Source organism: Molossus molossus, unplaced genomic scaffold, assembly GCF_014108415.1.
Source record: "Molossus molossus isolate mMolMol1 unplaced genomic scaffold, mMolMol1.p scaffold_m16_p_17, whole genome shotgun sequence".
Classification (NCBI taxonomy): domain Eukaryota; kingdom Metazoa; phylum Chordata; class Mammalia; order Chiroptera; family Molossidae; genus Molossus; species Molossus molossus.
The window spans coordinates 69,320,195-69,607,131 of record NW_023425352.1 but is presented as its reverse complement, the minus strand read 5'-3'; the positions used below and the strand labels follow the sequence as shown (position 1 = coordinate 69,607,131).

The following is a 286,937-nucleotide window of genomic DNA, read 5'->3' as shown; positions in this document are numbered from 1 at the left end:
TAATATTTCTGTATTAAAAGCATAAATAGCACAATAAGTAGGCTAAGTAAAGATCATAAAGAGTTATATGGACTTTTTTCTCAGGTTTTGATACCAAATAGGTTTGTACCAAACTTAATTTTTTTTCAGAGGTTTTTGGAGTTCAGATTGCTAGCGAGGGATTGTGTATTTTACATCATCTATAATTTATGTCCTCTGCCCCCTGCCTTTTATATTTAAATTGTTGTCTACCGTGCACATTCCCATTTACCTTTGTTTTTAAGTTGACAATATAGCTTAGAGACGATTTCACATTAGTCATATCTATACATAAATAGCATGTTTGTTTTTTTGGTGTTGAGTTGTGTGTGTTTTTATATATATATATATATAAAGAAAAATTTTGGGTATCAACCCTTTATCAGATGTATCATTGGTGAATATGTTCTTCCATTCAGTAGATTATCTTTTCAATTTCTTGATGGTTTCCTTTGCTGTGCAAAAACTTTTCCGTTTGATATAGTCCCGTTTGTTTATTTTTCTTTTGTGTCCCTTGCCCCATATTACTTTAGTTTTTACCTCCTTCTCCCAACCTTTACACCCCTGGTTTTTTCTCTTATGTGTTGGCAGCAGTGATTTTTAAAACATTGTCGTTTTTCTGCACAACATGTAAAACAAGAACAAAAATATCTGTCTGCCTGCAGAGTATTTAAAGAATCTAAATAATAAGTGAAATTGATGAGGGATTATGGGAATAATTCGAGTAGTATTAAGTTTTCTCTCTACTATTAATGTAAATAAACTTGAATTGTGGTTTTCAAGATGTCAGAGACAATTTAGTGATCTTTTGACAACAAATGCAAAATTAGTAATTAACTTACTTATCTCTTTTTGGTAATACGATACGTATAGATTGCTTTTTATGTGCATAGCACCAGAGGCAATTCCCAGAAATATACTTAGTCTGTTTCCTAGAAGTATATAATTAAGGTAGAGGATCAAACTGTATAGAAGTGAAAAGTGAGTGAATGCAAAAACTTATGCTTAGAAAAATTATATCGACAAAAATCTGCAAGCCAAGAAAACAGTGGGGTGGATGAGGGAGTGGGGAGAAGGGGTTTGGTTTGAGTTTTGGGTTTGAGGTAGCTCATCTTTGTGAATTATGTGGTAGCTGACTGGAGATACTTTGTTGAAATTTAGTAGGGATCTCATTGTTTAATGGAGATCTCATAGTTTATGTATTTTCTGTCTCTTTCCACTATCCCTGTGCCCCCAAAACCTGAGGCAGTTTACTGTTGAAGGACTCACACATTGTCAAATAAGTTGCAAATCACCATAAAAAACCAAAACAAGCCCTGGCTGGTTTGGCTCAGCGGTTAGAGCGTCGGCCTGCGGTCCGGAGAGACCCGGGTTCGGTTCCCGCTAAGGGCATGTACTTCGGTTGCAGCTTGTCCCTGACCCTGGCTGGTCGTGCGGTGGCAGCCACTTGATGTGTCCCTTTCACATCGATGTTTCTCTCTCTCTCTCTGTTCCTCTCTCTTCCTCCCACTCTATCTGTACAAAAAATGGAAAAACGTCCTCGGGTGAGGATAAAAAAAAAAACAAAACAAACCAAAACAAAAACAGAATGAAGAGAAAACAAGAATCAAGAATAGCCTAACCATATAATAGCTAATACTTACTCAGTGCTTATCATATACTAGGCACTGTTCTGATGCTTTACATAGATTGACGTTGTTTAAACATCACACAACAACGTTATGAAGTAGGCACTGTTAAACCGTTCTTCTCATTTTTGTAGATAGAGAAGCAGGTACAGAGAGATTATGTGGGAAATTGGTAATCTTAATGAGTTTTGTTTAAGTGAAGTAAAAGAAACCATATTGAAGTCAAATAAGAAACAATGAATGAAAATGTTTTTAAAAAGTGAGTGAGACATGAGCAAATCCAGAGATAGTATGTAGACAGCTCTTTAAAGACTGGCTGTGAGTAGACTAGAGAAGTGGGCTGGTAGATGAAGGACACTGGGGTGCACCGGTGAAAAGGAGACCGCGGAGGAAGGGGTGAAGAGCACGAGTTGAGAGATGGCCTTTGCTGGGGGCCTCTTCCCTCCGCAGGAGGGCAGGGGGAGTGCGCCCTCCCTCGGGAGTTCAGGGGTTCTGAGATGAAGGCTCGCCCTCCTCTCTCTCTGCGTTCTGCTTTCTCAGTGAAGCTGATGCGGGTGTGGGCAGACGTGTGGGCGTGTGGAAAGCTTGAAGCAGTGTGCCAAGAATTATTGATTGTGAATTTAAGGTTTGAAATCTTGAATTGAAAGTGATATCAGTCAGCCTGCTTCTGTGATTTTCGTTTCCCCGGCTTCAGTGACCTGCTCAATGCAGGCACAGGTCCGGCCAGGGGCATCAGTCTGCGTTCTCTCGAGAAACAGCAGCGGTAGAAATACCTGTGTATGCATGTACGTGTCTACATAGGAATTTCAGGGAATCTGTACGTAATTATGGGGCTGGGTAGTCGGAACTCTGTAGGCCAGCCCTGCAGGCAGCGTTTCCTCCTCCCCAGGGAGACCTCGATTTGCCCTCCAGGCCTCTCAGCGGACTGCCCGAGCCCACCCCATTTTTGAGGGTGATTTCCTTGCTAGAGTCCCCCGACTGTGGGTGCTACCCTCCCCTCCACAACGCACTCACAGGGCACCTGGACGAGTGTGTGCTTGACTGCCAGAACTACAGCCCAACCAAGTGGACGCGTACTCTAAGTCAGCAGGGAAGAAGGAAAGGGACGAGGGAGGTCAGCGCTTTTCAAGGGAATGGTCACAGGAGTGGTGACGACTCGCGGGGTTGGACACGGGCTAGACAGCAGGTGCAGCAGGATGAATAGTAAGGAAGGGGGAGCATCAGTGCATTGGAAATTTTAATTAAAATTGTTGTAGGGGTGGGATAGGATGAACTGAAATAGGGATTGAACATGGTGGTCAGAGTGGAATGCTTAAAATAGAGATTTGACAGGTATAATAGTTTCTGGTGCTGTAATACCCAGATGGCCTTGGGAGTGGGCTGCTGAGGTGGAATTGAGGGAAAGGTCTATGGAAATGAGGCTGAGGTCTTAAAGGGGCCAGTCAGCATGCATGGATGGTGAGGTGGAATTGAGGGAAAGGTCTATGGAAATGAAGCTGAGGTCTTAAAGGGGCCAGTCAGCATGCATGGATGGTGAGGTGGAATTGAGGGAAAGGTCTATGGAAATGAGGCTGAGATCTTAAAGGGGCCAGTCAGCATGCATGGATGGTGAGGTGGAATTGAGGGAAAGGTCTATGGAAATGAAGCTGAGGTCTTAAAGGGGCCAGTCAGCATGCATGGATGGTGACGTCAGCAAATGGCAGGGAATTCAGGGTGCGGACAATGGAACAGTGTCAGCCTTCTCCATCAGTGAAGGGGATTGGAGGGTAGATGATAATATGGAACAGTAAAAGTAGTGTCAGCAGCTACCTGCTGGTCACTAATCAGGAATTTCAGAAGACTCAGTAACAGACTTAGGAGGGATGAGGACGTGGGTAAAATGGAAGCCATGCAGAGGAGTGTAGCAACGAGAACTTGAGGAGTGAGAGATGACCAGGGAGAGTTGGACTTTTCTGGGATGTGAGGTGTGATGGGATTAGTCCTGATAATAGGAAAAGGTGGGCATCAGTTTTACTAGAGGACTCAATGGCAGTGTTTTTCAAATTGCCAGTCATGACCCATTAGTGGTTGTAGAATTAACTTAGGAGCTCCCAGCTAGTTGTATTTTTTAAATGAAACAAAACAGAAAATATCGGGGTGTATCACAAGTAATAGGAGGCTAAGAATTCTTTAACAGCTTTGATGAAATTTAATTTACATGCCATTACAATTTACCTATTTGAAATATACAATTCAGAGTTTTTTATTATATTCATGATGTCAAGATGCAGCCATCAATTACCACATCCTAATTTTAGAATATCTTATCACTCCAGGAAGGAGGTCCATACTTCTCTGGACCACAGGCTGACGCTCTAACTGCTGAACCAAACTGGCCAGGGCGAGGTCCATACTTCTTAACAGTCACTCTCATTCCTGTGCGCACATATGCACACACACACACACACACACACACACACACGCATGTATGCCCGCCCACCCCACTCCACTACTTTCTGTCTCTATAGATTTGCCAATTCTGAGCATTTCATATATAAACAATTATATAGTGTTTTGTAGCTGATTTAATTCACTTAGCATAACGTTTTCAAGGTTCGTTCATCTTGTAACATGTATCAGTACTTCATTCCTTTATCTACTCTTCAGTTGATGGGCATTTGGCTATAATAAGTAATGCTATCATGAATATCCATGCACAAGTTTATGTGATAAATGTTTTCAGTTGTCTTGGATATATAACCAGGATTGGAATTTCTGGTCGTAAGGATATTTCCATGTTTAACATTTTGAGAAACTGTCAAACTGTGTTTCAGAGTTGGCTGCACCATTTTACATTCCTACCAGCAAGATACAAAGGTTGTAATTTCTCCATGTCTCCATATTTGTTTTGTCTGTCTTTTGATATAGCCATTTTAATGACTGTGAAGTGGTATCTCCATGTAATTTTGATTTGCATTTTTCTGATGGTTAATGATATTGATCACCCTTTTCATGTGCTTTGCGTATCTTGGGAGAAATGTTTATTCAGATTCTATGCCTGTTTTAAAAATTGAGTTATTTATATTTTAATTAGGTTGTAAGTGTTCTTTATATAGTCATGATACAAGTCCCTATTGCAAATATTTTCTTCTATTTTGGGTTTTTTTTTTTAGTTTCTTTGAAAAGATACTATTGTTTCTTGATGGTATCATTGGAACAAAAATTTTTAACTTTAATGAAACCCAATTTATTTTTTATTTGTTGCTTTTGATGTTTTATCTAAGAAAGCATTGTCTAATTCAAGGATATGAAAGTGACTCCTCTGTTTTCTTCTAAGAGTTTTATAGTTCTAGAGCTCTTACATTTAGGTCTTTAATTCATTTTGAATTCATTTTTTTCTATTTGGTGTGAGGAAGGGATCTGACTTCATTCTTTTGCATCTGCATTAGTAAATATTTGCTTTATTGTCTAACTGTCTTGTCATTCTTATTGTTATTGTGCTTTATAAATAGATGTGTGCTTTTTTTTGGACTCTCAATTCTATTTCATTCATTTATATATTTGTTCTCATAACAGTCATCCTGTCTTGATTGCTGTAGCTAGGAATTGTGTTTTGAAATTTGTGTTAAACAAAGATAAACAAAGGTGTGTATGTAATGGATTGTGATGTAAAATGCTTGAAAATCTCTGATTTGAGTTACAGTGGCTCCCTACAATATAGTTCACTCTTGTGGTGACTTAATGGGGAGGGGGGTGTTCCCTCTTGGGGAATGTATGGATAGGCAGGTTAGAGAGCCTGTCTGTCGATGTACTGAATCCCGTTTTGCTTGGATTTTTTTTTTAGTTTAGTAGGTGAAGTGTTCCTTTGTACCTAAGGAGGGTTTAGAACAGCTAGCTGTGGAAGTTCCTGAAAAAGTCAATCAGAGCATAATTTAAAGATTAGGAAATTAAGTACATTTTGAAATTAGCAGGGTTTTGTAGTGGGACAGTCTTTAATGACTCTCGATTAAAAGTTTTTTAGAGTATATTAAGTCTGTCTGTATTGAATGATCTTATCTTGATTCTCTGTTTTCCTCTAGGTTTTTGTGTCACTTGGTTTTTTATTATGTTGTCTTGGTCTCATACACCTGGAGATATATATATCTATTTTATCCTTACTGGAGGATATTTTCTTTTTTTTTAATCCTCGCCCAAGGACATTTTTGCATTTATCTTCAGGTAGAGCGGGAGGGAGAGAGGGAGGAAGAGAGAGAGAAACATCGATATGTCTCACATCGAGTGGTTGCCACCCACACGACCCCAACCGGGGCCGGGGCCAAACTGCAACCGGAGGAACATGCCCTTAATGGGGACCGAACCCGGGACTCCCTGGTCCACGGGCCGATGCTCTAACTGCTGAGCCAAATTGGCCAGGGCATGGAGGATATTTTTCTATTTATTTTCAGATAGAGTGAAGGAGGGGAGAGGGGGAAAGAGAGAAAAACATCAACATGAGAGAGACACATTGACTGGTTGCCTCCTGCATGGCCCCAACCAGGGCCGGGGACAAACCGCAACCGAGTTATGTGCCCTTGACTGGGATCGAACCCACAACTCTTTGGTGCACAGGCCATCGCTCTAACTGCTGAGCCAAACTGGCCAGGGCCACTTGAATATCTTTAATGAAGACATTCTATATGAAAAATTATAGAGATAATTTAAGGTTTAAGAATATTATCTCCTTCCAAAAGGAATTTTGTTTACTTTTGGTTGGAGGTTAGCTGGGGACACTTGCAATCTTGGATCATCTTAATCTAGTCAGACAAAGATGTTTCAAAGCTGGGTCCAGAGTCTGCAAAGACTGATCTATTTTATGTTTTCTTTGCTCCTAGGGATATGGCCCTGTGGGGTCTCAACATAAAATCAGGGTTGTTATCAGCACTCCCCCCCCCCCCATTTTCCTGCCCCCATACTTTGTTGGGCCTTTACTTCCAATATTTAAAACCCACCCACCCCAGCCTTGTGAAAAGTTCAACTTAACTTCTTAGCCACCTTTATGGAACTGGCAAATGCCCCCTGGGAAAAGGGCCCAGATACCTGCCTCACCTCTAAGGATTTCTTTCCTTTCCCTTCATTCTTTTTCATTGCCTTGTTAGTACTCAGATGCCTTCAGAGAGGTGTGTTTTTTATTTGTTTTCCTGATTTTGCCTGGGTGAAGGAAGTGTCTGTCTTTCTCATTGCTCAGTAAGAGTTGCTCCTAATTACCTAGTTCATCATTATAAGGGAGAGTAATTTGTTAGCTTAATGAAGTCTTATCTCATTAGATTCCCTATTCAGAATTCTCATGTATGTGGTTTTAGTTTTTTTCTCAGGGTGAGATTTTGGGTACCAGTTTATGTGGCACTTTGTATTCATATTATGTACATTATAGCATTTATTAGAGACGGGAAGATAGGCTTTTGAATAGAAATGTAGGAAACAGGCGGCAGAGTGAGTGATATTTGTGCAGTTGTGGGAGATAAAGATATGAGAACATTTTTTGTGTTTGTTTGTTTTTTTAATCCTCACCCAAGGATATTTTTTCCATTGATTTTTAGAAGAGTGGAAGGGAGGGGGAGAGAGAGAGGAAGGGAGAGAGAAACATTGATGTGAGAGGGACACATCAATTGGTTGTGTCCTACATACACCCTAACCAGGGCCAGGAATCGAACCTGTGACCCTCCGGTCCATGGACTGATGCTCTAACCACTGAGAACACTGGCCAGGGTGATAAGGTAACATTTTTATGTCTATCAGGAGTGAGAAAGGGCAGTCACACATAAAGGGAGCAGACATATTTTAAGGCTGTAGAATCCTAGATATTGTGGAGGAGGTACCGAGAAGTATCCACTCCGTTATGTTGAATTATATTTTACAATTTATTCCGCAGAGCCCTGGCAGAGTGGTTCAGTTGGTTGGAGCATCATCCCGTACACCAGAAAGTTGTGAGTTTGATCCCCAGTCCAGTGCATACAGGAGACAACCAATTGATATTTCTCTCTTTCTCCTTTTCTCTAAAACCTATAAAAAGCATATCCTTGGGTGAAGATTAATATATATATTTTTAATTTTATTTTAGGATAGCCTTCTAAATAATTACATGGAGGGGTTGACTTTGGGGCTGGACCTATGGTTGTGTTTCATAAATAGTATATATCTACAACACAACCACTAATGTAGTAAGGAATTTCAGAGAGAAGTTACTTCTGTGAAATCCATTATTATGTAAGATATATGCAGTGTTACTGATTTTAATTTAGTGTGCTATCTTCATGTGTATTTATGTATGTAAATTAATTTAGAGTCTTCATGAATTTATGTGAACTTGATACTCCAGCTCATTCTTATATTTCTGAAATTTCAAAATTACAAAACCTGCCATTCTTTAAACACTGTAATTGAAGAATAAAAATGACATCTCTATTATAATCCCTCTTCTGAAAAATGACAGGTGTTTGAGGTGTCTGTCTCACATGATTTTATCAGCAGAGTTTGGGTTGGAAGCTAGGAATTCTTTCTTAAACTGATCCCCTCTCTTTCAGAATGCCCCCACCTTCCTAATGGTCACGCTGTGTATGTGGCACAGGAGACTGGTTTAAAAGCCATGTTTCTGTGTTATACCTGCTCATGGAATCTGCTGTTGCTGTTTTCTGGCGGTGTATAACTGATCATTTGGCCACTTTTATTTTTTTTAATGACTTCTTTCTTTCACACCACCCCCAGTTTTTATTAAGAATGTTCAAACGTACAGACAAATGGAAAGCATAGTACAATGGACATCTGAATAGTACCACTTGGATGCAATAGTTAACATTTTACTATATTTGTGTATATCTCACTTGATACTTTTTTCCTGTACTCAACCCCTATGTGCTACAATAAGCACCTCCTAAAATTAAACACATTCTTGTACAAATGTCATACTTGGGGGAGGGGCAATATTTAGTCCATATTCAGGTTTCTCCAGTTGTCCACTTGTAGCCGGTTTTCTCCAGCCAAAGTTCAGTCAGAGCTGACGCATTGCATTTGATTGTTGTTTCAGTCACTACTACATTTGTCCCCACTTTCACTTTTCCCCCAGGACTTCTTGAAGAGATCAGGCCATTTGTCTTGTAGAATGTTCACACATTCAATATTTGACTGATTGTTTTCTTGTGGTGTTTATCTTGTACCTTTAGCCACTGTGTTACCTATAAAGGTTGGGTCTAAATGCTGGATTTTATTTAGTTTTCTGTTTGTTTGGACTTAGATGCCCCTGTGTACCTTACGTTGATTTGTAACACAAGGCATATAACATCAAGTTGTTTACCTGAAGTGTGGTCATTTGGTTGCGGTGGTATTCACCAGATCTATCCATTTTATCTAAGACGAGTATTTTTCCTACCTTTGCAATTAGTAATTGAACAGTGAGGTAATATTTTGATACCCTACAAATATTCTGTTTCCTAGCAGACATTTGCCTGATGCTTTTAGTAGCCTTGTCTAAATCAGTTACTTCATTTGGGCTCATAAAATGATGCCCTTTTAACCGTCATCCTTATGAACCCATTAGCCAACTGTCCTCTGTTACAAAGACTTTTCCCATGTCAACTGCGATTAAACTACAGTTGTTTCTAAAAAGATAAGGTAGGCCTGGCCCGTGTGGCTCAGTTGGTTGGGTGTTGTCCTGTGCACCAAAAGGTTGCTGCTTTGGTTACCACTCAGAGCTCTGGGCTCGGTCTCTTGCAGGGAGTGTGCAGGAGGCAGCTGACAGATGTTCTGCTCTCACATCGATGTTTCTTTTCTCTCTCCCTTCCTCTCTCTCTAAAAAGCAATTAAAACATCTTTAAAAAAAATAAAAGATAAATTAAATGCTTATTTTCCTTTGAGACAGCAACTTTTTAACTCTGAAAACTCTTTCAACTCTGAAATCTGAATGTGATTTCAGCTCTGAAAATTGGTTACCAGTCATCTCCAATGCTGGCAAATAACTTTATTTTCCTCTCTCTTTCAGTATTACAGAGTTTTTATGATCATATTAGTCACTATTCCTTTTTTAGTAGAGTTTATATTTTTAGAAATTTTAGGTTTACAGCAAAAATAAGAATATATTACAGACAGTTCCCATGCCCTGTACCCAGTTTCTCCTATTATAAACATTTTACATTGGTATGATAGATTTATTACAGTTAGTAAGCTCATACTGATGATACATTACTGTTAACCGAAGTTGTAGTTCATCCAGCTTTCCTTGGCTTTTACCTGATGTCCTTTTCTGCTCCAGGTAGCACCGTCCAGGGTACCACATTACAGGTGGTCATCATGTTTCCTTAGGGTCTTGGCTTTGAGGTTCCCAGACACTCTTTGAATGTTTTTGATGACCTTGACAGTTTTGAGGAATACTGATCAGGTATTGTGTAGGATTTTCTTTATTGGAATTTGGTGTTTCTCTCATTTTTTGACTATGGTTAAAGGTGTTGGAGAGGAAGATCACCAGGTAAAGTGCCATTTTTATCACATTATATCAAGGGTACCTACTGTTGACATAATTTATGGCTGTTGGTGTTGGCCTTGATCCCTGGCTGAGGTATTCTTTATTATAGTTACCCCCTTCCTCCCCACCCTCAGCCTTTCCTTAGGTATGCTTTGGTAGACGTTATTGTGCAGCCTACACTCAAAGAGAGGACTCTGCTCTCCCTCTTCGAGAGGGAGATCATAAATTATTTGGAATCCTTCTACATGAGAGATTTGTGTCTTTTCCCATTTATTAATTTATTCAGTTACTTTCAGTGTAGATTCATGTATATTTATTTTATACTTTGGGTTATAATCCAATACTACTTTATTTTGTTGCTCAGATTGTTCTAGCTGTGGCTTTGAGAGTTTCATTCAGCTCCTGTGCCCCTTTGACATGCCTGTGTCAGAGTGTGTGTGTGTGTGTGTCTTTTCTGCCCCTGTCCTAGAATTGGCCATTTCTCCAAGGAGTCCTACTTTATTATTTTTGGAGAATGGTGTTAGAAACCAAGATCTGAGCGCAGTTGTGCTTGTTGCTATTGGGATATAATGGGTTTTTAGGCACTCTCCGGAAAGCAAAGAAATGAGTGTGTATATGTTAACATACATGTGTAAATATGTGTCTATATATGTCTATAAATATTTTTTGGTGCAACTCTGTCTATATTAAGCTAAATGTGAGTTCTTAACTATCTGCAACTTTAATCCATTACCACGTGGATCATTCTGGCACCCTTCCCTTCCTGGTCAGTAAAGTTTCCTCCAACAGTGAGATACCTGTCTCGCACCACAGCCATCTCTTTACTTAACTCTTCAGATCTAGGGGGTGCATATGTAGGGCGTATCGGAATTATTAACACATGCCCAAGTGGAAATAGCCATCAACTAGGAGTTTTTGTCGATTCTTTGGGAATTCTTACATAAAATGATGACATTTGCAAACAAAACAGTTTTATTTCTTCTTTCATAATCTGTGTACCTTTTATTTTCTCTTGTCTTACTTGCAATAGTTAGAACTTCCAGTATGATACTGAATAGGGGTGGTGAGAGGGTTGGACTTGTTCAAATTCTTGTCTTGTTCTTGAACTTAAAGGGAAAGGATCAACTTTCTCGCCATTAGGTGTAATAATATTAACTAGGGTTTGAGGTGTTTTGTGTTGTTTCGGTAGATGTTCTTCATCAAATTAAGGAAATTGCCTTCTATTCCTGGCTTTATGAGAAATTTTTTTAAAAATATGTTTTTTTGATTTTTTAGAGAGAGAGAAAGGGAGAGAGAGATAGAAACATCGATGAGAGAGAAACATTGATTGGCTGCCTCCTGCATGCCCCGCATTGGGGATCAAGCCCACAACCTGGGCGTGTGCCCTGACTGGGAATCGAACTAGAATCTCTCCGTCCATGGGAAGACGCTCAATCCACTGAGGCACACTGGTCGGGCTTATGAGAGGTTTTGTAATGAAGGGGTGTTAATTTGTAAAATGCTTTTTCTTTTTCAATTGATATAATCATGATGTTTCTTCTTTAGCCTGTATATATGGGTTACAGTAACAGACTTTAGAACCAGCCTTGCATACCTAAAATATGTCCCCCTTGGTTGTGGTGTAGAATTGTTTTTATTGTTGGACTTGATTGCTAATATTTTGTTGAAGATTTTTGCCTCTATGTTTACAAGAGATACTGTTCTGTAGTTTTCTTGTAATGTCCTTATCTGATTTTGGTATTAGGATAATGCTGACCTCATAGAATGAGGTGTAGAGAGGTCTCTTCTGCTTCCATTTTCTTGAAGAGATTATAGAGACATGATATATCCTCCTCCTTAAATATTTGGTAAAATTCACTAGTGAAACCATTTGGGCTTGGTGTTAATAACAGAAGATTCAATTTTTCAAAATACATAGGCCTGCTCTGACCAGTTTGTCTCAGTGGTTAGAGTGTTGTTGGCCCATGGACCAATGAGTCGATTCTATTCTGGTCGAGGGCATGTACCTCGGTTGCCGTTGGTCCCCAGCCCTGGTCAGGGTCGTGCAGGAGGCAGCCAGTCAATGTGTCTCTCACACTGATGTTCCTCTCACTCTCCCTCTCCCCCCCATCCACACTCTGTCTGAAGATAAATGGAAATATATCCTCAGGTGAGGATAAAAAAAATTAAAAAAAAGAAAATACATAGGCCTATTCAGATTATCTATTTCTATTTATGTGAATTTTGGTAGATTGTGTCTTTCACAGAACTTGTGATATTTCATCTCAGTAATATCAAATTTGTGGGCATACAGTTTTTCATAATATTTCTTTATTCTTTTAATGTACTTGCTATCAATATGATGACCCATCTTTTATTTTTTTATATTGACAATGTGTCTTCTCTGTCTCTCTCTCTCTTTTTTTTTTTTTTCTTAGTTTAGCTAGAGGTTTATCAATGTATTTATATTTTCAAAAACCAGCTTTTGTTTTCATTATTTCTCGCTATTTTTCTGTTTTCACTTTCATTGGTTTCTGCTCTAATTCTTTTTTTTTTATCCTCACCCGAGGACATTTTTCTATTCTTTATTCAGGTAGAGTGGAAGGGAGAGAGAGGAACAGAGAGAGAGAAACATCGATGTGAAGGGACACATCGAGTGGTCGCCACCCGCACAACCAACCAGGGCCGGGGACAAACTGCAACCGAGGTACGCGCCCTTAGCGGGAACCGAACCCGGGTCTCTCTGGACCGCAGGCCGACGCTCTAACCGCTGAGCCAAACCGGCCAGGGCTCTGCTCTAATTCTTATTTTTTTTCTTCTGCTTGCTCTGGGTGTCATTATTCTGTTCTTTGTGATGCTCATATTGTCCCAGGTTTGGCCAGTGGGATTTCCTGAGATAACTGCTCTGTCATTTGGTCTGACCTGGTCATTGAGTGCTTGCTTGCATCCTGGCAGAATGGGTTGGCAGCGTTTCAGCTTGTACTTACCCACCCTCAGCCTGCAACACTTCCTTTCTTTAGGAAGTTGGTTTCAATCTTACTGTTACATAATTGTCCATTTCTTTCATTCAAACTTTTAACAGATTTGACACACACGATCAACCTTTTTGTTTCTTATGGTAGTCTACAGAGCAACTGAGGCTTCCTGTCAATGCTAGTACTGAATGTGTAGTATATACCTCGTTGTTTCAAAAATGGAACATTTTCCTGTTCAACTTACATGGACATGAAAAGACACTTTAAATTACAGATAGCCAAACTCTTCCACGAAGTCCCTGAAAGTGATCTGTGCTTTGGTGGCTTGGACTCCTTCTGTGCTATGAAGTAATTGACCACCACACTCAGACCTTTTTAAGAAGCTAGAAAATTAAGTGTGCAGTGTTCTCAGTTACCTGATTTGGCTTTTCTGCATCTCTACAATTATTTATCATTTGTTTTTAAAGTGTTTGAACTTTAACTTCAGGTTTGTTTTCTTTTCCTTTAACAGATACTATGTGCCTGTACTTTACAAATATTAACATAATACACCCATCTAACAACCTTGTATGTGTATATTTATTATTCTGTGCTCTCTTCCATTTTATAGATGGGAAAACTGAGATAACTTAAGTACATTTTCTAGTGTGGTTGTGCCAGAATCCACAGAATCTGCTCCGTGTCTGACTTTTTTACATTTTTGCAATTTCTTTTTTTTTTTTTAATTGGGAGAGGGAGAGGGAGAGAAACATGGATGTGAGGCGAGTGGAACATCCATCGGCAGCCTCCTGCACGCCCCCCACTGGGGATCAAGCCCACAACCTGGGCATGTGCCCTGACCGGGAGTCGAACCAGCAGCCTTTTGGGGCATGGGTCGACGCTCAACCAGCACAGCCCGTGAAACCACCCAGGACAGCATCTGACTTTGCACCACTGCTTCGTGCTGCTCCGTTACTGGCTGAGGGAAAGAGTGTTTGTGACTCTGTTTCTGCTCTCCCTTCTCTTCATGTAACTCAACGCCGTCATGTTGCCCCTTGCACTGGTCATGATGCCTTGATGTGGCATTGCAGACGCCAGCTGTTTAAGTGGTAGAGTTTCTGAGATCCCTCATTAGAAGAATTCAGAGCTTATATGTCATTGCCCTGAGTTACTGGCCCTTTAGTGCAATTCATTTTGGCCAAGAAATGTTTTCATGAATTGTGATCATCTCCAAAAACATTGAGGTCTCCTTTAAAAAAAAAAGTTTATTAAGCCCATTTAGAGTATGAATTTTAAAATACGATAGTCTGTGATAATATCAAAGGAGAGTGAGTAAAAACACTTTGTAAGTTACAGAGAACTAAATATTTTTGACAAGTATATTTGTGTACATAGTTCCTGTTGGCACTGTGTAAGAAGGATCATTATTTTATGAGAAGAACATATATTACTGGATATCCTAGATTCTTGGATCAGAAGTCTAAATTTTAGTTCTTTGATATGTCCACATGGAGTTCACTCCGTCCTATTTCCTGATGTAATTTTCTCCGTATTCTGTGCCTCCTGTAGTTACCGAGGCCTGCTGGCTCCCTAAAGTCAGGACCCCCTTCTTTTGAAAATAGTGTTATCCAGTGCTAATGAAAGGAAGAGAGTAGTAGATAGCATTTTTCCATTTAGTTTTAAGAAATTAAATGCGTATACATATACATAGAATATTTGGGGGATGGGTAGTAAAATAATGAGAAAATGATGAAAACTACCTATAATCTTGCTAATAATATTTTGGTGTATTTTTTTTTTTTATCCTCACCTGAGGACATTTTTCCATTTTTTGTTCAGGTAGAGTGGGAGGGAGAGAGAGGAACAGAGAGAGAGAGAAACATCGATGTGAAAGGAACACATCGAGTGGCTGCCACCCGCACAACCGACCAGGGCCGGGGACAAACTGCAACCGAGGTACACACCCTTAGCGGGAACCGAACCCGGGTCTCTCAGGACCACAGGCCGACGCTCTAACCGCTGAACCAAACCGGCCAGGGCATTTTGGTGTATTTTAATATGTTTTGTGCATGTGTGAGAGATTATATATAGTTATACACATGGGCGCACACATACATGTATGTATTTATAGGGGATCGAAACCATAATATTAGCATACATGAATTGGGACTGGAATAACAGCTTCGATTTGATTAGGGATGAAGCCTAAAAAATATATTATGCTTAAAAGAAATCTGTAACTTAAAGAAAGAATCTTTATTCAATAAGAGATTTACAGCATTGGTCTCTGTACTTTAGTCTGCTAAGGGTTATACCATCTCTTCACTTTCCTCTGACAGCAGAACCTGTAGGAAGGGGTTTCAAGGGCTCCATGAAGTCAGAACTGCTTTTAGAGTAGTACTGCGTTTTTTGCCTTTGTCATGCTGCTGCTTAAGAGTTCCTAGAGGCCACCCGACCTGAGCGGTGAGGGTGCAGCACAGCGAGTGCAGAAATGCGAGAGCCCAGCTGTCTGCAGCCAGACCAGGCAGGGAGGTTTGTGCGAGTGTGACATGGGACTCTCTCACGGGGTAAAGATTACTTTTCATTAAAATCTAGTTATATTAACATATAAAAGGTTTGTTAGTGTTCTTTTTAAGTAAGTTTAAAAATTTTTCAAGTACTCAGTTTTAATGTCTGATATAGTACATAATAATAACATCCACGTAAATAAAAGATTTTTGGGATCTCCACTGACTTGGAAGAGCATAAGGGGTCCTGAGACCAAAACGTTAAAGAGTTGCATTATATAATATCAAAACATTTGTTAGTATCACTACCTGTCTTATCAGGAAAATCTTGGGAAGCTGCAATACTCACAGGGACAGGTACACATTTTCCAAAACTTTAATTTTCACTTGATAATTTGAGTTTTGTTACTGGAAGTAGATACTGACATTTGTTTTCCTTGAAGTAATATGCTCACTTTGTTCATTTTCAAGGAAATGTCTTCCAATCACCCTATTCCAAATAATAATTTGTCAGACGTCCTATCAAGTAAAAGGGGTGTTCCATAAAGACGTGGCTCCACCCAGATGGGGGCCCAGGGGCTTTCTTCAGGCCCACCCGTCATTGCACAGCAGAGGTTCCTGTGTGCACTTCATGTCAGCGTCCAGGCAGTGTGCAGGTTTCTCTCTTATATACATCCGAGTTCAACATCGACCTGCAGTGTGAACTGTGAAAGCATACAAATAGTTTTCTTACTTTATTGTATTGAAATCCATTGGTCTGTTTTGCATTTAAATTATCTTTTGCCCATGCATTGATCATTTGAACATACCGGTTCCATGAGGTCTGCAGATCTTCTAAATGTTGTTATGTGTCTTTAACCCACTATTACTGTGGTGTGTTATGAGGACTCACAGGGCCATCCAAAACCCCATCTGTGTCAGGTATTCAAGAGTCAAAATTTATACAACTAATAATTTGGGGGAGGGAGGGTCATGATCTTTAGCCAGACTGAGCAGAATAAAGGGAGAGAAGGCACAAATCATCTCTTGCTTAAGTAAAGAGGAAAATCACAACATACACTGCGGCCTGAGGGGTTACCATAGACAAGTGTATACTGATTGGTAAAAAACTGGGATGAAATCGACAGATTCTTTTTTAAAGATACAGACTGGCCCTGGCCAGGTTGGCTTAGCGGTTAGAGCATCGGCCTGCGGACTGGAGAGTCCCGGGTTCGTGTACCTCAGTTGCAGTTTGTCTTCGGTTCTGGTTGGATTCGTGTAGGTGGCAGCCAGTCGGTGTGTCTCTCACATCGATGTTTCTCTCTCTTCCTCCTTCTCTCCCTCTCGCTCTATCTGAAGATGAATGCAAAAATGTCCTTAGATTAGGAATAAAAAAAAAATTAAAGATGCCCTGGCCGGTTTGGCTCAGCAGTTAGAGCGTCCGCCTGCGGTCCGGAGAGACCCGGGTTCGGTTCCCGCTAAGGGCATGTACCTCGGTTGCAGTTTGTCCCCGGCCCTGGTTGGTCGTGCGGGTGGCAGCCACTCGATGTGTCCCTTTCACATCGATGTTTCCCTCTCTCTCTCTTCCTCTCTCTCCCTCCTACTCTATCTGTACAAAAAATGGAAAAATGTCTTCAGATGAGGATTAAAAAAAAAAAAAAAATTAAAGATACAGACTGACACAAGGAGAAAGCTGCACATTCATTAGAGAAATTGAGTTGGTAAGGGAAAACGTCCCGCGTGCTGACTGCATGGGGCCACGCTCCTGAGTACAGCTGCTCCAGTGTTGGTCCTGGTGTCTTCGCGGGCGGGAGCCCGGGCGGTGAGCACATTGGATGGCGAGCAGAGTGTGCCTTGTGGGCTGGTGCCGCTCTCGAAGTTTACCTGCTTAGGAGTTCAGATGAAGCACTTTGAAAGATACTAGCTTAGTTACAAAATAATAAGCCAACTACAAGTTAACAAATCACTTTTTAATGAAAAATAACTGTTTTCCAAAAGAAAAAATAACATAAGCTGTTGTGATACCACAAGTGTCTTAGCCTGGAAAACTACATTTGTGAGAGAAAGAAAAAGGCGAACAATGTGCATTTCCGAATTGACATTTTGTCTTTCAGTGTTTTAAAGTTGTAATTTCCTTATCTCTGACATGCAGAGTTTCAGAAAAGTCTGGTAGCTTTTAACCTGTTTCTGAATGAGTTCTGGGAATTATTCCTCTCCTAACTCCCTTGCAGGTGTCCTTTGCTTCCAGCTCCGGAGCTCTGCCTCGTGCGTTTGTAAGTTAGTCTTCAGCAAAGCTGAGCGCGCCGTGCTGGTCCCTGGGCCCTTTCTCGGGGGCTCTCTTCTCTTGTCTCCACCCTCAGGACTCCCGCCACCTGCTCTTCCCGCTGGCTCCCTGTGTGTGGGGTGCGGCCCTTTCTGCACAGGTCGGAAAGGGCCCCAGTCGGATGGCAGCACAGTGATAGGGCTCCCCGAATTTGTTTTCTGTTTTAGTGGTGGAGACCTGTCTCTCTTGTCCAGTGTCTAATAACAGTATCATATTTTCTGCACTTTCTTATTACTGAGAGAGCATAAATCTGATCCCAGTACTCCACCATACCAGAAGCAGAAGACAGCTTTATCAATTCCTATTTTTAGAGTTGCTTCAAAAACTATTGTTTTAAAAGCACTGAATTCTATTTAAAATATAGTGGATAATGTGGACATTGAAATTTAGGAAACGTTTGCTAAATTGATGTGGGTCTGGGTTATAACATCATAATAGCGTCGGTGACTAAATGTAAAAAGTAAAGGAAGAAAGATTATGTGACTTCCAGGACACTCATACTTAAAGTAATAGGTTTCATTTTTCATTTGTTCAACTGGCAAGTATTATTTGGTGCTTCCTATATGACAGGCACTATGTTTGGGCTTTCAGGATACAGAGAATAAAACAAGCATTCCCTGCCCTCTTGGAGTTTATAATCTAGTGGAGAAGAGAATTAGTCACAAAAATAAGTGAACAATTAGAACTCTGATAAATACAGTGGAGAAGAACATAGCGTCATAAAAGTGTATAAGGGCGCCCTGGCTGGTTTGGCTCAGCAGTTCAAGCATCGGCCTGTGGACCAGAGAGTCTCTGGTTTGGTTCCCGCTAGGGGCACGTACAAAAAAAAAAAAGTGTATAACGTCACCCAATTCAGACTAAAGAGTCAGGCCGAGCTCCCCTTAGAAGTTGGCGGCTAAGCTGAAGCTTGAGGTTTGGAGGCTGAGGAGGACATGTGCAGGCCATCCATTTGAGAAGCACGTGCAGACACTGTCAGGAGGTGGCCTTGCGCGTCCCCAGGACCTGAGAAAGCTGTTTGCCGAGACAGGGAACACTGGAAGACGGACAGGCTTGGTTTCTGCAGATGCTGAGTTGAGGTGCCTTTGGAACACCCAGATGGAAATGTAGTGTAGGAGAGATCAGAGTTGAAAATACACATTTGGATCTATTTTATGAGGTAGTAATTGCTGCGGATGAAATTAGCCAAAGCAAAGGAATAGAGAAAAAGATGTTCCCCTTTTCAATGTCCAGGTAAGGAGGACGAGGAATTGTTAAAGAAGCCAAAGGAGAACTGATTTCAGCAAACCAGGGCAGTGATTATTAAAGAAGCTACAGAGTATTAGTTACCTAGGGCTGCTTTAACAAATTACCACAAATGTCATGGCTTGAACCAACAGAAACGTGTACATTTTCTCCCGGCTCTGGAAGTGGGCATGTGAAAGCCGTGGCACAGTGGGGTTGAAGCCAGGTGTGGCAGTGCCCTTCCAGCCCTGGGTGGCTGCCCGCAGTGCTTGATTCATGGCCGCCACTCCAGTCACTGTGTGTGGTCACATTGCCTTCTCTTTCTGTGTCTAATCTCCCTCTGCCTTATCAGGACATTAGTGATGGCATTTAGGGTCCACCTGGATACTTCAGGATAATCTCATTTCAAGAGCCTTTATTTAATCACATCTGCCAAAGCTGTGCTCTGAGCTGGTTTTACCTGCACAACACTTCTAACACCAAATGTGTGGTTTTTTTCCCCTCATACCAACCAGTTCTCCAGCTCTGGATACTAACGGGGTATCCTACTGTTTAATTCTGTGTACACTCCACAGGTTAAGGGCTCAGTACCCCCACTTCAGATGCCAGTTACCAGTCTGGGCCACTGGTACTTCTGACTAAATGGCCCTGAAGCAGAGGTGAGGGATTCCCCACAGCTCCTCCCTGCACGTTTGTAATTTGTTGGAAACCACTCTCCGCACTCTGAAAGCATCTCACATAGCATCGCTGGTAAAGGATGCCAGGAGCAGGCGGGCAGAAGAGATGCGCAGGGCAGGCGTGGAGAGGAGGGGTGCACGAGCTGCCACACCCGCTCCAGGCACCCCACCTTCCAGCACCTCCATGTGTTCGCCAGCCTGGAAGCTCTCTGAGTCCGTTGTTGAGGGCTTTCTGGAGGTGCCATTATGTAAGCGTATTTGATTAAATCTCTGTACATTGGTGACTAGCTCAGTCTCTAGGCCAGGGGTAGGGCTGAAAGTCCCAACCCTCTCATGTTGCCTTGGTCTTCGTAGCAACCAGCACCCGTCCTGACGCTACCTATAGGCCACCAACCATCTCATTAGTGCACAAAAGACACTTTTTTACCACTCCAGAGATTCTAAGGATTTTAGGAGCTATATTTAGAAACCAGGCACTAAACCAAATACATTTTTCTTACTGTGTCACATTCAACATATAATGTTCATAAGTTCTAAGGATTAGGGCCTTTGGAGGAACATTTTTCAGCTTACCACAGAGAGGAGAATGTTTCAAGGATTTAATTGATCAACTATGTCAGGTACATCCGAAAGGTCTAGTGAAATGGATTGAAAAATGTCCCATTGGGCACTGGCCGTTGTGGCTCAGTTGGTTGGGCGCCCTGCCATGCACTGAAAGGTCACCAGTTCAGTCCCCATTCAGGGCACATACCCAGGTTGCAGGTTGGAGCCTTGGTTGGGGCACAGTCAATGTTTCTCACATCTATGTTTCTCTCTCTCTTCCTATCTTTTAAAATCAATGAAAACAATTTAGAAAAGTGTCCCATTGGAGCCTTAGAGGAGTCTGTTTGTTGGAGGCAGAAGTGAGGTGGGAGGATGTTAAGAGTGAGGAGGGTGTTGGTTAGAAAGCACAGGACTTCTTGTTTAATAGGTGCTCTTCTGTGAGGAGAAGGAAGTGATGGGGTTAGCAGTTGGAGGAGAGTGGAGAACATTTGAAATAAATGTTGTAGAGAGTGGAAAGTAAAAGGCATCATCGTGTTCTCATTGAAGTTGATCACGAAATGATAGTTGCATCTCTATCCTATTGTGTTATTTTTCCTATTAGCACTTGGACATAAGTATGGAAAAAGCAAATAGCTGGGTTGATCTGGGCTTGAGGTTTTTTGCAAGACAGGGATCTAAGGAGGTTAAGGTACTTGTAAAAGTATTTTCAACAGATGGAATATGGAATTTAAGTTGCCTAAGAAAATAAATGAATATAGTAAAGGGAAGGTAGACGAGAGAAGGCAGAGAGTTAAGGTGCAGAAGACCATCTGAGGTTGAAGAGTGTTTATAGTGAGGGGGTTTATAAGCCAAGCTACCCAGGAGAAGAGATTATGGTTAGAGTGGGATACCTGAAATATGTTTTCTATAAGTGGATCCGTTTTTCAAGTGATGACTAGATCCAGGTAGCGGCCATGAGGCTAGGTGGCTAGGGTTAGGTAGAGAGGTAGATTATTGTAGACGAGGATGTCAAAGAACTGAAAAACCATAGTTATGGAGAGTTTGGTCTCAGGGACGTTGATATAACCCAGGGTGATGTAGCAGGACATAAAGGGGAAGACTTGAACTAGGTGTGACAGACCTCAGCGAATGATGGGGGAGACTGCAAGGCTTTTGGGTCATAGCAACAAAGAGGGGTACTGGGTGTTGTAGCTGAATACCATGAGCTTTGAAAGAGCAAGTTTTTGTGTATATGTCTTACATGGGTTTTGGAAGGGTGGTAGCATTAGGGAGTAAGCAAAATACCTATACCACCATGGGAGAGAGTAGCATGCAAAGTGTTGTTTTGAGAAAAGATGAGGTTAATTCCAAACAAAGAAGCAAAGCAGGTACTTAGAAAAATGATTGAGAATGTAGGGGAATTTGGAGCTGCACTTCTAGTAGCTCCACAGAAAGATTTAGGAAGGTTGAGGAATGAAGGCTTTGGTCAAGGTCAAGAGGTGTAGGACGTCATAAGGTTGATGATGGGCATTTGGGTGGGCATTGATATTCATTCATTTATTTCTGTGTTTATTATGAAATGAGGAACCAGAGCCATGATTAGTTTTGTCTCATCTTTTTCTCTGAGATGACCAGTAGGCCCAGATCCCAAAACAATTGACCAACTCAACCCGAAGTGAAAGCTTCAGTGGGTGCAGTCTTAACTTGCCTCGCAGGTGGGCGCTGTAGCCTTCATAGGTTTTCATTCCTACTGTTTTCAGGAGAAGGCAATAGGGAGCCAGAGTGAAGGAGGCAGAGAAGAGAAGGTAACACCATCCATAAAAATATTTGAAATGTGCTGTAGATGTATCAATTACAAACCTGGATTATTTGATGGGTGGGTTTGTAGTATTTTGAGTCCTAGGTGGGTTACCCATTGAACATAACACATTTCCCCCAAGCTCTCCCACGTAGCCAGCATACATTTAAGGAATGCAAATTAAATGGTAAATAGAGCAACATCAGAGTAAACAAAGGTCACATGATATCTTGGCTGTAATTATGGGTTCCTTGGCGACAATAGATCATTTAGAGGCAACTACAGTTTGTCACCTTTGAAAATTATTATAAGTCAGATATGATCCAGATGAAGCTTAGAAGGTTTAGGGTGACAGATTTGCTTCTCTATATACATTTTTAAAACACAGATTTTGTGAGCTAGTTTTGAGCTGACAGATTCTGGTACTATGTATAACTCTGTTGTCTTTATTCCTAAAGAGGTACACCCTTTTTAAAATTGCTGCCAGATTGACCATCTGCTACTGTTTCCCACTAGTTATTAGTTTTTCATCATGTACTTAACCAAAGCAGTTCTTCTGTTCGTTCCTGCTTTGAGAGCTTTGCATCAGTTTAGATAAACTTGTCAGAAACAGAATATCTTGTTAGTGGCCACTGTCAGCAGCCATTTCTAACATGGCAGGTCTGGTGGCTAGGTTCTCATTGTTGGTATCATCTAGCCTCACAGTGCTGCGTGATTAATCTTTATGATTAATTTAAATTCAAGATATATTTATTAAATATCTGCTGTAGCCCTGGCCGATTTGGCTCAGCAGTTGGAGCGTTGGCTCGTGGATCAAAGAGTTGTGGGTTCGATTGTGGTCAAGGGCACGTACCTCGGTTCCAGTTTGGTCCACGACCCTGGTCGGGGCTGTGCGGGAGGCAGCCAGTCAATGTGTCCCTCACATTGATGTTTCTCTCTCTCTCTCCCCCTCACTTTTCCTCCCTCCCTTCCTCCTTCCCACTTTATTTGAAGATAAATGGGAAAATATAATTAAAATATCTGCTTTAAACATGGCTATGTGCTAAATACTTTGAGAAAGTTTTTAAAAAGTAATAAAAACTTTTCTGTCCTCCAAATGCCTAGAGTCCATGGAAAGATAGAGTGTATGTAAATATGCCAAATTCTGTGGTTACAGGTACTGAGACAGTGAAGTTACCCTGCTGTGGAAGTTCAGGAGTTCTCAGCAAGGTGTAATATAACCCTGTGTATGTCTTCCTCTCTCTTCTCTGCCCACTGACATAGAGTGAGAAAAATCTGGATAGATGTTTATAAAAGAGAATCATCTAGAACAGAGTGACTCAGAAAGGTTAAAAGTTAAAAACAAATTTATGAATGTTTTTTAAAAAGGTTATGAAATTGTAAAAGAAACTAAGAATAGTATCAGGTGTGGTAGAATTCAAGGCATAAAACAATAAACAGAACAGAAAGGATCTTTGTTTATTGATAGATCATAGTGGGAGACTAACATACTTATCTCTGAGATTAAAGTATGCGGAGAATCAATAGACGACAGGAAATAGCAGAGACTTAGATAAACTTGTCAGAAACTCCCAGCTCATGGCTTGAGCCAGTGCTTCTGTGACTCCCTCGCTTTGCTTCCTCGCGGCGACCCTCTCCCCTGCTGTGCGCCACCTCACTTGGCGTGTGAGTCGGCCAGGCTGCAGGCCTTGGGCTCTCTGTTGCTCTCAGTTAGAAGCCAGTCTTAAATAATTTGTAAAGCAGAATGACCGAGTATTTGGAGTTATTGGAAGGCGTGTGAGGGCAATGAATTAGGAACATTTCTTTAAGTTCAAGATAAATTTTTTTAATACACTCACAGCCCTACACACATACACTCTCTCCCTTCCTCCCTACTAAGCCTGACCTTGAAGAAAATATAAAAGTAAATTTAAAAGTGATGGCAATATAGACTTCTGCTTCCAGAAAAATGGAATAGATATACTTTTCTCTATTCTTCGTTCTAAGTACAGCAAAATGCCCCCAATACTATGTATAAAACAAATGTAAGACTCTGAAAAGTGGAGAGAAGAAGGTTCCTCAGGACACAAATAACATGATGGCAGAAACCTTGGGTTTTCTTATTGCCTCATATATACAACATGGGTGTGGAGAAGTTGGCAACCCAGAAATGTAGGGTATAGACTAGAGCCCCAAGAAGAGTCTGTCTTCTCTAGCCAAGGACCAGAAAAGAAATAACTTAATGAGACAGAAAACTTAAACAATAACCACTCCACTCTAGCCAGATACACAGAAACTCTCACCCTGATTAGGAAAAGCCAAGTGGGGATCTAGACTTCACCCCCCTCAGGTATAACAAAGGTGACCTCTCCCCCCATGGTGGTGGGGATGCAGGAACACTAACGATGCACTCCTTCTCCCATCCGGCAGTATTAGTGAGGATCCTGAACTCTGACCTTTACTGGGCATAATAAGTTCTACCTTTGCTTCCCCTTCACGTGTGGTCAGTGAAAACCTAACGAGGAACTGCACGCACACGCCTGACGGGCCGTGGTGCGGCCGTGTCCTCCTTCCCCACCAGAGCGGTCGGGAAGCCCGTGTGACAGAAACTGAGCTAAGACCCAGGGTCTCCTGGCACAGTCCCTCCGGTATCCTGGCTTCCACTGAAAATATTTTCTGTCACGAACCAGAAATGTCTCAACTCAGATTAGAGAAAAACAATACCAAGATAGCACAGATGTTAGAAAAAAATGACATGGAGTTTAAAATAACCATTAAGAAAATGTTTTAACAATCAATTACAGACACACTTGAAACAAATGAAAAAATTAAAATTCTCAATGAAGAGTCTCAGCAACTTGAATGAAATAAACCAATTGTTTAAAAAGCAGAAGCTACCACAACTCACACAGTATGGTATAGATAGCTTGAATAGCCCTGTAAGTGGTAAACAAACTAAATTTGTAATTTTAAAATGAAAACCAGACCTACATGGTTTCACTTATGTGCTCTACCAAATGTTTTAAGAATTTACACTGTTTCTGCACAGTCTCTGCCAGGAAATACAAGATGAAGGACCCTTCCTAATGCATTTTATGAAAACGCTGCTACCAAGATCAGACAAGGACAATATGAAAAAGAAAACTATAGCTCTGGCTGGTTTGGTTCAGAGATTCGAGCATCAGCCTGTGGACCAATGAGTTGTGGGTTCAATTACGGTCAAGGGCATGGACCTTGGTTATGGTTCATCCCCAGCCCTGGTCAGGGTCATGTGGGAGGCAGCCAGTCGTGTCCCTCTCATGTCGATGTTTCTCTCTCTCTCCCTCCCTCCTCCTCCTCCCTCCGACTCTCTCTGAAGATAAATAGAAAAATATCCTCAGGTGAGGATTAAAAGAAAGAAAACTACAGACCAATATCCTTCATAAGTATAGATAAGAACACTTTTAAAAAATATGTAAGTAAATATAACTCAGCAGTATATAAAAAATTGTACACTGTGACCAAGTGAACTGTATTCCAGGATTGGCGGGTTGGCTTCATATTTGAAAATAAGTCAGTATAATTGCCCATATTAACAAGATAATGAAGAAAAAACTCATGATTATGTCAGTTGCTACAGAAAAAAGCATTGACAAAGTTGAACACTGTTTATAATTAAAACTCTCAGATAGGAATAAAGGAGAACTTCCTCAATTTGATACAGAAAACATGCAGTTAACATCGTACTTGGTGAAAGAATAAATAACTTCCTCCTGTTATGATTGGGAACAAGATGGCAAGACATTCATTCTTCCTACTGTAACCCATCACACTGTTAGACGTTCCAGCCAGCACAGTGAGGTTGGGGGAAAGGGCACACAGTTTGGAATGGCAGACATCAAGCTGTTCCTATTTGCCTATGACATGATCACTCGTGTAGGAAATTCCAAGTAATCTACAAACAGACAAACAAAAAATGGTGGAGCTGATGAGTTCAGCAAGATGACAGGATACAAATCCAACATACAAAAATTAATTTATGCTCTAGCAATGAGCATACAGAAATGGAAAATAAAAATACAGCCCTGGCCAGATTGGCTCAGCGGTTAGAGTGTCAGCCTGTGGACCAAAGAGTCACGGGTTCGATTGCAGTCAAGGGCATGTACCTTGGTTGCGGTTCGACCCTGGCCCTGGTCGGGTCCTGTGGGAGGCAACCAGTCAATGTGTCTCTCTCACATCGATGTTTCTCTCTCTCCCTCTCTCTCTTTCCCTCCCACTTGATCTGACGATAAATAGAAAAATATCCTCGGGTGAGGATTAAAAAATAAAACATACAGTACCTTTTGCCAATTGTGAAAAAATGAAATATTTAACTATGAACCTAGCAAAGCCTCTATAGAACTTGTATACTGAAAACTGCAAAATGCTGATGCAGGAAATCTAAGACCTGAATAAATGGAGAGACCTACTTGGTTCATAAATTGGAAGACTCAACATAATATAGAAGTCTAATTTTCCTAAAAGGATATACAAGTTTAACAAAATATCAGCAAGATATTTTTGTAGATACAGAGTTACTTATCTTAAATTTTATATAGAAAGGAAAGGAATTAGAGTAACTAAAACAATTTTGAAAAATGAAGAACAAAGTAGGAAGAATCACTTTATTATATGGCTAGAATAATGAAGACAGTATGGTTTGTAGGTCAGTGAAACAGAGTAGAAACCCAGAAATATAAAGCCAGTTGATTTTTGATACAGATATGAAAGAGAAGGGAGGAAGGATGTTCTATAAAACCAGTGGCGCTAGAAAATTGGTTATCCACAGGAGACCAGATGAACTTCAACCTAAACCTCATACCGTACATAAAAATGAACTCCAAATGGATAATAGGTTTACATGTAAATCCTATGACCATAACATTTTTAAAAGCAAACATAGAGGAAAATCTCTGGGACCTACAGCTTGGTGAAGAATACTTGGACATGACCCTGAAAAGCACGATTCATATAAGAAAAGAAATCAATAAATTGCTCATCACCAAAGTTAAAAACATTTGCTCCCTTTAAAGACCTTGTTAAAAGTATGAAAAGACAAGCTACATGCTGGCAGAAAATATTAGCAAATCACATAGCTGACAAAGACCTCGTAGCTAAAATATATAAAGAACTCTTTAAACTCAGCAGTAAAAAAGCCATCTAGTTAGAAAATGGGCAAAAGAAGTGAAGAAACATAATATTGAAGAAGTTATAAAGATGGCAACTAAGCACATGAAAAGATGTTCAACATCACTAGCCATCAGGGAAGTGGAAATTAATATTATGAGGTATTTCCACACACCTATGAGAGCCATTAAAGTGGAAATGTGACAGTACCAATTGCAAGGACGCAGAGAAGCTGGATCTCAGTCACTGTGGGTAGAGTCGTTCTGTGTTCTCATTGTGATGGTCCTTACACACATCTGCACATGATCAAGTGATAGAGAATGAGACACGCACATACCAGTGTCAGTTTTCTAGTTGTGGTTTTGTATTATAGTTCAGTAAGATGTACCCTTTGGGGAAATAGAGTGCAGGGTACATGGGACTAACTTTGTAACTTTCTATGAATCTGTAATTATTTCTTTTTTTTAAATGTCTTTTTCTTTTTTTCTTTATTGATTTTAGAGAGAAAGGAAAGGAGAGAGAGAAGGAGAGAGAGAGAGAGAGAGAGAGAGAGGGAAACATCGATGAGAGAGAACATTGATTAGCTGCCTCCTGCATGCCCCCCACTGGGGATTTGGCCCACAACCTGGGCATGTGTCCTGACCTGGAATCGAACTGGCGACCTCTTGGTGCAGGGTTGATGCTCAACCACTGAGCCACACCAGCTAGGCTAAATCTATAATTATTCAAAATAAAATATTAAAGGGAAATCCTAGCTAAAGCATCGAGTTCAAAATTCTCAGGAAGAAAAACTAAGTGAAGCCACAGAATCTCTGGAAGTTAAGTGTGTGACAAACTGACTCTCATCCTGAGAGCATTTTCAGACCCTGGTACATCTGCATTTCCTTTCCTCAGCCTCAGGAAGCATTGAGGAACCTGAGAAAATAATAGCTGTTTCTGAGGTGAGGAGCCTAATAAGTCATTCTCCTCCTCTTAAGGCTGAGCCTCAGAAAGCTAAATCCCCACCAACCCCACCATTCTTCAGGATTGCAAGAGAAATTGATTTCCTTTATGCTTCTTAATTTTTAATAAGCATCAGAATAACCTGGAGGGCTTTTCCAAACACAGATTGCTAGACAGCATCTCCAGAGTTTATGATTCAGTAGGTATAGCACAGGACCTGAGAATGCACATTGCTAACAAGTTTCTAGGAGATGATAATTTTGCTGGTTGAAGACCACACTTCAAAAACCATTTATCTAAATATGTGGGGGCAAGGTCATTGCTAAGAATTTTGAGCAACCAGCTGATGCTCATGTGGTTTGTGATTTGAATTTAATACCACCTAGGTGGTCTAAACAATTTTTCCTAAGAAAATCTAATTTGGATTTATCCTTATAATGATAGTAATCCTGTACAGGCAGTGAGTGTCTCCAGGTTCTTATTAGAAGCAAATACAAAGTTGTATTCCAAGTAAATAGAGCATCTTACTGACAGTCAGCAATAACACATAAGGAAACAGAGAACTGTGAGCAGGGGTCAGTCAGCAGCAGACCTATTAGAAAATAGGAATAATCAGACATAAAATGTGAAATAAACAAAAGACATGTTGAAAATATATTCTGAAGTTAAGAAACCACAGTTGAGCCTTGAACAACATGAGGTTGAACTGCACGGGTCCACTTATATGCAGGCTATTTAATCTTGTAAACAGTGTAAACTTACAGTATCTATGAATACAGTACAGTACTGTAAATGTATCTTCTTGATGATTTTTGTAATAATATTTTCTTTTCTCTAGCTTATTTTATAATAAGAATACCATACAAAATGTGTTAATTGACTATGCTGTTGATATAAACAGTAGGATTCTGTTCAATAATAGTAGGTTATTAATAGTTAAGTTTTGGGGGAGTCAGAAGATATACACAGATTTTTTACTGTGCATGGGATCTGCAACCCTAACCCCCACATTGTTCAAGGGTAAACTGTATGAAGAGTATCCAAGGAGATTTTTTTAACCAGCTAGAATTTATAGAATTGAAAATTATACTAATTGTAACTTTAAAAAAAAAATCTTTAATAGATTGATTTAACGGCAGATTATGTAAACTTGAAGAGAAGACTAATGAACTAAAAGCCACATCTGAAGAAATTAGCATATATTCAAGAGAAACAGATGAAAAGTGTGAAAGAGAAGTTGAGAGCTATCTAACTATATCTAAACATTTACTTGAATGGCCTTTCAGAAAAGAGACTGGTGAATAAACAGTTGAGAGATAATGGTTAAGATTTTTTTTACAACTCAGGAACAACACTAACCTATGGATTTAAGAATTACAGGAACTCAACCTGGTTAAATAAAAGGAAATCTTCTCTTAGCTTTGTTACAGTAAAACAGCAGAGCACTAAAGAGAAAGACAAAATATCTTAAAATTATGTAGAGGGAAGAGAGGGAATTACCTTTCATGGTGTCACACCCAGAAGACATTGGAACTTAAGTAAAAAGAAAAACAAAACAATTTAGAATTCTACACCAAGGAAAGAGGGAAATTCAGACACTTCAAGCAGACAGAAAACTCAGTGTTTGCAATTAGGAAGTCTTCACACAAGGAAATTTTGACAAATGTACTCTAGGCAGAAGGAAAGGGATTCTCAGAGGAAAGGCCTGAAATGTAAGAAAGAATGAAAAGCACAAAAACTAGTAAATCTAAACAGTGATTTGTATAAAACAGTGATGATATCTCATGGGCATTTATTGCCTCCCGATCGACCCCAACCAGGGCCAGCACTGGACCACAACCAAGGAACATGCCCTTGACTAGAATCAAACCCGTGACTCTTTGATCTGGGCCCACACTGTAACCACTGGGCAAATCCGGCCAGGGCTCTCAAGGGCGTTTATTTTATTTATTATTATTATTATTATTATTATTATTATTTGTTTTTAAAGGATGATTTTATTTATTTTTTATTTAATCCTCACCCGAGGACATTTTTTTTCCATTTATCTTTAGATAGAGTGGAAGGGTGGGGGAGAGAGAGAGAAACATCGATGAGAGAGAGATACATCAGTTGGTTGCTCCCACATGACCGCTACCAGGACTTGGGATGGACCACAACCGAGGTATGTGTCCTTGGCCAGAATCGAACCTGGAACCCTTTGGTCCACAGGCTGATGCTCTAACCACTGAGCAAACCTGGCTAGAGCTCTCATGGGTGTTTAAAAATAGAATTAACCCCTTATCAGTTGTATCATTGACAAATATGTTCTCCCTTTTAGTGGGTTGTCTTTTTATTTTGTTGATGGTTTATTTTGCTGTGCAAAAACTCTTAGTTTGATGTAGTCCCATTTGTTTAGTTTTTTTGTTTGTTTCCTTTGTCCAAAGAGATATATCAGAAAAAATATTGCTATGAGAAATGTCCAAGATTTTACTGCCTATGTTTTTTTTCTAGGATTTTTTTATGGTTTCGAGTCTGTTTAAGTCTTTAATCCATTTTGAGTTTATTCTTGTATACTGTTTAAGAAGGTGGTCTAGTTACATTTTTTTTGCATGTATCTATCCACTTTTCCACCATTTATAGAATAGACTGTCTTTAGTCCATTGTATGTTTTTGCCTCCTTTGTTAAATATTAATTGACCATAAAGGTATGGATTTGTTTCTGGGCTCTCGATTCTGTTCTGTTAATCTATATGTCTCTTTTTATGCCAGTACCATGCTGTTTTGATTACTATGACCTTATAGTATAGTTTGATATCAGGTAGCATGATTGCTTCAACTTTGTTCTTCTTTCTCAAGATCACTGTTGCTATGTGGGGTCCTTTGTAGTTCAATAGATATTTTCAAAACATTTGTTCTAGTTCTGTGAAATACTCCATTGGTATCTTGATAGGAATTGCATTGAATCTGTAGATTGCTTTGGGCAGTATGAACATTTTAATAATGTTAATTCTTCCTATCCCTGAACATGGTATATGCTTCCCCTTCCTTGTGTCTTCCTCATTTTCTTTCATCAGGGTCTTATAATTTTCTGAGTACAGGTCTTTTACATCTTTGGTTAAATTTATTCCTAGGTATTTTATTCATTTTGAAGCAGTTGTGAATGGGATTATTATTATTATTTTTATTTCCCTTTCTGATGGTTCATTATTGGTGTATATAAATGCAACTGATTTCTGGATATTTATTCTGTTTACCGAATTCATTTATCAGTTTTAGTAGTTTTTTAGTGGAATCTTTAGGGTTCTCTATATACAATATCATGTCATCTGCAAATAATGACAGTTTTATTTCTTTCTTTCCAATTTTGATGCCTTTTATTTCTTCTTGTCTGATTACTGTGTCTAGGACTTCCTGTACTATGTTGAATAAGAGTGGTGAAAGCTGACATCCCTGTCTCGTTCCAAATCTTAAGGGGAATGCTTATAGTTTTTGCCCATTGTAGTTTTTGCCCGTTGAGTTGGCTATAGGTTTGTCAGACTTATAAAACTCAACACCAAAAACAAACCACAATCCCATTAAAAAATGGGTAAAAGCCACGAATAGACACTTCTTCAGAGAAGACATACAGATGGCCAATAGATATACAAAAAGATGTTCAACATCACTAATCATCAGAAAAATGCAAATTAAAACCACAGTGAGATATCACCTCATACCTGGCAGAATGGCTGTCATCAATAAATCAACAAACCAGTGTTGTCGAAGATGTGGAGAAAAGGGAACCCTTGTGCATTGTTGGTGGGGATGCGGATTTGTGTAGCCACTATAGAAAGCAGTAAGGAGTTACTTTAAACAGTTAAAAATGGAGCTGTCTTATGACCCAGCAATTCCACTTCTGGGAATTTATCCAAACTCAAAACATTAATTGGAAAGAATATATCTACCCTTAGGTTCATTGCAGCATTATTTATAACAGCCAAGATTTGGAAGTAGCCCGTGTCCATCAGTAGATGAGTAGACAAAAAGCTGTGGTATAGTTACATAATGGAATACTTTGCCGCAAAAAGGATGAAACATTTACCCTTTACAACAGCATGAATGGACCTGGAGAGCACTATGCTAAGTGAAATAGCCAGTCAGAGAACTATGAAAGACAGGTACCATATGATTTCCCTCATATGTGGAATTTAATGAACACGCAGAACTACCAAGCAAAATAGAGACAGATTCAGAGTGAGCAGGCAGACAGTTCTGATGGTGGGTGGGAGGGGGTGAGGGAGGGGAGGAGGGCGTGGACTGAGCTAAAAAGAAAAAGGAGAGAAGTCATGGACATGACAACAGTTTGGTGATTGCAGGCTGGGGAGGGGGGTGAGTGGAGGTCAGAAAGGGCATAGAGGGGATAAATGGTGATGGAAAATATAAACTTTAAAAATATATATTAGCAAATAGAATTAATATATGTGACAATAATAACATGTAAGTCAAAGAGGGATGAGTGGTATTCTTAGATACTTGGTGAGAAGAGTAAAGATATGTAACTTTTCAGAGTCTAAATTAATCAACATGTATATTCTAATAAAGACTAGCAACAAAAAGAAATAGAAGGAATAACAAGAAGTAAAGGACAAGCAAAAGCAGTTCACAGAATAAGTAGAAATCATAAAATGGTGGACATGATCCAGATGTATCATCAGTAATACAGTAAACATAAAGTGAACTAAGCCATAATCTTGAGTGTCAGACTTTTCCTTTTTATGTCAGACTACTATTTCATTGTATGTATGTACCACATTTTGTTTATTCATTCATTAACTGATGGCATTTGGGTTGTTTGCACCTTTTAGCTATTATGAATAGTGCTGCTGTGAACGTCTGTGTACAAGTTTTTGAGTACCTATGTTGAGTACCTATTTTGGATATAACCCAGGACTGGAACTGATAGGTTGTATGCTCATTCTATGTTTAACTTACTGAGATACCACCAAACTGTTTTCCATGGGATTTTCCCCCTTTTACATTCTTAGCAACAATATGCAAAGGTTCTAATTTTTCCATGTCCTCGCCAGTGCTTGTCTTTTTGATGGAGTCATCCATGTGGGTCTGAAGTAGTATCTCATCATTTTGATTCGCACTTGCCCATTGGCTAATATGTTGAGTATCTTTTCATATGCTTACTGACTGCTTGCATATCTTAGGAGGGATATTTTTGCCCATTTAAAAAAAATTTTTTTTCTTTATTGATTTTATTTTATTTTATTTATTTATTTTTTTGTGGTACGTGCCTCTAGCAGGAACTGAACCCGGGACTCTCTGGTTCGCAAGCTCAACTGCTGAGCCAAACTGGCCAGGGCATTCTTGATTGATTTTAGAGAGAAGGGAAGGGCAAGGGAGAGGGAGCTAGAAACATCAATGAGAGAGAACATCGATTGGCTGCCTCTAGCATGCACCCCCTGGGGATCGGGCCCACAACCTGGGCATGTGCTCTGATCGGAAATTGAACCAGTGACCTCTTGGTGCATGGGTCAACACTCAGCCATTGAGCCACACTGACTGAGCTGCCCATATTTTAATTAGATTGTTTATCTTTTTGTTGGTGAATTTTAAAAGTTCTTTATATACTGAATCCTAGACTTTTGTCAGATATATGAGTTGCACATATTTTCTCCCTATTCTATGGACTGTCTTTACTTTCTTGACAATGTCTTTTGATGTGGAAAGTTTTTAATTTTGGTGACATTCAAGTCATCCACTTTGTTGTTGTTGTTTGTGCTTTTGGTATCATCTGAAAAGACATCACCAAATTCAGGGTCAAGAAGATATATTACCCTATCTTTTATTCTAAGAGTTTTGGCTTTTATACTTAGATTTCTGGTCCATTTTGAGTTTGTTTTTTGTTTTTAAATTTTCACCCAAGGATATTTTTCTGTTTATCTTCGGATAGAGTGGGAGGGAGAAAGAGAAAGAAACGTCAATGTGAGAGAGACACATCGACTGGCTGTCTCCACACGACCCCGACCAGGGCCGGGACAAACTGCAACCATTGTACATGCCCTTGACCAGAACTGAACCCACAACTCATTGGTCCATAGGCTGACACTAACTACTGAGCAAAACTGGGCAAGCTTGAGTTAATTTTTTAATGTGGTGTAGATAAGGGTTCAATTTATTTATTTCATGTCAATATCTAGTTGTAAAGTAACAGTCATCGGAGGGACCATTTTTAGCCACTTAATTATCTGGTACTCTTGTTGAAAATCAATTGACCATTGATGTACGACATTTCAAAGAGTTTAAAACTCTCTTCTGCTGCATTCTCCCAGGGCCTCCTGCTCTGCTGGAAGAAGGTGGGAGTAGCAGGGGGAGGGGGCACATCCTAAGTGAGCTGGGGTTGTCACAACCCTAATTGGATGGGAATCCTCAGAGAGAAAGGTAGCATCATCATTTTCTTTCTATAGTCCTATAGAAATTCACTTTATTCTTAGTCCCCGCCCCCTACCTTTTTTTTGGCTTTCTCATCAGAGGCTGCCTCCTGTTTTTACTGCCCTTAGCCCTCCCTCAGACCTTTGTAGCTGGTATAAATCTTTCTTATTTCCTGTAATGGTTTTTACAAACTTACATCTAGTGTGATGGTTATATGGTTTTAAGAAAAATGTAAGGAGGGTTTGTCTTTACTATTTATCTTTAATTATCCATAAAATCTTAATTCCATCCATCCAAATTTTTCTCCACTTTGTTCATCTTTCCCCAATACCTCCTTCTTAGTTTTCTGCTGTTTTTTATAGATTGCAGTTTATTCTTTCCAAAACACACACCTTATTATTTTCATAGACAATTGAGATAATAGGACATTTTTCTTACAGAATTAAACTTTTTTCTCTTATCCACTAGATGGCTCAAGTGCCCCACTTTGGCAGCTCATGTTGAGATTTGCCTGCTTTGCCTGTGATTTCTGCTTTCTGAATACTGGGTGCTTCTCAGTTGTCTGGATGAGGTCTTACCTAGACCAGCTATTCCAGTTCTGTACATAAATGTGGTGGCAAGTGTCTCCCCATTCTCTGATTAGTTATAAATATGAAAATTAGCTAAAGTATTCTTTTTTTTTTTTTTTTTTTATCCTCACCCGAGGACATTTTTCCATTTTTTGTTCAGATAGAGCGGGAGGGAGAGAGAGGAAGAGAGAGAGAGAGAAACATCGACGTGAAGGGACACATCGAGTGGCTGCCACCCGCACGACCAACCAGGGCCGGGGACAAACTGCAACCGAGGTACGTGCCCTTAGCGGGAACCGAACCCGGGTCTCTCTGGACCGCAGGCCGACGCTCCAACCGCTGAGCCAAACCGGCCAGGGCTAAAGTATTCTTCATATAAAAGTGTAGACAATGCATAACAGTGCTTAGGATATTTTATTTTTTGCTTTCAAGAGCTGTTTTGGACTTGAGCAATCTGTGTGTAGATTCCCTCAAACTGGGCATATAGTTAGTAACTCATCTTTTTCTTCCTGACTGATAATCACTTAGTCATTTTGCAGTGTGGTGGCAACTAGAGGAGCTTTTGAGGCACATTAGGGCTGTTTGCTTCATCTCAGTGGTAATATTTATTGAGTGTTTGTTTGTTTGGCACTGTACTAGGTGCAGGGGGAGAAGTACCGGATGAATAAAAAGGACATTTACCAGTAGGGTGCCCACTGTGTCAGTCCTTTTTCTGGAGTTTGGGAGGCCAAGTACTAACAGGTAAACTGAAGTGGCGGGTGGAGGATATGTTGTAACCACCATGTGTACAGCAGGGGAGAATCTCATCTCTTTCACATTTTCCTTCTTGATACTGTGTGAAAATAAGAATTTTTAAAAACTGTTATTTAGAGATAGCTTATGCTCGTTGTTATGAGTTCTTGTGTAGAAGGGAAGAGGGGCAGACTGGTTGAAGGCGACAGTTTCTCACTTCATGTACATCAGTTGATTCGATTCTCCCAAGAACTTAGAAGGCAAATAGAAATATCTCCATTTTGCAGATGAAGAAACTGAAGGGTCAGTGAGCTCAGTAGGTTCTGCAGTGTCAAACAACTAGAGTGGAGAGGCAGTGAGGGCCCTGATCAGACCTGCTTTGGAGCTCTCATCGTCTCCAGGCATCCGTGTGGTCTTGGGGGAGATGGTGTCGGTCTTCCAGAAAGGGGGCCTGGGTCTCTGGGGGATATCAGAGTTGATTTATTCTTTGACCAAGGGAAAAAACAATTTTTTTAAAGTGTCAGAACCATTTTTAATAATTATTTTAACTTGTTGGATACTTTCATATCCCAAAGGCAGAAAACTCCAAACAGTGATTGTCTTTGACGATTGCTTTTTATTCATTATTTTTTATTAATTAATTTTTGTTACAGATATTTCTCCTTTTTCCCCCCATCGACACCCTCCTCCCTATCCCCCCCACCCCCATTGTTGTCTGTGTTCATTAGTTATATTCTTGGCAAACTAGAGCAGTCAGTCATATTAACAGATAACCTCAGAATGATAACCTTAAACTCTGTGTAAAAATTGATTTATCCAGAGAAACTGCACCCAACATGAATTCTTCAGGCATTGTATATGTATGTGTATTTTTATTTGAATATATTCAGTACACATGGTAATAACTCTGATTACTCCCCTCAGTTTGAAAATACAGTATGTGATTTAAAGAAAAATGGCATGTTATTGATAAAAAATATACACAAGATACTGACAGTATGGTGACTAGATAACAATTTCTTTTCATAAACTCCCTTGTATTTTCTTCTTTAAGGGTCCAATAGCTAAGCTGTGTAAAAGAGGAAATGTGGATAGTACCTATGTTTCTTAAGGAAACAAAACTAAAATTAAGTAAAAGAAACCATTTAAAATTTTGTTTAAAGGGACACTTAGTTTCTCCATGGCTGTGGTATCACTTTTCTTGGCTGTGTAGTCTTTTTCTTTCTCACTGTGTCATTGGATACAATCCTTCAAAGTTTTCAAACTTGATGTTATACTTTCACAACTATTGAAATAAAGAACCAAAACTCATTGATGTCATCTTGTGTTATCAGATTTTAGTAACAATGTCATCATGCCATGACTATGAGTAAATGTATTCCTCTCATGTCGCCTTATAGGAGAGGATAATTTTATCCTACACACTACCTAGATATACTGAGATTTTTATTCCTTATTGTCCAGCATTATTCAGTATTATTACTATGTTTACAAAATGTTGCCTTGTATTAGAAAGTCCAAAGCTTTGCCAAGATGTTGAGAAGCTAAGGAGATTCTTATCCCATCTTTTGAGGGAAATGTAAAAATCATTTGTCTATAAAAAATCTTTGGAAGAGGTATTTTAATATGTTGAATTCTTAGCCATTTTTTTTTTAAATTGAGTACTATGTCTCTGAGTGATGTTTGAGATGTGAGTATAAAGAAGGAGCTCTCTGCCCTGGCCGGTTTGGTTCAGCGGTCAGAGCGTCGGCCTGTGGTCCTGAGAGACCCGGGTTCGGTTCCCGCTAAGGGCACGTACCTCGGTTGCAGTTTGTCGCCGGCCCTGGTCGGTTGTGTGGGTGGCAGCCACTCGATGTGTTCCTTTCGCATTGATGTTTCTCTTTCTCTCTCTGTTCCTCTCTCTCCCTCCCACTCTACCTAAACAAAAAATGGAAAAATGTCCTCGGGTGAGGATAAAAAAAAAAAAAAAAAAAAGAAGGAGCTCTCTGTTTTCAAGAAATAGCATGTTTACCGAGTTACGTTCACGGTATGACAATTGGATAACAATTGTATCTGCTGAATCAACCTCATCTAAACCTTGATTGCTTATTGTATTGTTTAATCACTAGGAAGTGATTCAGTGAGCAGTCACAATATGTAGTCATTTAATAGCTAATATGGTCTACTTCATAGCTTGCAGAATGTTTTTGGTGAGTAAAGAAAAAAGTTCCCCCAAAAATGGAAAACAAATAAGAATTCTTTATCTAGTCTGTTTTCTGTAATTTGAAGTGACTGCATAAATGTCCTTATGTATTAAGAGAGCCATAGGTATATTTAAATATTTAATCTGCCATGCATTTTGTTAGTTGGAGATTAAGTAAATTTTTAAAAAATGAATACTTTTGCCCTGGCCGGTTTGGCTCAGCGGTTAGAGCGTCGGCCTGCGGTCCTGAGACCTGGGTTCGGTTCCCGCTAAGGGCACGTGCCTTGGTTGCATTTTGTCCCCGGCCCTGGTTGGGTTGTGTGGGTGACAACGACTCGATGTGTCCCTTTCACGTCGATGTTTCTCTCTCTCTCTCTCTCTCTCTCTCCCTCCCACACTCTATCTGAACAAAAAATAGAAAAAATGTCCTCGGCTGAGGATAAAAAAATAAATAAAATAAAATAAAAATAAAAAATGAATACTTTTAAGATATATTTTCTTTTCCTGTACCCTGTAAATATCATTGATATACTATTTTGACTTTTTTGACTGTAATCCATAGGAAAAAAATAGCTTTTATTGTGATACAGTATAAACTTATGGGTGTTAATAAACAAAAGTTTCACAAGTAATACACGAGTTGCACTCTGATATTTTCTATTTTCTTCTATTTCATTAAAAAAAAAAAAGTTTAATCCACCGAATTGATTTCATGACATCAGTGGGTTGTGTTGGGATTCACAGTTTGGAAAGCACTGCCATACAGGATTGGAAGCTAAGTTGTAAACCCGAAGTGTTAGCAACGGGCTGTTCTGAAGCAGCTTGGATATTTGTAAGCTTTACCATGACAGTTTAAAAATGACTGTCAGCAATCTTTCTTTCTTGAATTCTCTTTGCTGTGTAATCACCACAGGTTATTTCAGTTTTGTTTTCTAGATTTAAAAATTGAACTGAATGATTAGAAGGTGTGCCCAGAGATACCTTGGCTATGTGTGCATTTTTTTTTTTTTTATAATGAATTTTTATTTTTTTGTTACAGATATTTTACCTTTTTACCCCATTGGCAACCCCCACCCCACCCCCCCTCCACCCTGTTCCCAGCTTAGTTGTCCATGTCCATTGGTCATGCATACATGCATATAAGTTCTGTGGTTTATCTCTTCCCACCCTCCCCGCCCCCCATCCCCTCTTCTGAGGGATGTCAGTCTGTGCCCTACTTCCATGTGTCTGGGTCTACTGTATTCCTCAGACTGTTATGTTCATTATATTCCGTATATAAGTGAGATCATGTGGTATTTGTCTTTTTCTGCTTGGCTTCTTTCACTTAGGATAATACTTTCCAGGTCCCTCCAAGTCGTCTCAAAGGATAAGAGATCTTTCTTTCTTACCGCTGCATAGTACTCCATTGTGTATATGTACCACAGCTTTTTTATCCATTCGTCTACTGGTGGACTCTTGGGCTGTTTCCAGATCTTAGCTATTGTAAATAGTGCTGCTATGAACATGGGGGTACATATATTCTTCCTGATTGGTGTTTCAGGCTTCTTAGGGTATATTCCCAGCAGTGGGATCACTGGGTCAAATGGAAGTTCAGTTTTTAATTTTTTGAGGTAGCACCATATTGTTTTCCATAGCGGCTGCACCAGTCTGCATTCCCACCAGCAGTGTATTAGAGTCCCCTTTTCTCCACACCCTCGCCAACACTTGTTGTTTGATGATTTGTTGATGGCGGCCATTCTGACAGGTGTGAGGTGATACCTCATTTTTGTTTTAATTTGCATCTCTCTCATGATTAGTGATGTTGAGCATTTCTTCATATGTCTTTTGGCCATTTGTATGTCCTGTTTGGAGAGGTGTCTATTCAGCTCCTCTGCCCATTTTTTAATTGGGTTCTTTGTCTTCCTATTGTGGAGTTTTATGAGCACTCTATATATATTGGAAATTAACCCCTTATCTGATACATCATTGGCAATGATGTTCTCCCATACAGTGGGTTGCCTTTCCATTTTGATGATTGTTTCTTTTGCTGTGCAGAAGCTTTTTAGTTTGATGTAGTCCCATGTGTTCATTTTCTCCTTTATTTCTGTTGCCTTAGGTGATGTGTCTGTGAAAATTCTGCTCCGTATGATGTCCAAAATTTTGTTGCCTACATTTTCTTCTAGAATTTTTATGGATTCATGGGTCACATTTAAGTCTTTTATCCATTTTGAGTTTATTTTTGTGTATGGTGTAAGTTGATGGTCTAGTTTCATTTTTTTGCATGTAGCTGTCCAATGTTCCCAACCCCATTTATTAAAAAGGCTGTCTTTACTCCACTGTATGCTCTTGCCACCTTTGTCAAATATTAATTGAGCGTATTGCCTTGGGTCCATTTCTGGGTTTTCAGTTCTGTTCCACTGGTCTATATGCCTGTTCTTGTGCCAGTACCAGGCTGTTTTGGTTACAGTCGCTTTGTAGTATAACCTGATATCTGGTATTGTGATCCCACCTACTTTGTTCTTCTTTTTCAAGATTGCTGTGGCTATTCGGGGTCTTTTTTGGTTCCATATGAACTTTTGAAGTATTTGTTCTAGTTCTATGAAATATGTCGTTGGTATTTTGATGGGGATTGCATTGAATCTATAGATTGCTTTGGGTAGTATGGACATTTTAATGATGTTAATTCTTCCAATCCATGAACAGGGTATGCGCTTCCACTTTTTTATATCTTCCTCTTTCTTTTTTCAATGACCTGTAGTTTTCTGCAAATAGGTCCTTTACTTCTTTGGTTAAGTTTATTCCTAGGTATCGTAATTTTTTTGGAGCGATGGTAAATGGGATTGTTTTTTCAGTTTCTCTTTCTGTGAGTTCATCATTGATGTACAAGAATGACGTTGATTTCTTGACGTTAATTTTGTATCCTGCTACTTTGCCAAATTCATTTATTAAGTCTAATAGATTTTTGATGGAGTCTTTAGGGTTTTCTATGTGTAATATCATGTCATCTGCAAATAATGACAGTTTCACTTCCTCCTTTCCAATTTGGATCCCTTTTATTTTTTCTTCATGTCTGATTGCTGTGGCTAAGACTTCCAGTACAATGTTAAATAAGAGTGGCGAAAGTGGACATCCCTGTGTTGTTCCTGTTCTTAATGGAAATGTTTTTAGTTTCTGTCCATTGAGTATGATGTTGGCTGTAGGTCTTTCATACATGGCCTTTATTATGTCGAGATATGATCCCTCTATTCCTACATTGCTGAGCGTTTTTATCAGAAATGGGTGCTGGATTTTGTCGAATGCTTTTTCAGCATCTATTGATATGATCATGTGGTTTTTGTTCTTCATTTTGTTTATGTGGTGTATCACGTTTATTGATTTGCGAATATTGTACCAGCCTTGCATCCCTGGAATGGATCCCACTTGGTCATGGTGAATAATTTTTTTGATGTATTTCTGGATCCGATTTGCTAATATTTTGTTCAGGATTTTGGCGTCTATGTTCATCAGGGATATTGGCCTGTAGTTTTCTTTCTTCGTAGTGTCTTTTTCTGGTTTTGGAATTAGAATTATGGTGGCCTCATAGAACGTGTTTGGAAGTCTTCCTTCTTCTTGAATTTTTTAAAATAGTTTGAGGAGAATGGGTGTTAGTTCTTTTTTGAATGTTCGGTAAAACTCCCCCGTGAAACCATCTGGGCCTGGGCTTTTGTTTGCTGGGAGAGTCTTGATTACATCTTCAATTTCCTTAGTTGTTATTGGTCTGTTCAAGTTTTCTATCTCTTCCGGGAATAGTTTTGGGAGACTGTGTGTTTCTAGAAATTTGTCCATTTCGCTTAGATTGTCGAATTTGTTGCCATATAGTTGTTCATAGTAGTTGTTAACGATCTTTTGTATTTCCATGGTGTTGGTTGTTACTTCTCCTCTTTCATTTCTGATTTTGTGTATTTGGGTTCTCTCTCTTTGTTTCTTGGTGAGTCTAGCTAAGGGTCTATCAATCTTATTTATCTTTTCGAAAAACCAGCTCTTTGTTTCATTGATCCTTTGAATTGTTTTTTTACTCTCTATGTCATTTATTTCTGCTCTGATCTTTACTATTTCCTTCCTTCTACTTGCTCTGGGGTTTTCTTTTTGTTTGCTTTCTAATTCTTTAAGTTGTGAGGTTAGACAGTCAATTAGAAACTTTTCTTGTTTTTTGAGGTAGGCCTGTAGTGCTATGAACTTCCCTCTCAGAACTGCTTTCGCTGCATCCCATAGATTTTGTGTTGTTGTGTGTTCATTTTCATTGGTTTCCAGGAAGTTTTTCATTTCTTCCTTGATCTCCTCGGTGACCCATTCATTGTTTAATAACATGCTATTTAGCCTCCATGTGTTGAAATGTCTTTGCATGTTCTTGTTGCAATTGATTTCTAGTTTCATGCCATTGTGATCTGAGAAGATACTTGATATGATTTCAATCTTCTTGAACTTGTAGAGATTTAGTTTGTGTCCTATCATGTGGTCTATCTTTGAGAATGTCCCATGTGCACTTGAGAAGAATGTGTATTCTGTAGTTTTGGGGTGTAATTCTCTGTAGATATCTATTAAATCCATTTGGTCTAGTGCTTCATTTAGAGTCTCTGTTTCCTTGCTAATTTTTTGCCTAGAGGATCTATCCAGTGCTGTCAACGGGGTGTTGAAGTCCCCTGCTATGATTGTATTGTTGTCGATTTCTCCTTGGAAGTCCTCCAGAAGATTTTTAATATATTTTTAATATATTTTTTTTAATATATTTTAATATATTTTGGTGCTCCTATATTGGGTGCATATATGTTTATCAAGGTTATATCTTCCTGGATAGATAGATAGATCTGTTGGATAGATCCTTTCAATATTATGTAGTGGCCATCTTTGTCTCTAGTTATGGTCTTCATTTTGAAATCTATTTTATCAGATATGAGAATCGCTACCCCAGCTTCTTTTTGCTTTCCATTTGCTTGGAAAATTTTTTTCCATCCCTTCACTTTCAACCTATGTGAGTCTTTTGTTGAGAGGTGGGTCTCTTGTAAACAACATATAGATGAGTCATGCTTTCTTATCCAATCAGCTACTCTGTGTCTCTTTATGGGAGCATTCAATCCATTTATGTTTAAGGTGATTATTGATATGTACTTATTTATTGCCATTTTTGTTTAGTGTGATTCTATTTTTCTTCCCATTTCTACTGCTAATTACAGCAGTCCTTTTAACATTTCTTGCAGTGCTGGTTTGGTGCTAATGTATTCCCTTAGCCTTTTTTTGTCTGGGAAGCTCTTTATTTGATCTTCTATTTTGAATGATAGCCTTGCTGGGTAGAGTAGTCTTGGATTCAGATTCTTGTTTTTCATGACTTTGATTACTTCACGCCATTCTCTTCTGGCCTGTAGTGTTTCTTGTGAGAAGTCAGCTGAGAGCCTTATGGGGTTCCCTTTGTAGGTAACCTGTTGCTTATCTCTTGCTGCTTTTAGGATTCTCTCTTTGTCTTTAATTTGTGGCATTTTAATTACTATGTGTCTTGGTGTGGGCCTGTTTGGGTTCTTCTTACTTGGGACTCTCTGTGCTTCTTGAACTTGAATGCCTTCTTTCTTCACCAAATTAGGGAAGTTTTCTCTCACTATGTTTTTGAATATATTCTCTATCCCTTGCTCATTTTCTTCTTCTTCGGGGACTCCTATGATGCGAATATTATTACGTTTCCAGGTGTCCCATAGTTCTCTTAAGCTGTCTTCCTGTTTTTTAATAGTTTTTTCCTTTTGTTTTTCTGATTGGTTGATTTGTTCTACCCTGTCTTCTAATTCACTGATCCGGTCCTCAGCTTCCCCTACTCTGCTTTTTAAACCTTCCAATGTGTTTTTCATTTCGGATATGTCATTTTTTATCTCTTCTTGTTGGTTTTTAATTTCCAGTTGGCTTTTTTTCAGTGTCTCTATGTCCTTACTCATGCTGTTCAGCTTCCTCAAGATCATGGCTCTTAATTCTAGCTCTGTTAATATGCCTAATTGCTCCACATTGATCTCATCTTCGGTGGAGGTGGTTTGCTCTTTCATTTGGCTTCTGTTTCTGTGTTTCACCATTTTGGCTATCACTGTGGGCTTTGGAGCCTGTCAAGTTCTCCCTGTGAGTGTTGGTGTTGTGCTGTTTGTGGCTCCCTCTCCTGGGTTTAGATGAGCGAGGGAGGACCCACGTTGAACACCACTGTCAAGTCTTACTTTCCTGGTTAAAGTTGCCAGCCCAGGAAAGGTACTAGCTTTTTGCCTGGAGGCTAGCAGTCTAGGTTACTTGTTGAGTTTTGGGTTGTCAGTTGATTGAAAAACTCCCTCTGGTGCTCAGCCAAGGGGCTTTCACGAGGGTGGGGCAGATGCTGGTTGTTAGTGAGCCTCAATTAGCACTTCAATGGCCCACAGGGTGGGGTTGGATCTCCGAGGGAGGGGCTGCTGCCTCTCCTCAGAGCCCTGGGAAGGAGCAATGTGACCACCGTCCTGAGTGGCTGCACTCAGCCAAAGCTCTGAGCGCCCTCCAAACCCCGAGTGTCCCCACACAGTTCCAGTCCAACCCGCCCTCCCTCTGCCGGAGCCCAAGGTGAGTGGCTGTGGCTGTTTCAGCCTCTGTCCCGGCTGCGCTGTGGGGCCGCCTGGGAGTGTGACCCGAGGGCGCCGCTCCCAGCTGAGGCCGCTGCCGAGCTGCCGACCGTGGGCTCCCAGCCCCGTCTCGCGCCTTCGCAAGCCTACCGGGATGGAGTCAGTGTCCCTCGTTGTATGGTCCTCCAGGCTGCTTTTCTGTTGCTTCTTCCCGTCGATTTGTCTGTGTTATAGTTGTAATTCCAGGTTGGTCCTGGGAGACGGTCTGTGTAGCTCCGTTCACTCCGCCGCCATTTTTCGGTCCTCTATGTGTGCATTTTTACAGTTAAGACCATTATACTCAATAGAAAATAAATTTCAAGTTAGTTATTTAAGGGGATGTTATTAACCACGACAAAGCATCAACCCTTGGTAATGAAAACATTTTAAATATGAAAGGTCTATATTGTTGACAAATGCAGTTCATTAATTAAAAGTAATCATGATTTTTATATTTTGGAACATTAATAACTCAGTCATTTTATTTGTGTTGAATTATTTTACATGTTTTATCTTTGCAACTAAGAAGTTGATAGTTTTTGGTTGACATAAAAGTTTACAGTTAGATATATATGTAACTTTTAGTGCAGTATAAAAAAAATCAGTGTCATGAGAAGTATAGATAGAATTTAGTCTACAAATACCATTTTTTGTCTGTATAGGATGGCTTGTATTTGAACACTTGGAAATGGTGAAGAAGGGCATTTCACAGAACGGAACAGAAGCAAAAAGGCAGAAAACTTTGTTAAGTTCAAAAATAAAAGGTAGTCCATTCGGATGCAGTTTGATCCAGAGGCGTTTTTAAGCAGAGGAGAGAACTACCGTCTCTTGCAAAGCCTCCCTGCTACAGGAGATAGTGGATGGATTTGAATGGGTGCGACCAGGCAGGGAGATCAGTTAGGAATTCATTGAAATAGCTTAGAGAAGAAGAAATGAGAATGAGTAGGATAGTATCCATGAAAATAGAAAATTTTTATCAAGCTATCAGAGTAAAATCAACACAATCTGGCAACTGATTAGATTCCTTCGTGAATTTTTCTTTAGAGAGAGAGAGGGAAAGGTCTCAGGGGAGAGATGCCGATTTGTTGTTCCACTTATTTATGCCTTCATTGGTTGATTCTTGCATGTGCCTTGACTGAGGATCGAACCCACAAACGTGGGGAGGACGCTGTAATCCTCTGCGCTACCCAGCCAGGGCCATTTGTGAATATTTCTGTATCTGCTGTCAGTTCTGGCAACAGAATGGTGAACAAAAGACACACTCCTTGCCCTTGCAGCATTGTGGTCTAGTGGGAAACTCAGACACTTAGTTTCAGGGTAATAGATACTGCCATGAAGGAAAGCCGGAGGGCTCTGGCCGGGCTCTGGCCACTGATCTCGAAGCCTTGCCTCACTGATGAATAGGTTTTGACCAGAGAAAGTGAGTGGGGAGAATTATGTGGGAGGAAAAAAGAAACACTGCCTGCTTGGAGGTGAGAGAGACTGTGGTACGCTAGAATCGCTGTGTTCTGGGACTGGAGAGGAGGCCAGGGCCAAACCTTTCGGAGCCCCGAAAACCTCAATGCAAGGTTTGGGCTTTATCTTTTGAACAGAAGGTAAGCCATGATATGATTTTTAGCGATGGAGATTCAGAATCAAATTTACATGTGAGAAGGATTATTTTGGTTAGGATGTTTTAATTATAAGTCAGAAACTTAAAAGACAAAGAAAGTGATGCAGGTCAGCTCAGCATGCACAAGGTCGGAAGTACAGCTGAAGGTCACAAGGGCATGGAACCAGAATGGTTATCAGTCAGCATCAGGCAGCTTGCTCTCCCGCTCCCTCATCACAGGCATCTGTGTCTAGCTTGTGCTTCCTTGTTCTTTCTTTGCATATAGGCTTCTCCGCTTCTCTGACTACAAAGCTAACCCGTAGACTCAGCTTTCTTCCCAATTCCAAATCTGGAGAGAGTCTGATTGGCTCATTAAGTTGTCTCTCTTTGGTCTGATCAGCTGTGGACAGGAAGGCATCTTAGCATTAGCATAACTGCTTCAAAGCCCACCCTTCTAATGATTAAGGGGGGTGCCGTTCGGTATGGGCTGGGCAGATTTCTCAGAATGAACCAACTTCAAAAGATCACTCGCATCAGAGTGAAGAATTGAGGATAGGGGGACTAAAGACCCCCTTTAGGAGAAGACAGTAATCCAAGCAGTAGATACTGTTGACCTGATCTAGAGTAGTGAGTAAGAAGAGAATGAATTTGTGGTAGATAGATTGAATCTCCAGAATTGCATGTTAAATTGGATAAAGAGTCAAGGATAATACCTGTGGATCTGGCTTGGATAACTGATGAATGAGGATATCAATCCCGAGCTAGAAGAGCACAGGAGAAGCAGACTTGGGGGGACTTAGGGAGATGGAAAGTGTAACAAGAGAAGAGAACCAACATAGCCCTGAAGAGAATCGTGTTTGAGGGCTGGCGGGAGAAAAGGAGCCTGCGAGGGAAGACGGAGGAATAGAAGTGAGAGAAAGCAGGAGTATGCCCTGCTTTTAGGAACCAAGGGAAGCATTTCAGACAGGGGAGTATGGTGCTTGATGTTGCTGGGCAGCATACAAAAAAGTTCTGTTGGATTTCAGAGCACGGAGCAGGTTGATGACCTTGGCGAATGCATTTAATGGAAATGGTGAAAATTGAAGCAGAGGGTGGAGGACTATAGAGATGAGATCAAAATAGCAAATATAAACAGTGTTTGAGAAATCTGGCTGTGAGAGGAAGGAAAAGGGCTGATGGCTAGAGATTGTTATGGACAGTGCAGTAGGGTTTTTAAGTGTGGGTATGTATTTTTTAATAGCAGGAAATTAATCATTTTGCATGCTAGCAGAAAGAGTGTTACTTTCTGAGCAAGATCAGGAGACTTACTCAGAGCATTGTTACATTGTAATAGTAAAGAATGAAGGAGAAATAAGTACTGTGTGGACACTGGTTGAATAAAAGGAGGTGGAAGTATTTCCTGGCTTCGATTTTCACTAGTAAGGGGTTGGTATTATCTACATGTAAGGAAGGGTTAAAGGTTTAAGGAGCAGGCAGGGGGACTATTTTGTAATAGGTACTGTAAAAATTAGAGAAGAGAGCTGACTAGGGATATCTAGGGTTTTTTGTCTGCCTTAAATTGATGGCCTTGACTTTAAAAGCACTACCAGTATGCACCTTTGAGTTTTTCTGCTCAATGGCCGAGGTATAGGCTGAAAAGGAGGAGCTGCTAGCTTGGTCCTTACTGTGCTATTCCAGGGCGGTGCATCAGGAGAGAGCGGAGCCTGGGTCCTGGCCCAGTGGCCATCTGACTAGGACCGCGGCTAGTGCGCTGAGAAGGGAAGAGGTACAGGCATGAGAGGACTAGTGGGAAAGTGAGCTGTCAAAGGTCGGGGGGCCTCATGTGCAAAGAATACGCGAGAGGAACTCGGGGTGAGACTGACCTAAGATGAGTGATGCAAAAGGAAAATGAACCAGTAGTTTCTTTGGAGCTTTCAAGTCTGTGTTACTTCCTGGAAGAATAGTATCGCTGATAACAGAAACAGATTCGGAAGACAGAGCACGTTTTGTCACTATTTTAGAGTTTGAATATCTGTAGGCCATCTCATACTGAGATGGCCAAGGGGCAGTTGACAGTGTAGGAGTGAGGTCAGGGCTGGACACAGAATTCGGAGATCATAGTTGAAGTCATGAAGTCACCAAGAAAGGGAAATAAAGTAGAGTGATAGTAAGGTCTTCTTCGGTACTGTGTATATTTTAGGAGTGGAAAGTATAGACAGTGTGCTTGCTGGATTTGAACAGTTGTGGAGAAACTTGGGAGAAGGTAAAGAGAAGTTGACTGAGCTGGCCACTGGATTTGGGGCTTGTGAGTGGCTCTCCAGAGGGTACAGGGGACAGGGAGCATGGAAGAGGGTGAAGGATCTGAGGAGTAACTGGTTCTGCAGCATGTTTATTGCCAATGAATGATGTTTCTTATAAGTGAATATTTTGTTCTCCCAGCAAACTAACATTTAAAACATAGCTTTGATTAGCTTCTTTATAAAAGCATTAGCCAGTTTCTGACTTTCTAAAATGGAGCACACTGGTTACTTTAATTGCTTTAATGCCTCAGGGCATTGTCATCACTGTGATCCCTCAGGTTGTGACACTAGTCAGGGCCCTTTGCTCCTGTGCTGCTGTCCCAGCATGTATTTGAGGCCTTCTTTTTCTGTGTCATTTGCTGCATGGTCGCGTGATGTTATTCATGTATTTTTTCCCTTTAAACCACTCACTGTGTTACTGTTTAAAATTGGTAGAAGCCCCTATAGAAACAAATAAATACACTTAAGTGAGTTAGCACTGATGACATTGATGAATCAAAAAATCCAAACTGTCGGGGGAAAAACCATTTTATTTACTTCTGCCAGTTGGCATGTTGGATACCCATGCTACATTTAAATCATCTTCTAAGAGACTTCATGAGCTTTTCTGTCCGGAAGTTATTACCCTACTCTAGAAAGTCATACTCTTTTTCTCAGGGGGTGGGGGTTGGGGGTTGGGTTGGGGGTTAGGGAGAGGAGGGAGAGGATTAGAGAAGCACTTAATATCTGCTATAGACTTATGCAGAGGAAAAAGTGTTTAGTCTCTGGCCTTCATTGCTGTTCTTGAGTTGATAGTGAAAAAACATATTTTTAGCCTGGCCAGTGTGGCTTTAGTGGTTGAGCAGTGACCCTTGCACCAAGAGGTCACCGATCTGGTTCCGGGTCAGGGCACATGCCCAGGTTGTGGGCCAAATCCCCAGTGGGCGGGCATGCAGGAGGTGGCCAATCAATGGTCTTTCTCATTGATGTTTCCATCTCTCTCTCCCTCTCTCTAAAATCAATAAAGAAAAAAGAAAAATTTTAAAACAGATTTTTATGGCTAAGGCCCCGGTCCTCTCCAGTGAAGGGCAATGTGAGGTGAGATAGAGCTGAAAACTGAAGCTGCATTATGAGTAATTACAGTTTGTAGTTGGACAGTTAAATCTTTTTACTGCTCTTACATGTCTTCAACTTAGGTTTGTCATATCTAAGTATCACAATCAAATGGAAATGCTTTTTTTCTTCCATTTTGCTGAGCTTTCGGATGCTGAAACATGGTATAATTTACTCTGAAATGTAGTGATTTTTTTTTTTTTTGTCTGCTGGAAACAGGCACATTTAATTACAGAAAGTTATTTGTCATGGAAACATTTTCTTCTAATACCTGCCTAGTACTTTTTAAAAATTCTGATCATCACTACATTGCTGGCAAGGTAAACTGTGGTAATTATATATGGAATTAACTGATATGAATAAAACTCCTTGTGAGGTGCATCTGGAACACTTCTCATTTGCTATTCTTAATTTGTGGTTTTAGGAAATTCCTTTGGTCGTGATTGAATGTGATCAACATTTTCTTCCCTTGTGAGCCTGAGGATTGTATTACTAAAAGGCTTGACAAAAGTTATTATTAGAAAATGCCATTCTCAAGGAAGAAAGATTATATGATCAATTTTTTTGGGGGGGGGGGGGGATAGCGTGAGAGTTAACCAGAGGTACTTATCCTTAAAGCTAGGTATTCCTTCTTGCATAAAAACTCATTAAAAACTTATAGGAATTTACAAGTATGACTTTTTCTTAGCCTTAAATTGAAAATATCTTTTGAGTACCTTGGGACATATTAGGTTCCCTGGTTTTTGTTTTGTTTGCTTTGTTTTGTTTTTTTGCTAATCCTCACCTGAGGATATTTTTCATTTATTTATTTATCAGTTTGAGAGAGAGAGAGAGAGACAGAAACATCAATTTGAGAGAGACATCGATTGATTGCCTCCCACATGACCCTGACCAGGGCCAGGGATTGAACCTGTAACTCAGGTCCATGCCCTTTACTGGGAATTGAACCTGTGACCTTTGGTCCATGGGCTGATGCTCTAACCACTGAGAAAACTGGCCAGGGCTAGATTACCTGTTTTTATTGAATTGAATGTCATTGAGAAAATTGGCATTGCATTTTTGCTACTAACATGAATGAATAATCCAAATACAGTTGAGAAACCCAGAACCAATTTTCTAATATTTTGAGATTTTTGCCATTTTGAGTACAAAGTATTTTGTAATCTTGGATACAAACTAAGTGAAATGTTAATGATAATATCATACCCGTATTGGGTTCCATTACTTGAAGTTTGTTATCATTGCCGGCTTAAAAAGTATCCAGAAGCATGTTACGGTATCGTTGAAGACACTGCTATAAAGTGTACGTCTGAAGTCTTGGAAACTAGTTCTGGGGCTTAGTGATTTTATGTAGCTGCCACTCTTTTAGTTAAAGGCATATTGCTTACAACAGAAATTGTGAAGGGACACCTGTCTTAGCATTGTTTTGTGATTGGAATGTAATAAGTACGTAGGTTTATTTTACTCAAGTAAGCTCAATTAAAAATTAAATCTCTTTATTGATAGATCTTACAGAGCACAATTGCAGGGGTACAAACCAGGCCATCTTCTCCCCAGCCCTTGGGTGGCAGGGGTCAGAGTCTCCTCGAAGAGGACCGGTGAGGAGTGACTGGTGTGCGCAGCTGAAACGACGGGCGCTGGCCGGGCTTCAGGCTCTCTGTCGGCAGGAATGCTTTCTTCCCCTCACAGGAGCAACTCTGAGGAAGCAGGCTGGTTACACTGATGCCTGAAGGACCTCGTGCTGCACGTCTTTGTACAGGGTCTGTGGGAGCAGGCCTGACCTCTTTATGAGAGTGGTGCAGAACAGGAAGGAGGAGAGGAGTCTCCAATGTAGAGGGCCATCGGTCAGCCCTCATTTAATAGAGACTGAGTCAGATGAATTAATTTTTATAAGAGTCTAACCTCTTTCTTGAAGCTTTATTATTTGAATTTTTTTCCCTTCAATTTCCAGCTATGCACATCTTGCAGACAAATGACAATTTAAATGCTACTGACAAATCTGCCCATCACAGTGAGCTTAGGCCTAGGCCCTTGGAGACACGAATCAACTGTTCTCCCTCTCTAATTAGTTCCTGCATGTCTCCCATAGGGTGAACATTTCATATTTGGGGCAGCCTTAAATGTTGTTGCACCAAATGCTATCATATGCTGTGATTTAATAAATTTTCAGGGATGATTTTGACTTTGTAAGTTTCATGAATTGTTGAGAAGAATGGTGTCTTGTCTGCGCTGGAGTTCAAGTCAGTACATAAAGCAAAAGCCAGAATCACCTTGAGAGTTCCTTACTCATAAAAGACACTGAAATCTTTGATGTACACGCCCGCATGCGCGCGTACACACACGCTCAGGAACATGAGTCCTATGCAGATTTGAATTAGAGACTCACTAAACGAGAATGGAGGGCAAAAGGAAAAGTGTACGGGCGGCAATAAATTCAGTTCATTCGGCTTTAAGGTAGAGAATTTTGTTTCTTCTTGCATGTGGGCGTTATTTTATTTTAGTAATAGGCTTCTTAAATCTTAATAATTTTTAACAGTTTATTTGTTGTGAGGATTATAAGAGCTTGTTAAGTTTTACCTTTCTATAAGCTAGCTTCTGAGGTCAGTTGGTTAAATTCTAAGGTGAGCCATTGAATAGATTTGTGATGCAACTTTGTTATGTTGTAGTTTTCCTTATTTCCCTTTTCATTTGGTATTTTGTTTATTTATTTTTAATTAAATTTTTAAGTTTTTCTTTCTTTACTAATTTTAGAGAGAGAAACATTGATTGGCCGCCTCCTGCATGCCCCCACTGGGGATTGGGCCCACAACCTGGGTATGTGCCCTGACTGGGAATTGAACCAGCGACCTTTCGGTGCGTGGTTCGACGTTCAACCACCGAGCCACACTGGCTGGGCTTGTTTGGTATTTTAATAGCATCTCTTTTGAGAAATTCTGCTTTTGAGAAATTCTGCTTTACATCTGTGTTAAAGGGAGTAAAGGAAGAGATTTGGTGTCAGATCCTTTACTGAATTTGCATGGAAAGAAAGGGAAGTAGTATGGTCCTCTAGGTTTATGGTTGCAGTGGGAATCGCAAGAAAAATCCCATTAAGAGTGTAAAAATGAGGGGAAGTAGTTGGGACCTTCCCAGTTAGGCATTTTCTTTTGGGAGCTCCTTTTGTAATCTAACATGACACCCCCCCCCCCCCCAGTTTTAAGATGATAAGCAGTGCTCTTGCCCTTTTGCCCTTTATTTGTCTGTTAGGTTGTCATTTCAAATTACAAGGTTACAAAAGAATTTCTCTTTAACAATACACCCTGAGTGAGCCTAGAGTGACCCTCTGGTTTTCTCAGTTTGGTGCTAGTGATACAGTGACTGAAGCACTGTCAGCCTGTCTCAGCCTGGCCCCCAGTGTCGCTCAGCCTGGGCCGGCTCACTGCTCCTATGCTTCCTCTGCCCCTTACGAAGGAACCACCGAGCCCGGGGTTCTGTGCTGCCTGCACCCTCCCAGGAGGACTCCTCCGTCCTAGCGAAGGAAAAAGCGTGTGTTGTAAGAGACATAAATAGCTAGTCAGCTACAGTCTTCCTTTTTTTTTTTGGAAAAGAGGGGGAGGAGATTATCCTAGAATGCACCTTATGCTTCATATATTGTTTCTACTTCTGTCAGTTTAGTTGTGGACAGATCAGTTATTGGAATAGGCCTTCTTCGTATGTGACCTACTGGCATTTCTGAATTAATTATTTCAAATATAACTGAAGAGAGCGTAAGCTTTGAAAGATACATGGAACTTAAATACATGCATTTACACACAGTGGCAACTGAGATCTGTTCTAGAAGCCAATTAAGAGCTTACAAGGAGTGGCCCTGGCCGGTTTGGCTCAGGGGTTACAGCGTCAGCCCACGGGACCGGAGAGGCCCAGGTTCTGTTCCTGCTAAGGGCATGTACCTTGGTTGCAGCCCGGTTGGGGTTGTGTGGGTGGCAACCAGTCAATGTGTCTTTCTCACATCGATGTTTCTCTCTCTCTCTCTTCCTCCCTCTCTCCCTTCCACTCTGACGATAAATGCAAAAAATGTCCTTGGGTGAGGATAAAAAAATAATAATAATAAAAAAAAAAAGCTTACAAAGAGTGATGTTAAATTTTAAGAGGGTTAAATTTAATGTGAAGTTTGAAAAAGTGACTTGGTTTTAGTGTGAGGCCAAGAAACTCTTACCCTAGTCCGAAAGTAGTCTGACTTCTTTAGTTATCCCTAATCTTCCAGTACCATTTCTCTTGGCCTGCCAGGGGTTGGCGCAACGCAGTGAACTACAAGCACACGCTGGGAGGAGTGAGGGGGAGCACAACAAGGGAGCAAATGCTTCAGATCTCTGGATGCAGCCCAGTTTATTTGCAGAGTGGTTTCCCAAGTTACATGTGGATTGATGTAAATAATTTCCTTGAGATGGTGCCTCTGCAAACCATACAGCCAAGCCTTGTCTCTTGCTTTTTACCGGGGAAAGAGACTTCAAAGCTAAAAAATAACAAACCCAGACATGCCTGGGCAAGGCCCATTATCCTCACTGGGTGGTCTTTCAACCCTTTGACATGCAAACCTGATCTTATTCACATGCATACGAAGCATTGTGATACACTCAAGGCGGTTTTCCAGCCTTCCAGTCAAACCTGTCTGTCCACACACTTTGATGCCAGACTGCCCAGGTTGCAAGAATGCATATCACAAGGTTACAGATTGTTCATCCACCAAACCCCATCCCTGCATTCCAGTGCCCACTATACACAGAACTGTCCTTTTGAAACTTATGAAGTACTTGCTCAGAATGCGCCCCTAAGCAGTTCCTTAGTGTGGATGGAACCTGTAGCGTGTGGTTCTGCCACCTTGTTCATAACTAGTATGAAAGCTAAACACACAGCAATAATGAAGATTAAACTAGTCAATCACATATTTCTTTCTCTCCTGTAAGTTACTCCTTCAGAGGAGGAGAATGGTGGACAGTTCATAGTGAGAACTTAGTTTGTTATTTGTTCTTCTCTTGGACACCTACTCTTTGCCAAGTACTATGCTAGGTTCTAGTGATTTATTCATGAACAGACCAAAGTCCATGCTTTCATGGAATTTACAGTTAGGACCGAAAACTAGCATGTAGTAAAATGCAGAGTGGCAAGTGCTTGGAGGGTGAAGCAGGCTGAGGGAGAGAGTGTGACTAGAGGTGCCATTTCAGAAAGGCTGTCTGTGTCCATCAGGGGGTTCTTAGGGGCTGATGTTGAGCAGAGTCCTGGGTGGAAGATGAAGCGGGAAAGGGCAGCATCCAGCCACCATGAGGCAGTGAAGGCGAGTGATACAGAAGAAATACTTAAAGAGTGAGACGATGTATTGGTCAGGGTTCTCCACGGAAACAGCCAACACGGCGAATGGATAGACAGACTTATTTTAAGAAATTGACTCCCATGATTATGAAGGCTGACAAGTCCCAAGATCTGCAGTCAGCATGACGGAGATCCAGTTCCAGAGACTGGACACCCAGGAGTCTGGTGGTGCAAGTCTCATCTGAAGACCTGGGAAGAGCCAGCATTTCACTTAGAGTCTGGAGGCAGGAGAAAACCACTGCCCCAGCCTGAAGGCAGGCAGTAGGGGTTCCTTCTCCCTGCAGGAAGTCAGCGTCTGTATTCTTCAGGCCCTGGCTGGCTGAGTGAAGTGCACCACCATTAGGGAGGGCAGTCAGCTTTACTCGGTCTATCGTTTAAATGCTAAAAGTCATCCAAAACACCAGTGAGGTTGACACATCAAATTTACTGTCGCAGACGGGAGCTCCTGCTGGAGCTTCAGGAGAGGAAGAGTGAAGACGACGAGCTCCAGTTCACCGCAGTGACTTCCTGCCAAGATCGCCTGATGGAGGGGCTCTCTTGATTTCTGAGCTTCTTTGCATGGCCTGAGTTATTTTTTGTTGCCAGGCCAGGCTGTGTGGCTGTATTGAACCTCCTCTTTTCTCTGAGTACTTTCCATTAACTGTTTAGTTTGACTTGTTTGTCTCCACATTCAAGCCATACCAATCATTTTATGGATGGACCAGCCTGCTAGCAGGAGAGTCTTGTTCCTCATTATAGACAGTACAGAAATAAACCTGGAGTCATATAAAACTAATCCAGTCTTTCTTTTTCTGCTAATGAAGGAAAACACTGGTGAAGATAAACAGAATAGCTGATTATGTAATTTGTTACTTTAGAAATTCAGTTCTGGACCCTGACCAGGTAGCTCAGTTGGTGAGAGTGTCGTCCCAATACACCAAAGTTGTGGGTTCGATCCCCAGATTCTTGGCACATACAAGAATCAACCAATCAATGCATAAATAAGTAGAGCAACAAGTCAGTCTTTCTCTCTCTCACTCCCTCCCCCCCTCTTTCTTCCCTCCTCTCCTTTTCTCTCTCTCTCAAATCAATCGTTTAAAAAAAAAATTTCACATTCTTCTAAACATTTTTTTCACAGTTATTTATTAAATTTCAACTCTGCGAAGAGCTGACATGTTTTAGAAATCGAAGGTGTAGGAAACAGTTCTTACCTTCTGAAAGGGCACAGTCTGATAATAAAATCTGCATCTTTATTCAGCAAAGTAGTTTAGATGAGAGGTTAAGTTCAGGCTGTTTTAAATGTAAAAGGCTTCGTGAAGATCATATTTAAGCTAATCTTTGATATAATTTAGATAGCTACAATAAAAATGGTGAAAATATTTTATGAAAAGGGAAAGGAAATGAACAAATCAGGTTCATGAGAGTTTGGGGGGGGGGGGTGATGATCCTTTAGCTATGTTGACATGAGTGCAGTGTTCTTGCCAGAGGAATGGTGAGAGGTCAAAGTTGAAAGCTAAAGCTGAACCTCAGTATTTCCCTAGCATTGCTGCGTATTAACTTTTGAGCCTTAACTTTTGCTCATCTATTAAATGTGGTAATAACGCCTGTCTTTTTCTTATTCCTGTGAACCCCATAACCAATCACATCTGAATTCTGTAACTATAGTTTTTTTTATTTTATTTTTCTTTGCTTTGTTTTATTTTGTTGTTGTTGTTGTTAACTCTCACCTGAGGATATTTTCCATTGATTTTTAGATACAGTGGAAGGGAGGGAGGGTAGGAGAGAGAGAGAAACAGCCACATGAGAGAGACACATGGATTGATCACCTCCTGTATGACCCCAACTAGGGCCAGGATGGAACCTGCAACCTAAGTATGTGCCCTTGACTGGGAATCAAACCCTAGACCCTTCAGTCCAAGGGCTGAAGCACTAACTGCTGAGCCAAACTGGCGAGGGCTGTAACTACAGATTTTTTTTAAAAAACTTTATTTTTATTGTTGACACTATTACAGATATCCCACCCACCCATCTTTTGCGCACCTCTACCCAGCCCCTGCCCCTTCTTCCATCTGGCATTCACCACACTGTTGTCTGTGTCTATGGGTTATGCATATATTCTTTGGCTGACCCCTTCGCCTTCTTTCATCCAGTCCCCCCTACTTACCTCCCCAGTGACAGCTGTCAGTCTATTCCATTCCATGTATCCATGCCTCTGTTTCTGTTTTTTATCAGTTTATTTTGTTCAGTAGATTCTACATATAACTGAGATTATATGGTGTTTGTCTTTCTCTGACTGGCTTATTTCACTTAGCATAATAATCCCTGCTGTTGCAAAAGGTAAGATTTCCTTTTTTATGACCTCCTAATATTCCATTGTGGGTATGTACCACACCTGTTTTTTCCACTCATCTACTAATGGACACTTGGACTGTTTCCAGATCTTCACTATTGTAAATACTGCTGCTCTGAGCACAGGGATAAATATATTCTTACTGTTTGGTGTTTTGGGATTCTTATGATATATTCCCAGAAGTGGGATTTCTGGGTCAAAAGGAAATTCCATTTCTAATTTTTGAGGAAACATCATATTGTTTTCCATGGTGGCTGCACCAGTCTGCATTCCCACCAGCAGTGGCCTGGAGTTCCCTTTTCTCCACACCCTTGCAAGCACTTGTTGTTTGTTGATTTATTGATGGCGGCCATTCTGACAGGTGTGAGGTGATATATCTCATTGTGGTTTTATTTTGTATTTCTCTGATAATTAGTGATGTTGAACTTTTTTTTTTTTTTAATGTTTATTGGCCATCTATATGTCCTTTTTGGAGAAGTGTCTATTCAGGTCCTTTGCTCATTTTTTAAATTGGATTGTCTTCCTGGTGTTGAGTTATATAAGTTCTTTATTATAGTTGCTTTGTGGTTTTTTTTTATCCTCACCTGAGGACATTTTTCCATTTTTTGTTTAGGTAGAGTGGGAGGGAGAGAGAGGAACAGAGAGAGAGAGAGAGAGAGAGAAACATTGATGCGAAAGGAACACATTGAGTGGCTGCCACCCGCACAACCGACCAGGGCTGGGGACAAACTGCAACCGAGGTACGCGCCCTTAGCGGGAACCGAACCCCGGTCTCTCAGGACCGCAGGCCGACGCTCTAACTGCTGAACCAAACCGGCCAGGGCCAGTTGCTTTGTTTTTAATCTAAGAGAGGACTTCTGGAGCAGAGGAATAAGTGATCAGATTCCATACTGTTTCTTCCTCACACTCTTGCTGCTCTGGCTTCATCATTGAAAGAACAGTACACCAAATGTGTCCTCTACACACCTTACCAGTGTCCTTAATGACCTTATCTTGGAACTTGTTCCTCTGTCTCAATAAAATGTATAATAAAATATGATCATGTTGTCTTTCTGTTTTATATGTTATATGTGCCATGCTGTGCTATACGATATTATAAATCATAAGTAATCTAATCACCCTTCCTTGACACCATATACCTTTCTTCACCTATTTTCTCTGATCTTTGCTAAACTTCTCTACATAAGTAATGACACGCATTTATTCTTTTTCTAAAATCATATCCTTTTCACACATCAGCTTGTTCCAGTCTAGCTTCTACCCCCATCACTGTACTCAAATATGGCTTATTTGATATTTCTGTAGCATTCAGTACTATTGACCACTGTGCTCTTTACAACACTCTTCCTTTGGACTCTCCAGTGTGTCCCCTCATTTTCTATCCATGTCTCTGGCTACATCTTCTTTGACTTCTTTTTTGGTTTATTTTTCTGTAATTGCTCATTAAATGTGGTTATTCACATAGCTGACTATTAGGCCTCTCTTTTCTTACTACTACTCTCATTTTGAATATTATTGATTCAGTAACAACAACTCAAAATTTATATCTTTTGCCCAGATTTCTCTTTAAGTCCAATTTTGTATCAGGCTACTAACTTGTTATTGCCATTTGGAGGTCTCAGAGATATCTCAGTTTTAACATGCTTAAGACTCAACAGATTTATAACTTTTCCTCTTCCTCCATATCCTCTTCACCAAGATTTGTTTTGTTTTGGATACAATGTAGTATATAGGTAAAGGCTCAAATCTTCACTCTTCCCCCTTATTAACTTTGTAACCAGGGGCATTTAACCTTTCTAAGACTTAATTTCATCATCTGTAAGATGGATAAACAATAGTTTCTATCTTAAGGTAAGAAAAGATCAGACATAATGAGTATATTGGACTTACGATTCCAGCCAAGATGTAGTAACAGGAACTGAATTTACCCTCTAACCACAAACAACTAGAAATCTCTCATAGGACTGTTGTGAGGATGAAGAGTATTTATAAAGCGCTTGAAACAGGACCTGAAATAAAGGAAGCTCTATGTAAGTGTTTGCTTTTATTATTATTAAGTATGGATGTAATGATAAAATGTGTGGGATGAAGCTAAAATGGTAGTTAAGGGGTAAATTATAGTTTTAAGTGCTTATATTATTTTTGAAAAGCAGTTTTCAAATCAGTGCTCTTATGCTGCCATTTTAAGAACGTGAAAGAGAAGAGCCATTGCAAACAGGCAGAAGAAGGAAATGAAGACAGCTGCAGAAACTAGTGGAAAAGTAAAGTGCAAACAATAGAGAGCATCAGAGATTACAATCTGCTTTGTTAACAAGATGGATAAGAATAATAATAAAATTCTAGCCAGATAACCAGAAAGAAAAGAGAGAAGACAGATTACAGTAATAGAAATGAGAGAGGACACTTGACTGCAGATATTCTAGACATTAAATTGGACAACTTAAATGGAATGAGCAAATTTCTTGAAGAAAACAAACTACCAAAGCTTATTTAAAATAGATAACCTAAACAGCCCTGTACATTTGCAATTAAAACCGTCCCTCAGAAAAACTCTTGTCCTACAAGGCTTCAGTGAAGCATTCTATCAAATACTTATGATGAGATATTATCAGTTCTACATAGTCTTTCAGAAAATTAAACAGAAGGAAACACTTCCCAGCTTATCTTATGAGGTCAGCATTACCCTAACATGAAAGAAACTACGATCACCATCCCCCGTAAAGATAGATGGAAAAAAGCCTTCAACAAAATTTTAGCTTACTGAATCAATAGTATATAAAAAGGATAACACTTTTAATGAAGTGGAATTAATTACAGGAATGAAAACAAGTTTGAAAGTCAGTATAATTTATCATATGAACCAATTAAATAAGAAAAAATATGATTATCTGAGTAGATTCAGAAAACTTGTTTGACAAAATAAATAAAATCAGAAATGAAAGAGGAGAAGTAACAACTGACACCACAGAAATACAAGGATTATAAGAAAATTACATGCCAAAAAGAACAATTATATACCAAAAAATTGGACAACCTGGAAGAAATGGATACATTTCTAGAAACATACAATCTTCCAAGGCTGAATCAAGAAGAAACAGAAAATCTGAACAGACCCGTCACTACTAATGAAATTGAAGTAGTAATAAAAACTTCCAGCAAACAACAGTCCTGGACCTTATTGCCTCACATGTGAATTTTACAGAACAGTTAATGATCAATTAACTCCTGTTCTTCTCAAAATATTCCAGAACATTCACGAGGAGGAAAGGCTCCTAAGTTTATTTTACAAGGCCAGCATTACCCCGATTCTACAACCAAAGACATTACAAAAGAGAAAATTATAGGCCAGTATTCCTGATGACCATAGATGTAAAAATCCTCAAATATTAGCAAACCGAATTTAGCAATACATTAAAAAGATCATCCACCCTGATTAAGGGGGATTTATTCCTAGGATGCAAGTTTTGTTCAATATTTGCAATCAGTGTGATACATCACAGAAATGAAATGAAAGATAAAAATCACATGACCATGTCACTAGATGCAGGAAAAGCATTTGAGAAAATCCAGCATCCATCTAAGATAAAATTTCATAGTAAAGTGAGATTAACAGGAACATTAGTTAATAAAGGCCACATATGCCTTGGCCAGTGTGGCTCAGTTGGGCATTGTCCCATGCACCAAGAGTTTTCTGGTTTGATTCCTGGTCAGGACACATACCCAGGTTGCAGGTTCAACCCCAGTGGAGGGGCGAGCAGGAGGCAGCCAATCAATGTTCTGCCCTCACATCATTATTTCTCTATTTCCCTCTCCCTTCTCTCTAAAAATCAATAATATATATATATATATATATATATATTATTTTTTTTTTTTTAATGATGGCTCTATATGACAAACCCACAGCTAACAGTCTGCTCAACTGAGGAAAACTAAAAGTATCTTAAGATCATGAACAGGACAAGGATGTCCATTTTGAACACTTTTCCTGAACGTAGTATTGGAAGTTTTAGCCACAGCAATCAGATAAGAAAAAGAAATAAAATATATCCAAATTGGAAAAGAAGTACATCTGTCATTATTTGCAGATGACATGATACTGTATATAGAGAGAACTCTAGAGAATCTACCAAAAACTATTAGAAATTATACGTGAATTCGGTCAAGTTGCAGGATACAAATTTAATGTTCAGGAATTGGTTGCATTTTTATACACCAATGACAGATTATCAGAAAGGGAAACCAAGGAAACAACCCCACTCATAATTGGATTAAAAGCCCTGTGAATAGATTTAACCAAGGATGTAAAAGACCCATATTCGAAAAATGATTATATGTTGAAGAAGATACAAATAAATGGAAGCATATACTATACTCATGGATAAGAAGAATGAACATCATCAAAATGTCCACACTATCCAAAGCATTCTATAGATTGAGTGCAATCCCTATCACAGTAACAATTGCTTTTTTCACCAAACTAAAACAATCCTATAATTTATATGGAAACACAAATGACCTCAAATAGTCATAGCAATCTTGAGAAAGAAAAAGTTGGAAGGTATCATACTACCTGAGATTAAACTATACTACAAGGTTGTAGTAATCAAAAGAACATAGTACTGGCATAAAAACAGACACACAGATCAATTAAACAGAATAGAGAACCCAGAAATAAACTCTGATCTATATGGCCAATTAACCAATGACAAAGGAGGCAGGAATAACAACAAGGTAATGACAGTCTATTTAATAAGTGGCATTGGGAAAACTGGACAGATACATGCAAAAAAAAAAAAAAATCGAATCTAGATCACCTTCTTATACCATACACAAGAATAAGGAATAAAGACTTGAATGTAAAATCCGAAACCATAAAACTCCTGGAAGAAAACAGGCAATAAACTCTGACATTGCTCTTACAATGTTCTGTTTGTCTGTTTGATGTGATTCTTTAAGGTGTGCGTGTTACTGCACTGGCCTCAAGTCAGTGTCTAGGTGAGCCCCGCTTGACTGCTTCCACACCTCGACCCACTGCCAGGAGAGCACAAGCCTTCATACATCTCAGGTTGGGGACACAACGGGGCCATGATGGGTGATCATTTAAAATCAAACAAAACAAAAAGAATAAGTGTTAAGGCAACAATTTAAGAATTTGGATTATATAATTTACGCAAAAGCAATGCTGTTACCGTCCCCTATGTGGCCTCAGGTGAGGACTGGGTGTTAGAGAGAAGTGGACAGCTTTTAGGGAGGCAGGGGACTTCCTGAAGCAATGCATCTGATATTCGGAATGACTATTTTAAAAAAAGAACAATGTACAAAGTCCTCGGCCACATTGTAGAACTTTGGAGATGTTCACTCCAATAGACGGTTGTCCCCTTCACCATTCCAGGTTTTAAATCCGGAGTCAAGCACCAAAAAATAATAAAATAAAAAACAAAACCATGCCAATTTCATCTCATTTTCTGTGCAAGTTCAGTTTTGTCAAGAAAGGGTGTAGCCAACAAAGAAACAGTCCACCTAGAAGCATTTATGGTGGACAGTGGAGGGGTCAGACTCGTCATACTCCTGCTTGCTGATCCCCATCTGCTGGAAGGTGGACAGCGAGGCCAGGATGAAGGCACTGACCCACACAGAGTACTCGCACTCCTGGGGTACAGTGATCTTCATGTTCATCATGCTGAGAGCCAGGGCGGTGATCTGCATCCTGTTGGTGATGCCTGGGTGCATGGCAGTCCCCCCAGACAGCACCGTGTCAACGTGGAGGTTCTTACGGATGTCGACGACACACTTTATGATGGAGTTGAAGGTAGTTTTATGGATGCCACAGGATTCCATGCCCAGGAAGGAGGCTGGAAGAGGGCTTGGGGCAGAGGAACCACTCATTGCCAGTGGTGATGACCTGCCCGTTGGGCAGCTCACAGCTCTTTCGAGGAGGAGCTGGAGGCTTCAGTGGCCTTCTGCGCAAAGTCCAGGACGACAGAGCACAGCTTCTCCTTGATCACACAAAGCTTCTTGGTCATCTGTGGTGGTGAAGCGGTAGCCACACTCTGTGAAAATCTTCATGAGATAGTCTGTCGGATCCCAGCCAGCCAGGTCCAGATGGCAGGATGGCATGGGGAGGGTGTACCCCTCATAGATGGGCACAGTGTGGGGACCCTGTCATTGGAGTCCATCACAATGTCAGTGGTACGGCCAAAGGTGTACAAGGACAGCACAGCCTGGATGGCCACGTATATGGCTGGGTGTTGAAGGTCTCAGACATGATCTGGGTCATCTTGTAGCGCAGGGGGGCCTCAGTGAGCAGGATGCAGTATGGGGTGCTCCTCTGGGACCACACGCAGCTGATCGTAAAAGGTGTGATGCCAGGTCGTCTTCATGTCGTCCCAGTTGGTGATGCTGCTATGCTTGGTGGGGTACTTCAGGGTCAGGATGCCCTTCTTGCTCTGTGCCTCATTGCCCATGTAGGAGTTCTTCTGGCCCATGCCCACCATCACACCCTGCTGCTGCAGACACCCCACAGCAGAAAGGAAGACAGCCCTGGGGGCATTGTCACCTGTGAAGCCAGCTGTGCACATGCCAGAGTCATTGTCAGCCATGAGCACAGTATGTGGCCATCCATGGCAAGCTGGAGGCGGTGTAGACTGGCAAAGGTGTAGACATGGTTTCAGCCAGTAATAGATTTTCTGATATATCTCTTGGACAAAGGAAATAAAAGAATAAGTAAACAAATGGGACTATATCATACTAAAAAGATTTGAACAGCAAAGGAAACCATCAACAAAACAAAAAGACAGCCTACCCATTGCGAAAAGATTTTTGTCGATATATTCAATAGGGGTCAATAACCAAAATTTATAAAAAATTTATACAACTTAATATCAGAAAAACAAACCCATTAAAAGGGTAATAACCTGAATAGATAGTTCTCAAAAGAGGACATACAGATAGATGGTCAGTAAACATATGAAAATATGCTCAACATCACTAATCATCAGAAAAATGCAAATTAAATTTACAGTGAGATATCACCTCACACCTGTCAGGGTTGCTATCATTACTAAATCAACAAACGGTGTTGGTGAGGATGTGGAGAAAAGGGAGCTGTAGTCCACTGCTGATAGGAATGCAGATTCTTAGTGCAGCCACTATGGAAAACAGTATGGAATTTACTCAAAAATTAAAAATGGAACTACCTTGTGAGTCCTCAATTCCACTTCTGGGTATATTTCTGAAAAAAATCAAAACACTAATTCGAAAGATATATGTACCCTTGTGTTCATTGTAGCGTAGTATACAGTAGCCAGGTTATGGAAGCAACCCAGGTGTTCATCAGTAGGCGAGTGGATAAAAATGTGGTGCATATATACAATGGAATATTACTCAGCCATGAAACAGAATAAAGTCTTACTGTATATGACAACATGGGTGCACCTAGAGGGTGGTATGTTAAGTGAAATAGACAGAGAAAGACAATACCATATGATTTCACTTACATGTGGAATCTAGAGAACAAAATTAACAAAATAGAAACAGACTCATAAATACCCAGTACAAATTGCTGGTTCCAGATAGGAGAGGTGTTGGGGGACTGGGTGAAATGATGAAGGTATTAAGAAGTGCAAACCCTGCACCAATAGATCCAAAAGGCTAAGAAAGTGAACAAAAATGAGACTCATCTGTCCCGGCAGATGTTCATGACCTGTCAGCATCAGCAGTTCCAGAAGCCAGCAATGTCTCAGCCATTACTGTGAGAACTGTGAGTGGTTTAAAGAAAAATGTAATTACTTTCCTCACACCTTGTCAACTCTAAGAGCTGGGCTAATAATTTTTAAAAACATTATGAGATTAACAGGATAAATTCCACACTTAATGTGTGCACGAGGGAAACTCACATATAAATCAACACCAAAGACAAAAAGTCCTGTGGGGTACATAGGACCTTTGGGAAATTAGAGAACATGATCTTAGACTGTAGAGGAAAATGGGGTAAAATGCAGGCAATTTGGTAACAGTGCAGCATGTGGCCTTTTAATGTAGTTTAGGCAGCAACAGAAACTACAATGTAGAGGAATTAAGGGGAGGGGCCAACAAACTCCTGCTCCCAGTTCTCATGTCTAAACCTAAGGTAAAAACGCTCAAGTTCTCTTCCTGAGCCAGGACTTTCCAAGTAGATATCTTAGAGAAAAATAAAAACCAATCATAATTTCTATTTTTTCTTAACAAACAACCTAACCTAAACAAGTCTCAGACAAAACTTTGATCCTCTTAATCCCACTCTTGAAATTTAAGAATAAAAGTTTTACATCCACAAAAAAAAAAAAAAAAAGAAGTGCAAATTGGTAGTTAAAGTAGTTCCAGGAATGTAAATAAAGTGCAACATAGGGAATATAGTCAAAAATAATAAAATGTATTGCCAGGTGGGTACTAGACTATCGGGGCGTCGCTTTATAAATTATATAAATATCTAAACATCATGCTGTATACCTGCACCTGATATAAAATAATATCAAATGTCAACTGTAACTGAAAAAAAATTTTTTTAAAAAGAAAAGATAAACCATAAACAGGGAGAAAATACAGTTGACCCTTGAACAACGTGGGGGTTGAGAGCATATAACTTTTTTTTTTTAATCCTCAGCCAAGGATATGTTACATTGATTTTAGAGAGAGAGGAAAGGGGAGAGAGAGAGAGGTAGAGAGAGAGATCAAAAGGTTGCCTCTCCTACACTCCCCAACCAGGAATTGAACCCAAAACATTTTGGTATGTGCCTCCTGACCAGGGCTGGAGCATATAACTTTTGGCTCTGCAAAAACTTAGTTGTTTTTTGGTATTCAGGACCATCTAACTACAGATCCAAAACAGTATAGGTATTGATTGAAAAAAAAATCCATATGTACGTGAACCTGCACAGTTCAAATGCACGTTCAGGGGTCAACTGTTGTTTGCAAATTCTGTGTCTGACAAAGGATGTGTGTCCAGAACATATAAACTCTCTAAACTTAACAATAAGAGATCAAATAATGTATTTAGAAAATGGGCAAAACACTTGAACAAACACGTCACCAAATAATATACATGTACAGATGCCAAAAAGTACATTAAAAGATGTTTAATGTTATTATCCATTAGAGAAATACAAAATATTAAAGCCCTGATGAAATACTACACACCTACTAGAATGGCTAAAATAAGGATTGTCTTGAATAAGAGCTGATTGGATGTGGAGGAACGAGACTGTCCATGCATTTCCAGAGGAAATGCAAAATGAGTACAGCCACTCTTGGAAAGAGTGTGCCCGTTTTTATAACGTAAGCATGCAGTTGCCATACCCTTCTCCTGGATATTTACCCGAAAGAAATTAAAGCTTATTTTCAAACAAGAATCTGTAGACAGGTTCATGGTAAATAGCTTTATTTGTAATGGCCAAAATGACAGGTGAATGAATAGCATACTACATTCAGGCACCAGAATGATACTCAGTAAGAAAAAGAACAAACTACTGATACACCACCAATCTGGAGGATCTCAAGGGCATTATACTGGGTGAAAAACACAGTCTCAAAAGATTACACATTATATAATTTCATTTATATAAAAATTTCAATTGAAAAAATTATAGTGACAGAAACATAATTGCCAAGGTAAGGTTGGCAGGAGTATTTGATTATCCAGAGGTAGCATGAAGGTCTCTTTGGGGTGATCAAACAGCTCTTGTGTCCTGACTATGGTAGAAGTCCCATTAATGTGTGCATGTGATCCATTTACACAGAAACAGGCACACAAAATCAGCCTGTGTAACAACTCATACAATCTGAATGAAGTTGCTTATGGTATTGAACCAATGCAGACTTTCTCATTTTGATAATGGTACTGTCGTTATGTCAGAACTGTCATTGGGTGAAGAATACCCAGAAGTCTGGACTGCTGTTGTAACTTGTATGTGAGGCTAAAATTATTTCAAAGTAAAAAGCTTTTTAAAAATACACGGTTAAGAAAATGGAAAGTCCAGCCACACATACTGGGAATATTTGCAAAACATCTGATAAAGGATGTGTATCCAGGATATATGAATATTATAGTTGAGTAACAAGAAGATAATATGGGCAAGAGAATTAATTAGCTACTTCACTAAATATATAAATATAAACATATAAGCCCATATAAGATGCTCAGCATTATTAGTTATTAGCAAATGTAAGCCACAATGAAATACTAATACCCACTCACTACTGTAAATGAAATGACCACAATAATATGGCACAACTGGAAGCTCATGCATTACTTGTAGGATTGACAATGGCATGGTCACTTTGGAAAACAGTTTGACAGTTTCTTATAAAGGTAAACAGAGGACTTGCATATCCTACTGTTAAGTATTTACCCAAAATGAAAGGAAAAAGTGTGTGTTTACACTGGCATCATTTATGATAAGCACAGAACTGGAAACTGTCCACGTGTCCAGAGGGGATGTGCTCACGGTGGAATACCACTCAGTAACAAAAGGGAATGCAGCACAAGTGACTTAAAAGCATTAGGGCAAGTGAAAGAAGCCAAACAAAAAAAGTGTAAGCTGTGTGTGCGATTTTATTTGTATCAATATCAGGAAAAGGCACAACTAGGCTGTTCTTTGGTTGCCAGGGGCAGGTTAGGAGCAGAGGACAGGGACTGACCATACAGGGAACTTTTTGCAGTAGTAGAAATATTTTATATCATGATTTTAATGGTGGCTACACGCTTGTATACATTTATCAAAACTCATCTATTGTACTGTTAAAGTTGGTGAATATTGTCGAGCCTTTGTATGTGTTGTTCTACCTAGAAACTCTTTTCTGTCCCTGCCTGGCTAACTCATATTCATGTTCAGATCTTGCGCAAACGTTAACATCATTAGGGGAAAGAATCTATTCCTGAGCCCAGACTAGTATGGGCTTGCTTCCATTTCCCCTCACTGCTCTTATCAAGCCGTAGTTACAGTCGGGCAGTTACAAACAACTAATGTCTCTCTCTGTCTTAACTGCAAGCTCTGTGAGGGGCCAGATGCTGATCACTGCTGTGCTCACACGCCCAGCATCTAGTGTAGAGCTAGACTCACACAGCAGAAAACATTACACAGCGGGGCTTCAGTGAGTCCTCTGTCTCCTGTTCCTAGGAGTGGCGACTCACTGAGCAGGGCACCAGAGGCTGGGGCTGCTCACTTCATCTTGGGTCCTCCCTCTGCTGCCTCGACACTGTGCCTGAGCATTGTGGTGGCTGTCACTGCTCAGCTCTGTCACAGCTGCTCAGCTCTGTGCAGACTTCTGTGTGAGCACCATGGATCCCACTCCTGCTAGGACGGAGCCCCCTTTGAGGACGGAGAGAAGCCTGTTCTTGCTCTTGTTACTCTTAACAGATGGGGAAGCCTGTCCTGTGTGTGATCCTGGATCCACTAAGTTTCTTTTTCCGCCAGCAAGTTGGGAAACTGAAACAGCCTTTTTGTTCCCTGCTTTGGTAACAATAAGTAAACTCCTGTGAAGCACAAGTACCTTTCTGTCCTGGTTCTCGTTCTCCTGAGAGGAGAGCGCCTTCCCTGAAAGCTTAGAAAACCTTGTCTGCACACAGTTTGACTCCTCCGGGTTCACGCACGCCAGCTCTGTGCTCACCTCTGAGCACACGTGCAGGTCCCTGGAGACCGTTCTTGTTGTCTCCAGGCCCTGGGCAAACCCATTTCCGGGGTGAATATGTGGAATGTTTGCTGAAGGACCCGACACCCCACACTTGCCTCCACTCCTCCTCCCTGGCCCCCTCCTCCCTGCCCCCTGCTCTGGTCGGCAAGGAGGGAATTCAAGGTGAAGTAGGAGATGCCTCTGGATGACCAGCACCTGTATTGGATCAGCCTGTGAGCATAGCTGAGTGTTTGAATAATTACCAAACTCTTTCCTTGAAGCCTGTGGTCTGTCTGCTTAGGCAGAATGTGTGAGACGGGCCACTTCAGGCCGTCCTCTTGGGGAGTATTATGTGACCAGCTTAGTTACTGATCTTGGAAAAGTTTCGCTGGGTCTTGCTTTAATTTATCCAACCTCTCAGTTGCTTTCAATTTTCTTTTTTAAAGCTTCTATTGTTTGGACATTTGTGTTTAGTTTTTCTTTATTTTTACTTTCATCACACCTAGGAGTCCTCATCAGTCATGATGTTCTCTTTCATCTGGATTCTGCAGTCGCTCACTAGTTTTCTCCTCTTCTAGCTCCTTCCGCCGCTCCCCTTCTCTGAGAAGGCAGCTGTTAGAACCCAGCTCAGGAGCCGCTGCGTGGTAGCACTTCATGCTTGCTGAATTAATTCTTTGTCTTGTAAGTCTTATCAGGATATCATTTTGTTTTGTTAGCACCGTCACACACACACACACACACCCATCCCCAGCCATTCTGTAGACCTCACTGGTTTCTTGTGTGTGGGGAGTAGGACTGGAGTGATCTTGCTCATGCCTTTTGTAATAGGCCCCTGTGGTCAAGAGGGCTGGGTAATAGGTTTATTAATAATCAGTACTCGCATGGGTAGAATAAGGCTGCCTTGGCTTTTAATCAGGTGGTGAAGGGCTGTGGCCAGAACTCAGGTCATGCTTTTGATGCCCCAGACAGTTCAGAACAGTATTGTTTTGTCTTACAGCCTAACATACTAAATGCTCCACTCTCTCATATTTTCTCATTTTTAAAATAATATATCTTCTTATTTTTTTACCTCTCTCAATCTTTATGACTTTTTAAGGCTTTGTTGCCTGTGTTTACTAAACGTTAACTCATTATGTGTCTTCCTTCAGACGTTATTTCAGCACCTTTCACTCCATAACAAGTCCACTGAAGCAAGGGGCCCTTTTTATCTAATACTGCGTGCTGTTGTTGTGTATTCTACACAGATATGCCCACCAGTTCGTTCACTGACAAATGATCAGATAATTGATGTCTTAAATGCTTTCTATGATACAGATCCTTGGATTTTTGTGTGCTTGAGTAGTTGGTTGAAGTTCTTGGATGAGAGGAGACATTTTTTTTTTTTTTCCATTTAAAATAATAGAACATAGTGACCTGTGCCCCCAAATCTCTTCCCAGCCCTGTGTCAGGAACAGACTGGGCGTGGGTGACGAGATGCCTGTGCGTAACAGTTGCTGTGTGGCCAGGGCTGGGGCGGGGTGGGGGTGACAGCGCTGTGCATGCCTGTGTGAGGTGGTGGTGCTGCTAGCGTCTCCGCACGTGCACACGAGGGGTGGGCTCCTTCTGACCGGAGTTCATGGGCTTCTCACAGGAGCTTGGCTCTCGGTGCTGTGATGAACACACAGAAGGGCTGGTCTCAGCTCTACACGTGGAAGTGATCTTGGAAAAAATATGTTGAGTTTTAATTATTTGCCCAGCCGTGTTCCCCACCCCCCACCCCATTTTTTAGTAAGTTAAGACATATTTACATGATAATACCAGTGACTTCTAGATTGGAGAAACTGTTTATTCTAATGAAAGTTTGTTTGTTTGTTTTTTAAACTACCGGTTGTTTCCTTTAGTATAGCAGATGCTAACCAGGCTCTGTGATATTTTTTCTTTCTAATTGTGTTTTTTAATGAAGCAGCCCTTTTAACATGATCTAGCAATTAATGTTGCTATTAGTGAACAAAGTGAGAACTTGAATTTTAAGACTGCACAAATTCATTGTGTTAACAGTACATTTTGTTTCATTTTGCAGCTTCTCGGTGAATTTTTGGATGAAGCCATTAAATTAATTGCTTGCCATCATGAGCAGAAGTAAGCGTGACAGCAATTTTTATAGTGTAGAGATTGGAGATTCTACATTCACAGTCCTGAAACGATATCAGAATTTAAAACCGATAGGCTCCGGAGCTCAAGGAATAGTATGGTAAGTTTTTACTTCCAAAAATTAGCCAAACAACCATTAACTGCTGTTCCTTTCTCCTCTAGTAATACAGATACCTTGGTGTAAAAATTTAATTTGCCTCAAAAAAATTTAATTAAAACTATGAAATTTAAATTAAAGCTGTGGACACAGTAAACTGTTTTGTTCAGGGATTAATGGTCTTTATTATTCGTAAAACATAACCATAAGTCAGCACTGCCATCTTTAAGGATAAATGATGATTGAATGCTCGGTTATAAGCCATGTAGGGACAGATACCTGTATCAGGAGAGAGTGAGTGGGTGCCTCTTCATTCCTGTGCACATCCCTCCCCATAGTTCACTGCTCACCAAGAAGCTTCACTCAATCTCCGCTGCCCACGCAGTGAGACTGGAGCTTCAGACCCTTATCTTACACTGGGGCTGAGTCAGCTACATCGCTCACCTGTGTGTTTCAGAACCGTTATGTATTTTTAAAATTGATTTACAAGCACCCTGGCCAGTTTGGCTCAGCGGTTAGAGCGTCGGCCTATGGTCCAGAGAGACCCGGGTTCAGTTCCCGCTAAGGGCGCGTACCTCGGTTGCAGTTTGTCCCCGGCCCTGGTTGGGTCCTTTGGGTGGCAGCCACTCGATGTGTCCCTTTCACATCGATGTTTCTCTCTCTCTCTCCCTCCCACTCTATTTGAACAAAAAATGGAAAAATGTCCTCGGGTGAGGATTAAAAATAAATAAATAAATAAAATTGATTTGCAAGCTATTTTCTACAAAAGGCCTAGACTTTATATATCAACATCATTCCTTATAAACTGAAAGGCAGCCCTGCTTATGGTTTTAAATTACCAAGTTAGCACAATAACAAGTGTTTGGGGACATTTTCTAAGCCTCACTCAAGCACAATTATATCTGTATTACCTCTTTTTGAGAACCATACTAGTTTTAGAATCTATTTTAAAATTAGTGTTTATGACCCTGTAGTTCTCCCCGTTCTAGAAAAACTCTCGCACATGTACAAGAAGAGAAATTTGTAGGCTGCTCTTGGCAGTACTGTTCATAGAGCAACATCAAATCAGTCAAGAGGAGAATTAAAACATGATATATTCATGTAGTGAAATACTGTACAACATTTTTAATGGGCTAGAGCTGTATGTGTCAACAAGAGTAATCTCGGAATTGCAGCATTGAGTTTAAGCCAGAGGCAACCGAGCTGGCGGGGCTCAGTTGGTCGAGGGAAGTACCGTGCACCTGGAGGCACCGTGCACCTGGAGGCACCGTGCACCTGGAGGCACCGTGCACCTGGAGGTCCTGGTTGGATTCCTGGTCGAGGCACATGTTTCAGGCTTGATCCCCAGTAGGGGGCGTGCAGGAGGCGGCTGACTGATGTTTCTCACATAAATGTTCCTGTCTCTCTATCCCTTTCCCTTCCTCTCTCTGAAATCAGTAAAAACATATTTTAAGAAAATAGATACAAAATATACTTACATTATGTATAGATTTATACAGGTTAAAATAAGCTAACAATACCATATATTTATGGGTGCATACGTATGTAGAAATGTATAAAAACATTCAAAACAACAGACTCAGGATAGTATTAGCCTCAAAGAATACAGAGAAGGAAGGGGGCTTTACCTATAATATTTATTTTTTGAAATCAGAGCAATTATAGAAAAATATTAAAATCTGTTAGTTTGTGTAATGGGAACACTAACATTCTCTTTTCTGTGTTCTTGAAGTAATATATAATATCAAAAGTATAGAAGTTGAGTTATTTTGTAAAGCATTTATGGCTGGCTAGTTGTCATTTTAACCAACTACAAATAAATTAATATTGTTTGAAAATATATTAATGTTTCTGTACTTTCACTTATCCTTAGGTGGGAATATTTTAAAATTTGTTTACCAGAGTTTTAAAAAAATTGCCTTGGAAGGGACTCTAAGCCATCTTAACAGCCCCTATCATAAGGAAAAACTATCTTCAAATTTTTGCTTTTTCTTTAATAAAATATTGCTATGAAACAAACAAATATTAAATAAATTTAAACTCAGTGTTGTGTTACTATCAGAATCAACAGAACTTAATTTTTTTTTTTTTTTTTAAAGTCATTATTTTGGGCTCCAGTCCTAGACAGTGAGATCATGGGGCCTGGATGGGACCTCTGGGTCCCCAGCGTTTCTGATCTGTGCTTGTTTACTGACTGACAGTTATGAATCTAGTTTCCTTGGTTATAGAATAGTATAGCCTACTCGGATATTTTATAATTTTAGAGTTGGAAATATTATTTTGATTTAGCAGATAAAAATTAATAAGAGTGAATTTAATGGTTAAAAATAAAATGTATATTATCTGAAATAGTCAAAACTCTGGTTCATATTGCATGACCCCTAATGTTTGATTTTTTTCTTAATTTAGGAGGGACATATCTGTAAATATGGCATTTTCTAAGTAAAGATTATAATACTTATGTATATTTTGGTATATGTGTGTATATGCAGGGTGGGCAAAAGTAGGTTTACAATTGTGAATACACAAAACAAGGAGTTTATTCATGTATTATTTATTAATTATGTCATATTTTCCCTACAAACAACTGTGAGCCTACTTTTGCCCTGCCCTGTATATGGAATAGGCACTAGTTACAGAGAGAATGTACAGGTGTGTTCATTTATATACTACCAATTTCTTAATACAGATATTTCTACAATGTAGTCCATAAGAAAGCTATAAAACAAACTCAGGTTTCCAGTTAGGTGAGGGAATTATTTTAATCGGTAGTCTGCTGACTTCAAATGTCGAATGAACGGTAGTAGTCTTTTATGGTACGTTAGGTGGTCCATGGTGAAGGATATAACCTCATGTCTTGGTCTTCTAGTCTTAGCTTTGCTTTTAACTTTCTGGCTTACCTTGGGCAGATTCCCTAAACCTCTGGCCTTAAATCAGGCAGAGGTGAATGCAAAGGATTTTAAAGTTTCTTTCAGTTACAATATTCCATAATTTTAAAACACTTTCCCTTACTTGTGCTTGAGTTTCTCTCACCTGTCATGGGCGTCAGGTGCCATTTGGTCAGTGTCATTCGAGAGAGGAGGATGTGAAGAATGACGTTGTATTTCCCAGAATTTTAGGAGTTTCATTAACAATTATAAAGCAGCTTCTGATGTCCTGAAATCTAGCATTCATCTTTATAAACACTTTGCTTTTTAATTCTCCCTCTAAAACAAATGTTAAGGCTTACTTTATGTTTAATAAAATAATCTTTTATATAGGTATCTCTGTATGTCCCTTCCTCTTTCTGTATTTATCTTGTGTCCAAAAAGGATGGAAGTGGTGTATTTAGACAAATTCTTTAGCAAATATTTTGATCAGAATTTATGACCACATGTATTCTTTGGTCTCTTTCCTTGGTGTAGGTGCAAGGTGAATGGCTCACTGGACCTGAACACTCATTAAAAATCTGTGCATTGAGTGCCCATTTGTATTCTAGGTGGGTCTCAGAGGAGCCCAATGAATAAGCAGAATCTCTGTCTTCACAGTCATAATCCACTGTCTGTGAATCCACTAGCATTATAAGAAGCAGTTAATACTCTGCATTGTTTGGACTACGAGGCAGTAGGTATAGAAGAAACATGTTGATCATCAGAGACTGGAAACTGGAGAAAACGAGGAATCTGAATGAATCTTTTATAAATTCAGCTTTGCAGATTTTTCAGTAAGTTTTTGTTGTTTTTTAATTTTTATTACAGTGCAGCTTATGATGCCATTCTTGAAAGAAATGTTGCAATCAAGAAGCTAAGCCGGCCATTTCAGAATCAAACCCACGCTAAGCGGGCTTACAGAGAGCTGGTTCTTATGAAATGTGTTAATCACAAAAACGTAAGTGAACATTTTAGAAAGTTTCTTAAGTATAGATGAAATAAAGATTTTTCTGATGAATACATAAATATCAAAACTTTAAAAATATTAGATGCTTTAAATTGTTCTTTTGGTATGAAACATTGTTTAAAAGGTTTATATATCTCCCTGGCCAGTGTGGCTCGGTTGGTTGGGGCATTTTCTGGTGCACTGAAGGGTCTTGGGTTCGATTGCCAGTCAGGACACATAACCAGGTTTCAGATTCGATACCTGGTCAGGCCAATCGGTGTCTCTCTCTCTCTCTCTCTCTCTCTCCCTTCTCTAAAAAATCAATAAAAAATAAAAGGTTTGTGTATCAATAGTGTGAATTTTTTCTCAACTTTATTAAATTATATTAAAAGAAAATCAGCTTCTGAGATTCAGATTGTATAGTTTTCTGACATTTAATTGGCAAAAGGACTGTTTTGGAAGAACTTTATTCAGGTTCCACCTCATCTTCCGCTTTTTGGTTTCTGTCAGGAAATGAGCCTTAGTGGAGATGGTTCCCATTGTTCTTCGACACTGCAACTTTTTGACCAGCACTGTGTGTGAATTCAGATCCTGCCTCCCAACTCCCTGTCTTCTCTGCAGGTGATGCTAATACTCACTGGGCACCTCGTCTTGGGGCAGCCCGTGATTATAAAGCAGCTCAGCAGAAACTTTAAAAATATTCAAATAGAATTAGAAAAACATCCCGATTCTATTTCCTAATGGTTATAAGGACTTAACAAATAGCTTTCACTCATTTTGAGAATAAGTAGTTATATATATATTTTTTTTAAATCCTCACACGAGGACATTTTTCCATTTTTTTGTTCAGATTAGAGTAGGAGGGGGAGAGAGAGAAACATCGATGTGAAAGGGACACATCGAGTGCTGCCACCCGCATGACCCAACCAGGGCCGGGGACAAACCGCAACCAAGGTACATGGAAACCGAACCCGGGTCTCTCGGGACCGTGGGCCGAGACTCTAACCACTGAGCAAAATCAGCCAGGGCAGTAGTTATACTTTTTAAAGCTTACATTAAGCATACTGATACTTTTATAATTATTTTAATAGAATGCTGTCTCCATGTTGAGAGGAAATAAAGTGGGATTTAATTGTGCAAGGGACATTTTTATGAACTACTAAACCGAAAGGATCTCACCTGAGATGTTTTGTGGTGTTTGTCCAAAGGACTTCATAAAATATCATCAGCTCAGTGCTTTCTGATTGCAGATAACCACAATTTACCAAATTTTGAGAGTTAACTATGTGCAAGCCTCTTTGTATTGTAGTTATTAGATTAGTTACCAAGGAGACATTTTTATGGAAGTTAAGCGTTAGATTCCTTATTTGGGGAGTTTACAGTGTTAATTTGAAGACAAAACAAATATGTAAAGAGTTAAAGACCAAACATTAAATTTTAATTGTCAAGGTTTAATAGAAGTTTAATTGTCAAGTCATGATGGATGAAAAATAAATAAGTGCTTAAATTTCAGGAGAGAACATTTCTTTGAGCCTTAATGAAATAGAAACGCTTTGGGGGAGGGTGGACCTAGACTAATTCTTAGATAATGGGGTAAAAATTGGATTGTTGAACAAAGTGGACCTTCCAGAGAGGACAATTAGCATTTAATAAAAGACACAGTCAGTGATGGGGAAGTTGTGTCATCCACTCTTGTTCTAGGTGGGAGCCAGGCATGTTGCGTGTGGCCTGTTGCTGGTGGCCTCCCGCACTTGGATAGAGCTGTTTGTGCCACTTGTAGCCTGTCTCGTGACAGTGGTGGGGTGTCCTTGCCTTAGTTTCACATGAAGGAGATGGCCAATAACTCCTGCCTACCTCTTGAGCCTGGGCAACTGCACAGAAAGGTGGCTCCACCAGCTAAATGAAGGGCATGGAAAGTTTGTTTCACATGGTTAACCACTAGAGGGGGCAGTGCAGAGCCATCCAAACTATACCTTGCCACCTAGGACAGTGCTGGTGCAGAGTAGCGCTCAAACGTATTTGTCCAGTGAATGAAAGTAAGAGTAAATATAAGGAGCCTGGCAGCTGGTTCAGTTGGTTGGAGCATCGTCCCATACACTCTAAGGGTTCAGGTTCTATTCCCAGTCAGGGCACATACCTAGGTTTCAGGTTCCATCCTTGGTCTGGTCATGTATGGGAGGCAACCAGTCAGTGTTTCCCTCTCTCTCTCGCCCCCTTACTCTCTCTCTTAAAAAAAAAATCAATCAAAACATATTCCAGGTGAGGATTAAAAAAGTAAATATAAGGAAAACAGGAATGGTAATGGAATTTTTTTACTCCATGATGGATGGATGGATGTTTTTGTAATATCTCACCTTTTCAACATTTTCATGTTCTACACATACCAACTCTTTATTGGTCTAAATGTCTCTGACTTTTCCCACTCCTTTTTTTCTTTTATTGTGGTAAAATGCACATCACATAAAACTTAGTATCTTAATCGTTTTTAAATTTTATTAAGTACATTTGTATGACTGTGAATTTCCCACTCTTTTCATACATGGTTTTGAGTTTCTTTTTCAACTTAGTCACCTCTCTTTGAATGCACTACTCTGTCGCCTGGAGCACATCACTGCACCTGGAGCACATCACTGCACCTGGAACACATCACTGCATGTCTCACTGCACCTTCTGAGAGGGACTGAGGCGGTCATGTTCTCTAGCTGTGGCTGTTGTCATCGTCCTGTTTGGAAATTAGGTCAACATTTGACTGACGTGGTCTAAGCAACTTATTCTTTGTTACTGGCCTGCCAACACCTCACATCTTCCAGTCTTTACTTTCCTTTTCGGTTTTTTGTCTGTTTGTTTTGGAGAAAAAGTGTAATATTTTTATTTCTTCCTGTTAAATATCACTGGTAAATTCGGTCCCTCTTCCTGGACAGCTTCCTCCGCACTGCCTTCCCCTTGACTCCATCCCGCCCCGCGCAGGGCGCTTCACGACGGCTGGCTCCGTGCATCAGCAGCCTTTAGGGCTCCTGTACAATAATGTCTGAGTGAAATTCACTAGCATGCCCCGTTCATTGTAGTTATTATTTACATGGAGATTATTATCAGAGACATTTTTTAAAAATGCCCTTTTGAAATCTTCACATAAAATATCTGGTTGCATTTCTCTGATTGACTACCGTTGTCCTTTGTTGTTGTTGTTGTTTTTCTTTATTGATTTTAGAGAGGGAGAGAGAGATAGAAACATGGATGAGAGAGAACATCGACTGGCCGCCTCCTGCACGCCCCGCACTGGGGATCGGGCCCACAACCTGGGCATGTGCCCTGACTGGGAATCGAACTGTCGACCTCTTGCTTCACCGGTCCACACTCAACCCCTGAGCCACACTGGCTGGGCTGTTGTTTTTGTTCACAAAACAAGATAAAGTTTCTCAATGAATTTTACCTGCTCGTGCTCCTGGTAATTGTTACTTCTCTCACAGTAGTCATATGCCACCCACTTAATCAGTCCTTGACTTTTATCTGGCTGTCTCATTTATGATTGATATAATTTCTTTTTTGAAAAATCAGACAGCTGTTTCAGTCTTATTTTGTAACAACTTTACCGAACTAGTTTATACAGTACATTACTCATCCATTTCATCTGATCAAGTCAGTGCCTTTTAGTTTATTCACTGATGTGTATGACTTTTTTCATCACCTCAAAAAGAAACCCGGTGGTGTGGTCGAGACAAGGCTTTTGTGAAAGTGAGACCGTATGACAGTGTTAAATGCCATCATAACATACAAGATTCTGTGGGGACAAAGCAGAGAGACTGTTCAGCTCTCTCAACAAGGGTTGTCACACTCCCCAGAGGTTCATCTTGAAAGTGAGTTTGATAGGTACATGACAAGCATATGAAACAGTATGTGTAAAGGCATTGAGAGTTTTTAAAAATTTAAATTTAGCATGGCCAAAGTATCGAGTGTGACAAAGGGTTGATAACAGAAGGTGGAGTGGATTGAGGGCCTGTCACTGCGAGCATTGTGTGTTCTGCAAGGGAGTTTGGGATTCACTTGTTGGCATTAGTGTTTGAGTAGGTGCGTAATATGGTCAGATCTGTCTTTCACCGTCCTATAGGCATAGAGTGATGGCGAGACTTAGGGAAGCCACTGTCAGGGAGCCTGCTGTCAGAAGTTGTCGCATGAACGGTGGTACTAGATTCCTTGACCTGTGTATAGCACAATGAATGAAGAGAAGTGGTTGAAGTTCAGACTTTCAGTACAATGGACAACATTCTTTAAAGTACTCATCACAGTGTAGATATTGAAAAACGAGTGAAAATCACTCTGAGCCTTCTGTTGTAAAAGGGAAAGCACTCTGGGAAGTAAGGAATTCAAGAACACATGGTAATGAGTTCAATTTTATATTATATGTGAGGCTTCCCTGTGAAATTGCAATATATATATGAGACTCATAAGCTAAGCAAGGATTTTTAATTTTATGTTTGGAAATTACCCACGTAGAGAAGTTTGGAGAAAAATACATGGATAATATCACCTAGGGAAAGGGTACCGATAGAGAAAAGAGGAGGATTAGAGAATAATAGTGGGAAAGAAGGCATTGTGGGTAGACCAGTGGAATAGACAGGGAATGAGTGAAACTGGGAAGGTGCGGTATTAGGAAAAACTGGGGGGAAGGGCTGAGATTATATAGAGGTTCTGTGTTGGATATAAACGGGCATAAGGGATTTGAGATCTGCCTTCAGATTGTGGAGAGGGTTATATAATGCAGGTTCTTGATAGCCGAGTGTCATAAGTGGAATGGACTGTGGAGCTCTTCTGTTCCAGTTTTTACAGACTTGTTTTTTCAAGCAGTTTTCGGTTCACAGCAGAATTGAGTGGAAGGTACAAAATTTTCCACACGGCTCCTGCCCCACACACACAGCTTCCCCCGCTGTCGGCACCCCCCATCAGAGTGGTACATTCGTACAGTCGCAGACCTACACTGACATGCCCATCACCAAAGCTCGCAGCTGACAGTCGGTTCACACTTGGTGGTGTGCATGCTGTGGGTTTGTGGGTGTGGACAAGTGTGCACTGACGTGTGCCCCCCACTCCCGAATCACAGACAGTGTTTCCACTGCCCTGAGGTCCTGTGCTCTGGTTCCCTCCCCACCCCACCCCTGGCCTCGCAGCTCTGATGCACAGAAGAAAAGAGATTACTTGAATTTAGAAAATAAGATTTGAAAATGTTTTAACTATTTGTGGATTTTTTTAACCCATATATTTGCAGTTCCCAAATGAAAGTATTATGAAGCTGTTTCTAATGTCTTCATTTCTCTGCTTTTGCTGCAGATAATTGGCCTTTTGAATGTTTTCACACCACAGAAATCCCTAGAAGAATTTCAGGATGTGTAAGTGCCATCATTCAAGTTCTATGTCAGGGCCTTATTCTCAGGTCGTTGCTGTGTGCTTCAGCTGTTGTCTTTTCTCCCCTCAGCTACATCGTCATGGAACTCATGGATGCAAACCTGTGCCAGGTGATCCAGATGGAGCTGGATCACGAAAGAATGTCCTACCTTCTCTACCAGATGCTGTGTGGCATCAAGCACCTCCACTCTGCTGGGATTATTCACCGGGTTAGTAGAAACAGCTATCAGCAGAATCTCTCTTTAATCATTGAGGTGAAATTCATTTTAACCATTTTAAAGTGTACAATTTGATGACATTTAGTACATTCACAAAATGTATAACCACCACCAATATCAAATTTTAAAATATTTTCATTACTCCAAAAGAAAATCTCATACCAATTAAGCAGTCACTCATTCCCCTCTCTCCCCAGGCGTCATAACAGTCTGCTTTCTGTGTGTATGGATTTACTACCCCTTCTGGATTTTATATACTTGGAATCATATGATTATGTGACCTTTGTGTCTGGCTTCTTTAACTTAGCATAATGGTTTCAGGTTCATCCATGTTGTAGCATGTATCGATAGTTCATTCTTTTCTATGACTAATGTTCTTTTTTATGTATTTACATTTTATGTACATTTTGTTCATGAACAAGCATTTGTTTGAGTTCCTGTTTTTAATTCTCAAGGGCATCTACCAGGGAGTGGAATTGCTGGGCAGTATGATAAGTCTATCTTTAACTTTCTGAGGGACCACTGACTGCTTTCCACAGTGGCTATACCATTCTACATTCCTCGTAACAATTTATGACTGGGATCTAATTTCTCTACATTTTTGCCAATGCCTACTGACTTTTTCATTCTAACCATCCAAGTGTATATGAAGTGGTATCTCGTCGTGGTTTTGATTTGCATTTCCCTAATGACTACTGATGTTGAGCGTTTTTTCATGTGCTTGTGGCCATTTGAATATCATTTGGGGAGAAATTTCTATTCACCTCTTGACCTATTTTCTAGTTAGGTTGTTTTCCTTTTTATTATTGAGTTGTAGGAGTTCTTGTATATTTCAGATATTGGATCCTTATCAGATATGTGATTTGTAAACATTTTCTCCCATTTTATATGTTGTCTTTTCACTTTCTTGATATGCTTTGCACAAAAGTTTCTAATTTTCACGAAATTCAGCTGATCTATTTTGTCCTTGGTTGCTTTTCTTTTGGTGTCATACATAAAAAGTCATTGTCAAATGCAAAGTCATTAAGATTTACACTTGTGTTTTCTTCTCAGAGTTTTATGGTTTCTGCTCTTATGTTTATATCTTTGACCCGTTTTGAGTTAATTTTTATGTATGGTGTGAGGTAGGAGTGAACTTCATTCTTTTGCTTGTGGAAATCCAGTTGTTCCAGCACTTGATTAAAGAGACAATTGCTTCGCAGTTGAATGGTCTTGGCCTCCTAGTTGAAAATCGACCATGTATTGTTTTATTAGCACTCTTAGTTCTATTCCATGGGTTTGTGTATCTGTCCTTGTACCAGTACCACATGATTTTGGTCACTGTAACTTTGTAGTAAGTTTTAAAATGGGAAAGCATGAGTCCTTTAACTTGTTCTTTTTTGTTTCTAGCATTACTTAGACTATTCAGGGCCCCTTGTGATTTTGTATGAATTTGAGTATCAGCTTTTCCATTACTGCAGAAAGGCTGTTGGGATTTTTGTAAGGATTTCATTGAATCTATAGATTGGGTATTTTTGCCATCTTAACTCTACTTAGTATTCCAACTCATGAATCCCGGGTGTCTTTCCATTTACCTAGATTATATTAGTCTGCTTGGGCTCCACAACAAAATACTATAGACTGAGTGGCTTAAACAACAGGAATTTATTTTCTCACAATTTTGGAGGCTAGAAGTCCGTGACCAGCAAATTCAATTTCTGTTGAGACCTCTGTTCCAGGGAGGAGGTGGGTTTGGGGACACATGTGCAAGCGCTGGTATCTTTCTCTCTTAAAAAGACATCACTGATCTTGGATTAGGGTGCCATCCTTATGACCTCACTTAACCTTAATTACCTCCATAAGGGCTCTGTATCCAAGTACAGCCGCTGGAGGGGTGAGGGCTTCCACATGTGAATTCGGGTTGGGGAGACACATGGTGCAGTCTACAACACAGATCTTAAATGTCTCTCAGCAACATTTTATGGTTTGCAATGTGCAAGTCTTTCACCTCCTTAGTCAGATATTTCCTAGATATTTTAGTCTTTTGGAAGCTATTATAAATGAAATTGTTTTCTTAATTTTCCTTTTAGTTTGTCCATTGCTAGGGTACAGAAGCACAGCTTACCTTTGTTGATGTTGATGTTATATCGTGCAACTTTGCTTAATTGGTTCTAATAGGGTTGGTGGAATTTTTTTTACAATTTTGTCTTTGTAAGATCATCTCATTTTTACCATTGTTTGACTTCTTTCCTTCCAATTTGTGTTTTTGTTGGACGTTTGTGTTTTGCCTAGTTGCTCTGGCTAAAACTTGCAGTAAAGTGTTGACTAGAAGTGGGAATCTTTGTCCTGTTCTTGATCCCAAGTATGATATGCGCTGTGGGTCGTCATGAACGCTCTTCCCTGTTTGAGGGGGTTCCCTTTTGCATTGGGCTCATCTCATTAGACAGGCAGAGGGCACAGACCCGCAGGGCTGCCCCCACGTCAGATGCCAGCCCCAGGCCCCCAGGCCTGCCCCCACGTCAGATGCCAGCCCCAGGCCCCCAGGCCTGCCCCCACGTCAGATGCCAGCCCCAGGCTCCCAGGGCTGCCCCCACGTCAGATGCCAGCCCCAGGCTCCCAGGGCTGCCCCCACGTCAGATGCCAGCCCCAGGCTCCCAGGACTGCCCCCACGTCAGATGCCAGCCCCAGGCTCCCAGGCCTGCCCCCACGTCAGATGCCAGCCCCAGGCTCCCAGGGCTGCCCCCACGTCAGATGCCAGCCCCAGGCTCCCAGGACTGCCCCCACGTCAGATGCCAGCCCCAGGCTCCCAGGGCTGCCCCCACGTCAGATGCCAGCCCCAGGCTCCCAGGACTGCCCCCACATCAGATGCCAGCCCCAGGCTCCCAGGACTGCCCCCACGTCAGATGCCAGCCCCAGGCCCCCAGGCCTGCCCCCACGTCAGATACCAGCCCCAGGCTCCCAGGACTGCCCCCACGTCAGATGCCAGCCCCAGGCTCCCAGGACTGCCCTCACTGGCTGCAGATCTGGGGTCCCCACAACTTCTCTGAGCTTTGGTAAAGCATCAGAATGGCTCACAGAGCCCTGACAGCATTGCGCTCATGATGACTGTGGTCTGTGGTCTTCCGGCAGACGGGTACAGATCAGAACCAACCAAAGGAGGTGCCGCATTGGGCAGAATCTGAGAGAGGTCCAAACGTGGAGCTTCCAGTCATTATCTCCTCAGACTTTAAAAATAGAGTATTTTTAAATATTTTTCTCACTGTTCAGTCCCGTGCTGCCTGCCTGGTGGCTGGCCTTTGGTTTCCAGCCCTTCCTGAGGTCTACACTGCTACCTCTACTCTCTCACACTGTACACCGTCCTGTGCCATACCCCCGGGACAAAGACACTGCACTGCAGGGCCTGGAGGCCACCTGCATGGAGGCAGAAGCCAGACCTCTTCACAGTAAAATTAATTTTTTACCACTTACCTTCTACTCCCAGTTTAATTGTTTTTCTTATGAAAAGATGTTAGATTTTGTTAAGTGCATTTCTGCATCAATTGAGGTGAACATGTTTATTTTTCCTTGATTCAGTTAATGTGGTATGTTAGATTGATTCATTTCTGTATACTGAGCAACCCTCACCTTCCTGGGATGAAATCCCTTGGTCATAATGTATAACCCTCTTCATATGCTTATTGGGATTATTTTGCTGAGAATTTTTACAGATGTATTCATAAGTGATGCTGCTGTGTAGTTTTGTCTTGTTTTGTTTTGTTTTTTCTTATGATATCTTTGTCCGAATTTGGTTGGTACCAAGGTAATGCTGGTCTCCGAATGAGTTAGGAACTGTTCTTCCGTCTTCTGTTTTTTTGGAAGGGTTTAAGAATGATTGGGCCGTCGGTCCCAGGGGGTTTCCAGGCACTCAAAAAAACAAAAAAGAAGGATTGGTGTTAATTCTCAATTAAACAATTGGTAGAATTTGTCACTAAAACCATCTGATCCTGAGCTTTTTTGTTTATTTTTTGAGGTTTTGATTATTGAGTCACTCTCTTTACTGTTATGAGTATGTTCAGATTTTGTGTTTCTTGAGTCAGTTTTGGAAATACTGTGTGTTTCTAGGAATTCTTTATTTAATCTAAGAGATCTAATTTGTTGGTATACACTTGTTCATAGTTTTCTCTTTTATAATTCTTCCGTTTCTGTAAAGTTGGTAGTGATGTCCCCACTTTCATTTATGATTTTAGTTAATTAAATCTTCTCTTTTTTTTTCTTAGTCTCGGTAAAGGTTTGTGAATTTTGTTGTACCTTTTAAAGAACCAATTTCTAAGCCCTGGCCAGATGCTTGGTTGGTTAGAGTGTCGTCCCAGTACATCAAGGTTATGGGTTTGATCTTACAAGAAGCAGCCAATGAATACATAAATAAGTGGAACAACAAAAATAATGTCTCTGTCCCTCTCTCTCAAATCAATAAATTAAAAAATTTTTTAGAGCCAACTTCTGGTTTTGCTAATTTTCTCTATTGTTTTTCTGGTCTCTATTTTGTTAATCTTTATTCTTTATTATTTTTGGTATCTTCTTGCTTTGGGATTAGTTTGCTCTTTTCTTCTAGTTTCCTAAGGTAGAATATTAGGTTATTGATCTGAGGTTTGTAAATCTCAATCTGAGTGGTAACAGCTATGCAAGCGCCCCTGAGCTCTACTCTGAGGCACGTCCTCCTACTGGGTGGAGCTTTCGTTCCCATTCCTCTGGCAGCCTAACTAACTGTCCTTGCCGAGTGTTCTCTGACCCATTGGTTGTTTAAGAGTCTATTGTTTAATTTCCATAAATGTGTGAATTTTCCACTTTTCCTTTTTCTTTGTTTCTGGCTTCATTCCACTGTGATCAGAGAAGATATTTTATATGATTTCAGTTTTTTGTTTTTTTATTTATTAAGGATTGTCCTGTGACCTCACATATGGTATATCCTGAAGAATGTTCCATGTGCACTAGAGAAAAATATGTATTCTGCCGTTTTGGAGAGAATGTTTTATATATGTCTGTTATGTCTAGTTGGTTTATAGTGTTGTTCACGTTCTCTGTTTTCTTATTGATCTTCTGTCTGGTTGTTTGGTCCATTAATAAAAATAAGGTATAGAACTCTTCACCTATTTTTGTGTAACTATTTCTACCTTCAATTATGTCCATTTTTTTCTGCATGTATTTTGGGGCTTTGTTAAGTATGTGCACATATATTTTGGTGGATTGATCCTTTATCAATGTGTATTGTCCTCCTTTGCCCCATGTAGCAATGTTTGACTTTCAGTCTGTTTTGTTTGGTATTAGAATAGCTATCCCATCTCTTTTTTGACTTCTATTTGAATGAAATGTAGTATTTTTCCATTCTTTCACTTTCAATTTCTTATTTATTTATTTATTTATTTTATCCTCACCCGAGGATATTTTTCCATTTTTTTTGTACAGATAGAGTGGGAGGGAGAGAGAGAGAGAAACATCGATGTGAAGGGACACATCGAGTGGCTGCCACCCGCACGACCAACCAGGGCCGGGGACAAACTGCAACCGAAGTACGTGCCCTTAGCGGGAACCGAACCCAGGTCTCTCCGGACCGCAGGCCGACGCTCTAACCACTAAGCCAAACTGGCCAGGGCTCACTTTCAATTTCTTTGTGCCTTTGAAGCTGAAGAGTTTTTTATGGATAGCTGCAGTAGGATCCTCTTTCTTTTATCCCTCTGCCCTTCTCTGGCCTTTAATTTGGAGAGTTTACTGCACCTGCATGTAAAGTAGTTATTGATAACGAAGAAGTTACTTTGGCCATTTTATTTCTTGTTTTCTATGTGTCATATCTTTCTGTTTCTCAATTTTTATATTATTGCCTTTGTGTGTGTTTAATTTTTTGTTGTGTGTCATTTGCTTTGTTTCTCTTTTCCTTTTCGGTATATTTCACTCCTTAAGGTTACCTTGGGGATTACAATGTAACCTCTTCAATTTATAACAAACAATTTTGAGTTATTACCACCTTAACTTCAATAGTATACAAAAACTCTGCTCCTGTGCAGTCTCTCCTTTCCCCTTTATATTGTTATTGTCGTCACGAATTACATATTTATATACCGTGTGCCCATTAAGATAGATTTATAATTACTGTTTACCGCTTTTGTCTTTTAAATCATACTGGGGGAAAATACAGCTGGCCTTTTTATGTACCTTTACCAGTATTCTTTATCTCTTCCTTTGACTGCAAGTAGCTGTCTAGTGTTCCTTTGTTTCTACCCAAAGGACTCCTGAGCCCTTCTTACAGCACAGGTGTCCAGCAGCCGACGCCCTTAGCTTTCATCTGTCTCAAAATGTCTTCATTTCTCCTTCACTTTTGATTTTGCTGGATTTAGAATTTTTGTTTGTCATTTTTTTTCTTTCCGCCCTTTAAATTATTATTTCCACCTTTTGGCCTCCATGATTTTCTTTTTAAGAAATTAGTTGTTAATACCATTAAGGATCTCTTGTGACAAGTTGCTTCTCTCTAGCTCTCAAAATTCTCTGTCTTTGTCTTTCAACATTTTGATTTTGGTGAGTCTCAGTGCAGATTGTTTGCTTTTATCCTGTTAGTAGTTTGTTGCACAATTTGAATGTGTAGATTTTTGTATTTCGTTTCAAAGTTTTTAGTCATTATTTTTTGAAATATTTTTCTGCCCCCTTGTCTCTCTCCTTTTGGGACGCCCATTATAGAATATTATGTAATGGTCTTCCACTTATTGTTGCCCTCGGCTGTAACGTTTTATTCCAGACACAGTGGGTTATTCATTTGCATTTCAGTGTTCTCAGTAAATGCCTTCTCTGTAGCCTGGGACCTGGGTCCCGCACTGAGCATGTGGGCTGCTTTGCCTGAAGACCCCAGCCAGCCAGGGAGTTGGCTAGGGCAAGGGCCGGTGCAGACATCACCAGTCTTTCCTGTTGTTCGTGAGTTGCCTCTTTCTTCATTACATTCATGTGTTATAAACCATTGACCATTTTTCAGATTTCTGAAAAAGATTATCTTTCCTCTGCGTTTTAGTGGTTTTAGTCCATTATTTTTGCTGACATCACAGCCTTTCAACATATTCGTGGAGCATTGTATTTGCTGATTTATATGGAGTACTGTAAGGTTATTTCTGCTCTAAAATTAAGCAGTAAATAAAATACATGCTATCCTTTACAATTACATAAAATTGAGTATTCACCAGAGTTGTTTTTTTTGTTTGTTTGTTTGTTTTTTATCCTCACCCGAGGACATTTTTCCATTTTTTATTCAGATAGAGTGGGGAGGGAGAGAGAGGGAGAGAAACATCGATGTGAAAGGGACACATCGAGTGGTTGCCACCCACACGACCCAACCAGGGCCAGGGACAAGCTGCAACCAAGGTACATGCCTTTAGCAGGAACCGAACCCGGGCCTCCCTGGTCCGCAGGCTGACGCTCTACCGCTGAGCCAAACTGGCCAGGGCCAGAGTTGTTTCTTATATATATTCAGAAACAATGAATATTTTTGTAGCCTATGTTTTTAACTGCTTTACTGAGATATAATTCACATCATACAATTTACCAACTTAAGTGTACAAGTCAGCATTTTTTATTATATTCAGGAGTTGTGCAACCATCACCATCATCTAATATTAAAATGTTTTGCCCTCCTTAAAGAAACTCTGTACTCATTAGCCTTATAGTCTCATTCTTCCCTGTCACCTTTACCCCAGCCCTAAGCAACCACTAGTCTACTTCCTGTCTCCATATATTTGCCTATTCTGGACATTTCAGACAGAGTTGACCCTTGAACACCATGGGGCTAGGGACACTTACACCCCACCAATGCAGTAGAAAATGTACACATAACTTTTTTTTTCTCACATCTTTAATTAAATATATTGAGGTGACATTGGTTAATAAAATTATATAGGTTTCAAGTATACAATTCTATGATACATCATATGTATACTTCATTGTGTGCTCACCATCTGCATAGAACTTTCGACCCCCCTAAACTTAACTACAAGTAGCCTACTATTGACCAGAAAGAAGCCTTACCGATAACATAGCTGGTTAATAAATACTTTGTATGTTATATGTATTTATTATATGCTGTATTCATAAAATAGAGTAAGCTAGAGAAAAGAAAATATTATCAAGAAAATCCTAAAAAAGAGAAAATACATTTACATTATTTATTGAAAAAACTTTGCTTATAAGTGGACCTGTGCATATCCAGCCAGTGTGGTTCAAGGTTCAACTGTAAATGGAATTATATAGTATGTGGTCATTTGTGGCTGGCTTCATTTCTTTTTACTGCCAAGTAATATTTTACTATATGGATATAACACACTGTGTTTATCAGTTCATCATTTGATGGACATTTGAGCTGTTACCATATTTTTGCCTGTTATAAGTGATGCTGACATGAACATTGTATATAAATTTTTATGTGGACATGTTTTTGTATTTTAGTTTTAATTCTAGCTTATTTTCTACATCTAATTTGAGAAGAATTTCTTGAAAGTGTATTTAATTTTGTGGAATTATATCTTCCTTCTGAGCTACCTTATATCAATTAACCTAACAAAGAAGTATATTTTTTGCTCAAATTAACTATTTTAAGACAGTTATGTAGCTGAGATATTCATGCTTGTTCTTAGTTATCATTCTGCTTGATTGCTTTGTATATTACATATGCAGCTGCTATAACATTATGTCTGATGCCTTCTTTAATCAACATAAGATAAATTGCTTTAAATGGGAGAGTATGTCTTCCTCAACCCTTACTCATATGTCATGTGAGATAGAGCAAATGAGTTAAACTTCTGGGCATTGTATGTTTGTTTCCTTTGTCCTGTGGATCAGAACAGTAATCTGCCACCATGGAAGTTAGTTTGATTTTAATAAAGTAAAGTCTTCCAAGTAGAAAATTTCCAGATTAATGGGGGTAGGAGGTGATTAGAACAGAAATTACAGACCAAATGATAGAAGATTTATTTATTTATTTATTTATTTATTTATTTATTTATTTATTTGATACATACCCCTAGCAGGAATTGAACCTGGGATTCTCAGGTCCGCAGGCCGACACTCCAACTGCTGAGCCAAACCGGCCACAGCGATAGAAGATTAAAAAAAAAGAGAGAGAGACTGCAAGAAGCATAAAAGGAAACATTAAATTATAGAAGATCAATATATAACATTAACCTCTTAATGAAGAAAGGTCAAATAGTGACACATACACACAGAACCGACAGATGCACGTTTCTGTAACAAAAACATTTGTAGCTGACTTCCCTAGGCTGAAAGCAGAGTGTTAGCAAAGATGTCCTAGAAGAATGCAAACGTGAAAACAAGGACAGCATAGACTGACAGCTGTCGGAGGGGAGCGGGGCTGGGGGGCTGGGGGAAAAAGGTGAAGGGATTGAGAAGAAGAAAAAACACAGGACAACAGTATGGTGATTGCCAGAGGGAAAGGGGGTGGAGGGAGCCGGAAGAGGGCACTGGGGGGATAAATGGTGGCGGAAAGAGACTTACCCTGGGTGGTGAGCGCACGCTGCAGTGTGCGGGTGACGTGTTGTGGAACTGTGCGCTTGCAACCTGCATGCTTTTATTGACCAATGTCACCTCAGTAGATTCAATTAAAACTTTAAAAAAAAATTAAAAGCCCTGTCTGGCCGGTGTGGCTCAGTGGTTGAGCCCAAGAGGTTGCTGATTTGATTCCTGGTCAGGGCACATGCCCAGGTTGTGGACCCGATCCCCAGTTGGGGGCATGCAGGAGGCAGCCAGTCCATGTTCTCTCATCATTGATGTTTCTCTCTCTCTCTCTCTCTCACTTCCCCTCTCTCTCTAATCAGTAAAGGGAAAAAAAAATTTTTTTTTTTTAAAAAGAGCCCCGTCTGGGTAGCTCAGTTGATTAGAGCATCGTTCCAGTATGCCAAGGTTGTGGGTTCTATCCCAGGTCGGACACATATAAGATCAACCAGTGAATGAATAAATAAGTCAAACAACACATCAGTCTCTCTCTCTCTCTCTCTCTCTCTCTTTCACTAAAATAAATTTAAAAAAGAAAATAACTAGTCAGGTGAAGTTGAGTATGGTGGAGAAAAAGAGTCACTTGATAAGGATAAAGGGCATAATACACTTATTTGGATAAGTAACTGTCAAGAAACGGTGCATGGAGTAGAGTTGCAATGTGCAAAGCTTACACTGTAAGATAGAATAACTGCACAGATACAGTCGTACACATCAGGGTGTTATGACGCACTGCCTTAGTGTAGACAGGCAAAGTATTAAACACAGAGTACAACTACAGAAAATTTACATAACAAATTTGAACTAATAAAAGTCATACTGGGGTCTCTGAGGAGAGTAAAGGCAGTAAAAGTGCACAGAGAAAGAAACTGAATTGGATGCAGTCACTCCAGAGGCCTCAGCTGGTAACTCACTGGACCTTCGCCCTGGGGAGCAGCATGACCTTGGGAAAGGAGGCGCTCTGGCTGAGGGCAGTTCTGGGCAGAGACTTGCTGAACATGGTCAGCAGCCAGCCTGCCTGCAGCTGGAAGATCCAGTGCCTCAGTCATGACCTGGGAATCGGAGCAGACATCACAGCGCCCTCTGTAGGCTACCGTGGGTGCTACTTGTTCCCACTTTATACAGGAAATTCTGGAAACAGTTCCTCCATTATTTTATTTGATGTCTGTTCCTTTCCTTGAGTAACTTACAAGAAGGAGTTTGATGGGATAAACAACTGTACCCACTTCTGCGGCTGGTCTTGAGGCCACAGTTGATTCATCTCTCTGCTCTACTACTTGTTCGAATTCCCTTTGTGCTAGGCTAATATCTCTGCTGGTGAAATAACCTGAACTTTTATGCTGTAGAGGTTCATTGAAAGTCTGGGTGGGGGATGGGGTTCCTCAGCATCTCAGAGACCCAAGCTCCACTGTCTGGGTAGTTGCTGGTCACTGTGTCGAGGAGAGAGCCAGTGGTGGGCACTAGCTCTTCTGTGCTTCGGCCTGGAAATGACACATCACTTCTGCTCTAGACCCATTGTCAGAACTGGTCATAGGGACCTACCTAGTTGTAGGGGAGCTGGGAAATGGGGGGGTAGGCTTCAGAGTGGTGGTGAGTGCTAGTCTCTGCCACAGTCTATCCTTCTGATTATCAAAAATTCCTTGGCCCCTTTATGTCATAGTTACCCCTCCTTAGGTGAGATAACCCAAAGTTCTAGCCTGTCAGGGCATTTAGCTCCAAGTGGTACATGTCATCTCTACGTCAGATCCAGACTTTGCTCCGTTGGTCCAGAAACATTGGAATGAAAGGACTAAATTATCTGGCTTTCCTCATCCCTTCCGTCTTCTCCCATTCTCTAGGTGTGTGGGTCAGGCAGGGCCAGGGTAACCACCGTAAACAATCCCATTTGGGAAATGGAAAAAGGCAGTCACTGCTTATTGGTCATTTGAAATTATCTTGGTCAGACACTGTGAATGTCTCTGGCCCTGAAGGTGAGGAATATTCCTTGATTAGGCCCTGAATCTGATTTCTGCAAGGAGCACCTTGTCCAGAGTGCTCTCTGTTCACTCCCTTGAATGTATCTGAAGTGGTATTGGAAAATGTGTTCTCTTTGGGGGCTGCTCAGCTTTCGCAGCTTTCTATCTGTAAAAGCATGGGGGTCAAATGTCATTTTAAGGCAGTCCTTCTCAACCTGGGTGCTGTTGACATTTTAGATGAATAAATTTTTTTGAGGTACTGTTTTAATAGCATTCCTGCCCTCTGCTCACTAGATGCAGTGGTGCTCCCCAGTGCGACAACCAGAAATGTGTCCAGACAGTGCCAAATGTCCTGTGAGGGTGCAATTCGAGAACCACTGTTTTAAGGCCAGAAGAGCCACGGAATTATGGAGGTGTTTGTGATAGTATATCTCTCAGAGACTTAGGAGGCTTTTATCTTTTTAATTACAGTTCTTTTCTAAGCACATTTGTTAGCTTGCTGGACTTAATGTATTACTTTAAGCTTTCAGCCTTCTGTTAGCAAGTTTGAAGCAGTTTCAAAAGAGTTTGCAAGTCTTTTTTGTCAAGGGCTTTGAGAATTATGTGAAAATGATGCTTCAGAAAGAAATCCAAGGCATCGGTGGCTTAAACCAGCATATGCTGCGAACTCGGTCTACAGGTTGGCTGTGTGGCACTGCTCCAGGTCCTGGGGTCAGGCTCGGTGTGCACCACGGTCGGGTTTCATCGTCTGGGCCACTTTTCACCCGGTGAGCCACAAGAGTTTGCAACACGTGCGGTCCCTGACTGTTCAGTCACCCCGCTGACCTCTTCTCCCACAGACTGTCAAATGAAAGAATGACAACAGCTAACACAATAGCTGTCCACTGTGAATGAATCAAAATTATACCTTTTTTTTACCATATTTTTTTTATATGCTGCAGAATTTTAGTAATTAGTTATGTGTGTCATGAGATGAAAAAGGTTGAAAATCGCTGGTTGGGCTGAAGGGGTGCCTTCCTCAGGCTCATTCTTTTCTCATGGTGAAAGATAGAAGAGCAAGAGCCAAGCTGAAGCTAGCAGGCCCGTCTGAAACCTGTCTTCAGACTTGCTGGACATCACCTGTCCTCACATCCCGCCGCCTGCAAGCAGCCAGCTGCCAGGCCCTTGTAGGTGGAAGGGTACGCTGGGCCGCGGGGAAGACAGATCTGTTGAACACTCTGCCCTTTTTTCTTTTTAAGTGTCTGGTAGCTTTTAGCTTTTCCAGAATGGCAAGGCCCTGAAATTCTACTCTGTTCCCTTTCATTTCTACTTTTAAAGTAGCCAGTTCTTTCTAATGCATCCAGTAGCCACCAACACATGCACTCAGGTTTTACTCTCCAGTCGCTTCTGGAGTGGTTCAGCACACTCATCCGTAAAGGCAAGTCCAGACAATAAATATTTTAGGCTTTGCAGATGATACAGTCTCTGTTACAGCAACACAGCTTTGCTAGTGTAACACAAATATAGCCATAGACAGTAGGCAACTGAATGATTGTGGCTGTATTCCAATAAAACTTTCTTCCAGGCAGGCCTTCATTGGCCAGCCCGTTCTCGAGCTTCCGGCTCCTCATGCATTGCTGTGTACACTCTATCACTTTTCAAACTCTCCTGGAATTCCTCTGGTGCCTGCTGCTCACCTGCTAAGCTGTGATCCTGGGTGTGAGAGCAGAACCACACTCCGGGTCGCAGTTCTACTGTTGTCACAATAGATCAGGGAGGGGAAGAGCAGTGCCCTGTGTTCACTGCACCGCAGTCCCACTTCTGAGCCACGTGCTGGTTTCCCGCCACAGTTCTCAGGTGTCTGGACCTCAGCCGGAGTCCCACAGTTTAACTCCGTTCTCACACTGTCTACCTGGAGACAGCATCAGCTCCCACAGTTGAATAGCTCAGCCCCAGAGACTGCCCCACTTCAGATGCCAATCACAAACCCAGGTTTTTACTTTGATTCTGACCTACTCGCTATAATTCAGAAGTTCCCATGACTCCCTACTCTGGTTCTATCAATTGGCTAGAACTGCTCACAGATCTCAGGAAAACATTGCACTTAGTAGACTACTAGTTTTTTACAAAAGGCATAAGTCAGGAAAAGCCAAATGGAGAGATGCATAAGGCAAAGTATGTGGGAAGGGGTTCGGAGCGTCCAGGTCCTTTCTGGGTGCCTCTCCCCAAATCTTCACATGTTCACCAGTCCACATCATGGAATCCTGTCCTTTGGTGTTTTCATGGAAGCTTCATGGCCTCCATAGGCATGTTGACTAAATCATCGGCCATTGGTGATTGAACTTAATCTCTAGCTGTGGTGTGAGGATGGGCTGAAAGGTCCAGCCTCAGATCACATCGGTTCCATCGGCAACCAGCCCCACTCTTCTGGGCTTTCCAAGTCACTTCACTAACATAAACTCAGGGCCAGTGAAGGGCTATTTACAAATAACAAAAACATTGTTTTTGCCTTTATTACTATTATCACTTAAGAAATTCTTGGCACTGGCCGGTGTGGCTTAGTTGGTTGTGTGTCCTCCAAGTACACTGAACTATTCATTTTGATTTCTGGTCAGGGCACATGTCCAGTCTGTAGGAGAGAACCAATTGATGTTTCTCTCTCACATGATGTTTCTCTATCTAAAAATAATAAAAAAATATAATTTAAAAAAAAAATTTTTAAATTTTTTCTTATTCTTACTCGAGGACATTTTTGCATTTATCTTCAGATAGAGCGGGAGGGAAAGAGGGAGGAAGAGAGAGATAGAGAAACATCGATGTGAGAGAGACACATTGACTGGTTGCCACCCATACAACCCCAACTAGGGCCGGGTAGAAACCGCAACCAAGGTACGTGCCCTTAGCGGGAACTGAACCCAGGACTCCCTGGTCCATGGGCCGATGCTCTAACTGCTGAGTCAAACTGGCCAGGGCAATAAAATATATTTTTAAAAAAGAAATCCTAAAATTTTTAGGAGCTCAGTCTCGGTAATTGAGACAAAGTCCAAATATATATTCATTGTAAATCACAATATCACAACCAGGCTGTGCTAGAAAACAAACCCTGGATTCTCAGTAACTTAACAACTAAGCTTTATCTCCCACCTTGCATGCCCAGTGCAGGTCATGGTAGGTGAGGACTCTGCTTGACAAGATGCTCAGCAACCCAGAATGACGGAGGCCCGCTGCCTGGCATGGTGCCAATCCCCAAAGCAGGGAAGGGACAGCAGGATGCCCTTCTGTTTGCTCCCACCACATCCCATTTCCCCGGAACTGACCAGTTAGGCTGGCCTGGCCCCTGCCTCCTTGAGGGGAGGCCAGAAAGTCTGTGGGAGAGAAGGCGGAATACTAGATTAGTTCCACTGCCTCTGCACAAACCCATGTGGATTCAGTTCTTCCCCGTGGCTCTGACATCTGGAGAAAGGCACATACTGATGCACAGGATAGATTCCGGGGGATATTCTTTGAGGCATTTTTGGACAGTTTTTTCTTTAAACAGATCTATTTTTTAAAGTGTATTTTGTATTTAATTTCCAAAATAAAGTGTTTAAGGCTAGAATCTTATTTCTACATGAGAATGCAGCAGTATAAAGTGTCATTAATTTTTAACCAAGACAGTAGACATTGATATGGTATCAAAGCTTGTAATCTTTATTCTTGAACATGCAGTGTTGCTTCACTGTTACTGTATTTTGGAAATAGTGACAACATTATATTTAGAGAATAGCAATAATGAAAATTGTTATCTTCTGTTTCACTAATCCTGTTGATTTCTAATTTTAATTTGATAAAAGCCTTAAGTTATCTATCTTCTAAAACCATCCATGATTGCCTATGAAAATATGCTAAAGACAGCATACAGTCCTTTTTGGATAGAGACATTTAAAAAGTAGTCATTACCTTTCCGGCCACTGGTACCAGTCAGTAATTGACGTGTTTGTATTGTGGGTATGTGCTTGCTTTCTTTGGTCCCTTGGTTCATAACAGGTTTCATGGGAGCTACCAGGCAAATGGGCTGTACTTGAAGCCATGAGTGTTTGTGCTGCTGCCTTCCTTTCAGTGATCACAGGACAGAGTTCCTTAAGGTGGGGTTAGTGGAAAATTCTCCACAAAGACATCATGTAGCAGCTGCAAGTCATTTTATAGATTAGTAGCACCAAGATAATGTCCTCCTCTGTGAGCAGACAAAATTTTAGGAACCAATCTGTGTGATTGCGTGGGAAATCAGTGGTGGAAAGACTGCTGAGGACTAGCTCAGTCCTGTGGACTTGACACCTGCCGATTGCTGCTTGACTGACACAGAAGGCCCGTCGTTGATTTGTAATAGCTCGATAAATTCCACTGTGTCTTTAAAAATTAGTTTTTTAAACGTTGGTTATTTGCTATACAAGTGAATATAAATGTTAACTGAAGTTCTCTTTTCCTTTTATATCAGTTATGTGAGCTTTTAGATGCCTTTCTAAATCGCTTTTATTCCACTTGATCGAAAATTACTAGCTAATCGTAATTTCTACCAAGTAAAGCATTACTAAATTCTCTAGTAACTGTATGTATTCATGAGTTAAAATGCCGTCAAGCTAATTCCTCTAATTTGCCTATTAACGATGAATCTGTGCAGTGATACCAATTATGGTGAGAGATATAAACAATTAGCATGAATTGTTTTACCAGTGATCTGATAACTTGTGAACTGCAAAATATTTGTATATGTTATAGCAGTCATTTTTTATTTTTATTTTTTGAAGGACTTAAAGCCCAGTAACATAGTAGTAAAATCAGACTGCACTTTGAAGATTCTTGACTTTGGACTGGCCAGGACTGCAGGAACTAGTTTTATGATGACACCTTACGTAGTGACTCGCTACTACAGAGCACCTGAAGTCATCCTAGGGATGGGCTACAAAGAAAACGGTCAGCAAACATTTACTTGAAATACTGTTCTGTTTTATCAGATTTCTTATGTAAATACTTAAGCTGAAGTGCATAAATATATGTCACTGTTTGAAATATTTTATCAAGAGTTTGCAAGTAACTATACATTTTTGTCATAAATGTTGGAAAAACTTAGGGCCTCTGTTTATTTAAATACAAATCCATAACCATCAACACTTCCATTGGATAAAGAATTTGTTGCCATAGCCCCTGAAATTTGCTTTCCTATAACTTGAAAATGAGTATTTCTAACATGGCCTCAAGGAAGTATATATAGTAGACAAAGTGTATCTTCTGTGGGAATCCTAGTTTGTTGTTAGTGATGTTCGCACCTATTCCCAACTCCCTGAAACTAGAATTACAAGCAGAGGCACTTCTTGTAAACTCTTAAGAGCTAGGATAAGGCCATCTGCAAAACCCATGGAGAACTAGGGTGACCTTTGGTAGGAAACAGTGTTTCATCCAAAGCCCTGTGTCCAGCTGTCAAGAAATGGCAGTATTCAGCATTACAATCGAGGTAGAATAAAATTATCAGGCATGTAGTTCATGAATTAAAAGAAATTTACATAGCCCTGGTTGGTTTGGCTCAGCGGTTGGAGCATCGGCCTGCGGACCAGAGAGTCCTGGGTTCGACCCCCGCTAGGGGCACGTACCATAAATAAATACAAACAAACAAACAAGAACCATTCCCATGTGGCCAGCCTTTAAAAAAAAAAGAAACTTACATATTTGTATATGTTTAAGAAGAAATTTTATTGATTCTCAGTAGGTGAATGAATAAGTCTGCACAGGACTTTATTGTCTTAAACTGTAACTTTTAAAATATGGTAGCTTCACCCATGATACTCCCGGGAATAGGGCCCAGGTGTTTTCCCAGCAAGGATTCTGGAGCGGGCCCTTCACTTTGAATTAAGAAACTATATTATGTTAATCTTCTTGATTCATTTTTATAAAAGATAACATTGAACTGAGGATTTTAGCTTAATATTTTTTTCTTTTCTGAGCTTACTAAAACCAAATACTTTAAATATTTACTATTATTATTATGTTCTTAAATAAACAGCCTGTTTTGTTTTCTTATTGTCTGCCTAAAATTGTCTTATATCCTGTAGAATCTAGTGAGTTAGACTTAGTATTAGACTCATTGAGGTTTTGTTATTGTTGTTTTTTGGGTTTTGGGTTTGGTTTTTTTTTTTTGGTTATTTTTCTTTTGAGAACTGATGCAAGTGACCAACATGAAGATTGCTTTTGCATTTGCTGTAAAACCATTGGTTGTCTCAGATACTGTGTAATGTGTCATTCAGTGTCCTATAAATGTGATTTGGGGAGGTAGCTCCCTGCCAGAAATTAGCACCAAAATATATATATATATTGACGTGTTTTCCTGTCTTAGATAAGAATTATGTAGATCGCCTCATGGCCTTTTTTTTTTTTTTTTTGGCTCAGGAAACCGAATCAAATGTAATGCTAGTTACAGTAACTGCATTCGCCTTCCAAGTTAAACAAGAATTTCTCCTTTTTGTGACACTCCCCTTCCCGCCCATCCTCACCTGTTTTAACAACTTTGTCTTTCCTTTGCCTTTTATTGCAAGCTATCTCAAAGCTTTTTGGAAAGTATGATACAATGGAATATGTTTAAACTGCCCACTAGGCTAAGCAGTAGACCCTTTACCGCTAGTTTCTCAGGTGAACCAGCAGGTCGTCGTTGGTCCAGACAAGGACTGCTCCCAGCCTGCTGCTTTCGGAACCTGTTTGGAATATGCTGCATTTCTCGTCACGTTTCCTGCATACCTTCTGTCCCGAGTATTTAAGTGAAGTTTGCCATTCTCTCTAAAATCTGTAGGGAAAATTCATTGTAATCGATTTTTACCAAAAATGAAAACCCTGGAAAAAATGTTTCTCTGAATTGATTTATGAATATTAACTTTAAAATTTTATCTTTGAAAGTTCAATCATACCATAAATATAAAAACATTTGCCTTTGTTTTAATTAAATTGTAGAGAAACTTTTATTCCAAAGGACTTCCAGAATTTATTTTCAGTTCAGCCCTAAGCTTCTGTGATGAACTGGCAATCTTATGAGAATGTACCAGAAAGTACCTTAGATTTCCTGAGTCCTCCAACATGGGTGAAGGTATATCTCTCTCCAACATAAATTTCTGCATTTTTCTTTTTTTACTCTTAAAGAATTTGGACCTTCAGCCCAGCAAGTGTGGCCCATGGATTGAGCGTCGTCCCAGGTCCCGGTTCAATACCCAGTCTGGGCACACACCTGGCTCAGTCCCCAGGGGCTGCAGGAGGCAGCTGATAGATGTAGCTCTCTCACATCGATGTTTCTCTCTCTCTCTCTAAAAATTAATAAAAACATTAAAAAAAAAAAAAAAAACAATTTAGACCTGTTTCAGGCTTCAAAAACAAATGCACATTTCTGAGACTTTCCTTGTGAATTGCTCAGTCATCCCCTCTCCTCCTGTTAAACTGCAAACACCTGTTCTTGTTTTATCAGATTTCTAAATCCAAAGATAAAAATGTCAGGGTGGATTGTCAGTTCTAATGAAACTGGTGGAGATCTTCAAATTGCCCATTTCTGTGTCTAGCAGATTTTTTCAGCATTGATTAGAGTTCCCATTGAAGTGGGAATTTTCATACTGTGTTCAGCCAAAACTAACATCTTAAATCAAAAGCAAGTTAGTTTTATGGATCTAAACACTTTAGGTGGAAATCATGGTTTATACCTTTTCTTACCTACTTTTCTTACCTGATCATTTGTTCATTGTCTGTCGCATGTCAGGTAGCATGGCATTGCCAAGGACACAAATGCCTTGCAATTCAGAATAAATGTAGCATTACTCAACAAAATGATGAAATTCAGACTGAAAATTTCTAAAGGGCTTTAGGTTAATTTTAACTGTAATTATTCATAGAAGTACATGTTTTCTGTCAAATATTTAACATAGTAGATTATTTCTGCTCATGCTTTTTTTTTTATTTCACTTAAAGAGAGAGCATAATGCACAGTTGAACCTCAAAATAGAGTCAAGGTTTTATTTTAAAAATATTTCTACCTCACATATATTTTCAACCTTATTTACAAAGTTTGTGTGTGGTTCTATTTTATATTTTGTAAACAAATTTTCAATAACAAAATGTATAGGATTTTAAATCGTGATTTCTGTGCATAGCTCTCACTTTAAAATTAGATGTAGAGTTAAAAGGCCACACTTCACGTTTGCTTTTGTGAATCAAAGCTTTTTGAAAAATATTTGTGTTTTAAATTATTCCATTAGCTAAAATTAAAATCACTTTTTCTTTTTGTGATGTTTTGTAGTTTTTATATAATGCAGTCATATTATGCTTCTTTGATTTTAATGACCTTTTGCTTTGCTTTTCCTTCTTTTGTGCTGCAAACATATAGTGGATTTATGGTCTGTGGGGTGCATTATGGGAGAAATGGTTTGCCACAAAATCCTCTTTCCAGGAAGGGACTGTATCCTTGTGCTGCTGCAGCAGTGAAATTACTTAGCTGATGGACGTCTTCATGTTCTCAGTGAAGATGAGTGTGGTCATTCGTACATGGGGTCTAACAGACAGAGTCTGTGGTGGTGCAGTTCACACCCGTGGAGCCGAGACGCTGGGATGCTTGGGGGCTGCGTCTGGCAGCAGGACATACAGTCTCTGCTGGTAGTCAGAGCACATTCACTGTCACTCACTTTGTTTTACCCTGCTTTCTATGATTTCACAGTGTACATGGTGTGTGTGATTTTCTTTTAATGTTTATATATTTTTTTTATTTCAACCAAAATCTTTATGTTAATGTCATTGCATTTTGTTTTCAGTTGACATTTGGTCAGTTGGGTGCATCATGGGAGAAATGATCAAAGGTGGTGTTTTGTTCCCAGGTACAGATCGTATCCTTATCTTTGGCCTAAAGCGTAGTCTTTAAAGGTCAAAATGCATGACAGCACTTCAGCTAGGTCAAGCACAGCGTATTTCGTCTCCCTGATAATATCGTTAAATCACTCTGCTCTTGCAAATACCACCTGCTAGTGCCGTAGACTCTCCTCTCCCTCACTTACTGACTGTGTCATGTGATTTCTGAGAACTGCTCAAGTTAATTGTCCATGACTGCTTGCTGGCTTCGAGATGATTTATTTCGCCTAAATTAAAAATCATGGCTTGCATTAAAACTTTCTAATAATTATACACTTGATTAAGTCTAGAAGTACTTAGGACTTTAATATGAATTTTGGAATTGTCTTGCCTCTGGTCATCCTGTTGTTTTACCCACTGCCCCGACCTCCTTTTTCGTTAATGTTTTTTGCGTTTTGTGTCTTTGGGTTACTGTCTCATTTCTCAACATAACATACTGCTCTTTTTATCTGAAAATTATATCAGTAATAGTTTTATTATGGTGTAAGTAGATTTGGATTCATGCTTTTTGTTTACCTGACTACTTTTAATATTTATGTCACCAGTGAGTGATCTGTTATATGTTTATCAGCCAGCAACACTGAGACTGATTTTAGGAGGAGGTGTGGGAAAAGCCAGGCGCACTAGGTTACAGGAAGAGCTTTAGTTCTTCGTCTGCAGGGAGGGCTGGGAGTAGGAAGACTGAGGAGGAAGGAGACTAGGGGATTGTAACCTCACACCTGACGAAACACTGATTCATCTCCACAGGCTTCAGAGCTTTAAGACGCTTGTATTAACTTAGCTGAACAACGCAAGACAAACAAAGTGCCACGCCCATCCGCCCCCACGTGCACCATTGTTTTCTGTAGTGTGGAATGTTTTACAAAGGACAGATTAGAAGAAATGGTTTTTAGCCTCTAGGATATGCATTCACATTTTTCTGATAAGCTAGAAGAAAAGGCAAATTTTGTATTCTACAATTGTGTATAGTTTGCAGGTAGTAATTACATTATTTTTTTGAGTCACTTGTCATTTGTATTTGGAATTGGTTAGTTTGAGCTTTCATTTTTATGATAAAATCAGTATTAGACACATACACACAAATATACACACTCTCTTTAAATCAGGTTAACAGCGCTTATTTACTGATCCTTTCTGTCTGCCTCTTGCAAGGTGGCTGTAAGATACACATTCTTTCTTAGGGTTTTGTAATTGTTATTTTCTTGTTATTTTAATATGGCTATGACTAATGTGTGAACATTAGATACGGAGTATTTTTCTTAGCTACTTGATATTAGATATTGATCAGTGGAATAAAGTTATTGAACAGCTTGGAACACCCTGTCCTGAATTCATGAAGAAACTACAGCCAACAGTAAGGACTTACGTTGAAAACAGACCTAAATATGCTGGATATAGCTTTGAGAAGCTCTTCCCCGATGTACTTTTCCCTGCCGACTCGGAACACAACAAACTTAAAGGTACTTTTTATGAATATATATATTTAATCCTAATTGTAAGTGTGTGTGTGTGTTCATGTTATTATAGAACATAGCCCAAGGTTATTTCTGGGTGATGGAACAAAGTATAAGGTTTTAGTTATTTCTTTTTCTTTTTCATTATATGTATAACCTTATTTTATAGAAAAGTCTTTTTTTAAAAAACACATACTTTTTAATAAATGATCATTTCAAGTTTCTGAAATGTATTGCTAATTTAAAAACCTTTACAAGATACATGTACATTAACATCATTATTTTTGCAGCCAGTCAGGCGAGGGATTTGTTATCCAAAATGCTGGTGATTGACGCATCTAAAAGGATCTCTGTGGACGAAGCTCTGCAGCACCCGTACATCAATGTCTGGTATGACCCTTCCGAGGCAGAGGCTGTAAGTTCTTCCGGTGTTTGAAGAAGATGTTGCCCCTTAGAATTAGAAGTTAGGTTTGGAGCAGACTATTTCATTTTAAGTAAAAATATTGATAAATGATGATGTTTTTCTGTTTTTGCATTAAAAGTACCTTAAGTTAAAGAGCATGTCACAGCACCTCCTACATAAAATAAGTCACCTCTCAGTTCTTGCTTTCGTGCTTGACACTTGATCTGATGAGCTGGAGCCCTGGGCGCTTTGGAGAACATCCGAACTTGGTTATAAGACAATGTGGTGTCCGAAGCACAGCCCAATTCTAGGATGTCAGTAAAATGTGATCATTTCAGAAGCTGGAGGAAAAGATAAAGATAGTTAAACATGTTTTTCCTGTCATGAAGCAGTTTTCCAAAGCTAGTCTCTGTGCATTAGTCTTGGTCTAATAATGTGTTTTTACCAGCCCTTTCTGTCTGGCTAATCATTCAAACAATTAAAACGAATGCATGTACTCCGAGGCAGCTGGCTCAGTCACTGTGCCTTCTGTTTGCAGCCTCCGCCGAAGATCCCCGACAAGCAGCTGGACGAGCGGGAGCACACCGTGGAAGAGTGGAAAGGTACGCCGGCCTCGGGCCGCACCCGCCGGCCCCAGTCAGCGCGCTAGGGCGCGAGGGGTGCTTTGTACTGGGCATGACTCATGCTTGGTAACATGCTTGTAATATTTTTTGCAAAAATAGGAAGTAGGTCTCCTTTCCTCCCTGACTTAATCCTAACCTCTCGATAACTACCCCCGACACAGAAACATCAGTTCTCTCTGGAATTTTTGTTCTTCCATAGTCTGCAGACACACAGCATGTTTGTTTGGGTCTCCCCCTTCTCCTCTCCCGCCTCGTTTGTGTCCCAGTGGGTGTTCACTCTGCACACTGGCTCTGCTGGTGGAGCCACGTCACAGCGGTTGTCCTCGTGGCGCACCCCTGGCTCGTTGGTGTGCAGGTGTGCGCTGTTCGCGATTTCTGTACCGAAGCCACTCGACCGCGCCACCAACAGCTGCAGTGCTCTCGTGCACATGAGAGCCTGGCAGTCGGCCAGTCCTACGGGGTTTGCTGGGCCAGAGGCTGTTACTCAGTTCTTCCCAGGTCACCCCTCAGCACTGCAGGGGTGTCTGTTCCCCCACCCTCACCAACGGAATGATTCATCTTTGCAAATCGAACATAGCAGTTCTAGTGTATGAAGGTGGTTGAACATTAATAATGTTTTGATAGTCATGGAAATATTTCTTTCTTTAAAAGATTCCCTGAGATATTTAGGCCAGGTAATTTTTAGATCCTGTTTACCTCATTTGTGGTGTTGTCATTTAGTGTTGGGACCACTTTTGTAGCTACATTACTTTGGGCAATTCACTTGACCCTTTTGACCTGAATGTAAATAACTGGGCACAGAAGACTTATTACTAAGAACTACATACCTAAATACTGGGAAGGCAGAAGGGACTAGAGAGAGAGAAAACCGAGACAGTAATCCATCTATAAATTTATTCTGGAGGAATGGATTTGACTCTTTCTTCTTAGGAATAACCAGAGATTAGGTTTCTCTGAGTTAACTTTGGGAGTCATGTAGTTAGACTTTGTAGAGTCCACTAGAATGACAGACTTGGGTAGAACCTAATACCTTTGTAAATCTAATACGTAATATACAAGGATATAACTGTGGGCCAGAGTATGTATTAAAATATATAACCTGAGATTTTTATACTTTATTTACAGTAGACATTTATGGTATCTCGTGGACTCTTAATAGGCCACCAATTGTGAACACACCAAAGCATGACTAAGAGGGACACTGCCAGTGGCGCTGACCATGGCCGAAGGTCCAGCCCAGCTTCAGAGACACTGAACCAAGAACACGCTTCTTACAATCAGTGAAACCTGGGGGTTTGTTTGTGTGAGGGTAGAGCTGGGCGTCGAGTGCTGGGCCATACTTGCCGTTGCCCTGTGCAGTCCCTGCTGCCCCGCGCTGTGCAGCGGTTCCCTCCACGCTGGGAAGTTAGCGTCATGACACACAGGAACGTCCATGGCCAGAGCCACCAACTGCAGAGCGCTTTGCTTAGGTGGTACCGCTGCTTAGCCATGGTTCTTCCGTAATCCCTTTTCATAAAGTTTTCTCATTTTAAAAAAATCCTCTTATCTGAAATGCTTATCATTCCTTTTTGTTTCTTTGAAGAAAAGCATCTTCCATTCTTCCTCTGTCAGGACTTCCTGTTTTTTTTTCTCCACGCCCAACAAGGTGACCACAAGTCAAGTCAGGTTAGGTGCATCTAGCACTTGGTCAGTCCCACACGTCCACTCGTGTCACCTCACCAACGTAAGCGCGGCCCCACCTTGTCGTCGCAGACTCTCTATCAAAGATTAATTCACAGAATTGCAGGCTCCTTAAAACTCTGTGCAACATTTTGTGCTTGTACATTTTTCTCAGAAGAGGGTTCATTACTTTTATGCAATTCTTAAATTATTCCATGACCCGAAAGGATGATGAATAATGGCTCTGTAGCCTCCGCCAGAAGGTTCTTAGACATTCGAGTCACAAGGCTCATCACACTTGGCAGCAGGGTCACTGCAAAGAATACGGGGCAAGAGAGCTGCGCCGGCGGGATGGCATCGGTGCAGCGCCTGAGGCCGACAGTGCCAGCAGTCCCTCTGTCCACGGCGAGAAGGAGCGGGTTCCCGAGGACAACCCCGCGCAGGGACAGCCTGTCGCGCTGCAGCTCCTACGGGTTTCCAGCGCAGCCATCTGCTGCTTTTCCTTTGAGAACAGTGTGTTTATACACCATTCTGTTCCAGAGGCTGTCACACCCTCTCACCGAAGTCTTTTAACAGGTATCTGGGTAAGGTCAGCACCTGCAGTGTACCAGGTCCTATCCAGAACTAGAAGTTAATAAGACAGATGTGGTTGGAGCTCTCCTGAGACTGCATTCAACCAGCATTTGTAGTGCAGTACGATATGTGGTCTGACATGGATACAGAGCGCTGGCGGAGTTGACGAGACACAGCTGCGAATCACAGCTCTATCCTTAATCCAACTGTAGGAACACCTGTGAGGTAGCTGTGTTGTTTCTTTCAACATAATTCACGGCTGAGGATCAAGGAATTGTTTTAACATCTTTGAATCTTAGGCTGACAGAGATCCGCTGCCATTGGAGGGTACGATTTGGAAGACTAAGTGTGCAAAAAATATTTATTTACAACATGCATATCCTGTGAGATTGGCTCTCAGACTTTGAAAAGTTTGTTTTTGTTCACCTCTTTTTCAGAATTGATATACAAGGAAGTTATGGACTTGGAGGAGAGAACCAAGAATGGAGTCATACGGGGGCAGCCCTCTCCTTTAGGTTGGTTACAATATAAGCTTGGTTAAGGTTGCAGTTAACTTCTTGTGTTGTAATCTTCAGTGGCCTGAATCTGCAGTTCTTTTCATATTTACTACCATCATTATGCACAGTTTAATAAGCACAAGGAGTGCGGTCGGGGTGGTGAGATCAGAAGACATTGGGGTGCTGTTGCACCAGTGCATCAGTAACCGGCTTTGTCAAGTCCCATCATTTTCTGTGACTGACATTCCATTGAAGAACAGAAATGTGTATATTGGCTTTATTGTCTTGTCTTTAAAGAAGAAATGCTCACACTTCAGTATGATTTTAACAGTCTTTACTTTGTGTAAGTAAAGCTTAAGCTTCTTTGCAGAATTTGGTACGTGTGATACCACGTTACCATCTTTGTCTTTCGGGTATTTTTGATTTGTTGATCTAAGGCAGTAACATTAGAACTGCCATTAGAAGGTGGTAGGAATTAAACATTTTCTTTCATCATAAGCTCGTATGTAACTTCACACTTGTAAACGCGTAAAGAATCAGGACAGTGGGTGGCAGGCAGCGTGTGCATGTTGAGTCCATCGCTGCACGACAGACACTGGTGGTCTTTGCACTTTGTCCCATTCAGCCCTCAAGACCTCAAAGGGGAGGGATTGTTATGCACACTTTACAGATGAGGGAACTAAAATTCAGAAAAGTTACATGACAAGACTGCAAATCGACTGTGCAGAAAGGTAATACTTGAAGCTACGGTCATCAGGACCTTGGAAGGGTGTGGTCTCCCAGCGTCCCATACGTCCTCTGGCTGGGAAGGCTCTTTCTGGCTACAGAGGTTGGGGCAATTTTATGGAAGAGTTGAAATCTGAGCTGAGCCTTGAAGGCTGGGTAGCATTTCAACAGATAGGTCTTGAATTTGAGTAAAACTATTTTACTCAAATTCCCTCATAAACTCTTCTACATTCTAAGAAAAAATTGGATATTATATTTGTTTATGGGTAAAATTTTTAACTATAGTTTCACATGCCCATTTTGTAATATTGTAAATACATATTTGTTTAAGTAATTTTTGTATCTTCCTATGACATTTTTTTCTTTATTGATTTTAGAGAGAGAGGAAGGGAAAGGGAGAGATAGAAACATCAATGAGAGAACATTGATCGGCTGCCTCCTGCATGCCCCCCACTGGGGGTCAGGCCCACAACCTGGGCATGTGCCCTGACCAGGAATCGAGCCAGTGACCTCTTGGTGCATGGGTCAGCACTCAGCCACTGGGCCATACCGGCTGGGCACTTCCTATAACATTTTTAATTACAATTTAAAGTTTTTAAAATTTTTTGTTTTGTTATATCCTTGATCAGGAATGCAGTTTTCCAAATTATAATATTGATCCTGTTGAATATGTAAATTGCTTTCAACAGCTTTTACTTAGAATTTAGTTCTAATAAAGCTATATTATAAATGCTTTAATAGCAAAGGTAATTAGCTTGCGTTGATAAACCGTCGTGTAACTGAATGCTTGAGTGGCATTTGAAAAGTCCACCCTGCGGTCTACTGTTCTGGGGAGCAGCACACCTCAAGTGTTGCATGTTCGAGTGAACTTAGCAGCCTCTGTAGATAGAGCGGCTGTATTTGTTCTTGATTTTTAAAAGTGAAATGTTTGGCTCCTAAACAATACTTGACTATAGTTACAAGGGAAATCAACGGAAAGGACAGGACTTCAGGTTTTGGACATGTTCTAGATTCTCACTGCTTGCAAAGAAGAATGTTGGTAAAGCTGTTATAAAAATATTCTATTCTCAATTATGTACAGAGATAGAAGGAACAGTATTTGACATCAAAGTATCAGATAAGCACAATATCATTTCTACTTGATTTTTAAAAATGAAACATTATCAGATTAAGAAATTTGGACAAAAAGATATTTGGCTAAAAAAATAGAGGCATGAAAAAGTATATATGGTAGAACCCTTTTATGAATTGAATGTTTCTCTACAAGTCCTTGAAGTGAGCAATTGTAGTTCGATACTCTTCAGTCACAGCAGACACATCCAATAGTGTTGTATGGACAGAACGTTTTTAGAAGTATAATGTCTTCATTTCACTTCGGCTGGGACCTAGTGGAGCTCTCTCGGGTCTAAAAGGTTCACATTTCTCCTTTTCTTCTCGCCTTTCAAGGCCTGAAGTGCTCAGTCTGCTTTTCTTTTCTCCGCTGCACTGCTAACGGCCCGCTCTGCCCGCGGCTCCACTCTTTCTGTCTCCCAGCCCCTTCCCGGCACCTCGCGACTTGCCTGTTCCTGCTCCCCTGGCTCTTTTCTTGTTGCGTTTTAAGACTGTCTCTCAGGGGACCTTTCATGTTTAAGTTTTTAAAACTCGTCATGAAACAAGATAGAGGGATAGTTTCAAACACTGTGATTCTGGGTTCTGGAGCAGTGGTTTTCAACCTGCTTACTTTTTAGCATCTTTGGGTGCCTGAAACTCACCCCTAAAAGTTTTTCTTCTTGCTCATTTTGGAAACCATTGCTTTTATTCTACAAATGTGTTCTTAAGAACTTGTGTACAACTTGCATTATTTTATATACTCAAATTTGGAACGACCCTTATTTAGTGATCATGAAGTTCATAAGTACTTACCAAGTGCATGAATAATCTGTAACACATTCTTTGCCCCCAGTGCCATTTCCCCCCTTGCCAACCTCAAGATTTTCCTTTAGGTTAAGGACAGGCAGACCTCAGGTATATTGCAGGTTTGGGTCCAGACCACTGTAACAAAGCAAGTATCGCAATAAAGCAAGTTTTAATCTTATTGCCAGTGGAGGGTCTTGCCTTCATTTTGTTAAAACAAAACAAAACAAAAAAATGCAGTGTCCACAAAGTGCAATAAAGTGAACGTGCAGTAAAATAAGACATGCCTGCATTCCTGTTATTTTTTAAAATTCAGGAAATTCTTATTAGGCTATACTTTTGGTGAAGGTAACAGTCTTCCCCACTTTTATCTGTTTAACAAATTTATGTTTGCATTTATCAAGTATTTATTAGAATAGAAATTACAAGACCCGGGTTTACCTAACTAGTGCACTCAGTTGACCATGGCACGTCATGTAACCTCTTGTAAATTGGGGCACTTGAACTAAAGACCCTTTCAATTGAAATTATTTCGATCTTTGTTTTGGCTTTTGCTTAAAACAAGATGTACCAGAAGTTTTGTCTGGACTTGACAGTTAGAAGATACCATAAATCGCTATTTATTAGGGCAGTGGTTTTTACCTTTTTGAGTCATACGTCACTTTGAGATCTTCTTTCCAACAAAATGCAAGACAGTTTTGCATGTATTATTGTAACCGAACAAAAAACAGAGGTTCAATTGCCTGCCGCAATGAAAGCCAAATACTTGAGGTAGGTGCTGGTGCAAAAGGAAAAGGTTTCATTCAGGACCCGGGAGAATGGTGGACTCCTGTCGCAGAAACCATCCTCTTCCATCTCAGAGACCATCTCTCTTTTTGTCGAGTTCTTAATAGGGATAAGGAAGGGAAGGCTTTTTTGTATTCATTCATCTTCCTAGATTTTGTATGCTTGGGGGCCCTTTCCTTTTATATTTCTAGCTTTTGACTTACACAGGCCCTATCCATTCTATTTCTAGCTTTTGGCCCCTCAGGACATCCATTCATCTTTCTAGCCTTTGGCATGCTCAGTGTAAGAACCTCCCTCTGCACCATCTCGGGCAGTGGGGAGCCTCCCCAGTGCTCCTTGACTGTTTATAGTAACAGGGCTCCCCTTCAAAGCTCTGGACCCTTGCAATCTTACACGGGTAAATGGATGAAGGTCTCATCTTCTGTAGTTTCCTCCTGCGGTCAAAGGGCGTAGTCTTACCTGTCCCTGGGTCCAGAGAGTCTTGCTGTCTACTGAAAGAAGACGCAGGTCAAGAGTGGAGGGAAGCCTTCCCAGGAGGAGGAGGACTGCTCTTTGGACGGCGGAGTACGCGGTGTCTCGAGGGGGGCACTGCTGAACGAGCGGAGCTGGTGGACGGCGCATATTTCAGGAGGTGGTGGTGCAGGTGGGCTTCCCGGTGAGACCTGTTGTGCAGACAAACAATCAAGTACTTAGTGAGGGGTATGCCTCATCGTGCAGGGGAATTCTAGTGAAATCAGAAACTGGAGGGACTGGAGGATTCCTGTTATCTAATCCTGAGCAAGGCTTTGAATGGTGCACCCAACAGCAGGATGAATGTGCTGAGGAAGCCACTGTCTGGGAGATTAGAATAAAGTGAAGGAGTGTGTTGTCAGCAGGACGTCACAGGGACCGATCTGTTGCTTGGCCAACTGCTGTTCAGGACCTTGAGTCTTCCAGGTCTCTAGTAAGACTTGTCTCCATCGGGAACAAGATGTAAGGGCTTGTCAGACGGGTAGATAGACCTGCAGTGAGCAAACTTGCCCAAAGTTGTTGATGTTTGCCTTAAGTGTTGTACATGTTGTTTGATTTCTGATTCATGTTCAAAAGGGCTTAATTTAAGCCCACTTCACGGTGCTGCCCTCATTGGGAGCAAGGCAACAGGGAACGCCTGGCCCCGTTTGCAGGCTTGGATAGTCTTCTGAGTAACCCAGTGTAAAGGAGGGCCCTTCAGATGTGGTCCAGTGAGGTCCATTGAAGCCTCTTTTAGGACCTGGTGTGGTATGAGGACTGTGATGGGTTGCCCCAGAGTGAATCTCTCTGTCTCCTGTAAGATGTCATAGGTAGCTGTTGTTGCCTAGGGACATGGTGGCCATCTTTCTTGTGATCTAGTTTCTTTGAGAGACAGGCTGAGGGGTATTTTGCAGGGTCTGGGTTAGCACCACAAGTTCAGTTCCTTGCCTTTTATGAATGTGTAATATGAAAGGTTTCTGTAAATTGGGCACTCCTAGTGCAGGGATCGAAACGAGTTTTTCCTTCAAGGTGTCAATGCTGCCTGACAATCTCTTGTCCAGTCAAGAGGTTCAGAGTCTAATCCTTTAAAAAATTTATACAGTGATTTTGCTATAAGGCCAGAGTTTGGAATCCAAATTTGGCAAAACCCTGTAATCTCTAAGAATCCGCGAAGCTGCCTCGTTCTCTGGGATTCTTATTGTAGCGATGGGTTGTTTTCAGTCAGCCATCAAGCTCCTAGTGCCTGTTGCAGTCGGAACCCCAGGTGTGCCACCTCCTGTGTGCAAAGCTGCCCTTGTGGGCGATACTTTGTATCCTCTTCCTGCCAAAGGTTCGGGCTGTGATGTGTTGAGCAAGCATCTTCGCCAGCACTGCTAGCCACCAGCAGGTGGTCTGCTCACTGGGGAATTCCTGATCTCAATTAAATATCCCTTAAATCTTTTGCTCATATTTCCACAAATATGATTGGGGAATCCTTAAATCCTTGTGGCAACACAGTCCGACAGTACTGGAGCCTGGCGTCCGTTTCTGGGTCCTGCCATTCAAAGGCAAACAGTAGTCGAGCCTGTTCGTCTATTGGGATGCAGAAAAACTCATCCTTCAAGTCCAGGACGGAAAACCACTCGCTGCCCCTGGGCACCATGGTCAACAAAGTATAAGGGTTGGGCACCACGGGATGAATGACAACGTCCTTCATGGCCGTAAGGTCCTGTACAAATCGACATTCAGCCGAGAGAGGCTGTTTGACCAGCAGCATGGGGTGTGGCAGGGAGACTGGCCAACTTAATCCCGGTTTTACCAATTTCTGCAGCACCGCTCGGATTCCCTCTAGAGCTTCCTTTTTAAGGGGTGTTATTTCTTCTGTGGGATCTGTGCCCCTTTTAGGTTGATTTTTATGGATTGACTATTACTTGCCCCACCTGGGGTTCTGTCGGCCTGAAGGCCCCATCAGCCTTCTCACAGATGTCAGGTGGGACAGTCGCCTCCGGATCCTCCCGGGCACGTCAGGAGCACGGGAGGGGAGCGTGTTGGGCGGGACCCCTGAGCAGAACTGCTGCTTCTCGGGGGAAAGGCTCCTGGAGCCGGCAGTGCCCAGCCTCAGCCCGGCAGTGCGAGGGCAGCCTGGCGTGTGGAGAAGCTGCGTGAGCCCGGACCCCAGGCCCGCTCGGCAGGCTGAAGGAGCTCAGGTGTTGTCCTTGCCCGGTCACTCCAGTGACCGTCACCGCAGCCGGACTGCTGTTGGTCAGTGTGGTGTGTAGCGCTGAGTGTGGGGTCTCGTCTACGAGGAGGTCCATTGGCTTGTTCCCCACCATCAGTTGCACCCGGGGCTCCTGCGGGGAAGGAGTAATAGGTCGGGAGGGGTCTGGGGGAGCCCCGGGGCCTCCTCATTCGCCATCAGATGCGTCGTTCCTTTCTAACGTTTCTCGGTAAGGGTTTCTGTCCTTTTTCCTTTTGAGTTCCAGGCGGTCCTTCCTCCAGGGGCCCCTCCTTGCGGTAGGCGCACTGATGGGCTCCCCGTGGGTCTTTCCCTTTCCCCTGGTCCCGCCTCTCCTCCTGCTCCCGCACTGTTTCTCAGGGAACGGCGGCTGCTTGAACCCCTTGTTCCCCAGCATGGTGAGCTTTTGTCTGTCCACCAGCTGGGAGGGATTCATGCCCCAGCTAAACGTTGGAGCTTCCTTCTGATATCCAGGGCACTTTGCCCAATAAAAGTCATGTTTACCATCCGGGCATTTTCTGGTGCCTGTGGGTGAGCATCAGTGAGCTTTCCATAGGCCTGACAGACCCTTTCTAAACATTCAGAAGGACCTGCGCTTGGGTCTGTTGAATGGCCTGGATCATGTTCAGGCTCTGTTGTCTCGCAGCCCTTTCTTAAGCCCTTCCAGAGTGCACCTTCGGTAACGTCTAGGGAGGCTAGTCTCCGCCATGCAGGTCCCAGTTGGGCTCTGTCGGGGGCATTGTCCCCCTGGTTTGGGGGTCCTGTTGGCTTTCTCTTGATGGAGATGATGAGCCTCTTCATTGATCTTATTTATAGCTAGCCCCGTTTCATCTGTTGTCAGAAGGAAGTTAAGGAACACCTGTACATCTGCCCAGTTTGGAAGGTGAGTGGCAAAAGTGGAGGTGATAAGATCTACCGTGTTTTGAGGCTCCTCCCTCTGTGAGGGGTGGGAATTCTTCTAAATCAGTGCATCTGAAGTTGAAAAATTAGTGTGGGCCCAATAGTAGCCAGTGGGCTGGCCTTCCATTTTATTCCCCTATAGGGTATTGCCTCAGGGGAGTTGTCTCACTTAGGATAGGAATGCTCCCTGGCCATATTTGGTGCCCTGCCCAATGGGTCTTCGATGGGGAGACCATTCCTTCATCACACAGGGGTGGTGCTGTCGCCCCTCTGGGCCCTGTCTCAGGGGCATCCAGCAGTGGGGGTGATGACAGGGGAATCTTCCTGCTGCTAATCCTGGGCCCCCTGGGTCAGGGCATTAAAGAGACTCCTCTGCTCATGTTCCTTTTCCTCCTGTGTCTTACTCTCGGGAGGGGATTGGAGGCCAGTCCCCTTCTCTGCGTCATTAGTTGGTTCCCATTCTTTGCAGAATGCTTTGTAAAGACTCCTGGACATAGGAATTTTGTCTCATTTCCCTGGCCATTGGCAAAACAATTTCAATTGTATGATGATATATTTAGGGAACTATTTAGGGGCTATTTTCCCCTATAGCCTAAGTATATATAGGCCAAGCAGTGTTACAATAGAAAACCAATCTCTTCTTAGTCATTGGATCATAGCTATAAAAGGACCAATTCCTAAAATGCTGCCCAGTTGGCTCCCTTCAGGAGTATAAACAGAACAACCCCTGATAGTATGAAAGTACAAACCCCAAATCATTACCATAGCAATTCCCCAGGCAAAGTGGGAACATATGAACAAAACCCGGACTCTTAATCCCATTAGTCCAAGTGAACACTCACAAGCAAGTCCTCACGTCTTATATTCTGCCAACTGGTACTGCAAGTGGACCTGACCAGATCCAAGTGGCATGAAGCCCAAGAGGCAGGGATAGAGGACCCCTGGTGTTCATGCCAGTTCAACTTACCCAATCTTGGAGTCTGTCTGCTCCCCAGAAACCCATTTCCTTCCACCAGTGGAGCGTTTCCTGGGGCTGACACCTTGAGGAGGAGTGCAGGAAATTCCCGGAGAAGTGCTCTCGGCAGTTGCTGGGAAATCCCTGCCGTCCCACTCTCCCGGGCTGGCAGCTGGGACCCCACCCTGGGCTCCAAGACTTACTGAGGTCCACACTGTCCCACCAGAGTTATCAAAAAACTGGAACAGAATAGAAAACAGAGGTTTGGCTGCTTATTGCAACAAAAGCCAAACTCATGGGGCAGGTGCTGGTGCAAAAGAAAAGAGGTTTATTCAGGAGCCATATGACCTGGGCTAATGGTGGACTCGTGTCTCAGAGACCATCCTCTTCCTGCTCAAGCCAATGGTTCTCAAAGAGAGAGGGTGGGGAGGGCTTTTTTTTTTTTCCTATCCATTCATCTTCTTAGATTTTGGTGTCCTCAGGCCCTGTTCATTTGTATTTCTAGCTTTTGGTGCGCTCATTGTAAGAACCTCCTCCTGCTGCCATCTTGGCCAGTGGGGGAGACTTCCCATGTGTCTTGACTGTCTGTGGAAACATCATCAGCATTATTCTCACACAGCCTGAAGCCCGTATGAACCTTGCTGTAGGACCATTTCTAAATGTGCCTTGGACTTAACAACTCTTGTCTTGAACTGAGAAACAAATTTGTGGAAACGACAGGACTCTGGGTTCCCCAACATTTTTCAGAGCTCTCCCCTCATACATCGCAACGAAAGAGTTCATGAGTCAGTGCTGTTTGGATCTCACTTGTGATCATGCTTAGTGAGCCTTTGAGAGCAGGAGAGAATCTGCGGAGCGGAGGCCGGTGCAGCCGAGCGCTGGGCCTGCGGCTCTGCCTGCGACTGACTCGCTCTTGTGTCTCATAGCACAGGTGCAGCAGTGACCCGCGGCCCTCGGCACCCGTCGTCCTCGCCGTCCGTCAACGAGGTGTCTTCAGTGTCCACAGAGCCGACTCTGGCCTCAGATACCGACAGCAGCCTGGAAGCATCAGCTGGACCTCTGGGCTGCTGCAGATGACTACTTGGGCCTGGGGGTGGGGCGGGAGGGAGGGGTCGTTTAGTCATTGCTAGAGCTACTTTGAAAATTAAGTCAGTGGTCTTATTTTGAGTGATTTTTAAAAAATGTAGACTTCATTTTGTAGTAAAGTAGTTTATTTTTTTTAATTTCAAGTGATGTAATTTAAAACTTAAGTTGTTTTAAAACAGCAACAAAACTGTATTGTATTTTTGCTGTAATTAACTGTATAATGTAAACCTAATTATTTTATCATGGTTTAAAATTTTTGCATATTTGCTTTATCTTATGCTGCTGATTTTTTTTACTGAATTTGTAAGATTTTGTTTATCAAAGCAACTATTATGTGGTGATTTGCCTATATCATGAATTATTTAAGATTTTTATAGTTTTTTTTTAATTAGAAATTATTTCAAGTGTTTTGTTCATGATGTTATCCTTCAGGGTTATGTGCTTACCAATAAAATAACCACAGAGGAGTGAGGGAATGTAACCTATAGCCAGTTATATTCAGGAATAACTACTGTAAATGATGAACGTGTTTTAAAAAACCTCCAATATTGCTACTTGTCAATCCTAATTTAATTACAACAATTGGTAGATAATCCTACATGAATTTTGGCAAAAGCCCCATCATCTAAATGGCAGAATAACTCAGAGCATGTCTTTGAAGATGCTGGGTTTCCACCACCCCCTTCCATTCCCTCCCACCTCACCCAACTAAAGTAGAGTAAACTCAATTTGGCATTTCCTGCAAATCTGTGGCATGCTCAAAGCTTACGATCACATAAATTCGAGGATAAATCATGAATAATACATTTCAGTGCTAATAAGCAGATGGCTCACTTCTAGCTATGAGCCTGTCTTTGTACACACTGAGCTGATCTCAGGCTAGGAGGCCCAGTGATGGTCTAGAGTCTGGCCCTCCCTTTCCTGCAGCTCGGGCCTTGGGCCTCTCTGGTTCCTGTTTGAGCATCAGTCAGTTGGATGCCAGCTCTGGTGTTTCTGACCATTTGATTCTCCCTGTAGCATAATCATGTTTATAGTAGCCGTTGGGAGGTTCCAAAGCCTACTTAGATTCTGTAGGTGATGTTTCAAATGAGCAATATACCGTTCATCTGAAAATAGTAGCACACAGCCATATATAAGATGTCGTTTTCCAAGGACTGTTTCTCTACACTGAGCAGAGCAGGCATAAATGGTGATTATTTAGTCTGAGTCTTTCCTTTGTTGTGTCTGATTTTCGATGAAACACGCAACGTGGATGTTGAGTAGTGAGAATGGTGCTGCTCCCAACAAGTCATGTTAACTGTTTACATTTTGTATCTGCAGACTCATTTCTCGTAGCCAAGTTTTCTTAAGTGAAGTGTCATTGACGTCTCGTCTCTGGATGCATTGTCCACGATGCCCCAGGCGCCTGTGCTGCGTTGGAGCAAGAGGGGCTTTCTGTGTGAACTAGGAAGCGCATGGACGCGGGCAGGGTTCTGGCAGAAGGCTCACTGGGGCGCACGGCCAACAGGAGCAGGCGCTGGGGCTGCCCACACGCAGTGTCCGGGGCTCGCCTGGCATGTGATTTGTATATTTAGTGCAGAATTCCTTTGAGTGAGGTATTTTAGATCATTGTTAATGTGCAATATTTAAGATTAAAATACATTAGCCTTTTATATGCTTTGAAATAGCAAGTTTGTTTTTGATGGTTTAAAGTCATGGTTTCCAGTCTCCTTTGAAGTTGTCAACCTTCTGTCAATCCTTTTTCTACTCACAACATGGTGCACTAACCTCATGAAGCAAAGTCGAGTTTGGAGACTAACAGCTTGAATGGTAGAAAAGGATGGATTTATGGAGGGGTTTGGGCATCATGTGTTTCCAGTTTGTGTTAGTCTGACAGCTAGCGAGCTCTGTTTTCTGGGCTAGGTCATCTCACTAGCGCACTTCGCAGCCATCACGCTCTCGGGAGCTTCCCGGCGTCCGGTTGCTCGTCCACTGTCTGCTGACCCAGGTTTGGGTTAAGCAAGGAAGCCAGGTGGTCTCGCTCTGTCATCGTAAATGCCAGCTCCCGCTTGCCAGCCCCGTGTTCCAGCTGATCCAGAGTGAACCCGTTCATTAATGGAGACAAAAAAACTTAAATTCTGTCTTGAAAACAAAGTCTGTTTGTTAAATGTTGTGTGCCCTGGGTTTTTAAAATGCAGTATCTAAATACAACTTTCCCTCTTAAATTTGTTAAGCTAAAGATATACATGTTCATTTTATTTTTAAAACTTTGGAACCTTTAAAAGATCTTAAACATTTGTGTTTGTTTTGTTTTCTTAATAGAAATTACAAGTAAGATTTCTGTCCGGCAGTACTTAGTGTAAAGCCACCTTGCTCATCCCGTAAACTTTGGTTTTTCAACGTGACACGTAATGGGCCCCTCGTCTCACTGTTAGGAAATTGTTTGACCAAACACTAGTTCTGCTCTGACAGGTCAGGGAAGGGACACTACTTCTAACTCTCTCTGCGTATTTCTTCCCAGTCACTGCTGTGTTACCCGCTAGCGTATATGCCATTTGTCAGATATCGTGGTGGTGTTGGGCATGCCAACCCTTTCACGCTGTTGCGGAGCCGCACACACTCCTCCGGGGTCAGCACAGTGCGTTCACACCAGACTTCCCGAGAGGTGCCGGCCTCTCAAATGGAGCGTCCGCCTCCCGCTCCCAGGCCAGAGGTGGTGGTTCCTCCACGCTCATCCTACTGTGTCTAGAAAGGTGAAGGTGAGGGAGACGCGCGGGCAGCTGTCGGGGCACAGCTGGGCCTTGGTTCACGCCGCCGGCCGGCCAGTGTGTGCCGCGGTGGAGACCCACCTGCTCAGTGCGGCCCGGCAGGCCGGCACCGCCGGGGAAGCGCAGCCGTCAGCAGCACTGCTGCGTGGGTGTTCGCGGCCCCACGGGCGTGGACTCGCAGCCGTGCCCAGCGGCCTCCATGCTGGTGGGAGCCACACACCCTTCTGTCCTTAGATCCTCGTAACTGTTGACCCCATAGCCTTGACATTTTAGTATAGACTGTTTCTACTGATCTCTCAGGTTTTTCTGAATCAGGGGAAACGAATGTTTTCTTAATAGCAAGAAAGTGGAGGCCAAGGGCATTGAAGCAGAGATGTGTCCTTGGGGCACAACTAGAAACTCCTAAGGGAAACAACGTCCTGGTTAACGTCACACTAACTGCTCCTAGTTAAGTGCTCTGGGAAGTCTGTAAGAGGAACACTTCTGCCATTTCTGGTTTAGATTCTCTTTGTTACTGAAACTTTTAAGGAATATTACCTGTGGATTAGTTTTGCACAATGTTTTATTCTCACAAAAACTTGCAGATTAAACTGGGTTTGTATCGAGCTACCTCGCCCTGATTTCTGTGCTTCCCAGCGAGCTGTGGCCCTCGCACTCGCTCGTCCCCGCCGGTTACGCCCGTGCTGGGTTCTCCGAGCAGCCTGGGCGCAGGGCCCGCAAGCAGCGCTGCAGCCGGGCGCCCGCGGGGACCTCCGCTGTGGCGGGGAGTCTGCTAGACGTGCTCCTTGAGCATTCTCGCTGTCCCCTGCTCGCAATATCAGTCCATTCTTTACATTTTACAAAAGGACTAAATCTTAGTGAACTTGATGAAGAAATAAATTACTTTTGTAGGCCCAATATTTGGTATATTTTTGAGAAGGTCTTAAACTTTTTGCCAAAGGATGAATTTAAATTGAACTAGCTGTCTGCCTGGATGGTGACATCTGTTTTCTCATTACAGTTTATCCTGTTCGGTGGGTGTCGGGCCCTGAAGACCTGGCATGGCCACTGACATCCGCCCCGTGAGCCAGCCCTCTCCACCCCTCTCCGGCCCCTGCTCTGCACCAGCCCAGCGGGCCTTCGTAGGGAACACCGAGATCATTGCTGTGGTTTCAGTCAGTCATGCCCTGGTCACTGCCCATGCTCCACTGCAATGTGAACACTGTTGTCTAGTATGTTCACTGGCTATATTTTAAATAAAAAAGAAAAAAGTGGTATGAAAACTACAAAAATAAAAGTGTTCTCATTGAAGAAAATGTGGATTTTCCTGATCTGGGATAGAGTCTCTCCGAGCGGTCTGGAGCTGCCCTGCGGGTCGGAGGAGGGCGATGCTCAGGCCGCTGTCCTAGACGCGGTCGGAGGAGGGCGATGCTCAGGCCGCTGTCCTAGACTCCGGTCTGGAGCTGCCCTACGGGTCGGAGGAGGGCGATGCTCAGGCCGCTGTCCTAGACGCAGGTCGGAGGAGGGCGATGCTCGGGCCGCTGTCTTAGACGCGGGTCTGGAGCTGCCCTGCGGGTCGGAGGAGGGCGATGCTCGGGCCGCTGTCTTAGACGCGGGTCTGGAGCTGCCCTGCGGGTCGGAGGAGGGCGATGCTCGGGCCGCTGTCTTAGACGCGGGTCTGGAGCTGCCCTGCGGGTCGGAGGAGGGCGATGCTCAGGCCGCTGTCCTAGACGCAGGTCGGAGGAGGGCGATGCTGGGCCGCTCTCTTAGACGCGGGTCTGGAGCTGCCCTGCGGGTCGGAGGAGGGCGGTGCTCGGGCCACTGTCTCAGACGCGGGTCTGCACAGGTCGAGGAGCCCGAACCATTGCCCTGCTTTTCTGGTTCATCGAGTCTTGCTTTTCTGGTGTTTGAAAGTGCAGGACAAACTTTATCTTAAAAAGGAAATTTGCTTCAGTGCCCTTAACCTAGTTCTTGGTAACATGGCCACTTGGAGAAAATAAATACTGACCCAGGACCCCTTTCTAAACCAGGGACTGCAGCTTTGAGCTTGCTCCAGCGTCCGCCGCGCATGTTCTCTGCCCACATCGGCCGGGCTCAGCCAGCCGCTCCCATGTGTCTGGGATGGCGACACTCCTTGCTCAGCTCTTGTTCGGGTGCCCTCCCCTCGTGCTGTTGGCACCTCTGCTCGGAGGAGGGGCGGGGCCAGCGGTGTGCAGTCCCCTTGCTGCCCCAGTGGCACCCCCGGCCTGGGCGGGGACCGCACCCTTGCTCACCAGGGACTGCACGGGCGCTGGTGGGGCCCTTGAAGCCATCGCCTGCATGTGGATGACAGTGGAGCCGCACCGGCGCGTGCCTGAGGACCATTTTAGCTTTCACAGCCGCCGCACCACAGGCCCTGGACTCCATCCTGGACTCCACGGTGCTGCAGCCGTGCTTCGTGAACGGCAGGCTTCTGTGCTTCCTTCGTTTTCTCAGCCCGTCTGCGCATGTCCGCCCGGCCGGAGCGGGGGCGGGGAAGGAGGCGGCGCCGCCGTCCACCTGCAGGGGCTCCACCTGCAGGGGCGCAGAGGGCCTGGTTCTGGGCCTGCGCGAGGACGGTCCAGGGGTGTTACCCCGGGCAGGGGACAGCGCGGGGTGGGCGAGGAGCGCGAGCGTGAGTCGCAGGGGGCGGCCAGCTCGGGCCCAGGGACACGCAGGGACAGAGCGGACACTGGAGGACCTGGCCCTCTGCAGGCAGCAGGGTCGTGCAGTTTGAGGAGGCGTAATGTGCGCAGGCTTTTGTTTCAGGGGGTCACTGGCCGTGGAAGGGTGGGAAGGGGTGACCAGGAGCCCAGAGACTTGGGTGAGACAGTGGGGTCCTCTTTGCATGCTGAGAACGGGAAAGAGGGGATTCGGGTTGCCACTGGGGAGCACCCCGGGGAGCACGGGCTGAGGGAAGGGCTGGGCCGCGGCAGAGCAGCATCCATGCGCTTCCCAGGGTGCACAGCGCGGCTTGAAGAGCGACGGACACGTAGGGGGAGCGGGACCGTTGCTCCCAGGCCTGCAGACCGCGTCCTGACGCCCGTCCCTCGTGAGGGCGGCCCTCGCGCGTTTCCCTCCCTCACTGGACGGCACAGGCGTCAAGGGTCCCCGTGGGGCGTCACGTGGTGAGACTCAGCTGCCTGGACAGTGGGGCAGCTCGGACGGCTGAGGATCGCGGGAACAGCAGCAGGTGGAAAGGACGGCGAGCGTCGGCAGGAAGTGAAAAATCATGACAGTGTCTTAGGGGGGTCGGAACAGTCCGAAGGGAAAAGCCTAGACGAGACGAGCCCTAGAGGTCTGTCCCAAGGCCTGGTCCGGTCAGCCTGTGCTCAGGCCGGAAAGGGTGCACTGAGGCCTGGGCCTTGAGGGGTGCCCTGATCGGTCTCAGCCCCCCGGGCCTGGTGCTGCTGCCTCTGTCCCACGAGGGTGGCTGCGGGAACGACCGGCCTCCCGTGTTTTATTGAGATGATCGTGTAGAGGGAAGGTCATGGCTGGCTTTAGCCTTGGAAGGGAGTAGGAGATTCGGGGAAAGGCCGGGGAGAAGGAGGCGTTCCTGTGGTCTCGGCAGAGCCCCCCACGCCGACCCCGTCATCCACCCCGGAACTGGCGAGGAGTCTCACGGGAGTACCCCCGTCAGCAGGGTTTGTGTGAGAGTTAGAGCAGTTAGACATCTTGCCCGGTCGAGTCCCGTCCTGCCCGGCAGCTGAGCTGGGCCTCCACGCACGTCCTGTGTCTGTGTGGGGCTCGGTGTGTGCTCCACACCCGCCCGTGCAGATCCTCCTTTAGACCCCGCTCCAGAGTCCCCCCGATAAACCTCCGCGGGGACTTTCTCTCCCTCGCCTAGTGGGGCTTGTCTCTCTGCCCGCTTGTCACAGGACGTGCGACAGTGCAGTGGCTGCTGCCCCATGCCCAGCGCTTCCTGTGTGCTCGGCCCCTGACGCTTTGGTCTGAGTCCCTGGAAGGGAACAACAGGGCCTGGGACGTGGGTGGTAAACAGGACTGGGCCTGGCTGCCACACCGCCTCCTGCGAAATGCACCGAGGGCCGAGCACTGGCTGAGGACTCACACACAGCCCTGGAGCGGCTGCTGTCCCTGGGCCCGGCGCCACCCCTCACGCCCAGAGGAGCACCCCAGCTGCACCCCATCGCCTCACTGCAGTCTGGGCCCGGCGCCACCCCTCACACCCAGAGGAGCACCCCAGCTGCACCCCATCGCCTCGCTGCAGTCTGGGCCCGGCGCCACCCCTCACGCCCAGAGGAGCACCCCAGCTGCACCCCATCGCCTCACTGCAGTCTGGGCCCGGCGCCACCCCTCACACCCAGAGGAGCACCCCGGCTGCACCCCATCGCCTCACTGCAGTCTGGGCCCGGCGCCACCCCTCACACCCAGAGGAGCACCCCGGCTGCACCCCATCACCTCGCTGCAGTCTGGTGCCCACCCCTCACACCCAGAGGAGCACCCCGGCTGCACCCCATCGCCTCGCTGCAGTCTGGGCCCGGCGCCACCCCTCACACCCAGAGGAGCACCCCAGCTGCACCCCATCGCCTCACTGCAGTCTGGGCCCAGCACCACCCCTCACACCCAGAGGAGCACCCCGGCTGCACCCCATCGCCTCACTGCAGTCTGGGCCCGGCGCCACCCCTCACACCCAGAGGAGCACCCCGGCTGCACCCCATCACCTCGCTGCAGTCTGGGCCCGGCGCCACCCCTCACACCCAGAGGAGCACCCCAGCTGCACCCCATCACCTCGCTGCAGTCTGGGCCCGGCGCCACCCCTCACACCCAGAGGAGCACCCCGGCTGCACCCCATCACCTCGCTGCAGTCTGGTGCCCACCCCTCACACCCAGAGGAGCACCCCGGCTGCACCCCATTGCCTCGCTGCAGTCTGGGCCCGGCGCCACCCCTCACACCCAGAGGTGCACCCCGGCTGCACCCCACCGCCTCGCTGAAGTCTGGGCCCAGCGCCACCCCTCACACCCAGAGGAGCACCCCAGCTGCACCCCATCGCCTCGCTGCTCTGTTTTCTCCGAGGGTAAGAGGAGGTGATTCTCACACAGAATTAGAACCATGAGGGGGATGGATATTTTATAAACTTCCCAAGATGATTTTGATTTGTCCTCCCATCATCTGCTGCTTTAGAGAACTAAACACCCAAGTCTCTGCCGAGAGCAGGGACGCGTGAAGGTGCCGCGAGGAATGAGGTCGGCCGAGCTCCAGGGGGTTGCTGAGAGAGAGGGGAGCCAGGCAGACACGAGACCCTGAAGGAGGCCAGACAGGGACGTGAAACGGGGTGGGGGCTGATGGTGCAGCCAGAACGATGATCGTGCCCCTGCCCTTCCTAAAATCCTTCGCGACTCCAAACCAAGAGGCACCCCCTCAGCTGTTACAAAGACCCAAGTTCGTTACACAGACACCAAGTTCGTTACAAAGACACCAAGTTCGTTACGTAGAACACCAAGTTCGTTACACAGAACACCAAGTTCGTTACAAAGACACCAAGTTCGTTACAAAGACACCAAGTTCGTTACGTAGAACACCAAGTTCGTTACACAGACACCAAGTTCCTTACGCAGACACCAAGTTCGTTACACAGACACCAAGTTCGTTACACAGACACCAAGTTCGTTACACAGACACCAAGTTCGTTACACAGAACATCAAGTTCGTTACACAGACACCAAGTTCGTTACAAAGACACCAAGTTCGTTACAAAGACACCAAGTTCGTTACACAGAACACCAAGTTCGTTACAAAGACACCAAGTTCGTTACAAAGACACCAAGTTCGTTACACAGACACCAAGTTCGTTACGTAGAACACCAAGTTCGTTACACAGAACACCAAGTTCGTTACAAAGAACACTAAGTTCGTTACAAAGACACCAAGTTCGTTACACAGAACACCAAGTTCGTTACGTAGAACACCAAGTTCGTTACACAGACACCAAGTTCGTTACAAAGACACCAAGTTCGTTACAAAGACACCAGGTTCGTTACGTAGAACACCAAGTTCGTTACACAGACACCAGGTTCGTTACACAGACACCAAGTTCGTTACAAAGACACCAAGTTCGTTACACAGACACCAGGTTCGTTACATAGACACCAAGTTCGTTACAAAGACACCAAGTTCGTTACACAGACACCAAGTTCGTTACAAAGACACCAAGTTCGTTACAAAGACACCAGGTTCGTTACAAAGACACCAAGTTCGTCACATAGAGCACTAATTCTGTGCTGAATTCGCAATAACATGTATCCCGTGGAAGCCAGCTCTGCCAGGCGCCAGCTGCCTTGCTTCCTCCCACGGCTTTGTGAGATGGGACAGTCACTGTCCCTCTCGCGTGCGGTCAAGGGGAGGCAGAGATGCCGAGCAGCCTCGGTGCGGAACCAGCAGCAGGTGGGGGCAGGCGCTGCGGCTGGACGTCGGGCTCTGCTTGGTAACGCTGTGTTCCATTGCCTCAGAAGTTCTGTAAGTAAAGGGGGTTTTGCTCCAGTAAACTGGGAGCTGCTACTTAAAGGTAGACATTCCATCACTGTTCGGGACTTCTCAAAGACCTTGGTATACATTTCCATAGACCTCTTTCAAATTGTGTACCTGTCCTCTGTCTTCTCGCCTCTTTTCTTAGAAGTCAACTGTGCCACTTCCCTGTCTGTCTTCACGGTCCCTTCTGGTTGTGAGCCTCCTCCGTCCGCAGCCCCTCTGCGGGACCCACCTCAGCCGCGGACAGCCCTGCTCCAGCAGGGAGCCAGCCGTCTTCACGGAAGCTCTCCTGCCCTCCCCACGCCGCCACGCTGCGCCTGCCCCCATTCACGTGGGGACTTCTGGAAAGATCGGGCTGGCGGGATGTCTTCCTTCTTCACCTTCTCCACACGTGGCCGGGGCCACAGCTCCGCTCCTGACGGCTTCCCTGCACCCACTGTCCCCCGTGGGCAGAGGCTTTGTGAAATGCGGGCCGATTCATGTTCCTGGATTCGAAGCCCTCGAATGCTTTCTCCTTGCCATGGGGACAGAGCCCTGCAGAGGCTGCCCTGCGGGCTCCCGCCCTGTCCGCCTTGGGCCGTGCCAGTCAGGGCGCGGGCTCCGGCAGAGCTTCTGCAGCCCCCCTGCAGCCTGCAGCTGTCTGGTGCCGGTTCGGCCAGCGCGTCAGCCTCACTTCAAGTGTCACCTCCTCCGAGACGGCTCTCTGACCAATTTGTCCAAAACACACCCCTGGAATCACCTTTTTTTCAAAGCACTTATAACAGTCTGTTGTATCTTGTTTGTGTTTGCTTCTGTGAAAAAATACAGTTCAGCCCTGGCCGGTTTGGATCGGTGTTTAGAGCATCGGCCCACTGACCAGAGTCACGGGTTCAATTCCGGGCAAGGGGACGTACCTCGGTTGCGGTTCACACCCGGCCCTGGACAGGGTTGTGTATGAGGCAACCAGTTGATGTGTCTGTCTCTCTCTCCCCCCTCCCACTCTATCTGAAGATAAATGGAAGAATATCCTCAGGTGAAGATTTTTCAAAAAATTAAAGTTCAGCTAAGTAAAGTGGACGTTAAGGATCTTACTGGCTTTACGCAATGATTTGTGCAGCCAGTGTAACGGAAAGGACCTCCGAGGAGCTGTGCAGAACGCAGCCTCGCCGGCACACGGAGCAGGAGCGAGAACTTAACCGGCAGAAAGGGCCGCTGACGGGAGCCCACTTCCCTGGTTTAGGGGACGCGGGCCCGTCAGGCAGCTCCCTGACTCAGGCTCACGGGCTCCCTGGCTGACTAAGACCATTTCTGGGAGAGCCGGAACTGTAACGGACCGTCGTCTTGTTTCTAACACTTCTTTCCGGTCTGTCCTGCTCCACTAGAGTGTAAGTTCTGTGTCCGCCATGAGCTGTGGCCCTGCTCTCTCCACGTGCACGAGAAACCCGTGACCCTCTGCAGTGGGGACATCCCGTCCTAGCGCACAAAGGTTAATGGCATGTTCCCCCACTGGGACCGGACCACCATCGCCACACTCTAGCTCTAGCTACACACGAGTATGCAAAACTGAGGAACGTTGTCACTGGTGCTGGGGAGCGTCCCTGGCCTTGCCCGCTGATTGACAGGCCTCTCCGCACTCCGTGTCAGCCTGTGCCTCATCCCCTTCAGAGCATGGTCAAGGACGGTGTCCAAGTGTCAGCCAGCTTCTTCCGAACATGGACCAGCAATTAGGAACACAGGCCCTTAGGTTAGACTCCCTGGGATGAAGCTCACTCCTCTGCTGACATGTGCAGACTCCGGGCAGGCCCTTCACTGCTCTGTGCCCCCCAGTCCTGGGCTGGACAGTGAGACACTCAGCCGCTGTGCCACGGGGCTCTGCTCTCCAGCACGAGGGGACTGGCCCACAGAGCTCCGCTCCCCACGGCCTGACGCTCTGTCCACAGGCTTCCACGGCGCTCTGCCTGCGCCCTGGGCACTCCATGGGTCCCCCGGCGTGGGCTGCGGGCTCTGAAGCAGCAGGGATGCACCTGGTAGGACCATGTCACTGTCATTGTGATAGAACGACTTAGGACACGGCAGTGCCCCAGGGCACTGGGGTCTGCATCAAAAGGAGGGGAGTCAGTGAAGCATGTGTGTTACCAACTCCATTTATTACCCACAGGCCAGGGAGGGTGGCTCTATGGCCTACACTCCGAAGCCCTGTTCAATGTGACGGGACCAGTTCCTGCCTGGTCATTACAGCAGCTCTCGGCCTGTCTCTGTCTCTCTGCCTGTCTGTCTCTCTGCCTGCTTCTGTCTCTCTGCCTGTCTCTGTCTCTCTGCCTGTCTCTGTCTCTCTGCCTGTCTGTCTCTCTGCCTGCTTCTGTCTCTCTGCCTGTCTCTGTCTCTCTGCCTGTCTCTCTCCCTGCTTCTGTCTGCCTGTTTCTGTCTCTCTGCCTGTCTGTCTCTCTCCCTGCTTCTGTCTCTCTGCCTGTCTCTGTCTCTCTGCCTGTCTGTCTCTCTGCCTGTCTCTATCTCTCTGCCTGTCTCTGTCTCTCTGCCTGCCTCTGCCTGTCTCTGTCTCTCTGCCTGTCTGTCTCTGCCTGTCTCTGTCTCTCTGCCTGTCTGTCTCTGCCTGTCTCTGTCTCTCTGCCTGTCTCTGCCTGTCTCTATCTCTCTGCCTGTCTCTCTGCCTGCCTCTGTCTCTCTGCCTGCCTCTGCCTGTCTCTGTCTCTCTGCCTGTCTGTCTCTCTGCCTGCTTCTGTCTCTCTGCCTGTCTGTCTCTCTGCCTGCTTCTGTCTCTCTGCCTGTCTGTCTCTCTGCCTGCTTCTGTCTCTCTGCCTGTTTCTGTCTCTCTGCCTGTCTGTCTCTCTCCCTGCTTCTGTCTCTCTGCCTGTCTCTGTCTCTCTGCCTGTCTGTCTCTCTGCCTGTCTCCATCTCTCTGCCTGTCTCTGTCTCTCTGCCTGCCTGTCTCTGCCTGTCTCTGTCTCTCTGCCTGTCTCTGTCTCTCTGCCTGCCTCTGCCTGTCTCTGTCTCTCTGCCTGTCTGTCTCTGCCTGTCTCTGTCTCTCTGCCTGTCTGTCTCTGCCTGTCTCTGTCTCTCTGCCTGTCTGTCTCTCTGCCTGCCTCTGCCTGTCTCTCTCTCACACATACACACGCTTAAAACTGTATTCTAGCCCAGCCGGTGTGGCTCAGTGGATGGAGTGTCGTCCCATGGACTGAGAGGTCCTGGTTCCATTCCCGGTCAGGGCACATGCCCGGGTTGCAGGTTCGACCCCCAGTAAGAGGAATGCAGAAGGCAGCCGATCAATGTTTCTCTCCCTTCCTCTCTCTCTCAAAAAAATTAATAAAAACATATTTTTTAAAAAATGTATTCTAACTCCTATAAAAATGTATACCGTTTGTCAGGCTTTTAATATAAACTAACTCCATTTTTATTTTTTAGTATGAAACTTAAAATGTCCAGTTTTCTCTTTAAAGTTCAACACATTTTGAAATAACCTCAGACCAGAGTTCTAGACTGTTATCCGTTTTCTACGGCTGTGTGTTCAATTCATCCATACTTAATGTGACCGTGGTTTTTAAGCAACTTGTCTTTACTGGGTCTTTCAGGTAGATTTTTCAAGAAATTAACTCCCTGTTTTCATGTTAACTCACTGGTTTGCTTACTATTAAATGATATCGATACAATATTACAAATTGAGCGCACAGGTTCTGGGAGAAGCAGAGTGGACGGGACCGTGCAGACAGCCTGTCAGCTCCGTGAGCAGGAGTCAGCATGTTCCACACATGGAAATACAGACGTTTCATTAACTGGAAATACCGGGCAGAACTATTGAACTGCCAACTTATACGCAGTGAAAAATCACAACTGCAGATCCCAGTTTGGCCAGCAGGTGGCAGGTGCGGCTCATCAGCTGGTTTTGACAAAAGAGTTGGCAGGAAGCTGAGCCTTGGCCAACGTTAGCCGCCTAAGAAAGGGCGAGCGACCTCTTTGGCCTTTCTTATGTTATGTGAAAGCCCTCTGGCCTTTCTGTTCCTTTGACAGCCTGGAGCCCGGACTAGAAGACATTGGTGTTCCCACGTACCTGGTTTCTCCTCTGGGTGGGGGGTGGGGCCCATGCCCACCTTCCTGTGTGGTGAGGAATCAGTCACCTCGTATTCTCTTTCTCCTTGAAACAGGAGAAATCTGGGTCCCCGGGCAGCCTGCTGTGAGGGCAGCGGCTGCGAGGGAGCAGGTCCTGCGGGCCACCAGGTCCTGTGGGGCACCAGGTCCCGCACTCTCCAGCAAGCCCGGCGGCTGGCACCAGCACCGCCTGGAGCCAAGGCCCTGCCTTCAGCGCACTGGGGCAGTTCAGGCTGCCCGGCTAGATGGGCGCTGGGCCTCAGTGACTGCTCCAGAGACAGTGGTCAGAAATGGGGGCACTTTGGGGACCCCACCCCCACAGAACCATTGCAGTTACTGCTCCAGGAAGTGAGAGGTGCGATGTGGGGACACGGCAGCGGGAAGGCAGCAAGGCTGGCACTGCCCATGGCCCGGAGGCCAGTCCTCTCCTGGACGCGGCTGCTTTGGTGCCCCGTGGCCAGGAGCTCTGGGCTGTGTGTGTGTGTGGGGGGGGCAGCGAAGGCTTTCTTGAGGGACTTGCCCTAGTTGGAGCTTTGAAAGGAGCGGGAACTGGAGGAGGAGGGGAGATGGGCACTGGAGAAGGATTCGCACTAGGCGGAGGGAGCCTGCCAGGGAGATGGGCACAGCCCGCGGCAGGGACACCTGAGGACAGAGGAGGTCGCAGCACCCTCTCCAGACCCCCGGCTCGCCCTGCACGGTCTGGGGCGCAGAGGCGGGGCAGCCCCGTGTGGGGGCCAGGCCCCAGGAGCGGTGCAGTGGCAGGACACCCCAGCTGCGCAGGCTCAGGCCGCTCCGGGTGGGGGAGGAAGCCGTCCTGCCTTGAGCCGGGATGACAGCTGAAAGCACATGGGTTCGCGTGATCCAGCTTCGGTGACACAATTCTGGGTGCTCCTCAGGGAGCGTCACAGCCCGCTCCGGCGCTCCACCCACGGGACCCCTTGGGGACTCCCAACCCTGATAAGGGCAGCAGGTAATGCCCACCCTGCATGACCATAAAGGAGTCGAGCATCACACTTTCAGAGCAGATTTAATAAAGAATGCACAGTGTTCCCAGTGGGCTACTTGGATCCCAGGTGCCATCTGCTTTGGGGGCCAAGGGCCTGTCCCTTCTGACACCTGCCAAGCCCCTCAGTCACAGCAGCAGTATCCAGAGCCCCTGAGGGGCCCCGGCTTCCGGCAGCCCCCGGCCAGGTGTCAGGGCCCCTTATCCGCCGGCTCCGGAGCACCTGGCACCGCGGAGGCCGGGCCCACACTGCAGGGCTGCTGGCTCTCCCAGCCCAGCCACCCTGGCTGCTGCGGGGGTGGAGCAGCACGCAGACCTGCACTCTACTTCGGGGTGCTCGCGCCTCTCGCCCCAGCAGCCAGGCTCCCCAGGGTGGAGAAGAACTCCTCCATCTCCCTCTGCAGCAGCTGGTTCCTCTTCTCGGCGTCCTCCCGCGCCCGCTCCGAGTTCCTCAGCTTGATCTGCAGCATCCTGTGCTTCTGCTTCTCCTGGCCCAGCTCCTCCTCCAGCCGCGACACGCGCTTCCGCAGGTCGGCAGTGCCATCTTCCAGTCTTCGAGATGGAGAAGAGAGACACTGTTTCAGACTCCACCGTGCTGGGTTTGCCAAGAGAGCACCAGGTTGGCACCGCCTGCTGCACCCCTGCTGGACACGCGCTGCTCGGGCCCCCTCTGCTCCCCCCGACCCGGTGCCCCACCCCGGACACGCCACTGTGGAAACTCCGGCCTCTGGTGCTCCAGGCTCGGGTCCCCCCCACCCCGAGTCCTCACTACAGCATAAAGGCCACCCCCACTCTGGGCCAACCCCTGTCCCGCTGGCAGAGGGCAGGCCGGCCAGTCCCCTCCAGCTGCCCCCACCCCGCAGCCAGACACAGCAACTTGCAGGAGACCCCATCAGCTGTCACTTCCACTCCTACTGGTCCTTCATGTCCCAGCACTGAGACGCTTCTCCATCCCCCAGCAGGTCACCTGGTTGCCCCTTCACACTACTCGAGTGACACTGCCCGCTCTGGCACAGGTGTCCGCTCCCGCACAGGTGGGCCCTGCGCTGTGCACAGGTCCCCGCTCCGGCACAGGTGGGCCCTGCGCTGTGCACAGGTCCCCGCTCCCGCACAGGTGGGCCCTGCGCTGTGCACAGGTCCCCGCTCCGGCACAGGTGGGCCCTGCGCTGCACAGAGGTGGGCCTGGCCGTCTTGTCAGCCGCCAACCAGCTCCTGTTAGGCCTGAGGTGTGCACGGAGCCAGACACTGGACACTGGCCTGGCCCTTTATGAGACACACGCCTTTGGGCAGGACACAAGTCCCCTGAGCCCTGGTGTCCTCTTGCGAGAAATACAGGGACAGCCTCTTTCACGCTCTGTAGCTACGATGGACAGGCCACGTGTACACCTGTTCCATGGCTTGTGAGGAGCAGATGTTAACTCCCCGCCCCAGAGGACGAGGCCACGCCTCCATCTCAATCAGCGAACTCAGCACAGAGAAGGGAGAAAGCCTCCCTCCGCCCAGCCGGGAGCAAGGACATGCTGCTGGAGAGAAGGGCCCCAGGAGGCAGCAGCCCACCTCCCCCACCGCTTCTGCTCCAGCCCAGACCCGAGCTGGCCAATCCTTCCCTGCCCGCTGGTGCCCTAGGGCTCAGGGCCAGGCCTCCCCTCTTCCTCTCCACGACACCCCTCGGGGGACCTGTTCCAGTTCCAGACTCAGTGACCCTCAACCTGTCTATCTCTCAACTCCACTTAAACTGAATAAGTATCTCCAACTTCACAGGTCCACAGGGGGGCCCAACCTCCTTCCATCTCCTCCTGCAGCTCCGGCCGCCCCCCACCCCCCCTTAACCACCTCCTTCCATCGCCCCCTGCAGCCCAGCCCCCCGGTGAGCACCTCCTTCCATCGCCCCTGCAGCCCAGCCCCCCGGTGAGCACCTTCTTCCATCACCCCCTGCAGCCCAGCCCCCCGTGAGCACCTCCTTTCATCGCCCCCTGCAGCCTAGCACCCCCCCCCCGTGAGCACCTCCTTCCATCCCTCCTGCAGCCCCTCCCCCCCAGTGAGCACCTCCTTCCATCGCCCCCTGCAGCCCCAGCCCCCCATGAGCACCTCCTTCCATCCCTCCTGCAGACTCCCCCTCCCCCCCTTCCATCCCTCCTGCAGCCCAGCCCCCCGGTGAGCACCTCCTTCCAGTCACTCAGCCAAACAAACACCACAGCTGATCATTAGCAAAACCTTCCAGATCTGTTCAGAATCTGGCTCTTCTCCCACCTCGCTGCTGCGGTTCGGCTCAGGGCGCCCATTCTGGCCTGGAGCCCCGTGGCCTGGCCACTGGCCTCGCTCAGGACAGCAGCCAGGTGGGCCCGAGAGAGCAAAGTGCTCAAGGCCTCCAGTCCATCAGAACCTACCTGGGAGTAAAATCCAGGGCACGCTGACCACAAGGGCCCGCCCTCTGCCCCCACCCAGCCCCATTCTCACTCCCGGACCTGCCCACTCAGCTCCTGCCCTGCCCACTGTCGCCCTCTGGCGTCTGCACCTGGCCTTGCTCTGGCCCTTCCTCTGCCTGCAGTACTGACTGGAGGGTCCTCTCCCACCCTCTCCCCACGCTCCCCTCCCCTCCACCCTGTTTTATTCTCCTCCTCTGCCTAACCTTCTAAGAATCCACGATTTGAAATCCATCCTGTGTATGGTCTGTCTGGGCCCCCACAACTACAAGGTAAGAATGAGGACAGAGTCCAGCCGGTGTGGCTCAGTGGTTAAGCATCGACCCTGCACCAAGAGGTCACCGTTTCAATTAACGGACAGGGCACATGCCCAAGTTGTGGGCCCGGTCCCCAGTGGGGGCGTGCAGGAGGCGGCCAATCGATGTTCTCTCTCATCGATGTTTCTATCTCCCTCTCCCCCTCCCTTCCTCTCTCTCTCTAAAATCAATTTTAAAAAAAATTGTTTTTAAAAGAATGAGGACAGAGACTTGATGAGTGTTGGTCACAGCTGTGTCCCCAGCACCTAGCACTATCTGGTACAGACAGACATGCCCACCCAGACCAGACCGAGCACTGACTCCACAGGTCCCGCATGTGCAGACACGACAGGGGTGGCTGCTGCCCTTTGCCTCCGGGGTCTCATCTTACCTCCACCCACCAGCAGGAGTAAGGAGAGCAGCCTCTCCTCTGTGCTGCTCACACCCCCACCGGGTCACTTGACCCTCACAACAAATGTGTGAGGTCACCGGAGCCCAGAGAGCCTCCTGGGGCACTGCCGACACACGGTGGGGCAAGGACGTAACCCCAGAGGTGTGGCCCAGAGCCCACCACGAAGCAACCCGCGTCCCCAGGACACCAAGCCTCCGGAAGGAGAACCTGCGGGCTGCCTGCGGCGACCCTGCCCTGGACCCTGTGGCTTCCCTGCGTGGGCTCCCCTCCAGCGGGACACCTTCCTCCAGCCGTGGCACCTCCACGTTACCCTGCCTGGGAAGCCCACTTGCACTTGGGGGTTCCCACAGCCTGGAGTCCCGGCGTCTTCTTTCTCCTTCTTGCTCAACTTCGATCCCTTAAGTCCTGGCTCAGACATGACCTGCCCTGACCTCCCTGACCTTCCTCGTGGCAGAGGCCTGCTCCTGTCGTTTGTCTGCCAAGGACACGCCCCTGCACACACCCCACACGCGGGTGGTAGAATGTGCTTTCAGAACAGAGGGCCAGACGCTGCTGCAGCTCCGGGTGGAAATCGCGGGCTCAGAACTGGACGCACGGATCTCTTCCAGCCCCACTGTCCCCGATGGAGAGGGAGCCCAGAACCCGCTGACACCCTCGGCGAGTGGGTGAGGACCCCCCTCCTGGCTCAGACCGCTGGACCAGGCATCCGAGATGCTGCCGGAAGCACCGCGCGGCCTGGCCTCTGGGAGCTGACACACCCTCCTCCCCGTGGGGCAGGGAGGATCAGGTGGGGCTATGAGCAAGCTCACAGGGCTGGAACGTGACACAGGGGTCCTCCTGTGGCCAGGCAGGTGGGAGGCTTGGCTCAGCTCCGCCAGCTCCCTCCCGGGGGAAGCCGCATGCACCACAGGCCGACCACTGTCGGCCAGCCCCGCTGGCCTGGGGCCTGCAGGACACGTGGGGGCCTCCCCAGTGCCCAGGCACACCTCAGTAGCCTGCATCCTACCCGACGGCACACGCAAACCCCGATCTCAGCCCTCCGTCAAGGTGCTCTAGGCGGCTCAGGCCCAGATTCGGACTCCTTCCTGCAGCAGGTGTTCATGGGGCTGCTCCCAAGCTCCCCCAGACACAGGCAGCCCCCAACCTGTCCTCGGGCCACTCTCCCAGAAAGGTGACTTCTGAGCGGACCACTCTGAGGCCGGAGGCTGAGGGCAGGCCCAGCCGACAGCCTTTACCTTTTCACACTCAGCTCGTAGTCCGTCCTCTGTCGGCACAGCTCGGCCCGCAGCTCGGTGACCAGGCCCTGGAGGGCCCTGGAGCGGTGCGCGTGGTCCAGCCCCGGGCTGCCCGGGTCGCTGGGCTCGCTGCTGCTCAGGCAGACGCCCACCTCGTCCAGGCTGTGACCCAGGTCTGGGGACCGGCCGTCCTCGCTGCTGCTGGGGAAGGGGGAGGGCTCCAGGGCGCCCTCGGTGTGCAGGGAGCTGCAGGCAGAGCAGTCGCTGGCCCGGCAGGCGGTGCAGCTGCTGACGGAGCCGCCGGCGGAGGCCTCGCAGGAGGCCCCGGACCACGTGGTGCTGGGCTCGCTGGGGGTGCTGGGGGCCAGGCTGGGCGTGGGCACGTTGTCGTAGGTGGACAGTCTCTGCGCGGAGCCGGAGTCCTTGAGCCGGTCCCCCGAGGAGGCCCGGCGGTGGCCGCGCAGGGAGGACAGCCCGTTCATGAGCCAGTTCCCACCCGAGGACACTATGGGCACCTCCAGGGACGCGCTGCCCGCTTTCGGGCTCCCTGACCGGGACCCCGACTGCCGAAAGGAAGACTTCCAGCTGGGCAGCGTCTGCACCCTCTTCCCGGGGCCCGGGGCGCAGTTTCTGGAGAGCGCGGCCACGGCGGGCCCGTCCAGGGACGCGGTCCTGTGCGCGGGCAGCCCGGGGGCGCTGGGGCTGCTGGGCTCCGCCTGGCTGTGCCCCGGGCCCTCCTCCCAGCCCCAGGCCGCTGTGCACGGCGGGGCCCCCTGGGGGGCGGCCGGCCCCTCCGCCGTCCGCACACTGAAGAGCTGGCCGTGTTTGCGGATCAGGACCGTCATCAGGTGCTGGACGAGGGACGTGCCTGTGGAGAAGACGGACCAGAAAGGCCTGGTGTGGATGACGCCAGTCCAGGCCTCCAGACCGGCAGGGGGCGCTGCGGCTCGGACCCAGGCTGCAGCCCAGAACCAGGCTGCCCTCGAGAGGGAGCTGCCAGCTGCCACCCTCCAAAGCCAGGCAGAGACAGAGGGTGCTGCCCAAGAGCCCTTCCTTGGGTCGCCATGGGGCTGGAGCACAGAGGAGGGTCCCCAGCCCACTGCACCAGGTCATGTGGGAACACAGGCACAGTGCCCACAGAGGCTGTGAGGTGAGCACGCGGCTGGGACTGGAGACCAGAACCTGCTGTCAGAGCCTCGGGCTGCCCAGGTCACACCCCTGTGCTGCCAACGACGTGTGTGCCGACTACCCACGCTCTTGGGCACAGGCTCTGGGGCAGGGACTCGAGAGGTCTCACAGGCGCATGTGGGCACACACACCCAGTCACACACATGCTGGTACCTTCCATGATGGTCACTGGGTCTTCTATCTGTGGCCGCAGTATATTGGGTCCAAACACGGTGGCCAGGTTCTGCACGCTCATCTTGTTGAGGTCTGAGTGGGACTGGACTTCATCCAGAAACCTGCCGAGTAAGGCAGAGGCAGCTGGCAGAGAAGCAAATGCTGATGCCAGCCCTGCTGGGAGCTGCCTGGCGCCACACCCAGCCACACCCACATGTGCCCACGGTCGCCGGGCACAGCCGGCCAGCCCTGCCTGCTCGGAAGAGGGCAGAGCTGCCCCCAGGGTCAGGGTTGGGGGGCATCAGAAGCAAAGCCAGGGGGACATGGTCCCATCGTCAGCATGGAGGGAGGACACATGACTGTCCTACCTGCAGTGGGGGCAGATGTCTGGGAAGGCAGAGCCCCCAGGGTGGGACTGGGCTGAGGGCCGCCCTGGGCTGGGGTCATGGTCAGGAGAAAGGCCCCTGGCAGAGGGGACTTCGAGGCACCGAGAGGAGGCAGAGAGCACGGGGCATGTCCCTTTCTGCCTGAATGAGGCACCCAGGACTGTAACACAGCCCCCAGGGGCCGGTGGGCCGGCTGTGCCCAGGGCCGAGTTCATCAGCAGTCCCTGTGGGCGGGCTGGCGGACCCTCGGGAGCAGACCGGGGTGGGGGAATGACCCAGCCACTGCCCGCCACTTACTTGCAGATATATCTGAGCAGGTTGTAATTGGCCAGGGGCAGGCTGCTCACTTGCTTAGCCAACTCCAGAGTCCCCTTGGTATTGAAAGAGAAAAACAGCACTTCTGAGACCAGCGACTGGCCCTTCTCTCGCTGGGGGGAACACAGGGGAGTGGGCATAGAGGGGGGACGTGGGCAGGGGTGAGGGTGGCAGGTCCCAGAGGCCACACTTCCAGCCATCACTCGGCCCCAGGTGACCAGAGGGCACCACCAACTCCACCTCTGTCTGAGGAGTGAGGAGGGGCCAGGCCTCTGGCCTCCCGGGAGGCAGTTCTCTGGGGACCGGTGTGTGGGGTGTGCCTCTGCACAGCCACAGAGGAATGTCAGGGCCAGTGCTTATCGAGACACAAATATTTGCCAGATAAAGACCCTCATGGCCCCCACGGCCGCAGGGAGGGCAAACAGTCCCTCCCCAGCCAGGCACCTGGGGGGGGGGGGGCGGTGTCCTGCCTCAGATTCTTTTGGAAGGAGGCAGGATGCAGAGGAAAGGTCTGGTTGTTTCTGAACTCAGGCCACCTGGGTAGCTGGAAGCCGAGTGGAGGACCGGTGGTGAGTCCTGGGCACGACCAGAGAGCAGCCCCTGTGCCCCCAAGTCCGAGGCCTCACACAGGGAGGGCCCTACAAAGGGGACGCTCCAGGCTCCCCCAGCAGGATGCGCCTGCTCCCACCCCAACACACACAGGCTGCCACAAAAAGTGAAGGTCAGAGTTTCCTGTCCTGAGTCCCCACCCCCGCCAGGCCCACCTCCCAGGACCAGTCCTCAAGAACCACTAACCTCCCCCTCGTCCTTGGTGAGCAGCTGGGCGCAGCTGAGGAAGTCCTCGTACCTGGCGAAGGGGACCACAGGCTCAGGCAGCTCCCGCAGGTAGAGCTTCAGCAGGGAGGCCACCGTGTGCACATCTGTGGTGCTGCCAGCAGGGGGACACGGGAGAAGCATGGGTGCCGGGAACTGCAGGGGCGACCACACTTCCCCACCGGGGCAGCCTGTGCCCTCACGTCCTTGCACAGGTGTGTGCGTGTGTGTGCATGGGTGTGCACGGGTGTGCGGGTGTGCACAGGTGTCTGTGTGCACGCGTGTGTGTGCACAAAAAAGAGGGGTGCAGATCCCTGCCCCTCGTCAAGGAAAGGCCCAGGCTGCTTCCAGGGGTCGTGCACGGGGGGGGGGGGGCCCGGAGGGGTGGAGCTGGAGCCCCTGCTCAGAGACAACCCACAGCCCAGGCCCTGCTCAGAATGCGTCCTCAGGACCCTCCCTTCAAAACCCACAGGGCCCTGCGGGTACAGCTGCTCCCTGCCGGGCTTCCCTGCATGGGAGGAACCATACACCACCCCACCCACTCACAGAGGAGCAGCCCTGTGACAGCTGGTCAGGGAACCAATGGGTGTGAAGGGTCCCCTTCTGGGCCTGGTGGCTGCCCCGTGACAGTGACATGGGAGCCAGGGTGCTCCCGGGAGGGTAGGGGGTGGGGAGCCAGGGACACAGCAGTCCTTGCCCAAGCCTGAGCGCACATCCCCTTGGATGAAGGGGAGGGCCGTGTCAAAGTGGAGGCTGGGGCACTGGCCCCCAGGGCCGGGCAGGTCAGAGGTCAGACCCTTGCCCCTGGCTTCTGGGTTCCAAGCACACAATGGACACCTGGGCTTCTGTGCTCCTCACCCTATTCCCAGCACCCCAGCACCCCACATGTCTGCTCCCGTCCTCAGTTCCCTTCTTCCCGCTCAGAACTGCCTGGGGGCGTGGGCTCCGCGGAGGGCAGCGGCCCTGCGTCTGGTCCTGGTCCTGGTCCTGGCACTGCCCCTAAGCGAGTCTGCCAGGCAGGGCCTGGGCTTGGTGACCGCAGCCCTGCTGGTGCTGGTGTTCACTTGTTAGCCGTCTGAGCGGCTCCTGGGGGCCACAGCCATGGCTGCAGGGTGCCCTCGGAGTGAAGTGAGAAAGGGCTACTGAGAATCGCTGGGGCAGGCAGGCTCCGGTGCAAAGGAGACTCCTCCAGGCCTGGCAGCACGGTGCACCGGCCTGGGAGGGCTGCCCACACCCGGCAGCACGGTGGATTGTCCTGGGAGGGCTGCCCCACACCCACCCGGCAGCACGGTGGATTGTCCTGGGAGGGCTGCCCCACACCCGGCAGCACGGTGGATTGACCTGGGAGGGCTGCCCCACACCCGGCAGCACGGTGGATTGACCTGGGAGGGCTGCCCCACACCCGGCAGCATGGTGGATTGTCCTGGGAGGGCTGCCCCACACCCGGCAGCACGGTGGATTGTCCTGGGAGGGCTGCCCCACACCCGGCAGCACGGTGCACCGGCCTGGGAGGGCTGCCCCACACCTGGCAGCACGGTGGATTGTCCTGGGAGGGCTGCCCACACCCGGCAGCACGGTGGATTGTCCTGGGAGGGCTGCCCCACACCCGGCAGCACGGTGGGTTGTCCCGGGAGGGCTGCCCCACACCCGGCAGCACGGTGGATTGTCCTGGGAGGGCTGCCCCAGGCCCAGGGTCCACAGGCGGGGAGGGCTGGGCAGGAGCAGCCCAGGTGAAGGCTTCCAGGTGCTGGGCTGTGTGAGTTCACCGTCATGCAGAGAGTGAGTGTGGGTTGTGCCCAGCAGGCGGTGAGGGGAGTCGCCCTGGACCCCTCTGTCAGGGAATGATGGGAGGCAGGAGCTTGGGACCTGTGGCAGGAGGTGGGCTTGCAGGGCCAGAGGACACCATGGAGACGTGAGAAGTGGGAAGGAATGGAGTGAGACACCGCAGGGAGCAATTTCTAGCCGAAAAGCACCCAGACCCAGTGTCATGGTGAATTTCCAGGAACAACAGAGGGCATTATTAGAGATAATCTCCAGCCACAACCCTGGACCACCCGGGCCCAGGATGGAAGAGGCCTGGCTGGCAGAGGTTCAGAGTGGACCACAAGGTCAGAGTATCAGGATGCAGCTTCCCGAGGCTCCAGGGGAAGGGACCCCTGTGCCTCGTGGGCAGACCTCTGGGGAACGGTGGTCAGTCTCAGGCCCCACATCTGAAGAAAGAAACTGCCAGACCCCTGGCTGCGGTGAAGGGGCCGGGGGGAAGCTGGAGGGACTGGGGTGCTCTGCCCCAGGGGACCTGGGGAGGCCAGGGCGGCTGGGAACCTCTCCTGGGGCAGGCTTGGCAGAGGAAGAACTTTCTGTGTAAACTGTCCCGAGTGGGCACGGTCCTGTCAGAGATGGGAGCCCTCCAAAGAGCCCATCTCCCCCGGTGCGGCCACTGGGCTCTTAGCGAGGTTGACCCCACCCAGGGGGTGAAGCCCAGGACCTGGTAAGTCGGCGATGGGTTAGGACGGGCACCCAGCACAGGTGGAGCGGACTCCCCATCCCGAAGGCGGAGGGGACTGGGCCGTGGCTGCTCCGCCTCAGCACTGAGGGGCTGGGGCAGGTCACCCGGAGGAGCAGGGCCCGAGGTCCTGGATGGAGCAGCAGAGGCCCTCTTTCCTCCTGCCTGGGCCAGGTGGGGGGACACCCGCAGAGGAAAGAGCCCACGCGTGGCCTGTGGCAGGACCTGCCTGGAGACCACGGCTGCCAGGGAGCCTGGGGCCTGTGCTGTGCCCACGGCGAGAACTGGCTCAGCACACACGCACAATGTGAGGACCCGTCCTGCCCACCATCCTGCTGCCAGGCCTCCCGGGCACCACCCTGCCCTGCCCTGGGAGCTGGTGCCCTGGGAGGAGCCCCGCAGAGGGATAACAGCAGATGGCCCCATCTTCACCCCCCAGAGCTCACCTGTCGAACAGTGGCTTCTCCCCACAGTCAAAGGAGTCCTGCAGGTCCCTCACCAGGGTGGCCTGGCCCGGCATGCGGAAGAGGCCCTCCTCGGTGAGCCCACGCTCGCGGATGAAGTCCACGCACTGCTCCACCAGCAGGGGGGCCAGGCGGGGGCCATACTTCCGCTCGTGGTGCACTATGTCCTCCAGGCGCTGCCCAAAGATCCCTGCGCACAGAGAGGACCCGGTCACACCCTCCGCTCTCCAGCTCCGTGTGAGCAGGCTCCTGGGGCACGGAGACGGGCCGCCAGGGCCCAAGGCGGCTGCTGCTGAGGGAGCAGGTTAGAGACTAAGGGGCACACCGGGCAGCTGGAGGCCGGGCCGCCTGGGACAGGGAGCAGGAGGGCACAGGGACAGGTGGCCTGTCCTGTGCAGCTCCTGCAAGTCTGAGGAGCTTTAAAGGGCCTTGAGAATGTGCATTATGCATTTTATTGACTAGTTTATTTATGCACCACTAACCTCCAAGGAGAAGTGGCTTACATTTAAAAATTCAAGACTATGTTCTCCAAAAGACCTGCTCTCGAATGTTCTGAGCAGCACAGCTCACAGTCGCTCCGCGGGGAGACCACCAGTGCCCGCCGCAATGCAGTGTGCGGAGCCGCAGGCCCACGCAGGCCCACGCAGGCCCACGCACCGCCCGCTCGTGGGGCGAGCGCAGCCGGACGCAGCGGGCGGAGCGCGCGCCACAGGGTATGGGTGAGAAAACGCAGTCCTGACTCAGCATCACCGATCATCGGGGAAACGCAAAGCAGAACCACGGGAGACACCACGAGGGCGGCGATTGTTGAAAAACACAGAAAGTCACGAGTGTTGGCTGCAGAGAAACGGAAACCCGTGTGCGCTGCTGGTGAGAATGGAAAAGGTGCTGACTCTGCAGATCCGTCTAAAACAGAGCAGTGCCACCTCTCGCATATGCCCAGGATCCCTGAAAGCAGACCTGAACGTATCTCTATACACCCAAGTTCACATTATGAATATACTTTATGCCACCAAGCTGTACGCTTAGAAATGGGGACGATGCACCTCACACCTGTCAGAATGGCCGCCATCAACAAATCATCAAACCAGTGCTGGCGGGGTGTGGAGAAAAGGGGACTCTAGTGCACTGCTGGTGGGAATGCAGACTGGTGCAGCCACCATGGAAAACTATATGGTGTCTCCTCAAAAAATTAAAAATGGAACTGCCATTTGACCCAGTGATCCCACTTCTAGGAATATACCCTAAGAAGCCTGAAACACCAATCAGAAAGAATATATGTACCCCCAGGTTCATAGCAGCACTATTTACAATAGCTAAGATCTGGAAACAGCCCAAATGTCCATCAGTAGACAAATAGATAAAAAAGCTGTGGTACATATACACAGTGGGGTACTATGCAGCTGTAAGAAAGGTCTCTTATCCTTTGAGATGACATGGAGGGATCTGGAAAGTATTAGGTTGAGCAAAATAAGCCAAACAGAGAAAAACAAGTATCATATGATCTCACTTATTTGTGGAACATAATAAGCTGTCAACCAAAAGAGATCCAGAATCATGGAAGCAGGGGACAGACTGACAAACCTCAGAGGGATGGGGGTGGGAGGGGTGGGAAGAGATAAACCAAAGGACTTATATGCACAACCAATTGACATAGACATTAGGTTGGAGAAAGCAGAAGCAGGGTAGGAGCAGGAAGGAGGGGGTCAATGGGGAAGAAAGTATCTGTAATACTTTCAACAGTAATAAAGAAAGACATGTACAAAGCAAAACTATAAGGTTGAGAGGAAATAGTAAGTATTCAGTATGTTTCCACTTGAACAGGTACAGAGCCATGCAAACTACATGGTATGTTGCTTAATGATACAAACACAATTAACTATAAATAAAAGGAGAAAGAGAGCCATGGCCAGTTTTGCTCAGCAGTTAGAACGTCGGCCTGCGGTCCGGAGAGACCCGAGTTCGGTTCCCGCTAAGGGCATGTACCTCGGTTGCAGTTTGTCCCTGGCCCTGGTTGGGTTGTGCGAATGGTGACCACTCGATGTGTACCTTTCACGTCGATGTTTTTCTCTCTCTCTCTCTCCCTTCCACTCTATCTGAACAAAATATAGAAAAATGTCCTCGAGTGAGGATTAAACAAAAAAAAAAAAAAAGAGAGAGAAAGAGAAAGATGAAATTCAGAGTTGGATTTCCTCTTAGGGGACATAGAAGACCTAAATGTTTGTGTTCTTAAATGAGGATGTGTCTACACAGAAGCTTGCAATATCATTATACTTCATACATCTTTTCATACTTTATACCATTTTTATCAGGATCCTTTTGCACCTACATATGGCTCCTAAAAGATTTAAAATGTAGAAATGGAAGGCATCAGTCTCATCGGAGTATTGTGACTATCAAACATGGAAGTATTTGAAAGAGCATTACATAAATGTAAGCTATTTTCATCCACTACACTGTGCACTTCTTGAAGACAGAATTGTTTTTATTCATCTCTGTATTCACACTCGTGTCTGAAATATAGTATGTAGTTAATAAACATTTTTTGAATGAAAAAAATGGTTAAGATGAAAAAAATGTTTAATCCTCACCCAAGGATATGTTTGTTGATTTTTAGAGAGAGGAAGGAAAAGAGAAAGAGACATCGATGTGAGAGAGAAACACTGATCTTTTGTCTCCTGTACGGGCCCCGACCAGGGATGTGCCCTGACCAGAAATTGAATCCACATCCTATTGGTTCATGGGACAATGCTCCAACCAACCAAGCCACCCAGCCAGGGCTAAGATGGTGAATTTTGCATTAGCTCTATTTTACCAAAACCTTTTAAAATTTATGACAAAAAACAACATATTTTTAAAATGCAAAAGCCAGACCCAGAGCACACGCTGCACTACTGCGTGTATGTAAAGTGGAAACCGCAGTAGGCCCGCTGCTTCCGCGGGCCAGTGACTGGGGGGCTGGGGGCCTCTGGGTACCGCGATGCTCCGCTTCTAGACCTAAGCTCTGCTTACTCAGCTGTGTTCACTGTGAGGAGAATCATTAGCCTGTGCAATTGTGACCTGTATACCTTTCTGTATGCTGCATTTCAATAACATTTGCAAAAAAAATCAGGAAGCAAAATATTCAGACATTGAATACAGGACAAGAAACCACATGAGGGACAGAGGGATAGAGCAAAGGAGGAAGAAGGTAGAGAAACTGTGACTGAGCAAACCTGTAAGAACTAAACAGACAACTGGGCTAAGTGGTTCCGGCAGCCCAGGCAGAGCGGGAGGAGCTGCACCCACAAAGCCCCCCTCTCAGGAGTAGCAGGAGAAACAGCCTTCTCCAGCCCAGCTCCTCAAGGGCTCCGGGCCGCCCGGCAGGTCCTCATCCATGGTGCACAGACCGTCCCTGTGGGGCCGTTGCGCGGTGTTCCGCGGCCGCAGCTCACTCAGTTCAGGCCGTTCTGGGGTCCCCAAGGGGTGCAGCCAAGGCAGGTGGCTTCCCTGGATGGCAAGCCAGCAGCAAAGAGGTTCAACCCCTCCCCTGGCTCTAAGTGGCGGCAGGACTGCGGGAGTCCATGTGTCTCCCGCACGCAGTGGTTATTTGAAATAAGCTCCCTCCGTTTGTGGTCAGTGCCTGGCACAGAGCAGGGCTCCTAAACGTCCTCACCTGCGGTGCTCAGACAAAGCACACAGAACCTGGGGGACGGCGACTCACCCTTCTGGAAAACATGCTCGCGTGGGGTGCACCTAACAACGCCACCAAGCTTTAGGGGTGTGTGTGTGGACTTGTGTGCGCATATGTGCATTTGTGTGCGCATGATGTGTTTGCCTTGGGCGCTGTGTGCGTGCATGTGTGTGAGGAGAGCGCTAACATAGCTCACACGTGCACTGTGGCAAGGTGCTACACGAATCGGCACACTTCCTCCTCACAGAGCTTAATAACTCAGGGACATTACTATTATTATCATCACCGTCATCGTCATCGTCACTGTCCCGATATTTCATGAATAAACTGAGAGGCAGGGGGCTTTAAGGACATGCCAAGTTCACTCAGTAGGGTCAAGGTCACACCCAGGCAGTCTGGCTTCAGGTCCAGAGAATGTTCTAGGCCACAGTGGAGCTCCCAGGATGCTGTGTGATTCTACCCACTACAGCCTTGTTTCCTCGGTTCCCCCGCCCCCAGCAGGTCCCAACGGTGTGGTCACTGGGCAACAGGCAGAGGTGAGCACGGACTGCGTTGCTGACAAGAAAGGGAGGGCTGTCTGCCTCCTGGCACTTGGTGGGAGAGCCCACGCCCTGGCCCATGGGCATGGGGCCAGAGGGGCCACGCAGCAGCCTTGAGTGTAGGGGCTGATGCTCCAGACCGCGTGGTGGCCGCCTGGGGCAGCTCTGAGGAGTCCCTAGGCCCAGCATGACCAGTGTCCTGGGCACCCGGAGACACATTCCCTCTTCCTCACGCAGCTGGATCACGAGGCTCAACCACGGCTCCTGCGGGTCTGAAATGCCCTTCAGCCAGCGTGATGTTTGAAACGTTTTTAAACTGGTCATTTAAAACCAAGAGTCTATACAAAAATCTAGATTCCCAGGCTCTGAAATATCCCTGGATCGGGTGGCGCCAGCCGGAACCCCACACAACACTGGCGGACTCAGGGACACCTGTTCCTCCCGCACAGCCCCACACCGGCCCTCACCTCACTCGCGTGGCTTTGCTCGGCATTCACTCTTCTGCTCTGACCTGCGGGGCACAGATGTCCCCCAAGGGCCTTAAACAAACGGTCAGGGGACATCCAAGGGGAACTGCCCATGAGCAGACGGTCCCCCCGAGGAGAGGGCGCTAGCCTGGCATCGCACCCCCGTGCCTGCCTTCCACTCGGGCACAGGACCCTCTCCCCTCGGCTGTCCCGCCCCCGGAGTGCCCTCTGCGTCTGCTCCCCTGCTGCCTGGCCCACGCACAGTGTACAGGTCCCTCCACCTGGGAGCCTCTCCGCCTTCGGTCTGCGCCACTGTCTCACTAGCCTTGGGAATAGCTCAGGTGCCCCCCCTACGGAGCTGTCCCTTCAGCAGACCAGGGTTCTCCCGCCTGGCTGTCCATCACAGCTGGTGTGAAGGCCCTCCCTCTGCCTGGTTCCTCACCAGGGCCCCCACCCCAGTCAGCACCACTGGGCTCCCAGCGGGACGAACACAGTCCCGGCCCCACTGCGTGCTCAGCTCCAGCCCTCAGCTCACAGGGGCCTGGCGGCAGCAGGGGGAACCTGCACAACACAATCCAACACTTCTCTCGAAAGATCCGCAGACCTCGGGCATCCCCCCGCCTCTGCTTGGTGCCCATGTTCCTGCTCTGCTGTCACCTGTCCCCAAGACACGTGTCGTCTGTCTGTCCATCCTCCCTCCACACTTCCATTACTCTCACACTTGGACCTCAGCCCTGTTCTAGGGGTTGGAGTCTCAGAGCTGCCCAGAGGGCTGGCAACATGGACGTGCTACCAGGGCCCCCTCTGCTGGAAACCCTTCGCTGCCTCCCCGACCCCACCCCCCAGGAGACAGTTCAAACTCCGGGCAGGCCAGGCCTTGCCCCGCCCCCACCAGGTGCAGCCTGGCCGGCAGGCCCAGCTGCCTCGGAGCCAGCCCACGCCGGTGGGTCCCCGGGTCTCCGAAGGCCCCTCCCAACCTCAGCACAACCAACGTGTCCCCAGGAAGCCTCCGGGCACTGTCCCCGCCCCCTAGACAGGGTTGTGAGAGCCAGGAAAGGGAAGTCCCCAGGTGCGGGGCTGGGAGGGGGCTAGCACTTGAGCAGAGGCCCAAAGGCAGCCATGGGTGGGGCCTGACAGGACCTGGGGCTGGAGAGTGGGCGTGAGGGAGGGCGCTTGAAGAGGCTGGGAGAACAGCAGGCCCCTGCCCTGGCAAAGGCCGTGGACCATGATGAGCACCGACCCACATGTCACTCACGAGCTCCGGGAAATGAGGAGCCTCCCCTGGGGCCCTCCACATGCTGAGCCTGTCCAGATGGCTGGGCTAGGGGTGGGAGAGGGGACACTGGCAGCAGATGCCACAAAGACGAAGATTCCAAGCCCACAGCTGCATTGGTCTAGGTGCATATCCTGGCTGAGGAGCTGAGGAGCAGAGTGCCTCCTTTAACCGGGCCTCAGTATTTCCATCTATAAAATGGGAGCGAGCACACCTGTCTTTAGGGGCTGCCCCAAGGACCTGCCCCTGGACCACCAGCCCCTGGGACTGAGCCCATGTTGCTAGCACAGCCACGTGGCCTTGCAGGAGCCCTGTGCAGGCTGCCCACGCACGCTGCCCACGTGCCACCCCTGGAGGGGGGCCCTGGGGAGCTCCGTGGGAAAGGCCGTTCCAGCTCAGCCTTCCAGGCTTCCTTCCCAGCTGCCTCCCACTGGAGGCGCCTGCGCTCGGCTACAGGGCCGGCCTCCCTCCTCAGAGGCTTCCTGCCGCTCCCCTTGCCAGCGCCTCTTTGGCAGAGTCTGGTAGGCCGGGAACAGCTGCGCTGAATTCCCTCAGCCCTCTTGGCACATCTTGGAGGGGTAGTATCGCCAAGAACCAGTTCCAGTAGCTTGTCAGATCCTGGAAACCGAGCCAGCTCGCAGGTTCCTCGAGGTCCCAGCCCACGCTCTTCAGAGGCAGGGCTCTGCCATCAGAGGGAAACTGGCAGAGGCCGCCGACCCGCTGAACCCGCTGGCGGAGCTGGGCCAGGCCTCCGCCAGCTGCTCTGACGAGCGGGCCTCCCGCCCTCTCCCGGGTCCCACGCAGCAACAGGAGGCCTACAGACCAGTGGTCAGCTGCCTCAGCTCCCTGTCCTGAGTGACCTCAAGCCCACTGAACCTCCGTCACCGCCACTTTGTGGGGCTGTGAGCTGCGTGGGAGAGCCGACCACACCAGACACCCCGAAGCAGGTACTCGACAAACATGGCCTTCGGCGGACGCCCAGGGCAGGGCCCTAGGTTCTGCTTGGCCGGGGTCCCACCCAGGGCCCCAGCAGGAAGGGAGACAGCTGGGGTTTCTTCTTGGAGCTGATCCCTAAGCAGAGACCTCAGGCCTGTTCTAAAGATATCAGGTATTCACCTCTTCTACTGTGACCTGCGGGGCACAGATGTCCGCCAAGGGCACTGGGGTCAGGACCTTAAATGAACAGTCCCAGGACATTCAAGGGGAACTGCGCCAGCCAGAGGGTCCCCAAGAGGAGAGGGCGTCAGCCATGCCTGCCTTCCGCTCGCGCACAGGTCCCTTGACGGCTCCCTCTACTTGTGGAAGGTCCGTCACGCAAGAGACACCACGAGAAAATAATTCCAAAATTCTCTCCAGAGAGCCGGGCTTCGGTCATCTCTCCTTGCTCTCTCCTCTCGCAGGGCAGGCCCCGTGGCTGCAACCCCCTTCCAGCTCTCCCGCAGCTGTGCCCATGTGCCAAGTCCGCTCTAGGCGCCGCAGCCTCAGAGCGCCGGCGGCTCCAGGGCTGTGACAGCCACAGGCCACCTGTCCTTTCCTTCCGGCTGAAAGCCCCTTCCTGCCTCTTCCTGCCCATCCAGGCCTCGCCAACCAACAGGCTGAAGGCAGCGCAAGAGACAGAACGCGGAGAGAGACACATCTTGGGGTCCTGCCCGGAGCAAGCCCCGGGGTGGGGGACGCAGGTGATCGCGCTCGCCCTGCGCTGGGGGCGGGCTCCGTGTCGGGCGCGGCACTGCGGCCGGTCCGAGGCCCAGGGAGGAAACGCGGGCGAGCCCTGGGCTTGGGGTGCGGGCCCAGGGCGCGATCCCGCCTGGGCTTGGGGCCCTCGGAGTGGGGCGGGGAGGGGGTCCCTGCAAGGCCTCGCGCTCGGCCGGTCCCTCAGGTCCTCAGGCAGGAGCCCACGGGAAGGAGGCGCCCCCCGGGCACGGGCCGCCCCGCTCCCCAGCGCCCCGCTCGGCCCCGCGCGGGCACCCGGCACTCCTCCAGCGCCCCGCTGCGCCCCGCGACGCGCATGCGTAGCGCCCCCTCGCCCGCCGCGCCAGCCCCGGGTTCCAGCGCGCTCCCGGCCCCGACGCCGCTTCCCCGCGGCCGCCCGCACCCGTCCCGCCCTACCTCGGGCGGCGGGCGCGCAGCAGGCGGGCAGGCGGCAGGACGGCCGCGGGCAGGCGCGGCAGCCGGAGAGGGCCCGCGCGGCCGGCATCAGGCCCATGGCGGCCCGGGCGGGCGGCGCGGCGGCGGCAGGAATGCCCGGCACGCGCGCAGGTAGCGGCTTGCCCGCCGCCGCCGCCCGCCGCGGGCCCGGACCCTGCAGGGAGGGCTGGGGGAGGGAGGGCCCGCGACTTGCGAATGCCTCAAATGCCAAGCCTGAAGCTGGAAGATCTGCGATTTCGAACATCTGCTCCCCTTTCCTAATTCCCCGTGTTGTTACGCATCCTAGAAATACTAGCACCTCCCATCGATGGCCCCTCTCCTGGCCAAGGACTGGCTTTAGGCGCGCCCATCCCCAGCAGACTGGGAAGAGGTGTTCCAGGGGGGACAGTGAGGCTCAGGAAGGTCGGGTAACTAGCTCTGGGTCACCCCGCCGCGAGACTGCCGAGCCCAGACCTACAGCTGGCTGCTGGCGTCAGACGGGGCGCAGGGCTCCAGGCCTCTGCCCTGCCTGGGCCAGCGCCTGAGCGCCAGGGACGTGCTTAGGGCTTGTGCAGCCCTGAGAAATAAGCATTAATGTCCCCGTTTTGCAGACGACTCAACTGAAGCTCAGAAAGGTTGTGTACTTTCCTAGGCTCACACAGACAGTGAAAGGTCGTCAAACCTACATGACCTCTCTGCAAAGCCTATGATCTTCCCAGAGCAGGATTCTGGCCCAGTTAAAAGAGCCCAGAATCTCCTACTTCCAAAGTGTGAGGACCCAGATGGGTCCACAGCCCCAGGCACACACCAGGAGGGGCGGGTGCTAAAGAGGTAAAACTGGGGGCCATGCAACGCCAGACAGGAAGGACAGAGGTCACAGGGGCCATGGGCAGAGTTACGCAAGAGAGGGCTTTTAGGGAGGTCAGGGGCTGCAAGGGGTGGGGACTCCTCTGAGTTGAGTGTGCAGGGCCTGCACTAGGGTGAAGCGCTCTTCCCTGGAGCAAAACTTAGGGAGTGCCCGAAATTTCAGTAATCAAGGCAAACATTTTATTGTAATATTTTCTAATACCAATTGATGTAAAAAAAAATCGTGATGAACAAAATATCAAAATTTTCAGTCAAGACTGGATCTGAACCTGCACTTTGTAAGTGCCTAACCCCACCCACAGATCCGGTCGTGATGGAAAATTTTGACATTTTGTTTATTATGGATGTGTTAGGCTGAGTGAAGGCTCCCCAAAGATGTCTACATCCTAATCCCTGGAACCTGGAACTAAGTTCCCTTACCTAGTAAAAGGGACTTTGTAGACGTGATTGAATTAAGGATGGACGGTCCCTCTTTATAAGAGAAGAAGGCAGAGAGGGATTTGACCATACAGTTGACCCTTAACATGGTTTGAACTGTGAGTGTCCACTTAAATGTGGATTTTTTCAATACATTCTACTGTATAAATGTATTTTCTCTTCCTTATGATTTTCTTAATAACATTTTATTTTCTCTGGATTACTTTCCTATAAGACTACAGTATCTAATATATATAACCATATAACATACAAAAATGTGTGTTAATCCATGGCTTGTTATCCATACGGCTTCCAGTCAACAGTAGGCTATTAGTAGTTAAGTTTTGGGGGAGTCAAAAGTGATATGTAGGTTTTGGACTGCACAGGGCTTGGTGCCCCTAACCCCCGTGTTGTTCAAGGGTCACCTGTAGAAGAGGCGGCAATGCGGGGGACGCAGGGGCTGCAGTGATGAGGCCACAGCCAGGGAGTGCGGGCAGCCTCCAGAGGCGGACGGGGCAGGACTCTCCCCCGAAGTCCACAGAAGGAATCAGCCTGCTGCCACCTGATGGGAGGCTCCGGGACCCAGGTCTGACCTGCAGAACTGTGAGGGGCATGTGCTCCTTTTAAGCCGCTACGTTTGTGACAATTTGTTACAGCAGCAGCAAGAAACTAACCAATGGAGTTTGCAGGCATTCATTTGCATTTTTAAACTGTAACATTAAAATATTTATCTGGATTTCAAGATTTTGGTTCCTGGGCCAATGAGGCTCTCTTGTCCTGGCCCTGATGCTAGTGTGGGGTAGCAGCTGAAGTGTTCCCAGGCCCGGGGTGGGGGTGGGGGGGGCGCTTTGTGTTCCCTCCCCAGAGTGCAGGTAAACAGAAAGATGGTGCCAACGGGCCACATGCCAAGGATTGCCCTGCCTTGAACCTGCCAGGAAAAATGGGGGTCCCTTGGCCCAGGGACCCGCTGGGTCTGAGCAGCTCTGTCTGTGTTAAATACAAGGGTCCTCAGGTTCACAGAGGCACCTGCTCTGGGGGCAGGAGGGACAGTCTCAGGCGGCCGTGGTGCTGAGCTGCCTTCTCCTCTCCGGCCTCCGTTTTCCCACCTGCATGGTCATTGAGTTCAACCTGCTGGTCTCAAGGGAGTCCCTTCCACTCCCGCCAAGGACTCCCCCCCCCCTCCAATGATGAAATTCTGCAGCTGCCCGCATGTAGAAGGCTCTGGGCTGAATGCACTCCCATAAGGAACCCCACCTTCCGCCCTGGCCAGGACCGCACCCGCCCACCCTGGGGTCATTTTAGCCATGGAGCCTGTTGGGTGTGGGTGTGAAGAGGGAGTAATGACATTGTCCTCTTGGGACAGGGCCCAGGGAGCTGAGAGGTAAGGATCTGTCCTCTCACACAAGCACCTGGTGACAAGTGATCTCTTCAGCTGGGGTGGCCCTTGTATCTGAGCTGTGTGTACTACAGGCCCTGAGTCCAAGACCTTAGGAACTGCCTCTGCCCCAAGTCAGCCTTGACTGCCTCGCCACGACCCCCACCCCATCGAGACAGCTCAGATCCAGAGGCTCAGGCACTCTGAAGTCTGCCTGGCAACAGAGGACCCCAGAGGGGCTGGCCCTGCAGCAGCTAATCCTGCTCCCAGCCCTGCAGTGTGCGGTCAGGCAAGCTGCTGAACCTCTCTGGGCCTCTGCCCCTCTGCCATGTAATCTGGGCACAATCCCTCGTAAGAGTATCACATGGCAGAATGAGATCCCTCCCTCTTTCCCCAGACTGATGTGGACATCCCCGGCTGCCGAGAGGAAGCTGAGGGCCAGAGACCTGGACTGGGCCCCATTCCCGGTATCCTATTCTTCAGAGCGGGCATCCGGCACCAGGGCTCTGAGCTCATCAGGCCTGGGTTAGAAAGCCAGCTTCCTGCCTACTTCTTTGTGGCCTGGACAGACCACCTGAGTGTCCCTACCGCTCAGTCCTCTCACCTATAAAGGGGCTATACCGGGACTGGTTTGCTGGGCTGTTGTGAGGGTCTGTCGAGATGCACAGCCTGGCATGGAGACATGTGAACATCAGCTCTGGTGAGCGGCGACCTCTGCCCGACCTGTGGCTGCAGCACCAGGGACTGGCACAGCGTCGCAGGCACAGACCCATCTTAGCTGTGACCATGATGAGCTCTTCTCTGGGCTGTACTCCGGGCTCTGCTCGGCACACACTGACCCTGGGCAGCCAAGCTGACAGGGCACTCCCTGCTGGGAGGGGGAGGACCAAGGTGGGGTCAGCAAGGTGGGCAGCTGAACAGTCATGGCCCTGAGCTGCGCAGGGGCCCTGCCAGGGGGTCTGTGGCAGGGGACCATTTCCCCTGCCTCGGGTCCAAGCTCACAGGCTTCTGGGGCAGGGCAGGGACCAATTGTGAACCGACCCCTATGCCCAGAAGAGGCCAGATCTGCCTTTGTGAGTCTGGGACTTGGACTGGGTCAAGGCCTGTAGGGTATCTCCTCCGCCCAGCATGTGGACCCTCAGGGCCCATTAGAATGGGCTGGGGGAACCAGAATCAGGCCCAAGTGCCCCTTCTGCTGGCTTAGTGACCCAAAGCCCAGCCCACATCAGCAACAGTCTTTTCTGTCCCCTTTTGGAGGGGCTCCCAGGACAGGCCCAGGCCCCCTGGCCTGCCAGGTGAACATTCAGGAAACTGGAAATAAGACTCTTCTTGAATTCCCCACAAGAGCCCCGATATGGTGCAAGCAGCGATGGGGAGAGGTGGTCCACTAGGACCTCGGGCTCTGCCACTGCCAGCCTGGGCTGGGGCAGTGACTTTGCATCTGAACCTGATTGTGCCTGGAGGGCTTCCATTTAGAGATGTCATTCCTGCAAATTAGGACCAGGACCAGCGGACCAGCGGGACTGACAAGGCAGCTCTGTGTCCCTCCGAGTTGTCCTGAGGCCGGGACTTTCTCCACCACAAACGTCCTGCCCTGTAGCCTCTGGGAGCTTGTCCTCTCTTCACCCTCCCCCTGCCCCTGATCTCTGAGGATGCGAGGGGAGAGCTGGCTCTGGCAGGTCAGAGGAGTCTCCGGAGGCCTCCAGGAGCCTCGCAGCCAGGCTTGGGCAGCAAGGCTCGGATGGCCCCGTGCTCCTCCGCAGCGCAGTGGTCACCCCGGGCAGGAACACCGCTCCCAGACCGGGTCCTTGCCCCAGGACTGTCACTCCATGCCGCTGCCTATCAGGCTGGGACAAACAGATCCTGGGTTTCACTTGGCAGTGCCCCTGGACTGCAGGTGGGGAGTTACTGTGCTCGGCAGTGCCCATGGCCTGCAGGTGAGTTAGTTACTGTGCTTGGCAGTGTCCCTGGCCTGCAGGTGGGGAGTTACTATGCTTGGCAGTGCCCCTGGCCTGCAGGTGGAGAGTTACTATGCTTGGCAGTGCCCATGGCCTGCAGGTGGAGAGTTACTATGCTTGGCAGTGCCCCTGGCCTGCAGGTGGAGAGTTACTATGCTTGGCAGTGCCCCTGGCCTGCAGGTGGAGAGTTACTATGCTTGGCAGTGCCCATGGCCTGCAGGTGGAGAGTTACTATGCTTGGCAGTGCCCATGGCCTGCAGCTGAGTTAGTTACTGTGCTTGGCAGTGCCCCTGGCCAGCAGGTGAGTTAGTTACTATGCTTGGCAGTGCCCCTGGCCTGCAGGTGGAGAGTTACTATGCTTGGCAGTGCCCCTGGCCTGCAGCTGAGTTAGTTACTGTGCTTGGCAGTGCCCATGGCCTGCAGGTGGGGAGTTACTATGGTTGGCAGTGCCCCTGGCCAACAGGTGAGTTAGTTACTATGCTTGGCAGTGCCCCTGGCCTGCAGGTGGAGAGTTACTATGCTTGGCAGTGCCCAGGGCCTGCAGGTGGAGAGTTACTATGCTTGGCAGTGCCCCTGGCCTGCAGGTGAGTTAGTTACTATGCTTGGCAGTGCCCATGGCCTGCAGGTGGGGAGTTACTATGGTTGCAGTGCCCCTGGCCAACAGTGAGTAGTTACTATGCTTGCAGTGCCCCTGGCCTGCAGGTGAGAGTTTACTATGCTTGGCATGCCGCATGGCCTGCAGGTGGAGAGTTACTATGCTCGGCAGTGCCCATGGCCTGCAGGTGGAGAGTTACTATGCTCGGCAGTGCCCATGGCCTGCAGGTGAGTTAGTTACTGTGCTCGGCAGTGCCCCTGGCCAGCAGGTGAGTTAGTTACTATGCTTGGCAGTGCCCATGGCCTGCAGGTGAGTTAGTTACTATGCTTGGCAGGGCCCAGGGCCTGCAGGTGAGAGTTACTATGCTTGGCAGTGCCCATGGCCTGCAGGTGGATAGTTACTATGCTCGGCAGTGCCCATGGCTATGCTCGGCAGTGCTCCATGGCCTTCAGCTGAGTTAGTTACTATGACGCGGCAGTGCCCTGAATGCCGTGGGAGTACTATGCTCGGCAGTGCCCATGGCCTCAGGTGGAGAAGTTCTATGCTTGGCAGTGCCCATGGCCTGCAGGTGTAGAGTTACTATGGCTCTGCAGTGCCCATGGCCTGCAGGTGAGAGTTAATATGCTCGGCAGTGGCCCGGCCTGCAGGTGGAGAGTTACTATGCTTGGCATAGGGCCCCTGGCCTGCAGGTGGAGAGTTACTATGCTTGGCAGTGCCCCCTGGCCAGCCGTGTGAGTTAGTTACTATGCTCGGCAGTGCCCCTGGCCAGCAGGTGAGTTAGTTACTATGCTTGGCAGTGCCCCTGGCCTGCAGGTGGAGAGTTACTATGCTTGGCAGTGCCCCTGGCCTGCAGGTGGGGAGTTACTATGCTCGGCAGTGCCCATGGCAAGCAGGTGAGTTAGTTACTGTGCTTGGCAGTGTCCCTGGCCTGCAGGTGGGGAGTTACTATGCTTGGCAGTGCCCCTGGCCTGCAGGTGGGGAGTTACTATGCTTGGCAGTGCCCATGGCCTGCAGCTGAGTTAGTTACTGTGCTTGGCAGTGCCCCTGGCCTGCAGGTGGAGAGTTACTATGCTTGGCAGTGCCCCTGGCCTGCAGCTGAGTTAGTTACTGTGCTTGGCAGTGCCCATGGCCTGCAGGTGGAGAGTTACTATGCTTGGCAGTGCCCCTGGCCTGCAGGTGGAGAGTTACTATGCTTGGCAGTGCCCATGGCCTGCAGCTGAGTTAGTTACTGTGCTTGGCAGTGCCCATGGCCTGCAGGTGGAGAGTTACTATGCTTGGCAGTGCCCCTGGCCTGCAGGTGGAGAGTTACTATGCTTGGCAGTGCCCCTGGCCTGCAGGTGGGGAGTTACTATGGTTGGCAGTGCCCATGGCCTGCAGCTGAGTTAGTTACTGTGCTTGGCAGTGCCCCTGGCCAACAGGTGAGTTAGTTACTATGCTTGGCAGTGCCCCTGGCCTGCAGGTGTAGAGTTACTATGCTTGGCAGTGCCCCTGGCCTGCAGCTGAGTTAGTTACTGTGCTTGGCAGTGTCCCTGGCCTGCAGGTGGGGAGTTACTATGGTTGGCAGTGCCCCTGGCCTGCAGGTGAATTAGTTACTATGCTTGGCAGTGCCCCTGGCCTGCAGGTGGAGAGTTACTATGCTTGGCAGTGCCCATGGCCTGCAGGTGGAGAGTTACTATGCTTGGCAGTGCCCCTGGCCTGCAGGTGGAGAGTTACTATGCTTGGCAGTGCCCATGGCCTGCAGGTGGAGAGTTACTATGCTCGGCAGTGCCCATGGCCTGCAGGTGAGTTAGTTACTGTGCTTGGCAGTGCCCCTGGCCAGCAGGTGGAGAGTTACTATGCTTGGCAGTGCCCCTGGCCTGCAGGTGGAGAGTTACTATGCTTGGCAGTGCCCCTGGCCTGCAGGTGGGGAGTTACTATGCTCGGCAGTGCCCATGGCAAGCAGGTGAGTTAGTTACTGTGCTTGGCAGTGTCCCTGGCCTGCAGGTGGGGAGTTACTATGCTTGGCAGTGCCCCTGGCCTGCAGGTGGAGAGTTACTATGCTTGGCAGTGCCCCTGGCCTGCAGGTGGATAGTTACTATGCTTGGCAGTGCCCATGGCCTGCAGGTGAGTTAGTTACTGTGCTTGGCAGTGCCCATGGCCTGCAGGTGGGGAGTTACTATGCTTGGCAGTGCCCCTGGCCTGCAGGTGGAGAGTTACTATGCTTGGCAGTGCCCCTGGCCTTCATGTGGAGAGTTACTATATTGCTGTAGTTGCACACCCATGGTGCCCCCCAACTCCTGCACACAACCGCCCACGCAGCATCTCGGCTACCACCACAAACAGGCACCTCAGAGTCAAACACTCAGGATCTGTGGTCTTCCCCCCTTCCTACCCTGTTCCACGCGGTGTCTGCCTCTGGTAATGACAGCGCTGTCCCTCTGGCCCTGGGCCAGAGCCCTTGGGGTCCCTTCACCATTTCCTTTCCCTCAGCGCACATCCAGATCTTGTCAGTCCTCCTTCCAGAACAGACGTGGAATCTGTCCCTTCTGCCACCACCCGCCATGAAAGCAGCTGTCTCCTGCTTGGATTACTACGTCTCTGGGCTTCCCCTTGTCCCGGTCTGGTCACCAATCAACTTTCCTTCCAGACTCCATCAGATCACAGCGGTTCTCAGCTCAAAGCCCTGCAGGCTCCCCTCCCCACTCACTGCCATCCTCACAGGGCCCAGGTGGCCTCAGGCCCCTCCCCGTCCAGCCCTCTGCTCCTCCTTCCTGCCCACCTGGACCGGCACTCAGCACCCTCCTCCTCGCCTCCCTTGCCTCCCTCGCCTCCCTCGCCGCCCTCAAGACTGTTTCAGCTTGCTCTCACCACTGTATTTAAAACTACTCTATTTTTTTTTCTTTCAGTAGAAATCACCACCTTTTAAAATACAGTAGTTCTCAGAATGTGGGCCCAGACCAGCAGTACTTGGAAATACACATTCTAGGGCCACACCCAGGTGAGCTGGGAACTCTGGGTGGAGCCTGCAGTCTATTTTTACAATATACTGCAAAAACAGGCCACACCCGGTGAGCTGGGTGGATGCCAGGCAGGTCTGAGATGCCGCGCCGAGCAGAGTGCCTGCCTCGCTGTCCTCTGTCCTGGGGAGAAGGTGGAAGCTGTCTGGTCTCTTTCTTCCCTGTCGTGTCCCCTACCTGTGCGTGGCAGGTGCTCTGTGTTGGGGAACAAATGAGGGCTATGTAGAACTAAGAGAAGGCTGAGTATGTCACACTCATTTTACATTTTAATTCCCACGACAGTCCTGCAGAGATAGCTGTATTCCCACTTTGCAAACTAGGACACAGAGAGGCTACGTGTGGACCCAGGATCACACAGCAAGCAAGGGGAGGTCCAGATCACACACCCAGACCACAGCCTGCTGCTGAAACCGGTGCGCCCTCTGCCCTTCTCACAAGGCAACGCAGTTGGCTCGGGGACACCTTCGAAAGTCACCTTGGAGGGCTTGCAGGCTGTCTCCAGATAAGGAGACAAGGACTCACCCATGCAAGCCAGGCTGCCCGGGACACCCTGTGAATCCCTCATTCCCCCTCACAGAGAGCTGGCTGGGAGGCACTGCCCGATGGAGCCTCCAGACTGGGCACCGAGACCACTGGGGAGTACTGTCCTCTTTACATCAAGTCTTCTGATCCATGAACATGGAATGTCTTTCCATTTATTTAGGTCTTCAATTTCTTTCAACAGTGTTTTGTCATTTTAGGAGTATTAAGGGTTGTGTTCTGTTAATTTCATTCCTGAGTATTTTATTCTTTGGGATGCTATAGTAAATGAAGTTGTCTTGATTTTATTTTCAGTGTGCTTATTGCTACTGTATAGAAATACAATTGATTTGTGTATATTGACCTTGTATCCTGCAATCTTGCTGAATTTTTTTATAGTTTTCTAGATTTCTTAAGATTATCTATATGCAAATAGAAATACTTTTACTTTTCTTTTTTCCAACTTGGATGCATTTTATTTCCATTTCTGTGGCTTTCAGCGCAATGTTGAGCAGAAAAGGTAAAAGTAAGACGGTCTTGTTCCCAACTTAGAGGAAAAGTACCCAGTCTTTCTCCATTAAGTATGTTATCTCTGGGGGTTTTGTAGATGCTCTTTAGCAGGTTGAAGAAGCTCCTTTCTACCTGTAAAACACTGAGTGTCTTATGCACAAAGGGGTGCCAATTTTATCAATGTTTTTTTTCTGAGTCTATTGAGACAATCATGTGGATTTTGTCCTTTCTTCTATTGATATACTACATTAGTTGATTTTCAGGTGTTAAACCATCCTTGCATTCCTGGGATAAATCTCCTTTGGTCATGGCGTATATACTGCTGGATTCAATTTAGTACTTTTTTTTTTTTTTAGCATTTTTACATCTATATCCACAAGAAATATTGGTGCTCCTGAAGCTCTTCTCTCTCTCTCCTGCACCACCCATCTGTTGCATTGCTGCTTTGTCTCCCAACTAAAGAAAAATAATCAACAAAGCCCTCTACCTGACTTCCTCCTCCAGCTACTATCCTGTTTCTCTTTCCCTTTATAGCAAACTTCTTGAAAGAGTTGGCTACGCTCACACTCCAATTCCCCACCTCTTATCCTTTCTCATCCCCACTACTTCCAAGCGTATCCCTAGCTCTCCACCAAAACCACCTTGTTCAACACGAGCTCAATGTCTATGCTCTTCTGACTGCTGTCTCAGCAGCTGACCACTGCTCCGTCTTCCTTAGACCCTCTCTTCATTCATCTCAGGGACCCCACTCACTCCTGGCTCCCTTCACTGGCCCTCTTTCCTAGCCCCTTCTGCTGTCTCCTCCTCTGCTCCCCGACTTCTTACTGGGAAGCAGCTCAGGATTCAGCTCTGGTTCTGTTGTCCCTATACTTCCTTGGTGGTGTCTCATCCAGCCTCCTGGCTTCAAACCCCATGTGTGTGTTGATGACCCCCACCTTCTCTCCCCAACCCAGTGCTCTCTCCTAATCTCTAGACGTCAGTGTCCAACTACCTGCTTGACATCTAGCTTCAGCCCCTCTCCGGCATCTCAGGCTAAGCCCCAAAGTAAACTCTTGATCTTCCTGCCAAACAAATATACTTCCTGTGGTCCTTCTCACCTCGGTTAATAGCTAATCCATCCCTCCAGTTGCTTGACTCAAAACATGTTGGAATTACCTTGATGTCTCTCATTCTCTTACACCTTTCTTCCATTCCAACAGGGAAATACTACTGGCTCCGCCTTCAGAATACATCAAGAATTCAATTACTTCTCATCACCAATACCATCCTGGGCCAAGCCACCATCCTCTCTCTCCTGCATAATTGTGTAACTGGTCTCCCTGTGTCGTCCTTCGTTCTTTCATCTATTCTCAACATGGCAGCAGAGGCCTCTGCTGGAACCCGAGGCGGGCTCTGCCACGCCTCTGTCCATGCACCACCTCACTCGGAGGAAAAGCCAGAGCCATTGCCATGCTCACAAGGCCCTGCTGAGTTACCACCTCGCCATTCTCTGGCCTGTTTCCTCCTCTCTCCCCTCCCCAACTCTGCTCCTACCACACTGGCCGGTGCCGCTCTTCCAACACGCACACTCCTGCCTCTGCCTCCAAATCTCTGCCCAGGTATAGGTTTGTTTTGGTTTGTTTTTGGTGTTGCTTTTGTTCATCCTCACCTAAGGATATTTCCCACTGATTTTTTTTGCAAAGAGGAGGGAAGGAAGGGGAGAGAGAGAAACACCGATGTGAGAGACACACATCCGTTGGTTACCTCCTGCACATGCCCCCCAGCTGGGATGGAGCCTGTAGCCCAGATACATGCCCTGGTCTTGGAATGGAACCCATGACCCTTTGGGGCACAGGCTGGTGCTCTATCAGGCAGGGCTATGCAGGTATATGTCTAGTTCGCCCTTTCACCTCCTCTACTCAAGTGTCACTAATCTTTGACCCCCATCACTCCTGCTTGCCCTCTGCAACTTATCTTTCTCCACTGAGCTCATCACATCAACCCGCAATGGGTTTACTTGTTTATTTGTCTCCTCCACAGAACACGAGCTCCGGGGCGGGCAGGGCCTGGTCTTCCCTGCTCACTGCTGCATTCCCAGCCCCTGGAACACATTCTTGAGCGAATGACTGACTGGCTGAGCGAAGCAATGAACCAGTGAGCTCGCCCTGGCAGGCCACCCGCAGGGACAGGCTCCCTGACCCCCTGGCCTGCCCCAGTTTTCTGTGGGGATGCCCAGGCTCCCGACCACCGCAGGCATGCTGCCCACGCACCTGTCAGGGTTGGCCCGCTCTCTGCCAGAACAAACAAGCTCGAAAGTGCCCTCAGCCTCCTTTCTTAAACAGTGAGGGGCTGACCCGCTAAGCCTCCTTCCAGTGGGACCCAGGCTAATAACAGCCTTGCCAGGAAACCTGCAGAGGCCGACCGAGCCCGCCGGCGAGTGCCCATGCTTGCCCGGGCATGCCTGCCATCCCTGACCCTGGGGTCTCTGCTCCTCTACACCCTGGGAGAGAGGAGATCAGCACCTTTGATGACAGTTCCTGTCTTAATTCTTGCAACTTCTTCAGCACACAGCCTGAGGAGGCTGATTAATAATGCCTCTTTATAATTATTATTAATAATTAATCATCATTAATAATGAGGGAGAGGTGAGGGAAGGGGGGGTGAGGGGAGGGGAGGAGGGAGGGAGGGGAGGGGAGGGGAGGAGGGGTGCAGGTAGACCACGCGAGACAGGGCCCTACGTGGGCTGGGACAAAGCACAGCCTTTCGGCTCAGAACATCAGCCTTCAGATCTCAGTTCTGACCCCTGACCAGCTGCTTCATGAGCAATTACTTAGATTCTCTGCCTCAGCGTTTCTCTTCTTTGTTTGATTTCTTTTTTGTGTTTTCATGTAGTGAAACACGCACACATGCAGGAGAGACATGGCTGCAAAATAAACGCCTGTGTAACTAGGACTATCATCCCTTTTGTGGTGTCCTTTGCTCTTCTTTATATCTTTGCTGCTTAGTGATCTCTCCATAAATAATAATCTACTTCTGCCCTGTTTTGCAACTTCACATAACTTTATAGAAATGGAACCATACAGCACGTTACCAGGCCTCCCTGGTCGCCATACTATTTTAGGGTTCGGGCTTGTTGGTAGAGCTGTAATTAACTCATTCTCACTGTTGGGAGTTTTCTGTTGTAAGAAGGAATCCCATGTGTTTATCCCCCGTGTTGTTGTTGAATACTGGTGGGCGTCAGGCCGTCATCCCCAGGGCTGCTGGGGCGTGTGCCAGTGTCCTGGCTCACCTGTGCCTCTGGAGCCTCGCAGGGCAGCCCCAGAGCACAGGTGTGCACAGCACCCATCTCCCATCCGGCCAAGGACGGCCCCCAGCCATACGTGTGAGTGTCTGCAGCTCGCCGCCCTCATCGCCGCGTGGAACCTGCAGCCCTTCCCGTCATGCGAGGGGGTGAGCAGGACTGCGTGGGCTTGGTCGGCATGTCCCCGATGATTGCTGAGGGGGAGACCGCTGCCGTGCTCCCGGGTCAGGGGGGTCTGCGCTGCAAGTGCCATTCCAGTCTCGTGCCTAAGTTTCTACTGGTTTGGCCTTACTGGTGTGTAGGAGCCTGAGGAGGGGGTCATTCGATGGTTGTATATGCAGCAAATACCTTCTCCCAATCTATAGCTTGTCTTTTCATTTTCTCCATCTGCCTTTTAAAGAACAGATGTTCTTCATTGTGTGTAGCCCCATCTTTTCCCACAAGATGAATGCTTTTTCTAATTCACTTCCTAACCTTTCTCTGCCCCAAGGCCACCGCACTGTACTCTGCCAGTGTTCAGAGGTGCCACCTGTCATAAAGCAAAGCCCAGCTACCTGGAAGTTACTTCTGGGCTCCATTCTGTTCTGTAAACTCACTTTCAATCACCTTGCACCGGGGGAAGCCCACGGAGGCTGCAGAAGCCCTGGGTGGGCTTGGGTCCTCGCAGGCCATGAAATCAGGGCTGTGGGTCGCAGTCGCTGCAATCATCAGGGGCAGGAGGCTATGGCTAATAGTGTGAGCCATTTATAAAGCCCGGGAGAAAAACTTTGACTTTCACAGTTATATCGACTGTTCCACACAAGAGATCCGTGGTTCAGTGGAAGGTGGTCAGGGGTCGGGAGGCGGGGACGGAAGGAGGCAGGGACGAGGTGAGGCTGGGAGGTGAGAGAAGGGTCCTGAAAGATGAGCGTCCGCCTGTCTGGACTGGGCTCCAGTCAAACACTGTGTGGGGAGGGGGTGCCCATGACTCCTGCGCTCGGACCCCGGGCAGCCCGAAGGCCCTGTCCACACGTTCAGCAGGGAGCTAGTGGCCCCGCCCCGCCTGCATGGCATCCCTTCTGAAGGCTCTTTTCATGGTGACGTCATAGGAACACCGACCTATGCAAACGGAAACCGCCCAGCTGTGTGCCATCCTTCTCTTGCACCCCGAGTCCAGACCATCCACAAAACCTGCAGCCCCTGCAGCTCCCCACTCCCCACAGCTCCCACCCCAGCCCATGCCCGTGACCTTGCCCATGCTGTCCCAAGTGCCGTGTCCACTCTCGTCCATGGTCCACCCCCAAGACAGCCAGAGGGCTCTTTTTATAAATCTAAGTCAGGTCGTGACTGTCTCTTACCCAGAGCCCTCCCTGATGTCCCATCGATTTAGAACAAAATCTGAAGTGTCCACCCTGTGCCAGGCCTGGGTGAGCTCTCGCCTCTGGTCCTGGCTCTCTGTCCTCGCTCAGACCCACTGGCCTTCCTGAGACTGCCCACCGCTCAGACCCACCCCGGGCCTCGCACTAGCTGCCCCGTCCGCTGAGCGCTCTTCCCGGGGTCCCCTGGCTGGGCTCCAGCCTCTACCCGGCGCCCCGTCCTCCCCCTGATGGCACTGCCTCCCCGTCTCCCACAGGACGCGGGGGGGGGGGGGGGGGGCGTGGCCTGCTTCGTTTACCACTGAACTGCAAGTGTCGGGACAAAGACACTATATCTGGGCGCCCGCAGGGTTACACACACAGAAGGAAGTAAGTGGAACCTACTGCTTTCCCATAGGAGACAGAGTGGTTCTGAGGGCAAGCAGGGGGCCCCGTGTTCTCAGGGGCACCATGTCTGCAGGGGGCCGTGTCTGGGGGGGCATGTCTGCAGGGGGCCCGTGTCCGCAGGGGGCCCATGTCCGCAGGGGCCCCGTGCCTGCGGGGGGGCTGTGTCTGCGGGGGGGGGGCCCCATGTCTGCAGCGGCGCTGCAGAGGGAGAGCTGTGCAGAACTGTGGGATATGCCCCCGAGAGTGCGCACTCCGGCCGCTGTACGGACCTCCCACCCCAGGCATCCCGCACCCCAGGCATCCGCACCCCAGGCATCCCGCACCCCAGGCATCCCGCACCCCAGGTATCCCGCACCCCAAGTATCCCGTACCCCAGGCATCCCGCACCCCAGGTATCCACACCCTAGGCATCCCGCACCCCAGGCATCCGCACCCCAGGCATCCCACACCCCAGGCATCCTGCACCCCAGGCATCCGCACCCCAGGCATCCTCACCCCAGGCATCCCGCAGGGTCTGGGCGCAGAGGCAAGCACGAAGACAAAGCCCCAAAGCTGCGGGGCTGTGCAGCTGGAGGAGGGCGAGTCCTCGAAAAGTGGCCTCATCTCCCCTGCCGGGGTCCTGCCGGGACACCTGAGGGCCAGCCGCACAGGGGACAGCACTGCCTGCCTTGAGCAGCGTGGGACACAGCGGGGCGTCCTGAGCGGGGCGAGGGGCATGAGTACCTGGACGCAGGGGTTCTAGAGGGTGAGCATGCAGGCTACGGGCAGTACCTCCACCAAACGGGGCCCAGATGACCCGGCGGATGGCCTGCACCCAGTCCTCCATGTCACGCTGAGAACTGGCCATGAGCAGGAGCGCCTCAGGGGTGGCCGGCACCTTCTCCCGCTCACCAGCACCACCTGCAAGACAGGGAGACACAGGCTTACCGCAGGGGCCCGCGCAGACAGGCGGCCCGCTCTCCAGCCCAGCGGGTCCCTTTTCTCCCCTGGTCCTGATCCTTTTCTACGTGGATTCAGAATCATTAAAATCACCCTGGGCACTATTTAAAAAGCATGCAGACTGGAGGCACCCAGAGTAAAATTCCCAAATCCTGCACCTGTCCCGCTGCCAGGTGCACACTAGGCCCTCCTCTCAAGGCAGAGGTGGGACAGCTCGGGCAGCCGCTGGCGAACTGACTTTGCCTCCAGGCAGGGCAGTGGTGCTCCCGTCTGCATGGACAGGACTCATCTTTGGGATGCACGTAAACCACTTGCACTGAACCTCGCAGGCAGTTAAGGGACTTTCAAGGATGGTCTTGGCTTCATGTACACACACCCACCACCATGGGCTTGTCAAGGTCCCAGAGCCTCAGGCCCGCCCAGGCCCGCCTGTGGCGGGGTGGTCCCAGGGGCCTGCACTCCCGAAGGGTCGGCGCAGGGGGAGAACGGGACACTCGGGACGAGACCCGTCAGAGGCAAGTGCTTCCCGAGCACGTGCTACCTGCCTGGGACTGTTCTGGAAACTGCAGACACCTAACGGGGAAAAGCTAACAGACACACCTGCCCTGCGGGAGTCTTGAACCTTCCCAGCGACTCTGAGGGAAACACTTCTACCATCTGCACGTCGCAGACGAGGAAGCGGCCGGGAACCTGCCCGAACTCACACAGCCAGCGCACAGCCCAAGTCCCCACCGTGCCCACAGACAAGGTGGCCGCAGCAGTGCCACGCGGGACGGGGGCGGTGCTGGGAGCAAGGACCGAGGCTGGGGGCAAGCAGGAGAGGCCGGGGGCCCCCAGCTCAGGAGGGTGGGGAGCAGGAGACAAGACGGCCAGGGCCCTAGGGGGCCCCTGGAGCCTCTCACTACAGACACAGCCCTGCTCCTGGGGCCCCACAGCCCCTGACACAGCGGCTGGGGCCGAGGCAGAGCCGGGGGCAGACAGCAGCCTGGGCCCGGAGCGGCGGTGGACCTGCTGGACGCACAGGCAACGCCCAAGCTCAGCCAGCTGCAGGGCGTCATGGGCGTGCGCACCGCCACTGGGACAGGGACAGACACTCAGCACCTTTGGGGCCCGACACCACATGGACTACGAGGGCTGAGGCGGCTGAGTGCCCGGGGGAGGGGGAGCTTCTCTGGAAACGTCTTGAGATGACTCAGAAGAAAGGGACCCGGAGACCCCGGCTCTGAGAACTCGCGTGGTCACTTGTCTGTCCTGAAGGAACACTCAGGTTGCAGCTAATGGAATGTCTCCCTTTCAGCTCATTGTCTCAAAGATGGCCACCCAAGTCACACAGGCTTCATACAAGCTTCATCTGCAAAACCTGGGCCCTCCCTGCCCAGATGCTGACAGCTGTTCTGAGGCCCCTGCCTGTGGCCCTGCTCCCACAGTGCTCTAAGCCTGTGCGTTTGACTTTCGATGTAGTTTTCATGTATGTTTATCTACGTATATACGATAGACATACGGTTAACATCTTAGGAATGGCCACGAACTGTTTTCCGAAGTGACCGCACCTGTCACATTCCCGCCGGCGGTGCGCGAGTTCCCGTCCTCCACTTTCTGGCCAGCACGTGGCCTGGTCAGCCTTCCTACTTGCAGCCATTCTAATGGGTGTGCAGCCGTACACGCTGTGTTCGAATCTGCATTTCCCGAATGACCGATGCTTTGGACATCTTGGTATGTACTTAATTGACATCCAGGTATCTTCTTTAGTGAAATATCCTTTGAAGTCTTTTGTCCATTTTTTTTTTTTTTATATCCTCACCCAAGGATAATCAATTTCCCATTTATCTTCAGATGGAGTGGGAGGGAGGAAGGGGGAGGGGGAGAGAGAGACATTGAGAGAAACATTGATGTGAGAGGGACCCCAACCAGGGCTGAGACCGAACTGCAGCCAAGGTATGTGCCCTCGGCCAGAACTGAACCCGCAGCTCTGGCCATGGGCGGCACTCTAACCGCTGAGCCACACTGGCCAGGCTTGTCCATTTTTTAAATGTGTCGTTCACTTGTTCATTACTCGTTGGGATTTGAGAGTTCTTTACATGTTCTGGATACAAGTCCTTTATCAGATGCACACTCTGCCAATATTCCTCCAGTCTGTGCCTTTTTCATTCTGTTCACAGTGTATTTCCAAGCGGAGACATTGTTACTTTTGATAAAGCCCAATTTAGCAACCTTTTTCTTTTACTGAGTCTGCTTCTGGCTTTGTATCTAAGCCAAGGTCATAAAAGTTTTCTTCCAGAAGTTTCATAGCTTTAGGACTTAGAGCCAGGTCTGCGAGCTATTGTACGTGGTGCCAGGTATGAACTGGAGTGTGCCCTTCGCGCGGGGCTGTGCAGTTGCCCCCGCACCCCTTGCTGGGCAGGCGAACTTTTCTCTACTGACTCCGTGCGCCTACCCGGGCACCTGTACCTCCGTGAATAGACGGTTTTAGTTCTCACTTTCCAGCCGGGTGCCCTTTATTTCTTTGCTCATCACACTGCTGACAGCCTCAATTACACAATGTTTGGAAGCGGTAAGAGTGACATTCGTGTCTTGCTCATCGTGTGGCGACAGGCACTCCATGTCCACCGTGAAGCACATCTGCTGCGGGTTTCCAGTCTGCGTCTGTTCTCGGGTTCAGGGCGCTCTCTTCTAGTTCCAGTTTGACGGAAGCTTTTTAAATTAAAACCAGAAATGGATGTCGGATTTTGTCAAATGCCTTTTCTGTATCTATTGAGATATCACATGATTTCTTTTCTTAGTCTGTTCATGATCCATGACGTTGATGAATGTTCAAATCTTACACCAACCTTGCGTCCCTGGAATCCCAACTGGCCATGATGTATTATCCTTTTTAGATATTGTTGAACTCAATTTGCTAAAGTTTTGCTGAGAATTTTTCATTTATATTCATAATGGATATTGGTCTTCCACTTTCTTTTCTATAACGTCGTCGGTTTGGTATCAGGACAATGCCGGCCTCACAGAACAAGCTGAAGGTCCCTCCTTTCCAATGTTTTTGTAAGAGTTTGTGCAGCGTTGCTATTACTTATTTCTTAAACTTTGGTAGAATTCACCAGGGAAGGCACCTAGACCTGGGTTTTTCTTTGGGGGAAGGTTTTGAATCACACATGTAATTTAACATATGCACCTGTTTCTTCTTCTTGAATGAGCTTTGGTACTTTGTAGCTTTCAAGGAATTGATTTCATCTGAATTGTTGAGTTTATTGGTGTAAAGTTGTCCCTACTAGTCCCTTACTGCCTTGTACTAGGTGGGGGCTCCAGACGCCAGCCTCGTTTCTGGGGTGTGGCTGTGCTGTCCCCCACCAGCCCCGCCGCAGGCCTGCCGACTGCACAGCCCCAGCGTGGACGGCAGTGCATGGACCACTTGCACTCAAAGCCAAAACTCCAGCCCTTTCAAAAATGTGTTAACCAGAAAAACGGAGACAAAGACACAGACAACAAAGTCACTAAAACAAAAGCTGGCTTTCGAGGTGAATAAAATCAGAAACGTGCCCCATGCATGAGGGGATGGGGTCTCAAGACAGCCATTCTCTCTGAGCAGCCCTCTCCTGCCCCGGGAACTCTGGTGCACCAGCGCCCAGTCCCCACGCTCTGACCCCGCTCCCGGAGTCCTGGGTCCCCACCCGGGTTCCCTCCCTCCCGCAGCCTGGAGACTCTCAGGACGGTCAGCTGCAGCAGGGGCAGGGCTCACGCCATTTGCTTCCCATCTCTGGGGGGCACCGTCTGTCACTGCCCAATGTCCAGTATCTTGAAACATATGTTTCTTCCATTTCGTCTTTTCTGGGTGTAGATAGGAGACTAAGTCAGTGACCCAGTCAAGACCCAAACCAGCTCATACCATCTGCTCAAAATCCTGCAATGGCCTCTCAGCAGAGTCCTCGCTCGCGGTGGCCCTCCAAGCCCCTTGCCCTCTCTCCCAGCACTCTGGACGCCTCGCTGTGCGCCCTGCCATTGCTCGATCACCGGACAGCCCTGGGATAGGCCTTGTGCCAGTGTCCCCTCTGCCCCGCTGGTGCTGGAGAAGCTGCCATCCTGACCCTGACACCACTAGCTTCCTACTTCCTCAGGACTTTCCTCAGATGCTGCCCTCTTGGGGGACCTTGCTGCTGCTCTCTTTACACCTCACTCCAAGCCCGGCCGGTGTGGCTCAGTGGTTGAGCGTCGACCCTGCACCAACAGGTCGCCAGTTCGATTCCCGGTCAGGCCACATGCCCAGGTTGTGGCCCGATCCCCAGTGGGGGGCATGCAGGAGGCGGCCGATCGATGTTCTCTCTCATCGATGTTTCTCTCTCTCTCTCTCCCTCTCCCTTCTTCTCTCTCTGGAATCAATAAAGAAAAATTAAACCTCACTCCACATCACCCACCACAACCATACCCCTTCTTGACCCTAATTTTCCCACAGCACTTATCACAACCCCGCACACATCGATTTTGTGTTTTTATGACCTAGCTACTCATACTCCTTATTTTTGAGCCACCCCCACTCTGTTTCCTAAGCAAGCTCAGCACAGGAGCGGGCTGGGCATGGGGGCATCCCACCCCCTGTGGCACAGGGAAGAGGAGCAGTAGCAGAACCAGGTGGCTGGCACACAGAGCACCCACTCGGAGACTGGCATGAAGTTCACCAACGGATGTGCCTTAGAAGTCTAAATATTCACAAGGGAAGTGGTGTCATTATCCCCATTTTTGAGAAAAAGATGGAGGAAATATTTACAAATCATATATCTGATGAGGGTTAACGTCCAAAATATATAAAGAACTTATACAACACAACAGCAAAAACAGTCACATTTAAAAATGGGTGGAGGATCTGAAGAGACATGTTTCCAGAGATGATATACAGACAGCCAACAGGTCCATGAAAAGATGCTCAGCATCACTAAATCAGGAAAATGCAAATCAAAGCACGAGATACCACCTCCCCCCGTTAGGATGCTGTCATAAAAAAGACAAGGGTAGCACATGCTGGTGGGGAGGTGGGAGGGGGCCTTGTTCACCACGGTGGGAATGGAGACCACTATGGAACAGAATGTGGTTTCTCAAGAGGTTAAAAATACATCTGATCCAGAGAGTCAGCCTCTGGGTATTCATCTGAAAGAAGCAAAAGCACTAATTCAAAAACATATAATTCCCAGGGTATGGGTTTAATCCCCAGTCAGGGTATGTGTGGGAGGCAACTGACCGATGTTTCACACGGATGTTTTTCCTTCTGAAATCAATAAACAATCTTATCATCTGCAACAACACGGAACCCAGGGCACTGTGCTAAGTGAAATAAGTCAGACAGAGAAAGACGAAGACTGTATGTTCTCAGTTACAGGTAGAATCTTAGAACACCAAAACCACCGGAGCTCAGAGAACAGGGTGGTCGCCAAAGCAGGGATGGGGGTCAGAAGTAGGAACGTTCAGTTATAAAGTAAGCCAGCACGGCATGGTGACACAGCTCATGACAACGCGTCGCCTATTTGAGAGTGACTAAGAGTAGATCTTAGAAGTTCTCGTCACAGGGGAAAAACGTTCTGTAATTCTGTCATTTCTGCATGGTGATGGATGGTAACGACTTAATGTGATCCCTTCACAATACACACAGATATCAAATCATTGTGTTGGATACTGGAAACTAAATCAATATTTGCATCAACTGTACCTCAATAAAAAATGAACAAATACAGGGGAAAACTGAGGCCCAAAGGTGTAAGAAACACATCCAAGCTGTACGCCAGTGAACTCCGACCCCAGGCACCTGGCTCCCAGCCCGACCCAGAGCCCTCTGCCCGAGTGAAAAGAGTCAGTCATCTGTACTCAATTGAATGATGTCCAAGTCAGCCTGACCTACCAGGACCCACAGACAGTGCTTAGAAATGAGGAAGTCACTACTCACGGTGACCACCTGCTTGGGTCATTTGACACGGGGCCCACAGTCACTTTACTGCTGCCCAGCGGAACGGGGGCTCCAGAGAGGGCCCCAAACAGGACCCCAGGAATGAAACCAAGTGTGGGGACACAGCTCCCCGGTTCAGTGGAATCCAGTAAAAACACTCTCCTGGCCCATGTATGGTTTCAGATGTTTAAGTAGCTAGACTACACAGTGAAGTTATTTTGAATGATTTTATGTATCCCAATACATCCAAAATAGTAGCATTCATTTCAACACCTCACCAAAAACGACAGATAAATAAAATGAAATTACTGAGATGTATCTATCTCAGTTATATTTAGGATAATAGCTGAGTCTTCAAAAGCTGGTGTGTATTTCGTAGTAAGAGCACATCTCAGGTGCTCAGAAGCCTCCCTTGGCTGGTGGCTACAGGCCTGGACAGCTTTAAGGCAGCCTAGACTAGGTTGGGGGGAGAAGACCCCTCAGATGCCCGGCTGCCTGTGTGTGGTGTGGGCTCCGGGCCACACCTGAGCCAGCCGGGCTTGTCTGCTCATCCCTGGCTGCACCTGCGCAGGAGTCCAAGCCACCTGTGTCCTCCTCTCCAGTCACTTCTCTGAACCCACCTGGAGCCACCAGAAGCCACTGCCTTTCAAGGGTTAATCGTCCTGGCCTGGCGTCCCTGCAGCCTGCTCTTGCCCCTGGCTACCCACTTACCCCTGGGCAGATGCTTGCTCCTCTTCAGATGCCTGGTGGGGCAGAAGGGCATGGTGCGGGCCGCGGCGAGGCCGGGCACTGCCAGCCAGGGGTGGGCCAGGCGCAGGAGGCTCCGGGAGCCCCGGGCAGGAGGCTGTGCTCTGCTCTGCCCTCGGGCCCTTTTTGTCTGTCCTGAAACCGGTGCATTTCCCGGGGCCCCAAGGCTGGGACTGTCCGGGGTGGGGCGGGGAGGAACAAGCCCATCCCTGGCTAGTGCAGGGGCTGCCTGGGCTTCCTGCAATGGAAATCCCCACGCAGGTCCCCTGTGCCTGCCGCCCTGCATGCTCCCCCCCGCGTTCCTGGAACAGCACAGGAAGTGAGGACCGGCTACAGCTGGGTCCACCCCGCTGGGTCCGTCCGGGTCCCGGCAGGCGAGGGCCTGGGAGCACAGGGCGGCCGGCCCCACCAGCCTCGTGCCCCCCGGTCCTCCTCCCCAGGCAGGGAGCCTGATCAATGGGCTTACTGGCCCCATCATGTTCCTATGGTCCCATTTCTTCAGCAACAAGGAGCCAGCACCTGGACCTGCCTCGTGCGGTTCTGGGTGGGACTGGATGGGGCGAGGAAGCCCGGCCACGGTCACCGCCATCCCTGTTACAGACGGGGCCAGACCCCACGAGCTCCGGTGGCCGCGGGCACCCAGCGGGGGAATGGCTCAGCGGGGTTTGCGCTCAGCAGTTCCAGATTCTTCCTGTGAAACCGGCTGCCGCCCTGCGGAAACTCCTGTGATTGGCAGTTCACAGGCATGAGCGGAGCAAGGACGACGGGCCAGGCACAGGCACCAGGGCAGGGAGCCCGGGGGACCTGGCAAGGGGCCAGACTGGGAAAACAGAAACCTCAGCCCCAGGGTAACCATCCCTCTCCCGGCTTATGGCTGGTCATGTGCTCTGGACCCCGGCTTTTCATACCGCTGCTCACGCAGTTCGGACCCCCCTGACCTTCCCTCCCCCGGGGTGTCGCTAGCCACGCGGGTTGGACCCCGTAGAGGGGGAAGGAACAAGGGGCCGGAGAAGAGCCCTTAGCACTAGCCCTCAGGCAGATGAGGTTCTGACGGCCTCAGATTCATCCCGGCCTCTGCGCGGTTCAGCTCCAGGTCCAGAGAAGCAGCCAAACCAGACAAGCAGCCCCTGACCGGCTTGAGGACCAGCTGCGGTCACTGATGACCCTTGCTCTGGGGCAGGCCAGCCAGTGAGACCATGACTCTGGAAGGACACACCTGGACAGGGATGAAGGCTCTGCTGGGACCCTGCCCTGGGACCCTGCCCTGAGACCCTCAGACACAGACGAGGCCGTGAGGTTCTGTCTGGAGCACTCGGGTGCCCCCTGCAGGCGGGGCTCCTCGCCTCTTTCTTCCTTCTAAGCACCAAGAGCCCCTCTTGTGCTGTAACTTGTTTCCTGAGCCCATACCTTCGACCCTCCAGCCCCCACTTCTTCTACCTCTGTGACTTTCTAAATAAACTTTCTCTTACGGTTTGAGTCTTGGCTTTGAGTTCTTTCTTAGCTGGAACTAAAGTACGGAGGCTGCTGAACTGAGGTCCGGTCTGACCCCACTGGTCTAACACCTGGTGCCACTTTCACCACCAACGCTCCTACCGCCCTGGGACAAAGAGCCTGAGCCAACCTTCCAGCCTCCTCTCCAGCCTCCTCTCCAGCCTCTCCTCCTGCCCGGCCTCACAGCCTCTCCTCCTGCCCGGCCTCACAGCCTCTCCTCCTGCCCGGCCTCCAGCCTCCCCTCCTGCCTCCCCTCCAGCCTCTCCTGCAGCCTCCCCTGCAGCCTCTCCTCCACCTCCCCTCCTACCTCCCCTCCTGCATCCTCCCCTGAAGCCTGGTGTCACAGCCTCTTCTCAGTGAACAGTAGGGGCCTGGACCACTGGCTGCTCTGAGACATTTCCCAAAGGGGGGGGGGGCAGGCAACAGGCACCAAACTGTGTTGGGCTGATGCCACCCATTCAGTGGCCCATCTCCCCCATCTGTCCGTCCATCCATTCGTCCCTTCAACAGAGAAGCAGCCAGTTAAGAGCCAAACACCTCTGCTTAAAACTTTTCCGAGGGCCTACTGTTTGGAACAAGAGCCAACCCCAGTGGGACCTGCCTCCAGGCCCCCTGACCGCACCTCCTGCCTCCTGCCCTCGCCGTCCTTGCGCCCTCCCTGTCCTCACGCCCACCCTTCAACCAGAGCCTCTGCGCAATCGGGGGCTCCGGGGCCCCTCTCCCAGCTCCACGCAGGGCCGGCTCCCTTCACCCTCAGACAGCAGCTCGAACAGCCGTCAGAGAGCTTCCCTGGGTGAGAACCTGTCACGTGACTGTCCCTCTGGCCCAGTGACGGTCATGCCCCTTTCCTGCAGAACACAGCGCTGTGGGCAAGTAGCTTAGGTCTCTGCATCCCTGTGCTTCTTGTCTGATAAAGGAACTAACCTCATGACAGCAGACCTTGCCTCCCTCAGTCTCCCTGGTACCCCGGGGACTAGGCTGGTGCCTGGCAAGGGTGGGAGGTCAGTGAACAGAGTGGTCCCCGTGGGGACCCATGGAGTGCCTTGGGGTGACCGGCGACCTCTCTCGGTACAGTACACAGGCTCTATTGCCCCACGCTGGGCAACACCTCAGAGCATATTTCAGCCCGGACACCCCTACAGTAGCCCTATCAGGTGGCACAGTTTCGGCCCATTTTATAGGGGAGAAGAGGCTGAGGGGAATTTGTCTGAGGGCACGTGACTCATTAGAGGGCAGCTCCCTCCCACCCCAGCTTTGGTCAGCAAAGGAAGACTGCTTGTAGGCTGGTCTTCTGGGTGCTGGCCGCTCCCCACCCCACTGTTGAGGGTTGAGGCTCTGAATCCAGACCCAGGGCGGCCTGGCCTCCGGGCCCCATCCTGGTGGAGGGGGCCCCGTAAAGGACCCCTGGAGGTGGGCTGGGCCTAGTCACTGCTTTCGGTGACTCGGAGAGCAGGTGAACGGGCGCCTGCAGGTCAGTCCTGAGCTGGGTTAGAGACGTGGCCGTCTGGGGTCCCCTCCGCGCAGCAGCCCTCAGCCGGAACGAGGAGACCGCACGCACCCCTGCATTTCAAGAGACCCTGTCACTGTCCCAGACGCCGAGAGAAAGGAAGACAAGGCCCGGGGGAGGTCAGGATGCCCAAGGCAGAGACAGTGCCAGCCGTCACCTGGCACGGGGCCTCCGCCTAAGCAGGCGACGCTGTCTCGCTGCCTACACCTGTGCCGCACAGTAGTCCTGACCAGTGGGGAAGAGCGCCCCACGGGAAACCGGGTGCGGAAGGAAGAGGCAGAGGCAATGAAGCCCGATATCCCGGCACCTGCGGTCCACCCACGGCCGTCAGACCCTCCACCAGACGGACGCAGTCACAGTGCGGTTTCTGCCACTCAGCTGCAGGGCCCGGGGCCAGGGCTCCCCTCCCGCCCGCTCCGTCCCCAGGGCAGTGCCGCAGGCCCGCACCGCCTGTCACTAAGTCCCCGAGGAGACGCTGACCAGGGCGCTGGGAGGGCTGCAGGGCAGCTGGCAGGAGGTGCACGAGGCTGAGGAGCAGAGGTGGCGGGTCCCCATGGTTCCTCTAGGGTCCCCTGGTGCTCCACCACCCTGAGGGTGAGTCCCCAACCTTCACAACCCTTGCACGGGTCATGTCCACCTGGGGTCGCAGTCTCTCTCCAAGAAGGAAGGCGGGACCCTGGGAAGAAAGGAGAAAGCTGACCGGAGCAGGAGGGGCCAACAGAGACCCCAGCCCACCCGAGCAGCACAGACCGCGCCAGTATCGCTCTGGGCACTGCGCCCACCGCTCCGCCTTGGCCGCGCTGACGAGGAGACGCCCCTTTCTCCAGGCCGGCTCGAGGCCCCGTGCCCGTCCGTCTCGGGGCCCCAAAGTTCATGTGAGGCCGAAACCCACAGCCGGGACCCACAGTCGGGGACCCACAGCCGGGACCCACAGCCGGGACCCAGAGCCTGGGACCCACAGCCAGGGAGCCGGGACCCACAGCCGGGACCCACAGCCGGGACCCACAGCCTGGGACCCACAGCCGGGGAGCCGGGACCCACAGCCGGGGACCCACAGCCGGGACCCACAGCCGGGACCCACAGCCGGAACCCACAGCCGGGGACCCACAGCCGGGGACCCACAGCCAGGACCCACAGCCGGGGACCCACAGCTGGGGACCCACAGCCGGGGACGAGACACGCCCAGTCTCCCCCGTGGGCAACATTCTCCTGGAAGCACTCGCCAGCGCACAGGTCGGAGCCGGTGTAAAACCAGCAAAGCCGGAGGGGCGGGGCGGCGCTCGTCCCTGCTGCTACCACTTTTCACTATCAGTGGGCGACTGGAAACCGCTGCAGGCGAGGAGCGCACGCAGTGAGGGGCCAGGCACCAAGGTGGTACCTGGAGCCAGACTGTGCACAGGAGGAGCGGAAGGAAGGCACACGGCACATCCACAGGAAAGCGGCAGCACAGGCTGAATGTAACACAACCAAATACTGGCAACATTTCTAGATCAGACAAGTTGATTGTAACACATTCCTAAGCAAAAACAGCAGCCATGTTTGCAGGAAAGAACAGTGAAGGCGAAGCAGCCCTACCAGGCGGCGCGGAGTATTCAGCCTCAGCCGCGCAAACAGCGCGACTGCGTGACAGAGCCTCCGGCACATGGGAAATGATCAAACTGAGGAGTTCTTTCAAAGGGGAAGGACAGGATGGAGCCCTGGCCAGTGTGGCTCAGCGGTTGGAGCATCGGCCTGCGGACCAGACAGTCCTGGGTTCAGTTCCCGCGAAGGGCACGTACCAAAAAAAAAAAGAACAAGATGGATTGTTTAATACATGGAATAGGGGGCAAGGCACAGAAAGGACCAAGCTGAATCCTTCTATCACAGCGCACGCCAGACCGATGGACCAAGGGCGTAAGGATGGAAAGTCAAGAGCACCGGACCCACCGTGGGAGACCTTCTGTACCGCCTCCAAGTGGGAAAGGCCTGTCTAAAGAGGACACAGAAGCCAGAGGCCACAAAAGAAAATTCCAGTGTGGAAGAGTTAAACACGTCTGCATGGTAAAAAAAAAAGAAGAAAAAAGGAAAGAAAAGAAAAAAGAAAGTGTGAGACAGCGGAGGAAAAGAGGGCGACGGGGGGAATGTCCTGGGCTCCGGAAGGCCCTCTGCTAGCAAAGTGGGGGAGCAATGATGCCCTGTCGCGTTTGCAAGGGGGGAGGGACAAGAGACACCCTCGTTTGTTTGGAGATGTGCGAACACCTGTGGAAGGAGAAAGATGACGGTGGGAGCAGCGGTCCTGGGGAGCGCAGGGGCGGCCAGAGAAGCGTGGGTGCAAGGAGAGACACGTGTTGCCTTTTTTTTTTTTTTTTTTTAAATCCTCACCCGAGGACATTTTTCCATTCTTTGTTCAGGTAGAGTGGGAGGGAGAGAGAGGAAGAGAGAGAGAGAGAAACATCGATGTGAAAGGAACACATCGAGTGGCTGCCACCCACACAACACACCAGGGCCGGGGACAAACTGCAACCGAGGTACGTGCCCTTAGTGGGAACCGAACCCGGGTCTCTCAGGACTGCAGGCCAACGCTCTAACCGCTGAGCCAAACTGGCCAGGGCACGTTTTGCCTTTTGATATTGGAACCATGTCACCTTTTTTTATCCTCACCCGAGGATATTTTTCCATTTTTTGTACAGATAGAGTGGGAGGGAGAGAGAGAGAGAGAGAGAAACATCGATGTGAAGGGAACACATCGAGTGGCTGCCACCCACACAACACACCAGGGCCGGGGACAAACTGCAACCGAAGTACGTGCCCTTAGCGGGAACCAAACCGGGGTCTCTCCGGACCACAGGCCGACGCTCTAACCGCTGAGCCAAACTGGCCAGGGCGGAACCATGCCACCTTTTTAAAGAACTAAATAAAAGTAGAATTTAATATCCAGTGACAAGTGGGAGAAACCTTCCCGCATCCCATGGGGTCAGCGGGGCGATGGGGTCAGCGAGGGTGGTGGGGTCAGCGAGGGTGGTGGGCGGCGGGCTGTGGGCGGTGCACTGGGTGGGAAGCAGCGAGGTGGCAAGGTGGCGTGTGGGCACCTGGGCATCACTCAGGACCTCGGGGACAGTGAGGGAACTGGGCAGTAGGGTAGATTTTGCACAACCTCTTTATGAGAAAGAACTTGACCGTATCTATTAAATGTCAAGGTTATAAATGACACGCAGGACGGGGCTGTGTTTCAGGAGAGCAGCGAGGGGCCAGACACGAGGCTTACCCCCCACTGCACACCCTCACACGTCTGCTCAGGACACCGATTACTCTCCTGAAGAGAAGTGTCCCTTGTCATTGTTAGTCGGCAGCTCGTGTTTGGCCGTGGGGGAGTTAGACCTGCCCTGTGCTTGGAGGACTTGATTAGGAGAATGTCCCAGGATGTCCTCCAAATGGTCTGACCTCCAAATTCCCCCTTTGCCAGCCCATCCCCCCAGCAGAGTTTCAATTCTTGAAACCAGCATTTCCCTGGGAAATCTTTCCTGGTGCTGGGGAGGTCTGGGTTTTTAGGGAATCCACGTCGCTTGCCCTGGGCAGCACCCGTGGGAGAAGGGGGCTGAGACTTCTCACAGGGACAACTGCAGCAGTGCAGGAAGTGCGGGGCAAGCCAGAGGGTGCCTGCCCGAGGGCCCTCCCTGAGAAGCAAGTCAGATCTTCCACCCCCCTGCCTCTCCCTGCCTTCAGGAAACACCTCAGTTCACAGTTCCCACTGGGGCTCCCCGGTGATCGGCTGAGGGTATCTTTCCAGCCCAGCCAGCTATTCCCCCGTCTCACGGAACCCTTGGGCGCCCTGCCCCACTTCTTGTTCCTTGAATATACACCATGCACTTCATGCCCTGCTGTCTTTGCACTTGCTGTTCCCTCTCCTTCAGATGCCTTTCCCGCTTGGTCCACCTAGTAAACTCCTACCCACTCTTCAAGACCCAGCTCAGATACCCCCACTTGTTTTACCTTCCTTACCTGTGCCCCTCACCCACTCAGTCCGTGCTCCTTCCACCGTCCCTCCCGCAAACCCTTCTGGAGGTCTACACGTGCAGACACTGGCAGTGTCAAGCCCAGAGCCCCGCCTCTCGGGGACCGTGGCCTGGCTGAGGAGACGGGCTTCGCCCACGACCCCAAACAAGCGCAGAGCTGCACGTGCTCCGAACGTGGGGACCACGGACTGAAGGTCAGCACCTCTCACCCTCCGCCCCTTTCAAAAATAACTTCTGTGTAAAATAAAGGTACCAGTAACAACATTTAAAGGGAATATGCCAGATGTCCCGGGTGGGGCTGTGGAGGGGGCGGGCCTGACACTCGGAGTGGAGAAGTGTGTCTCACACTCACCGACCCAGGAGTGATGGCTGACCCTCTTTCCTGAGGCCGGAAAGGAGTCCAGCTCAGCGCCAGCTTCCCACCGGGTCAGATGCAACCTCCCAGCGACAGGGACTCTGCGCAGGGGACCCTATCTCCAGGTGACAAGCCTGGCAGCTGCGGACAGGTCACAGGCTCCACCGCTGGGCCTTTGCCACGTGCTGCCCCCGCTGACTAACCAGGGCTCTGCTGCCAACCCCTCTCCCAGCCGACCCAGGAAGCAGGTGCTATGATGTATGCCCGTCCCCGCTGTGCACAGGAGACGCGCTGGCCAGTAGGCAGGTGTCCCCAGCTCCTGACCTAGTAACGCTGGGGCCCTGCTGGGCATCCAAGTCCCGTCCTCAGTCTGCGCCCAGCCCCACATCCTCCGTCCCCTCCCACCCCATGTCCTGCCTCCTGGGTCTCCCACGGCTGCCTCTTGGGCTGTGAGGGGCCCCTGTGCCTCCGCTAAGACCTACCAGCTGAGCTCCAGGCGGGAGTTTCAGCAGCACCCGTGGGATGAAGGACTACGGCTCGCGGCGGGGAACGGAGCACAGGGAACCCGGCCTTTCTCTACTTCAGTTGCTGCTGAGATTGTTTTTCCCACTAACACAGTGCCATAGCCTGGGTCCCCCAACCAAGGGCTCGTGTGAGGCTATGGGTGTGGGAAGCTATGCCAGGGAAGCTTGCAGGGAGGGAATGAACCAGGGAAAGACGGAGGGAGAGAGCCCACCGGGATGCGGGCCAGAGGGGGCGCCGCGTGGGAGCCTGGGGCTCCATCCTGCGGGACAGTCTGCACGGCCTCATGAAATGTGCATCAGAATTTCCAGCCCAGGTGATAGAGGAAGTAAACCACCGTTTTAACTGAGCCACCATCTTAGCAATGACATGACCCCTTTCCTGCTTCCCGTTCTGTAAGCTGCTTAAGCTCTCGCAGCTAAAGAATGCCCGCCCGCCCGCTAGAAAGCTGGGCGCGCCCTGCAGCTCGGGCCCAGAATTTGGAGGCTGCTCCCCTGGGTCCGCATGCGTGAATAAAGGAACCTCTTCGCTTCCTCCGGTGTTGTCTGAGTCTTTTCCGTAACATTTTGGTTCCCCGACCTGGAAACGACTCACACGAGCAGGCGATTGTCACCGGTGAGGTGGCCCCGCGGGCGCTCCGTGGAGCCTGTGATGGAGGGAAGCATGTGCCCCGGTCATTTCGGGCCCCTGCCTGTTCGGCTCCGCAGCCAGCTGTCGGCGAGGTTCACACCCACCCGGGCTGCCAGGGAGATGAATGGTCCAACCTCAGGGACTGAGCAGCCTCAGGACCAGTGAGTGCCCCGGGGACCAGGACCCGGAGCACAGGCCCACCCTGGAGGTGGAAGGAGAGACTGATCACCTCTCAGGCCTTCCGGCCGCCAGGTAGGGCAGCCCTAACGGGAGGGGATGTTTCAACTCGGTTGAATGTCAGTGCGTGAGTGAGTGTGAATGTCTGTGTGGCTCCACCAGTGCAAACCTACAGAGTCTGAGTGTGCCCCAACCTGCGGTACCGTGGTGACCTCATACGGCTCAGGGCAGCATCAGGTTCTGGGAGACACAGTCCCTCCCTGCGAACCTGATTTGAGTCAGGGGTTTGTACTGACCTGCCAAAGCTAAGAGGCACCTAAATCCCCGCAAGGGGAGTGGCCAGGTGGGTGAACCGAAAATCCCCGCCCCTTGTCTGTCTGTGCCGTTACGGGAGGAGATGCCATGGGAGGAGGCCCATCGACAGCACTTGACTGCATGTTGCAGAACTTTGATCGGTTCTGGGGCCAGGATCCGAGCATGACCCCGAGGCAATTGGAGACCTTCTGTTCAGCCAAATGGCCTAGTTTTGGGGTAGGCTGGCCCCCTGAGGGAACCCTCAACCTAGGAATCATACAGACAGTACATCTGATAGTGACAGGGAGGCCAGGACATGCAGACCAGCACATCTACATAGGCAGGAACTAGCTCAGGACATGCCAAGGTGGCTCCAGCGCTGTGCTGGGCAGGAGCTGAAATTGGCAGGGGTAACGAACAAAGAGAAGGGCCTCACCTTGCCAAACATGGGCAGCCCCTGCCCACGTCCTTGTGGCTCAATCTAAGGAGGCACACCAACCTCCCATTCTCAAAGGCGACCCAGAGGAAGAACCACCTATCCATTTACCCCCTATATGTGCCTGAGATGGTCCCCAGGTCCCCAAAATTGACACTTCACCTCCATCTGTCTCGCCAGCATCAGCCCCAGAAGCGCCCCCGCGCTCCCCGGTCTCAACAAGGCGCCGGCAATGGCAGCCACTCCAGATGCCTCTCAGGGAGATCCAGGCCCCGCCACAAATTGGGCCAGATGGTACCGAGCAGCCAGGATGGACCATCGTTTATTACCAACCGCTCACCACCACTGACCTCTACACGGGAAGCACTTTAGTCCGTCCCACCTGGAGAAACCCCAGGCCTGATCGACCTTATGGCGTCCATCATGCAGACGCGCCGTCCCCCCTGGTACGACTGCCCACAGCTACTCCTCACGCTGTTCCACACCGAGGAGCGAAGGCACATTCTCCAGGAAGCCACCAATATCTAGAGACCACGGCGCCCGTGGGCACTTCAGACCCAGCCCAATGGGCAGGCGCAGCAGCACCGGAGGCCAACCTGACTGGGACCACCGCTCAGAAGAAGGAAGGGCCGCGCTCCAGAGATGCAGGGCTGCCCTTCTCCATGGAATCCGGGCGGGGCCCGACGGCCTACGAAGGTGTCAAAGGCAGCTAATGTGCCTCAGCGGCCTGAGGAATGCCCTGGGGATTTCTTTTCTTTTTTTTTATCCTCACTCGAGGATATTTTTCCATTTTTTGTTCAGGTAGAGTGGGGGGGAAAGAGAGGAACAGAGAGAGAGAGAGAAACATTGACGTGAAGGGACACATCGAGTGGCTGCCAGCCGCACGACCAACCAGGGCCGGGGACAAACTGCAACCGAGGTACGTGCCCTTAGCGGGAACCGAACCCAGGTCTCTCCGGACCGCAGGCCGACGCTCTAACCGCTGAGCCAAACTGGCCAGGGCTGCCCTGGGGATTTCTACGGACGCCTGTGTGAGGCCCGTCAGACATACCCCTGTTCGATCCCGAAGGGCCAGACAACCAGAGAATGGGCAACACGGTGTTCGTCTCCCAATCAGCCTTGGACACCAGGAAGAAGCTTCAGCGACTTGAGGGCTTTGCCGGAATGAACATAAGCCAACTCACAGAGATTGTCAGCAAGGTGCACAGCACCAGAGAGGAGGCGGCCGAGCGGGAGGCTCGGAGGAGAATGGAGAAGAGGCAGCCCTCCCAGCAGCCGCGCTCGGAAAGCCCCTGCCACCCAGGGAAGGCGGCGGCCAGAAGGGAAACAAGCCTGCACACTGGAGAGGGAACCAGACCAGTGTGCACACTGCAGAGAAGGGGACACTGGAAAGGGAATGTCCCAACCGAAGGGAGAAAAGGCAGGCCGCTAGGCAGTCGGGACCTGAGACCCAGGCGCCCACCATCGTCAGTCTGGCAGGCCTAGACTCGGACTAGGGGAGACCGGGCTCACCACACCTCGGCCCCCCTGAGCCCATGGTCCAAATGACAGTAGGGGGCCAAACCCTCCCCCTTATGGTAGATACTGGGGCAGAACCTTCAGTGGTCACAACTGCGGATGCACCTCCCTCAGGGCGCGAGATCTCTATCACTGGCGCCACCGGACAGCCTAGTGGCCCCAGACAGTTTTCTCCAGCCCGAACTGTAGAACTTGGGGGCTACCAGGAAAAGCATGAATTCCTGTACATGCCGGACTGCCCGGTTCTGCTCCTGGGACGCGACCTGCTTCTAAGCTAGGAGCCCAGATCTCCTTTCGCCCATCGGGAGAGGCTCCCTGACAAGGTGGCGCCCACAGCTCACAGCAGTCTTAGTTCCCTGGAGGAAGAATATCGGCTCTATAAGGAAGCAGAGGAAGGCCAACGGGAGCCCACAGAGGGAAGGGGGATTGACCTTCGAAAGAAATACCCAAAGGTCTGGGCAGGAGACAACCCGCCAGGATTGGCAGGGAACCATCACCTATAATTACAGAACTGAAGCCGGGAGCCGGACCGAAGCAGATCCACCAGTGCCCCACCCGCAGGAAGGCCCGGCTGGGCATCGCAGAGGTCATCCAGAGCATCTGAGGGAAGGTACACCTGTCCCAGGCCAGTCCCCCTGGAACACTCCCCTGCTGCCAGCGAAGAAGCCAGATGGGAGCGGATAGAGGCCGGTGCGGGACCTGCAAGCAGCGAGCGAGGCAACAATCACACTGCACCCCGCGGTACTGAACCCCCACACGCTCCTCAGCCAGCTCCCGCCGGAAGCGGCCGGTTCACCTGTCTGGACTTGGAGGACGCCTGTTCCTGCCTCCGACTTGCCAAGGCCAGCCAACCGCTCTTTGCTTTCGAACGGGAAGACCCCCCCTGCGGCAAAGCCCCAACTGACCTGCACCAGATGGCCACTGGATTTAAGAATTCGCCCACTCTCTTCGGAGAGGCCCTGGCCAGAGACTTAAAACCTTAACTGATACAGAAACGGACCTGGTGCTGCTACAATATGCAGACGATCTCCTACTAGGCCCCCCACATTGGACCGGTGCTGGGAGGGCACCTGCCAGTTCCCTGAACTGCTGACAGAGGCAGGGTACCGGGTCTCATGGAAGAAAGCACAGCTATGCCAGGCCCGGGTCAAATACCTGGGATTCCTCATTTCCCAAGGGAAACGGTCCTGGGCCAGGAAAGGAAGCAGGTCATGATGGCCCTACCAACGCCAGCCACACAGAGGGAACTTTGAGCGTTACTAGGGGCGGCCGGGTTCTGCCCAATCTGGATACCGGGGTATGCAGCATCGGCCAAACCACTTTACCAAGTGCTGAAGGGCCCAGACAGCAGCCCTCCTATGGGAGCTGAAGAGGAGAAAGCCGTCCAGGTCCTAAAAGATCATCTTGGGCGCGTGCCGGCCCTGGGCTGCCAGACCCCAGTCGGCCTTTCCACCTCTACAGGCACGAAAAGGAGCAAATAGCATTGGGGGTCCTTACGCAACCAGTGGGACCATGGCAAAGGCCGGCTGCACACCTGTCTGAGCAACTGGACAACGTGGCAGCAGGCTGGCCGCCCTGCCTCAGGGCCATGGCTGCAGCTGTCGCTCTCTACAGGAGGCAGACAAGCTAACACTGGGGCAAGAGATCAACATATTTGTTCCCCACACGGTATCTAGCCTTCTGGCTGGACAGGGACACAAACGGCTCTCCAACCCGAGACTGACACAGGACCAGGGACGTCTCCATGAGAGTCCCCGAGTGAAAGTCAGCACTGTCCGGCGAATGAAGCCGGCTACGTTCCTCCCTGCTGAGCTGGGAGAACCAGACCACGACTGGCCCGAGACAGCTGCGGAGCTGCCTGCCGGCCGACCAGACCTGCGGCCCAGCCTCTGGACGAGCCAGACTCACCGCTCTGCACCGAGGGAGCAGTTACACGACTGAGGGGAAGCGAATGGCGGGTACGCTGTCATGGACAATGAGAAAGTAATTGAAGCAAAGCCCCTGCCGGCCTCCTGGTCTGCCCAAAGGGCAGAAGTTGGGGCATTAATTAGGGCGCACGAAATAGCAGAAGAAAAAAGGGTCAACGTTTACACAGACTCTCGGGATGCCTTCGCCACCATGCACATCCGTGGGGCGATCTACCGAGAGAGGACTCTGAACAGCCGAGGGGAAGGAAATGAAAACAAGGCGGAAATACTTCGGCTGCTGGAGCAGGCTGGGCCCCTCGGGGAGCGGCAGGAATGCACTGCAGGGGCCCCCAGAGGAAGAGACAGAGTAGCCCAGGGAACAGGGCAGATCAGGCAGCAGAGGCAGCAGCTACAGAGAGGGAGGCCCCCACAAATACCCCAGCCCTAGAAGGTGCCCTGTTAGAACTGAACTTCAGTCAGCCAGACTGCATCCTGGAGAAACAGAAATGGGCCACACGAGAGAACTGTCTCCGAACGCCCGTCGGCACATGGAAACTGCCGGACCAACGGCTCTGCATACCCAAGGCCAGGCCAGCAGTCTCGCAGGCAACGCCAGGCCCTCACACCCAGGGAAAACCTCTCTAGAGGCCTCACTCGGGAGGTGTTACTACTTCCCTAACACGTCTGGACTGTGTGCAGCTGCAGCGGCTCAATGCCTGGCCTGTGCCAGGAACAACGCAGCAGGTCACCCGAGAGGGCTCCCCGGAATACAACACAGGGGGCAACAGCCGTACGAGGACCCACAGACTGATTTTACTGAGATCAGGCCAAGCCGGGGACACAGGTACCTACTCGTATTGTTCTGTACTTTCTCTGGATGGGTAGAAGCATTCCCCACCAGGACAGAAACAGCAGAGAGGGAGTCAAGACCCTCCTCAGGGAAATTACTCCCCACTTTGGGTTGCCTGTGACCACTGGCAGCGACAACGGGACAGCGTTTGTTGCAAAAGTGCTCCGGGAACTAGCAGCACAGTTAAAAATCCCTTGGAAGCTACACGCTGCCTGTCGCCCTCAGAGCTCAGGAAAGGTAGCGCGCATGAGCCGGACTCTAGAGGAAACCCTTGCACAGTTCCATCAGGAGACCGACCTGCCCTGGCCAGACCCGGTGCCCTTAGCATTATTCAGGGTACGAACGCCCCTAAGGCCACAGGGTTTACACCATTTGAGTTAGTTTACGGGAGGCCGCCAGCCGGACTACCCTCCCTAGAGGAGAGCTTCGGATTACAGGGGAGCAGGCAGACTGAGTCCCTCCAGGAGCTCGGGGAGACACTTGGCCAGATACGTCAGGCCGGACGAGGCCAAGCACCCTTACCACGAGGGGGCCAGCCCACTCACATAGACCAGGGGACTATGTATGGACTAAAGCCTGGGAAAAGGAACCCCTCCAACCCACGTGGACCGGGCCCCATGTTGTCACACTAACAACCCCAACCGCACTTACGGTTGCAGGAATCACCCCCTGGATCCATCACAGCCGAGCCAAGAGGGCAACGGACCCAGCGGATCCCAGGAGGATGACGGGGACCCAGAGGACCAGCCGCCACGGCTGCCAACCCTGAAGCTGAAAAGGAAACCAGGCACTGACGGAGGCTCAGAGGAAGGGACAAGTGCCCAGGGTGGTACCTGACTGCAGCGGGGAGTTTTGCTATAATCTTAGGAATTGGACTGATGACTGTAGCCCCAACAGAATAGAACACCTGGGAGCCACTGGCTCTCTGGGGAACATATCTTAGGCTTGTCTGAGGTTTGGATACTTAGTATGCTCTGCTTAGCAGCCCCTGCCCCAATGCAAACCCTGTATGTCAATGTAGCAAGCCTGCAGAAAGGGTACAACTTCCAGGAGGAGTCGCAAGCTATAGATTCCCTGCATCGCCCTTCACATGTGCCACTGCTATGCCCGCGGAATGCCTACAACGCTATCAGACTGGGTCCCCCACACGTGTCTGGGACAGTCAATTATACATGATGGGGAAGTTGGGAGGGACCATTGGATACCAGAGTCAGAAGTGTCAGACCATACGGGCCCCCGGGTAGACAGGCTTGTTGGAGCACCTGCCGCCAATTAAGTGATTGAACCGGAAGAATTTGAGACGGTCCGGGGAGAAGCTGTTAGAGAAATAGCCGGACGGCGGAGGAAGCAGGAGGAAAAGATAATATATAAAGGTGCCAACCTTACCACTTTCTGGGAGGCACGACAGAGAATCAGCCCCACCGCACAGGTTCAGGAGCTAGTACGAGCCAGGTACTCAGCGCACCAGAGCACTAGCAACTCCACTCGGGAATGCTGGGTTTGCCTACCGTCCAGGAGAAAGGATCCTAGGAATACCTGTTCCACCTTCCTGGAGTCATGCTGGGGCGCCTCCTGGTCCCAGTCAGGCCCTAGCCCAAGGGCCCATAACCACCGATGTGTTCCTAGACACTGGAGGGTCAAATGTAACCTGCCCAGAGCCGGAGAAGGTCTCCCCAGAAGGAAACCCAGTCGGGTCTCTTAACCCAGAGCTCTGTACCAGTAGCCTCAGTATCCCCAATAACAGCAGCTTCTGTACTGAGCCAGGATTATTCCCCATGTGGACAGGAGGCCTACAGGTGCCTCCCCGCCAACTGGACCGGGAGAGGTCTGGAGGTCTTCCTTACCCCTAGCCTCAACATCCGAACCCCCCCGGAAATATCGAACCTACTCCTGCTCTGACTGAGCCGAAGGGACCTGACCGAATCAAAAGGGGGGTACACACAGCAGTTGCAGCCGGAATTGGCATTGTAGCTGGGATACAGACAGGGGCAGGAGGCCCTAGAGTTCTCTGCCTCTACCTACTACAGGTTGTCTGCCCAGCTTAATGCAGACATGACCACAGCAGCAGACTCCTTGACCACCATCCAACGACAGATTAATCCACTGGCAGAAGTAACCTTACAGAACCGCCGGGCTCCAGATTTGCTAACCGCAGAAAAAGGAGGAACTTGCATGTTCTTGGGGGAAGAATGCTGCTACTTTGTGAACCAGTCTGGAACCATAACACAAAAGGTCAAAGAACTCAGAGAAAACATAAGACGCAGAGCCAATGAATGAGAAAATTGGAATTGGGGAATAGACTCACAGGGCTGGCTCCGATGGCTACTTCCACTAATTGAACCGATAACCATCATTCTCCTAGGAGTAAGCCTTGGACCATAGGCCAAACTTTAGCATCCTCTGTAACCAGGCGGGCCACGGCCAAAATATTGGCCCCCAACAGTATCAGTACAGATATCAACTCCTACAGAGGTCTGAAGACCCAGATCATAGAGATCTGCATCACGATGCAATTGGTAGCAATAGCATCAATAGCATCAAAGGGGGGAATGACAGAGGAGGTAAATGCCATTTTAATTGAGCCACCATCTTAGCAGTGACATGACCCCCTTTGCCTCTGGCTTCTGTAAGCTGCTTTCAGCTTTTATGCCAAAAGAATGCCCGCCCAGCCCGCGATAAAGCTAGGGCCCTGCAGCTCAAGCCCAGAACTGGGAGACTGCTCTCCGAGCCCGCATGCGTGAATAAAGGAACCGCTTGGCTTCCTCAGGTGTTGGGTCTGAGTCTTCTCCATAACCCAGGGAGGAAAGAGGGAGCAGGTACCCAAGAGCTCCAGTCAGCCCTGGGCAAGGGTGGTCCCAGGAGCTTTCAACTCCCCCTCCCCCCCACGACCCCTCCTGCTGGGAGGGCTTGGCTGGTGCAGGCTGGGCCTGGCCACGCTGCACGTGTAGGGGACTCTCTCCGTGAGGCAACAGACACTCCTCAGCAGCCCGCTGTGCACCAGCACCATCCTGGGGTGCAGCGGGGTGCATGGGTGACTGAGACAGACAAGGCCCCGCCCTCCTGGAGGTTCTCCGGGGAGAAGTGGACAAGGAGGGAGGTGAGCTCAGTCGGGGCGACTGCAGCAGGGACAGGGTGGGGCTGCTACTGAAGCAGGGGTCAGAAAAGCCCCACCTGAGGGCCCTTGATCTGAGGACGGAGTGAGGCGAGGGGCTGGCGTCGAGGGCTGGAGGGGGAGGAAGGGCAGCAACTGCTCGGGCTCCGAGGTCCTCGGGGGTCCTGTGTGGCTCGGTGCACCCGATAGTGCGTGGGGGTCAGGAGGACAGGTTCTGGCAGGTGTCCAGGGGGAAAGCGGGGTGTAAGCCAGAAGGAGGGGTGGCGGCAGTGACAAGCACCTGGGTTCAGGGTGGGTCTTGATCTGTGACCCAACAGGGCTTGCTCACAAATTGGGGGGGTGGGTAGGAAGGGTCTGCGTGAGGGTCCACAGGGAGTGTGGGAACAAGGACCAGCCTCCGAGGCCCCAGGCCACCAGCCCCGCCCCACACGGGGCCCTGCCGGTGCCAGGACGGACGCCCCAGTCCCACCACACCCTGCGCACTCTGACTCCAGAACCGCACAGTTTGGACTGCGTGTGCTCAATAAAATCACTGCCATCGTACGTATCCATCTAAATGCTGGTGGCCCTCCCTCGCACCCTCCTCCCAGATGACCGGCTTGGGCTCAAGCCCAGCTGCTTCCAAAGCCCAATGACAGGCCCCCAACTTGACTGCCTTCCCCTGGCTGCGGGCTCCCTTGCCCAGCACCCCTCCAGCTGGGCATTCTGGAAGGGGCGCGGAGAGGTGAGGCGGACCATCACCCAAGGACTCCACTAGACTTACTGAGGCCAGGGAGGCCCAGGCCCAGCCCCCCCCCCTCGGTCTCCTCTGTCAGGGGAGGCTCTTATTTGCCCCCGGTGGCAGATGCAGCCCCCAGGACGGTGCCCTGAGGATATTTCCCGATCCTATCCTGACGTCGCCAGGTACCAAGCTAGGAACTGTGGCACAAAAATGGAGCAGCTGTGCCCTCGTCCTCAGGGAGCCCAGGGTGGGTGGGGTCAGCTGCAGACAGAAAGCCCTCCAAGAAGCCCAACCAGCCCCAGCAAAGACCTCTGCTCCGCACTGCAGAGCAGGGGTGCAGGTGCGGAAGCTCCTCCCTGCCCGCTGTCTTTATTGTGGAGGTGAAGGTGAACCCCGAGCCCAGCTCTGCATCACAAAACCTCCCCCTCATAGAAAACCTCCTTCCAGGTGGGGGAAGAGAGAACCCAGCAGCCGCTGGGTCCCTCCACAAGCCTGGAGACCAGAGCGGCAGTCTGGAGGACTGCAGGGAGGTGGCAGCGATGTAGCCAGAGGCCTGGAAGGAGTTCTGCTGGGGAGCAGGGCAGAGTGCAGAGACTGGAGGGGGCGGGGCACTTACCAAATGGCAGAGAAGTGCCCGGGGCCAGCGGGAGTCCACACCCTTGTTCTAGCCCGCATCTCACCCACTCCAGGTTCTTCCTGGCTCCTCTAGCCAGTCTGTGGTCCTGCTGAGCCACAAGCTCTGTGGGGCACCTAAGAAATTGCCGTAACTCGTAACTCGGTATGGACCCCATGAATCTCTAGCTAGCTCTGCTTCTCTGCAGGGGTCCCTGACAGGCAGGCCAAAAATGAGCCCGCCTGCAGCGGGTGTGTGGGACCTCAGGGTAACGTCCTCCCAACACTCTCTGTTACCCAAATTCTTAATTCTTCAGGTTCTTAAAAAAAACAACATACTATTTGTATAAGCTGCCTCCTTTCTGGAGGCCAGGTACAAACAACCAGACAAGTAAGATGTCTTGCTAGAACCAAGACAAAAACAGACTTCATTGTTAACCAGAACCACTTCCTAGCACAACTCCAGGAGGCAGCCATTCACACTGTAGTCTAAGTGACTGGCACCCCTCCCTGCCAAGGCAGCCATGCTCATTGTAGCCTTAAAAATGGCACCCTCCTGCCCAGCCGGAGTGGCTCAGCTGGTTGAGCATCATCCTGTGCACCAAAAGGTTGGTGGTTCAATTGCTGGTCAGGGCACATACCTGGGTTGTGGGTTCAGTCCCCAGTTGGGGCACGTATGAAAGGCAATTGATCGATATTTGCCTCTCGCATAGATGTTTCTCTCTCTTTCCCCCTCTCTATGCATGTCCTCAGGTGAAACTTTGTTTAAATGGCACCCTTGGGGGCACCAATTCACACTGTAGCTGATGTGAAGCCCTCTGGGTGACGCGACAGGCTGGCCTGTCCTCACAGCTAAGGCTCAAGACAACCTTGACAAAGGTCTGATCTTCCCACTTTCCACAGAGACTGTCCAAGGCCTCTCAGCCAGAGGGCTGGAGCTGAGGCTTGACGCCTGTCAACCTGACACTCAGCAGATTGGGCTGCGCTGGGGAGCAGAACCCCAACTGTCCAGCCTCTCAGGACCTCTGCCCCTCCGTCCCACCTACAAGATGGACCTTGGAAAATACCTGTTCGCGGGGGTCTGCACCAGCTTCTCTTACTCATTTGAAGAGTCACTTGCACAACCAGAAAAACCGCCAGACCAGGGTGACTGCCTGAGCTCCCACACCGCTTTCAGACACACCTGGTTTATCCAGAAATCGCTTACCTGGCGACCCTCCCCCTGGACCCGAGAGACGACGCAATGAATGGGAAGCCAAAACAGGCCTCAGAGCCTGGAGGCAACAACTGGGCCTCGGCAACCCTGCTTGTTTTACATGCAGTCCTACCAGCATGTCCCCTGGCTCCAGGGTACCCCGTGGATCACACCAGGTGGTAGAGACTGAGAGATAACACAGGCAGCCTTGGCGACAGCATCAGGAAGACAGATGACGGCAGGAGAAGAAACAGAAGTCATGAAGACTCAGAATTCAGAAAGATTCGCCTTGGGACGAAGGGTGGACACTATCAACTGAATCAACTGTTCAGATAGCCACACTGTGAGAGTCAGCCTCCTCCCCCAGCACGTGCCAGACCCTTCCCACAGGGCAGCAACCTGGCCATCGCCTCGCCCCCCCTCAGGACAGCCACCGTGCCTGTGTGGGGTGCAGAGGACCCTGGGACAACCAGTAGGCCACGCCTATCTGCAGGGGCTCCCCGGGGGAGGGGGGAGGGCGGGCCACAGAAACTGCAAAGCCCCCATGTCTGTGGGGACTCACTAAGGACAGGATGCCGCCAGCAACGGGGTCTGCCCAGCCAGGCAATGTCACCACCAGCCCCTCTCCCTCACAGCAATCTGACTGACGGGGAAACCAAGGCACAGCACTGCCAAGAGCCACCTGCACACTGGAGCTGGTGCGTGACGGCCTCCTTGTCTGGGGGCCTGCTTCCCGGCCACCCCGTCTGCCACCAGGAGGGTAGGTTCCGGCTGCACTGCCAGGGCTCAGCCGAGGCAGGCTGTTCTGCCCACGTGGTGGAGCCCCAGACCAGCCCTGGGGTGGTCACCCAGCCCGCGCCCCAGATTTGCACTGCCAGGAAGGGCCCCTGTCAAGGGTCACACTTTGCTCTGCAGTTGTACGCAACGACCCCATCACTGGTCAGGAAGCGGCCCACAGCCTTGGTGACCAGCTGTCACCGGGGACTTGTCTGGTGGAGACCCGAAGCTGAGAACCCACCACGAGGCCTGGGTAGCCGCTCAGCCCGGGAGCTTCCGGACTTGGCTGCCAAGCCTTTGCAGGTGGCGATGGGTGGGGCCCGCCGGCCACCAGCGGACACAAAGCAAGGCCCACTGCGGACCCTGGGCCTCAGCCAAGGCCAGGACACCAACTGCCTCCTTCGGGAGAGAGGTCCAATCTTTCTCTCTTTCCAATAATTTTTATAAATTTTATTAATTTTTAGAGATAGGAAGGGGAGGAGAGAGAAACATCAATGTGAGAGAGAAACAATGTGAGAGAGAAACATCAATTGGTTGCCTCCAGCATGTGCCCCAACTGGGGATCGAACCCGCAACCTGGGCATGTGCCCTGACTGGCAATGGAACCTGCCACCTCTTGGTGCACAGGATGATGCTCCAACCCACTGAGCCACAGCAGCCTGGGAATGTTCTTCTAGGTTTGGGTACCCATGGTGCGGGACAAACACAGAAATCATCAGATCCTCTGAATGAATGGGCACGCCACCCAGGGCTCCGGCCACACCCACATCTGGCAGGGACACAGGAAGGCTGAGCCAGGGCATCCCTGCCCAGCTGGTGGCCCGTGAGCAACCTCTGCCTGGTGTGGCTCATCAGCATGGTAAAGGCCCCCCAGCGGGAAAACACTCCCTCTCCAGTCCCCCCAGGTACCACAAAGCTCACTGTTAATAGTGACGCCTGTTCACATGCCCAGAGCAAGTGCCTGTGAAAATACAGTGTGTACTGCTGAGGTGGGGCCCTGGGGAGGACCCCGATGCTGTGGAGTGTCGGTCTGTGCCAGAGAGCGGACCCCCCTGGCTGGCACCTTGCTGGCTCTTCGCTCTGACCTTCCATCCAGGGAACTGAGCAGCCCACGGACGGCTGCGGGTGGGAGGGTGGGGACCTGAGCCCAGTGGGCCGGCCACACGCAGGGCCCGTCTCCCCGCCAGCGCCGACCGCCTCCCGGGCCAGCGTGGGGAGCCCGTGGCCCGCAGCCCGGAGCCTCCTGGGGAAGCCCAGCGCCCTGTCCGGGAGGCGGAGGCGGGGCCGAGCAGGTGCCCAGCACAGCAGAGCCTTGTCCCGGCGGCTGCCGCGCGGGCTCTGTGAATGGCGCTGTTGTGGTATTTCAGGAAGATTCCACAAATAGCACCAACTCAGAAGGCCCTTGAGGCTGCTCATGAATGTGCAGCGGCGAGGGTGGCCGGCCTGGGAGCTGCAGCCAGGACAATGGGCCTCACAGGGCAGGATGCTGGGTGACCGGGCGTTTTCCGGGGCTCCGGGGCATCGTTTCCCGCAGACCACCCCACCCCCAGAGTGCACGGGAAGCAGCAGCTCCCGGCTCTCTGAATGGAGGAGGGTCGTGACTTCCTCTCGGCTCTGCTCTGCGGGTCTGGAGGAGGGCACAGGAACAAAGGGTGCCCTTAGATTTCCACCAGAAGTCACTTTATTAGTAACCAGAGAAACCTCAGGGCCACGGTCCCAGCAGCCAAAGACTCTCACCTGGAATCTTTCCAGAAGAACTCATTGTAGAGGTTTGAAAGACAGCTGAGGGAAGGGAAAAAGACCCCAAATTTTGGAGTCATTCAGAGCCAGGTTCCAACTTAGCTTCACCAGCGACATCTGGGTGGCCTGGGCAAATCATTTACCTCTCAGGGCCTCCATGTCTCCATCTCTAAACCAACATTACTGTGGCCCTGGCAGGGAAGGCTGGGAAATCTGGGACACAGCGCGGGTTGTGCTTGGCACACGGAGCACTGGGCAAACGTCCGCGCTCTTCCTCCCCAGACGAAGACGTCTGCTCAGTGCATGCGTGCACTCCATGCAGGTGTCTGAACCAGGCTGAGAAATGGGAGACGCACAGGGAACCCCTTCCGACCCTGTGAATATACACAGACACCAGGACTGTGGGGTCAATGCACACGAGCAAGGCAGGGCAATAGAGAGGGCTGCGGCCTGTGGCAATGTAGACTTACGTCTAAGTCCAATGTGTCCCTTCTGATGTTTGGAAAACGCTGAGACCAGAGAGAAAGGATCACTTTTGATGGAGCAGAGCCAAGCCCAAGGGGCTGACTGCGCACCCAGGTGTCAGAGGCGGCATGGAAGAGTGGTTGCCTCATCCACCCGCTCCCTCCTCCACGCCGTCCTTGCTCTGAATGGCTGTGTATGTCCTGCGCCTTTCTCCGTGGACTGTTCTGGAGAAGGGAGGTGCGACATGCACTCTGTAAGCACCCAGCACACTTCTGCACACAGGACTTGCCCTCAGTTCGCGTGGGCTATTGGCAGTCTTGTTCTCTGAGGACTCAGCCCACCCCTGAGCCCCACGCTATTCGTATAGGTGTGCCAACTAGCTCATTAGCAAGATGGAACTCAGAGCTGGAGTGGCGAATGTGCTCCTTAACCCACCTCGGAGAGACTGTCACAAAGAGCTTGCTGTTGCCCAAACTGGAGAGTGGCCTGTTTGCAGGCAGGTGACCCTGAACTTGGCTGCTGGGGCCTCACTAAGTTAGAGGTGCTGGTGTCTCCCAGAGGACCTTGATACCCCTGGCTGTCAGGAGACATGCTGGTGATCCGGATCCTACTACACCCTCTTCCTCCAGGCCCCCCCGCATGGAAGCTCAGAGCCCAGGGGCACGCGTAGGGGCACAGAAGTCAAATGGGAGTTGTCAGTATTTAGAACTCGGGTGGCCCGACTCTCACATCCTTTATGCTGTCCCCACACTCCCCCCCAACCTGCAAGAGGGCCACACTGTCCACGTGAACTCTGTGCTCTTGGAGGGTGGCACAGGCCTTCTCCACCCGGCTCCCCATCAGGAAGCTGAAGAAGTGGAAACTACCCGACCTCAAAGATGCCTGGTTCCCCCGGGCCAGGCTCCCCGCCTCCAGAGTCGCTCCAGCAGACTGAGTGCTGTCCCAAGGCCTAGGAGCGGCTCTGCGAGTCCAGTCCAGTCAGAACGGAAGTGGCCAAACACCGTACCAGCCCCAGGTGGCCCTGCCGGGCCAGGCTTCTGGGGAGGATGCTCAGGGGCTCCGGGAAGATGGGTACAGAAGTGGGTCAGCATTTTACAAACCTCCAAGTCGTTCAGGCGAGCATCGGCCACAGCGTCTGACCTGGGCAGAAAGGTACTTGAGAACCTGCGAGATTCGGGTCCTCCTCCCGGTAGGTCTGGGAAGGAGGCTGGAGGGCAGGTGCGGCCACTGTGAAACAGGGCCCGTTTGAGTCATAGAAGACCGAGCCGAACTCACAGGAGGGCCTGCCCCTGCACAGCCCTGGTGTGTGGCAAGGTGAGCACCAAGTTCTTTTTTTTTTTTTTTATCCTAACCTGAGGACATTTTTCCATTTTTTGTTCAGGTAGAGTGGGAGGGAGAGAGAGGAACAGAGAGAGAGAGAAACATCGATGTGAAAGGAACACATCGAGTGGCTGCCACCGCACGACCGACCAGGGCTGGGGACAAACTGCAACTGAGGTACATGCCCTTAGCGGGAACCAAACCCGGGTCTCTCAGGACTGCAGGCCGACGCTCCAACCGCTGAGCAAAACCGGCCAGGGCATGTGAGCACCAAGTTCTTACACGTCCACTCCCCAGCACTGGTTCCCTGGCTCCTCTGCACGGGAGCTGGCGGGGAGGGCCGGCCCCTCGCCTGCAGTCTGAGAGCCTGCGCGGGCTCAGGGCAGGGTGCTCAGGGCAGCACCCGGCTCCAGGGACAGGCTGCACCCCTGCCCCAAGAGGAACTCTGACTGCACAGAGGTGGGCCGATCCTGCGTGTGACTGATCCTCAGAGAGGAACTGGGCCTGGCCAAAGCCACAAAGGAGAAGCTGCAGGCTGTGACTGACCTTTGACTCTTTCCAAATTGGATGTGGACTGAGCGTGCCCAGCCCTCTTGTTCCAAGTTTCATTATTAAAGGGTACAGCTGATTTTCGTCTTCCTCCCCTGTAGAGTTCTCCACCGCTGGTGTGTGGTGTGAACATAACACAACACGGAGTACAAGTGGGACATGCAGACCCGGGTGTCCGACAGCTGAACGGAACCCGGGTGTGAGAGGCCGAGGCAGACACTCCATTTAGAGCGTCCTCATCTCTACAATGAGGCTAACAGTAAAGCCCACTGGAGGGTCACTGTGAGGAGTACATGAGCTCCTGTGTAGAGTGCTTCGGACAGGGCTTAGCACACACTGAGTGTTGCGTGTGTTATAAGTGCTTTTATTGCAACAAAGCAACACTCATTCTTTAGCCTCTTGCCCCAAGTCTCAAGCCAAGTAATAATAATTTCCATTAATGGACATTTGTGTGTCCAGCAACCTTACATGGAGAGACCAGTTGTATTCTTCCATGGACACACCTGGTGAGGTTGCTGGTATCCCACTGTCCAGATGAAGGCATCCCTCTTTGGCTCAGAAGTAACTTGTCGCCAAGGCTACACAGACAGTATGCGACAGAGCCAGAATTCAGAACAAGACCTGCCCAACTCCCAGCTTCGTGAGCTTCCGACATTCCACGCTGCCTGCGTGAGACCAAGCCCTCAGGAACCTACACTCACATCCAAGTCACCACGACGCATCTTAGTAAAGTTCAGGTAAGACAGAAAGGTCTCCAGAGAAGACCTGATTACCTGCCACATACCGGGTAGAGTTAGCACCTCCGAAAGCCCGGTCCCCAGAGCGCTGCCCCATCCTACCCATCCTGCCTCTCCCTGAAAAGCCCCGTTCACAGAGCATTTACTCCGTGGAAAAGCCCTCGCTCCAGGGCGTTTGACAAAAACCATCAGTGGTAATTCTTTAAAATTACAGCTGCCTGGAGGTATGATGCTAATTGGAGCAAACACAAGCTGGCCAAAGAAAAAATCTGGGAAATGAGAAATCTACTGGGGGATTTGAAAAGCTTGACATACTTCTGGAGCGCTACATGACTATATACGTGTGTAGAGCGATGCCCATACGCAGAAAAGGCCTGGAAGGTCCCCAGTTTCTCACCTCTGGCTGAATATCTCTGACAAATTATTAGCTTACTGCTAAACCAATTAAGGAGAGACCTCGGTGGCTGCATACTACAGAGTTTGCAGATTTAGTCCAGGAAAGTCACTAAACAGCTACAACACCACCACCTGGAGAGAAAGGGTGAAAAATTTGCAGCATTGTCACATTGTATTATACACAACATTCACTTTTTAAAAAAATATATGTTTTTATTGATTTTTTTAGAGAGAGAGGAAGGGAAGGAGAGGGAGAGATAGAAACATTGATCGGCTGCCCCCAGCACGCCCCCTACTGGGGATCAAGTCTACAACCCAGGCATGTGGCCTGACCAGGAATCAAACCAGGGACCTCTCAGTCCATGGGATGACACTCAATCCACTGAGCCAGATCAACTAGGCTACAATATCCACTTTTTGACAAAAGATTACAAGACACACAAAGAAACAAGGAAGTATGGTCTATATACAAGAGAAAAGGCAGTCAGTAGAAACAATATTGATCCAGATATTAGACTTACTGGACAAAAAATTTAAATCAGGTATTATAAAGATGTTCAAAAAACTAGAGAAAACTATGTCTAAAAAATGAAAGGTATTGACCCAGTGATCTCACTTCTAGGAATATACCCTAAGAAGCCTGAAACACCAATCAGAAAGAATATATGTACCCCCATGTTCATAGCAGCACTATTTACAATAGCTAAGATCTGGAAACAGCCCAAATGTCCATCAGTAGACAAATAGATAAAAAAGCTGTGGTACATATACACAATGGAGTACTATGCAGCTGTAAAAAAAGAAAGATCTCTTATCCTTTGAGACAACATAGAGGGACCTGGAAAGTATTACCCTAAGTGAAAGAAGTCAAACAGAGAAAGACAAGTATCATATGATCTCACTTATTTGTGGAATATAATGAACATAACAGTCTGAGGAATGGGGTAGTCCCAGAGACGTGGAAGTGGGGTACAAACTGACAATCCCCAGAAGAGGGGGTGGGGGGAGATAAACCACAGAACTTATATGCATGTATGCATGAACAATGGACATGGACAACAAAGTTGGGGACAGGGTGGGGAGAGAGGGGGAGGGGGGAATCAGTGGGGGATAAGGGAGAAATATCTGTAACAAAAATAAATTAATTAATTAAAATAAATAAATAAAAAAATGAAAGTAAATATGACAATAATATATCAACAAACAGAGAATGTCAAGAAAGGGGTAGAACTTACAAAAAAGAAATAAATAAAGATTTCTATACTTTATAAGTACACTAAGTGAAATAAAAATTCACCATAGAGACTCAGTAGAAATTTGGACTGGCAAAAGAAAGAACTGGCAAACTTAAAGATAGGTCAACTGAGATTATCTAGCCTGAGGAACAAGAGAAAAAAAGAACAAAGAAAAATGAACAGAGCCTCAGAGACCAGGGAGACACTGCCAAATGTACCGATACACATGCCATGGGGGTCTCAGAAGAAGAGGAGAGAGAAAATGGAGCGAAAAGAATATCCGGAGAAATAATTGGTGAAAATTCTCAAGTTTGTTGAAAACATTATACATCCAAAGAACTCAATGAACTCCGGGTATAATTAACTCAAATAGATTCACACCTAGACATAGTACAGTAAAATATCCAAAATAAAACAGCTTAAAAGAAGCAAAAAAAAAAAAAAAAACCCAAAAAACAAGATTCACCACATACAAGGCATTTTCAATGAAATTAATAGTTGACTTCCATCAGAAACCATGGAAGTTAGATAGCAGTAGGATAAAGTTTTCAAAATTCTGGGGGAGAAAAACTATCAGCCAAAAATTCCATATCCAGAAATACTATCCTTCAAAAACAAGGGAGTAATTTAGACATTCCCAGATTAAAAAAAAAAAACGAGAGCATTCATTTCTCTATCTTAGCATACCTGTACTATGAGAAATTCTAAAGGTAGTCCTGGCTGGGTAGCTCAGTTGGTTAGAGCGTCGTCCCAATATGCTATGTTGAGGGTTCGATCCTGGGTCAGGACACACATAAGAATCAACCAATGACTGCATAAATAAGTAGAACAACAAATCTCTATCTCAAAAAAAAAAAAAAAAAAATCAATCAATAAAAAATATATATATATATTCTAAAGGGAGTCCTTCAGGTGAAATGAAAGGACATCAGATGGTTACTCAAATCCACATGAAAAAAATAAAGGACACCAATAAAGGTAACTATGTAGTTAAATATAAAAGACAACATAAGTATTTTTTAGCTCTTCTATCTCATTTAAAAGACAACTGTATGAAGCAATACTTATAAAATTGTACGTCAATAATCACACAAAACAGAGTGAGGGGACAGAGCTGCAGAGCCATAGTGGAGAGAAAATATATACTGTTGAAGTTAAGGTGGTATTCATTTGAACTAGATTGTGTTAAATTAAGAAGCTAACTGTAATACCAAGAATGGCCACTAAAAAAATAATTTAAAAAAATACTGTGAAGAAACAATAAGGAAATTAAAATGTTACAATACAATATCTATTTAACACAAAAAGAAGGCAGTGAGGGGGGAATAGAAGAAAAAAGAGACTTACAGAAAACAAATAGCAAAGTGACTGACATAAAACTACTTTATCAGTAATTACATTAACTATAAATGCACTGAAGACTCCAAAAAAAAGGTAAGGACTGACATAATAGATTTAAAAAATAAACGAAATCCTGTCTAAGAGACACATTTAAATTTAAAAACTCAAATAGGTTCAAAGTAAAATGATAGAGAAAGATATACCATACAGATAATACCCAAAATAGAGCTAAAGTAACTATACGCATGTCTGACAAAATAGACTTTAAGACAGAAATGTCACTGGACACAAAGAAGAACATCTTGTAACGATAAAAGGTTTGATCTAGCAGGAAGATATAACAACTACAAACATATATACCCCCAATAACAGAGTTCCATAATTCATGAAGCAAAAATGGACAGACTTGAATTCAGATTCTCCAACAACTAGGCAGAAAATTAATAAGAAAACAGAAGACCTGAACAACACAAGGAACCAATTAGGCTTAACGTACATCTATAGGGCACTCCACCCAATCACAGCAGAACACACATTCTTCTCAAGAGCACATGGCACATTTTCCAGGACAGACCATGCTAGGTCATAAAGCAAGCATTTAACACTTACAAGGGTTGAGTAAAACAAAGTAAGCAAGTATATTCACCAACTACAGAGGAATGAATTAGAAATCAATAGAAAAGAAAGAATTTATAAATATGTTAAAATTAAGCAACTCAGTCCTAAATACCCAAAGAAGAAATCACAACAGAGCACTTTGAGGTGAATGAAAATGAAAACACAATGTATCAAAACTTATGGGATGCAGCATGCTTAGAGGGAAACCTATAGCTGTAAATGACTATGTTATAAAAGAAAAATTATCTCAAATCAATAACCTAACCTTACACCTTAAGAAACTAAAAAAAGAACAGACCAAACCAAAATAAACATATGGAAGGAAATAATTAAGATTAGAGTAAAAACAAATAATATAAAGACTAAAAAAGAATGGAGAAAAGTCAATAAAAACAGAAGTTTGTTCTTTGAAAAGAACATTTGAAAAATTTTAGTTAGACTGACCAAGAAAACAAGAAGACTCAAATGACTGAAGTCAGGAATGCCTAATTCTAATGGGATAATATTTTAAAATATTTTTATTGATTTTAGAGAGGAAAAGGAAGGGAGAAGGAAAGAGAGAAGCATCAATTCATGGATCAGCAGCCTCCTGCATGCCTCCTGCTGGGGATCAAGCTCACAACCCAGGCATGTGCCCGGACCAGGAATCGAACCAGCAACACTTTGGTGCGTAGGACGTCAACCAACCAACTGAGCCACACCAGCCTACACACCAAGAGAGAAATATTTTAAAAACCGTGTGCCAACAAATTAGATGATGTAAATGAAATAGAGAAATTCCTAGAAAGACATAAATTAACAAAACCAACTCAAGAAATATAAAAATCGAAATAAATCTTTAACAAGAGACTGAATAACTTCAGTATGCCCCAAATGCCTTTTCACTGAAGAATTCTATCAATCATTTAAGAAGAATGAATACCAGACAGTTTCACTGGTGAATGCTACCAAGCATTTGAAGAATGAATATCAATTGTTCACAAACTCTTCCAAAGCAACAGAAGAGGAGGGAAGAGTTCCAACTCCTCTGCAGCCAGTACTCCTGATAACAGAGCAAAGACACTGCAGAAAACTACAGCCCAGCATCCCTTATGAACACATGCAAACATGCTCCACAAATACGAGCAAAATGCAATCCAAATGCTCATCAGCTGATGAATGGAAAACAAAGTGCGGTGCACTCACAAGACTATATTCAGCAATAAAACTGAATGCAGTGACACATGCTACATCATGAATCATGAAAAGAGTATGCTCAGCTAAAGAAGTCAGTCCTACATTGTATAAACATAGCTTAGTGCCTCCTGGGGTGCAGGACAAAGGGGGGTTATCTGAGGAATGGGAAGTAATGGCTAATGGGCCTGGGGTTTGTTTGGGGTGCAATGAAAATGTTCTAAAATTAGATTATGATGAGGCTGCAAAACTGTGAATATACTAAAATGATTGAGTGATACGTCTAAGTGGATACATTCTGTGATGTGTGGAATGTATCTCTGGCGATGGGGTGTTTGGGGGAAGGGCTCACGCACAAGGTGTAATTCTGTCAGGACAAGAATGAGCTATGTAGCTGAGTTGGGGAAAGTAGGCGGAGGAGAACTATTCTGGGTTCAGGTCAGTTGCATGCTCCCGTCTCGCCCGGGACAGCTGAAGGCGAGTCCCTCACACACCTGCAAGGACCACAGGCTGCAAGGACCACAGGCTGCCAGGATGGGGAAACCCCCGCCGGCACTTCCTTTCTTCCTGGAGGGCTCGGGCCTCTGGGAGGCTGGCGGCCCTAACGCTCAAGGCAGGGGCTCCAGGCCTCCCCACGACGGGCTCCTCTCTGGGGCCGTAGGTGCACCCGGGGCCAGCGGTGTGGGCTGTGGCTCTGAGCTGGTTAAACAGACCTGTCATAAATGTTGTCCGGGGGGGGGGGCTGACCTGGCTGTCTCACCCCACACACGGCCACAGACCGCTGGCCAAGGCCCTCAAATGCCCTGTTGCCAGGGGCACTGGGCAGCTCTGGTTTCCTCAGAGAATCACCTGATTCACAGATGAGGAAACTAAGATTCTAAGCGGTCACCCAGCCGGAAAGGGGGGAGCCGGGACTCTCACGGGCGCTGACCGCTCCTGGGGTTGGCAGGCTTAGGCCTGTCCTTGGGGACACAGGCTCAGAACCGAACCTCTGCCTGAGGCGGGTTCCACTTGGAAACCCCACAGGACTGCTTGCTGCCCAGGACCCCTGGGTGGGAAAGAAGAGAGAGACACCTCTCAGAATCAGGGGACCCGTGTGAGCCCCAAGCTAAGAGCGGAGGCTTCAGTGCCCTGGCCCCTGAGAACAGCCGAGGCCTAGGAGCCCTGTGAACGCAGTTCCAGCCTAAGCACCTGAGCAAGAAGCACGTGGACCCTGCAGGCGACCTGAACAGCCGCCGGCAGCTGGGGAGGGGGCTGGAGCAGGGTCCACGCTCAAGTCCCACCAGGAGGCCGGTGGTGTGGCGGGCAACGTGCTGGTGGCTGGACAAGGTTTCTTGGCATGGGAGAGGACAAGCAGGGGCATTCAGAAGCATCTGGCAGGACTTGGTGATGGCAAATGGGAGCCAAGGACAAAATCAAGAATTCGGATTCAGTCTGATTAGCTCTGGCCCATCTCCAGGCCAGGAGATGCCACTGAGGGAGTCAGGTGGGCCTGGTGCTCAGAGTGAGGCCCTGGGCTGAGAAATGATCAGTGACGAAGTTTGCTGGCAAGACGGTGGCGTGGGTGGGGCAGAGTGAGGGGCAGGAGCATCTGTGCAGGTCCCTGGAGAGTCCCAGAGGAGCAGCGGCCCGGGGGCAGGAAACCTTGTGCTGGCCGAGCACGTGGGGCAGACGCGGCACCCTCACCAATGCTTTATCCTCGAGCCAGGAGCGAGGCCGGCCTCGGAGCAGGGGCCCCACAAACGACTGCGAAGTGGACAGATGGAAGCCTGGATGACAGCTTCCTACCAGCAATCTTGGAAGATTTCATGAAAAGATGGAACCTTCTGAAGAAGGTGGGCTCAGAGGCTGTCCAGGTGTTTACACAGTAGAACCAGTTCTATGGTCCCCGCCCAGTGCGGGCCACACCTCTCTCTGGGCCGGCGAGGGGCACCGAGCACAGCGACAGCAGCGTTCCTGGCCACCAGGCACCCCGACAAGCCCTCTGTCCCTCAGAGAAGGGGCATGGAGGCCAGGCCCAGCACCTCACGGTCACAGCAGAGAGCTACACCGAGTGGGGCTGGACTCTCCCAACTGGGCTGCACTGAGACCCCCTGGGCATCGGGGACATGAACAGATGCAGGTGAGCAAGGTGGTCTCCCCTGTCTCTGCCACACCCAACGTCCACTGAGCACAAATTCTCTGCTGAGTGACACCAGATCACAGCGGTGACAAGGTGGCTGGCAGCTAGGGTGACAGTCCCAGGCCGACCAGGTCCTGGAGGATGAAATGAGCCGGGCCCGTGGGCCATGGTCGCAGAAGGTTCCAGGTGTGGGCCACTTTCCCCAGACCTGGCCTCAGCCATACGAAGGTGCTGTGAGAGGCCGTGGTGTGTGCAGGCACCTGGGCGGTCCAGGCTGTGGTGGGGGCAGGCAGGGAGGGATGGGAGCCGACACCCCACACCGGTAGGTCTAAGCAGCCGGCTTCGTCCGAGGCACGGAGGGACAGGCTGTGAGGAGGGACGTGATGTCACGGGAGCCGTGCACGGGCTGCGGACGAGCTCAGGGTGACCAGACCGGCCAGCACAGTCCAGACAGCGAGGGTCTGCACAGGTGTCGCAGCAGCCCTGGGCGCAGGGGTGGGGACACTGCCCTTGGCTGTGGGAAATGAAGCCAAGGCAGGGCTGAGAGCCAGGGGACCAGGGAGGGCACGCAGGAGTGGAGGACTGCGGCCCGGAGTCCTGGCCCTGCGGGCTGGGGGTGGCGCCGCGCGGGATTCAGACTGGGCCCGAGTCCTGGCCCTGCAGGCTGGGGGTGGCGCCGCGCGGGGTTCGAACTGGGCCCGAGTCCTGGCCCTGCAGGCTGGGGGTGGCGCCGCGCGGGGTTCGAACTGGGCCCGAGTCCTGGCCCTGCAGGCTGGGGATGGCGCCGCGCAGGGCTCGGACTGCGGCCCAAGTCCTGGCCCTGCGGGCTGGGGGTGGCGCTGCGCGGGGTTCGGGGGCTGTGTGCCTAGAAGCAACCAGTCGTCAGGGACCCGGGGGAGGCTTACAGACAGAGCTCAGAAGGTGAAACAAAGAACTCCCAGCTGAATGGGATTATTACAGGGGGCAGGTGGCGGAGGGGGCAGACCAAGGAGAGGCAGGAGAAGGTGGGGGCTCTCAGGTGCTCAGCAAGCCAGAACTGGTCACCAGGTCCTGCATGGTGACAGGGTAAGTGCAGCAGGAAGAGAAGAAGGCAGGGCCAGGAAGACTGTTCCTGGGAGCTGATGATGGAGTGAAGGAATGATGGGCAGGGCTTGTGAGCTCACAGGAAAAAGAGATGGACTTTCAAAAATAGGTTCTGCCCAGCCGGTGTGGCTCAGTGGTTGAGCGCCAGCCCACGCGGCCGGAGGTTGCCGGTTCGATTCCCAATCAGGGCACGTGCCCAGGTTGTGGGCCAGATCCCCAGTGTGGGGTGTGCAAGGGGTGGCCAATCGATGTTCTTGCTCATCGATGTTTCTGTCTCTCTCCCTCTCCCTTCCTCTCTCTCTCAAATCAATAAAGAAAATAAAAGTTTTTTAAAAAACAGGTTCTGATGAGTGACTCAGCAGGTCCGTGGGCTGAGGAGGAGCCCGGGAAGGGAGGATGAGGGTGAGGAGAGGACATTACAGGGAGCGAGATCCCAGAAGACAGATGGGGCTCCCGATGCTAAAACCAGCAGGAATTGTTATGGGTGAGCTCGGGGATGAAGTGGCAGCAAGAGGCCAGGGCTCCCCAAAGGCCTTAGGGCCCCCCAGACTGCCCTTGCACCCCCCTGGCCTTGCACGAAGCCACCTCAGTGATACACTCTTGAACTACTTCCTCCAGGTCTCAGCTCTGGGCCACATGCAAAGTTGAAGAAAGTGAAACTCGCCTCCGAAAAGACCCACCACAGAGCTCTCTGCAGCAGAAGCATCTAGAATCATTGGCCAGAAGCAGTGGAACCAGACAGTGTCCTCAGAGTTCAGAACAAGTAAGCTTGCCCTTTGCTTTAAGGCGGGCGGAACACTTCTCCGTACACCAGACCCTGCTCCCTGCACTGAGCTTTCGGCTCCAGGAGCACGGGAACCCAGGGCTGCTCCACTGGCAGCCATCTGTCTTGCATACGGCGCTGCGGTTCGTGTCACAGCACCTCTCCCCCTGAACGTGCCTGTGGCGCCCCCTCCCAGGGCCAAGCTCCCAGCTGCAGCTCTGTAGCTACTGGGACAGCAGGTGTCTCCTGGAGAGAGTGTCAGCCTTCGCATTTTCAAAGCGTGATGACTGCTCTTGGCTGGGTGGCTCAGATGGTTGGAGCATCATCGCATACCCCAAAAAGGTTTTGGGTTCGATTCCCAGCCAGGGCGCATGGCTGGGTTTGGGGTTCCATTCCAGGCTGGAGGCAATGGATCGTTTTGCTCTCACATCAATGTTTCTCCCTTTCTCTCTCTCTCCCTAAAATTGATAAAAACATCTTCGGGTAAGGATTAAAAACATGGAAAATAAATAAAATAAAAGCATGACGACTAGATCCACTAGGTGACTCTGGCACATGATGTATTTTTGCTGATTTCTTCAAATAATTTGTGATTTATTATTTGTCTTTCTACTTTAACACGTACATTTCTACGTGATCAAATATTCTGTTGTAGAAGTTCTGATTCAGAAATATCCAAGGATAAAATCAATAACAACGGCTGTTGTCTTGGGAAAAGTTTAAATTCTGTCAATGACTGATGCACTCTCTTGATCTTTTCTTAAACACAATACATACACACATTTCCAGTCTGGAAAGTCAGAAAGCCAAACACACAGCACACACATACACACGCCACCCCCTTGGGAACAGACGCACTGCGTCACAGCTATGGCAGCTGAATCAGTTCATGTCTAAAGCAGTGTTTCCCAAAGTGTGTCCCAAGACGCGGTGTCATGAGCTGGTCTGTGAAAAGCCAGTTCCCCGGGGCGAAGGTCTGGAGATTGTACCTACAATCCACCTGACTTGGAGACACACGATCACAAAAGTGTGTTAAAAGGTTTGGGAAGTCACGCGGTGGACAATCTTCCCAACTTTGATAACGCATGGTTTCCGGGGTTATGTGACCAAGGAAGCCCTTCCCCTGTTTACGGCACAACTCATTTTGAACAATGGTTCAAACTGCCCGGTACCTGGCCAGATTGGCCACCAGTTTGTATTTGCTCAATGAGACAACGTAGAAACATTTGGAGATGTTACCTTAAAAAACCAGATGGCTGTCTTCCTTGAACGACAGGTGGTCCTTCCTGCCTGGCAGGGGCTGGCTGCCTGCTTCGGACAGGACAAGTGCATTCTGACACCAAGCTCCCAGCCCCCTCCCAGCCCCCTATGTCCCAGGTCCCAGACTGGGAAAGCCTTGCTAATTTGCAGGACTGAGGTACCTTGTGGGCCCTTCAGACTGGGCCCCTACTCCCAGGCTGCTGCAGCCAGCAGTGCCTTGAAGTGGGTGGGAGGGTGGGGACACGCTGGGACACACCCCTCCCCCAGGCCTGGACACAGCCCAGAAGACAAAACTAGCAGGAGTTGCCCCAAAGCCTTGCAAGTCCACCCTTGCTCCGGGGACACAGGCTCCGCCCCCTGCCTTGTTTACTGAGGAAGGGTCTGGAAAGACAAAAGGTGCTCCTGCCGGCCAGCCCCCGCCCCCTTCCTGCTCTGCTCTGGGCCCTGCCCTGGAGCCCCGAAGGAACAGACACAGGTCTCTCAGTGCCCCCAAACATGAACTCGCACACGCACATTTTTAAATCAAGGGTTAAGGTAGCTGTGGCTCTGCAGCAACCAGGCCATGTGACTACTGACATTTCCTATCGGGTTTTGGCCGCGAAGTGTCTCCAACGCACTTGCTTTCCCACGGCAGGATGAACTTCTCTCTCCGCGCTCCCCGTGTCCTGCCGAGATGTAGGGTCCTGCTTAGCTTGTCCTATTCATTTATTACACATGCTACGAAGCCTCAAGCCCTTTGTCAAACAAGCCTGTACACTTATGACATCATTACTTCACCTGGACACATCCACGTACCTTTTATTTACCTGGATCCAAAATATGCTTTCCAGGAGCAGGGACCTGGCGCCCACCTGGTAAAGCCTGCGCTGACCTTACAGTTTTCGGCAAGGCTCCCCACCCCACCTGGTCCCAGCAGCACTCGGGAAAGTCCTCAACGCCACAGGCCCTGCCCCAGAGCCTCTCAGGTCCAGGTCGGGCCCGGGGACTGAAGGTTTAATAGGGGCGGGAAAAGGTGAGTTTCAGGGTCAGGCCAGTTTGGGAAGCTCTGCAGAACAAGGACGCCCGAACTGTTTCAGAAAGTCACGGGGATCGTGCGAGTCAACCACAGATTAAGTCGGAGGGGCCCCTGCGCGAGGAGGCAGACCTCAGGCGGCCGCCCACGCCCACGCCCACGGCGTTGTCCCCGCCTCCCGGCCGCTGCGTTCCACAGGCAGCTCCCTCGCAGGTTCTGCGGTGACTTTGGAAAAGTCTGAGTCAGGGACCCTGGTCCAAGTTGGTGACAGAGCGGGCGAGGATGAATGGGCCGGCTCCTGGCGGTTGAACCGCCCCGGCGGCGCTGGCCCGGCTCCCTCTGCCGAGGACCGACAGGCGGGCGGGGCGGCCCCGGGGGCCCCTGCGCCCCAGCGGTGAACTTGGCGGACCCGCAGCCGGCGACGGTCCGCTCCCCTCCCGTCCTGGGCAGGACCCCAGCCCAGCCGGCACCGCGGAGCACGAGGAGCTGCTGGACGCTCACTCCGAAGTTCGGGGACTCGGGGACGTGCAGCCACGCCCGAGCCCGAGCCGAGCCAAGGCTGAGGCAGGTGTCGGAGGCCCGGGAAGCTGGCAGCCAGTCCCCGGGGCCGGCGACCCGCCGCGCTGCAGGGAGCGGGGCGCACCCGGGGCGAGCGCAGAGGTCGCGAGCCTGCGGCGCACGTGGCGCCCGAAGTTACCTTTGGGCGCTCGCAGGTGTCCTCGCCAGTCCTTGCAGCAGCACAGCCCCATGGCAGCGGCGCGGCCACGTCGGCCCGCGGGCAGTGCCAGCCCGGAGCGGGCTGCACACGGAGCCGCCGGCCCGGTCCCCTCGCCCTCCCGCTCCGGCCCGGCCCCGCGCGACCCTGCTGCTCCACAGGGGACGCGCAAACGTCGCCGGCCGCGCTGCAGCCCGCTTTTATCTCCGCGCCCGAGCGACCCCTCTCGGCTCCCCGCCCTCGCGGGCGCCCTCCCCGCGACCCGTTACTCTCCCGGGGCGCCGGGCTGCGCGCTCCCGAGGGGCAGCCAGGGGGCGCTGTGCGAGCGGCGCGGCCCGGCTCCCTCCTCCGCCCGCAGCACGGAGGCCGGGGTGACCCGCCCGACCAATGCGCGCAGAGAGAAGGAAAGGTCCCCGCTGCGCGCGGGCGGCGCCTTCCGCCCCGTCCCCGAGCTCGGGCTGGCTGGCGGGCGTGCCCCCGCGCCCTGCGCTCGGCACCAGCTCACCTGCGCGCGGCACGGACGGCAGCGGAAAGGGAGCGTGTTTGCGCAGGCACCCCCACCCTGGCGTGGGACTTGGGGTGAGCCACCCTCTGAGGCTGTTTCTTCACCTGAAAAGTGGGGCGACATCTCCGATTCAGATGTCATTCAGCACCAGTTAAAGGTCTGGTGGTATCAAGTTATTTAAACACGCTGTGCTTAGGTTCGCCGTCGACAACGGGACAGAACCGTGGAACTGCTTCATTGGGTCCTTCTGAGGACGGCAGGGGCTGCCCCTGGCATCATGGGTCCACTCGCAGCCGCCCGTTCCCAATAAGTACGTGCGCTGGTGTGAATGCATCTTCTCTTCATTATGATTTTCTTAGTAACATTTTCTTTTCTCTAGCTTAATTTCACGTAAGAATACGGTACATAATACATGTAAATACAAAATATGGGGTAATCCACAGTTTAGGTTATCAGTAAAGCTTCCCGTCAACAGTAGACTTTTAGTAGTTAAGTTTGGGGGGAGTCAGAAGTCATAGGGGAATTTTCGACTGGGAGGGAAATATACATTGTTCAGAATATGTGTGTAAAACTCAGGACGCAGCTGCTTTGCTGGGCGCTGGGCAAGCGGGAAGCCCCGTGACCCGGCGCTGGGGAGGACTGGGCCAGCGGGTGCTTTGGCCATGGCGGTGTTCCTGGTGCGGTCACTTTGGAAAGTAAAATGTGAGCTGCTTATTGAAACTAAAAGCACTCATACCCTGGGACCAGACATTCCATGGATCAGTGTGTTCCCCACAGAAATGTTTGCCCACACGCCCAGGAAAACCTACACAAGCTTCTTCCTGAGCAAAGGGACGGCAAGTGCACCGGCATTGTCAGGAAGTTAGTACCCTAGTACCGAGGAGGAGCTGCAGCGGAGCGCAGGCCTGCGGACCTTCGCCGCCCTGTTCCTCCAGTGCTCCCTGTGCTGGGCGCTGCTCTAGGTCAGGGCCCAGGAAACACCGCGAACCAGGAGTGCTGCCCCCTGGGGGAGGGCCCCGGCCACCAATGCACTGAGGGTGGCAAGAGACTTCACCGTTCTTACAGTGGTCTAGTTTCTTAAAAGGAAGGTATATTTACAAATGATTGTGTAATTAAACAATCAAACGAGAAAAATTATTTCCAGTGCCTGGCACAGAGTAGGGTTCTCAATACCAGGCTCTTTCTCCCTCCTCTAGTTCCTAGAATCCTCCCCGAAATAGGGCTGAGGTCACCTCTGATGGCTTCGCGGCCAGACTGGGATCCCCCCCCCCTAGGGTGGGGGTGGGAGAAGCAGTGGCCAGGCCAGGCCGGGCAGAGGCTGCCTCAGGAAGCAGCTGAAGAGTTAAAAATCCTGTCGGGAGGAAGGGAGGAAGAATGACTTGGAGCAGGGACGAGGTTTTCCCAGGAGTTAAATCTTATTCAAAGGCGAGATTAACAAGTGGGGCTGATTTCTGCCTCCCTCTCCTTTAATTCTCAGAAAGCCGGGCCAGGCTTCTTCAGGGAGAGAGGAGGGCGCCCTGCACTAGATCCAGAAAGAAAGATGTTTTCCCTTCCTGGCGGGTAGGCAGGGGTTCCGAAGGGGGAGCAATGGAGAAAAACAGGGACCTGACTTCTGGTCGCTGCCAAGTCGTTTTAAACATTTGCAGCACCAGGCGAGAGATTTAGACACCGTGGGCTGAAGGGGGGGCCAAGAATTCCAAGCTAGAGTTTGCATTCAGGAGGAGCACGTGTCGGGAGCAAGCCCCTGGTGACTGTCCAACGGCCAAGTCCTACATTTGGAAAAGAAGATTTAAAAAAACACATCCCAGCGGCCACTATGGGCTGTTGTTTATCTTCCTAAAAGGAAGTAGCAAAGCGGGATCATTTCAAATGAGCCTATTATAGATGGTCAGCGCCCTCACTAAACTGTTCAAATATATTTTGGGATACTCAACTTTTCAAAGTGGCTTTAAATATCAACTCCCAGAGCCCTGGCCAGTTTGACTCAGTGGTTGGAGCATCGACCTGCAGACCAGAGAGTCCCGGGTTCAGTTCCCACTAGGGGAACGCACCAAAAAAATAAATAAATATCAACTCCCGGGGCCATTTGGAGTTAGAAAGCAAGGCGAGAGCTTCTATTATTATTGCTTTTGGTTTCACACAGTTTAATTCCTGATTGTACATTGTCTTTTCATCGTTTTCTGGTTGTGTGTCAATTCCTCAACAGGGAAGGAAAATAACATCTACTGTATGCTTCCCACCAGGCAATTCACAAATAAATGCTCTTTATCTCAGTTAACCACAGGACAACCCCATGAGGCAGATGCCATTAGATTAGATTTATAAAGTTCATGGAGGTAAAGAGACTTGCCCAAGACAAATGAAGTGATAAGTGGCAGAGCCAAGATGGATGGTGGATAGATGGATGATAGATGGCTAGATGGTGGATGGATGGACAGATGGATGGATGGTGGATAGATGGATGGATGGATGATGGATGGATGGATGTATGGATGATGGATGGATGGATGGAAGGATGGGTGGATAGATGGTGGATGGACGGATGCTGGATGGATGGATAGATGGTGGATGGTGGGTGGGTGGATGGATGGATGGATGGGTGGATAGACGGATGGGTGGCATTTCCCCACTTAGGTGTAGTCATAGGCTGCCGTTGGAGAAGCACCTATTGAGCATGGAATTTGCCTAAAAAATCAAACTCCCTGAACAAAGCTCTGCCTCCTGAGTTGATCATGACCCCAAACCATCTTGAATTGATCCAAAATGTCAGGATCACTGACTAGTGCTAAGGGCTCTAGCTGAGCTCAAGCCGCCGGCTCCAGAAGAGTGGCCAGGGAGGCGAGGGCCTCTGAGACGTCTTCCTGAGCTGGAAGATGTCCTCCAGGCCACAGGGAAGCAGAGCCAGAATGGGGGGGGGGGTCTGAGTGGAATGGGCCCCAGGAGGAGAGCCGAATGCCAACTTCGGAGGACAGAGGCTGTGTGGGGCAGGGGCTGCCCCCAGCCACCCAGAGTTCCACCTCCTGCTGCTTTATTCCATTTCTCTGGGAGAGAGACCCCACGTTTGGCAGTGAGGATATGGGGCTGTTTCTAGGGAAGCCACTGCTGCTGCTGGGATCCCTGTCCGTCCAGGTATGTCCCAGGCCACTTAAGGATTTGCTTAGGAGACTCGGACCTGGCCTTGATACCCCTCTGCAGGAGTCTGGTAGCTCCTGCTCACACATACCTAAGGTACCTTCACGGTATCTCAAGGTGTGAGCTCAGCCCCGGGAAGTTCAGGGGAAGGGTAGAAATGGGGACACGGCATCTTAGTCACAGGTGTAGCTTTGGAGGATGTGATGATCATTCATTCACTCTTCCATTTGTTTATCCGTCCTTGTACCACATACTGACTGAAGCCAGCTGAACACCTGAGAAAGCCCAGGGCCTGGGGAGGCCTGGAGGGCCCCCTGGGAGCTCCGGGGACAGTGACCCAGTGACGGGGAGAGGTCTCTGAGGTGAGAGTTGAAACTACAGCACCTCAGAGGATGGCGTAGGAGTGGTCCTCCAACGGGCAGTCTTATGTTTCGGACCTTGGCTCTGGTGCAGGGCAGAGCGCAGGGCATTTAGGGTGGGGTCGTGATGCTGCCTGTGATTCTGACTGGGCTGCCTGGCGCCAGAGCGAAGTGGGACTGGATGGGGGCTGCCAGGAGGGGAGAGCTAAGGAGCAGAGGCACGAGCCAGGTGAGAGGTCAGAGGAGATGGAGACCAGGCGGAGCTGTGTGCTAGCAGGGTGGCCCCCAGACCCACACCTCGCAATTCTCATCCCCCCTGTGGTTCTGTCTCCTTGAACCTGGGCTGCCCGGTGACGATTTCACCAACAGAAGGTGAAGGAAGAGATGCTGCCCATCTGGGCCCACTCCTAGGAAGGCTCGGCAGCGTCTGCCACTGTCTTCCCAGGAGAGCCGCTGCCTTGTGGGCAGGGGGACCATCCTGAGACCACCGCGCCCCGGGAGCCCGGCCTGGCACGTGGGCAGGGGGACCATCCTGAGACCACCGCACCCCGGGAGCCCGGCCTGGCACGTGGGCAGGGGGACCATCCTGAGACCACCCGGGAGCCTGGCCTGGCACGTGGGCAGGGGGACCATCCTGAGACCACCGCGCCCCGGGAGCCCGGCCTGGCACGTGGGCAGGGGGACCATCCTGAGACCACCGCGCCCCGGGAGCCCGGCCTGGCACGTGGGCAGGGGGACCATCCTGAGACCACCGCGCCCCGGGAGCCCGGCCTGGCACGTGGAGAGGCCCCAAGGAGAATGGAGGTCCAGCCTAGCACTGCTTCTTCCAGTCATGTGACCGAGGCCACCTGGAGGCAGCCTCCAGCTGATGCATGTCGAGCCCAGGACAGGTGAGCTCTCAAAGTCACTGCTGTAGGTGAAAGAGACTGTACTTGAATCTGGGCAGTCCGACCCGCCACCAGTCACTTTCCTAATGACCAGCCCCTTCTTCCTGCCTCCCGGATGTGCCCACGGGCCTGCCCCCACCTCCTGCATCCGCTCCTCCCATTCTCGTTGTGAACAGTGTTAGGAGTTTCACCAAAATCCATGTGCACACACGATATGAACAACACCAGTGAAGACTCTGCATTTTAAATTTTTTTTTTTTATCCTCACCCGAGGACATTTTTCCATTTTTTGTTCAGGTAGAGTGGGAGGGAGAGAGAGGAACAGAGAGAGAGAGAGAGAAACATCGATGTGAAAGGGACACATCGAGTGGCTGCCACCCGCACAACTGACCAGGGCCGGGGACAAACTGCAACCGAGGTACGCGCCCTTAGCGGGAACGGAACCCGGGTCTCTCAGGACCGCAGGCCGACGCTCTAACCGCTGAGCCAAACCGGCCAGGGCAAGACTCTGCATTTTAATACAGCCTCTTCGCTTTTCCTGGGAAATCTGGGGGCCAGAGGGGCCAGACCCTCTCCATAGCAGCATTTCTTGAGGGCCTGCTGCGTGTCAGGCCCTGAAGGGTGGATTAGTGATAAGCCGGAGCCTGGTCCTGTCAACTTCAGTTTTCACTCTGAAGCAAGTATACCTACAGATATGATACACAACAAAGAGGCCCCTCCACCATCTCTCAAAATGTTCTGTGCACTTTTACCACAATGAAAGCCAACTGCTTTCAGGTTAATTAGCACCCCTGTCCCCATAGTATCCCTCATCAACAGCACTGTAGTTGTTATTCACCTTACACACTGATTGTTCGTTTTTTTCTTTGATGAAGTACTTGACACGGGGAGAGGTGGAGTCAAATAAGCCCACACTGTCTGAGCTGGGAAAGGCTCTGAATCCCATAAGGACGTTTTCCTTTCTCTTAAAGAGACTTAAGTCTCATTTCCCTTTTTCTATTGGCTACTAGGAAGCTCAAGTCCAATTTAAAGTTTGGCTTTGGCAAGTGTGAAGGTCCTAAAGCCTTCGTATTTGAGCTTTGCTTCCTGCTTTTGCCTTTCTACTTTTATTTGCATTGTCTCTACGCAAGTTACTGTTGTGTTCTCTCTATTTCATTCTGAATGTCCACATTAGAAGCTGTTTCAAATACTCTGTGGACTAACAGAGGAGTAGAAGTCAGTGAGTGATGGGAATCCATTCTGTTTGGAATCAGGAGCTGGTAAACTTTTTCTAAGGGGCGGATAGTAGACACATTCGAGCTTGTGTGCCCTGCAGTCAGCTACCCAACCTGGCCTCGTACTGTGAAGGGACCCCGTACTTAGCCTCAGACGGTACAGTGGGCCTGGCTGTATTTCAATAAAACTTTATTTCCCAAAGCAGGTAGTAAGCCAGATTTGGCCTGTGGGGTTTCCATGGTCCGCAGCTCTCTTAGAAGAATCATAGAGCATTAGAAGTTCTTAGCTTAGGGAAAAGGAATTCCCACTTCTGGGTGAAGACTGGGGCAGGCAGCCACAAAGACGGTCCGGGCAGTTGGCCCTGCAGAGGGCACATGGTGCCGGACAGAGCAGGCTCTGGGGCCTGCCAGCAGGCGCGCATCCTCCCCACATCGGCCTGTCCACTCCTTGGGGTGCTGGGCAGCGCCCTCGGGGTGCATGGCCAGCGCTGCACGGGCCAGTGGCCTCCGGCTGCTGTGGACGTTATTCATGGAAGGAATGTGTCTGCAGCTCCAAATTCCCACAGAGAAAGACAAGGGCAGTCGTTGGGGAGAAATTCCTGGGCCACATTTTTCTTGCTGCGCATGTGGCCTGAAGCCATTGAATTTGGCCAGACTGCCCAGAGAGGGATTTTACAAAGCCCATTGTCCGTCCCCAAGTCTCCCCTCACCCCTGCCCCCACCTGCTCTTTCTGCCTGCCTTTCTTTCCTACCTCACCCCCGCAGAAATGCAGCCTGGGAAAGCGCAGGAGGCCGCGGCCCGGCCCTGAGGACTTCTGCCCCCTGCTCAGCAGGAGCTGGGACGGTTGCAGCCAGGTCCCAGAGAGTTGGGGACACTTTCCAGAGACTGTGGTGGCATCAGGCCTTTCCACGCACTGCAGGGGCAGGAGGCTGTCTCGACTGCCGGACCAGGCGGGAGATTGCTCCAGTAATAGGAGCGACACAGACTGAGCATGTGTGCCAAGCACTGTCTGAGAACGCTACCCGTACTAACTCGTTACTCCTCACGGGAGCCCTAACACAGTCCCTGGCTGGGAAATGAGGCACAGGGCTGCTAGCTCACCTGGGGCCCCACCTGGACGTGGGAGACACAGGGCTTGAACTGGCGTCTGGCTGCAGCATGGCTCTTACCTCTCACCATCTGCGGTCCACGTACAAACATCGCCCGGACCACAGGTCTCAGCAGTTATGGCAAAAATCCAGTGGGCAAAGCGTTTGCACAGAGAGGACCTGTGCTGCCACAGAAGATAAGACATCCCTGGCGTCTGGTCCACTTGGCTGGGGGCTCGGCACGTGGACCGGGGTTCACAGTCCTCCTTGCTATTGCCCCCAATGTTGCCGCAGCTGCTGACTGCGCGAGGGACCTCAGTCACTCAGTGAGTCTCTGAGTGTGTGCTGTGTGCCAGCCCCGGGCTCGGTGATTTACACACATATACTTACATATATCGTATGCCACAGACACCACAACCTGGAGACTGGGTGTCGGTAACCCCACATCACCAATGAGGAAACAGGCACACTGATCAGGTCACCGATGCTTGCTGCTGTGAAAAACCGCAACAGCTCAGGGACGTAGCCCTACAAAGACTCTCGTGCTAGCGTCCCACGCGGGTCAGCCTGAGAGGAGGGCGGAGAGGCGTCCTCTGGACCGCAGCGTCTTCCCCAAACCCTCTCCACCCGCTCCGTGGACGGGGACGAGGGATCAGGGTGACCTCAGGGAGTTTCAGGGGCTGGGGCTGGGGCTGCCTCAGCACAGCCACCCACCTGCACCGGCCACCGTTCCGTCACGTGCCCCGTCTCACTGCTGGGGTGGGGAGTGGTCAGTCTGCAGCCACAGGAGAAGGAGCCGGGCTCGGCCGCCGCCGGGGTTCGGAGGGAGGGGCGCTGTGAGGGCACAGGCCACCGAGGCCAGGCCTGTGCTCTGCCACCCTGCTGCCTTGGCGGAACCGACACGAAGCTGTCGGAATGTTCCAGCTCCCATCGGCCTCCGCCGGGCAGTGCTGGGGCTGAAGATCCAGAGCGCTGTGGGGCAGACAGGGACCCTCAGAAGGCCCAGGAGAGCTTGACAGTCAGCTGCCAGCAGCCTTCCTTTTCCTAGCGGGGTTGTGGCCCAGGGTGCCGGGCAGGTGGCACGGGGAGGCAAGGGCATGCGTGTTTGCTGCTGCCACCTGGTCGTGGAAGGAAAAACGCAGGACCCCCCTCCCACTTGTGGTTCTGGGGGCAAGGGTCTAGGTCTAGGCCACTCTGCCCCATCCTAACGCCCAGCAGCCGGCTGCACAGAGCTGGCCTTGGCCATGGCAAAGTGCAGGTGCCGGGCGGGTGCAGACCCGTCCCCCCCCCCCCGGGCTCTGCCATGGAAGCAGCAGCTCCTCCAGGGCCTTGTGCCCAGGCTGGAGGGCATCCTGCCATGTAAGGCAGGGCCTGGGCTGTGACTGTGGATTCCCTTATCCGGTCATTCCCACAGGGGGCTGGCTGCCCAGGATGGTGGGCACGGGGCTGGCCCCAGCCTTGGTAGTGGCAACGAGATTACAGCTCTGTGGACTGGGCTGCTGGGTACCATGGAAATTTCCCCGTGGGAAAGGACCAGGCCACCAAGTCTCTCCAGGGAGACACCTCCTCTAGCTCATGACTTCCTGCTTGGGGAGAGGGTCCCTGAGCTCCTGTGCCCCACTCTCTCTCTCTCACACACACACACACACACACACACGATATGTAGGGGTCAGACCCCAGTCTAGTATCTGATAACCACTGTTCCTGACCACCCTCGTGTCTCAGCACCAGGGGTGGCTCATTGCCCCCCACGGCCTCTGCTCGTAGGACCTCACTCAGTCAGCACCCATTCCTGCGCCACCAACCTGTCTCCTAACCCCGAATTCCAAGATGCATTTTTCAGACTGTGGACTCCAACCACGGAGGTCATGAAATCAGCTCAGTGGGCTGTGACCAGTGTTTTTAAGAATGAGATAGAATCACAGACTAGCAAATGCCAGTGAGCACCTCCTGCAGAAACAGTGGTGTTTCGGGAACCCCTTGCTTCCGTGTGTGCCTGCAGCCCGGGGGGCTGTAATGTTTAACTCGTCAAGAACGCGCAAAAGCAGTTTGCTGCTGTCCGACCCGTTCTTCCAGAAAACGCGGGCTCCTAGTGGGAATCAGTCCATCGCCCGACTCGCCTGACAGATGCCCTGGATGCGCAAGCCCACGAAGGGCCCAAGGTTGCCAAGCCACTCAGACGCACAAAATAGGACCCGCCGCCAACTGCCACAGAGGTCCTGTGACAACCCGATCCCAGGACACTGGCTGCTCACTTGTCTGCACTTGCATAGCCAAGAGGGCCCTGAAGTGACCCTTCACAGGTCAGCCTCTCCCGGTTAGAAAGGAAAAAGCAAAGGCGCTGGGCTCCGCACATTCCTCCAGCGCGGCCTCGCAGCAGGAGGCCTGGACGCTCGGACACAGCTCAGGGCGGTGCTCCTTCTCCAGCACCCTTCCTTCAACTTGTCTGTGCGCAGCCACGCCTCTCGGTGCCAGACTGGGGACCACAGACCGAGCCCCTGCCCGTGCCCCTGCTCAGCCCCAGCTGACTGGCGGCTCACCTCCCTCTCCAGGCCTCCTCCTGCCGGGAAGCGCCGCCCACTGTGGGTGTGCTCCAGCCTGGCCCCGCCCACTCCAGCTCTGCCCTTGCCTCAGGACCGGTGGGCTCTCCATCATTCCTACGCTGGACTGAGGACGTCCTCACGTGAACTGAGCACCTGCTGTGGGCCAGGCGCCGCTGTATCCCGCCCCCCTGCCAAGGCCCGTGGAGCCGTTACTGTCACCATCCAGTGGGGCTCAGGAAGATGAGGTGACGTTCCAAGGCAGTACACACAGGCCATGAGCAGCGTGCGGCCCTGCCGGTGTAGGGAGGGGCTGGGCAGAGCAGGGGTGCAGGGAGATGGGGGCCCAGCAGAGAGGGACGGTAGAAGGATGAGCCAGGTCTTCTGGGCTTCAGCCCCCAGGTCAGCGGAAGCGGCATCCTGCTGGGAAGGGCCCGGGGCCCTGGCAGCTTCCCTTGCGCCTGCACAGATGCATTGTTTCCTAGGCTGCCACACAAGTCGCCATGAACTGGGAGGCTTGAAACAACAGAACTGAGGTCTGGAGGCAAGAAGTCCCAAACCAAGTTGCTGGCAGGGCCGTGCTGCCTCTGCAGTCCAGGCTCTGCTCCAGGTCCCTCCGTTAGCTCGTAGCAGGGTCTCTGGAATCCGGGCATTCTCTCACCGTAGCTGCATCACTCCAATCCGTCTGCACCTCCACGGCCTCTCCCGTGTGTCCAAGTCCTGCCCTTCTTGTAACGACACCAGGCGTTGAACTTAGGGTCCACCCCACCCCAGTATGACCTCATCTTAACACATTTCATAGGCGATGACCTTGTTTCCAAGTAAGGTCACATCCTGAGGTTCCCAGTGGGCATCAGTTGTGGGGGAGCATCATTCAACCACCTCCCTCCTCCCCAGCCACGGCCTCAGCTGTTCCCTTCCACTCAGGTCGGCGGAAAAGCATCAGGACAGCTGTGCCCTGAACCCAGGAGTGTCACTGACCTTCCGGAGAACTTCCAGATCTGGTGTACATTACTAATTATAACTCCAGTTTTTAACATCCAGGTATTCCAGAACAATGTGCTTTTATCTATCTATCTATTTATTTATTTTAAATATGTTTTTATTGATTTTTTTAAGAGAGAGGGGCAGGGAGAGAGAGATAGAAACATCGATGTGAGCGAGATAGATGGATCGGCTGCCTCCTGCACGCCCCCTACCAGGGATCGAGCCCACAGCCTGGGCGCGTACGTGCCCTGACTGGAAATCAAACCGGTGGCCTCTTGGTGCATGGGAGGACGTCCAACCAACTAAGCCACACCAGCCGGGAAAGAATAATGTGCTTTTAAAAAGACTTCTGAATTAGAGGCATTTTGGTGGTATATTTTTAAAAATATGAATTATGTGCACTCAGGGATACGCCACAGTAGAAGTTTGGGTCCAGAGAAGGACAACTTGTTTAGAAAGTGGTTTTCTATCCCTCATATCCACAGGGGAAGAGAACCCAGGTGTCTCCATCGAAACATAAGCCCCTTTTCAAACCAGGGAATCCAAACACTACAACCAGGAAGATGTGCCAGGTGACCCGTCACCATCCCACCTGCCTAGGAGAAGGGGAGACGAACCGGAAACTCTTTCCTTCAAATAGACCTAGAGCCCACGCCCAGTGAGAAGATGCAGTCCTGCCCGCTCCACCCAAAAGAGGTAGTCCCCGCCAACAACAGCAAAAAAATCTCTAAAGCACAGAAGAAGAAATGGGACTATTGGAAGATGAGGGCTCAGAGGATAATATTTGGAGTTAGCTTGAAATTCAGCTTAGGAAAATCTCACCAGCGCAGAGTAAAATGTTTTATAGCACCTAGGAAAAAGGAGCACAAAAATATGCTCAGGATTCAAGCATCATATCAAATGGTGTTATTTCATTTCAAGTGCTCATTATGATGAAAATGTTCTTGACTTCATAGGATTTGGCTCGTTATTTTAAATAATATTGTATTAATATCATTTGCTAGTAATGTTATTAGAAGGGTAATTAAAAATATTCGATAGTGAAACAGTCACGATTTTGCTACTGAGGGCCACAGTCTGTGCTTTGGTTCCTTGTTCCTTCCGAGCTAGTGACAGGGCGTGAGGACATTGCACGAAACACGGAACACTTCACGGACCTCACGTCATCCTGCGCAGGGGCCTTGCTGATCTCTGCATCCTTCCCGCTTTAGTGCATGTGCTGCCGAAGCACAGATGAGTAATATATATATATATATATATATATATATATATATATATATATATATGGGGTTTTTATAAGTAACTTTTTTGTTTATTGATTTTAGAGAGAGGAAGTGAGAGGGAGAGAGATAGAAACATCGATGAGAGAGAACATCGATTGGCCGCCTCCTGCATGCCCCTCACTGGGGATTTGGCCCACAGCCTGGGCGTGTGTCCTGACCAGGAATCGAACCAGCGACCTCTTGGTGCAGGGGTTGATGTTCAACCACTGAGCCATACCAGCTGGGCAGAGGAGTAATATTTTTAATACTTATATTGTATATGTTTATATTTTTACTTAATGTTTTCAATATGTATACATTTTTATTTAAAATGTATAAAATATTGAGCTCCACTGAATTTAAAACTTTTATTTTTCTGCATATCTTTTAAAGGAAGATATTGATAACATTAATATTTTTAAAATGCGGGGCTCAGTACTGCATTCCTGTGTGTTACTTCGCTGTGGCAACTGCAACAACTAGTTAGCTACTGCTGGCCGTCCGCCAAGCCCGGCGCGTCCCGCTCGGCGCGAGCTGCTCGGGCGGAGGCCGCTGTGCAGGGAAGAGCCTGAACCTGAAGGACCCCTGACCTCGGAAGGAGCCGGGCCAGAACTGAGTCTCAGACGGTGCGACTGCACACCTCACCCTTAAGCACAACCCCGTGTGCACATAGCGGGGAGCATCCCAGGGTTCAGCCAAGACACAGTAACTATCATTTCCTAGCTGTCTTTGACTCTGAGTATTTTATTATCTACATCAGGGCTCCCAGTCTCAAACCCTTATAGAGGGAGCAGGTGAGATAAACCGAGAAAGAGTTGGGGGGGCAATAGGGAGAGGTGGGGATTCTGGCCAAATGGAGGGAAAACTGTCTGAAAGGGGCAGCTGCTATTGAGCTCTTGCTCATTGGGTATATGAAGAAAGCAGGCCCAAACCTACCCTACATAAATCTCTATTTTCTATGGGTCACATGTTTTGCTTTAAAAATATTTTGTGAGCCAAACAAAATGTCTTGTGGGCCAGAATCAGCCTGGTCTGCAGCTCAGTTTGCAGTCTGAGAACTAGACTCAATTTTTGGTTATTATTTGTCTCTCTTTACCATCACTTCTAGCTCTCTTCCTGATTTTGAATGATTGCTCCTTAACGAGTTTTATTTATCAAACACGTTGAGAGCCAAGAACCAGGCTCCGTGCACAGGAGCAAACCTTTCTCTTGGGAGCTCGCAGTCCGGGGGTAGGCGGCACCAATATTTTGTTCAAGGAACAGTGCTTCTCACATCTGACTACACAGGCAAATCGCCCCGGAAATACTGGTGAAACATTCTGTCTCAGTAACTGCAGGATGGGCCCTAGAGCCAGTATTTCTAACAAGCTCCCAAGTGATGCTGATGGAGGTGGTCCATGGACCACAGCTTGAGTAGGAAGAAGAACCCATGTCTAAAAAAGTTCTGAAGCTGAAGGTTCATGGTTAGAGGAGTCTCTGCACCTGGGTTTGGCTCCCCAGAGGTGGCCTGAGTCGTCCACCCCCCACGTACTAATCCCCGCCACATTCCTCTCCGCATCCTCACTTATCTGGAGATTCAGTCTAGCTGAGATCACTCACGAAGAATGTTATCTGAGCAGGCACTGAGCAGGCCTCCCCCGCACATCGCCCCTTGGCCGTCCGCTGCACCGGCTGCATCTGAGGAATTTCTGTCCTGGCCCCGCCGAGTCTCAGAGTCTCAGAGCCGTGGGCCCAGCACCCATCTGGCGCCTGTCGGCAGCCTGAGTGAGACTCTGGAAGAACGCTGGGCTCCACCGTGTACTAGTCGCATGACTTTGGACAAATGACCTTCTGTGCCTCAATTTCCCCATCTGTAGCACAGGCATAATGTCTCCTCCGGGTGTCGGGAAGGTTGAACCCATACATTGTGGGATGCCCTTGCCACTTCCTTGTCTAAAGAGAAACTCAGTGGGCCTGGCCAGTGTGGCTTAGTGGTTGCGCATTGACCCATTTACCAAGAGGTCACCAGTTCGATTCCCGGTCAGGGCACATGGCCTGGTTGTGGGCCTGATCCCCAGTGCGGGGCACGCAGGAGACGGCCAATTGGTGTTCTCTCATCCATGTTTCTATCTCTCCCTCTGCCTAGAGTCAATAAATAAAAAATAATGTTTTTAAAAAAGGAAAGAAACTCAGCAAGTCACTTGAAGAAGCTCATGTTGCTTGTACCGAAACATGATTGAGGAAGTCACGTCCCTTGCTGTCCCAGGAACAGGACCGAGGCCGCTGAAGGCACAGCGGTTCCCCTCGTCAGCAGGCACGGGCCTGCCTGCTTCGGGTTGGGGTGTGCGCTGGGCAAGCCACACAAAAGGTGGGCGACCTGAGTAGTCACTGCAGGGGGTGTGCCGCACGCAGGTGTCGGCACGGTCGGGACATGTAAAATACGGAGTTAAGCAGCACGTTGGCCAAATTGTCAGATAATCTTCTCAGTGTGTTTTCAGGTGACACACCTTTAGAAGCAACGGCCCAGCTGTCAATGAACAGATACATCAGTGTCCGGACGTCACCGAGCGTAGAAAAGGTATGTATCTGTGGTGCTCTCTGAAGCTAAGCAGTGGAGCCCAGGGCCGCGCACTCAGAGACGCTTTGTGGAGAACGGGGCCTGATGGTGGGAGACAAGCACCTGAGAACTTCAGCGGAAAAGGCTACTATCAGGTTCTTCCAGAGAAGTTGATTTCCGATGTTGCGGACACCCTCTTGTAATGCTTGCTGGTCTTCTGACGCTGTACACAGGCCAGGGGTCAGCCTAAGCTGCAGACGCGTAATCTCACAACACCGCAGGGTAGGGACTTAAAAACAACCACCTTTTTATTCTGAAGCAATTCTGGATTCATAGGAAGTTGCAAGAAAACATGCAGCAAGGTCCCAAGCACCCTTCCCCCTGCTCCCCGTGTGAAATCGTACAGAACCAGAGCCCAGTACCGAAGCCAGTGACCCAACCTTGCTGCAGTCCAGAGACGATTCGGATCTTTCCAGTTCGACCTGGACTCGTGGGGTGGGGGAGGCCCTAGGCAGTTTAATCACATGTGTAGCTTCAGGGAACCAGCGCCCCAGTCAAGACTGTATCCCCCACTATCTTCCTCTGCCGCCCCTGAGTGGCCACGTCCAGCTCCTCCCCCTCCCTAACCCAAGGTGCAGGGATGCGGCACCTCAGGGACCACGGGAGGCACTGAGGGACCGGGAAGGTGGCCGCTGCGCGCTGGCTCTGACTGCTGGACTTACAGTGGGGAGGGGTTGGGGAGCAAGTGGGGGCACACCTGCAGGCTTCCTGGAGGAACTGACCATCGAACTTGGTCTAAAAGGAGAGAGAGCAACACTTCTAACTGGGGAGTGCTGGGACCTCGGACCCGTGGGAGCGGAACGGGGGTGGGAGGTTGGGGGCAGAAGAGCCCTGTTCCCTACACTTCTGATCAGCTTCTAGCCTGGGCTTCTGCGACTGCACAGTGACCCATCCACTCCACCCCCAAGCTGCTTCTCCTTCTGCACACCCAACATCCTGCCAGTCGTCTGAACTCCACCCCATGCCGGGTCCCTCACCAGCCGGCCCCCACCCACCCCCTCAGCCCCTGCTGGGTTCCAGCATGCTGCTGCTCATTAAAGCAGCCCCCTAATTAGTGCCCTGGCCCCCTTTGTCACCTCCTGAATATGATCACACCGGCCTGCTGTTTAGGGCATTCCCGAATTCAGTGGCTCCTCGCAGCCTATGGGACTGTCCCGTGCCTGAGCCTCAGACACAAGGCTTTTCGGAATCGGACCCTGGCCCATCCTCCAGCAAATGCACAGGCTCCCCTTCCACCCGGCACTGCGCGCTCAGGTCCCACCCCCGGCTCAGAGCCAGCCCCGCTGCTTCCAGCCCCAGGACGTTTGCACAGCCGTCTGTGTCTAGTCCCTGCTCCTCCTATCAGCCAGGCACTGAGCACTGGGCTGAAGCTGTAGCCGTGTGTCAGACGTGGACTCTGCCCTCCGGAAGCCCTAAGTCTGATGGCAGAAACAGAACTGCCCCCCAAAAGAAAAGAAAGAAAAAAACCAAGAGGTATTTTCAATAGTGTGTGAAAGGTGCCACCCCAGAAGCAAGGGCAAGGCGGGAGGAGGTGTTCACCCGGATAGGATGAGGGGGACAGCACAAGCCTGGGGTCTGGATCCACGCACCTGTCCCAGTGCAGGGCAAGACACCTCCTGGAGTCCCCCCCATGGGGGTGCACTCCCCCCCCCCCGTGCAGATCTGTAGGTTGCCAAGGTACGGCTGCGCCAGAGCCCCGGGGTGAGGGCCGTGTTACACACTCAGGAAGCCAGGTGGCTCGGGTGAGGGGTGAGCACCCCTGGTGGGCCACTGCGTGCTCCCTTGATTGGCCTCATGCAGGAGAGGGGGCTTCAGTTTCCTCACCCCAGGGACCGTGCTGGATCTGCCAGGACGCAGGACGCGGGCAGGCCTGGCCTCTGGGCGATATTCCTGCTCCTCCGACAGCCCCCCCCCCCCCCCCGCCCGGCCTCAGCAGATCAGGGTGTGGGAGCGGTGGAGGGAGACTCTGGGCCAGCAGTCTGTCCCCAGGCTGGAGGGACGAGACGGAGGCAGCAGGGTCTTTGGGTCCTGGGCGGGATGGGGCAAGCGTGCTCAGGCCTTGGAGGGGCCACATCCCTTTACTTTTTCTTTTTAAAGCTCTTACTTTCCTTTTTTAAATCTTCACCCAAGGATACGTGTTTAAAAAATTTTTTTTTCTTTATTGATTTTAGAGAGAGAGGAAGGGAGAGGGAGAGATAGAAATGTGGATGAGAGAACATTGATTGGCCACCTCCGGCACGCCCCCTACTGGGGATTTGGCCCTAAACCTGGGCATGTGCCCTGACTGGGAATCGAACTGGCAAGCTCTTGGCGCAGGGGTCAATGCTCAACTACTCAGCCACACCTGCCAGACCCAAGGATATGTTTTTATTGATTTTAGAGAAAGAGGAAGGGAGAGGAAGACAAAAACATCAATGTGAGAGAGAAACATCCAACAGCTGCTTCCCCTAAGCATCCTGACTGGGGATCGAACCCACTACCTGGGTATGTACCCTGACTGGGAATCGAACCCATGACCCTCCAGTGCACAGGATGATGCTCTACCAACGGAGCCACACCAGCCAGGGCCACATCCCTTTTCTGAGTGCCAAGTTCATAAATGGCATCAAGACACTGATAAGATGTGGACTGAACTCCTTTATGGCTCTTGAATTTGCAGGGAGAGACCAACAGGGGGTGTTAGAGGGCCATTCACAGGGTGGAGCCTCGGACAGAGCAGAGCCAAGTCTGGTTTGACACCGAGAAGCCCGCAGTCAGGGCCAGCTTCAGGGGCCTGCCACCAGGACAGGCACACGGCCCCGCTCGGAAGAGCCCTGCGCTAGGAATTTAATGCTCTAATTCTTGATCATTTCGCCTTTAAATCTGTTTGGGACGTGGAGTTCCGTGAGCCAGTAGAGCCTGTGCTGGGGCGGGGAGGTGCCTGGCTCGACCTCTCCGCCACGACGGGCATGGCGTCCGGTGGCTGGCAGGAGGGAGAGCTGGCATCTAGTGTGTGTGTGGCAACTTGGGGGACCCGGGTGCTTGTAAGGGTCTCCTCTCATCCCACGAGTATCCCTGTACCAAGGGAATGAACCATTTAAATAGCAAATAATGAGCCCTGGCTGGGTAGTTCAGTTGGTTAGAGCATCATCCTGATATATGAAGGTTGTGGGTTTGATCCCTGGTCAGGGCACATACAAGAAGCAGCCAATGAATGCATCAATAAGTGGAACAACAACATCTTTCTCTCGCTCTAAATTCAATCAATAAAAAATAAACGATGCTACGCCTGGTCAGCCCCAGGCTGCACCATGTACACGCACTCACGCCCGAGCGCGTGGCCAGCAGCCTTTCCTCCAGAGAAGCGCTCGGGGCTGCAGGGCGGCGGGTGGCCCCAGCCTCTCCCTCCGGGCACAGGGCCAGGGTCACCTCCCCTGCGGGTCCCTGCCCTGAACTTGGCCCCGGCTTCCGAAGGGCTTTTCCACTGGGCTCAGGACAGGGCCAGCAGCATAATCCAGGGAGCCCCGGGCCAAACAGAGACGCAGGCTCCATCTTCAAGAAGCAGGAACTAAGCGCCATGACAGGAGTTGAATATAAAGCTTTTTCCTTTCTTCAGTGAGATGGATTTCGACCCGTCCAAGTGTGGGTCCCGGACCAGCATCACCAGGAGCTTGTCACAAATGGAGAATCTCGGGCTCTACTGCCGACCTCCGATCAGAGACTCGGGAAAGTCCTGAAGTCCGGGGCTCCTCATACAGCAAAGTCTGAGAACAAGTGCCCTAGAGCTAAAATTGTGTGAGTGTGTTTTTAAAACAACAGTCCCAAAGAAATAGGAACTCGTACTTGAATCTTGCTTGCGTATAGCAGATAAAAGAGAAGTTAAAAGAAAGAAAACAGAAAGAGGGAGTGGGGGGAGGGGAACGAACACGGCGGTGGCGGCTGGGAACGTGTCCTCTGCTCGGCCACATGCCTTAGTTCGCGTGAGGGCCACAGCCGTCTTGCCACGTAAGTAGTTTGTAGGTAGTTTTACTTCTATTATCCGATGATAAAAAAGAGACTTGAAATGTAATCAGCCCAAGTTCTTTAAATTAGTGAGCGCAGAGCTAAAACGTGCATCTGGTATCGGTGGGGAGAGGTGCTCACGGGAGTGGACTTCTTTTGATATCCCGAGAAAAATAATTTTCCAAGACTTGCAGGGGAGAATGAGTGATGTTCACTTGTGTGGAGTTAACTCCCTGCGTTTCCAAGGCCCCTCCCTCAGCCCCTCCGTGAGAAGTGTCGCTGTGGTTCAACAGGGCTAGAATCCGGCCACTGTCCAGCGTCCCCGCTCCGTGTTGGCACAGCCCAGTCCAGCATCCGCTGGCTGAGCTTGTGTTGCCTGCTGTGGCCCATCCGTCCGGCACATGTGGGGTCCACGGGCCGCAAGGATGAAGGAAACATGGGCGAATACAAGGAAGCAGGAGCAAACACGAAGGCACCAGAGGGCCAGGAAAGAGCTGAGAGCCACAAGACACAAACTCCTTTGAGGGGGAGATGCTGTATCCCCACATTTCCATGGGTTGTACTGGTCCTGTGCACTCTGGCCAGCGATCTCTGTTCCCGGGTTTGACTGGCAGGCATCTTCCCTCTGTCATACAAACTTCGCTGCACATGCGTCTATCTCCCCTGGGTCGGACCCCTTGCCCCGGGATCTGCAGGGAATGGGCTGGGGGTCCCCTGGGGAGTGTGAAATTGCAGCCCCCTGGTGAAGCTGCCCAAAGGACATGCCTATGATTGGCCTCCCCCTTTGCTCCTTTCCTATTATTAATAACTAGCTAATTGCAATCGTATCACATCTAGGCGTCTGTCTGATTCCAAAGGGCAGGCTTTTCCCAGGGGCTCTCCCTCCCTCTCTCTAGCCTTTTTGTTCCAAGGGTACTTGTGGGGCGCGGGTTCTATTTCAGGCAGTGCACTTCCGAGCCCCCGTCCTGCAGCTCCCCCAGACAGGTGTCTCCTGGGCACGTGACATGGGGCTAGTGTTGAGCATCAGCACCGCCCATTGCACCCCTCTGTGGCGCTCATGAGATTTCTGCTGCGCGGATCTGCCGAGAGCGTGATTTTGGCCGAAGGAATAAACTATGCTCTCCTCTTCGAGTGCACCCGTCCCAGGACACAGTGGGAGTTTCATACCTGGCCCTGTGTTTAGTTGAGAAAAGTGAGGTGAGGCAGGGGGCAGACGCAGAGCAGGGAGGTAAGCAGCCGTCAGACTTGCTGACTCGCCCTCTCTCAGGGGTGGGTGCTCCTGTGAGCTCCTGGTCGAATCTCCCTTCTGGTCATTACCTGTGACTGGCGCTCTGCAGGCCAGCTCAGCAGGGCCGCGTGCGGTCAGGCTGATACTCAGGCTGACTGGTACCAGGTGCCGAGATCGGCCGAGGTCGGCATCCCCCTCGGGAGGCGGCCGACGCGCTGCTCTGCGGGTGTCAGAGCCCCGAGCAGGCTACGGGAGTAATGAGTGTGTGCTGGCCCCGGTCCAAGGCCAGGCCCCGGAGACAGCCGGCAGCAGCTCTGTCTGCTCTGAGCTGCAGGCCAGACGAGGGCAGGCAGCTGGGAGCTGGGTGCCCACAGCCCCAGCGCAGCCATGAGGAGCTGCGGGTGGGGCCTGGGCGGTCACAGGCCAATCCTCTTATCTCACTGATAGGGAAACTGAGACTCTGAGAAGGGAGGACATCTGATTTGGCTCCCCCAGCAGGTTAGGGGCCGAGCTGGGTTGGGAGCCCCCTACACAGGCCCCAGAGGCAGAGCGGCTGTGCCTGATCAGGGAACTTGGCACACGGGCTTCTAACTGCAGAGAGAATCAGGCCTCAGCTTGAGTGGCCTCCGCCGGGGGAGCCTGGGAGCCTGCGGCAGGGCCTCTCCTCCTGTCCGTCCCTTAGCAGAGAGGTCTCCCCCACAGACACCCACTGGGGCGAGGGTGGGGCACAGCTTAGACAGTGGCAAGACTGAAGGCACCTCCTGCCCGGTCCTCACAATCCCCATCGCTGCTCTTTCCAGCACACAGTCTGGTTTGAACCTCCTGCCAGCCGAAGATTTTCAACAGCTGCAGTCCAAGCCCCGCCGTCCAGCATCAGGCCCAGCGTGGTCTGTGTCTGACCCGGCCAGCCTCCCCTGCTCGCCCTCTCTCCCGAGTCTCCTGAACCACGCTCCTGCAGGGCTCCGTGCCCTGCTCAACTCTGTGCCCTCTCTGGACCACCCTGCTTGCCCATCTGGATAATTTCTGCTTTCCTGTCAAGGAAACACCCAGGCAAGGGCCCCACCCCCACTCAGACTCCCCACACAGTGTTGGGCTTGTTTGCTCACAGGTACTAGCCAAGCGGCAGCTGTGTCATTATTCAGAATGACAAGGAGCAGGGAGACAGCAAGAGGGGTGTGCAAGCATGAGCCAGGCACCCTCACCACACCCAAGGCGCTTGCTGTTATTCTCCCAGTTCACAAATGATGCCACAGGCACGGGACGGGTGGCAGGGCCGAGCTGTCCGGTCCTCCCAACCGACAGCAAGCAGGTGCAGGCAGGGAGCTGGTGCCCAAACCTGCCTTTGACTTTCTCCTCTGTGCACGCCCACTGGCCTGCGCAGGGACATCTGCACCCCGCTCCCCCCGATTTCCCTGGGGTGCCGCTGCTCGCTTTGCTGCACCTCAGCCCCAACTCCCCCAAGACCTCAGAGCCAACCCCACCTGGCCTGCTGTGGGCAGGGTGCCCGGGTGTGGGGAGGGCGGCAGCCCGGAGCAGGGGTCTGCCAGACCTCAGAACCCGCGGCTGCCACCGGATCCTCCAGCACTTGACCTTGAGAAACATGGTCCGTGGGGCTCAGAGCAGATGCGTCCTGAGATGGGAACCGGGCCCAGACTTCAGAGCAGCTCAAGAAGACAGGGCTTTCCTGTTCTTACCCTTCCTGAGATTCGGGGTGGCCTTCCCATCTCAGGGGGCTAAGCCCTGCCAGGGGGGTCCTTGCTCCCTGGAGGAGATGGGCCAGGAAAGGCCCCCAGCCCGGGCCCTGCTGTGGCACTGTGGGAAGGCTGTGGGAAGGCCGTGGGAAGGCCGTGGAAAGGCCGTGGGAAGGCCTACAGCGGGACACTGGCCTGGCAGACACAGGACCATAGACTGCGCCTGTCACCTCCCCTCCCTTCCCGAGGGCACCAGTACCTCCTGGGCTCCTCGCTCCCACTGGCCGACGCCTTGGTGGGAGGCTCTGTCCAGTTGCTGGGGTGAACAGGCCTTTCCTCACCACCCAGAGTTGTCGGGGGCAAGCACGTGGCCTGAGCGTGGCCGTGGAGACTTCGGACCCGAGCGAGGAACACCAGGACGAAGGGCCAGGCAGGATCCAACCCCAGCAGGGAGCGCCGCCCTCGTCCGGCTCCTGGGCCCCAGCAGCCCTGCCCCTGCCCTCCCACTCAGCTCTGCAGTGTCCCCATCTTCTGTGGCCCACCCCCTCACCCGAGTTAGCCAGAGGGGCTCTGCTCCCTGCACCTGGGACCCTGGAAGACCTGCCGGCCAGGCGGGAGATGTGGCAGCCCTCACTACTCTCCAGAAGGCTTAGGCTCTGCCCGGTCCTGGCAGAGCGCCGGCCTCCCGCTGGGGGCAGGGTGCTGACCCTGGAGAGGGGCATCGCAGTGAGCTCCTCTGCTCCCTGGAGACCGCCTCTTCCCGCCAGACACAGCCCCTCACGGTCTAGCAGCCCCCAGAGCAGGCCTCCCCACCCGTGCCTCCCCGTGGCCGGATGCCATGTACCCATGGCCGGACGCGGGCACTGCCAGGTAAGTGTCCAGGAGGCCAAGAGGAGCAAGTGTGCCCGGGAAGGGAGCTATCAGAGGGCCGGGCGTGTTTGCCGTAACTCTGCTCACCAGTCACCATGTGCCGACGTTGCCCCACCCACCAGGCCAGCCTCAGACGCTGCTGGGTGTTCCACCGCAAGCCAGTTCCACCACCTGAGCAGGGTGTCCTTAGGCACACGCAGACCAGTTACCGAAGTTCTGCGGCACACCGCAAATACATTGATGCCAATCTGACAACAACAAAGTAGGCGTCGTTTCGATTCACTCACACCGGAGGGCTGTTGCTGTGTTGGCTGTGGTCTTGCCTTCGTCTGACAGTCTCGGGGAGAAGGGTCCGTGCCCGACTGGACAGTCAGGTAGCGTGTGCTTCACAGTCTCGCAGCTCGCCGGTGCAAATCGCTGCACGCGAACGTAGCGTCAGAGCCCACCGGTTAGGCGTGGTCCTAGAAGACTGCCCCCCATGCCAATCACAAGCCCAGGTTGTCACCTGTGCTCTGACCAGGCTTCCAAGGACCCTCTCCTTATGTTCGGTTAATTTGCCGGAGAGGCTCACAGAACTCAGGGAAACATTTACTTTCTAGATCAGCAGTTTGTTACCCGAGGACGTAACTCAGGAACAGCCAGAGGAAGAGGCGCAGGGCGAGGCACGTGGAAGGGTCACAGAGCCGCCACCCCTCTCCCAGCATGCCCCTCTCCCCACGTCTCCACGTGCTTGCCGACCAGGAGCTCCCGGGCTGTCCTTCGGGGTTTTAGGGAGGCTTTGTTACACAGGTATGACTGATGAAGTCACTGGCCATTGGCGACAGATTCGACCTCCATCCCCTCTCCCTCCCCAGAGGTCAGGCTTGGGACCGAAAGTTCCAAACCTCTCCCCTCAAGGTTGGGCCTTCTGACAACCAGCCCCCATCCTTAGGTGCATTCCCAAAGCAGCCTCATTAACATAACAAAAGTCACCTTTGCCACCCTCTTCAGGTAGGAAATTCCAAGGGTGTTAGGAGCTCCGTGCCAGGAACCAGGACAAAGACCAAGTATGCATTTCTTCTTATAAATCACAATACCACAGCAGGCAACTAACTGCCCAGGCTGGAGAGGGTGCCCGCCCGGGTGCCTGAATCCCAGCTGCTTCCTGGGGCCCGACCCAGAGCCAGTCAGAGTGTTGGTGCAGAGGGGAGTTCTGGGGCCAGAGCTGGCTCCGGCGGCAGCCCCCCAGCACCCCCACCCCGTCCTTGTTGGGGGTGCCCAGCCAGAATGGAGGTAGGGCCTGGCTAAAACGGTGGGGGGCGGGCAGGAGGCACGCCTGGCCTGTGGTGCAATTGGCAGGTCCCTCCAGTAGATGGCACTCACAGTTGAACTTTTCCTCGTATTTTAAATTCTACCTTGAAGAATCGTGGTATTTCTGTACTGTAGAAGAACACACACAAAACTATGACTTAAAACTCACGTAGTTGATTTATGCATGATCATATTCGGGTTTCCATCACATTTTCAAGAGTTGTCAGGTCTTCCTTCCTCTGGGCATCTGCGTGGCAAACGTGCCCGCCTGCCCTTCCCCAGCCAGAACGAGGCGTCCAGAGGTGGCTGAGCCTTCCTTCCTTAGTGCCCCCAAAGGCTGACCGAGCCCCCCACTGCCCACACCAGCCCGCTTTCCTTGGGCAGCGGCCTCCAACCCCCCAACCCAGGGGCCTCAGGCCCGTGCAAAGGGCAAGAGGGTGGAGAGGCCGTGCTGAAGGATCTGGGGTTCGGACTGTGCTGTGCTTGATCCAAAGGGGTGCAGGGAGCTTTCCTTCCTGTACCCACCCCTAGACCCCCAGGCCCGGCGGCTGGGATGCTACCCCTGTGCCAGGTACCTGAGTTGGAGGGCAGCTTCAGTGTGTGGCTTTGGAAGTGAGGCTGCCTGGGTGTGAGCCCTAAACCTACTACTGGCTGTGTGTCCTTGGGCAAGTCTCCTGCCCTACTAATCTCCAGTGCCCTTTTTAATGGTCTAGGCATGCAAGTGCCCCTGCAGCAGACGGATGTCCTGAGCACTGAGGCAGGCGAAATAAAGGCCCGCAGAGATGGCCCCTAGCATCTGTGAAGGCTGCTTTACCCGGCAGGTGGGTCCTCAACCCCCCAGAATCGGGAAATCCTTGTAAACAGCTCGGACCAGAGGGAGCACGCACAGTGGTGATTTTCCGCCTGGTCCTTGGGCCACATGCTCAGGGCCTTTCTGAATTTATGGCTGGAGTATGTTGACCTCCACCTTTTCCTTCTCCAGGCTCGGGACCCCTCCCCCGCCTCTCCTTCCATGTGCCCAGGTCCCCTCCTCTAGACCGCAGGGCCCTGCCTACCCACTGCCCTGTCTCATCTCTGCTCCGCCTTCTCTGCAGAAGCCTTACTCCTGATCTACGGCCCGGCCCGCAGCCTCCTCCCCCACTCCCTGCCCTGGGACCTCTGCGGCCACCTTCATGGCCCTGGCAGGAGATGAAATGCCCAGGCAGGTGCAACCATGTTGCTTGAAGTCTGCACGCGGGGCATGCGTTGGAGGGCCCTCCCTGCACTTCAGCTTAGCTGGTGCCTCCTGGAATCCCCAGGATGGGCAGAGCAAAGGCCAGTGCTGCCTGCTCCCTGCTGGCATTCTGCGCTCACTGGCTCCCAGCGGGGGCTCGCTGCTGGCCGGGGGCCTCCTTGGGCAGCCTGCAGCCAGGTCACCTTGTCAGAGTGCTTGGGTGCCCTCCTGCTCTGAGGCTGTGAACAGTCCCACAGACCCCAGGGAGGCCCTAGCAGTCAGGTCACAGCCGCCGCTTCCCAGAGGAGAGTCTGACGTGGATGCACACCAGTCCCGTCCGCGGGGTCCACGGGGTGACCTCCTTAAGCACGTGCAACTCTCCCCAAAGGCCTTCTCCGCCGGTAGGGAGCTCAGTCCCTGTGCGGGGCTGGCCAGATACGCCAGCGTCAGCCCCCCAGGGAGCAGCTCTCAATCACTGGCTGCTGTGCAGCCCCGGCCTCCTCCCTCCGTGGGCGAGACGTCTCTGGGGGCCTGCTCCCTCGGTCTCCAAAGCCCCCTGGAGCTGAGTCCGGGCAGCCGCAGCAGCCACCCTGACTGGCCGTCCTCCCTCCCCCTTCTCCGTGGTTCAGGGCTGTGCCCCCCAGTTCACTGCTCAGGCACAGCCCAGCCTCTGCTCCGGGCGGGGAGGGGTGTCAGGCTGAACACGGCACAGCCCGACCTCACCGTCAGCCCGGCCCGGACGCCTTTCCTTAGCGCAACAGCCACCGCATTTCAAAGCAAGGGCCTTGGAAACACACGGTTCTGTGGCTGCCACCATGACTGCTCTTTGGGTTCAGTCGTTTCCTTCTCCCCACCGCACCGCAGGGCCGTTTCGGAATCAGGGTGAAGCTTAGGCTAGTGCCTGAACCAGCGCCAGCCCCCCGTCCGCACGGGACCCAGAGGTGCGGTTTGGGCCTTCGCCCTAAGTTGTCCCAGTTGGTTGGTTTCTTCCCTTGTGTTTACTGTGAATGTAAAAATCCACCAAAAGTCAATGACCCACGTGATTGATTGGATTTTCTAATTTTACCCCGATTCGCCGTATCCTCTAGACTTGACCCACATTTCCGAGCCGTGTTTACAGACCGTCTGGCGCGTCATGAAGGAGCTCCCTTCCCAGGCTCCAGGTGTGGCGACACCCGCGCTGGGGCCGCGGGACGCACAGAGCTGCTCGCGCAGGCCTACCTGGGCTGATCTCGAAGAGATGCTTCCCCACTTCCTCAGGGCCAGGAAGGAGCTGGGTCACCTGCTTCCCTTGCAGAGAAAGGAAGCCCTGGAGGAGAGAGACAAACAGAGACAGGCGGCATGAGATGACTGGGAAAGACTCTGTGGTGGGGCCTGGGGAGGGACCACGGGTCAGGGCCCAGCCCTCAGGCCCTGGCTGGTAAGCTCGGGTGCAGGACTGCAGGCCTCTCTCCAAGGCAGGTGCCATGCCCAGCTGAGGCCCTGCCCGGTCCCAGTGGAGCGGGTGGCACTACAATCTGCACGTACTCTGGGGGGCTCTGCCCACAGGCACCCCAGCACTGCCTGGAGTGGTCACCCTGGTTAAAGGCGGAATGCAAGTCTGGAGCAAGGTGGAAGGCTCCCCTCAAGTGGAGGGGTCCCTGTCCCAACGTCCCATCTCTGGGGCAGGAGTGTTAGGTTGTGGTGGGCCAGGCAGAGGAAGGTTGGCACGCTGGAACTGGCTTTCTCCCTGAGGTGACGTGGATAAAGGACCCGCAGGTCTGTGTAATTCCAGTTCCGCCCCCTCCCGGCCAGGCGCGGTTTCTCTAACTGCTCAACGGGTCAGCCGGCACACAGGAGGTACCAGCACACGTGCTGCCATGTGCCGTGGGCCTGTGTGTGTCCATTCCTGGGGCCACACCGCCAGTAAGCCAGGATTTGAACCCAGCCAGTTAGGCTGTAGGGATGGAGTTGAAAGTGGGTGTCCTGTGGAGAGAACCAAACATGTGTAGTCAAAGCCACACACGGTCTGAGTTGGGCAAATCTGAGCAGGAACAGATGAAGAAAGGCCTCCACAGAGGTTGCTCACTAGCAGAGAAGGGGGCACGGGGGCCCAGTCCCTCTCCCGGCCTGACATCCGCAGGGCGGAAAGGCACGGGAAAGACTGGGGCTGTCAGCAGGGGTAGCTGGGCGCAGTCCCAGCCCTGCACTTCCTGGCTGTGTGACCGTAAGGAGACCCCCTAACTTCTCTGAACCCCAGTTTCCACATCTCGACCATGGAACAGCAACCCCCACATCTCAGGGATGTTGAGACTCCACAGTTCTGTTCAGGAAGTTCCACTCCGGACCAGGTTCCGCGTCACAGCCGTTGGGCTCCCCTCTCCCACCCCGAGGCTGGGCCTGTCCCCCCTCCTCCCCGTGAACGCGCGTCTCTGCGAGGCCTTTCTCAGTTTCATTCATGCTCAGAATTGCCCAGCTCAGACTGTGTGTGGCTTTTGAAACTCTGTTGTTAAAGTTGTTTTAATTTACTGGGCTGACATTAGTTGATGAAATGAGAAGGTTTCGGGAATACAGTTCTCTTAACACATCGTCTGTGTCACGCACTGTGTGTTCAGCCATGTGCGGCTCTGACGCACACTCTTGGTTCTCTCCATGGGAACCTCTTAACCTCCACCCCCACAACCTAAGTGCCCGGGCTCAGATGCTGGCTGAGCCGAGCACAGGTGCAGGGCCCCAGGCAAACGGCCTGACTTCTCTGGGCAGCCGCCCAGTGCCCTATGTGCGGAATAGGAAGAGAGACGCTGCTTTGCGGGGCTCTTATGGTTAAATGAACGAGCACCTGGGAAATCTTAGAGCAGGGCCTGGCACACAGTGCGAGCCATGTGTGTGCTACAAAAACCCCAGCTGTTACCTTGTGCCAGGCCTCCAGTGTCTGCACCTGCCCAGGTGAGGGGCGTGGCCTCTAGCCCCCCACTCTGCACGCCCACAGGGCACTCCTCTCCCCAACCCCAGCTTCTCCCACGGGTATCTCCAGCCTGCGCCTGTGTGGAGCCCTGTCCCTCAAGGACACAAGGAAATTCCTTCTCTCCTTTAAGCAACAGAAAGGCAGAATGACATCTTCACCCCCAGATGCTTGCGTTGGAGGAATTACAGCAATAAACCAGAGCCAGCTGTAACCGCTGTAACTGAGTTAACATTTACTTTCTTTGTAGGGAACCTGGAGCTGCTGGGAAGGAATCAGGGCTGCAGCCCAGGCCTGGGAAATGTGCTCATCAGAGGCCGTGGGCGAGATCCGTCACTGGCTAATGGGATGCCGGGTGTTTGCTGTTTCCGTAAGTGTGTCTGCATATCCAGGGCACGTTGCTTGTTCCCTCTGTGCCTCGATCTGTCATCCGTAAAAGGGGAGTAACAATATGGACATCGACACTTTCTGCTACAGCCCAATCAAAAGCAGTGCTTGTACTTTACAGAGCTTGTACTATACACCTGGCTCTTTGTCTAAATGATCGGACTTAATCTTTCTAGAGGCCCCATGGGGATAGGTGCTAGATCCCCATCCTCCTGGACGAGCAGATGAACAGGGGAGAGGTGAAGCAACCAGGCCCCAGGGGGTAGGTGCTGATCCCCATCCTCCTGGACGAGCAGATGAACAGGGAGAGGTGAAGCAACCAGGCCCCATGGGGTAGGTGCTGATCCCCATCCTCCTGGACGAGCAGATGAACAGGGGAGAGGGGGAGCAACCAGGCCCCATGGGGGTAGGTGCTGATCCCCATCCTCCTGGACGAGCAGATGAACAGGGGAGAGGTGAAGCAGCCAGGCCCCATGGGGTAGGTGCTGATCCCCATCCTCCTGGACGAGCAGATGAACAGGGGAGAGGTGAAGCAGCCAGGCCCCATGGGGTAGGTGCTGATCCCCATCCTCCTGGACCAGCAGATGAACAGGGGAGAGGGGGAGCAACCAGGCCCCATGGGGTAGGTGCTGATCCCCATCCTCCTGGACGAGCAGATGAACAGGGGAGAGGTGAAGCAGCCAGGCCCCATGGGGTAGGTGCTGATCCCCATCCTCCTGGACGAGCAGATGAACAGGGGAGAGGGGGAGCAACCAGGCCCCATGGGGTAGGTGCTGATCCCCATCCTCCTGGACGAGCAGATGAACAGGGGAGAGGGGGAGCAACCAGGCCCCAGGGGGTAGGTGCTGATCCCCATCCTCCTGGACGAGCAGATGAACAGGGGAGAGGGGGAGCAACCAGGCCCCAGGGGGTAGGTGCTGATCCCCATCCTCCTGGACGAGCAGATTAACAGGGGAGAGGGGGAGCAACCAGGCCCCAGGGGGTAGGTGCTGATCCCCATCCTCCTGGACGAGCAGATGAACAGGGGAGAGGGGGAGCAACCAGGCCCCAGGGGGTAGGTGCTAGATCCCCATCCTCCTGGACGAGCAGATTAACAGGGGAGAGGGGGAGCAACCAGGCCCCATGGGGGTAGGTGCTGATCCCCATCCTCCTGGACGAGCAGATTAACAGGGGAGAGGTGAAGCAACCAGGCCCCATGGGGGTAGGTGCTGATCCCCATCCTCCTGGACGAGCAGATTAACAGGGGAGAGGGGGAGCAACCAGGCCCCAGGGGGTAGGTGCTAGATCCCCATCCTCCTGGACGAGCAGATTAACAGGGGAGAGGTGAAGCAACCAGGCCCCAGGGGGTAGGTGCTGATCCCCATCCTCCTGGACGAGCAGATGAACAGGGAGAGGTGGAGCAACCAGGCCCTGTGTCCTGTTAGCTGGGCGAGCGGGGATGTGCCACCAGCTGTGTCTGGTGCTGGAGCACTTTGCTCCTCACATTTGTGACAGCTCTGTGTGCAAGAAGCCACCATGAAGAGGCAGGCCCCCCTCGCTCAGGTGACCCCACTGTGGCCAGCACTGCAAGGGGCCCCCAGAACCAGCTTTCAGAGCCTCCCAGATCCCCCCTGCCTCTCCTGGTCAAGAGCATGGCTTTGGTCCCAGCATTTGCTCAGGCACAGAGGTGAGGGTTGGGGAGGGGCAAGGGCAGAGGGCATCTGCTTTCGTTCCGGCATGGAGCTTGTCAGGACTGTGATGAAAAGACGTGTAAGGAGTCAGTATGAAGCATCCAGCTGAAACACTCAGGGTAGGTAGGTCTCTACTTCGAGTGGGCATCAGAATCACCTTTGACATACAGAGCACTGAGTCTGGTGGTGTGGGGGTAATGGACAACAGGCCCTCCAGAAAAATAAGGCTACCTGATTTGTAGTGTTTGCCAACTCCTGTGATATAAATAACCACCCACACACGACGGATTCAGTGACGTAACTGGACATAGCGCTGGGACGAAATGCACAACAGCGCTTCCACCACGCGGACACCATGACCTCGGGAGCATAGGCAAATGAAGGCCAGCAATCGGGGATTGATACATTTCCAGTACGTAAACCTTTTAATTTATTTTTAAAAACTTTTAATTGATTTTTAGAGGGAGAGAGAGAGAGGAAGGAAAACATCGATGCGAGAGATACATTGATCAGCTGCCTCTTGCATGACTCCCACTGGGGACCAAGCTCGCAACCCAGGCATGTGCCCCAACCAGGAATTGAACCAGCAACCTTTTGGTGCACAGGACGATGACCAACCAACTGAGTCACACCGGCTAGGGCTAAACCTTTGTTTTTGATATAATTTATTTAATTAGAGGTTCGTATGATTTAATTTCTAATAATGGAAGTGTTGAACCACTGGCTGGCAAGCATAGCACTGATACACCCACCCTGGGGAAAGTAGGAGAATTTGCTTTTCTAACCAGTTTTTGATGCCGCTCGCTCCAGGGAATATACTTTGAGAACTATCGGTGCAGGTACACCTAGAGAAAGCAGCCAGTGCAAGGTGCCTTTTCCATGAGCTTACTCAGCACCCACTTCCTCACTTGTAAAAGGAGGATGATAACAGTATCGACATCATGAGGCTGTGATGAGGACTAAACAATTGGATATTTGCCCACTGGCTTTGGAGAGCTGGTCTGAGCTTCTGTGCATCAGTCACTTACAGGTCACAAGGACAAGATGACAAGTACAATATGCAAATGAAAACTACAGTGCATGGGATTAACAGCAGATTCGACATTGCGGATGAAAGGATTAGAGACCTTGAATGTATAACCACAGAAACTATTCAAAATAAAATGCACAGAGAAAGAGAATTAGCAAACTGAACAGAGCATCAGTGAGATGAGGGACAGCTGTGAACAGTCTAGTGTATGTGTGATTGCGGTGCCTGAAAAGGAAGAAGGGGTCTGAAAATAGTTGAAGAACGAATGACTGAAACTTTTCCAAATTTATGAACAATATAAACTCACAGATAAAAGAAGTCCAATGAGCCCCAAGCACAAGAACCATGAAGAAAAGTACATGAAATTAAATGGCTCAAACTCAGTCATGAGAAGAAACTCTTAAAATAGCCTGAGGAAAATGATACAATACGTACAGAGGAGCAAAGGTAAGGATGACAGCAGATTTCTTGTAAGAAATAATGCAAGACAGAAGTTAGTGGACTAATATCATTAAAATGTTGAGGGGAAAATCTGTAACCTAGTGTTCCGAATCCAGTGAAAGTATTCCTCAAAAATGAAGGCTAAGTAAAGACCTTTTAAGATATAAAAAAGCTGAAATAATGCATTATCAGCAGACTCACAGGACAAGAATTGTTAAAGACAATAAGGTAGAAGGAAAATAATATTAAATGGATACAAGGATTGACCAAAAGTAATGAAGATCACTGGAATAGTAACTATATGAATCAATATATAAGATTTTTTTATGTTATTTAATTTTCTTTAAAATGTAATTGACTTTTTACGTGAAAAGAATAGTAGTATAGCGTTAGGCTCATTACATATGTAAAAGCAACATGTGTTTCAATAATAGCACAAAGGATGGGAGGGAATAAATGTAAGTATACCTTGTAAGTTTCTTTTAGATACATGAGATGATGTAATATCGTTCCAAAGCAGACCATGAAAATGTTAAAGTTGTATACTAAAAACCCTAAAGCAACCACTAAAATAATAAAATGAAATGTTAAAACTAAGCCAGAAAATAAGATAAAATGGAATAAAAATTTTTAATTAATATAAAAGAAGGCAGAAAAAGAGGTAAAAAAAGGGAATAGGACAAATAGGAAACAAATAGCAAGATGATGATATATTTAAATTAAACTTAACCATATCAACAATCACATTCAATGAAAATGATCCCAATACCCCTGATTAAAAGGCAGAGATTACCATGTGGACGCAGAAAAGCTAAAGCAGGACTGGCTGTATAAGCATCAGACGAAAGAAATCTCAGATCAAAGAATATTACCAGTAATGAAAAAGATCATTTCATACCAGTAAAGAGGTCAGTTCATTACAACACCATGATCTTGAAGTTCACGCACCAAGCTCTCTTGCGCACTGGGCTCCCGGCTTTCTTATTGCAGGGGGCGCCTTCCCCGGCGTTCACCACGCGGCTCGTGTGGATCCCAGTTCACCACGCGGCTCGTGTGGATCCCGCGCACTAGACTAATGGGACCTGGGAAGCCGGGTGAGAAATGGAATTTAACTTCCCTGTCCTGGGAATTCTAGAATTCAGCTCGCTACCCATTCTAGTTCCTGTGCGGGCAGTTTGCTTTCTTTGCCTGCCTGTTGTTGCCCGGAATGCTGCTGTTTCAGACCCAGGACCGGCTTTGTGGGGTGGGGCACCTAGCCATATCCCCCCCTGCCACAGCAGTCGGGACTGGGAACCCCCATGGGGTGAAAGGAAGGTGCACACACGCTGAGCACCAATTCCATGGTTCTGTGGTTGGCATGGAGATTTGGGAGATGCCCCAGTACACAGATCTGTCCTTCTTTTGCAGCACCTTGCCTTCACTCCGGAAGCCTGTTCGCAGCATCTCCAGAGCGGTGGCCCACGTATTGGAGGTGCTAATACCTGGACGGGTACAGGGCAGAACTTAAAGGCAGCCCCCAGCCTAAAACCCCCAGTTTCTTTAAGCCCTGGTGCTAGCAACCCCATGCCCCTAGGGGGGCTTAGGAAGTGGCTCACAGCCCGAACATGGGGAGTGGGCGTGCACTCACTACTGCTTGAATTTTACTACTGGTGTGTGAACCCCCTCCGCCCCCAGCTGCTGTGCCTTTCCCTGCTTGCTCTCTCCAGCTCAGACCCCACAGCACTGGTCTGCCACAGGGAGACTCAGCTGGGGAATTTTCCCTTTCTGTATTCCCGAGCACTTCCAGCCCTGCAAGCTTAGGGTGCAACTTGGATTTTGTGGGCCCACTGTGCCATGGGGGAGGGAGTGGCAGAGAAAGCCACCAGCTGAAGCTGTGCTGCCAAGCCCAGGGCCCCTGGAAACTGCATTGCTAGGGGGCAGAAGCTACAGCTAGGGCTAGCCAGAGGGTGCCACCCCTGACAACCATGCATGTTGCTAGGGGGTGGAGCCACAGCTGCCAGAGCCAAAGTGCCCTCCCTCCATGGCGCTCTTGCTACAGATGCAATTACTTGCCTGTGTTAAACACACGGTCTTCATCAGTATTTCTTCCACAGGTATAGCTAATAGATAAAAGCTTCAAATGTACAGGTGCGCAGATAAGTGAAAATGTTTTTGTTACTTGATCTTGTAAACTGACAAGAAATAGAATTTAAACCCAGAACCCAGGGTATTAAATTCTTTCCAGCCAGATTAACTGGGAATGCTTTTTAAGGGAAGTGCTCTCATACTACCAAGCTTCTTACAGGACCAAGACGTTAGAAAAACATGAGACAGCAACAGATTACTGGCTCAACTATTGAAAGCCAATTGAAAGGACTAAAGTTTTTCTACCTCAGACAGTGGAGACAATAGACATCCCTTGTACAGACAGGGATGAAGGCCTCCAGTAAGATCAGAGGGCATCAGAATCCCCCATGTGAGGTTAAATAAACCCAACTGAAATGGTGCCTGATCAACACTCATGTTGGTAAGCCTCCACACCTGGGAAAAATTGTATTCCCATTACGGGAAGTCTCTGTCCCAGCACAGGAGGGGCAAGGCACGATTCTCTGGACTCAGAGACTGGAGTGGGAGCCGAGTGCCAATCCAAGGCCCTGGCAACACGACAGAAAAACTAGGAAAACTTGGAGATGCTCATACTTTTCCTTAGCTATCCAATATTTCTCACCCTGGAGGAAATTTTTCTCTTTCTGAAATCAACAATAATAAAATTTCCATTCTTCAAGAGTGCCCACTCTGGAATGGAATTTTATTCTGGGTTTGTCAGAAGTGACTGTCTGCCGTTGTAATGCTAATACCTGGTCTCCAGAATGCTTATCTGAGTCATTTATTGGAATGCAGATTCTGAGAAATAGATCTTATCTGAGCCTAAGCTATCTAAGTCAACCAGTTTAATTCAGTTCATTTGTGGGTTACTAAATCAGTGAGTTTTGCTGTATACCTGTCTCCATGGAACTATTTCTCTTAAAGTGTCAGTGTGTTTACCAGTAAGGAAGCCTATATATTTCTAAAAGTTATGAAATGTGTTTGCCAATCTAGAGAATGCTAATTGCTCACTTTTAGCTTTTTTTCCCTACCCAATCCCTCCAGAATTTGGCCATTCTTAATGAGTGAGTCGTGGCAATACATTTATTTGCATGAATCCAATAAGGCAGGTTCCAAACTACGTGATCTTATTAAATAAGGCTTTGAGTAGAATGCCATGTCTAAGAGAGACATGCTTAGATTCTGGCTATCACCAGAACACCGCAAGGAACTGAGACTGACTCTCAAAGTCAATCAAAAGCCACTTGCAGAAATGGCCTGGTACCTTGCTTGGCCACATGGTTCATGGCAAAGTTGCTTTCCTGAAAGATGGCAAGAAAGAAACCTCAAGGACTTGAGGACGTGACCTAAACCTACAGGTGTTCCAGGCACAGCCTGATGACAGCTGTAGCCCTGGCTTCTCCACTCAGAGGGGTTGACTGCTCACTAAAGCCCAATCTAAAGATTCCTTGTGAATGAGATTCCAGCCAAAAAAAACTTGAGAAAGCCTGTGCGATCAATTTAATCAATTGCTACTCTTGTTGTGTTGATGCAAATAATCAAGCCAAAATAAACTTTGAACAGGATGGCAATTTTAGGAAGAAAATTTATGTTCTAATGGAAACCACAATGCCAATTGAGGGTTTTGAATTGCAGTGCTGTTAACTGTCTTCAAATTTTGTTTTTAAGGCTGTGTCTGTATGTGCCATGCAGACCTCAGCACCTGATGACATCACCAGAGATATTCTAGCTGCAGATGCTTGATTAGTTGTCAGCGCTTGCTTTCATTCCAACAGAAGCCTGGCATTTGGAAATCTTCACAACTGGTTTATAATTTGCTGTGTGCATTAATCTTTGCATTTAGTTTCTTTCTGTTTTCTACCTGATTGCTTGCTTGCACACGTTATTTAGAAGCCAGTGGCATCACCGTCTTCTGAAATGAGACTCAAGGGTTTGGACTTAGGGTTGAATCAATGAAACACGAATGGTCCGTTGGCTTCACTTGAAACGGATTTCCCTTTTCTGCTCAAATGGTTCAGGCAGAAAAGGCCCAAAGTTCCCCATGGGGGAAATCTTAAAACATTTCCCTTATCTTAATTTAGATTAAATATGGGCTTCAGACAGGTGTGACACACCTGTCTCCTGGAAAGCCACTCCTCCAATCTAACTGGGGACACGGTAAGAGAATCTATCCCTCTCACTGGAGTTTTTACCTCTCACGAGACCTTTAGTTATTATAAGTCTCCTCGCTTTTCAATTGTGCCTTTTCACCTTCTGGTCATTTGTCATTTCTAGAATATAACAAGGATGCCAGCTTGTCCAATGTGCCATCCTTGTAGATATTGCCTATGGCACCTCCCAGGGTCACCAGACTGACCTGGACTTTACAAAACCTCTCTTCCCCATAAAGACTCCTTTCTCTTTGCTTCTCCTTCCGCTGCCAGACAGGGAGAAACTCCGAGCCTGGGGACAGGCAGGTCTATGCCCCTTGGCAGCAGGATTCTCGCCCATCAGATGGAGACCTTTGTCCATTACTGCTTGGTAAGATTACAGGAGGTTCCTTTTTTCCTTAGCAGGAAATGATGCCATTGTAATCACCCAGTTATTAATAAGTGGAAAGGAGCGAAGGGAAGGTCAAATTGTATAGGCATGCCATTTGCGCAGCTTTGCCAAAGAGCTGAAATTTAGATGCATGTCCAGTAAAGTCTGGGTGAAGTAGGGAAGGCACTTCCCTGTCAGTCACACCTGGGAACAGGCCACTGGCTAGAGCAGGCGTGGTCGTTGCAAGTGCAGGAAGGGTTGAGATACTTAAGCTTCCAAACAAAGGAGCTATCTCTCTCGCTCTCCTGTGCTCTTGGGACTCTTGTTGCAGGGACGTGTTCTCATGCTCCTGCCCTTGCCCACGTGGTCCATGGCCTTGTAGGCGCCGCACACAGTGGACTGATGGGCTGCAACTCGCCTGATGCTACACCGGACCCAGCTCCACCATGTACAGAAACTGGACACTGGCTTTGCTTCTAGCTCTGCTGAATCCCCAGCTGCACCTCTTCTAGAACTCAATAAAGGAACCGAGGGATGTAAGTCCATGCAAATGAACACCACTCATCCTCCAGAAAAAAAAAGTTCATGCACCAAAATACACGAAGCAAAAACAGATAGAACTTCTAGAAGAAATAGGAAACAAACAATTACAGTAAAAAAAATGTTCAATATGTCTTTATCAATAATTGACAGAACCAGTAGACAAAAAATCAGTACGGATATAGATGACCTGAAAAAACACTATTGACCCACTTGATCTACTCGCTGCCTCCATTTATCCTTTTGAAGTGGACATAAAACTTTTACTAAGAAGGACATAAACAAGTCTCAATAAATGAAAGAAAATTCAAGTGCAACATATGTTCTTGGACCACAAGAAATTTTAAGTTAAAGATCAGTAACAGAAAGATTTCTGGGAAATTCTCCAATATCTGAAAACCAATCAATACACTTACAGATAATTCACAGGTCAAAGAAAAATTTAAAAGTACTTTGATCTGGATAAACATGTAAACATAACATACAAAAACTTGTGCAATGCCTTTAAAGGAGTACTTACGGGGTAAAGTACAGCGCAAAATACTGACGTTGGGAAATAAGAGAGGCCTCAAATCAATGACTTTGGTTTTCACTTTAAGAAACAACACAAAGAAGAGCAAATGAAACTCAAATGAAAGAAAAATATAAAGATTGGAGTAGCTATAAATAAAATGAAGGAAAAAATAGAAAAATAATAGAGGAAACCAATGAAACCAAAAGCTGGTTCTTTGAGGAGAGCAATAAAATTGATGAGTTTAGCAAGACAAATTAGGGAAAAAAGAGAGAAGATAAATGACCAATATCAGGAACGTGAGAGGTGACGTCATTAAAGATTCTTCAGATAGTAAAAAGATAATAAAGTAATGTTAAGAACAAGATGTTGGTAAATTTGGCTACTTAGATGAAATGGACAAAACCCACAAACTACTGAAGCGAGGCTATGAAGAAATAGCTAAATAGCCCTGTATCTGGTAAAGAAATAGAATTTGTGGGGAAAAAACCTTTGCACAAAAAAACTCCAGGCTCACATGGCTCGACTGGTGAATACTACCAAATATTTAAGGAGGAAATAAAACCAACACGACACAAACCCTTCTTGAAAACTGAAAAAGAGGGGCTACTCTCCAATGTATGTTACGAGGCCAGTGTTACCCTGATATAAAACCAGCAAAAGACATTACTAGTAAAAGACAGTACAGTCCAATATTGTCCAGAAACATAGATGCAACAATTCTCAGTGAAGTTTTAGCAAATCAAATTCAACAGTATATAAACAGGAAAATACTTAATGATCATCTGAGGTTTATCTCAATTACGTAATGCTGGTTTAACATTCCAAAAACAATCAATGGAATAAATCATATTAATACACTAAAAAGGAGGAAAGATATGATCATCTCAAAAGATGGAGAAAAACATTTGACAGAATTCAACATCCATTCCTGATAAAAATCCTCAACAAGTTAGGGATAGAAGAGACCTGCTTCAACCTGAAAAAGAGCATGTGTGTGGCCCTGGCCAGTTTGGCTCAGCGCTGGCCTGGGGACCAGAGTGTCCCGGGTTCAGTTCTTGCTAGGGGCACGTACCATAAAAAAAAAAAGAGTGTGTGTTTGTTTATATCTATGTTAAAAAAGATAACATCATGCTAAAAGCTTTTCCCTAAGACTAGGATCAAGACAAGGATGTTTATTCTCAGCACTTTTATTAAGCATTTCTGGAGTCCTAGCTGCTGTGATAAGACAAGAAAAAGAACAATCGAGTTGTCCAGATTGCAAAGGAGAAAGTAAAACTGTTTCCACAGACGATATAATCGTCTATGTAGAAAACCTAGTGACACTCGATGCCCTCCAAAAGCTACTGGAGGTAATAAATGAGTTTTCAGGGTTGCAGGGTATAAGATAAATGCATAAAACTAAGTCATATATTTATATACTAGCAATGAACAACTGGAAATAGAAAACCAAAAACATTTTTAATTGCAGCAAAATATGAAATATTTAGGGATACATGTGACAAAATATGTTCAAGATCTGTGCACTGAAAATTATAAATAATTGTTGGGAGAAATGAAAGAAGATGTGGAGAGATACACTGTGTTCATTGGTCAGAAGACTTACTATTGTTAAGATGTCGATACTTACCTAATTAGTCTACAGATCGAATGCAATCCCAATAAAAATCCCGGTAGGTGTTTTGAAGAAACTGACCAGCTGTTCTAAAATTCACGTAGAAGTGTAAAGAACCTACAATAGGCAGACACATTTGAAACAGAGTAGTGAAGTTGGACATCTAATATTGCCAGATTTCAGGGCTTATCATAAAGGCTTCTGAACTGAATTGTCAAAATAAACAGAAGGCTAGAAAAATAATGATTGCATCCCAATTTCTGCTACTGCCCTCTCTCAAGAGCCCACGTTATATGTAAACACACAGAAGTGGCACAGAAAGCGTACCCTTCGTGGGAGACGGGTTGGAGCAGTGGGCAGCTTCTAGGCTTTGCCCTGTAATATTTGCATTAAAATAAGAAAATTTAATGAAACAGGAAAGAGGGAGGTAGTTTGATAGTTCACGCCTGAGTAGTGAGTGGTTGTCATCATTCCAAGGTTACTCCCCAGTTAACACGCCAAGGGTGCCCAAGCGCCCACCTACCACAGAATAACTTTTCCTGTACCCTCCCTTCTGACGCAGACCTGACGCTAATGACGCCCCACGTCCTCTAACCGAAGTACACAACCCTGGGCCACCCCAGGAGGCCGCGCAGCTTGCTTGGCAAGGAATGATCCCCTGTAGGGACGCTCCCAAGACCCCCGTGGTCTGGAGGCCTCAGCTCTGTCCAGGAAACAGAGAGCAACAACGCAACAGTGACAAAGGTTTCTGTCCACCCATCTCTCTGCTCAGGTGACTCCCACCCAGAATGTACCCAGGTCGTGAGGCCCGAGCGTGTGGGGCAGTCCTGGAGCTGGACAGGTGCTGCCTTTCCTCCGACTGCACCGCTGCCGGCGCTAAGTGTTCAGACGTGGGCCTCGGCCAGTCTCCTTCCCGCTGTGCTCAGCAGGAATCTCCGGGAACCCACTGGGAGAGGACACAGGGGCCCGGGGTGGGGCTCAGGCTCAGGCGGCCCCCACAGCCGAGGCCCGGAGTGGGGCTCAGGCTCAGGCGGCCCCCACAGCCGAGGCCCGGAGTGGGGCTCAGGCTCTGACGGCCCCACAGCCGGGGCCCGGAGTGGGGCTCAGGCTCTGACGGCCCCACAGACGGGGCCCGGAGTGGGGCTCAGGCTCAGGCAGCCCCACAGCCGGGGCCCGGAGTGGGGCTCAGGCTCAGGCGGCCCCCACAGCCGGGGCCCGGGGTGGGGCTCAGGCTCAGGCGGCCCCCACAGCTGGGGCCGTGCCTCCTCTCCTGTACCACGGGAGTGGTGAGGATTCCACGCGCCGATGCCTGGACGGCACTGGGCTCAGCATCGGGCCGAAGTCCGAGCTGTTGCTGTGATGTGAGCGGAGCCCAAGGGCAGGGTCCACGCGTGGCCACCTCACAGGGTTGTCATGTCTATGCACATGTAGAATAATTACAGGGTTTGGGATCACGGTGACATTGGGATCATGGTGACATTGGGATCAGGGCTGAGACCTGATTTCCTGACATTAAAACTGAGAGTGTTCACCTCAGTCTGTCCCTCACTGGCTGCCTGAGCTGTGGTCTGTACGCGCTGATGCACGACGATGAGTACTTGTCATAACCATCACTTTAAAGCCTATTTCAACCACTGCATTGGTGTATTTGGTCTGTGTCTAGGAACAGCCCCTTCCCCAATAACACCATTGCCTGGGCCACCAACAAGGCAGAATGTAGATTCAGGAGTGTCCAGGGACCTGAAGGACAGGGTTCCCCTTTCCTAGTTAGTGCTGACCTCCTGTAGGGCCCCGCCCATCTGGGTTTTGGGGTACTCGACCGTTCCGAGACCTTCACACTCTAAGTCAGCTCTCTCGCCAACCAGGTCAGAGGCTGGCTCTGGGGGTTCTTCACTTCCACCTTGTCTGCAGAGACGCTGTCTGAAGAACCACCTCCAGAACCCTTCTCCGCAAGCGACAGGCTGAGGTTTCCCCTGGCAGCATCTCAGAAAACTGCAGCATCTTTTAAAAAGTGATCACGCAGGGTTCCTTATCTCCTACAGTTCTGATTGTGGCCTCAGATCAGTCTTAAAAAGCTTCAGCTTCTGACAACCAACCAGGGACGAAACCTCTCCAACTTTTAAATAACACAGGTCAGAAGGAAGTTCACTCCCCGCTCTGTATCGCACAAGCCTCGCGGTGGTCCATTCCTGTCCAACGTGCAGGTGCTGGACAAGGCAGCCAGAGTGAGAGACCGGCTGCTTCTTGGCTGAGGCACTTGCCTCCCCAGGGAGCCGAGACTCTGGCGGGGTGCCCTGGGTGTGCTCCCTGTGCCCCACGCCCTGCTTTGCCTCTGTGAGTTGGCTTCGCCTGGCTCCCCTAGAGCCCCTGCCAGTGAGGTGTGCTCCTCTGTGCAGAGCTACAGGGAGACAGCACCCTGCCCGGCAGAAGCCAGGGGCTCGGGGTCTGAGCTCCAGCTCCCTGCACCTCCCCCAGGGGGACTGGCCACAGGGCTGCCAGGCCGGGACCTGAGCCCACGGAAGCCCAGCTGAACCCACGGCTGAGCCAGGACCTGGGGCCTGGGGCCTGGGGCCAAGGACAGACTTGAGGCTCCAGCCTGCGGCTGGGCCCCTCCAACCACGGAGCCAGCCGCCCCTCCCAGGCTGGGAGGCAGTGCCCTTTCCAGGGTGGGTGGGCCTCCTCCTAAGGTCCTGGAGTTCCCCGGTTAGTTCCGTGTCATTCGAGGATCCTGATCTAGACTCCCCCGAGCATGGGGGGTCCTGGTGTGAAAATGACCCCTTTCTCCTTGACTCACCAGACTGAATCGTAGGGCTCTTGCCTCCTTAAAGCACCTGGTGTTCCCGGCAGAGGAGTTAAGGGAGAAGCTGGTGAGTTCCATCCCCTGGCACCTGAGGGGTTTGTGGCCATCAGTCACTGCAGTTACGGGCAGGTGCGTTCAGAAGGGAACCGGCCATCGGAGGGCACGTGCTCTGAGCTTCCTGGAGTGAAGGGGGTCTTCACTGGCCACCCACACACTTCTTTCCAGTATCTTCTCCGGCCCAGGACTCAGGGGGGTGTGGGTGTCGGTTTCTGCCCACCTTGAGGTCCCCCTGCCCTCAGCGCTTCAGGCCGCCTGGACGGTTTGGAGAAGCCTCTGCTGTTCCTTCTGAGCTGGCGCCCTTGGCTGTCCACGGTGCCTGGCCCTGCCCCAGACGCAGGGGACACAGGCCTCTCCGCAGCCCAGGTCCGTGGCCTGGACCCAGGGCCCGCTCTTCCGTGGGCTGCGCTGCTCAGCTCCCGGCCAGCCGCCGCCCCGCAGTGAGCAGGGGACACAGGCCTCTCCACAGCCCAGGTCCGTGGCCTGGACCCAGGGCCCGCTCTTCCGTGGGCTGCGCTGCTCAGCTCCCGGCCAGCCGCCGCCCCGCAGTGAGCAGGGGTCACAGGCCTCTCCGCAGCCCAGGTCCGTGGCCTGGACCCAGGGCCCGCTCTTCTGTGGGCTGCGCTGCTCAGCTCCCGGCCAGCCGCCGACCCCGCAGTGAGCAGGCTCCCTCCTGCAGGCTGACCCTGAGCGAACCCCCCTCAACTTCGTTCCTGCTCAAAATACACACTGTTGGGACATGTGGGTGCTGGGCCCGGGGGCTCGCCTCGGATGGCAGGCGCCCTCCTTGAGCGGAGATGTCTTGGTTCTGTCTTGATGCAGTAAGGAGGCCCTGTAACGAATGCTGTGCTCTGGGTCATATGCGACTGCTGAGGAAGGGCCACGGTGCCACGTAGTTGAGAACGGGGAGGCCTGAGATTCTTCTGCATTGGGCTGTGCCAACTCGCCCTGGTGAGCTGACTGCCGAGGGCACATCTGTGTTCTGCCGAGGCCGGCACAGCGGGGCGCAGGCCTCTGCGGAGATGCAGCTCCCTTAGAGCACGCAGCCGCCACGCTCGGCAGGCCAGGGGGACCAGGGGACCAGGGGGACCAGGAGGACCAGGGGGACCAGGGGACCAGGGGGACCAGGAGGACCAGGGGGACCAGGGGACCAGGGGGAACAGGAGGACCAGGGGACCAGGGGACCAGGGGGACCAGGCGGACCAGGGGGACCAGGGGGACCAGGCGGACCAGGGGGACCAGGGGGACCAGGCGGACCAGGGGGACCAGGGGGACCAGGGACCAGGGGGAACCAGGAGGACCAGGGGGACCAGGGGAACCAGGGGGACCAGGCGGACCAGGGGGACCAGGGGGACCAGGCGGACCAGGGGGACCAGGGGGACCAGGGGGACCAGGGGGACCAGGGGACCAGGGGGACCAGGGGGACCAGGGGGACCAGGGGACCAGGGGGACCAGGGGACCAGGGGACCAGGGGGACCAGGGGGACCAGGGGGACCAGGGGGACCAGGGGACCAGGCGGACCAGGGGGCCAGGGGACCAGGCGGACCAGGCGGACCAGGGGGACCAGGCGGACCAGGGGGACCAGGGGACCAGGGGACCAGGGGACCAGGGGGACCAGGGGGACCAGGGGGACCCGGGGGACCAGGCGGACCAGGGGGACCAGGCGGACCAGGGGGACCAGGGGGACCAGGCGGACCAGGGGGACCAGGGACCAGGGGGACCAGGAGGACCAGGGGACCAGGGGACCAGGGGGACCAGGCGGACCAGGGGGACCAGGGGGACCAGGGGACCAGGGGACCAGGGGGAACAGGAGGACCAGGGGGACCAGGGACCAGGGGGACCAGGGGGACCAGGGGGACCAGGAGGACCAGGGGGACCAGGGGGACCAGGGGACCAGGGGGACCAGGAGGACCAGGGGGACCAGGCGGACCAGGGGGACCAGGAGGACCAGGGGGACCAGGGGGACCAGGGGACCAGGGGGACCAGGAGGACCAGGGGAACCAGGCGGACCAGGGGGACCAGGGGGACCAGGCGGACCAGGAAGACCAGGTGAACTAGGGGGACCACAGCAGCCCAAATAACCTCTACTTGCTGAGAAACTCAGTCTTTTACCGATGTATGGTGGAGCTGGAATGCCCAAATACGATGAAAAGGAAGCTGTGCTCATCAAAGCAATGCATGAAATAGGTTTCCCATGCTGTCTCAAGGTTGTTCGATTCATTTTTTCTGCCTAGTAATTGATAAAGCTAGTCACTTACCAATTAGCCTCCCAGCCATTACTATAAATTAACTGGGTTCGTTGGAGAACCAGAGGCCTGATCCGTTACTAGGGGGAGACCGTTAGGTGTGGTAGGTGCGGCAGGCTGACATCGAGCCGACTGAGGTGCGCAGACCCCGAGAGGCGCGTCGCCCGCACGCGGACAGCCAGGCGCTGCAGGAGCACAGAGCCCGCCTTAGGGAGGGAAGGGGCACTTTGTAGGCAGCATCACTCGGGCGACCTTGGGGGCAACTTGACCCTTGTCCCTTGTGATTCATACATTCGAGCGTGTCATCTGGCCTCTTAGCAACGTGGCTATCCTTGCCTGTGACAGCGGTAAATATCACGAGACATCGCCCGAGGTCAGCGGTCACGCTGTCGGAGCCTGGAGGAGGGAGCAAGGAAGCGGTAAAAGGCATGTTGGATAATCACTTCGATCCTATATTTTTCCTTGACATGCCACATGTCCAAACACTGTTCTAACTAAATATCGTTTGAAGTTGTTTAGAAGCAAGTTGGCTGCTACTGTCAATTTGAATTTAGTAAATGAACTTTTAGTTGCTTTAAAATAGCTTGACTAGACCTTTCATTTTGATCTGTGTAATAGTGGGAAGTTACATTTCTCAAGTAGCCACAGAAACATAAAGCATCCCTTAAAAACTCCACAAATTCCAACATCTGAACCTAAATACATGACTCTTTTGATAAGGCTTCAATGAGTAATTTTTCACTGAAGCATTTGAAGTTGTCCCCCAAAACATTCTAAACAAGAAAAAAAAAATCATTGTGTCATTTTCTTTTCTTTTTAAAAGAAATATGTTTTTATAGATTTTTTAGAGAAAGAGAGAGACATGGATGGACCGCCTCCTGCTCACCCCCCACTGGGGATCGAAACGGCAGCCTGGGCACGCGCCCTGGCCGGGAATGGAGCTGCTGACCTCTTAGGGTATGGGATGACGCTCAACCACGGAGCCACACCGGCCGGGCTCACTGTTTCATTTCCTTCTGCAGCACTGATGGCAATGTTAACGTCCGTGCCCAGTTAGCTGAGGGTGATTTCTAACTACGGACGACACCTGCTCCAAGCCTGGGCCTGGGCGCCCCCCACCCCCATGCCCGTTCCTGCAGCAGGCCGGCTGGAACTCGCTGGGCCAGGATCTGTGGTAGCAGCTGGGGAGGTCACAGTCGCTCGCCCTCTGGGACAGAGATTTTCAGGGGGAAGTAGTCAGAGGAAGTGGAGCCAGGCCCTTCAGGACTCCTCGGGGAGGCTGGGGCAAGTTCACCGAGCCAACTGGGAGCAACTGCGAAGACCATGCCTTCAAGGTCTGTGTCCCTCAGCTCCTACGGCCTCACGTCTCCGCAAAGACCCCCGCCTGGTGCCACAGCTGAGCTCCGCGCACATGCCCCCACGGCACCAACAGCAGGGATGCTGGGAAGCTGCTCTGCTCACCGTCTCCCGAGCTGACCTGCTCCTCCAGCCTCGTGCTCCCCTCATCCGATGGAGCTTCTGGGGACCACCGTGGCTGGGCGGAGCTAGTCCTCCTTCCTCCTTGCCTTGCAGGGCTGGGGAACCGGCCCGGGGGCCCCGGAAGCCCAGGAAGCCAACACCAGCCAACATCACAGCCTCGCGAAATGAGCCTGACCCCACAGAGCAGGCTAATTTCTCAGTTGATGATTCTGTAGGGCCTGCGAAGTGATGTTAGAAACACCCCAACGGCCCTTGGCAGGAAAACGGTTCCCCACCCCTGGACCTCTTGGCTTTGAGAATTGAAAGGGTACTTGGAGGTCACGTCCGGCTGACTTCCCGTCCAGTGAGGCACTGTCTCTACTGAAGTGATGGTCTGGCCTCGGGGCACTGGGCGCGGGCCGGAGGCTCATCCCCGCAGCCGACCGCGCCGGAGGCAGGCTTCTCGCCTGTGGAGGCCTCCGTGCGGTTCCACGGGTCCTACCGCGGCCTCTGGACGGCACAGAACGAACAGTCTCTCGTGCACAGGAGCACGTGGTGCCTGATCCACTGACCTTCCCGAGACCCCCCCAGGGGACTCACTCACTCAGTCCCCATGGGGCAGCGGTGCAGACCCCTCACCGTCCTGCTTTGCTGAAAATGTGGTGTCTTAAGGGGACCACCATTCTCCTGCTGTGACCTGGCCTGACATGGCGGGGTTCAGGGGCTCCCCTCCCCTATTCTGATTCTGTGCATCGCATGCAGCCCCTGGCTCAGGAGCTTGCCTGCGCCCGCCTCTCCCGGTGCGTCTCGCTGAGCGCCCTCCTCGCCTGCTCTTTCATCTGGGTCTCTGCATGCTGGGAAACCCAGTACTTTCTGAACCAAAGGGACAACTTTATATTTCATCGTAACTCGCCGAGAAACCAGCCTGCCAAGGTCATTGTGAAGCTCAGCGCCCTTTTCCCCCTTTGCTGCCCTCCCTCCGGGTTCGCAGATTCACTGAGCAGGTTTTGTCCTTTTCGGCGTCATCCAAAACAACACACAGCAGCGTCGTGATCAGGAGACTCTGCAGCCAGATTGCTTGGTTTTGGATCTTGGCGCAGTGCTCGCCAGCTGCACGTGACCTCACGCAGCCACCGAACCTCTGCGAGCCTCGATGCCCGCATCTGGAAAGTGGGGATAACAATCGCTTCTAAGTCCTCAGTCATCTATTGCTGTGCAACAGACCACCCCAAAACTTAGTGCCTTAAAAATCAGGCGGGCAGTCCTTCTCCACCCATTGTGTCCCGAGTCACTCACTCAGCTGGGGGCTGGAACAGGCTAGAGGGTGCACGCAGGCCTCACTCGTCTGCCACGTGGTCCGCCCCTTCCACGTGCTTCCTCGTCACTCTGTGGCTCGCTCCAGCATCCCTGCGGCATGACTGCGGCTTCCCAGAGCAGGGGCAGACACCTGGCATCTCGGGGCGAATCTGGGGCTTGCACAGTGTCACTTCTGTCTCATTCTGTTGGTCAAACAGTCCCAAGGGCAGCTCAGGAGCGGGGGGTGGGGTGGACTCCACTTCTGGTGGGAAAGAGAGGTGTGTGTGTGGGGGGGGGACTGGGTGGTGGCCATCCTGGGAGATAATTACACACCTTGCAGAGTTGCTGTGAGGAGTAAAACATGTTAATACATGCAAAGCTCGTAGACCCACATCAGCCTGGCTCCTAATGCCTGTGTGTTAGTCTTTATTCAGACTCAAAGCCACGAAGGGAGCACGGTCCGGGCCGTGCTGCCGCTGGGCCGCTCTTGCTGGCCTGAGCTGGACGCTTGGCTGAACCCCTGCCGGTGGCTCCCCTCGGGGAGAGGGGAGCACAGGGAGCATTTGCACGAGTGTTGCCGGCCTCTCAGGGCGTCCTCCGCAGCAGACGTGGCTGTGCTCATCTCACAGACGGACCTGGCGACCAGCTCGTGAGCAGTGCAGCCCAATCCAGAGATGTGCCCCTTCCCACTGTCGCAGGATCCCGTGAAGCGGCTGGCTGAGGTCCAGACCTGGCGGCCGGGACAGTCCTGACACCCACTGGCCTGGACTCCTAACTGAGGAAGTTACTGCAGGCCACACACGGGCTGCTCTCGGGGAGCCCTCGGCTTTGGGTGACCCCTGCTTTCGGAATCGGTCACCTGCTTTTCTCTTTCTATTTTTGCGGCCTTGTCATGCTTCCTGGAGGCCGTCTATTCAAACCTATGGCCATGACGGTAGAATCCTGGCTCTGAGAGTCAGGTAGCAGGGACACTACCGTCACCACCTCCTTCCGTCTGCCCAGCCCTGAGCTGCGGAGCCCCGAACGCACGCCAGGGCGGGAGCAGGTGGACCTCAGTGATCTGCCCGGATCTGCAGCTAATGGGTCATGTAAACAGGATCTGAAGACAGGTTCTCTGCTTCCAAACACTTTCTTTGCATTAGAGTATTCAAGCTTCCATCCCACCTTCCTGAGTGTCACCTTCTCCATCTGTCCGATGGACTCCTGTCCGCCCTTGTAAGGCTTTTTTCAAGTATCTGTTGAGCTTCTCCGACATGTCAGGCACTGAGGCCCCAGAGGCAAACAGAACAAAGTCCTGACCCTGATGAACTTATTCTCACGGGGGAAGGCAGTCCAATAAGCTCCCTGCCAACCAACAGGCACTTTACAAAAACGATGAAATATTTTCCCACTGAGGATCTAACACAAGACTGAGTCAGGGTGTTCACTCATTTATTCAATTCATATTTTTCATTCATTCATTCATTCATTGATTCATATAAGCATCAAATATTACCGAGCATCAATTAGGTGCCAGGGACTGTGCTAGGAAGTGGGAGAAGGGAAATGATAAGACAGACTGAGCTTCCCCTGAATAAAGCTTACTGTTTAGAATGGAACACAAACATTAAACGATGGGTTATAGAATAACAGGAGCAATGTCAACAGCAGCAATAATAATAATACTACTAAATAATGATGACTTCTTGGCTGGTTTGAGGGACAGTTTACGACGTATGAAGAATGCTCAGCTAGTGTTTGCTAAATCATTCCAGCTGAGTTGAATTTATGAGATCTCGCCGTGAAAGAACACCTAGGCATGGGGGGACCCTGACAGCCTGGGAACACCTGAACTGCGCCCCGCGCCCCGGTCATGTGGACACGGGCATGCTGGGCAGCGCACGAGGCCGAAGCCGCAGGCTCTGGGGTGCGGAGCAGCAGGGCGGAGCCGCCGGCCAGCAGCTCACCACTCAGCTCAGACCTCAGGAGCTGTGGTAGCGTATCCACCCACCTAGGCCTGATGGCAGCCCCCAGTCCCCTCATCCCTAAACGGGAGCCCTCAAGGAAACAGCTCAGGCAGCTCTTATCTTTGATGTGAGGTTTGCGAACAACAGCCCAGGAAGGGGGCTGGCTGCAGGCTGGCTGCCTCAGCCTGTGTGACCCTCCAGCTTGGGTCGGGTGGCTTCTCCTTCTGGTGTCTGCTGCCCCATATTAATGCTCCCTCCTCGAAGCACACCGCCTTCCCCATCCATCTTGTCTTTCCTCCTCCCAATTCCAAGCTTTTAGTCTAAATTAAATCAAACTTTAAATCAATCTTCGTTCCCACTGCCGCACTGACCATCACTTATTCTCCTGGAGAAAATCAAAACAAACCCAGTCTGCTCTGCAGGCGGCGTGTACACGCCTCCGTGGGCGGTGGGATCAGCCTCTGCTCCTGCAGGCTGTAGCGGCACCTCCACTTCGCTCCTGCTGCCCCAGCACATGGTCTCAGCCGCCCGCCGTCACCACCCAGCCCGCCTCTGTGGTCCTTCCCCAGCCTGGCGCTCTCTCAACCCGGCCTAGGAGTTCCGAAGGCCCAGTCTGAGCCCCGAACCTTCGTAGCCCCCATCACTGCCAAGAGCGTCGGGACCCTGCTCCCGGGCATGGCGCTCAAGACCCACATACCCAGCTTCTGATCCCGTGTCCGCAGTGCGTGTTCCTGTGGATGCGCGGAGCCTCACAGCGCCCCTCGGGGACCGGCTGCGCTCGGACGTGAGCGGTGCACACAGCCCGGCTCCCCGCCCGGTTCACGGTACACGGTGCGAGCAGGCGCGGCGCACACAGCCCGGCTCCCCTTCCCGATCACGGTACACGGTGCGAGCAGGCGCGGCGCACACAGCCCGGCTCCCCTTCCCGATCACGGTACACGGTGTGAGCAGGCGCGGGGCACACAGCCCGGCTCCCCGCCCGGTTCACGGTACACGGTGTGAGCAGGTGCGGCGCACACAGCCCGGCTCCCCTTCCCGATCACGGTACACGGTGTGAGCAGGCGCGGGGCACACAGCCCGGCTCCCCGCCCGGTTCACGGTACACGGTGCGAGCAGGCGCGGCGTGCACAGCCCGGCTCCCCTTCCCGATCACGGTACACGTGTGAGCAGGTGCGGCGCACACAGCCCGGCTCCCCTTCCCGTTCAGGGTACATGGCGTGAGCAGGTGCGGCGCACACAGCCCGGCTCCCCTTCCCGATCACGGTACACGGTGCGAGCAGGCGCGGCGCACACAGCCCGGCTCCCCTTCCCGATCACGGTACACACGTGAGCAGGCGCGGCGCGCACAGCCCGGCTCCCCTTCCCGATCACGGTACACGGCGCGAGCAGGTGCGGCGCACAGCCCGGCTCCCCTTCCCGTTCAGGGTACACGGTGCGAGCAGGTGCGGCGCACACAGCCCGGCTCCCCTTCCCGTTCAGGGTACACGGTGTGAGCAGGTGCGGCGCACACAGCCCGGCTCCCCTTCCCGTTCAGGGTACACGGTATGAGCAGGTGCGGCGCACACAGCCCGGCTCCCCTTCCCGTTCAGGGTACATGGTGCGAGCAGGTGCGCTGTCGGAGTCTGGCCCCCTCTCCGGTTGCCTGGAAGAACTGTCCAGGCCTGGTCCCTGCTGTATTCCTTTTCTGGTTTTAGGTTTCCCTTTCTTGTTTAAATAAAAAATATTTAAAAATATGGACCTCAGTGAACACAGCCGTGGCGTGAGCAGTGAACATCATGTAGACAGATCTCCCCGTTTGGATCACCACCTCATTTCAGCTTTATTTCACTTAGTTCAAGTTCTAGCTAAACAGGTCAGACTCCATGGGTGACTTACAGGTTAGAGCTCCCATAGAGTCAGTGGGGGTACAGCCTGTTCTAGGGGGCCGCTCCTCCCTCCTCCGCCAAGCCTGGGCCTGGGCACCCTCAGGCCGGGGGTCTCTTTCTTCCCTATGTTTGTTTCTAAATAATATGCTGACGTTACTCTGCCTTGATTGAACATTGTAGTCATTACCTATGGAATTCCCAGAATGGAAGGATGAGAACGTGTTTTTCTTACCCCTTCCCTGCCCCCCGAACCTCTTACCCGACTCCCTGGACCTCCAGGTGCTGGTTACAGCGGTGAGGACTCCGCGTGTACAGCCGGTTCTGAGAGGTTTAACGGAAGCATCTCTCTGAGGTTTCCGAACTTCTCTCCTGGAACTGCTCTCTGTTCACGCCTCGGCTCGTCCCTCCCCCTTCTTCCTTGTTACTCCTCTCTTCTTCCTGGGACATCTGTCCCGCTTCTCATCCCTCCTTTGAGTTTTTGTTCTGTTGGCTGATTGCTGAATTCCAGAGCTCGTTTGTTTTCTGATGGCCATTTGCACAGCCTCTCGTGCGGATGCTAACGATGGTTCTATGTCATGGTTTTCTTCTCCCTGCGTGGTTTCTGTTGCCCCCAACCTGCCTTCCTCTCTCCCGTGCATGTGTGTGTGTGTGTGTGTGTGTGTGTGTTCTCGACAGTCTGCCTCACAGGGAGCTGTCCCGAGCAATGGTGCTCCAGCAGCCGACTGGCAGCTGATGACAGAGGCAGGGACAGCGCGGGCCTTGGGCTGTTTCACTGGAATTCCTATCGTCTGTGTATTTTGTTTCTTCTTGGCCTGCGAGTCTCCTGTGAAAATTCTTCATTTCCTTCCTCAGGGTTGTCCCAGACTGCTGGGGCCTGGGAGCCAAGTGTGGGATGGAGACCGGGGTTGGGGGGGGGGGGGTAAGTCAGCTGGTCCGCATGTCGACTTCTGTCCACCTGCTGCTCCCAGGACGGTCCCGGTCCCGGTAGCTGGGCCCGTGTCCTCATGCCAGTCTCTCCCATCCGCCCCGCCCAGAGAATAAGCTCCAGGGCCAGGCCCCGGGGGAGGGAGGCCACAGCTTTGCATTAGCTTGTCCAGGGCCTCTGAGATCTAAGTGCTTTTTAAACTGACTTCCATCCAGTTCTCCTGAGATAGCTGGTCCTCATTTCCAGAACTCTCCGGTCCTGACACTTACTCCCTGAGCCTTTGCTGGGAGTGCTGTTTTGCAGACAGATCTGTGGTCTCGCGGTGCTGGCTTGGAATTTCACTCTGGGGGATCTGCTTCCAGAGACCTCTGCCCGCCTGTTTCCTAGCACCCAGATGCTGCTGTCCTTCTGCCCAGCTATGTCGACTCGTCAAAACATGCCTGCAGCACTCTTCCCTGGGGCCGGGGTTTCAAACCTCCCATTCTTAACTGGAAGTGTGAATTTAAGTTTTGATTTTCTTATTAATTTAGGAAGTAGGGACTGTGTGTGTTTTACCTTGCTAATATAGATGTCTCCCTCTCTGTTGCGTACACACCCTCAGGCACTATCATTTTGTTCTCAATTTCCAGGTCTTTGCACCACTGTCAATGAATGTGTCTCCACGATTTCATTTTTTGAGAAATATTTTTTGAAAAGATGGAGAACAATGGGTATTGTTTTTCTTTGTTTACAAATCCTTGAAAGCTATGCATTCAGAGCATAAAAGTTCACAGTCGCTCTATTTTCTTGGTAGGTTGTTAGTTATCTTATTTTGAAAATTTTCTCTTTATTCCCTCTTGTTCTTATCCCTTTGAACTCTATTTTTATTTGATTTTGATGTTGCTAAATCTACTTTCTTTTTGCTCAAACTTCTGGCTTATCTTTTTCATTGTTTTGTTTGTAAACCTTTTTGTTTATTGCTCTCTCTTTTTAAAAATGTATTAATTTTTAAAAGAGAGAGAGAGAGATTTGTTGTTCCACTTATTTATGCATTCGTTGGTTGATTCTTGCTTGTGCCCTGACCAGAGATGGAATCGGAAATCTTGGTGTATAGGGATGATGCTCTAACCAGTTAAGCAACCTGGCCAGGACTTGCCGTCTCCTTTCTTTTTTTTTTTTTTTTAATGTTTTATTGATTTTTAGAGAGAGAGGAAGGGAGAGGGGGAGAGAGAGAGAAACATCAATGAGAGAAACATTGACCAGCTGCCTCCCGCATTCACCCCCACCGTGAATTGGGCCCGAAAACCAGGTATGTGCCCCGACTGGGCATTGAACTGGCCACCTCTTGGTGCAGGGGTCAATGCTCAGCCACTGAGCCACCCCGCCAGGCTGCTTTCTCCTTTCTAAAGCCAATGTCCCACTTTCTATCTTTTAAGAGATAGACACATCTGACCTAGTTACATTTATTATGGCAACGGAAATGCTTGCTATCGAAGTTACTTAGTTTTCATTTTCTATTTACCTTTCTCTCTTTTTATCACCCCTCCCCTTTTCTGCCCGTTTGTTGAACTGGTCACATTTAATTTGTTACATTTCCCCCATCTTACAGTTTGGAAGTTGTATTTTTCATGTCTGTTCTATTTCACTTCTATTCAGAGCCAAGAACTCCAGAGTAGAGCGGGGGAGGCCGAGCGCTCGTCGCGAGGCCTCGGACGGGGACGGGCCTGCTGACCGGCGGAGGACACGGCAGGAGTGTGCCTGCCCAGGAGACACTTCGAGCAGAGGCTAAAGCCACTGAGATGAGACAATCGGGAACCCTGTTATTGAAACCAGTCTGTCTGTTGGAAACTGTCAGGCACATGTCCTGGGGGAGCTGGAGGGACAGGACCCGCGTCCAGTTCTATTCTGAAGCCCCTCGGCCCAGTCTTTCCTCCGGGTGTGGAAGCTGCTCTCTCTGCCTCGTCCCTGTGCCCCAGGCTCTCGCCTGCCCCTCCCGCCCGGGCGAGGGGAGGGGAGGGGAGACTCGGGCTCCGGAGAACCGAGCGCGTGCTGAGCGTGGTCCTCATCGCGTGTCATGCTCTGGGCAGCATCAGGGGTGTCTGGACGTCCCTCCTCTGGGCAATTACCTCTGCCGGACAGATGACAGGCGTCTGTCGGGAGGGTGCGCACCACGTGGGCACTTCTGTCGCTATAAACAGTGAGCAGGGCACACTTTGCCAGGATCCAGATATTGAGAATTAGTCCATTACATGCAGTTGATGCAATTAAATGGAAATTTGCAGGCTGCAATGCCAGCAGGCGTGCCAGGTTGAGATCCTACTGTATAAGATAAATGAGTCAAATCCGACTGTGGTCTCCGTGAGCCTGGGACCCTGTGCCGCAGCGAGGAGGTCTGGGGGAGGGTCAGTCCTGAGAGGGCCTGGGAGTGCCAGGCAGGCCCAGAGAGTCCGACGAAGAGCCCCAGGGGCGACACTGGCACCCCTCGAGACGCCGGCTCCTTGCAGGGATGCGATGCCTCTCCGGAGATGAATGCCCAGGTTTAGCCAGGGCTGGGCCTGAGGACGCCTCCTCCGTCCAGGCTGGTGACTGCGGATATCATCACCTCCGTTTTATTAGCTGTTTCCATCAGAAGCCATGGAAATGTGGGAAAGGTGATGGGTGAGGGAGGGGAGGGTCTGGTTCAAGAAATCTGGGAGACAGAAGTTCTAGTGGAGCAGCAGCTGACGGGAGAGAGCATGCGGGGACGTCTGAGGCAGGGCCTGTGGGTGGTCTGGGTGACCTCAGGTGATGGTACCGTGGGCTGGGCCCGGAGACAGAGGGCAGTAGGGGTCACAAGCAGGGCTCTGAGAGGCAGGGGACCTTGAACACTTTGGTTGCAGTTATCAGAGTGATAGGTCACCAACAGGTCAGCCAGGAAAACCAAGACACTGTTGAGGGGCCAAGGCTGATCTTCAACACAAAAAACAGAGGTCAGGAAAAGTGGCAGTGGGCAAGCCAGAGGCGTGGTACCAATCTGGGGGGCAGGCTCGGGGCAGGCTCGGGGCAGGGCAGAGGGGGGACAGTAAAGCCAAGCCAAGGGGCGACCCAGACTCAAGGACCTCATGAGCTAGGATTTGCGCTTGGTAATGCATGTTGGGGGGCCAGAACCAGTCACCCCAAGCAGTGCCTCTGTGCTGTGCTCATTGTTTGGAACCAATGGCAACTTTAGCCTCAGGCTCAGGAGAAACTTCTGCCCACACCCTTAACAACCTAGAAGAACTTGAATTAGGAGCCTGGCCCGTAGGGATCATCAGTGATAACCTTCAGCCCACCTGCGTGGTAGAGAAAACTTTTATTCACTTAACATCTGCTCTTCTTATCACCCTGCAATGACCCTTTGAAGCCCCCAAGGTGCATGACCTCATCCCTGGCTCAGAGTGTCCATGGGCCTCAATCCCCCTCTAGCTCTGAGCCTCTCTTGTATATGGGGTCCCTGTGTATATGTATGTATTGAATTTGGTTACTTCCTCTTACTAATCTGTCTCATGTGTGTTTGATTATTGGACCAGCCAGAAGAACCTTGAGGGTAAAGGAAAGTCTGTGTCTCCCCCATACTTATGCTCTACAATATTATCCTTGGGGATCTCTGTGACACAGGCACTAATGTGTCCATTTCAGCAACTATAAGACCAATGGTAAAAAAATTAAGTGACTTTTCCCAAGGCGTACACGTTTCGACCTCGCTGACTCTGAAGTTCGGGCTGTCTGCCTCTACCTCTCTGGGACTTGCTTTCTTTCCCCGCCGACCCAAGGAGGCTGCACAGGACCAGAGTTTCCCGAACTTTGCTTTGGACCTGCCTCCCTGGTTTCCCCACACCACCCCGTACCACGCTGCGATTCACGCAAAGGCTTCCTCCAGCCGTCTCACGTGTTACACTTTTTATTGTGACAAAATGAACGTAACGTAACTTACCATTTTAACCAGTTTTAAGTAGTTCAGCGGCATTAAGTACTCCATTCACACTGACGTGCAACGCATTTTATTTTTAACGTGGGTATATTTTAGAAAGAAACAGGTGGCATCACCCATGAATGGAAATCAGTATTACTTGCCGTAAACGGAAGTTAACCATTAGAATACCATCTGAAGAAGCAAGCTGTTAACTTGCAGCTAGTTGTTGTTGCGATGGAGGCTCTGCGATGAGGCTACGTCTCCCCCACCCCGGTTCTTTCCAAGGCAGAGCCCCAGGCGTGGGGGAGGGGCTAACAGCAGGCTGGCCCGCGCCCCCTCCTCCCTGGTGTACAGAAGACCTGGAGGGGGGCTGTGATGTGACGCCAGGCTGTGCCCAGGTACCTCCTCGCGTGCCCACCCCGAGCACCCCTCTGCCTCCCAGACCCAGCGCCACGCAGTGGGAACTGCTGAGACGCACAGACTCCCGCCCACCAAGGCTCCGTGACTCCTGGCCCCGGATATAGCATCTCCCTCTCTTTCCACGTTGGAACAGTGACCAGGAGCATCCTTTGAGATGAGTCCTTTACAGTTCCGTCCCCATTTGCCCCAAGAGAAACCTGGGTCTCTCCCGGATGTCCTTTCTCCCTCGGAACCCCGTAACAAGCCCTGGACCCTGAGCCCCGCAAGCTCAGCTGCCTGGGATGCAGCACCTCACCATGGCCCGCGCACGGTCCCACAGTCGCCAGGCCACGCCACGGCGGGGCGAGCGTCTGGCTGCTCTGGCCGGGGGAGCTGAGTGTCATCTGGGCGGAAAGGCGGGGGTGGCGCACCGAGGTAGGGCTTGTGGTGCTGGTGGACCAGCAGACACGAGGGGCATCGCCCAGAGGGCTTCCCGGGAGGGGAGGCTTGTCCGGGTACCCCGTCCCTGAACAATGAAAGGAATGAAACATGTGCGCCTGTGTCTCCTTGGAAACACAACGGGCTCGAAGAAGACAGAAAAGACCCGTTTCTCCAGCTGTGCACAGACACGCTCGGTCCACAGCGTACGAGAACACATTCATCACTGAAGCTGAGGCTGTGTCAGTAACACAGGGGAACATGGGGGTGAGGGCAAACACACTGGGGATCCTCGTGAATTGTCCCTCTGAGCAGTCATGCTTGGGTGCTGCGGGGTGGAGGTCCCGGCATAGCAGACCCTCCCTCAGAGCCCCACGGACACATCGAGGGACAGAACATGTGCTGCTCACCTGGGGCTTGGTCTCATCTTTGTCCTTGTAATAGAACAGCTGGTCCCCGCGCAGCACAAACCAGCGCTGCTGCCAGTTCTTCATGAGGCCCCTCTGCTTCCTCAGCCAGCCCGCCTTCAGCACGGGGCCCGGCCCGCGGGCGCAGGGCAGCTGCCCGGGGCTCCGGCTCTGCTCCCCCATCACCAGGCTTTTGGAGCGGGCTGGAAGCCAAGAACACAGAGTGAGTGGGGAGGGCGCCTGCCTGCTGTCGGTCCTTGCCCCGCCCTGGCATCCCCGCCACCCTGTGACCAGGGCGTGGGAGCTGAGGGCACCAGGCAAGGGTGCGCTTGGCCCATTTCCCCCTCAGCTTCAAAGGGACGTGGGCAGGAGCACCTGGGCAGCAACGCTCCAGGTCCCCTACCTGCGGTCGGTGCACAGCCTGCACGCCGGGTTAGTCTCTGCTATGTCTCTGGGAACCTGTGTCTGTCCCCAGGTTTCTTCATCTCTCCGTACATCTGTCCCATGCATCTATACACCACTGACGTCTCCACCCATGGTCCATATACCCATTTCCCTTTGTTCAATGGCTCAGTCGGCAACGACTCATCGAGTACCTCCCATAGGCCAGTCACTCTCCCAGGTACTGGGGATTAAGCAGCGAAATAAGAGACAACAATTTCTGATCAAGTTGGTGAAGTAGGTCCACACTGTGCCTGCCTCCTCCCACAGCACATCAACACTGTAGCTAAGTGACAGAACAACGACCGTTGAGAACCACCGGAAGACTAGCTAAACCAAGGCTGGAAAGAAGGAGCCACAGCTCTGGCTGGCGTAGCACAGGTGGTTGGAGCACTGTCCTGTGCACCAATAGGTGGCAGGTTCGATTCCTGGTCAGGGCACATACCCAGGTTTCAGGTTTTATCTCTTGCCAGGGCACATGCAGGAGGCAACCAATTTATGTTTCTCTGTCTCTTTCTCCTCTCTCTCTCTAAAAAAAATCAATAAAAGCATGTCCTTGGGTAAGGATTAAAAGAAGAAGAAGCCACATCCAGACTGGTAGGAGGGGCAAAGACATGGAACAGGCAGGTGACTAAGAACTGGGAGGGATAGCTCATCTGCAGAGTTCACCCCTGAGGAGCAAGGGGTCCCAGCCTCACACCAGGCCCCCCAGTCCAGGGCTCAGTGCCAGGAAGAGGATCCCCCATAACATCTGGCTGTACAACCAGGGATGATTACATCTAGGTGAGACTGAGCTGTTGGAGACCTGGCACTACAGGTCTTAAAGGGACCATGCACAGATTCACTCACACACAAACTCACTTTCTCTGAGCTCCAATGTGCGGGCAGCAACTCACAAAGCACCAGGCCAGGCCATACAGGAAGGCACTAAATTGACTGGCTTCAGGTGGGGGGCTGGAGGGCAGAGGTTGAGGTAACTGTCCCCAGAACAGAAGTGCCGGCAGGTGCCATTGTTCCTGTGTTGCGCTCTCCCCTCTGCACTCAGCCAGCAGGCAATGGTGGAAAACAAATCTGAACTCTCGTTAACCTGGTTAACACCATTTGCCCTGCCCTGGTGAGTCCCTGAGACCTGGCCCCATCCAAATCACCTGCTCTGCTCAAGCCTCTTCCAGCGGTTTTTCCTCACAAACAGCTTGCCTTGGCTTGTGCTGTGGACTTTTCTAAAATCTCTCAAAGGTCCACAAAACCCAAACAAACAGTGGTTGGACTTGGCATGCTCTGTAACTCTTGCTAAATTACTCCAAGCCCAGCACAAGGGGCAAGTGCTCTCAACTTGCATTGTAACTCCCATTAGCTTAGCTCCATGTCTGGCATAAGCAGCATCCAGGCTTGGCTTGGAACATTGCCTCAATTAAATGACCACAAACCCGGTGCACATGGCAGCTGGGCCTCAGCTCTCATTGTGATGCCCACCAAAGGGACCAGCCCAACACCAGAGGCAGCCATACTTGGTTCGCAGAATAGCCTCTTCTAAGTGTCTCCAAGACCAGAACAAGTGACAACCATCTGTCGATTATTTGTAGTTCCTCCAGATGTCCCAAAGATGGGCACAAGTGGGGGATAACCTTGACCTGCACTGGGGCCCCTTGCAAGAGGCTCCAGAACCAGCACATCTGGTGACCAGCTTCACTCCACACTGGAGCACCACCCAACCAGCTCCACAAATGACACACTCAAAGGGCAGACTCATGCACTAGAACCCCACTAAAGCAACTCCTGCTTGATGGGGTCAGCCCCCGCACCACAGCTCTTCTACAGTCATGGCCAGTCCTCACAGTCAGTTAGCCTGAGGGTCACTCCCACCCAGTGACACGCCAACAGCAATCAAGACTCAACTCTAGCAGGAGGGCACACACAGTCCACACAAGGGACACTCCTGGAGCACCCAGCTCTGCTGACCAGAAAGACTGTACCACCGGACCCCACAGGACACCTTCTACATATGGCCACTCTGTCAAGACCAGAAATGTAGTAGATCTACCTAATACACAGAAACAACAAAGAGAGTCAGCCAAAATGAGAGGACAAAGAAACATGTTCTAAATGTCCTGAAATAAAAAAAATGTCCTGGACAAAACTCCAGTAAAAGAACTAAACAGAATGAAGACAAGCAATCTACCAGATGCAGAGTTCAAAACGTTGGTTATAAGAATGCTTAATGAACTTAGGGGAAGAGTAGATGAATTCAGTGAGAACTTCAACAAAGAGATAAGAATCATTAAAAAGGAGATAGAAAACATAAAAAAGAGCCAGTCAGAAATAAAGAATACAATAACTAAAATGAATAATACATTAGAGGAAATCAGCATCAAATAAGATGAAACAGAGGATCAAATCAGCAATCTGGAAGACAAGGTAGCAGAAAACACCCAATTTGAACAGAAAAAAAATAAGAAATGAGGATGGTTTAAGGGGCCATTGGGAAAACACCAACATTCACATCATAAGGGTATCAGAAAGAAAAGAGAGAGAGCAAAGGATTGAACACCTATTTGAGAAAATAATGACCAAAAACTTACCTAACCCAGGGAAGAAAATAGACATACAAGTATAGGAAGTGCCAACAAAATGAACCCAAAGAGGATCACGCCAAGATACATCATAATTAAAATGCCACAGTTTAAAGACAAAAAGAGAATCTTTTTTTTTTTTTTTTAATTCTCACCTGAGGATTAAAAAGAAATTTTTTAAATTGATTTTAGAGAGAGAGGAAAGGGGGGAGAGAGAGTGAGAGAGAAACATTGATGTGAGAGAGAAACACTGATTGGTTGCCTTTTGTATGTGCCCCAAACAGAGAGTGAACCTGCAACTGGGGTATGTGCTCTGACCAGGAATCGAACCCATGACCCTTCAGTGAATGGGACAATGCTACAACCAACTGAGCCACACTGGCCAGGGACAAAGAAAGAATCTGAAAAGAAGCAAGAACAAAGCAGTTAGTTATCTACAAGTGAATTCCTATAAGACTGTCAGCTGATTTCTCAACAGAATCTTTATAGGCCAGAAAGAAATGGCACAAAATATTCAAAGTGATGACAGGCAAAGGCCTACAACCAAGATTGCTCTACCCAGAAAGACTGTCATTTAGAGTCGAAGGAGAAATAAAGAGTTTCCCAGACAAGACAATGCTAATTTAGTTCTGAAGGAGTTCATCACCCTCACACCAGCATTATAGGAGATGGTAAAGGGACTTCTTTCTTGTTATGTTTTCTTTGTTTTTGAGAGTATTACAGATCTTCCCCCTAGTGTTGAGAGTATTACAGATGTCCCCCATTTAATTCTCCCATTGCTCTCCTCTACCTGGTTCCCACCCCACCCTAAAGGGACTTCTTTGAAAGAAAAGATCAGAAATATGAATAAGAAAATATAGGAAAAGAAATTCTCACTGACAAAGGCAAACCCTTAGTAAAAGCAGTGGATCAACCAACTATAAAGAAGTACAAAGATTAAAAGACAAAGTAGAAAGATCATTTATAATTTCAACAATAAATTAAGGGATGCACACAAACACACACACACAGAAGAAGTAAAAAGTAATGAAAAAAACATAAAAGTGGAGGAGGTGAGTAATAATTCTAATAATTTTAGAATATGTTCAAACTTAAGTGACCATCCACTTAAAACACATTGCTATAAATATAACTTGATATATATAAAGTGCATGGTAAGCCCAAAACAAAAATCTATAAGAGAAAGGAATCCAACACCACATAATAGAAAGTTGTCAACATACAAGAGAGTAAGAGAATAATAAAGGAATAGAGAACTACAAAACCAATCAGAAAACTTTTAATAAAATGGCAATAACTACATACCTATCAATAATTAGTTTAAATAAACTAAAGGCTCTAATCAAAAGACATAGGGTAGATGAATGGATTTAAAATAAGACCCATAGATATGCTGCCTACATGACACCCATTTTAGATGGAAAGACATACACAAATTTAAGGTAAAAGGACAGAAAAAGATATTTCATGCAATTGAATACAGAAAAGAATGCCACGGTAGCAGTACTTATATCAGACAAAATAGACTTTAAAACAAAGGCTTTAAGAAGAGACAATAAAGGACGTTTCATAATAAGAAAGGGATCAATCCAACAAGAGGATAAACTCTAGTAAACTCACCCAACATAGGAGCACCTAAATATATAAAACAAGTCTTAATGGACATAAAAGAAGAAAGCAATAGTAATAAAGTCATAGTAGGGGATTTTAACAACCCAAGAAATCAATAGATAGATCATCCAGACAAAAAATCATCAAGTAAGCAGTGACCTTAAATGACAATTAGACTAGACGGTCTTTTAATTGATATTTTTAGGACTTTTCACCCAAAGGCAGTAGCATATACATTTTTTTTAAGTGCACATGGAACATGTGCCAGGGTAGACCACATGTTAGGCCACAAAACAAGTTGCAATAAATTCAAGAAGATTGAAATTGTATCAAAAATCTTCTCTCATCAAAATAATATGAAACTAAACATCATTTACAAGAAGAAAATTTAAAAACACACAAACACATGGAGGCTAAATAACGTGCTCCTAATAATGAATGGGTTAATGATAAGATCAAGGAAGGAATAAAAAGCCAAGTGAAAAATTAAAACACAATGACCCATAATCTACGAGACACAGCCAAAGCAGTTCTAAGAGGAAAATTTATACCAATACAGGCCTATTTTAAGAGTCAAGAAAATCTCAAACAATCTAAACTTATACCTAAAAGAAATAAAAAATTATCAACAAGCAAAGCCCAAAGTAAGTAGGTGGAAGAAAATAATAAAGATCAGAAGGAAATAAACAAAATAAAGTCTGAAAAAAAAAACAAAACCCAGTATAAAAATCAACTAAATTGCCCTGGCCGGTTTGGCTCAGCGGTTAGAGCGTCGTCCTGCGGTCCTGAGAGACCGGGGTTCGGTTCCCGCTGAGGGCGTGTACCTCGGTTGCAGTTTGTCCCCGGCCCTGGTCGGTTGTGCGGGTGGTAGCCACTCGATGTGTCCCTTTCACATCGATGTTTCTCTCTCTCTCTCTGTTCCTCTCTCTCCCTGCCACTCTACCTGAACAAAAAATGGAAAAATGTCCTCGGGTGAGGATAAAAAAAAAAAAATCAACAAAATTAAGAGTGGGTTCTGTGAAAAGATAAACAAAGTTGATAAAACTTTAGCCAGACTCACTGAGGAAAAAAAGAAAAGATGGCCCAAATAAATAAAATCAGAAATGAAAGAGAAGAGGTGACAACTGACACCACAGAAATACAAGGATTATTACAAAAAGATGGGATGAGGATGGGATCTGACAAAGGATCGAGGGGGAGAGAAGACAGGTGTGTCCCTTTGGTTACTGAGTTTTCTTCTCTGGGTCTCAGGGTCCTCATCTCTAAAATTCCTTTAATGGGCCAAGACTCTCCTGTAAAACCAAGTCACCAGGGTGGCCTAGGCTTTAGACTTTTAATTGGTCAAGATGAACACGAGCTTTGCAGAAGGCTGGGCCCTGTGGTTCATGAAGACTATGGAGTGGGTGGGTTGGCTCAGGCCTCCACTGTCTGTTGTCCAGTTCTCCTCTGCCTCTTTCCCAGGGATCTGCAAGGTATATAGAACCCTCCATCCTCCCACAGACCCTCTCGGGCTGCGTGGAATGTTCTAGCACCACGTCCCTGGTTCCGTCTCCTGTCTTCTGTTACGACAGGGCCTAAAGCAGTCCCATTCGACAGGCTCCTGGCGCTGGTAGGACCAGGGATGCACCTGCCACTTCTTCCAAATGCCTGGCAGAAGCTGCGCAGGACTGGCACAACAAAGGCCGGGTGCTTGGTAGCGTACCCCGACAGCGAGGAGTGCCCGGGGTCCTCGGCCCTGCTCCGCGTGAGTCTGCGGAGGGGCTCTCTGTCCAAGTGTGTCTGTTCCGGAAGTCAGAAACTCGGAGCACGGGACTCTGGACGCTTGGGTGGCAGAGAGCAGGTGCCCAGCACCCTCATGCAATAAATACGTAGCCAAGGGTGTGACCGGCCCTCAGTTCCCCCAACATGGCAAGACAGAGAAGGGGTGACACTTTTTGCCCTGATCCCCAAGCCCTGGGCACCAGCCTCCTGAGGGCTGTAGGTATGGAGGGAGCAGGCAAGGGGGGCCCTTGGGCAAGCAGGCTGGGCCAGCCCTCAGGCAGGGAGCCACGGGCAGTGTCTGTTTCAGCAGATGAGACATGCTGGCCCCGGGCCCCGCCCCGGGGAGGAGGGGCCCAGCTGGCCCCTGCCCTCACCTCACCCGGAAGCACTCCCTGCAGACCCGCTGCCAAACCAGCCCAGGCCTCTCCACAGCCGGTCAAGTACACAGGTATTACTTATAAGCCCACTGAGCATCTTGAAAGAAAAATAATCATTGTTATGACTTATTAATAACCACTGTTCCTGTCCTCAGCATTTCCTGAAGCAACTTATTCAGTTCCAGAAATAGTTAAGCCAAGGTTTCAAGTCAAACAGCTCCGATGTTCTAAGGCTCCAGAGCTGCGAGTGTCCCCAGAGGCCCGGGAGCAGGCCGGGTGCCAGCTCACCACCCAGGCCGATCCCTGTTCCTGCACTCACTGGGCTTCCGGACCTAAGACTCCAGCAGGTGCTGCGGAGACCTGAGCTGTTCTTGCCAACATGTTCGGCCAACATGAGTAGTTTCATTCATTCCTCAGAATAACCATGCCAGGTCACAGACAGGACTGTTATGTGATGGAGGCAGGACTCCAGCCCGTCAGTCCTGATCACTAGGGAGGCTACGTTCTTCCCAAGAACCGAGTCCGAGGGGCCTCAAAGTGCTTCAGGTCAGTGGTGCCAGGGAGAGAGGAGAAAGGGCAGCGTAAACACAACTCTCCTGTGTGGGCAAGACGACAGCGTGGCTTCTGTCTGCCCAAGGGCTGCCCTGGATGAAAACACAAGTCAGCTCCAACCCAAGAGGCCAGAGCCCAGGGCGGAGGAGATGGAGCAGTACCCAGGGTTCATTCATTATGAGAGAATGAGGGCTGTGCAGCATCAGGCCGTTGCCACGGCAACGGGAGGTGCAGGGCCAGCAGAGGACGTGCCACTCATGCCACTTTCCTACCCGGAAGTGGGGATCTCCCGTTTCTGAGCTAAGGAGTGAAAGTGAACAGGCAATGGAGGAGTGCAGATGGCCCACAGGCTGTCGAGATGCTGAGCTCCAACGGTGACGGTGGAAATGCAGCTGGAGCCCAGTATGATACAGCACGTTGCTACGAGCATAGTAATATCACGTGTTCGGGAGGCTGTGGTCACAAGCCACCATGTGGAGGACAGCGGAGCTGTACTTAATACAGTTACAAACGTGCTCCTCCAGAATCCAGCAATTTCGCTTCCTGCCTCTTTCCTTGGTGGTCAGGCACAAGGGTGCCCTGGGAGCACATGTATGATCCCCAAGAACTGGAAAAACCCAAATACCCAGTAACAGGAAAGTAGCTAAATAAACTGTGCTATATTCACAGTAGGATGCTTTGCAGAAGTGAAAAAGAACGAGATGAACGTATATACTAACGGGGTTCACTCCCCTTTCTAACAAACACCCCAAAAGAAGTGTCTTCACTCTCTTTCTCCGGTTCCTCTCCTATTCCATTTCTTTGGTAGTAAAATATACCTAACGTGACATTTACCATGACAACCACTTTTAAGAGGAGAATTCAGTGGCATCCGGTACGTTCAAGTTGCTACGTACCCATCACCACCATCCTCCTCCAGAACTTTTCACCGTCTCTGACTGCTCCCTGCTCTCTGTTGACCCCACCCAGGGGCTTCCCCACTTGTCCCACCCAAACTGCTCTCATCAAGGTCACCAGGAGTCCTCATGCTGTCCACAAGGGGGCGTCAGCTCTCCCATTCCACGACCCCTTGCAGCACCTGCCCCTCCCTCCTCCAGCATCATTTCTGCCCTGGGTTCCCGGCCCTCTCCCCTCCTGCATGGCCGCCACTCTCAGGACACTTCCTCGTGTCCTGGTGTTTAGTGTCCACGGATAGTCCTTGGACCCCATTTCCAGCCACATTCCCTGTGTCAGTGATCTCCCCTGTCTCATGGATGTAAACACCATTGATGGGCAGAGGCTCAGCCTGAACCTGAGCCCCACACGTGCATTATACTGTCCACCTGGACACCTGCAAGGCCACGTGTGCAACACTGAACTCCTGGTCTTTCCCCACCCAAAACCTGCTCTGTTGTCAGCGAAAAATGGCCCCCAGGCTGCCCATTCCCAGTGCATCACTCCTCCCCGAGTTACTGCTATAGCCTCTTCTCCAGTCTCCACTCTGACATCTTTCTACAGTCTCTTCCCAGGTGGCCAGTGAGGTCCTGTTGCTCCCCGTGACAACCCTGCAGGACCCCCTTCCAGCTCTGTGGATAAGTGGGGGCCACCATGACGGCCTGCAAGATCCTCAGAACCAGGCCGTGCTCCCCAGTCCTGGCCACACCGGTCTCTGCACGGCTTCCCCTCAGCCCTTTCATTACTCAGGTGACATCTCTTCACAGAAGGACCTTGGCGCACTGGTCCCGGCGGCGATGCTCGTGAGCCCGACACTGCTGTGCCACAGAGCGGTCTGTGCAGGGAGGGCAGTGCTGCTTATGGACAACCCCAACCCTTTAACGTGGAGGGGAGCCGGCCCCTCAGGAAACCTACCAGCAAGGAAAACCTCGCGTTTGATCAGTGATTATGAATAATGATCCGCCACAAGCAGCACGAAGCTGAGGACCGCAGCCCTCTGCCTGCGCGGGGACGGCGATGCTCTGTGGAAGGGTGGCCGGGCCCAGTGTGGGTGCCTCTCCGCCGGGTGCCTGGGAGAACTGGAAGTGTCCCGAGTTTACATCCCTCTGCTACCCCCTCAGTCCTTGGCCGAAGCTCCTAGGAGCGGGAGCCCGAATGCCCTGCAGCCGGTTTCTAGGTGGAAACCACTCGGGGTGAAGAGGTAGAAGTCACTCTTTGAAGTCCCCTGGAGCAGGCCGGACCTCCCTTTGTGGGCTTTGGACCTCAGCCTGGCTCTCATCCTTGTCCTGCTCCCAGCCCCCACTGGCATCCCCTGGGGCCCCGTCTTAGGAGATTCCCGCACAGTCCTGCGCCCAGGCACCCGCCAGGCCGTGCAGAGCCCAGGGCAGCGCCGGGAGCTGGGCCGGTGCCGCAGCCCGCCGGTAAGTGCAGTCCCGGAGCACAGAGGGCTGTGCACGGGCTGAAACGATTGATTTATAAAAGTCAATGGGATTTTAAAGCTGAGCTGGGAAATGGCAGGATGGCTCTCAGAGCTGAATTGATTTAAAGGGTAAGTATTGAGGCTGAAAGATTGATTGGGAAGGGAGAGGTGAGGTAATGGAAGGGCGCTCTGGAGGGGGCTGGGCAAAATGGTTTCATCAAGTTAATGCAATTTGCAGGCAAGGGCGAGGGGCCCAGCCAGGGTCCCATGCTGTCCTGGGAGTACTGCACGAACCTCGCTGATTTATTACACGATGTTCCTGAGTACCCCCACCTTTTATATATATATATATATATATATATATATATTATCCAGTTACTTAGCTTCTTTATGGGCTCCGTTTGATCATCTGTTCTTTGCTGGGTCCCATTTATGGGGTGACTAGACAGGCCCTCCTCATGGGTCTCACTTCGGGGCCTGAAAGACGAAAGGTAACAAGGGCACAGCCTGCTCCCCCATAAGTAAAAAGCACTGATTCTAAAATAGTGCTAAGGCAGTCTAGGAAGTCTGGATTTTTTTCATAATGACGATTTTAATGATTTTAAAACCTCGGTATAAAATGTCACATCCTTAAGAGTTATTTGTATCGGCTCTTCCTGGGTCTGCCTCCTGGCTCAGCGGGCGCTGGTCTTCTGCAAGGTAGCGCCATCGCCAAACTGCGGGCGCTCCGCCAGGTTGGATGGGGTCTGGCGTTCATCCACCCGGTCATGGAGTTTGGGGCCTCCTGAGCATCCACCCTGAGCTAACCACTGGGGTATAGAGGGAAGGCACACGCCCGCTCTAGCAGAGGTGAAGGGGGGCAAAGACACCCGAATACGAGAGCCGGTCATCACGGCAAGTGTAAGGGGAAGGGGAGTGTGGAAACAGCGGAAGGGAGTCAGGCGGGAGGCTGGGAGGCTGGAGGCTGGGAGGCGGGTGGATAGGCCGCCTCCAGTGAACGGACGAGCGAGCCTTTACAGGGACCCGCAGGCAACTGAGAAACAGCACACACGGGAGGAGCCCTCTCCTGCCCTCTTTCTGCCTAAAAGCAGAGCTTCAGTTTCCCTCAGCAAAGGCGCTTCTGCGTCCTGTACCGGGGAGGGGACGGTGAGAGCTACAGTCCAAGTCAGGCTGAGTCTGCATCACAGACATGACCCAGCCGCCGTTACCTGCCAGACGTCCCTGGTCACCTTCCCAGGTTCCTGCCCCTGGCTTTAACTGCCTCCTTGAGGTTTTGCCTCTTTTCTGGGAAGCCTCCCTCAAACACTACCAATACAATTCATGTTTTTCCTTCCATTCATCTGTCTTTTATGTTTAATTTGCAGGCCCCCGGCTCAGAACTTAAAAGTGTTTCCTCCCCTACACTGTGGAAGGTTAAGGGGAAGAGGTATGCCTAGTGGGCGCTATAGGGACCATGCAGGGCGAGAGAGCCTGGGGTCACACCAGGAAATCTGGGTCCCAGGATGTTAACCCTGACTGCGAAAGGATCCAGGGTCCTGCCCCAGGACAGCCACAACCTAGCCCCTGCTCCCCAAGACTAGTGACAAACCTGTTCCTCTCACAAAGACAAGCTTGATGGGCTCGCTCAACTCTCCACAGGCTGGACCGCCATGGGGCACCTCCTGTCTAGTTACCCCGACATCCCGTGGGGGTCTCTGTTGCTGCATCTCCTGGGAAGAAGCGGCGCCCCTTTCAGGGTGGAGACAGCCTTAGCTGCTGCTGACATGGTATGAAGCTGGGAGCCTTCACATGACCAGGAGGCCTCTGGGAGCCTGCATGCAGCTGTCCGTGGCTTCTCCTCCCTCTCACCACACACCTGCCTCTCTCCCAAGCAGCGAGGTCCCCACGTGGCCATCCTGTGCTTGCTGCCCGAGCCCTGCCTCACTCGAACATCAGTGCGGCTGTGTCCCACGGTGTGGACTCCCCCAGGAGGTTCCCGAAGCAGAGGGTCACCTTCGCGCACTCTCTGCGCTGCTTGCACGGCCGTGGAAGGGGCCCCCTCACGCCTGCACCCCTGGGGTGCACTGCAGAGCCTCTCCAATGCTGAGCGAATGACTGAACACGAGGCAGGGATCAAGGGAAAGAAGACTGGAGAGGCCGAGCCCGCAGACCTTGTACCTCTGTGGGTGATGTTGGTTCAGAGGAAATCTGCCCCCTTGACTTGTCGTACCCCTGGCCTGTTTCCACACGATGCAAAGGTGAAAGGGCACGAGATCACGGATTCGGTTCCTGTGACCAGGAGTGGCCAGCAGGAGACTGGAAACACAGAACGAGCATTTTCCCACTTTTCCTGGCCTGGTCGTGGGTGCGGTGCGGCTGCGTAAGGTCCTGAAGGGGGCACGGGGCTTGGAGCCCCGTGTGAATGGGCAGCAGACGCCAGTCCCGCCGACTTCCAGGCTGAGGCCAGGATGACGTGACCGACGCTTTGAAAGACTTCGTACGTGGGCAGCACCCCTCACGGCTGCAAGTGGAGCCGGGGGTGCACCCTCCTCTGTCTGGACTCCTCTGGACCTTGTCCGGGAGCAGCTGGTCCCAGGTGTGCGCTCTGCACCTGCTAGGCCAGCAGCCACTCGCTGGGGGCCTCGGATGGGGGAGCAGGTGCAATTCGATACGGATGACAAATTCCGTTCCTGCCTGCCTAGAGCCATTAGCTTCGATCAATACACTCTGCACCTCTGGCCGAGGAATCACTGAGGCTGCTGATGTTCTGGCAGTAAACGCAGGGCCTGGCGCTCTCGTCGGGGCAGAGCAGGGTGCTCTTGTGGGCCTGGCGCTCTGTGCTCTCATCGGGGCAGGTCTCGCCGGGGAGCCCATGGCGGCCTCCGGCCCAGGTTTCACCCAGCTCAGGCCTGCTTTGCAAACAAGTCGATGACCCCACTTTCCCACAGCGAGGTCAGGCTTCGCCCAGCCCGGCGCTCCGGCCAGTGTGTGGCAGCTCCTGGTGTCCCGCGTGCTGGCTTGATGGACTTGGGGGGTTTCCACGGGAGAACTCCGTTTCCCCATCAGCTGGTACCGGGGAGAAGGGCAGGAGGAGGTGGGGTCTCGGGTTCTCAGTGCCTCTGTCCGGGGCACAAACTGCTGCCTTTGTCTCCTGGCACGTGGGCCTTGGGCAGCAGACAGCGGGCAGCCTGCGGGCACGAGGTGCCCAGAGGTAGGGAACCTGGCTGTCAGGGCGGAGAGCTCTTGGCATTGGTGCTCTGCGGACGAACCGTGTCCCTCGCGCCCTCTGCAAATGGCAGGTGGGGAACACCATCACTCCCACGACACCCGCTAGGTGGCGCTGTCTCCCTGACTCAGGGTCACTCCGTGCAGGCCCCCAACCATGCTGCAGCCAGCCTCCAGGTCTGACGCCCCACCCAGCCTTGGCACTGCCCTGCCTAATGCCCTACCGAGATGTGGGCTCAGTCTATCCCGTCCCTGCCGGCCGGGTCACCATGTCCCCCACGACCTTCCTGAACTGCGGCCACACCCAGGGGTCTGTGCAGGTGCCTCTGGGTCCGCACACACGAGGTTTCCCCCCAGGATGGCTTTCCTCTCCTGATGGCTGGAGGTGTCCTGGTGCATTTGGGTTTAACTCCCAGCATGCCACCCTGGCTGGGCACTCTTCCTGGCTGGCAAGGTCTTTCATCTCTCTGGGAATTAGTTCCCTCATCTGGAAAAGGGGCGACCATGGTCTCTTTCCCAAAATGGGTCTTTTGACAATTCTAGCAGGTTATACACACGTAGGCGTAACAGGACAGCAAAACGGAAGTCCCACCGTGGCAGCGACACGAGAGACACGGGCTCCACAGGGAGGGCCCGACCAGAGCACCTTCCGGGGGGCGGGAATCAGCGGTGTGGCCCCGGCACGGACGTGCGATCCGGCTCTGGCCTTGTGTTTTGTGAACGGAAGCGGCTCCGGGGCTTGTCGTTACCCAGGAGTGCCCGGAGCTGGCAGGGGCCTTGCCAGTCGGACGCGAGGAAGGCGGCCCCGGGCAGTGGAGGGCACGGGTGAAGTTGCTCCAGGAGCCGTGTTCTGACGCTCGTCTTCCTGAGTCACGGACACGCGCTGTGGCACCGCCGCCATGAGGCCTCTGGTCGGTGCGCAAGGGGCTGCGTCTGTGCCCGGCTCCGGGTGCCGAGGGCAGGAGGAGCTGTCTGAGGCTGGCGTTCGAGCTGCTAATTCTGGCGGAACCCTGGTGGGCTGCAGCCTAAGCTGGGCTTCCTCAGCATCAGCAGGGGACGGGTCAGGCCCGCCTGAGCCCAGCACACACCTTGGCACCAGCGGCCAGCACACGGCGCTCTCCTCCCAGCTGACCCTCGCTCCCTCGCCTTCCCCACTAGCCTGCGGCCTGGCCAGGCTGCCTTTCAGCTGACCGAATCTGAGCCACACCAGGACGGAGTGGATGGCAGAACCCCGCCTTCTGTTTCCGCCCCACACCTGGTGACAGCGTTGTGAATACCAGTCCTGGAGAGGGTGCTCATGATGAAGCAGACATCTCGCAGCACGGGGCCAAGCTGTGCGGGTGACACCACCTGGCCTCCTTGGCCTCCCCTGATCTCCCCTGGCCTCCCCTGGTCTCCCCTGTCTTCTCCTGGCCTCCCCTGGTCCCCCCTGATCTCCCCTGGCCTCCAGACAGAGCTATATTTGGAGGGATAGGCTTTCAGACTCAGAGCACTGTGCTGAAGCTGCTCCCAGTCCCATTAGCGGTGCGACTGGGGCATTTTACGTTTCTGCCCCCACTTCCTCCCTGGTCTCTCCACGTGGGTGTAAGGACTGAACATGTGTGCAAGGACCAAGTGTGTGCACAAGGACCGAGCGCGTGTGCAATGACCGAGCATGTGTGGCAGGACCGAGCACATGTACAAGGACTGAGCACGTGTGCATGTACTTGGAGAGCCCAGCCACGTCGGCCCGTCGAGAGCACTCAGCAGCCTGTCCCCCTTTTTCTCCCTTCCCTAGAGACTGTTACCATGAGAGTCCTACCTTGCGATTGCTCCGATCACATGAAATCTGAGGACAGGCAAACACCACTCCTCGGTGACAAAAGTCAGGAAGGTGAGTCTGGTTGTGAGGAGGGACGGGGAGGGACCCGCGGGAACATCCTGGGGTGGAAGGACATGCTCTGTACGGTGATCTGGGTGGCGGTCAGTGAACTGCACACAGACAATGTGTGGACCTTACTCCATGTCAGTTATGCCTTAACCAGAGAGCTGACATGTGCATACGCACAGCCCACGGACACAGACCGCAGTGTGGGGAAGGCCTGGGGGGGTCGGGGCTGGGTGGGGGGTGGGGGACAGTGGAGGACCTCTGTAATACTGCCAACAACAAAACATAACTTTAAAAATTTTTTTAAAGAAAATAGAACACAGAACTCGGACTGTGGAGTCAGACAGGCGTAGGTCCAAATCCCAGCTCCGGTACCTGTCACAGCTCGTGCGGCCCCAGGGGAGCACGTTCACCTGTGCAGTGGAGGTAAGAGCGTCTGTTGGTCTAAGGGACCATGGGAACAGGTACTTCCTCCACAGTGACTGCTGGTTAGCAATGCCGTCAGCACACTGACCCATCTCGCTTCACCCATCTCGCGTGGGACATGGCCACGTGAACAGTGGCCAAGGGGACCGAGGCGGTGGCTGGCCCAGGGCAAACTCCCCCCCCTCCAGGACGCCCCCGGAGCCACCTGTGTGTGCCAGCCCCCCGAAGGAAGAGTGGGGTTCTACACGGCGGGGCTATGCTCACATTGCGGATCATCTCACGGACGAAATGGGCAGTTTGTCATCCACCATCCCCTCCCCCAGCAAAAAATAAGAAACATTAGAAGTGAACAATGGAATCTTAGAATCAGCAGGATTCAAAACACCAGGCCCGGAGGGAGCTGGAGATCGTGATGCTGAGTAAATGAGCCAGTCGGGAGAGACGATGATCTCAGTCCTACATGGATCTAACGAACATACTGAACCACCAGGCAAAACAGACTCACGGCCAGAGGGGCGCACAGCTCTGGGGGGGCGGCGGAGCAAAAGAGAAATAGAACTCACGGACCTGGACCCGGAGTGGAGAGGGCGGGGTGGGGAGCGGAGGGTGGAGGTGGAAGGGGACAGAGGGGATAAACGGTGGTGGAGAAATAAACTAAAATAAAAATAAAGATGGAAGAACAGAATCCGGCTGCTCGGCACTGTTGTCCAGACACCAAAGCAGGAATCCAGGTCCTCCCGTCGGGTCCGGGACGGGTCAGGGACGTCGTGCTCATCTGAGGACATCTGCACTTTCCTTCCGGCTCTGAGCAAACTTCCGGAAGGAAAGAAGGGCGAGCTGGGCTGGCGGCCGGAGGCCTGGCCAGTGCTGGGAGGTCCAGGCTGGGGACAGCCCTCGGGAAGGTATCAGCTCTGAGCAGCGGTGCCAGGGCCCGGCCTGCAATAAGGGGCCACTGGGCGAGTCCCCTGGCCTTCCTTGGCCACCAGAGGCTCCTGTCTGTCGGACCCGAGTCCTGGCTGAGCTCTGGCCCTGAGCCTGGTCCCACCCGCTGTGAACTGCCTTCTCGCTGCCTTACTAACCCCTCCCCCACCCGGGCCCTCCTGGATTTCAGGCAGAGGCAGATGCTATATCACCTAAGGAAGTTACGGTCCCTCTGCTGTCCTCTCCCAGAACTTGAGGGGCCCTCAGAGCACCCGACAGCCTGGGCGGGGCAGTGTAGGCATACCCGGGGTCACACCATCCGAACCAAGCAGCCAGAGAACCTCTGAGAGCCCAGTGGGCGCCCTGAAGGCAGAACCCTCCCTCTGAACAACCTCGTGGGAACTGGCACGAGGTCACGTGACCTGTAGGCTAGGCCCCCCCCCGCCCCCACATCTCAGTAGTCCTTCAAGCCTTGGGCTGAGACGGGGCGGGCGCCTGCCCTCTACCCCCTTACTTCCCGCCCAGCGGCAGCCGCGGCCCACCCCCCCACCGCCCCACCCCCCCACCCCCCGGCCAGTGGGCTCCTGCGCTGTGTGCCTCCGCATTCTAAATAGTACTGTTCACTGCTATTTCTCTTATTCCTTCCCGATCCCCCCATCTGGCTAACTAACACACCCATCATCTCCATCATCTCTACATATTTATCTTTATCTTTGTGAGAATTTTAAGTTCTACTGACTCAGCAAATTTCAATCAAACATACAGTGTCCCCAGTGACGTCACCACATTTTACATCACGAGATCCTCAGACCTCCTTCACTGACAGCTGACAATGGGGACCCGTTCCCCGCCCTCTTCCTAGTCCCCACCCTCTGCCCGGCAACCACTTTCCTACTGTCTGTCTCTGTGGGCTTGACTGGTTTTTAGATTCCACATGTAAGTGACACCAGGCAGGACCTGTCCTCTGTCTGGCTCATTTCACTCGGCATCGTGCCCGCCGAGCTCCTCCGTGTTGTCGCAAATGGCAGGATTTCCTTCTTCCTCTTGGTTGAATAGTATTCCACTGTGCACACCAAAAGATACATTACGTAATATATATACAGCTGATCCTGGGACGAAGGTTTGAACCGCACGGTCCACTGTGGGCAGCTTTTTTCAATACATATGTACAGTACTGTAAAGGTATTCTCTTCCTTATTCTTAGTATTTTCTTCGTCTAGCTTATTTTATTGTAAAAATACAGCATATAACACATATAAAATACGAAATATGTGTTAATCAACTGTTTATGCTATTGGCAAGGTTTCTGCTCAACAGTAGGAGGTTAGTAGTTATGTTTTTGGGGAGTCAGAAGTTATGCATGGATTTTAGACTGCACGGGGGTTGGTGCCCCAAGCCCCACCCCCCATTATTCACGGGTCAACTATATATGTATATAATAAATTATGTATTATGTCATGTTCTATTCTATATAATGCGCAGAGTATATATATCAGATAATATGCACCATATCTTCTTTATCCATTCATCCGTTGATGGCACTTAGGTTGTTTCCAGAGGTTAGCGATTGTGAACAATGCTGTAGTGAACATGGGGTACGGAAGTCCCTCTGAGATCCCGCTTTCATTTTCTTTGGAGGTAGAGCCAGAAGTGGGGTTGCTGGGTCATGTCATAGCTCCATTTCTAATATTCTGGGGAAGCTCATACCGTTTTCCGCAGTGGCTGCACCAGCTTACATCCCGCCAGCGGCGCCAGGGCCCGTTCTCCACATCCTCGCCTACGTTTGTTCTCTTCCCTTTTTGATAATGTCCACTCTGACAGGTGTGCGGTGATACCGCACGTGGTTTTGGTTTGCATTTCTCTGATGACTGGTGTTGTTGAGCATCTTTTTATGTACCTGTTGGCCATTTGTATTTCTTCTTTGAAAAAAATGTCCACTAAGTTCTGTCCATTTCTAAATTGGATTTTTGAGCAGGTTACTGAATTGCGGGAGTGTTTTATACAGTTGGACATTATTAACTCCTTATCAGATACATGATTCGCAAACATGCACTCCCATTCATGGGCTGTCTTCCCATTTTGCTGGTGGCTCCCTTTGCTGTGCAGGATTTTAGGCAGAAATCCAAAAAATCATCACCAAGACTGAGGTCCAGGAGCTCACCCCTGTGTTTCCTTCCAGGAGTTTTATAGTTTCAGGTCTCACATTCAAGTCCTTAATCCACTGTGGGTTGATTTTGTGTGTGGGGCGGGGCGAGGCGAGCATCCGGCTCACCCTTGCGCGTGGCTGCCCGGTTCTCCCAGCACCATGTGGCCGCCCCGTTGTGTATTCGTGGCTCCTTTGCCATTAAGCATGGGCTCCCTTCTGGGCTCTCGGTTCTGTCCCACTGACCAATGTGTCTGTTTCTATGCCACATCACTTCTTGATTTTCTCTTAAGAAGTATCTGTTAACTTTTCACTATGGACGGCGAGGATTTTAGTTCTTCCCCCCTCCCCCGTCTCCCCCACACAAGTGCACCCACTCCGCCCTCCCAGTATGGTTATATTGAAACTTTGGTTTGACGAACAAGCAGCATTTGCATTGTGGGCACTGTGTATGCCAGTCCGGCTGGGCTATGCAGTGGGCTATGACCCTTTTCCTTCCCCGCGTCACTGTGCGTTCCCTGGAGCCCATGGTCGCCTTGTTTTGTCATTTGCTTAGTTGTCTACTAGGCATTAAGAATTCAACCTCAAATATTTCAAGAGATGTCTACATCTAATGTCCATGTTCATGTGTGAGGGCATCTCCTCACACACACGACTGCGTCTTATTCCCCAGGAGACACGGAGGGCCGTGCGCGGCGGGACACGGAGGGCTGTGCGCAGCGGGACGTGGATTACTGTGCGCTGCGGGACGTGGAGGGCCGTGCGCAGCGGACACGGAGGGCTATGCGCGGCGGGACGTGGAGGGCCGTGCGCGGCGGGACACGGAGGGCCGAGCGCGGCGGGACGTGGAGGGCCGAGCGCGGCGGGACGTGGATTACTGTGCGCAGCGGGACGTGGAGGGCCGTGCGCGGCGGGACGTGGAGGGCCGTGCGCGGCGGGACGTGGATTACTGTGCGCGGCGGGGCGTGGAGGGCCGTGCGCAGCGGGCCGTGGAGGGCCGTGCGCAGCGGGACGTGGATTACTGTGCGCGCGGGACGTGGAGGGCCGTGCGCAGCGGGACGTGGATTACTGTGCGCGCAGGACGTGGAGGGCCGTGCGCGGCGGGACGTGGAGGGCTGTGCGCAGCGGGACGTGGAGGACCGTGCGCGGCGGGGCGTGGATTACTGTGCGCGGCGGGACGTGGAGGGCCGTGCACAGCGGGGCATGGAGGGCCGTGCGCAGCGGGACGTGGATTACTGTGCGCGGCGGGACGTGGAGGGCCGTGCGCAGCGGGACGTGGATTACTGTGCGCGGCGGGACGTGGATTACTGTGCGCGGCGGGACGCGGAAGGTTGTGTGCAGCGGGCTACGAACACTGCGCTGGAGGGAGAGAGGCCAGAGGCCGCAGAGGAGGAAAGGCAGGAATGTGAATCCCGCCACTAGGGCCGCCCCACGAGTCTCCCTCCACACCTGCTACAAGGGGGACGCGATGCCTCGTCCCAGGACAGCTCTGAGGACAAGGCAACCACCGGGGACACGTGGAGCAGGAGCAGGAGCAGTACCTGCTGGTTTACTTGCTTTGGGAAAAACAAGAGTCTCAAAGCCGCTGAGAGTGTCCTCACTCAGAACTCTCTCCTTTCCCAGGCCGGCCCCGGCTCTGCGCTCGTCCGGGGCGCGGCGTCGTGCTCCCGGGACGGGGACAGTGGGACCTGCCCTGCTGGCCGGGCCCCTGAGCTCCTGGGAAAGCAGAGCCTCCCTAAGAGTAAAGGCCAATGTTACTTTGAAATGTTCTAAACAAAGGCAGAGACTGAAAGAAAATACTGATAGATTGATGACAAAAAACCAAAAACTTTACGTACATCTGCAGAAAAGGAAAAAACCCTAAAAGACAAGCAACAAATTAGGAAAATATATGCAACATGTAAGTCAGTGAAGGAAGGGGCCAACTTTCCTAAGGCCCCAGACCAGTCAGGGCAGAGACAGTCCTTCCTCCTTCCCACCCTCCCTTTCCTTCCTTCCTTCCTTCCTTCCTTCCTTCCTTCCTTCCTCCCTCCCTCCCTCCCTTTCCTTCCTTCCTCCCTTCCTTCCTCCCTTCCTTCCTCCCTTCCTTCCTCCCTTCCTTCCTCCCTCCCTTCCTCCCCTTCCTTCCTTCCTTCCTTCCTTCCTTCCTTCCTTCCTTCCTCCATTTCCTTCCTCCATTTCCTTCCTTCCTTCCTTCCTTCCTTCCTTCCTTCCTTCCTTCCTTCCTCCCTTCCTTCCTCCCTCCCTTCCTCCCCTTCCTTCCTTCCTTCCTTCCTTCCTTCCTCCATTTCCTTCCTCCATTTCCTTCCTTCCTTCCTTCCTTCCTTCCTTCCTCCCTCCCTTCCTTCCTCCCTTCCTTCCTTCCTCCCTTCCTTCCTCCCTCCCTTCCTCCCCTTCCTTCCTTCCTTCCTTCCTTCCTTCCTCCATTTCCTTCCTCCATTTCCTTCCTTCCTTCCTTCCTTCCTCCCTTCCTTCCTTCCTCCCTTCCTTCCTCCCTCCCTTCCTCCCCTTCCTTCCTTCCTTCCTTCCTTCCTTCCTTCCTTCCTTCCTCCATTTCCTTCCTCCATTTCCTTCCTTCCTTCCTTCCTTCCTTCCTTCCTTCCTCCCTCCCTTCCTTCCTCCCTTCCTTCCTTCCTCCCTTCCTTCCTTCCTTCCTTCCTCACGCAACTCTGCCCAGGTGGCAGTGTAGTCTGTCTGGAAGACAGCAGTCTGGAGCGGTCTGGCTGAGGCAGTGTCTGGGTGTGGGGGGCTGAGGCTTGCGTAGTATGTCTTCCTGTGTTTATAACAGGGATCTTGCTCAGTTCCTAAAAGGCTCAATGGGGGATGGATCTTGATGAAAGTTCTTTTCTGCCCGAGCCCAAATTTTTCCAGGCACATATAGATTTCTCCCGAAATGTCCCTAGGGAGAGTTACTCCTTAACAAGCGGCAAGCCTGACCTATGATCTCCCGCCCCGTGCTGTGTCTGCTGCCCCTTCCAGCCCCCAGCTCCAGCCTCCTGCCCTGTGCACCCCTTTCCCCCGTGGCGCTGCACACGCTGTTCCCTACCTGGCGTGCGGCCCCTCCCTCCATCACCCTTGGCCTAGTGAGGTGCCCATCATTCTCCAGCTTACAGCGCAAGCACCCTCACCTCCTCCGGACACTTCGCTTGTAGTCTATGCTCTTAGAACACTTCTTATCATGGTTTATGATCCTACATTTTTGTGGCTAAGTGATTAGTACCCGACGAATAGCACCACACATTTCATCTTTTAACACATTTGTCAGATAATATCATCTAGGAGAGGGTCTCTCGACATCAGCACTGTTGCCATTTTGGGCCAGGTAGCTGTCTGTCCTGGGGCCTGTCCTCCGCATTGTGGAGTGTCTGGCAGCACCCCTGGCCTCCACCCACTGGACGCCAGTAGCACCCCTCAGCTGAAACAACCAACTAAGTCCCCAGACAATGCCATATACCCCCTGGGGGCAAAGTCACTGCTGGTTGAGGACCTCTGACCTAGAAGAATTGCTTGTAAAAAGTTTGGATTTGCAAAGGCAGGCTTCTGGAGAGCCCGGCCATCTCTCTAGACTAGCACCGTCCAGTAGGAATGCAATGCGAACCACCTGTGCATTCCAGTCGTTATATCAAAAAAAGTAAAAGAACAAACAGGTGAAAATAATTTTCATGATATATTTGATTGAACCCCATATATCCAAAATACTGTTATTTCAGCATGAATCAATAGAACATAATTATTAATGAGATACTTTGCATTATTTTTTTCTGCCAAGTCATCAAAATCTCCTGTGTATTTTTCTTAATTTGGACTAGCCAAGTGTCAAGAGTTGAGTAGCCACATGTAGCTAGTGGTGCGTGCGTTGGACGGGGGAGGGTAGACCTAAGCTCTCTCGCATTGGCTGTCACCAGACGGCACCCCCCTCCCTCAGCAGAGCCATGCACAGCCTTCCTGTGCCACTGGGGCGCACAGTTACTCCATCCTGAGCACCTGGGGCGGGTGCAGTAGCTTGAACTACATTCTGGAGGGCAGCTGCCCCCGGTCATCGGGGCCTGTGACATGCTGAGATGGGTGTGCTGCCTGTGCATTCACGGAGCTGGGGGTCCCTGCCACCCGCGCAGGGTGAGACGCACACTGTTTACAAGCTCCCTGGGCAGACGCCCCACCCACCTCCAACCACCCTCTCGCTCTTTCTTTGCTCGCTGAGGCTCAGCCCTCCACAAACACTGGCCACCTGGAAAGACACATGCTGTTTTCTTAAGAGACAGATGTCCCCGTCTACAATGACACTTGCCCTACTAGCCAAGAAGTTTCTGTGCAGGAGAACGCTGTCTCTAGCTTCGGGACATGTCCGAGTCTCCAGGCCACTCTGCAAGGACACTGGGGACAAGGCTCGGACTCCCACATCTCCTACTGTGTCTGTCCCTCCTCCCCTCCCCTCCCATAGGCGCCCTCATCTCCAGGGGGGTGCCTGCCCCAACCCCCACGTGAGGACTTGCTTCCTGTAGCCCAGCCTGGGCCACTCCTGCAAGCTCTTCGGGCAGTGCCCAGGCTGCTGAATGAAACCCTCAGAATGGGGACCCTCACTTGGACCAGCTGTCTCCAGGAGCCAGGGCACTGCCTCCCCAGTGAGGGCCACTTTTATTTTGGTTGCTGGGGCAAATCCTGAAAATCAAGGATTTGTTTCCCTTTTAGTAGAGGAACAAAGTTTCTCCAAAGTTGTCAGCTAGTCACTTTGAGCAACCCAGGGACTCAGCAAAACAGAATATGGGTGAAACCCGCACACCCACTGGGGCACTAAGACAGCTATTAACCCTGTGCAGTCTCAGGTCTGACCCCCCGCTGACCCCAGGGCCTGCTCCGGGTCACCGGGTGCCTCCTTCGGATGCCCAGCCGGTCCCCAGGGTGGCAGCCGGCTCAGGACCACACATTCACCGGGAGACGCATGCACGCTGTGCCCAGGGCCGCCCCGAAGTTGGACTTACCCCGCCGGGCTTGCCTGATCTTTGGGCTCAGCATGTTCCCGCAGCCGGCCGGCCAGAGTCGCTGGGCCAATCATGCTGTCATCACTTCCCTTTGCTCTTCCTGTCGCCCGGTGGCCCCTCATGCCCCGCAAGGCCCCCGTGGCCTCTGGCGTCAGCAGCGGGCTCCCTGGGCGGCATCTGCCGGCTCCGGACCGCCGGCTGCCTTGGACTGCACACGCCTCGATGCATTATTTATCCACCAGAATTAATTCCCACCCCAGCGACCACTAGGAGGCTCAGTAACCTCTGCTGATCAATCACTGGGCTGGGCGGGGCGGCCCGGCTGTCCCTCCGCCCGGCCAGGGCGCACGCAGCGCTGTGGGTCCCGAGCCGGGTCCAGCGGGCGCGGGGCTCACCCCCAGCGAGGGTGGCGGGCGGCCGGAGGAGGACCGGGCGGTTCCCGGGCTCGGATCCGCCCTCTGCGCTGGGAGGGCTCCTCGGGCTGCGCTGGAGACACCAAGAGGCCCCGGGGACATCTCCGCCTGGGGCGCAGGCTGGGCCCGCCCTGCCGCGGTGGGGGGTTGGAGGAGGCTCCCGGTGAGGGTTGACGGAGACCCCTGCAGGCCAAGGACTCGCAGTGTCCCGTGTTTCCTGCCAGAGGGGCCCAGGAGGCAGAGTGGAGCTCGGAGTTCCGTTTGCTGAGACAGGCGTGTCTTGGGAGGACCGCGCAGCCTGGCGGTGTTCAGAGCTCGGGGGACCGGCCCATCCAGGAGAGCCCATCAGGGATGTTAACTTTCCCTGCGGCCCTGCAGAGGTACCTGGAATAGGAATGAGTGGGACTCGCTGCGTTCATAGATCCGAACGTCTGTTCACTGAGCAGTGGATCTCTGCTGGTTGTGGTGTTTGCTTAACACTAGCATCGTTCTAGCTGTGTAGTGGGGCTTTGGGGGGTCAACCTCCCGGTCCTTAACAGTGCCCAAGAGATGCAATCACGGTAATCACTGCCATTTATGAGGTACCTACTATGCGTCAGCACTGACATTGGTGTTTTATATTCAATACCTTATTTGATTCTTCAATTCCCCGAGGCAGGTGCTATCACACGGCTTAGCAGATGAAGAAAGTAAGGCACAACAGTTCAGTAACT

At 49.9% G+C, this 286,937-nt stretch overlaps 2 protein-coding genes and 1 pseudogene across 10 annotated transcripts; 1 reads left to right on the top strand and 2 right to left on the bottom strand.

Moving 5' to 3' along the window:
- Positions 1 to 62,789: 62,789 nt before the first annotated feature.
- Positions 62,790 to 69,438, bottom strand: LOC118632457 (annotated as a pseudogene).
- On the top strand, positions 69,439 to 119,028 carry MAPK8 (mitogen-activated protein kinase 8). 8 transcript variants are annotated; one of them, XM_036265579.1, is made up of 12 exons: positions 69,439 to 69,596; positions 70,975 to 71,145; positions 74,880 to 75,009; positions 80,320 to 80,378; positions 80,465 to 80,603; positions 96,826 to 96,991; positions 100,849 to 100,920; positions 102,220 to 102,402; positions 102,687 to 102,811; positions 103,338 to 103,401; positions 106,092 to 106,169; positions 115,047 to 115,542. In XM_036265579.1, exons 2-12 carry the CDS (start codon positions 71,024 to 71,026, stop codon positions 115,190 to 115,192), a joined length of 1,284 nt encoding a protein of 427 aa, XP_036121472.1. In that variant the 5' UTR covers positions 69,439 to 69,596; positions 70,975 to 71,023; the 3' UTR covers positions 115,193 to 115,542. The 8 variants fall into 8 exon arrangements, 7 of the variants coding, with proteins under 7 accessions (XP_036121472.1, XP_036121473.1, XP_036121474.1 ...); XM_036265580.1 differs by lacking the exon at positions 100,849 to 100,920 and adding an exon at positions 100,428 to 100,499 and having other exon boundaries at positions 115,047 to 115,259; XM_036265581.1 differs by lacking the exon at positions 115,047 to 115,542 and adding an exon at positions 118,949 to 119,028 and having other exon boundaries at positions 69,441 to 69,596.
- A 10,511-nt stretch (positions 119,029 to 129,539) lies between these two features.
- Positions 129,540 to 286,112, bottom strand: ARHGAP22 (Rho GTPase activating protein 22). Of its 2 annotated transcripts, XM_036265319.1 has the most exons (10): positions 285,812 to 286,112; positions 262,610 to 262,809; positions 232,341 to 232,428; positions 162,813 to 162,941; positions 139,686 to 139,893; positions 136,719 to 136,851; positions 135,906 to 135,979; positions 135,223 to 135,344; positions 133,882 to 134,749; positions 129,540 to 130,067 (listed from the first exon to the last, which is right to left on the bottom strand). In XM_036265319.1, the coding sequence occupies exons 1-10, from the start codon at positions 285,843 to 285,845 to the stop codon at positions 129,839 to 129,841; spliced, it is 2,085 nt and encodes a 694-aa protein (XP_036121212.1). In that variant the 5' UTR covers positions 285,846 to 286,112; the 3' UTR covers positions 129,540 to 129,838. The 2 variants fall into 2 exon arrangements, with proteins under 2 accessions (XP_036121212.1, XP_036121213.1); XM_036265320.1 differs by lacking the exons at positions 232,341 to 232,428; positions 262,610 to 262,809; positions 285,812 to 286,112 and adding an exon at positions 169,615 to 169,666.
- Positions 286,113 to 286,937: the final 825 nt, after the last annotated feature.

What these genes read in the sequence shown, in the direction of transcription:
- ARHGAP22 (XM_036265319.1), bottom strand. Translation starts at nt 285,845, where the DNA reads ATGCTGAGCCCAAAGATCAGGCAAGCCCGGCGGG. An exon ending in TCTCTTCGAGATCAGCCCAG is followed by an intron (nt 162,942 to 232,340) that starts GTAGGCCTGCGC and finishes CCTGTCTTGCAG; the next exon opens with GTGGTGCTGGTGAGCGGGAG. An exon ending in TACGAGCTGAGTGTGAAAAG is followed by an intron (nt 130,068 to 133,881) that starts GTAAAGGCTGTC and finishes TCCATCTCGAAG; the next exon opens with ACTGGAAGATGGCACTGCCG.
- MAPK8 (XM_036265579.1), top strand. Translation starts at nt 71,024, where the DNA reads ATGAGCAGAAGTAAGCGTGACAGCAATTTTTATAGTGTAGAGATTGGA. An exon ending in GGAGCTCAAGGAATAGTATG is followed by an intron (nt 71,146 to 74,879) that starts GTAAGTTTTTAC and finishes TTTTTATTACAG; the next exon opens with TGCAGCTTATGATGCCATTC. An exon ending in GGGGCAGCCCTCTCCTTTAG is followed by an intron (nt 106,170 to 115,046) that starts GTTGGTTACAAT and finishes CTCATAGCACAG; the next exon opens with GTGCAGCAGTGACCCGCGGC.